The 288,358-nt window shown below is 45.2% G+C and overlaps 1 protein-coding gene across 1 annotated transcript; it reads right to left on the bottom strand.

The window, feature by feature from the left end:
• Nucleotides 1-15,915: 15,915 nt before the first annotated feature.
• On the bottom strand, nt 15,916-145,337 carry TNFSF12 (TNF superfamily member 12). Its single transcript, XM_069218707.1, has 6 exons — nt 144,760-145,337; nt 53,321-53,402; nt 48,548-48,601; nt 37,101-37,136; nt 27,365-27,489; nt 15,916-18,866 (listed from the first exon to the last, which is right to left on the bottom strand). Exons 1-6 carry the CDS (start codon nt 144,952-144,954, stop codon nt 18,615-18,617), a joined length of 744 nt encoding a protein of 247 aa, XP_069074808.1. The 5' UTR covers nt 144,955-145,337; the 3' UTR covers nt 15,916-18,614.
• Between the last annotated feature and the right edge of the window lie 143,021 nt (nt 145,338-288,358).

Genomic DNA, 288,358 nt, shown 5'->3' on the forward strand with positions numbered 1-288,358 from the left:
AATTCAAGAGATTAAGGAAGCTTCTGAATGGAGTAAGTGTTCCAGGAAACAATGTAGAGGTTGCCTGGAAGCATGAGAAGGTGCCTAGGAACACTCCAAGAGATTCTGCTATTGCTTGTACCGCAGAAGGTGTCTGGGAGTACGACAAAGGATATGGGAAGGTTTGGAAGCAAGATGGTACCTGAAGTGCTCCAATGTATTAGAGAAATCTCCCTAGATAGAAGTATCCTAGGAGTACCCCAAGTGATCTGGGAAGCCTCTCAAGGGGTAAGGTGCATGGGAGCACTCAAAGGAAGGCATTCGGGAAGGCTTTGAAAGAAGGTGCCTGGAAGAACATCAAGGGATTAAGGAAGGCTTTGAATGCAGACATTCCCTAGGAGCAACCTAAGGGTTCTGGGAAGGCTTGGAGGCAGTAGGGTACCTGGGAGCTCATGAAGGCAGTCTAGGAAATCCTGGAAGCGAGGTGGCCTGGGGGCCTTTCCAGGATTCAAGGATGACTAGTGACAGAAAAGAGGAGCTCTCACTTGCAAGGTGATGGGAATCCTTTTGAATGAAATTATGCTGATGCATAGGGGCTAAGGGAGGAAAGGCCTGGTGGGGCTTAGGTAATGGAGATGCAATAGGCCATATCAATGCACCCAATTCGGAGAGGCCTAAGAGCTTAGAACCAGGAGAGGACTTGTGGAAGGACAAGGGGTATATGCCAAGTGGAACCTTGGGAGAGGTGAAGCCTGAGACTTAGAATAGAGACATGGCTTGATTGTGATCATGCCAGTGTCCTTGTGCTCAGATGGCCTGCTTGGGTCCACTAGGGCAAAGAGATATCTGGGTGGCTACTGGAAAATAAATTATTCTGGTGATCAAGGCAGAAAGGGATGCATGGGGGCACAGAGTAGTCTTTTTTTATCTAATGATACAGAGAGACCAGGGAGGCTCAGAAAAAGAGGGACTTGAGAACACAGGGTATAGAGAGGCCTGCTGGTAGCTCAAGGTTGAAAACTACTACACGGGGTGGCAAGATTCAGAAAAGGCCATGATGGGCTCAGGACTTACAGCAGCTTTGCTGTGGGTCAGGCTACAGAGAAGCCATGTTAGGGGTCAGAGAGGGGTATTTGAGACCTGTGGATTACAGCTGCTTGTGTGGCTATCTGAATATACTCATTCTGGATTTTAGAGCTGCTAGGTACTCTAAGGTGCATGCACAGTTGATAGGAAGTAGCAAGCATGCAGCACATTTCATTCTACTGCAGCACCCTGGGACTGTAGTTTGACTATGCAAATCATGCTAGTGCATACATTCTCTCTCTTTAAATAACACTACAACTTCCCACGCAAAAGTTGTGGGCATAAAAGAAATAAGTTACTTACCTTTTAACTGTAGTTCTCCAGTATTGGAAGCTTTCATAGATTCACATGCTTGAATACTACCCCGTCGTCGAGATGGGAGTCCCCGGTGGAATATAAAAACTATGCCTGAAAATGTATGCACACAATACATAGACTAGGCCTCAATAGAATAACCCATAATAGTCTTTTTGTAAAACAGACCCAAACTCAAACCAATCAGATGGCATCACCCCTTAGAACCTCCTGTGAGGAGCTGCCTTCCCTCAGCTTTTCCAAGCATAAGTGCTGTAATAACACGGAACACTGACAAGAGAGAAGGTGAGCTCCCCTGGGGAGGTGGGTGGGCCGCATGTGAATCTATGAAAGCTTCCAATACTGGAGAACTAGAGTTACCAGTAAGTAACTTATTTCTGACTCCAGTATTGTAACTTTCATAGATTCACATGCTTGAATAAGAGTAGTAAGCAGTAACTAATGCATTTTCTGTATTAACAAATACTGTGTATCCCAACATCAGAGAACGTTATCATGAGACAGTTAAATGCAAAGCAATAAAAGTAAACCTTTTTAAACCTACATGAATATGCAAGAAAGGTATGTTAATACTGAACAGAAAATGTGATATTATATCAGAAACGGAGGTGAGAAAAAACAGCTCACCTTATCTGAACAAATGTCTAAGAACTGCTTGACCCACCGCAGCATCACGGAGTGTCTCAGCATCCAGGCAGTAATGCTTAGTGAAGGCGTGCGTTGTTCTCCACGTGGCTGCTCGACAGATGTCTGGCAGAGATACCCCTGAGAAGAGTGCACAAGAAGAGGACACTGCTTGGGTAGAATGTGCACGAACCTTAGTGGTCAGGGGTCGACCAGCCTTCTGATGACAAAAGGCTATGGCACTTGAAATCCATCTAGAAATGGTTTGCTTAGTAACAGGATGCCCTCTTCTGGGCACACTAAATGCTACAAACAGTTGATTGGACTTCCTGATCGGATGTTCGCTGCAAATAAAATTTAAGACTTTGTTTGACGTCCAAGGAATACAGCAACCTTTCTGCCCCAGTCTGAGGCCATGGAAAGAAAGTCTTTAGCACTACTGGCTCATTAATGTGGAAGTCAGATGGTACTTTGGGAATACATTTTGGGTTTGTTCGTAGGATGACCTTATCTGTAAACTTCTTGAAAGGTTCCTGGATGGTAAAGGCTTGGATCTTGCTTACTCTACGAGCAGATGTAAATGCTAAGAGTAGTGCTACCTTCCAGGTAAGATACATAGGGCCTGATTCTAACTTTGGAGGACGGTGTTAAACCGTCCCAAAAGTGGCGGATATACCACCTACCGTATTACGAGTTCCATAGGATATAATGGACTCGTAATACGGTAGGTGGTATATCCGCCACTTTTGGGACGGTTTAACACCGTCCTCCAAAGTTAGAATCAGGCCCTTAATGTCTGACTTATGAATAGGCTCAAATAGTTCCTTCATTAGCTGACTCAGGACTGTATTCAGCTGCCAAGTTGGAGGAGGTCATTTGGCTGAAGGAAAGGATCGGAACAAACCTTTCATAAACTGTTTGATAAGCCGATGAGACCAAAGGGATGGTCCTCTGGATAGTCGTCTATATCTGGAGATGGCAGCTAGGTGAAACTTAATGGATGCATGCGCGAGACCACACCGCGTCAGATGGAGAAGGTACAGTAAGACCTGCTCTGGAGCAGATGTAAGCAGATGAATGCCATTTGTAGCACACCATAAACAAAACAGTTTCCATTTTAAAGTATACGTTTTATTAGTGCTATCAGCATGTGCTTTGGCTAAAATGGTTTGACAGTCAACAGGAATATTCAGATGTCCGAACTCATTGAACTCAGGAACCATGCACATAAATCTGAGAGCCTTGAGATCCGGATGCCTCACTTGGCCTTGGCTGATGGTGAGCAGCTCCGGTATAGGTGCTAGCCTGATGGGAGGATACAAAGACAGCAACAGAAGTTCTGTGTACCACGGTTGACATGGCCAGGCTGGAGCAATCAGAATCATCTGTCAGGGCTCCGATTTGATCTTGCTGATTACCTGTGGAAGAAGAGGTATCAGAGGAAAGGTGTAAGCATAAATCCCTGACCATGCTATCGAAAGGGCATTTCCCCACAACCCTGATTGGTGATGCCAGCTTGCATAAAACCGTCATTTCGCGTTCTGAGACGTCGCAACGAGGTCAGGTTTGGTGTTCCCCACATGCGAAATATTGCGTCCAGCGTTGTCTGGTTCAGTTCCCACTTGTGAGAAGATGTGCTGAGCCTGCTGTGGTGTTGCTTTCTCCTGGAAGATGTTCTGCTCACATGTGCACAGAATTCTGAATGCACCAGGTCCAGAAGAGTTGAGCTTCTGTGGACAGCAACTGAGACAGAGTTCCGCCTTGTTTGTTTATGTAGTGCATGGTGGCTGTATTGTGCGTCCAGACAAGCACTGATGAACCTCTGATTCTCAGCAGAAAAGCCTGCAGTGCAAGGTACACAGCTCTGAGCTCGAGGAGGTTGATGTGCAAGGTAGCATGAGAGTGGGGCCATCTGCCGCTGAATTCAAGATCTTGAAGACATGCTCCCCAGCCCTCCATTGAAGCATCCGTTGTGATCGTAAACGGAGGGATCTGAGCCAAGAATTCTAGACCCTCAGAGATGTTTGCCGGTGTTGACCACCAATGGAGGGAGTTGACCATTTTTGACGTTATCTGAATGATGTCCCCGAAGGAACCTTGTGTCTGCTTCCACTGTTTGTCGAGCTCTTCCTGAAGAGGGCGCATCCGAAGGCAACAGTGTGGAACTAGATTGATACAAGAAGACATTATCCCCAGTAATGACTTGAACTTTACAACTGGGAGAAACTTTTTTCTTCAAACTGTATCCGCTAGGGTCAGAAGCTTGAGTTGACGTTCCTCGGCTGGGAATGCCTTCACTAGAGCTGTGTCCAATATAGCACAAATAATTACTATTCTTTTGGTAGGCTGAGTCTGAGACTTGTCTCTGTTGAGAGTGAGACCTAGTTGCTGGAAGAGACGTAATGTGGTCCTGAGAGAGTGGCATAGGGTAGAGATGTCTGGAGCCTTCAGCAAGCAGTCGTCCAGATATGGGAATATCTGGTGTTTGAAACGTCTCAGATATGCTGCAATAGGGGCTAAGCATTTTGTGAAAATCCAGGGAGCGCATATGAGTCCGAAGGGTAGCACTTTGAATTGAAAGTGCTGGTCGGCTACCATGAATCTTAACATTTTTCTGTGTTTCGGGTTAATGGGTATGTGGAAGTAAGCATCCTGCAGATCTAGGGAAGCCATGAAATCACCTTTGTTGAGAAGCTGCAGGATATACGGAAGGATTGCCTCTTGAGATATTTGTTGAGCTGCCTCAGATCCAGGATGGGTCTCCACAAACAAGACTTCTTTCTGATGAGGAAGAAGCAAGAATGGAGACCGCAACCTTTTTGCGAAGAAGGGTCTACCTCTATCGCACCTTTGGATAACATGACGTCTATCTCCAGGAGGAGAAGATGCAGATGTTGTTGATGATCCCAGGAAGGTGGAGTTTTAGGAGGCATGCAAGTGAACTCTAGCAGGTGACCATAAGTTATGATACCTAGAACCCTCTTGTTGCTTGTGATCTGCCGCCAACATTGAAGGTGAAGAGTCAAGGAAGGAGAGGAAGCAGGCCCCTGAAGGTTGTCATTGCCTATGCAAGGCATCCTTAGACTGTCTTCCCGACTTTCCTCTAGGAGGCCTGTTGTAGGCTGCAGTCTGAAGTTGCCTCTTGTGGTACTGGTGTCTCGATGATTGGTACTAGGAGGAGTAGGCCGGATATCTAAAAGATTGGTAGCCACCTCGAAATGAAGAGTGCCCTCTACCCCTGGCTCCTCAAAAGGGAGCGTGCTTATACTGTAGAGACCCCAAAGACCTGGCAGTATCGGTATCCGCTTTAACTGCCTGAAGATCATGGTCTACATGCTTGCCAAACAGGTCTTGGCCATCGTAAGGGAGGTCCAGGATCTTGGTTTGGACATCCGGTCTGAAATTTGTGGCCTTAAGCTTTCCTTGATGTCTTAAGACGGCTGAACCGGCCTGTAGCCAAAACCCCATTGCTGCAATGTCAAGGGTGCAGTCAATCACCTCTGCAGACGTCCTCTGACCTTCTATGAGGCTCTTTCTTGCTTCTGGCTTTCTGGAATCAGGAAGACCATCAACAGAGTGCTAGATGTCCGACCACAGCTGCCTGTCGTACCCCAGGAGCACCAGGGAATTTGTGACACGGACCACAACGGCAGACATAGAAGAAAACCTCTTTACGATGTTGTCAGGGCGCCTTCTGTCTTTGTCAGGAGGTGCTGGAGGGTTCCTGGAGCATTCTGGGCAGCCTGAGAAACCACTGAATCATGTTTTGGGTGACCCACCGGACAAGCAGGAGCATCCTTTGTTGCTTTATATTTTGTCCAGCTTTGTTAACACTGCTGGCACTGTCACTGGGTTTGTCATTATTTAAAGTCCCTGATTCCAGATAGGGTCAATAATCTGTATTGCCCTGACTGATTTCCTGTGCGGCTCTTTAAAGTCATACAAAAAGCAGTCCTGCTGTGTAGATGGCATTTGCAGCTCAAACCTCGCTGCAGCTTTTTCCAAGAGGTTATGAAAAGAGCCAATATCCTCAGGAGGAAACTCAACTGCCATTGGCTCCGGTGAAGGGGGTGCTGGGAGTACGTAATCATCCCATTCGTCCTGGTCTGAAATAACTTACCCTTCCTCCGCCGCCTCATTCTAAGAGGCCTGGACTTGGGGACTCTCTACTTGTGGCACTGCAGGAAAAACTGGCATAGGTGCTGGAGTAGCTGGGGCAGTCACTGTTGGCGTGGGGTCCTTCCCCGACTGAGGATAGAAGCGCTCTCTATAATCTGCCAGCATGGCCTGGAGATCAGAAACGAGACCGGAAGGTAAGGATACCGTTTCCTGTTATTGCTGTGGGACTGGGTCATAATACTGCTGGCCATAATATGAGTCATCATACGAGTACTCCTGACATTTAATGTGCAACTGCGATGGAGTCCTAGCCACCCCAAACAGTGCATCCTGATCTGAGTCTTCGTCATCATCGCCATCTAAAAACCTAGATGGCAAGAGCCTTGACACCTTGCTTGGTGATGTGACAGACGGTCTCAAATGAGTCTTTGAGAGCCGTATGCTGTGCAAATAGATACAAAGGCATTGTACATGGTCTTTGCCTCTTCGTTGGAAACTTTTTAATAGTTGAAGACAAGGAACCAGTTGTCGTCGACGGCGCATCAATGATATCGTCGTCACTGGAAACATTGTAGCCAACGATAGTTGAACCGCCGACTGAGGCGTCATCAGAATCATCGTCGACGGAGGTGTTGTCGACGAGGGCATCGTTGATGGGAGCATCGTAAGGTCAATCGATGATGACATGATTGTCGTCGGCGAGAAAAGCGTCAACGCGATGGGGCGCCCCGTCGACGAGGATGATAACGTCATCGACCAAGATCCTGCAGCCGCTGCCGTTGACATGGAAATAGTGACTACAACCGGCGTCACCGATGAAACAGTCGTTGATGAGGGTACTGTCGATGATGGCGCTGAACTAGGCTTCTTAAATTTGTGTAGAACTTTAGGAGGTGGAGTAGCTGGTTCAGAAGCAGTCTTTTTAGCTGATTTTTTTATGGTTTCTGCGCTTGCTTTTTTTTTTGTGTGGAGAGCAATGACACTTAGCAGAAGCCCCTGCTGTCTTTTGTGCCATTTTCCTAGGTGGCTCTTGAATCTCCAAGCTTTCCTGTTTTCTCTTCACAGGTGTTTTAGGGGCAGAAATGGAAGAAGAGGCACTGTCCTCATCAGAGTGTCCACAAAGTAATTGTCCACAGGAAGTTGTAAAATTCAAGACTCCAAACAGCATTTTGAAGCATCTTCTTCCAGGAACCTTAATCCAGATGAATATCACAGATAACAAGAACTCCATTCACACCAGCACCAAGGATGCTCTCGTCCAACTGCCAAAGTAGAACAACAAGAGCATTCCAGGCAGGTGGGAAGGAACATACCAAGTTGAAATACAAACATAGAAGAAACAATAACAAAACCAATAATATAAATATATATATATATATTTCAACAATACTACACTATCCCCCTTCCCTGAAAGAAAAGAAATAAATTAAATAAAAAAACATATATAAATAATTACAGTTTAACAACTCTATTAAGATTCCAAATACGGCCACCATCAAGCTTAACTGACCCCTTGAACACTTTAATAACTTGGTGCACCCTACTAAAGTGTGAAACTCCAGATTATTTTTTTCTCAGGCAGTTTAACCTTGACATTATCACCTACTTGCACATGTTTCTTTTACTGATTTGTGAATATCATAAATATCTTTTCTCCTACACTGAAAATACCTGTCTTTCTCAATTGCAACCCTCTTCTGGGTTTCCTGACCAAATTCCACTTTAACATGCTTTTTCACCTGTGGTGGGCTCACTTTAGTGTGAGGAATGTGCTTCCTGAATAAAACAAAAGGAGACTGACTTGTACTCGAATGTGGAGTAAATCTGTAATCTTCCACCTTGGATTTAACCAACACTAACCAACTATCACCTATCTGTTTAGCTAACTGAATAGTCTCCTTTAAAGTCCTGTTAAAGCGTTCCACCATTTCATTTGACTTTGGATGATATAATGCAAATTTCTTGTGAACTATTCCCCTTGCAGAAAGAAAATCACACATAAGCTTAAAGGTAAATTGAACTCCATTGTCTGATAAAATGAATCTAGGATTTCCTTCCCTGCTAAACACATCAGCAAGAAAATCCACAACGGTCCTAAATGTAACCTCAGATGTAATTAAAACTTCAGGCCAACGAGACAACGCCTCCATAAGAAAATTAGTTACTTACCTGTAACTGCAGTTCTCCAGTATTGGTATCTTTCATAGATTCACATGCTTGAATCATCCCCGTCGTCGAGGTGGGAGCCTCACGGTAAACTTAAATACATAAAGCAGTAAGTCAGTAAAAGTAAAACCAGTAGGCCCTAGTAGGCCTCATAGGGTATTTTACAGTCTATCCACTTTGTTTTGTGAAAAAGACCCAAACTTCAGTATCAACTAATCAGGATTCAGCCCCTCCCAAACACTCCTAACAGAGGCTGAATTCCCTCAGATTTTCTACTGCACATCGTGTGAAGGGAGTCTCCCTGAGCTCTGCTCGGTTTTTTCGATATTTCTGACTGAAGATTGTTTTCTCTCAGGAAACTAGCTCCACAGCTTTGCCATGTCTGAAAAGACAAAGAAGGGTCTGTTCAGAGACTGTGACAATTGTGGGAAGAAGAGACTGCATGTTGATGACCCCACAAGAAGTGTATCTACTGCCTCCATCCAGACCACAAGGTGAGAGACTACAAAATCTGTCGCACCTTTAGTCAAAAAATCCTCAAGGACCATGAGGGTAGACTTCTCTTATGGCTGTAAGCTGTGGCCGGTGGTACGGATGTCGTGATCCTGTGGAGGAAGACTGATATTGGGATCTGTATTGTTGGTATCCACCTCGAAAGGAGTAATTTCCTCTACCCCTTGCTCCACAAAAAGGTTATTTTTTATATTGCAGGGTACCTAGGGATTTTGCCGTATCTGTTTTGATAGCCTGCAACATGTCGTCGACATGTTTACCAAACAAACTTTCTCCATCGAAAGGCATGTCGAAAAAACGACTCTGGACTTCCGGTCTGAATGAAGTAGCCTTAAGCCATCCTTGCCTGCGCAGGACTGCTGCGCCAGCTAATTGTCTGAAGCCGGTGAGAGAAATGTCTATTGCGCTGTCTATAATCTCCGCGGAGACCCTTTCTCCCTCTTGCAAGACCTTTTTTGCTTCCACCTTGACGTCTTCTGGCAGCAGATCTAAAAAGGCAGACATGTCTGCCCACATCTGGCGATCGTACCTTCCCAGGATGGCGAGGGAGTTAGCTGCCGTAACTGTGACCGCTGCAACAGAGGAGAATTTCTTGCCGATATTGTCTAATCTCCTCCCTTCCTTGTCTGGGGGAGACGCTATAGGTGCGGAGGGGTTTTTGGAACGTTGCTGAGCCGCCTGTGATATAACAGAATCAGGTTTTGGCTGTGAGACTAGACAGGCCGGAGAATCATCTGGGGCCTTGTACTTTTTCTCCAGTCTTGGCATTTGTGAAGGCACTGTTGCCGGATTTTTCATTGCCTTCAAACCCTCCTGCCATAAGAAATCTACAATGGGTATAGCTCTTACCGATCTCTTTGATGGCTCTTTGAAGTCGTACAAAAAACATTCGGTTTCATGAGAAACAATTGCCAGGCCAAAACGTTTTGCCGCTCTCTCTATTAAATTATGGAAACCTTCTATGTCCTCTGGAGGAGAATCTACCGGGCCTGCTGGCGGTGGAGATGGTGTGGGGACGAGATAATCATCCCATTCACTAGCCGCCGAATCTCTTAGCTCACCCTCTTCCCTTTCGTCATCTGACGAGGGGTGGGCTTCCTAAGTTTGGCTAGTTACCGGTATGCTAGCCTGTGGTGTTTCTGAAAGATTAGTAGCCTGAGATTGCTGAGGTGTCTGGTAGCTCTCAGGTCTAGGTGGCGTGGACTGAGTTGATGGTGGAAACCTTCTATAGTAGTCATTCAACATATATTGTAGATCTGCTACTAGTGTGCTAGGCATAGCGAGGGGCGATGGTTGTTCTGACTGTGGATAGGATGTTGAGGCATAACTAGGCTGGTAATTCTGATCCTCCTCATCATTAAACTCTTGGCATTTGACATTGAGTTGGGACGGGCTACTAGCTGCCCCAAACATTCCGTCGTTTTGAGAGTATGCATCATCGTCATCATCATCTAAAAGATGCTGTGGTGGGTATGGCAACACTTTACTTGGTGAGGTATGCATTGGCAGAATTTTAGACGCCTTGTCCCCCATGTTAATAAGTGAAAGGGGTAAGAACCTGGTGGAGTCGTCCTGATGATATGAGGAATGGTGCGGCGAAGATCCAGGTAGGTGGATGGCTTATACACTGTTAGTGCTGTGGACTATATGATCGACGACGGGTGTCTCGTCGACTGTTCTCTCGTCGATGACACTCTCGTCGACGGTTCCGTCATTGACGCCGTCTTCGCTGATGGGTCCTTCGTCGACGGGCCCTTTATAGACGACGGTTGTTTCGTCGACGTATCTTCTGTAGGTGCCGTCGTTGGCAGTGCCTTTTTAAACCTCATTGAGAGGTGCTTCATAGATGGGAGTGCCCTGGTCGATTGGTGAACCCAGGAGGCCTCCGCCGTCGACAATGTGGTTGCCGACGAAGCTTTCTTAAATATGTTTGCCGTAATTATCGTCGTCGACGATAACGGCGACAACGTCATAATCATCGGCGAGACCGGTGTTCTGAACGTCGACGACACTGTAGTAGACGTTACCGTCGACACCGTCGTCGACGGGGTGGTCGTCGACGGTTGTTTTTTCGCTGAAGAGACTTTTTCTGGCTCTTTTTGAGGTGACAGAGACAGGGATGCCTTTTTTGAAGTGCTTTTTCGATGTAAAGGCGTAGTAGGTTCTGAATGAACCTTTTTTGGCAAATGTTTCAATGTCTCTGAGTGGGAAACATCCTTTTTTGCCTCAGTAGAGACTTGTTTTGTCTTTTTGGGCACCTTCCTTGGTGGTTCATCAGACCCTCTACTTCTCTCACCTGTTCTTTTCTGAGGGTGAGAAGCCTGTGATGATGTTTCACTGTCATCTGAGGAAGGATGTTCTATGGCTTTCTGTTTTTGCAGACAGAAGAGAAGTCTACCCTCACGGTCCTTGAGGGTTTTTTGACTAAAGGTGCGACAGATTTTGCAGTCTCTCACCCTGTGGTCTGGATGGAGGCAGTAGATACACTTCTTGTGGGGGTCATCAACATGCAGTCTCTTCTTCCCACAATTGTCACAGTCTCTGAACAGACCCTTCTTTGTCTTTTCAGACATGGCAAAGCTGTGGAGCTAGTTTCCTGAGAGAAAACAATCTTCAGTCAGAAATATGGAAAAAACTGACCAGAGCTCAGGGAGACTCCCTTCACACGACATGTGGTAGAAAATCTGAGGGAATTCAGCCTCTGTTGGGAGTGTTTGGGAGAGGCTGAATCCTGATTGGTTGATACTGAAGTTTGGGTCTTTTTCACAAAACAAAGTGGATAGACTGTAAAATACCCTATGAGGCCTACTAGGGCCTACTGGTTTTACTTTTACTGACTTACTGCTTTATGTATTTAAGTTTACCGTGAGGCTCCCACCTCGACGACGGGGATGATTCAAGCATGTGAATCTATGAAAGATCCAATGCTGGAGAAGCACAATAATAAATTTGGAAATAGCCCCACAAGATATGGCCCCCATGTTGTCAATGGAAACTTCCTCCCAAACATCCTAGGAATTTCCTTAAGCACTAAAGGTTGAGACCTAAGCTTCAAAGTTTTATCAGCCAATCTGCACTCAAAGCACTCCCTAACTCTTCTTTCCAAAACCATGTCCATACCTGTCCACCAATATGCACCTCTCATCCTTTCTTTAGTTTTACAAATCCCATGATGATCAGAATGAGCAAGATTAATGAGACGTTCACGTAAACAAGATGGAGGTATTAACCTACATCCACTCAATAACAATCCATTCTGCACTGAAAGCTCAGTCCATACTTTTTTGAATGGCAACACTTCCTTATCACAGCTGTGTCCCAACATCCCAGACAACAGCAGATTCGTAATCTTCATTAATTCCTCGTCCTTAGTCATTTCTTCTAGCCACTCACTTCCTGAAATGCAGCCATCTGTCACAACACAGACTTTAACCTCATCATCGATCCACCACGAAGCACCATTAGTATCATCATCCACACTCTTAGAACTCATTCTAGACAATCAGCTGTCCTGTTATCACATCCTTGCACATACTTGACAACAAACTGAAAATCCTGTAATGCTACGACCCATTTACAAATACAAGAAGAAACATTGTCTAGACCTTTCTTCTCAAATATTTCTCGCAAAGGCTTATGGTCCGAATGCACTTCAAAACGTACACCCCAAAGAAACTGCTTACATTTTCTAACTGCCCAATTAATAGCTAATGCTTAGTTTTCTATCGTAGAATACATGAACTCTGCTCCACGCAAAGTACGTGAGGCAAACAATATGGTATTAATCTGACCATCATTTAATCTGTTTCAAAACACAACACAACCCCTTTTCCGAAGCATCAGTCATAAGACAACAGGGCAATCCAGGTTGAAAACTACTAAAAGATTGGGCAGATGACAATGCATTATTCAAATCTTCCTCGCATTCACTTGTCCACAGAAATTCAGAATTTTTTTGGAGTAAATTTCTGATGGAACTGGACCTATTGGCAAAATTGGGGACACACCTGGCTTAAAATGCAGCCATCCCTAAGAAAACTTGAATATCACTTTTCTTTTCTGGGGTAGACAGTTTCACAATAGACTGTACCAATTCATCTTTAGGTTTAACTCCACTACTCGAAATAACATGACCTAAGTACACAATTTCTGACTTTAAAAATGTGCACTTTTCTTTTTTCAAGGTTATACCTTTTGATCTAAACACATGGAGTACATCCCTGATTTTCTTCTCATGTTGCTCATGTGTCTCTGTGAATACTGGATCATCCTGAAAAAAACAAACACCATCAATACCACCCAGTATTTCATTCATTAATCTTTGAAACACTGCAGCTGTAGAACAAAGACCAAATGGCATCCTGTTGAATTTGTAAACACTGAACGGTGTGATGAAGGAAGTCAGCAATTTAGATTCCTCAGTTAATTGTACCTGATGGTAGGCAGAAGTTAGATCAAGGGTTGAAAAAAACTTTGCATTACCCAAAAAACAAATCATTTCAGTAATGTTAGGTAACAGAAATTTATCCTCAGTAATTTCCTTATTGAGGTTGCGAAGATCAATACATTCATATCACCAGACCGTTTAGTGGCAACCACGATGGGAGCAATCCATTGAGCTGCCTCCACTTCCTCAATGATGCCTTCCGCATGTAATCTCTGAAGTTCAGACTTCACTTTGTCTCGTAGACTAATAGGAACATTTCTTAGTTTGCAGGCAACAGGTTGAGCATCGCTCTTCAACACAATATGATGCTTATAGCCTTTGATACACCCCACATTGGAGCTGAAGACATCAGGAAATTCGACCAATAAATCATGTTAAAAATCAGAAACTTTCTGTACTTGAACTTGGGGAACCGCATTAGGATTCAAAATAATCCCTAACTGTTTTTGATGAGGCCAACTCAAAATAGTATCCCCTCCAACTGGAACATACATTTTGCCAAAAATCTTATTGCCTTTGAATTGTATAAATGCTTCAAAATAACCTTTCAAGTCTATAGGTTTACCCCCATAGGAGTAGGGTGTTACATCAGGGTCATGAAGAGTGACTATCCCATCAAAATACCTCTTGTAATCATCCTCAGACACAAGAGATAATTTTGCACCTGAGTCCATCATCATTGAAACCAAAATTCCATTGACATCGACCAGATCTGTAGCACAGTCACAACGAACTACAGAAACACAATTAACATCATTGACAACCTGTAAAATAAAATCATGGTCAGTACTATCACAAACAACTTCATTCAATTTCACATGAGTCTTGCAGGAAGGCTTACAATACTTTGCAAGGTGCCCCTTTTTTACCACCCTTGTTTTAAATTGCAGCAAGAAAAGGACACTCCTTACAGTTAGCTAAATGAGAGGAACAACCACACCTGAAACATAACAACTTCGTTTTCATAATGACATTAGATTTGATTTTTGGTTTTGAATCCACTTTTTGAATAGATGAAGGTGAAATCTTAGATTTTTTAAAACTTTCAATGCAAGATTCAGAATGCTCAATTTTTTTAGCAATCCACAAAACCTCATCTAAAGTAGGATCACTTTTCGACCAGAGCACTTCCCTAATCTTATCACTCTTACACTCAAGCATAAACAGGTCACGAAAGCGCTCATCAACACTACCCCCAAAATTGCAAAGTGCAGCAAGTTTGCGAAGATAGGTTACAAAGTCCTCAATCGACTCCGCATCATTCTGCTTGCATTTCCCAAAATAGTATCTTTGAAGTAAAATAGAAATTCTGGGTAAGTAGTGTCTGTCTAGTTTGAGTAAAGTTAGTTCAAACTCATTCAAAGGAGTGTCCCCTTCAGCTCCGTCGTAAGTAAAAACAGCAGAAAGAGTCTCCAAAACCGCTTGACCTTCCGCTCCTAACCAATGTTGGAAAACCAGTGTTTTCCTTTCAGCTGAGAAGTTGCTACCACAAACTTTTAGGTAGGTTAAAAAAAAACTTTCTTCCATTTAGGCCAAGGAATAGGAGGTCCACAGGGAACAGACAAAAAGAAAGGTGGAGGTGAAATGTTCTGCATAACTAATCAGCAATTGGAAAAAGAAAAAAAATGAGAAAAAAAAATCACAGTTTTAAACGTTGAAATAAAAGTTGTAGGTTCCCAATAAAACATATGAAACCCCCAAAAATTTTAAAGTTCTTCCAGATGGTTGAAAGCAATTTTATTGTAGCATGTCAAATTAAGTTTCCAGAGTGCTATGTGCCACCAACTAAACTCCAAAGGAAACTGCGAAGCCATACTGTGAAACACTGTATAAATCATGCTGTATGCGGCAACTTAAAAGTATGGGTGAAAACACGTATTGTTTCCTGGAGAGATGCACGTGTTTGTTAGAACAATGACGCGCAATTGTATAAGAAAAAAAACGATCACGCGTCACAGAATGAATGCGATGACACGCAAGGGCTGTCCCAGAAACAAGGGAGCTCGGAGTCAGCAAGCGGGGAGCAATCGCGCGATTGCAGAATGGAAGAGCAATCGCGCGATTGCAGAATGGAAGAGCAATCGCGCGATTGCAGAATGGAAGAGCAATCGCGCGATTGCAGAATGGAAGAGCAATCGCGCGATTGCAGAATGGAAGAGCAATCGCGCGATTGCAGAATGGAAGAGCAATCGCGCGATTGCAGAATGGAAGAGCAATCGCGCGATTGCAGAATGGAAGAGCAATCGCGCGATTGCAGAATGGAAGAGCAATCGCGCGATTGCAGAATGGAAGAGCAATCGCGCGATTGCAGAATGGAAGAGCAATCGCGCGATTGCAGAATAAAACGAAGATACGCACGAGCGGAAGTGGAGCGCATGACAGAAGCTGCTAGGAGACTATGTCAACAATGCCGCATGATTGCAAAAAGGAAAACGAGGAAGCAATCGCACAAAGGAGGTTGCTAGGCAACTTCAGTAATACAAACGATTGACCGAAACATAAAGCGATTGGAGGGAAAAAAAACCAAAGATTAAAATGCAGTGGGAAAAAAAACACAGCATAAACACAGTACCTTGAAATGTAAGAATCCAAAAGGTTAAAATACGGGTGTTGAAGTTCTTGTTTTAAGCAAAGTGCAGATATGAAAGCCACTAGTCGCCAAATGAAGTAATTATCCACAGGAAGTTGTATAATTTAAGACTCCAAACAGCATTTTGAAGTATCTTCTTCCAGGAACTTTAATCCAGATGAATATCACAGATAACAAGAACTCCATCCATACCAGCACCAAGGATGCTCTCGTCCAACTGCCAAAGTAGAACACCAAGAGCATTCCAGGCAGCTGAACAGAGAACAAGCTCAGGGGGGTGGGAAGGAACATACCAAGTTGAAATACAAACATAGAAGAAATAATAACAAAACCAATAATACAAATACATATATAACAACAATACAGTACTATAGTCCAGTCTTACCTCTTTGAAGCCAAACAGCCGGCGACCCTCCCTGTCCTTCAAGGTCTTTGTAGAACATTTTCTACAGATTTTGCAGTCCTTTGTCTTGTGGCTGGGGTATAGGCAATAATTACATTCCTCATGTGGATACTCCACATATAATCTTTTCTTCCAACATGAGACACAGGATCTAAAAGGGCCTTTCCTGGGTGTCTCTGACATGGCAGCCAGTTTGAAGCCCCAGAGAAGAAAAGAAATGTCCAAAAGCTGTAGTAATAGATCTTCTGAGATAAAAATATTGAGCAGAGCTCAAAGGAGACTCCTCTGCACAATGTGCGGTGGAAAATCTGAGGGAAGGCAGCTCCTCACAGGAGGTTCTAAGGGGTAAGGCAATCTGATTGGTTCAAGTTTGAGTTTGGGTCTGTTTTACAAAACGACTATGATGGGCTATTCTATTGATACCTAGTCCATGTATTGTGTGTATCCATTTTCAGGCCTAGTATTTATATTCCACCGGGGACTCCCATCTCGACAACGGGGAAGTATTCAAGAATGTGAATCTATGAATAGTTCCAATACTGGAGTAAATGAAGGTTATTGCTAAAACTACAACATCAGTAAAATTAACCTTTGTGCTGATTTTTAATCACTGTCACAGGAAGTATTGCAGAACCAGAAAGAAATGACTGCAACGGTGAAAGACAAGCGCAGTGGGATCTGTCACAAAATGTCTACTTCACTTCTGGACTATATCCAATTTTTTTACTGAGTGTTTTAAAAGCTTGTCAATGCATTTTTTAATTTGTATTTAAATGAAAAAAACGAATGCATTTCCTCTCACTGAATTCTTGTTGGACGTCAGTTCCTTCCACCTACAGGAATCACTGCAAGGAATGATATGTTTGAAGTACACAGGTCCCAGGAACATTCCAGATCCGTATCCCTCGATAACAAAAGGCAACCATTTTCTTGAAACAATCTCAAAGCATTATACAAAGGATCCCTCAAAACAATTGAGAAACCGAAGCGTAACAATTTTTCCTTTTTTGTTTTTAATTTTCCTGTGGATTTAAAAATCAAATATAATGATTTAAGTTCAATAATAAAAATGTGTTTAAATCCAGTGTGGTCCACAAGCCTGCTCTAACATGGTGACCAGCTGCAATCTTGGAGTCACACAAGCCCGTCCCTGCTTACCACAAGTTGTGCACTGTCTTGATATGCAAACTGTCCATTCCTCTACCACACTCGCGTGACTCTTTATATCTGAAAATACAATGACGCACGTCATTGGAGAGTTTCCCCTCTTGTTCACAAATGAAGATTCACTTCTATGAATTTCCGGGATCGAACCTTCCACATAGATGACCCAGGTGCCTGGAACATTCCGCTCGGAGCATGAATATGAATTTTGCACTTGGTAGCCTTCTGTTAAAATAGTCTACCCACAGACCACCTCTAATAAAAGCAATGTACCGCTACCACTCCTTGCCTACAAAAATTCCATAGGTAGAGTGATTAACACCTCAAAGGATACCGTATCACATTTATCGGACCCACCAATTTATAGAAATCTGCCGTAAAATACATCAATATAAGAACGACTTGTACATGGACATTCATTTTACCAGAAACTGCTATAAGACCATCTACAATAAAACAAATATACTAATATTGCTCGTTATACTCTTTTTTTGATAGAAAATGCGTGTTAAAATAAAATTCTGATTTATCGCACCCATTTGTTGTGTCCTTCTAACTGTAAAGATTCCTTTTTATGTCCCCAAAGGACTTCCCCTTGGCAAGGGGTTGCCCACTTTTCTTCATTTGTCCAAGTTCCTACTTTGCATCATAGTAAATTTCCTTAGATGGAAATCCGACAAGCAAGAACTTTTGATATTTTTTTGTATGCTTCCATCCAAAGAAAGGATTATTTCTGAGTGAAATATTCCATCATTACAACATGTCAATACAGTCCTAGGTTTTCATGCGTGTTTCAGAGGTTCCCGCCAGAGGAATATTTGGCTTCTGAGAAGATATTTGCAGCTTGAATATGTCTGTTCCAGAAGACACCACTTCTGATATAAGAACCTTCTAACCAGCAGAATTCATCAAAACCCCATAAATGCCCATCATGTTTTGAGGTCATTTTAGCCATAAGAATATGGTAAATACCCTTATTGTGTTCTTGCTGGAGGAAGATAATGTGATAGGCAAGCCGGTGGAGGATATTACCCGGAATGTGCAGTCCGTCACTAGAGAGAAACTGGTCGTTGAGGTGTATGAAAGAGGTTCACAGGCTCCACTTGGCATGAAGATTAAGGAAGCCTTACCATAGCCCCCCTCTGGTCATGGTCAGAAAGGAGGAAGAATAGCAGCAGAGTGACCTCGACCTACTTGACTCGCCCGCATCAGTGCACCTGGAAGAGGCCGAAGTAGGTGAGATAGCGGTCCGTTTTGAGGCTGACATCTTTGACGGTCTTAATGAGAATGGCAGAGTTGGGCTGAAGTAGGACCAGGCCAGAAACTTGGCAGACCTTCACCTCAGCTTCCTGGATGCTGGCAGCAGTGGTGGAATACTCTTCCAAACAGCGGAACGCCACCTCCCCGTCCAGTGAGATGTCGAGCTTCACATAGATGCTCTTCCCTTCATTGAAATGTACCTAAGGGCATTGGGCAAGGTAGAAAGATGGAGTGAGAAGTTGATTTAGGTGTCACATTTTTGCATTTTCTTCAAGTCAGATTCGATCAATGCTACGTTAAGAATTTTTCAAACTTGAACGCTTAACTGATCTGAGTAGGGTAGGTGTTTTCTCGGACGTGAACAGAAAATCATGCAGACCAAACAATAGAGTTGGTCCATGTAATGGAGGAGCCCCCTTTTACATCAACAGCCCAACCCAACCCAAACTTTTTGAGTGAAAACTAGATAGTTGGTATTCCGATAGCGCTGCAAGATTCTGTTGAGAAAAACAACAACAAAAAAGTGGGTGAAACACATGAATTAATCTATGCCTGTTGTAATTACTCTGGACCACTGCAAAGAGAGGCCAGCCACATTAAATCTGCCTTGGTCCTGCTCCAACCCAAACCTCTGGGCCACATTCCTTCTGAAAAGGAACACAAGCAAACTCAGACCAGGATCAACCATGGTGAGTCATCACGGCAGTGCAGCCGGAGACCAGATTCAACATGCCTGTCAGGGTTGTATCTTAATTTAAAGTAAATTTTGTGTCACAATTCAAAAGAGCCTGCAAACTACTGGTTTCACCCATACTCATGGATGTGGCTGTATGGAGGCCAGGAAGTGAGATGTGTTTTACTATAACTGAGGAGCAGAGCAGTGGGTGACTGTACTGTATCTGTTCTCAGTCATGCTAACTTCCTGCATGGAAGGTTCATAAGAATTTATCTAACTTTATCTGAGGTGGAATACAACTAACCCTGTAATTGAGGGATGTTATTAATTCAAGGTTGGGAGATTAAAGTTAAAAAGGGAATATTCCCAACAACATTTTCTGTCAGGCCAGGGTAGGCCATGAACTGGTCACATTTCAAGCACATTAATGGGCAGGATCCTTCATGTTAAACTACAGACGCCCTTCCATCTGTCCCACATGGTTTGTTGGATTATTAGTGCCCTTAAAGAATAAGCTACTTACCTTTGGTAACGCTTTTTCTGGTGGATACAGTAACAACTGTGGATTCCTCACCTAAAGAATTCTCCCCTCGCGCCAGCCCTCGACAGAAATTTCTTCTAGCTCTGCACGTCGACGTCATAATCGCGCGACGCCACATGACGTCATCCAGGCAATAAGAAGCCTTCGTCGACGTGCAGGCGTCAGTTATCACCATTTTTTTACGTGCCATAGAGGCGAACAGTTTAAACCTAAAGAGTACACATTTATCCAGAATAAATGAAAATAAAACATTTATTATATAACTCAATATAAATAACAGTTATGAATGCTCCCTTCAAGAGAGAAATAAATATATGTATGTATAATCCAAGTCCAAAAAGTCCTTTTCACTATCTTAATTTGCAAAGGAAAAGTATATACAATCAACACAACTATATGCATGAAACAGCTATATACATATATATACAAGATCAAGGATGCGCACCCAAAGAGATCTTGGCTTGACCAGTCAAGCAACGGGGAGGCGGGTGGGACCGTGAGGAATCCAAATGTAGTTACTGTATCCACCAGAAAAAGCGTTACCGAAGGTAAGTAACTTATTCTTCTGATGGATACACCTACCTGTGGATTCCTCACCTAAAGAATAGAGTCCCCAAGCAGTATAACCTCCAGTGGTGGGTGCCAGAATGGTCAAACCAAGAAATCTTGCAGCACCGAGCGAGCAAAATGGCCATCCCTCCTAACCTCAGAGTCCAAACAGTAATGTTTGGCAAAAGTATGGAGGGACGCCCAAGTCGCTGCCCTGCAGATGTCAGCCACAGGAACACCTCTAGCCAAAGCTGATGAAGCTGCTTTGGCTCTGGTGGAATGGGCACGAAGCCCCACAGGTGGATCCCTCTTCGCCAAAGAATAGCAGATCTTAATACATAGAATGACCCACCTGGATAGCGTTCTCTTGTGGACCGCTCTACCTTTCCTCTTCCCCACGTATCCAACGAAGAGCTGTTCATCCTGTCTGAACTCTTTCGTCCTGGCGAAGTAGAAGCTCAGAGCTCTTTGTGGATCCAGCCGGTGGAGCCTCTCTTCCTCCTTGGATGGTGGAGGGTAAAAGGAAGAGAGAGTAATTGACTGCCCCAGGTGAAAGGGTGTAACAGCCTTCGGTAGGAATGCCGCCTTGGTCCTCAACACCACTTTGTCCTTAAAGAAAGAAAGGTATGGGGTTTCCACAGAGAGAGCCTGAAGCTCGCTAACCCTTCTGGCAGATGTTATGGCCACCAGGAAAACAGTTTTGAATACAAGGTACCGTAAAGAACAAGAGTGCATTGGTTCGAACGGAGCCCCCATAGGAAAAGTTAAGACTAAGTTAAGGTCCCACTGAGGCATAACGAATGGCGTGGGTGGATACCTATTAGTGAGTCCCTTTAGAAACTTTAAAACAATTGGTGATTTAAAGAAGAATGGTTGATCAGGAAGGCACAGAAAAGCAGATAGTGCAGACAGATAACCTTTAACAGTGGCAATTGCAAAACCTTTCTGTGCCAGGTGGAGTGCAAATGACAAAATGTCAGATAACCCAGCTTTTAAAGGATCTAAACCATTCTCTCCACACCAGCCTGTAAATTTAGCCTAACGAGTAGCATAGATTGGCTTGGTGGAGTGTCGCCTGGCCGATAAAATAACCTCCACCACATCTGGAGGGAGAGAAAAGGAACTCCGATTGCCCCGTTCAATCTCCAGGCATGAAGATGCAGGCTCTGGAGGTGGAGGTGTAGAATCTGCCCCTGCGATTGCGAGAGGAGATCCACCCTGCAAGGGAGACGGAGCGGAGGGCACAGAGAGTTGGAGTAGGTCCGAATACCACACCCTTCTCGGCCAATCCGGAGCTATTAGGATGACTTGAGCTCAGTCTTGGCGGATCTTCCTGAGAACTCGAGGACTCAAGGGTATGGGGGGAAACGTGTAAAGTAACTAACCCTTCCAGGACATCTGAAACGCGTCCCCCAAAGCTCCTTGCACCGGATACTGGAGGCTGCAAAATAGCAGGCACTGCGCATTCTCTTGAGTGGCAAACAGATCTATTTGCGGATATCCCCACATCCTGAAGATACACAGAACTAGATCTGGATGAAGACACCACTTGTGGTCGACCGAGCTGCGTCGACTGAGAATGTCTGCACGCACGTTCAGGACTCCGGCCAAGAGATGTGCAATCAAGCCGATCTTGTGGTCCTGAAGCCAGGACCAGAGAGGAAGAGCTTCTCTGCAGAGAAGATACGACCCCATTCCTCCCTGTTTGTTTATATACCACATCGCGGTCGTGTTGTCCGTTAGAACTTGGATTGACTGACCGCGAATGGACGGGAGGAGGGCCTTGAGTGCCAGACATACTGCCTGCAACCCTAACAGATTGATATGTAACTTCTGTTCCCCTGGAGATCAAAGGCCCTTGATCTCCAGGTCCCCCAGATGAGCTCCCCACCCTAGAGTGGAAGCATCCGTTACCACTGTGGCCACTGGAGGTGGCAGCGAGAATGGCCTTCCTTGAGACAGGTTGTCGACCGCTGCCCACCATTGAAGATCCACTGAAGTGTCTCTGGAGATCTTTATCAAATCTTCGAGATCCCCTTTGTGCTGAAACCACTGCCTGCGGACGCATCACTGAAGAGACCTCATGTGCCAGCGTGCATGAGTGACCAACAGTATGCAAGAAGTGAACAGACCGAGCAGTCGAAGGACCTTGAGGACTGGAACTACCACTCCATTTCGAAATATTGGAATCAACGCCTGAATATCCTGGACCCGCTGGGGTGGAGGAAAGGCCTGATTCAATGTTGTGTCCAATACTGCCCCTATGAACAGGAGGCGTTGAGAGGGCTCCAGGTGAGATTTGGGTACATTGACAATTGAGTCGTCGACTGGAGATGGCACCGCACGAGCTCCTGAGTTTTGGCCTTGATCAACCAATCGTCCAGATAGGGAAACACAGCTATCCCCCTTCTTCTGAGCTCTGCTGCTACCACCGCCATCACCTTTGTGAAGACTCGAGGTGCTGAAGTAAGACCAAAAGGGAGGACCGCAAACTGATAATGCTGCGATCCCACTACAAACCGGAGATACTTCCTGTGCGACTTGAGGATCGGAATATGAAAATACGCATCCTGCAAATTGACCGACACCATCCAGTCTCCTTCGTTCAACGCCAAAAGAACCTGTGAGGGTCAGCATTTTTAATTTTTCCTGTTTGAGGAACCAATTCAAAATCCTCAAGTCCAAAATCGGTCTCAGCCGACCATCCTTTTTGGGAATCAGGAAGTATCTTGAATAACAACCCTGACCCCTCTCTTGCTCGGGAACCAACTCTATCGCACCTTTTGCTAATAGGGATAATACTTCCTGCTGTAATAGGAGAAGATGGTCTTCCGAACAGAAGGATGGGCAGGGAGGGAAGGTAGGAAGGAATTCCCGAAAGGGAAGAGCGTACCCGTTCTTCACAATGTCGATGACCCAGGAGTCCGATGTTATAACCTCCCACATTGGAAGAAAATGGTCAAGTCTCCCCCTTACCGGAGACAAGTGGACAGGGAGTGGAGGAGGACTACGGCTGCTTTCCTTGCTGCACCCCTCCAGAGGAAGAGGAAGAGGCAGAGTGCTGCAAGGTGGCTCCTCTCGTACGGACTCTGCTCCTGAAGGATCTGTATGGCAGGGTAGAAGCAGATTGTTGTGGTCCTTGCAATCTTCCACGAAAGGAACCACGTCCAAATCCTTTAAACCTCCGAAAGCCTCTAAAGGAGGATGAGGCTGACGACTGGAGTCCCAAAGATCTAGCAGTCGCTCTGCTTTCTTTAAAACGCTCCAGGGCAGTGTCAGCCTTTGTGCTGAAGAGCTTCTCTCCATCAAAAGGAAGATCAAGAAGTGTGGCCTGCACGTCCGACGAGAAGCCAGATGACCGTAGCCAAGACTGCCGTCTAGAAACTATGGTCGTGCCCATAGCCCTAGCCACCGAGTCCGAAGTATCCAATCCCGACTGGATCACCTGAGTCGCAGCCGCCTGAGCATCCGCCAACAGCTGCAACATCTCCTGGGACAAATTAGGGTGGCCCTTCGCCTATTCCATAAGGGCATGGATGTAACGCCCCAGTATGCAAGTTGCATTGGAAGATTTTAGGGCCATACTGCAAGATGAAAAGGTATTTTTTGCAGTATTGTCCATCTTTTTTGACTCCCTGTCCGCAGGGGTCCCAGGAATCGAGCCAGGAGAGGATCTGGACGAACAAGAGGCTTGCACCACTAGACTCTCCGGAGTTGGCTGTCTGGAGATAAACACCGGATCCCCAGGCACCGTCCTGTATCGACGAGCCACCGCTCTGTTGACCGCAGCAGTGGACACAGGTTTCAGCCAGATATCCTTAATGGGGTCCAGCAGAGCCTCATTGAAGGGCAAAAGAGGCTCAGCAGAAGCCGGGTGTAGAACCTCTGTTAGTAAATTTCTCTTGACCTCCGCGGTAGGAAGGGGAAGATCCAAAAAGTCTGCAGCCTTCCGAATGACTGCGTGGAATGAAGCAGCTTCCTCCGTGACCTCTCCAGGGGAAGCTAGATCCCATTCCGGGGTAGTGTCCAGGCCACTAGCTGTATCCAGTCCCTGGAAGTCACCAGAGGGCTCTACAACTTCACCTTCCTCCAGGTGTTGTCTCCCGTACTCTTCTTCCTCCAAAAGTCGAAGAGCCAGACGTCTTGATTTAAGTCTTGACTGCAAGCCTGGAGTCGATAAGGCGTTGGCCGACGCCGAAGATCTTCGTCGGCGCCGAACCTCGGATCAGTCCGAAGCCGGAAGCTCCGGCTCCAAAGGATTCTTAGACATCGATCGGATCCGAGGCGAATCAGACGGCGCCGTAGCAGGTGTAGTTAGCCTGGGCGACGTCATAGGCATCGGCGCCGCTTCAGGTGCAGCAGATAAAAATGGGGTGAACTGCGTCGATCTGTAAGACGCCAGAACACCCAAATCATAGGTCAGAGGGCCAGACGGACCTGCATGACTTCCACCCGGCGTCATGGAAGCAAAAATGTTAAACATTGCGTTTAAAAACGCTGCAGGATCCGATCCCAGAGTCTGGAAAGCCGGGTATTGCTGCTGCTGCATCGGCGCCGGCATAGATGCCAAGGAGGGTCCAGGTAACTCCTGGCCAGGAGAACCTTCAGGCCTCTGGGGAGGCTCGACCTCAAAGACCGACCCGGGTGACGTCGGGGTCGTAGGAGGCGGAGGGGTGACGGTCGGGCTTATCTCCCACGACGGACGACGCCGGGCCGACGGAGAAGCCGATCTTGACCTGGACCGTCCCTTGCTCGATCGGCGCTGAGATCCCTGACGGTGCCGAGAGTCACTATGATGGTGACGAGACTTTGAGGATCTCGAAGAAGACTCCCTCCGATGACGCCTCTCCTTCTTCTTGGACCGAGCCAAGAACAATTTCCCCTCCCTCTCTTTAAGTGCCTTAGGGTTCATGCGCTGACATGAGCCGCATGACTCGACCTCATGATCGGAACTAAGGCACCAGAGGCAGTTTTCGTGGGGGTCGGTAACCGACATTCAACCCCGCACTGGCTACAAGGTTTAAAGCCGGATTTTCTAGACTGCGACGTCGTAACCGTCGTTGGAAACAGTAGCTCCCTGTGAGCCTCGAAGAATTAACCGTTACTCTGGCACGGAAAAAAGGGAACTGACGTCTGCACGTCGACGAAGGCTTCTTATTGCCTGGATGACGTCATGTGGTGTCGCGTGGAGTCGGGCAATTATGACGTCATCGTCGACGTGCAGAGCTAGAAGAAATTTCCGTTGAGGGCTGGCGCGAGGGGAGAATTCTTTAGGTGAGGAATCCACAGGTAGGTGTATCCATAAGAAACAAGCTTACTCTTACACTTCAAGATGGATGTGTAGCCACGTTTCTGCCTTCTCAATGGGTTACTACCCCATGTAACAAGAGCTTAACTGTCCTTCTAAGGCTGAATACTCTGGGTCTGCCTTAAGACTGCCTTCATAGGGTCATTTCATCTTTTGTCTGACTGCCTGCAGCTGCTCTTTCAAAATGAGAAGCTCTGATATAGTGAGTAGTGACTACGAATATACAAGGGGGAAATCCTGCCTCAGCGTCAAATCACAAGCCACACTCAATCCTTGGGCCATTTAGTGCCATGCCCTACCCAGGACTGGGTGTATATCTGCACAAATCTTAGACTTAGGCCCTCATTTAGATTTCAGGGGACGGGTTACTCTGTCACAAAGGTAACAGATAATGCGTCTGCCTAAATATAAATCCCATTATTTCCTGCGAAATTTATATTTTGGCAGACGGGAAATCCATCACCGTTGTGACTGAGAAACCCATCTGCTGAAATCTGAATCTGGCCCTAACACACTATCAGCCCAGTTGCCTCTTCTTCCAGCCAGATGAGAGCAGTGCCTGTGTCCAAGCCTGGGTCTATTCAAGTTTAATAGCAGACCAGTGTTGAGTCTCACTAACTTTAATAACAGACCAAGCTGAAAGTTATTCAGTTTTACTGAATTGAGTCTTATTCAACTGTACTAGCAGACCAATATTCATCTGACTTTACTAACAGACCAACAATAACTATCTTTAAAGCAGACTAGTGTTGAGTGGTACTCAACATTAGTGACAGACCAAGGCTGAATCTTATTGAATTTTAGAAGCAGAACAATACTGAGTTTTATTCAACTTAAAAAAACAGACCAAGACTGAGTCTGGCTCAACTTTAGTAACAGACCAAAACTGAGTGGAACTCATCTTTAATAGCATAGAAAACCTGAATAACTAAGCATGAACAGCAGACCAAAACTGAGTGTTAGTCAACGTGAATAACAGCCTAGGTTTGAGACCAAGACTAAGTTCTATTCAACTTTAATGGCACACAGTTTGTTAGGATGCAAGCTTCTGAAACTGTGCATTGGTGAGAGAGTGGGAGGAAGCTCTACTGAACTTGTAAGACTCTGATCTTCTGACACGTGGCATTGAATGCAGTTCAACACTACCATTTGTTTTCAGTGTTCCTGGATATAAGGACAGTGTTGTGAAAACCTCTAAACTTTAAATGTAATATCCGGACAAAAAAAGAGGCATAAGAGATACATAGACAAAGACATGAGACAGACTTGGTCAAAGTAAAATAATTACATATACGATGGTCTTGCGTGCAAAAGTTAGCTGTTCCCAGTGTGTAATGAGATATGTGTTATATGTGCACTTTGCTGGCTCATGTTATAATGTGAAAATTCAATAAAGATTTTTTTTTTTTATGTTTGCACTATACAAAATATAAACATACACACATACATACATGTATGTGAGGCCTGAACTATAATCAGAGCCAAAAAGGGCAGTGCAACCACTGTCAGTTTTTAAACCAAAAAAATAATTTAAATACTGCAATTTAATGAACGTGTTTGTGTGTGTCTGTGTGCGCGCACCCCCGGGCTGTCAGACTGTCCTGCACCAGAGCATGACACTCACCTGACAGTACAGGTAGTACAGCCCCCTCCGGGTCACCTTGAATTCCCCGTTCTCGTTGTTGTAACTCAAGGGGTTTGTGGAGTTCATCTTCACCTCTACCCAGTCCTTGATGATGCCGTGGCCATCTAGAAAAGAGGGAAATTATTATAATCTAGTGGTTCTCAAATTTTTTAATGCTGCACCCCTCCAATGGGGAAAAAAAAAGAATCGCCCCCCTCAGAATTTCACACAATTATTCAATTAAGATGGCAATGTTTAAATATGTCTACGCTTATTTAAACATTGGAGTTAAGTTCTGTTACCTATTTAAAATTGCAATAAGTGTTTTTCTACATAATGCCTCTTTTAATCAGAACCTGGGGACCCTCTTCGGTTAATCAGAGGCCCCGTTACTGGGGCTCACCCCCCTCTCAGTTTGAAGAGCCCTGTTCTAATCAATTATGGATGCTTGTAGGTTATAAAAGTAGGTTTATTAGCTTAGTTGTAAGTTACAGAGAAGGCCCCACCAGTAACCACATCCTGCCGCTCTGCCCTCCTCACATCGGCTGTCCACTCATCCAAGCACAAACACTGTTAACATTCGAACCAAACAAAGACCTCACTCAAAGGCTGAGGAGCAGGGAACATTAAGGTAGCGTGGAGAATGTATAAGATATAAAGAGACCACAACAGAAATCAACAAGAAATCAGCCCTGTACCCTGCAGCGCTGACCTCTTAGTAGAGGGCCTCAATGCACGGTGTGTGTGTGTGTGTGTGTGTGTGTGTGTGTGTGTGTCAGAGCCTTTCAGAGGAAGGGATGGGCGCAGATGTAACATGTAACTGTTTAATTGCAGTGACTGACCCAGAACCCTTTCTGCATCACCTGATCTAAGGGCCTTTCAAGGAGTAGCAACAGCAGTAAAACTGCCCTCACTTTCGACTATATCCCAAAGGGATATAGCACTAGTGAGCTCAAGCGACCAAAGCAAGCTATGGAAAGCAAGTTGCCCCAACCATCCATATGAGAATTTATTTTTTGTTGCCACTGACTTAATTATTTTTCTCACTTTCCTCTTTTTAACCTGTTTCCTTCTTCTTTAAAACTATAATTTATTTTTCCTCTGTCTTGCTATCTTTCGTTCTCCACTTGTTTCATTTTTTATTGGTGTCGCAATTTTATTCCTTAAATCTTTTTTTCGTTACATTTTTCCCTTCAGTTTCTCATTTTTCTTTTCACATTTCCTTATCTTCCTGTTTCATATTAGTCTTTCTTATTTCCATCTTTTCTTCTTTCCTTTCATTCTTTATTTTCTTTTTCCTTCCCTTTTGCTTTTCCCTCTCGCCATTTTTCATCTTTCTTACCTAACCGTCATCTTTCTCGTCTTTCCTCTGCTTCCTTCCTTTCCTTGTTTCTTATAGCCTTTCTGGGTGTGCTTTCGTTTTCCCTCTACTTCAATCTTCCTTTTCTTTTCGTTATACTTTGTTTTTATTTTCTCAGCTCACTTGTGTTTCTTCGTCTTATAAAATGCAGTTTCCTCGCTCCCTTTGTCCACCCCTCGCACCCGTCAGGCCTCCTCCTAAACTGACTTCTTAAAGAGCACTTAAATGTTTTACTGTGACAGAAAGGCAATGGCCCAGGGCGATATCAGAGTCACCCTACACTGCGAAAGTGGGGGTTCATGACCCCATAGGCCCCTTGAGGCTGGTGCAGCAGCACGTGACCTGTGTCCACCCGGGGGCGTGTTTGCTGCACCAAGTTTTAATGACTTTAACTTACACTCATACACCCAAATTAGCTGGTAAATGTGATGGCACTGCATTAGTAGCACTTCTGGACTAACACAAATACACAGCCAAAAACACAGACATGGAGCTTACAATAAATACACCAATCAGTGCTTAATTTGTAAAAGAATGTGAGCTCAAAATCTGCGACCGGCGCAATTAAATGTTGGTGTGAAGTTACTAAAGCTAGGCAGTCATTCCTCTTTCGCTTCCAGGCACTCCCTGCCTCTTTCTACCACTCCTGCAGGTTCCTGCGTTCTCCCTTGCGCTCGTTTTTCTGTCTTTCTCTTCCGCGCTGTGCAGTTTTCCTTCTCTTGCACTTGCTAACTGTGTAATGCAAAACAATAAGTGTCGGTGGCCCCCACCGCAAACTACCGGTTCAAATTAAGCACTGCCATCAGTCCTGTGACATTTTAGTAATGTCTTCAACCAGAACATTTCTGAATGTATTTTTTTTTCAGCTGACTTATTTGTTTTTGTAATTACACACTTTAGGAATTCCAAGTAGTCCCTCCAGCAGTGTTCACTGGGCTGTGCCCCGCAGGCACTCGGCGAAAGCCATGGCGGCTGTGCCGTGCCCAATATTAAGAGCCATGTGTTTAAAGGGCTGCGCTAGGTTCGGTCCACCTCTTCAGGTGTCCCTGGGCACAACTGGGCGCGGGAGCTGTGTCACGCAGGTGTGTGCTATCAGGGCACGGCTGTGCGCCGGCACTCCCCAGAGCGCGTGCGTGTCACTCCGAAGGCTAACCCAGTTGTTGCACGCGCTGCGGACAGCGCAGCTTGGGAACCGAAGGGCAATCACTGGCCGCCGCTTTCGGGCAGTGCTGTCCGGGGCGAGCGCACAACCTGGAAAAATAAATGCGTCCTCTTCACAGAACGGGCGCACATCTGCGCACCCCTCATAATACGGCTCGAGGCGAGCACTTATGTGCAGGCATTCCTCTCAGAGCCCTTGTTAGGCGCAGCCTTGGCCGTGCCTGCAGCTACTCGGGCACAGGATGAGTTGCTTGGCAAAGCACTGCTCCCACTAATGAGCCCCAATGCCAACTGGGACCGCCCTTTGGCCTCTGCTTTAATTGGAAATATAAAAATGTACAGGTAACCACTACCTCAGAATACCTATGCTACTGAGAAGTGCCGTTACACTGTACAAGTGATGAGAAGTGCAGGTACTCACCCTTTCAAATTAATGAAATGTCGGCACTGAGTACAGGATAGTACCTGCCCATTTAAAGCACGGCCTTTGGCTGCATCCAGCGGGCACTGGCTGCACAGAATGGAAGTTCACCCAGCAGGGACGGTGTGTCCAGTGACCGCAGCTCTCGTGCTCTCGCTTACCGGCAATCGCCTCTTGGAATTTGAGGTGAAAATCCATCTTTGGGACCTCACCTTAGCTTCACTGTGTCATGCCAAGCTGATAGCGGCTCCCCAAAATCGAACGCAGGAGGAAATATTTCACTTTTGGAATCTTTACTGAGGAGTCACACAAAAACCCACAGTTCTGTACACTTCAAAAATGCCTTATCGGACTGCATCGATTGCACACGGCACAGGAGTGCGTGGTACTCGGGGGCCATCCGCAGAGTGTGCACGCTACCAGTGTAGAGTTCGGGATGAGGGTTAAAGATGGCTCTGGGCATGGAGTACAGGGCAGCGAATCATTATACAGAATAAAACACACATTATTTGAGATGCGAGTGTGAGCCTATATGCCTCAATGCAGCCCGGCTCTCACTTGGGATGGTGTGCCAGCCCTGCCCACTCTCCCCAGAATGGCGCCCCTGAGCATCAAGCCACACTGAACGACAGGAGCAGCCCTGGACAGTCAGTTGTATTCCATGCCACTCAGAAGATTCCAGCTCAGATAAACCCATATTGTTTTTAAAGCTATGAAAATCTGCAGATGTTTTCCAGGTCTGGGAAAGGCACGCACACAATGCGGTCTGTGTTCTTATGCCAAACTCGATGCGATTCCTTCCAGCACTAATCTTGTACAGCCCATCCCAACTCCCCTGTGGGGATGAACATGAAGGTGCCCTGGCCTGGCGCCATTTCCACCTTAGAAGGTCGCTCTCTCCCTTCACCAGTCCGCCCGAAGGGTCCGAGGATTGTGTTAAAGAGTTGCTGCACTGGAGGAAAAGGGGGTGCAGATTCATAAAATGCCATCAAAGTCATCATTAAACTATTTCCGCATTGCGTATGGATGAACCACAAGCACAAAGGCGCCGCCGTTCATAAGGCACGAGTTTACGCGGCCTTTGAATGTTAATAGCAGCTTTCTTGAACTGCACATTTCACTTCTTACATGTTTCCCTCTTGTCCACTCTAGTGGTGGGTGGCGAGTGAAAATAATGCACAAATCTCAGAATCTTCACCATAAAACAGTTGTGCTATAGCTCACTTTATGTAGCCATTGCAGGGTCAGATACTAGACAGATTACATCAATCTTACTGGCTTGGGACTCCCTAGTGGTAAAGACTGTTCTTCAAATATTTGCCTTATATATGTGGAAATATGAAGCTTTTGGCCCAAAACATCAGCTTGTCAGTTTAGGCATAGATGTGTTTTGCCCTCAAACGCTGTGACTGGGTATTGACCTTCTCAGAGCGGCCTTCACCTCTAAGAAGGTCATCCAAAAAGAAAAAGGGAGCACACTGCCTTGCATTCAATTGGAAAATAGCCCCAAGGCATCATGGTAAATACAGTCATTTAAATATAAATAGTGAGAATTTTTCAAAAAAAGTATTCACCCTAAGTAGGTGCAGCAAGTGCCGTATCACTGTAGAAAGTCTTTCACCTAAGGTAGGTGCAGCGAGTGCCGTATTTCTGGACACGTGTTTCTGGCTTTCCGCCATCATCAGCAGAGAGCGTATGTAACTGAAGGGGTCGCTTAAAATGCCGGCAAACGTCTTCACAGGTTTTTGTACCTTCATTAGGCGCACAAGTGCATCGCCAGTGCTCGTCAGCAAGAGGCTCACGGGAGCCGTCATTCAGACATCCAAAAAGAAAAAGGGAGCACACTGCCTTGCATTCAAGTGGAAAATAGCCCCAAGGCATCATGGTAAATGCAGTCATTTAAATATAAATAGTGAGAATTTTTCAAAAAAAGTATTCACCCTAAGTAGGTGCAGCAAGTGCCGTATCGCTGTAGAAAGTCTTTCACCTAAGGTAGGTGCAGCGAGTGCCGTTTCTCTGGACGCGTGTTTCTGGCTTTCCGCCATCATCAGCAGAGAGCGTATGTAACTGAAGGGGTCGCTTGAAATGCCGCCAAACGTCTTCACAGGTTTTTGTACCTCTCATTAGGCGCACCTACTAAGGTGAAAGACTTTGATTACTTTTGTTAATGTGAAAGAATCTGACTGCATTTACCAAGATGCATTGGGGCCAACTTTTTGCTGGAGTGTGAGGCAGTGTGCTCCCTTTTTTTTGGACCTCTAAGAAGGTATGGACACATTCTGAGAGGCTGTTGCCTGTGAAGGGCTGGCAGGGTGGGGGAAGGGTCACTTGACAACTTCACAAGACATGCAGTTGTTTCCCACGGGCGTTTAAAGGCTTTGACCTTTCAGAATGTCCCCACAGGCCTACAGTCAGGAGTGGCGCAGGGCTTTCCAGTGCTTGAGGCTGAATAGCATTTTCCTATTGGAATGTCTCCTGTTTCACATCTGTTTCTGGCCGCCATTTGCCCTCTAGAAGGTCAGAGTCCTGCAGTCCTATGTCTGTGCTGATGATACACCAATTTATTTGCGCATCTGTGGTCCTGGGAATGATTTTCAATACCCAAAAACGGCAAAAGCAGGTTACTCACTGGATGAACTGCGGTGGGTTACCTAGTGCTGAACGAGCGCAAGGGTAGGAGCTGCTCAGGTCGCATACACTTTAGGCTTCCAACCACTTTTGCTAAAACATCAAAGTGGTATAAGCCTCCTCTCTCAGTTTCGAGGCTCCTATAGGTTCAGTTGTTTGCGGTGTCTTCACCTGCCACTGGGAGTTAAAACAAGCTCTGACCCAAATCTGGAAGACACCCGATAACACAGTGAGATCACTTCAAATCACTTCACACTCTAAGATAGTAGCGGCTTTGGCTGAGGGCCTGATAGGCTGACTGACACCTGTCCAAAGCATGGCAGCCAGGCGGGTACTGAGGCTGAGAACACGGAGGGAAGACCTTACCAGCCCTAACATGCTACAATAAAAAAGGACCATCTTTAAAGAGACACTAGGATACTCCTAAAGGATCCCAGGAGTTCACTGGAGATCGCAGGTTTTCCATGTTGGTCCACAGATCTGGAACTCAACCCTACACTCGTTGGGTTTACAGGCTCTGAAAACATCACAGCCCTCGAGGTTTCCACCTAAGGATGAAGCTCAGTAGTGGGCCCAGCATCTTTTTAAGAACTTTATCTATAATACATCACTGGCACCAAGAGACTGTCTGTTTTGGGTGTGTGCTTAACAAATAATTAAATACATTAAAAAACAAACAAAAATAAAATAGAGCATACAAAGACCATGGCCATTACCACTAACTAGTAGTAATGGGATCAGAGAGTCTTAGATTCTCTTCCTTTGTGGAAAATTTTAATATGGGACCCCAAATGCTGCTCGGTAATTACTCGATTATAGTTTTTACCCAGATGTAGCACAGCAGTGGAAATAAACATTAACAGCGGTGCTAGCTTAGCTGTGTGTTTTGCATAAACATACCAAAATGTAGTATCCTTAAATTGCCAGTAGGTGGCAGCAAGCAACTGTGAATTGGGACACTGCAACCTGGCTCGTTGTTCTGTCTTCTGGGACTGAAGCACTGGAGGTCTGTGAATTTTCAGTGTGGACTGAGCTACATCCTGCCGAGGACTTGAGATTGGGGGCTCTTTTTTACTGTGCCACCCCCCTTAAAAGGGTCTCACTTCGAGGGAAAGGAGCCATTCCTTTTGTCCAGTTGTTCTAGAATGGGAGGCAACCTCAGACGTGAAAGGGACACCAGTCGGACATTTTCACAACTTGTCTAGAGGCTCAGCAGCCCCTCGGGGGAACAAAGCTGCTCCCTGTCACACCGCTCCAGAAGCTGGCCAAGATTTAAAGACCGGGAGGAAGGGTTTTTCTCACTCCCTAAGGCTTTAAAAATATTATGGATGTCAAAAGGAAAACTAAAGAAAAGCAGTTGTAATGATAATAGTACAATGAGGGGCTGGAACAGATATTTTCCCGTGATTAAGATAACCTTAGAAGAAAAAACAATTTAGTTAAAACCTGCAGGATTCAAACCTACGTCTTATCTCTTACATGCATATGTTTACGGCAGGTGCACAACACACCGAGTTATTTTACCAAGAATGCAAGTTACACAAGCAACACGTGCATTTACCCACTGGGGCATCTTACCCGGATTAAAGCAGGTCACATAGAGTACTATGCAGCCGCCATGTTTATTACTCCCCACTACCCTCGGGGAGAGAATTTGAAAGGTACTTTGTGTTTTTTTATATATTCTGATAGGAGTGCCCACACATAAGCAGAGCTTGGAGACTTATAACTCAATATTCTGTAAAATTTACAATTTTAAGACCTTTAAAGCAGAGACAAGAGAATGTGTTTTTGTCTGCTTGTGTAGATAAAATTTCCAAGTCAAATCCGACAAACTCATCATCATACGCGACTTACAGCACCCGTCCCCAACTATTTAGTACAGAATACATTTATGAGCACCGTTCCCCGAAACCATGCCCCTGGCCCCACATAAAGTGAAAAGGTAATGCTTCTCTCCTGCACTTGAAATGTGTCAGAGAAAAGCGGGGAGTGAGAAGGCGATGCAGCAGACAAATGCTTGAACCCAATGGGGCATTTTACCAGGATTAATGCAGGTCACACAGGATACTCTGCAGCCGCCGGGTTTATAACTCCCTTATACTCTCAGGGAGAGAATTACATGGTACTTTGTTACTTTGTGTGCGTTTTGATATTCTGATAGGAGTGCCCCACACATGGATGGCTTGGTCAGTGAGGGGGGTGTAATTCTCAGATTTCCCAACAATCACGTTGATTAAAATACATTTATTGAAGAAGGGGGAAGTGGGAGAGTGGATTGTGAGGGTTACTTATAATTTAATATTTTGTAAAGTAACAGTGTTTCAAGACCTTTGACCCGGAAACTAGTATATGTGTATGTAAAAATCCCAAGTGAAATCTGACAAGCATCTCACCATACCCTTAAGCACTTATATCACCTGTACCCAACTATTTAGGACTGAATACATTTATTAGTGGTGTAACACCCCAAGCCACCCTCGACCTCGGAAACCACGCCCCTGGCCCCATATAAAGTAAAACAGTAATGCTTCTCTTCCGCACTTGAAATGTGTCCGAGAAACGCGAGGACTGAGAAGGAGATGGCGTCAGACAACTTCTAACTCTCAATTGGAAAAATGTGACAGAAGTTGCAATGAAAAAAGTAAATTAACTGGGATACTGTGTTGTGCGCTACTCAATTCTTAAACACGCTAGGTGGTATTTTCTGATTTAGTTGTAGTCGCAGCTCAGACAGGCTGCATGCTGGGCTCACTAGCCGGCACCTGTATGATGTGTTTTCACAGTGAAGCTGCCTCAGCCAGTCATTCAGTCACTGAGTGACTGCAATAAACTAGAGCTAAGTGCAACAAGCACAACAGCGTTGACTGGTGGACAAACAAGCATAAGCTAAACCAAGATAATGTCTGGGAGGCTGCAGATACTCTGGCGTCAGGGGTTTGAAACTCACTCACTCAGTGCTTAGTAACGTTCAGACTCACTCAGCTCTTGGGAGTTCACACTTACTCAGCTCTTGACAATGCCCAGACATGCTGGGGTGTGCTAATTTTTGGACAACGATGAGAATGTCCTACAACTCATTTTTAGGGCCAGCCTATTAGACAGTGCAGTGAACGACATTTTGTAGGCTTCCTAGGAAAATACAGGGGCTTGGAGCTCGCCCACTGCTTACCATTGGTTGGCTTTCATGTCACTTTCATTTCCCTGCTTGTTATTCGTGTCCCAGCTTGTCAATCTTGTATTTGTTCCATCCAAGGAGCACAGTCTCTGACATCTCTTTTGAATGATTGGCTTCTATACTTCCACCGCACTACATTTGACCTTTTGGTTAAGCATTCTATGAGAGTGTATACGTTTTGTCTCCATCATGTATTTTTTTTCCCCCTTCATTCCCTGTTGCCGCTGTGCGTCTCCACACCCCATTCCATGTTGCATTATCCCTTGTGTTATCACATGCGTTGCTTTCTACCTGTGTGCCCCTGCCCCACCCGCTCCACGTTGCTCTCCTGCCATTGCTTCTTGTCCCCAACCCACCCTCCATTTTGCTTCCCCCTCCCCTGTCCGCCTTTTCTGTCTTGTATTGCTTCTCCTTCCCACCCCCACACTGTTTTGCTTCTGCCATTCATTTTGCTTCCACCCTGCCTTCCGTGTCACCCCACCTGTCCCTCTCTATAGCTTCCCTCACCCGTGCCTCATATAACGCTTTTCAACATTTTTTCTCTTTATTTGCCAATCCCAATAGGATCAACAAATAAAAAGGTAAAAAATGGCTGTGCCATTTTAAGGTTGCGCACGGGTGATGCGAACACCTACAAAATGACAGGGTGAGCCTTTTTGTTTTTCTTTTTATTTAGACATGCTGCACAGCGTTGGGGATGACAATGCAGGCAGCCCTGAATGTCTTGTCTCTGGGTAGAGCAATCTCGAAGGTTGGGTTGGTCTTTAGGGCAATCATACTGTGGCAAAGAGGCTTGTCTGGGAAGTCAGTGTGTGGGCTGTTTTTTGGCTGTTTGTGGGCATGTTTTCTGGTCTGGAGGGTAGGTTTTTGCTGTTGATTTCTCTGATATTACCACAAACATTACCTGCAGTAAGCACAAATGTATGAAGTCTCCCACACCTTGCTAACCACGTGTGCACTATGGCTGTACAAGTTACTGTATAATTACCTGCCTGGGCTTGCGGAGGGCCGTTTCCAGATTTTACTGAAAAAAACATAACAAAATGCAGATTAGAGGTGCTCAATTCATAAAGCTAAACACTTTCGAGCCTGTATTGCCAATGTTCCCACAACATTCCAACATTGTAGTGACCAGCAGCAGTCTGGCTTCTGAGATCACAGAGGACTCACCTCCATCACTCACATTATACAGCGACAAGAAATGGAGCTGGGAAGAAAATGCTTTACTTACCTGTTACTGTAGTTCTTCAGTATTGGATCTTTCATACATTCACATGCTTGAATCATCCCCGGCGACGAGGTGGGAGTCCCACGGTAACCTTAAATATACATAGCAGTAAGTGTATTGCACTATGCCTGAATGGCCTATATGTTACTTTATATATATATATATATATATATATATATATATATATATATATATATTAAAAAAAAGAACCAAATCTGAACTACAATCAATCAGGCTACGGCACCCTCTAGGACTCACCCAACAGAGGCTGTTTCACTGAGATTTTCTACCGCACGTCATGTGAAGGGAATCTCCCTGAGCTCTGGTCCGCTTCTTTCTCTACAGCTATTCTGACAGGAAACTTTCTTTCAGATATCTTGGATTTCTAGTGGACAGGATGGCCCACCAAACTACAAAAGGACTTTTCAGAAATTGTGACAATTGTGGGAGAAAAAGACTTCATATTGATGACCCCCCACAAGAAGTACATCTACTGCCTAATACACACATGTGAATCTATGAAAGATCTAACACTGGAGAATATAAGTGTACAAATGTGTAGCTCCTTCCTGCAGCACCTAATCCTGCCAGTAAATCTACACAAAGCGCTCCTAGTCTTGAATTCATGTTATTTCAAAGACTATGAAATCTTCCAACACATAAACTTTCAAGTCAATTTCATCTACGCCCATTTCATCAAACAGAACATGAACATTACGAGGGGTTCCAGCGCCCCATTGCATCTACGTTTGAAAATGAAAGGTAAAAAGATAGTCTATTTAACATACAGGTGCACTCTAGCACCCTCTTGTGGGGGCACCAGCTCCCTACAGTTGTCTTACCGCAGCATCATCAGTTAGCATCTTGAAGCCTCCTGTAGGATGATGCAGCCAGGATTAGTGGGGGTCTGTCGGGTGGGCGAGGGGCTGAATGAGTAGAATTCAGTGCTTGGAATTAGCTGGAAGGGATTGCTCTACCTTTCATTTAGCATGTGGGAGTTACCTGCACTGTCTGAAAGAGAATGGGTCCTGTTACTTCCTCTTGAGTTGGTATATCAGTCTTGTCTTATTCCCAGAGACTGATTATTCTGTTCATATGTAGAATACAACATAAAAGGTCTTCCTGCTGCATGTAATACATATCTCCGCCCTTGAAAAGGCAGTGTGGGCAAAGAGTAACACTGGGCAAGGGTAAAATAAATCAAAATGTATTTAAATGACACTGCATGGTGTAAATGCCTTTGTAACTCATGATGTCAACAGTGCAAGGTTGGGGGTAGCAAAGGGGTGTTCTTCATTCCTTGTGAATCTCAAGTAAATGTATCAGGGGTCTGTCACCACTCATTCGGTCGCAGGGCACTGACAGGTCACGGACTGCCTTTGTCCGGTAGTCACTACTTGCACAGTGGCAGCTGCTGAGGAGCAGCTTCCACTGTGTCAAAAACAATCTTGGATATTTTGGGGAGCAGACAACAGTCCCAAGGACCAATGAGCCAACCCTTCAATGTGCATTTTTAGACTGAGACTACTTTAGCATTGCATTTCTGGCAATTTGAGCAGGGCCGGCCTGGGAACCCAAAGCAGCCCTTGTAAAATGCACTGATTTTGAAAGAATTTTCAACATGTTTTTCATTATTTGTTTAATTGTATTAGTTTTTAAAGCATAGTAAATGATGACCTTATAGTGCACCAGGATACAGCAATCTTTATCTCTCACCGTTGCCCTCTAACAGTGCCGTTCATCTTGCTGTAGCCGCTCTCTTACATGCATTTCATTTGTTTTATAGCACCTCTCTTACCAGTGTAGAGTGTCGGAGCACTTTACATCACACACACACACACAATAAATCATATGTGTGTAGATCAGTGTATAGAAAATGTTGACACAGAAGACTACAAGATGTAGGACTCACATGTCATTCGTACTGATGGGCATCTTCTAAGAGTGCTTGGCCTGGGGAAGCGTAAACTCAGGATTCAGAATGTAACACAGCGGTTAGGGTTGACTTTAGTAATACAAATTTATTTCTACCCATAATCAAAGACTGGGGAAATACACAGCTTTCTAAACTGTACCATGCAGTTTGCATTCAGCTCTTTTATGCAGTTCACAGCTCACTATGTCAGATTATGATTGTAACTCATGAACTGCACAGAAACAAAAGGAGCTCTGTGACAAAAGCAGTATCCACTGAGCATTGCACATAAAATACTGTTATGTGATGTACACATTCTTTGCAGCAAGCACATTAACCCTCTGTGCTACCTTAGATGAGTCAACACTGCCACTAGACAAAACTCCTTCTCTCTCCAGCAGGGACAATAACCACCAGAGTCATCTTGGAACTTGTATTGGTGCCTCAAAATCTTTGGTTATGCAAGGATCTCTGCAGGGCTTTTAAAACAACTGCACTGCTACAAAACCAGCCCCCTATTAACAAAAGCAGCACCTCACCCTTCAAGCCTCCTGGGGAAAAGCCTGCCTCCCGTTAAGCCCGTCCGGCATTGACTTTGGGACGGTGCATCCCGGCTGCAGCATTTTGCAGAATAATTCCTATCTAAAGCATACTGATGAGTCTGAATTTCTACTCAGGCTTCCACTGGACCTGTTTGCACGGCGCAGAGGGATTCCTTTGCCACAGCGCAAACAATTACTCCGATCCTTTCACCCATGCTGCCCACAGTTGGTCTGGTCCTTTCACCGATGCTGTCCAATCGTATCTCTGTGATGTAAACTGGCCATAACACATTTGGCCCCCTTGACTCTCAGCTACCAAGTGTTACACAGTCCAGCCCAGTGAGCGAGGCACGCGCCCTTAGAAGATCTGTAATTTGCACCTGCACACGTACCCACAAGAGTCTTCCTTTCGGTGGAGTGTGCTGAACAGGACGGTCATTGCAAGGTACGAGCCAGTGCGCTGCATTTTAACAAGGTTTGAAAATTGCAATAGTCATGAGCTCTCTTTGGCTCAGTTCAACAAGTTTTATTCTCATTCCACAGTTTTACATTCACTGGTCATTACGTTGAATTTGCAAACTAAAATAGATTTTACAGCTAGGAATCAAACCGTGCGGTCAGCCAGTCACCTAAACTAGCTGCAAGCCACGAAACACGAGGCACCTCACAGAAATAGGATTGAGAAAAGAAGACAGGCAAGTCGCTCTGGATTTACCAATCGTGACCTACAGGTGGCAGCAAACACTAAATTATACGGAGATATTCAGTTGGGACTGGTGTTTTAAGGCTGCATGATGCTCTCCAAAACCTAGCTGGATTAGTTTTTAGGCGGACTATGAAGTCTGTCAGAGGGTCTGTGAGGGTGCCACATTGACTTCTGAAGGGCTTCTGGGGGTGCTTGGTGCACACAAATGGCTCTAAGCACCGCGAGGGGGAATGTTTATGGACTAGCTGTGTTGGGGGGGACAATCGGAGGGTCTCGAAGAGCAAACTGACAAGGGCCATGTGGAGGTGTCTCAGGGGCAGCCTGCTGGGGATCTTGAAGATCAGCCAGTGTCCTGTGGCAATGGGCTAGGGTGTTAAAAGGGTAGATGAGAGTGGCTGGTGGGTAGCTGAGGAGAAGTCTCTTAGGGTCTGCTGGGCACTTCTGAAGGCAGGCAGACTGAGGATTTCTGAGGGGCATCTGGTGGGACCCCCATGACCAGCTGAAGGTGAGCTGGGGGCTGGCTGAGGGAGCTAATGACCAGGCACCTGGAAGCACTCCCAATTTAGGCAGAAGACTAGATTTTAAAGCTAAAAATGTGCTTATTTCAACGCAAGTTAACAGGGAAGTTATTTGTACTTTTTTTTCCTTCAAATTTCTCTCCTTTTAATTCTCAAATGTTGGTATGTGTGAGAGGAAACGGGGTATTTGAAGTCTTGCTGATCTGCAGATGATCTCTGAGGGCTGATTAGAGGAGTTTGAGAGTAGGCAGGGATGGCTTGTTGGTGGTGTCGGAAGTTAAGCTTACTGTTTCTGGAGGGACACTTGGAGGCAGTGCTTAATTTGCAAATAAAATCGCAGCGGTGCCCAAAGCACTTTTTTGAAACACACAGCTGCTGCATTTAAATGTGCGAGCCATCTTGGGTCCCTTTAATCCATTTACAGCCACTCTCTGCCACCACATTTCCCATATGTCTTTTGCTCACAGTAAGTGCCTGATACAGAAAACTAAGTGCTGGCCCTCAAAAGTAAGCGCTGGTGCCCCACACCGGAAACCACTGGCTCAAATTAAGCACTGCCTAGAGGTCTCTAATAGCTATATTAGGGCATGTTGCTGTGACCAGAGAGCTGGCTGGGGGCTCTAAAGACCGAGGCTCTCATTACGAGTTTGGTGGACGGAGGTGCAGGGATGTTTTGCTGTTTTATACAGCACAAACTCCACCAGGAGGTATTGGAGCCTTTCACAAGAGCACCAGTTACATTACAAAAGGACACTTTCATTTTTTAATTAGGCACAGGGAGATTACGTGATTTGCTAAAAATCACAGGATGTTGAGACAACGCTGAGACTCGTACCTGGTTCCCCATTTCCAAAGTCGGCATCTCTGAACATTAGTCCACATCCTCTTCCGGATACTGAAAGGTCAGAATTCCCGATTCTGGATGGTATTTCTGTATCAGAATTATACCCTGATTACAAGTTTTCCTCCCAGAAAGAGAAATACCTACATAGACCTCGAGTTCATTGTCCTGCGGTTTTCCTCAATTCCAGGAAGAAAACCGCAGACGTTTTCCAATTTCTCTGTGGACGCGGAAAGTGACTGGAAAAGTGTGGTGGGTGGTGGAGAGGTGGATTGGGGGAACGAGGGGTAAAGGCGGTCTTCATACTGTCTAGGGGGAGCCTTTTCTGGTCCCCTCTAGCTCCCGCAGGGATCAGCCAGGGCATCTGCATCAATGACATCTACAGTGTCCCGAGTCCAAAATGATCAAGTCTGGAGTTTGCGGACCCTATAATTTTAGGTCCAAAGACACTTGTAATTGTGGTGGTGTAGTTTAACAGGAAGTTATCGCTCCAGGTAAAATTGTGCCAGTCATAATGAGGGCCTCAATGGGGGGTGCTGAGTGTCTCTCAAGAGCAGACCAGTAGTGTCCGATGCTTTTATTAGAGTTGGTAGGAGTCCAAGGGTCTCCAGGGCATGGACGAGGAGTCTTTGTGGGTCTCCTGAGGTAAGCTACATGGCAGGTCAAAGGTGTCTGGGCCTAAAAACCATAGGATGCTGTAGCAACAGTGGAACATGCTTGCCAGACAGCTACTGAGGGAGAGCAGGGTGATGGTGTCTGAAGGCTACCTAGAAGGCCAACAGAGGGCCAGTGGAGGGTCTTTGAAACCCTCAGAGGGAAGAATGGAGGTGTATAAGAACTACCTGAGGGTGTCTGAAGAGGGCCAATTCAAAGGAAAAAGACGAGGCTTATTTATTCCAGACACTGCGCACAGATCTGGATTGATCTTACTGCTTAGAAGGATACAAGAGCTATAAAATAAATAAACTTCACTTTGTCCTGGATTGGGACTGTGTTGAAAAGGAATGCGCCTTAAAAGAATAAATGCTGAAAATGTATCTCTGAGTCGTGTCTGCTGAACCCTATGTTTTTTTCAGTTGCTTTCACGTTTCTCTCTCTCACCCTGGTTGTCCACTGTAGGTGGGACTCACCACTGGATCTGTGGCTCACTCTGCACCCCACTCCCAAGAAAACACTTCTAGAGATGCACTGTCATATTACTGTGTGGAGGCATGCTGCCTTCATCCGCCCCTCCACAGTAACTCCTCCTAGGTTGGTTTTTCAATTCTATCGTACTAGTTTGCTATATGAGTTTGATAAATTTACTTCATTTCATTTTTATTTTGCATACCTTATTTAATTGTTTAGTACAGAAATATCGTAGCGTGGTCACTGTGAGGACATTTGTAAATTAGTTATACATTTCAATTCTTATTTTGCTGCGCTCAATTTGAAACAACTCATACATTTTTTTACTTCGGATTTTAGTAATAGGTTTACGTCTTTTCTACTTGTATTGCCTTTTCTAGCGAGCAGATTGATGTGGCTTACACATGTCAACATTCCCAATTCAGATGGGAGATTCACGTTTTTAAGCTGGAAATAAAGTTATTTTAGTATTATCTTTTTTTTAAAAGTTTACCCATTTTAGTCTCTAAATCTCTCTCCTTGGCGTTCCCAAAGGACAGCATGTGTGTGAGAGCTTCACTGGTGTGGTAAAGATCTGGCCTGCTTTGATTGGGTTCCAGCATCTGTCTGTTTCAAAAGACACACATTCAAAATAGCTGTTTATGGCGCTCAATCCCACAAGTGGCCACATGCCATGACCAACACCTTAAGCCAGACTTGACTTGTTTTAGTCCATACTACTTTGCACGCTAGGGTTTTTGAGGCCATATTTACTTTTTGCAAAGGCTTCCAAGCTTTCGCTGCTCAATCTGGGGTGGGTGGTGTGGTGGGTCCTGGGGTGGGTTTTGGTACAGAAATGCCAATGCTTTCATTGTTTATTTCTAGGATACTCTTTATTATGCAAATTATCGTGGAAAGGTATATATTTGAATATTTTATATGCTTTCTATTTTAACTTTTTATTGTATGGCATTTACAAAAGCAGAAATGAGAAAAAAGCAGCCATGGACTGTGAAACAATCTACATGCGAACAGAGGCTAGTGGCGCCCACATGCGGCAGACACACTGGGTTAAATGTTAAAGAGAAATAAAAAGATATCCGTTCTTGATGTTAAGCGGCTTGACAACTACTTTTAATGAGAAAGCATTTCTTGTAATTAATCATTCCTCTGAAAGAATCCAAAAACCATCAATAACAACCTATTTCCGCGAACTCCTAATTTCCTATATAGAAGCATAAGTTTATGTAATGCGCTCCCATCTTTTAAAATGCTTTATGAGGACTTAATCTCCCAAGTTAAACGATATTTTATCCTTTTCCCCTATTATGGTTAAAACTGAACAACCAGCTGTAAATTAGCCATTAAGCTGTGCCACCGTTTGACCAATATGTACTGCTAACCCCAACGCACACACTACATCTGACTCGACTCCTGATTATGCTCACCAGGCACCTTGACCACACACGTGTCCAGAAGCACCACGAGACTGTCTATACTTTGTCCCATCCTAGTCTGGTATTGCTGGCTGCACTCCTCGTTGGTTTGCTGTGGGGTGTAGGCAGCACCATGAGCCAGTTGTTTGGACAGACAGGCCTTGCCTGCTGGCACCTTCTTCGAGTCAGTGAGCTCAGAGGTAAACAAGTGGCTTGACTTACTACTGTGACCATGTGATGTGGGAGGTGACTTATCTCTCTGGTGGTCAATAAGGCAAGTGCTTTACCTTCATGGAGCTTGTGGACTTACTTCCAAAGTGGTAGTGGGCGGGTAAGAGTGTTACCCTTGCCATAGTCAGAGCAAAAAGAAACAAAGGTGTGTAAGACGCTACACTGCCAACACAGGAGCCCTGTTCCTCTGTGCTTTGCTGCCCCTAATTTCATCAATTCTGATAGAACACGCATGTTTCCTTGTACAGGGGACTGGGAACAAGTGCTGATAATTCTCAGAGATTCCAAATGTGGAGGTTGCATAACTTGCACTGGAGAGAGCCATCGCCCTCCACCGCCCTTGTCCCCTGTGCTGCTGGCAGGTCGTCCTCATTGTCCGTACATCCCGTGAGGCTTGCAATCCCTTCCACTGGCAATGATCACATCTATGGATATGTCATGCTTGGGCTCACTGTTCCCCATCTACAAAGTCTGGGAACCCGCTTAACCAATTTGCATCCCAGCTGCATCTGTAACAAGTATGTGTAAACTAAAGTTTGCACACAAACCATTAATGCCTGTGTCCAACCAGAGGTGCGGTTGCTAGTCGATTTTCAGTATAACCCACTCCTCCCTAACCAAATATCGATTATTCAAAGGTTGGCTCTATCTTATTCTGCGCTGTAACAGAATCGCTGTCCCAGAATACCCACCTTTAAACAAATCTCATGTTTCGGTTAGTTTATCTCGATCACAAAAGTAAGAAACATGTCTGCCACATTTACACTGCTAATTTAAACTACCGCATTTTTTCAGTTTTTTCCAAACTTTGACTTAACAGTTTGCAACAATTTATAAAACTCCATGTATTTACTAAGGAGTTTATCAGAGTACTTATCACTCCAGACTGTAATTTTTCAATCTAACTTCATTTTATGAGTTTGAATTCAAAAACTGTTAATAAAAAATTGCCTTTTTAATGCAAGCCATGACAACTTACAACCATAAATACCTTCTTCAGGAAAACCAAAAATAGTTTTTGACAACAATAATCTATTCTACAAAGGAAACACGTTATAAATACAGATTATTCACACCCAGAGGTTCAACCCTGGAATCCTCTTTCTTTGGTTCAATACATCATAGATATGTTAAGTGTACTTGTAACGTTTACCATCACCCGTGAGGGTATCCTGGCACTAAGCTGGTGTCTGTGCCTAGCCCTGCCTATGGTAGATTGGTTAACTGAAAGGTCAGGTCTTCAGCTTCTTGTGGAATTTATAAAGAGAGGTGGAACCTCTGATGTGGAGTGGCTTCCAGGCTTTATAACTGATGCAAGAGAAAGGCCGTACTCCTGACCTGGTTCTGTGTATGTGTGTGGGACGTGTGCAAGTAGGAGCCCTGTGGAGCAGAGGTGTTTGGTTGGCTGGTGGAAAGAGATGCGACTGTTCACGTATCTGGGACCTAAGTTGAGTAGTGCCTTGAATGTGTGTGTGAGGAGTTTGAAATAAGTGCTTTTGTGTATTGGGAGGCAGTGGAGCTCCCCGAAGTGTGCGGTGAGGTCTGTGTGGGAGGTTGAGGACGAGCCTGGCTGCCAAGTTCTGGATGGTGTGTAGATTTCTAGTGAGCTGCTTGGTGATCCCTGCATGGAGGGTGTTCCCATAGTCCAGCTTCCTGGTGACTGCGGTATGAGTGATGGTTTTCATAGTTTCACTTGGGAGGCATTTGAAGATCTTCCTCAGCAGCTTCAGGGCGTGAAAGCAGGATGCAGTGACGGCATTGACTTAGGTGGTCACGTCCAGTCTGCTGTGGATGATTAGTCTGGGGCTCTTGGCATGACTGCCGGGTATGAGTGTGGATCAGAGTTCAGCCACCCACCAATTGCAGTCCCATGGTGAGGTGTTGTTGCCGAAGATAATTTCTTCTGTCTTATCAGTGCTGAGCTTGAGGCTTTGGTTTTCATCCAATTAGCAACTTTTCGGACATGCAGGCGGTGAACTTGTTTCTTGTGTTCAGGGTCTTATACAAGAGGGCGAGTATGAGTTGTGTGTCATTAAAATGGGAGAGGAAGTTGATGTCGTGTGTGGGGATGTCTTTGCCCAGAGGGATCATGTATGCCTTGAAAAGGGTCAGCCTGAGTGGTGAACCTTGAGGCACTCCACTGATGAGTTTGCAGGCTTCCTAGGAGTACGGTGATAGGTTGACAGCTTGTGTTTTATTCATTAGGAAGTAGCAGAGCCAGCGTAAAGTGGGTTCTTGGATTCCAATCACAAGCAGGTGCCTGATGAGGATGGGGTGAAACTGTGTGAAACGCTGGAGAAAGGTTACGTGGGGGTCATGTGCGGTAACAATGAGTGCTGTTTTTATACTGTGGTTGGGATTGAATCTAGCCTGTGTGGGGTCCAGGAACTGGGGGTTGCTGAGGTGGGTTTTTGAGGTGTTGTTGATGAGTTTCTTTAAGATCTTTAACAAGGATGGTAGGAAGGAGATGGGCCTGTAGTTGGAATATGTGGCTGGGCCCGAGGATGGTTTCTTGACTGTATTTATTATAATTGTTGCACCACCCTTACTGATATTGTTTTAATATATTTTCATATTAGTAAAGTTTTTTCACGAAAATAATAAATAATTCATAGAAAGCACTACAAAAGACATGGAAGCTATATTTATGAACTGATATAAATAGGAGGCATAACAATGTTCGGGCTAAATACGTTTCATCCATGAAATGCTGATGTCTTTGCTTTCACCTGAACAATTATCAGATTGATTGGGTGGCTTTCTGTGGTGCTGTGTTTTGGTTTATGAGAAATATTTTATTAAAAAACAAGTTAAAAAATCAGTACTACTAGGTAAAGGACTACAAACATGTTCACAGCTAGACTTCAAGCCACTGAGATCTTCAAATGGTCACTGTAACTCTGATAGACTAAAGAGATAGCGCTTTGAAGTTGGATGAATAAGTCATGGAGACATTCATGGTTTTGGGAAATCTTTTAAAAATGATCTCATGTGGTATCATCATCTGCAAACAATTTTCTAAGTACATGCTAATGTTTGTTTCTAGGTTTATAAGAAAAAAAGTTAACACAATTAGTTGAAAAATGAACAGAAATTAAATGCAGAGTTTACAATACCAACAAAGTTAGTAGGTGTTTTTCCTACAGTTGCGTGAGTCATGTATCTTGGTGAGCGAAGCAGGATATCTGCATTGCTCAGTGCTAAAAGGCAACACCTATCACAAGAATTCTCTATCACCCCAGAGTTCCCCAGATCCTGCAGGACTGATCTGATCCTGACAGCAGGGGCTACGCTCTTAGTCAATGGGGGTGGAGGGACTTATAATGTTAGTGGTAGGGCTGGGTCAGCATTATAGTGACTTGGGGCTGCAGAGAGAAGGGAAGAGTTGTCATTTAGACCTACTTCTATAGTCGTCTGGCTGCAGGATTGGGGGCAGTAATTACCTTCACTGTTGTTAGTGCAGGTGACTTGTGGTCTTCTCTATTTAGAGGTCAGGGCCTGAAGGTTGAAGTTCAAGGGGTCCGGTGGTCCGAGTGCCTGATTTAGATATTAGTGGATGGGTTATTCCATCACAACGGTGATGGATGTCCAATCCGCCGAAATCTAAATCCAATAGGACATAATGTGATTTAGAATTTGCCAGATGAGCTATCCATCAACATTGTGACAGAGTAATCCATCCGCCAATATATAAATCAGGCCCTTCGTCTTGCAGTGTCAGAGAGGGGGTTACTTTCATAATGGATTATGGTGGTCCGTCAGGAGGTGGGTAAACATATCTTCAGTGTGGTGAGGGGCTTCAGTGTAACTGCTGCAATGGTTCAGGTGTGCATCACCTTCTATGCGTCTATGGTGGTAGGGTAGAATCTACCTTACTCTTACATGGACCGCCAGGAGAGTTGCAGACTTACCTTTGTAGTGGGCAGCCGCATTCTTCCGGTTACGATTGTTGTTTCTGTTCTTGGCTGATGGAAACAGAAGGAAACAGAAAGATTTGTTGAGTTACCTGCACCTTTATGGATTCAGTTTCCTACAAGCTCACATGACTCATTTGAGTGTGCAGAGGCTACCTATCCACAAGCATCAGGTAACAGGATACTCTGAATTACCAGCATGCATGAGCCCATATTAATATTAATTAAGAAATAGCTTTGTGCAAAAATTGTGATAAATATGACAAAACCTGGGACGAGTGGGGGTAGGTTATACCCGCTTGTGGCTCTGGACTGATGGGAGTGGGGGGGGAGGAGAGGGGAGGCAAGTAAATAAGACTGGCTATCCATTAAGAAGGGCATTAACTAGTGTTAATGCTCTGACCAGTGGGCAATAAGGCTTAATTTATACAACAGAATTATTAAGAAAAATATAACACTGATGTGTTTATGTGCTTCTTGTGACGGATGTCCTGTATATTGACTCGAATGAATATTGTTTGTCACTGATTTAAATGTTACTTACTTACAAGGGTTGGTGACTGCTTGTGGGACCAGTCCCCTCTCCAGGGGTGTAGCTCCTGCACTGCCCCTTGCCCCCACACCCTCGTACCAGAGGCGTAGCTATTAATAGTGGACTGTCACTGGGCTGTTTCTACAACTCAGCATGGGAATGGGGGCCCCTTTTCTATGCTTGCTTTAGCAACCGTAACACCCTCGTTATGCCGCTGCCCAATGAATTTAAGTGTAAGAACCAAAGTACAAGACGAGTGTAGATGTGGGTAGACTGTCTATGCACCTTTTTTTTTTTTACAGGGTGGATGCCGTTTACCCTGCCAAGAAATTGGGCACCACAACAATATGCTAAACTTGTACCTGTGTAATTTGTAGACACTGGGACAAATTCAGCAGTGCCTGCATGTTGTCTGCTTTGGTTGTGAGCAGCAATGTTCAGGTGGGAGGAGGATTACCAGATTCCAGCTGGAACCCATAACAAAGGCCGAAGGTAAGGGGCCATCAGGCCTCTTTTTGTTGGAATATCCTCACTGGGAGCAATCGGGAGCCTCACACCTGAATGCAATGAAAGGTAACGCAAGGAATACTGCTTATCACTTCACAAGTAGTTAAGAGAGACACGCTTTTGACTTTTAGTTCCTCAATTTAAGACATATGCATGCACTGTAAGAATGCAGATGTGTTGGTCTATCACAGTGTTTACTGAAATAGCAATTTAAATGCCACAATTTTTTTTTATTAGGGTGCAGGGTATTATGAGCCCTTTATGTCACAGATGATTTACCGGGCGCACAAAGATCTCTGCAGCAGATCTCTTAACCTCATAAGATATTTCAAAATGCAGACTTTGGCAACCAATTAAGCAGAACAAATTTACTGCCACTTGTCTCTGTGTTGCCAATTTATTTGAGGCAGAGTTTTAAAAAATAAATGTATAACTTGGGGCCCAGATTTTGTGACAGGGTTGCTTCACTTTTTTTGCATATCCTGCCGCAAAATCTAATTTGTTAAATATTGTGATGTGCTCAAATCTACTCATGATAGACCTGCTAAACAGATGTGTGAGGTCTGAAGCTCTGATGTCAGTGATTGTGATCTCACTTCCTGTGAAGTCATGGGCTGTGTTGCCATTTTCTGTGATGCTATGTACGATGTCACGGGCCATGATGTCCCTCAAAACAGCACCATGGGCAGGACTTCAGAAGTTCACCCGACGAGTGAAGACCTCCTCTTCTGCTCTGATTTAACTAAACAGGCTCTGTGCAACCAGTAGCAATCTGATCAGCAATACTGGACAACAATGGCATCCCCAACTATTTGCGCAATCAAAAGCAATATCAGTGCCCTTAGGCACTGCAAGTGAGAGGCAATAATCATCCTTCAGGCCTGGATTAGCCAAGTCACTTCACAAAAACAGGGACAAGGAGGTTAACTGTTCCAGTGTACAGCCTCCTATATTATGTCTATCAAATCAAAAAAGGTACACTGATCCAAAAAGAGTGACACCACAATAAGTGTGGTTCCTTTTAGAAGCAAATGCCCTCAAGATTCATCATTGAGCTTGCTCCATGCCAGACTGGTGCTGCAATGTCTGACGGGACCCACATTGGGGTCACTGAACCAGACTACCGTGCAAACCAACAGTACGGAGAAGTGGAGAGAAAAGTGAGGTTAAAATTGACTCAGCTCCCCTGAGATAAACTCCTTTGATTGAAATCAAAGGGAGTTGGTCAAGATTAAAAGCAAGAATGCGAGTCTAGTGGAATAATGACCCTTTTCCCTCGCATACGAGTGGTTGAGAAACTCTATTCCCTGTGCCAGTGTAATAGTCAATATGTTTCGTGCCTACCTCGTCCATACAGAGCTCATGGTGCTTCTTCAGGACTGAAACAAATCTTCTCCAACAAAAACAGATACAGTGGTCTATAATAAAGGTAATGATGGTGTAGTCTCTACTCACTCAGTTGTCCAATGAGTGATCTTTCAGATGAGTCAACCAATCAATATTGTAGCTTGGTCTTTTTTTAAATCAGGCGAGTAGACAATTAGTCATAATTGCTTCTGAAGCCAGAGATTCTATTCTCTTGTGTCCCGTGCGCCGCCCAACTTTGCTTCTAAAGGGAACCACACTTAATGCTGGTGTCACTCTTTTTAGAACAGTGTACCTTTTTTGATTTGATAGACTGGATTAGCTTTTGTTTATAATAAAAGTATTTAAGTAGAATATGCTTACTTGAATGTGCTTTCAACCAGCCTTCTTCATTCACTGGTCTCCTGCAATGTCATTCCCATTTTGCTTTCTCTCACCACAGCAAGCACCGTGGGGAAATAAGTCAGCCACGTTAACCACTGGATACCTTCTGGGGTGAAGACATTCTGCTTGTACACAAAGCGCACTTAAGACAAAGTAGGCCCCTTCACTGGCAGACACGTGTGGCCCAATAAGTTTAAAAAAAAAAAAAACTTTTCAGAGGGGCCGGAAGCTCGACAGACTCTGTCACTGGGCCCATACAGCCGCTTGCAGTGCGCCACTTCCTGCAAGCAGCATCTATTTCACAATGAGTATCGAATCCATTCATTGATAGTTGCATGTGCCTGGTCATGAGTCCTTATACATGAATGATCATCTTTCAGTGGGCTTTAGCCCTTTCCAAGATGACCGCTTGAGAGTGATTGAGTTAGTGAGTGTATAAGTGAGTGCATGCATGTGTGGCCCTCTTTATATGTTTTTCTAATACAGTTTTAAAAAAACATTGAAAGATTCCTGCCTGTGTTCGTGCATGCATGCACTTTTACAGGCAGTCATCTTTCAATGTTTTTCTTAATGCTTGTTCTTATTTCTTTCCAGGGAGCGGGACCACGCAGGCAAACACTGCATGTGTTGGAAAACTTTGGGACTGATTTAGATCTCAGAGGACGGGGTACTCCATCACAATGATGATGGATATCCCAGACGCCCAAAAATACATCCCGTTGTGACGGAACAACGTGTCCCCAGAGATGTAAATCAGGCCTTGTGTCTGCCTCACACTGCTGGTGGAGGTTCTGCCGCCATACGCACAGCAGTCCTCCACCTCTAAATAAGTTGATGGAACTGAGAGCTGGGCAATCAGGCATCTGCCAATTCTTGTCTGATTCCTCAACTCTACATAAAGCCCTCTGTGGCTTCTGATCCAGATCATACGTTCAGAAATAAATGAGCTCTTTTTGAGCACTGTGGTTAACTTTAAGCTCACCAACACGTCTATTACCAAGAAAACAAACTGTACTGTAGTGAGATGGGAGGTACAGTAGCTGCTGCAAGACACCCATTTCACAACACTGCACAACTTTTGGAGAGTTGTTGGTAATTCTCTTTCTGCTCAGGGGATTATTGCTTCAATCTCTTTACAGGTCCCATCACCAGGTCCTCTGAGGTAGTAGGATGACCCACTCGAATCTGTATCTTATGACTGTAGCATTTGTACAGGGCTTCCAACCACTATTATGGCACCATGGCTCTTTCTTCAAAGGGATGTCTTTTACTGCAGAAATGGAGTAGCCATCTTCTGATGGTGGATGTTTGGTTATGTGGGGCTTCAAGGGTTTGTTCAGTTTGAAAGTTAGAAACAGTCTGTGTTAGTGTGAAAGTAAAATGAGTTAAAACTAGGAAAGAGTTAGGGCAAAGCAGGCTTTCTAAGCATGCATTACAACCCTATTCAGTGTTTTATGATGCGATGTTGGGCATGTGAGGATGGTGTATGTTTTTGCTAGTTTTGTCTGTGTGTTAGGATGCTGTGCTGCTGCGTGTGGTTTTGCAGACCTGTATGACCATTTGGTGTTGTGGTTGGATCAATGGTCTGTGGTGTTCCTTTTAGGCAAAGTGTGTTGTTGGATATCTGATATTAGCCAAAATATAGCATACCAGCAGTGTGTCGGATGCGCTTGGAAAGGACTGTCTGCAGCATTTTTATTGCAGTTGTGTGGTAATTTCTGGGTTGTCGGTGAGAAGAGCAGGCTGGTTATAGTCAGTAGTGCTGCTGAGAGAGCAGTACCCTACCTCATACAATAGTAGGGTTGACACATACGCTATTTTGCACCTCCTCTAAAAGTCTACAGACGCTGCCTCAAGGGCAAAAATATTAAAGGGAGTAAAAGTAGTAAACCTAATGCTTCCAAGCCAAGCCCTAACTCGTCACCAAGATGGTAAAAAAAGAACATGTGACGCAATCATGTGCCGCGTAGACGGATGCTTACCTGTACGCCGCTGCCTGGACTTGCCTTCCTGCGCGAAGCGGTAGAGGAACCCTTCCCTGTTCCAGCCTGGTCCATAGTGCACCTGGAAGGGGCAAAACAGAAACACAAGGCTTCAATAAATCCTGATGCATCCCCAAGAATGAGTGGCGTTCTGCCAGTTTCCATGAATGTCAAGCTGTCGCTGTCACTTAGTAGCAACTTGGCCAGTCCTGTTTTTACTTTGCATTCTTGTACTTGTAGTCTGACTTCTGGCCATACATACATTGGGTAGACATATTTACCCAACCTCTTCGGCTCCCCAGATTTATATCTGTCTACACGTTATTTTGACCTTATCTGAGCTCAATTTTTGCCAGACCCTCAAAGTGCCATTGTTAATCAGAATGTGTGTGATATATAATCTGACATTAATATGGCGTCTTGGTGCCAGTAAGGCATCAGTAGTCCGGGGTATGACTTTCCAAACGTTCCCATTGCAGACTAGAGTCAGATTCGGCTTGGTGGGTTTATGCAGCCAGTAGGGATGGTAGGTTTTGTTGAGTATTGTGTCCAAGATCAGAGGGCAGTACCAAACCACTTTCTTATTTTTTTGATTGCTATAGGTGCCCACTTCCTGACAAATGTATATGTGTGGTAAGTAGTAAGTGCTCTTGGAACTCTTTTTAGTCAGTAAATTACATATCAGGGATGTGTATTTCAGTATAAAAGGCAGTGCCAGTGTGAAAGCAGTGTAAAAACTGTAATTAGACCTGAAAAAATAAATCCTTTTGACAGATCAAAACTTTCCTCTTAAATGTTAAAAAGTCACCCCTATGTAAGCCTTGTTGCCCACAAGGCAGGGTGCGTTTTACTTGAAAGTAGGGCATGTAGAAATGTAATGACTATGATAGAGGGTTGGTTTATAGCGAATCCAGTGGCTGACTGAAATTGGATTTTATTGTCCTCAGGGTCCATGTTTAGTGTAGCTGAAGACGTTTGAAAGCTTCAAAATTCCCAAAGTGGGTAGGGTTGTCCACTGAAATGCTTACTCCATTGGTTAGGGTGTGCCAGGAAGTCATTTCCACCAACTAACTAGTGTCAGGTAAAAATTTGGCACCTCCAGGCACCCATTTCAGAACACTCATGGACCTGAGGAAGAACAGAAGAGACCTGCTATCTGTGAACTGGGAAGAGTCCTAAAGGAATGGGCCTGCTCCCTCACACGTGGGGTGGGGGTGGTGGTGGGGGGGGGGGGGGGTAGATTGAAGTGGATCCCAGGGGTAATGAGGCTGATCCTAGTGTTCAAGTTACAGGGATACAACAATCTACAAGAGACCTTTCCTGCAACTGCGCAGCCGACCAGTGGCAACTGGTGTTGGTTTCTGTCTGACGCCCTGTGAGTCTCTAAGTGCCTCCCATGAGGTCCTGTGGGGCTTTGGAAGCATTACTCTTGTATAGTGTGTTGCTACTTAAAGGACTAAAAGGCCTGATTTAGATCTTGGCGGACGAGTTACTCAGTCACAACAGTGACAGATATCCCGTCTGTCAAAATCTAAATCCTAATGTATCTAATGAGATTTAGATTTTGGCGGATGGGATGTCTCATCATTGGGACAGAGTAACTCATCCACCAAGATCTATATCAGGCCCTAAGTCAGAAGGTAACATCTTTGACAACCCCCCCCTTCATTGTTGTCAGCCTCAAATATCACCTAAATCCTGGTCTATTGGAGCATTGTGCTTTTTCTCCTTAAAACTTTTTTTAATAACACTTTATTGTTTTAAATAAAAGAGGCATAGAAAAAGCATACACTTTGTGGTCCCAAGCAGGGGTCTCCCATGAGCCATTCACAACAATCCTAGTATCCTGTTGCTCCTTCTCCCCAGCTACAGATGTGCCACCCTATTCGGTCCATAATATGCCCACCATTTCACTCAAATTAATTAATGTGAAGTTATAGTTAGGTGAACATTTCAGTTTAAAATTAACATTTTAAACTCTAAAAACCACTGAAATGTATTGGTTATAATTAACTGAAGTAACCATCTCATGTCCTCTCCATGCACTGCTTATGACATCACATAATACATAACTCATGACATGCTGTATGACATAATCGACAACATCAGTGATTACATCTGGATTAACATCACGGTTGAGGACACTGTACTTGAAAAAAATAGTTACTAACTATAATAATGTAAAGTAAGATATTATTTCTATATCCTCAAACTGTGCAAAATGTACGTTATATTATAAAACAGATACAAATGTAGATATTAGGGGCATTTGGATTTTAAAATATAGACTTTTTTTCCCTAGACGAGTCTGTCTTTGCCAATAATGGACATACAACTGATAGCAGGGACGGCTTTAGAGCTCCCTCCCTACCCCAACACGACCACTTCCTCGGATTCACTCACTACCCCCTGGCAAATTTGTCCCTCATCTCTCCATAGCCCTGTTTCACATACATTCATTTTTTTTAAAGCGCTTGTAAAGGCTGGCTTTTCTATTCCACTCAGTTATCTACATGAAATATAGTTCTGTTCTTTGCAGCAGGTACATTAACCATCTACACTATTTTATGTCAAAGCTGCCACAAGACAAAGCTGCCATCTCTTTCCCTAGCAAGAACATTAATCACAAGAGGTATCTTGACATTTTAATTGCTTCCTGAAGGCTCCTGACGCACAAGGAACTTTTGAGTAGGTGCTTTTAAATCACAAGTAAGTTAAGTTATTGCTAAACACTGCGCCCCCCCTGCGGTTAGCACCCCCCCCCCCAATCCAGCAAAGCACCCTTAAGCCGGCCCTGACTGATGACTATCGTTTGTGTTAACTACTTTACCACACTGTTCTAAGTACCGCTACCATTTTTATTTAAATTATTACAGTTCACAATATTGCTGCAGTATATAATAAAAAATTACACTAGAGGTCCACCACCCTCCATTTGTTAGGACTAAAGGGATAGGGGATCTGAGTGATGATTGAGACTACAGTAGCATTCACTGTCCCTTTCACTCGTTTCAGCCCCTTTAAGAAAGCCGAAGTTCACTCATCTACCTGACACTCACTAGGCTGAGCCGTGAGGGTTCCAATAAAAGGAGCTCCCTCTTTTTTGGCAGTCACTGGCCAACAGAACCTCTGGTGTATGGCGGTGCCTTACTGGCTGGCCCACATAACTTGCCATAGTTGCCAAGTGTGATGTGCTATTCCAGTTCATATTTATCTTCTCTGAATTGTAGTGCCTTAGGTCCCAGAATTCAAAGACAAAACCTGGACAGGAGCAGCACATCTTGCACGGACCTGGGGTACTTGGCAGGGCTGTCCGGGGCCAGATAATATTGGAACATCAGTGCATCTGAAGGTGGCTCCCGGTCATCAAGGATGCTCATTTCCTAACCCTTATTTCTTTCTAAACATCATTGTAATGGGGCAATTCAGTTGAGTTGATCAAGGACTACAATTCCCATAATGCACCGGGTCATTAAATAAAAGCACTGGACGAGAAAATGTGTGAAGATAAAATAGACATAGCTGACAATTTTCCCAGTGTGTCTGACTAGCTACTCCAGTCCTGTTTTATGGACCAGTGGAACTTGGCAGGGCTTCATAGGGCCATCTGGTTACATTCGGGAGTGGTAAACAGTGGCAGAAGTTTAGAAAATGCATAATAACAGAGGCGATGAAGAATTACCACGGGGTAATGATGGATACTGCGTGGGGTTCCTGTGCTAGCGGTCAAAATTCCGTATTTCTCTTGAGATGGAGGAAACATGAGATACATTCAGCAGGGAAGCAGTTTGTTAGAGACGAAAAAAACACAAACCTACTTGTCGGGCCAGGTGCGCGTTTCATAGGCTGCGAGCCTGATCGATTTATGATTGCAAGCGCCCTGGCAGGTGTCCTTGAAGCGTAAACAGGCCCCAAAGCCCTGGCCAACTCCTGATTTCATCATAAGTTACGTGATGCGAGCTGAGGGGGGACAGCTGCCGGCCTCCGCCTGCTCAGCACGTTATAGGCCGGTCCGCATGGGGAGTCGCGACTACTCGTTGTAGAGTCCTTCATTGTAGGGGAGATTTCAACAACCTGTAGGTTTGGGATGAGTAAAGAGGCGAGGCCTACCCCGAGGAGTTTGAAGAGGCTAGACTTACCCAGGGTGTGTAAAGAAACCATGATGTCTCGGAGAGTGTAAAGAGATGAGGGCTGCCCCGGGGTGCGTAAAGAGATGAGGGCTGCCCCGGGGTGCGTAAAGAGATGAGGGCTGCCCCGGGGTGCGTAAAGAGATGAGGGCTGCCCCGGGGTGCGTAAAGAGATGAGGGCTGCCCCGGGGTGCGTAAAGAGATGAGGGCTGCCCCGGGGTGTGTAAGGTGACTAGGCTTGCCCCAGGATGTGTAAAGAGACTAGCCCTGCCCCAGGGTTGTATATAGAGGAGGCCCGTCTTGCGGGGCAGCTCTGGTGATCCATTTGTGTATTACACAGATAGTGGATAATGGACCATAAGTCATTATTAGTACCAATATAAAAAATGGTCAGAAAAACAAGGGTGTATTATTGGCACTGGTTTTGCTACTTCTCAGGTCAGGGGTCATGAAGGGGCAAGCTAGGCGTGACTCCTAAATGAGGGGGGTGGGGGGGAGGGGGCGCAGCCACTATTCAAGCAAATGACCCACTCTGCTCATATCGAAGTGAGTTTTCGGATTTCTAAAAACCCAGGCCGCACATACTTGGAATTCCTGTCTCTGTTTGGGAAATAGGAGGGCACCAGATTATTCTAGAACCAAGTTTACTAGAAGACTCCATGTCACTGGGGACTGCATATTGTAGCCCTAGGCTTTGATGGGACTCGACGTTTTGGTTCATTTCAAGAGGACAAACTGGGCCTGCTCAACCGAGACTAATGATTTGTAAAATTAGGCAGCAGCAAGAAACGAGGGGTCCCTAGATTTTCCTGGTAACTTCACCTAGACACCAGTCCCCTGAACCCTCGGGGAAGCTGGTTGCCTGCTGCCGACTGTATGCATGGTTACTTTCTCATGTCGGACATACTATGCCAGTCCTAGCTTTTAAATCAACAGCATTATGCATGCGTGGATTTTTGGGCCCATAAGTGCAATGTTAAAAAGCAAAAATACAATTCTGTGTACCAAATGTTCTCCTCACCACTCACAAAGTACCTCAATGGAAACATTAAATAGCACAAGCATCACGGTTAACTAATGTCTGCATGTCCTCAAGGACAAATAATTCCAGTTCAGCCTTTCCTTTTACAAACTACTGTAATCTGGAAATTTAGTGCATTTTGCTCAATTGAGGTGAGCCAGGACCAAAAAAGCACATCATTTATTAGGTTGTTAAATGAAAGAGTACAAAACCGTTCTCCTGTAGACTTGAAGCATCTGTACACTTACCTCTAAATAACACAAGACAATTTCATAACATCCTATAATATATGATATTACTCTTAATGCCACCTGTGCAACTATTCTGATCTCCTAATTTTTATGTCTGGTGTTGGCCAAGACCTTTTTAATTTAACAAACTTGTATAAATATATTTACTAATAAGGGCTTCTCAGTCAGCCTTTTTCATCCATTGCTCTGCTGCTGTTCCATTTACATTTTACTTCCACCCCTTGCAGTGTACCACAGTGGCTCAGCCCACTTCAGCCATTGGCTAACAGCACTGTGAGTGATATTTCTCTTCCTCTCACTCACTTTGCCAATGTCTGCATTTTATGTTTGCAGGGGCTCAGTAGCTCCCCAATAATACATTTTACAAAAAAAAAAAAAAAACAATCATTGACATAGCAAAAAGACTGACAACACCAGATCTATTGGCTTTGTCAGTGTTTATTTCATTTGTCCCTGTGGTTCCCCTGCATGTTCCATTCTTCGCTTAGTTTAAGGGACCTTAATTTTAAGGGACCCCCACCCAACAGAGTGGAGATCCGGTGCTCCTGTCGCACACCCTTGTTAAATACTGCAATAGTGGAGACTCTTATTCACTCTCTCCACCCTTTCGAGGCTGGCAACTCCTTGATTTCTTTGCCTAGGACTTCAATGTGACATAATTTACTAGTTTTTGCAGTGCAGCAACCTCGGTGAGGGCTGATCCCTTCTGTACAATAACATAAGTGCTTATCTTCAGAGTCTGACAAATGAGGTATACAAGGTTTCCTGTAAGATCAAACCCTAGAGAATGTACTTACCATGCATCACATGGTCAGCAGATCCATCAGTGCATTCTGGGAGTAGTTTGGTCTAGTCTATGCATTTGTAGAACACATGGCTACTCAAATGGGCTTCTCACCTGTTCGACAAATATCCAGACCGCACTGCACCCAGATTTAGACAAAGAACAAGGTTTTCAATTGCTTTCTAAACCTCAATTCTTCATCGAACTTTCGCATCTTCATAAATGAGGAATTCCATCATCTGGGGACCAGATAGGCGAAGGACCTGCCTCCACTTCTAACTATAGCGCTCACCAATTGTGATGAGGTGGTTGGTCGTAAAGTCCTATTGGTGGTGTAAGGTCGTATCAGATGTTTTAGCAGCCGGGCCCTTATTACGTAAAGGTCGATGAGCCATACATAAGACCTTAAACTGGATCATTGTTAAACAGGTAGCCAGTGAAATGAGGCTAGTGAGTCTGACAAGCAAGTTACTTACCTTCGGTAACGTCTTTTCTGGTGGATACACTAGCTACCTGTGGATTCCTCACCTAATGAATTCTCCCAATGTGCCAGCATTCAACTGAAATTTTCTTCCCAGCTCTGTACGTCGACAAGGACATCACAATTGCCCGACTCCCACGCGACGCCTTCTGATGTCATTGAGGCAAAAAGGAGGTCATTGCCGGTGTGCTGACGTCAGTTTTCACAATTTTTTACGTGCCATCAAGGCGAACAGGTGACTACCGACAATACATACTCGACATGAAAACATCAGTCAAATATAAAACATAACCTTTAATCAAATATATACAGCAAAATATCAAATATATTTATATAAAAACCACATATATGTACATGTATCTACATACACCATCAAACATATATACACCTCCTTATATAAATATACACCCTAGGATATCTTTGTAAGACCAACCAGGCAACGGGGAGGCGGGTAGGGCCGTGAGGAATCCACAGGTAGCTAGTATATCCACCAGAAAAGACGTTGCCGAAGGTAAGTAACTTGTTCTTCTGATGGATACAACTACCTGTGGATTCCTCACCTAATGACTAGAGTCCAAAGCAGTACCGCACTTGGTGGCGGGTGCCTGAATGGTCACATCAAGAAATCCTGCAGCACGGACCGTGCAAAATGGCCATCCCTCCTAACCTCTGAATTCAAGCAATAATGCTTTGCAAAAGTATGAAGGGAAGCCCAAGTTGCGGCCTTACAAATATCAGCCACAGGAACACCTCTAGCCAAAGCCTAAGAGGCCGACTTAGTCCTGGTGGAATGGGCTCTAATTCTAACAGGAGGAACCTTCTTTGCCAAGGAATAACAAATTATTATGCAAAGAATGACCCACCTGGACAGTGTTCTTTTGTGGACCGCCTTGCCTTTCCTCTTCCCCACGTAGCCAATGAAGAGCTGATCTTCCACTCTGAACTCTCTCCTTCTCTCAACGTAGAAGCTTAAAGCTCTTTTATGGATCAAATCTGTTTATTGGTATATGGTGATATTGAACAAGATACATAGCCATGCGCCTACAACCGTAATGGCCGGCAACAAGAAAGCAATAAAGGTCCATCGTTCCAGTTCCATAGAAAGGATCTATAGAAAGCATTGTGCGAGTAGTAGCTGTAGTGCAATATCGATTGACTCATTTCAGACCGCCAATACAAGAACTATTTCCATGCTGGCGATAAACCAGGCATCAGATGGGGGAAGAAAACAAATTATGAGCATAACCAAAATCAAGACAACAATAACATAGACACAACATGTAAACAGTAGAGCTCCCCTGTTTGTCTTTCGCGCTGCCACTCACTTCCACCCTCCCAGTCCAATGCCCTATTCTCAACCAAGGCCCAGATCCTCATCCCACCCGCGGAACGCCGACCATCTGTCCAGACGTTAGGCGTCCTGCAGCAGCCGCAAACTCTTTAAATATGCAGGGCAAGTAAGTTTGTTGAATTCAGCGGATAGGATCTGTATAAACGGTCTACAGAGATCAGGCACCTCAACCGCCCTCTGTGTAGCCGCCAATGTTAGTTTCTCCATTGCTAGGATAAACCAGAGTTTGTGGAGCCATGCAGTGAGAGTTGGTGCTCTATCCGTGCCCCATAATGCTAGAATGGGCTGGTGTGCCACATCGAGTGCAAGGGCAATCTGTCGACCCCTCAAGGAGCGGAGGGGAAAGGTGAGAGGGTTTGGGAGGCCCAGTATAGTAGACTTCAGGGGTCTGGGGATCTCAGTGTGAAATACTCTATCTATGTCATCGAGTATGCTCTTCCAATATCTTTGCAGTTTAGGACAGTGCTACAGCAAGTGAAAGCGCATGCCCGTGTTTCTGCACCCCCTCCAACATAGCCCAGACTTAGTTGGATCCCATGCATGTATCCTCTCTGGGATGTAATACCAGTGTGTAGCTATCTTGTAAGCCGTTTCAGCCCCGATGAGTTATGGGCTGTATGTTGTGCTCTGAAATATATACTGTTCCACTCCTCCACTGTCAGTTCCCTCCCCTCCTTACCCTCCCATTTTTTCTGCCCTTTAGATTTGGGTGAACGTGGGGCTTCGCGGAGAAGCTTATAGATTTCTGATATCATCCGCTTATCGTCTTTCTTCGCTAAGAGCCATTTCTCAAAAGGCGTGCGTGTTCTAGCCACAAAGGGCTTAATCGCTGGTTAAGCACCCAGTGTCTGACCTGACAATATGTCAGTCTATTTGCCTCCGTTAGTCCGTATGCCTCTCTGATTTGTTCAAAGGGGACGATGCCATCCCTGTCTAAAAGACAGCCGGCCCTCCTAAACCCCTGTCATACCAGCATTGGAAGCTCTCAGCTTGTAGGCCAGGTGTAAAGTCTGGATTTGCACAGATCGACGTCATGGGGGAGGGAAAGGTCGTCAGGCCATACTTAATCGCCACAGCGTCCCAGACCTGGAGAGTCACGCCTGTGATGGGCGATGAGTAAAGGCCTATCGCCTTATGTCTGCGTCTTGGCCAGGGCTTTTTCCAGATATGGGACCCGGCAACTGCCAGGTCCATGAAACACCAGTGCTTCTCAGTGAGCGGTTGGCTCCACTCCAGTATAAATCGCTTGGTAGTACTTTAGCAGGCATGGTACCCTTAGCCCCCCCCCGGCCTGTAAAGTGTATGGCGCGACACGCTCGCGAGCTTCCGATTCCAGATACATTTTCAAGATCGCCGACTGAAGGGTATAGATGGTGGTGGGCGGCGGAGCCAAGGGAGTGTCTGGAACAGATAGAGTATGCGCGGCAGGATCGTCATTTTGATGGCAGCAACCCTACCGAACCAAGATAGAGTATGTTTCCCCCATGTCTCTAAGTCTTTCGAGAGAGAAATAGAGAGAGATAGTTTGCACAAACCGTGTCCGCGGTCGTTGTGACTAGAACTATGCCAAGATATGGGACATGTGTCTTAGACCACTGAAACGGATATCTGGAACGTAGTTCTTTCTCGTGATCTAGGGGGAAGGACAGGTTTAGGATTTTGGATTTCTGCGCATTCACCTTGAACCCTGAGGCTAAGCTAAATGTAAGCGCGGGGAGTGAGACCATTGGGTCCGCCAGTGTAAGAATTACATCATCTGCGTACAGGCTAATAAGGTGGTGGTCCCCTCCAAATTTAATGCCAGTAATCCGGGGATCATCCCGAAGCCTTTGTGCAAAGGGCTCCATATAAAGAGAAAAAAAAAGTGGGGAGAGCGGACACCCCTGCCTCGTTCCCCGTCTGATCAGGAACAGATTTGATAGCGTCCCATTGATTCGGACAGCTGCCTTGGGCTCTCTGTATATGCATTTTAGCCAGGTCAGGAGCGCCGAACTGACTCCAAAGTGCTCCAAGACCCAGAAGAGATAGGGCCAATGTACCCTATAAAATGCCTTCTCCGCATCGATGGTGAAGAGGAGTGCCTCCCTCTGGGATCTGTGCGTTTTATCTATTAAATGTAAGAGCCTTTTCGTATTGTCACCACACTGTCGGTGGGGTATGAAACCCGCCTGGTCAGGGTCAGTAAGTCCGGGCATATAGGGATTGAGGCCCTGCGCTAAGATGCCCGTAAATAGTTTGGCATCAATATTTAGGAGTGAAATGGACCGGTATGATCCACATTCCTCCGGGTTCTTCCCAGGTTTGTAAATGACCGTAACGGTGGCCTCAAGCATGCTGGGGCAAGAACCTTGGTCTTCAGGAAGGAATTGAAAAGCTGTGTAAGGATGGGGGCCAACTCTGGACAGAAAGTTTTATAAAAGAGTGAGGTATAGCCGTCTGGGCCAGGTGATTTCCCCACCACCACTCGGGAGATAGCCGAGATAACTTCCTCTATCTTTATGGGTTGATCTAGCTGGTCTGCATCCCGCTCATTGAGTGGGGCAATCACAGTGTCGGCCAGGTAAGCGGAGGGATCAAGGTCGGTCGCTGCGTCTGCTGCATATAGCTTTCCATAAAAGTCAGAAAAAGCTTCCGCTATTTGGGTGTCTGTACGGGCCTCTCCCTGGGGGGGGGGGGAAACGCACCATCATTATGGCGTTGGTGTGGCACTGGGCTCTTAGGTTATGGGCAAGAAGTTTCCTACATCTGTTGCCCCCTGTATAGAATTTATGTTTGAGCCGTGCTAGAGCATACTCTGCCCGGTCCCAGTCCAGTCTCCTCAGCTGTAAGCATACTTTCTCTAGTTCCCTCCATATTCTGGGAGCTCCTGTATGCTTATGAGAAGGCTCCAAAGCAGGCACCCTGTGTTCCAGCTCCTCTCTCTGATCTCTCCGGGCCTTGTTTTCTTTGGCCGACAAGGACATCACCTACCCTCGTACAATTACCTTTAGCGCTTCCCAAAGTGTTTCTAAGCTGGTAGCTCTGGTATCACTGTGATTGAGATAGTCTAGTATAGCTTGTCGGACAGCCTCTACCATGGCCTTGGACTGTAGGCTCATATCCTGAAATCTCCAACCAGGGCCACGGGCTCGAACACCCTCGATTTGTGCCGTCAGGGTTATAGGGGCATGATCTGTTAAGGCTCTGGGCTCTATCTCGGTAGCCCGCACTCTAGAGCAGAATTCTGAGGAGGCCAGGAAATAGTCTATCTGTGTGTACGTCTTCGAGGACACGGAGTAAAACGAATAGTCCTGGTTGGCTGGATGCGTCTTCCGGCAGACATCGTCAAGGTCGTAGTCTGTTAGCCATTGCCGCCCCGCGGGTGAGAGAGCCCCCGTCTGCCCATGTCTGTGCCCTGATCTATCTAGGTCATTATCAATGACAAGGTTAAAGTCTCCTCCTACGAGTAGAGCCCTGAGCGTCGTAGATATCGCCTGTCTCATGAATGTTTCTTGTCGAGTGTTAGGTGCATAGATAGTTGCGATTGTGAAGTGAAATGAGTCTATGCGCGCTCTAAGGGCCAGGTATCTGCCCTTAACCTCGTGAAGCTTAGCTGTGATATCCCCAGGGAAGGTTTTCGATATCAAAATTGCCACCCCCACGTTTCGTGGGAGCTGAGGACCAGAAATGGTGAGGGAACCATTTAGAGTGCATGTGATATGTATCTTTGGCCAGTGGATGTGTCTCTTGCAGTAAGCATATCTGGCCCTCAGAGCGTTCCAAAAAGGAGAGTATCGCCATTCTTTTCGAGGGGCTGTTAAGACCCCGGACATTGAGGCTTATGTATTTAAATGTCACATGTGGGTGCGTGATCGGGAGGCCTTAGTAGCTGACCTCTCTAGGGCAACAGAGGTTGGGGACGGTCCTGGGCAAGGCGAGGACAAGGGGGCATGTGGGTCTGTATAGGTGAGTACGGATCCTGAAGGGGGAGCATGTCTAAACAAAACAAAAGCACAACAGGTAAAAGTCCAGCCACAACCAAGTCCTCCATAGGTAGTCCTTCAAGAGGATAAGTACAAATCAGAGGTCGTCATTATCTCACAGGTCTCTTCCGTGGGCTCGAGAGGCCCCACTGCAATATCATAATTTTTCCATTGTGGAACTTCCCTGGACCCCCCAGATCTGCCGGTAGCCGTCAGTGTCTATGTACTGGTTCCTGCCGTGATGCTGCCCAGAACAGATTGTCTCTTGAGGGCTCTCTCAGCCGATGTGGCCTCAGCAGTTTCCTTTTCTTCTCTTTCCCTTGCCATCTCGAGCGGCGTTCAGGAGGCTCATCTTCCCGGGATCCTGTTTGTTTTTCAGTCTCCTCAATGTTAAGGATCCGGCGGGCTTCTTGGAGTGATTTAACTTGTCGAAGCTGGTCCCCCATCGGAACACAAGGCGAAAGGGGTGTCCCCAATCATAAGGTGTGGAGTGAGCCCGGAGGTGCTCTGTGATGGGCTTGAATTCTCTTCGCCTTTGTAGCATCAGCAGGGAGATGTCCTGGTAAAGCTGCACAGTATGCCCCCTGAACTGGATCTGGGGGAGATTCAGCGCCCTCTGGAGGATGTCTTCTTTTGGCAGGCTTGCTCCAGTTCCCCCTTGGCAGCCTGCTCTGTGTACACGATACAGTGTAAGCTCCTGCCTACTCTCTGGACCTAGAAGGGAACGGAACAGAGCTGTTACAAACTCCCTAATGTCATCTCCCTCCGGTCCCTGAGGAACCCCTCTAATGTGGATATTATGGCGTCTTGAGCGATTTTCCAAGTCCTTGAACGCGATCTGCAGATGCTCTTGGTGTTCGCGCAGTCTGAGGATTTCTTGCTGCAATTGTTCGACTTTGTGTCTTCTATAATTGAAACTCTGTCCCCCAGGAAGGTGATGTCTGCACGCAGTTCTCTCATGTCCTGGGATATGTCTTTCCTTAGTTCCTGCAGGTCCGTTCTCAGTGTCGAACAGGGCGGTAAGGAAGCTTTTCGAAACCGGGGCCTCTCCGTCATCTTCGGTGGTGCCATAATCCGTGGGTCCTCTTGGTGGGGCAGCTGCCTCGGGGGGCTTGTTCTGCATGGAGTGTGACCTCGTCAGCATCTCCCTCACCGACTGGTCCCTCTTGGGTTTGAAGGAAGCCATTGCCAGGCCGCTCTCTGGGCACCCCACCACTTCCCCTCAAACCAGTCAGCACCAGCCGGATCCCCAGATGCCTCTCCGCGGGCCGAACTGTCCCGTCGAGTCTCTTCGCCGGTCAGGTGCAGCTCTACCGCTTCCGGAGCCTCCTTCGCAGGTGAGGCAGGGGGCCCAGCCTCCGATGCCCCGTTTCTAGGCCCACCTAGCAGCTCCCACTGTTCTCAGGACCCCCAGGGAGCGTGGCGGGAGTTGCGCTGGTCCGTGGTCTGTCCCCGCTTACCCCGCCGCTCCGCGGAACGATCAGTCCCGCCGGGTGCCCGCACCTTAATGGCGCAGCTTCCTCACCTCCGCTACCCTAGTAGTGGGGCAGGGGGAAGTCCCAGTTTCACAAGGACCAGCTCCCAAGGCCCTAACATGTCTTCTCAGGGCAGGGGGGGGGGATGGAGAGTGCAGGCTACTCCACGATGCCGCTCTCTACATCTGTCCCCCCCCCCCCCCCCACCGCCTCGTACCTCTGCGGCCCGATGCGTGCAGCCGCTCTGGGTAGCGGCACTGGTGAGTCCAGGTCTGTCCGCCCGTATCTCCCAGTCTCACGGAGATCTCCGGCCTCGTCCGTCTCGGGCACCGCCGGCCCACGTTGCGGATCTCCACCTCCCTGCACCGCTAGGTCCAAGCTGGATCCCCCCCCCCCACAGTATTTGGGGGCAGATATGATGTGGGAGCCAATTGCCAGTGTGCCGTTTGTATGTCTGGGCGGTGCAGCTCTCACGTGTGGGTCTGCTCCTGACGCCATCTTGGCCACGCCCCCCTTAAAGCTCTTTTAGGGTCAAGCCGATGGAGTCTCTCCTCCTCTTTCGATGGATGGGGAGGAGGGTAAAAGGAAGAGAGCGTTATAGATGGCCCTAAATGGAAGGGTGTAACAACCTTCGGTAGGAAAGCCGCCCTGGTCCTCAACATCACCTTGTCCGCATGAAAAGATGTGAAAGGGGGTTTAACGCTAAGCGCTTGAAGTTCACTCACTCACTCGCGTAGCTGATGTGATGCAATAAGAAAAACGGTTTTTAACACCAAAAATCATAATGGACATGAATGTAAAGGTTCAAACGGTGCACCCATCAAGAATGTGAGTACTAAATTCAGATCCCATTGAGGCATAATAAAAGGAGAGGGAGGGAACTTATTAGTAAGACCTTTTAAGAACCTTATAACTATAGAGGATTTAAACACAGAGGGTTGATCAGGAAGGCACAGAAAGGCCGACAGTGCCAACAGCCCTTAACAGTCGCAATTGCACAACCCCTCTGCGCCAAGGACAACGCAAATAATAAAATGTCCGACAAACGGGCCAGTAAAGGATCAATTTGCTTCTCTCCACACCAGGCCACACATTTTGCCCATCTACCAGCATAGACTGATTTGCTGGAGTGTCGCCTGGCCGATTAAAATAACATCCACCACTTCTGCCGGGAAAGAAAAGGAACTCAGATTGCCCCGTTCAACCTCCATGCATGTAGGTGCAGACTCTGGAGGTGGGGGTCTAGACCCTGCCCCTGCGAGAGGAGGTCTGCCCTGTGAGGGAGAGGGAGCGGAGGGCACAGTGAGAGTTGGAGAAGGTGTGAGTACCACACCCTTCTTGGCCAATCCGGAGCTATTAAAATTACTTGGGTCCGGTCTTGACGAATTTTCCTCAGAACCTGAGGAATCAAGGGTATGGGGGGGAAACACATAAAGCAACTGGCGTGCCAGGACATCTGAAAGCGTCCCCCCCCCCCCAACGCCCTTTGCACCAGATACTGGAGGCTGAAGAACGGCAGGCAGTGTGCGTTCTCCCGAGTAGCAAAGAGGTCTACCTGAGGAAATCCCCACATCCGGAAGATGTAAAGAATCAGGTCTGGATGGAGACGCCACTCGTGATCGACTGAGAAGTGCCGATTGAGACTGTCCGCACGTACGTTTTGAACTCTGGCCAGATGGTTCGCTACTATGCATATCTGATGGTCCTGTGCCCAGTACCAGAGCCGCAGAGCCTCTCTGCAGAGAAGGTACAACCCTACTCCTCCCTGCTTGTTGATGTACCACATTGCAGTAGTGTTGTCTGTCAGAACCTGGACCGACTGACCGCGAAGGGAGGGGAGGAAGGCCTTGAGAGCTAAACATATCGCCCGCAATTCCAACAGACTGATATGAAACATCTGTTCCACTGGAGACCAACGGCCTTTGATCTCCAGGTCCCCCAGATGAACTCCCCACCCTAGAGTGGAAGCATCCGTTATCACAGTGGCCACTGAAGGCGGCAGTGAAAACGGCCTTCCTTTGGAAAGATAGCCGTCCACAGCCCACCATCATAGATCCGCAGCAGTGTCTCTGGAGATCTTTATCGACTCCTCGAGATCCCCTTTGTGTTGAAACCACTGCCTGCGGAGGCACCACTGAAGAGCCCTCATGTGCCAGCGTGTATGAGTGACCAACAGAATGCATGAGGCGAACAGACACAGCAGACGAAGGACCTTGAGGGCTGGACTGACCGCTCCACTTTGAAACATTGGAATCAGTGCCTGAATGCGCTGAGGCGGAGGAAAGGCCTGATTCAATGTTGTGTGCAGTACTGCCCCTATGAACAGGAGGCGTTGAGAGGGCTCCAGGTGAGCCGTGGGCATGTTTACCGAAAAGCCCAGGTCGAAAAACAACTGGGTTGTCATCTGCAGGTGAAGCAGCACGAGCTCTGGAGACTTGGCTTTGACCAACCAATCGTCCAGGTAAGGGAATACCGATATCCCCTTCCTCCTGAGATGTGCTGCAACCACTGCCATTACCTTAGTGAAGACTTGAGGTGCGGAAGTAAGACCAAAAGGAAGGACCACAAACTGATAGTGTTGCGACCCCACCACAAACCGGAGATACTTCCTGTGCGACTTGAGAATAGGGATATGGAAGTAAACATCCTGCAAGTTGACAGACACCAGCCAATCTTCTTCGTTCAAAGCCAAAAGCACCTGCACTAGGGTCAGCATTTTGAACTTCTGCTTGAGGAACCAGTTCAAAACCCTCAGGTCCAGGATAGGACACAACCGACCATCCTTCTTGGGGATCAGGAAATACCTCTGATAACAACCCTGACCCCTTTCCTGCTCTGGAACCAACTCCACTGCACCTTTTGACAATAGGGTCTGAACTTCCTGTTGCAACAACAGGAGATGGTCTTCTGTGCAAAAGGAGGGACGGGAGGGATGGAAGGGGGGAAACTCCCAAAAGGAAAGTGCATACCTTTTCGCCACAATATTGATGACCCAGGAATCTGATGTGATCAGCTTCCACATGCAGAGAAAATTAAACAACCTTCCCCCTACAGGAGAAGTATGGGATGGAATGGATGGAGGACTAAGGCTGTTTTCCCTGTTGCACCCTCCCCGGAGGAAGAGGCAGGGTGCTGCTGGGTGGCTCCTCTGGTTCGAACTCCACCCCTCCCTCTAAATGACCTATACGGAAGCGTAGGTGGTTGTTGGCCTGCTGGCTGGAGTCTCCCCCGAAAGGAAGAGCCTCGTCCAAACCCCCTGAACCTTCTGAATGACCTGGACGGGGTGGTGGTTGAAGCCAGCAAATCTAGGGACTTAGCAGTAGCCCTGCTCTCCTTGAAGCGCTCTAAGGCAGAGTCAGCTTTAGAACGAAATAGCTTGTCCCCAACAAACGGCAAGTCTAAAAGAATTGTTTGCACATCAGATGAAAAACCAGACGATCTTAACCAAGCATGTCTCCTGGTTGCAATGGATGTTCCCAATCGCTCTGGCCACCGAATCCATGGTATCTAACCCTGACTGAATGACCTGAGTCGCTGCAGCTTGTGCATCACTCAAAAGACCCTGCATGTCCTGGGGCAAATCCGGCATCTCAGCCTTAGCCGCATCCATCAAGGCATGGATGTACCTTCCTAAAACACAAGTGGCGTTAGCAGACTTCAGGGCCATGCTGCATGAAGAAAAGATCTTTTTGGCCGACTGCTCCATCCTTTTGATTCCCTGTCAGACGGAGCCCCAGGGAAGGATCCAGGAGCTGAGCGCGAGGAGCAGGAGCCTGAACCACCAGACTCTCTGGAGTCAGATGCCTAGTGAGGAAGCCTGGGTCCCCAGGAGCCACTCTGTATCTCCTCGCCAATGATCTGCAAACTGCAGTTGAAGACACTGGTTTTCTACAAACGTCAAGAATTGGTTCAGTGAGAGCCTCATTAAAAGGAAGGAGTGGCTCTGCAGCAGCCGAAGTCGGTGTAACACTTCTGTGAGGATATTGTTTTTCACCTCAGCTGCAAGTAGTGGCAGACCTAGTAAGTCTGCTGCCTTCCTCACCACTGAGTGGAATGAAGCAGCCTCAGTAAACTCGCCTGGAGAAGCTAAGTCCCATTCTGGGGAAGTATTGAGGCCGCTGGCAGAGTCCAAACCCTGAAAGTCCCCCAGGGGCTCTGCGATCTCTCCTTCCTCCAGGAGCTGCTTCCGATACTCCTGCTCCTCCAAAAGCCTCAGAGCCTGCCTCCTCAAACGCAACCTGGCCTCTATCCTCGGCGTCGATAAAGGAATTAGCCGACGTCGACTGCCTCGGCTGACGCTGATCCTCTGATTCTTCTGACACCAGATCCATCGGCGAGCCTTTTTCGCTGGCGGTGATTGGAGTTGTGGCGAAGTCAACGGCGCCACTGGATCAGCAGAAGCCACCGGCGAAGGTCTTCTCGGCGATGTCAAAGGCACCGGCGCTGGACCAGCACCCTCTACTGGAGAGAAGGGCATGAATGGCGTCTGCTTGTATGGAGCCGGAACGCCCAAACCAAAAGCCAATGAACCTGAGGGACCAGCCGGTGCACCGCAGGAGCCGTGGAGCTGAAGATGCTGTACATAGCATTTAAGAATGCCGCTGGATCCGCACCTGGTGCTGGGAAAGCAGAATACCTCTGCGGCGTCGGCAATGAATATTCTTGCAATGTCGGCGCTGGATCCGGCACCTCGGACTGTGCAGGCGAGAAGTCAGGACTCTGGCGAGGCTCGTCCACTTCAAAAACAGACTGCTCCAGAGAAGCTTGACGGCTTTGTGGTTGAAGCGTCACTGTTGGGCTGACCTCCCACGTCGTACGACGCCGAGCAGATGGAGATCCCCAACGGGATCAGACTTTCTCCGAACGACGTTGGGAATCATGCTGACACAGAGTCATAACGCCACTGTCTCTTATGAGACCTTGAAGTTTTCGAGGACGACCTCCGATGTCGGTGCTTTTCGTTTTTGATTTAGCCAAAAACAGCTTGGCTTCACGCTCTTTGAGTGCCTTTGGGTTCATCTGTTGGCACGAACCACACTCCGCCACGTCATGCTCGGAGCTCAAGCACCATAAACAGTCATTATGTGGGTCCATCACCGACATACGGCCCCCGTACTCCCTACAAGGCTTGAAGCTTGAGACATTTTTACTACAAAGTATCACCTCCGAGAAACAGTAGGTCCCCAAGAGCCAGGAAAAAAAAATGTTCGGTAAAAGGCACGGGAAAAAGGGAACTGATTTCAGCACACCGGCGAGGACCTCTTATTGCCTCGATGAGGTCAGACACTGTCGCGTGGGAGTTGGGCAATTGTTACGTCCTCGTCGACGTGCAGCGCTGGGAGGAAAATTTCCTTTGAATGCTGGCGCATTGGGAGAATTCATTAGGTGAGGAATCCACAGGTAGTTGTATCCATCAGAAGAAGACATGTGGCCGCAGTTTGAACCACCAGCAGTCTTCTCACTACATACTGGGGACGTCTACGACAGAGAAAACTACCATTTTCTAAACATGACAGAATTGGTGCCGGGTCTTCAAGTCTCCGCGATGAGAAAGGTAGGACCTCTAAGATGTTTCTAAGCATTCATGATTCCGAAACAACTGGCTGCTAGGGTCCACACCTGCACTTCCAAGTTGAGTTTGCTGTCCAGCCAAATACCCAGATGTTCACTGTGATTTTGGGAGTGGGGAAGTTGCCTAGGGTCTGGTCAGAACACCATCAACCAGCGGTTTAAGTCATTGCCAACCAGCCACTACATTAAAATGGCCAGTACTGAGAAATCCACTACACTAAAGGAATTAAGTAAAAAAGTAAGTGTTAGGTTCAGGGCTGCTGCAAGTCTTAACTTAGTGTTAGGGTCAGAATTAAGCTTACACTTATGCTTGTTTAAGGATGAACTTAGTCAGGGATTTAATTGGCATAAAAAAAAGTGTGGGGGTCTGTAAAAATGGCATGGCCTCAGTATTTAAGGGTGTGTCTTAAACATGAAAAATACTTTGCGCAAATCAACATCCTAGAAATAGCTAACACTGAGTACACAAGATTACATAAAATATAAAGAGGAACTCAACTGTTGATGGGGATTAACGCAACTTTTTTCACCTTCATTGTTCAGTATTATTATTTACATAATTTTGTGTTTTTATTTTTTAAAGACACTAGACTTTTTGAGCACCGAGCATCCTGATGAAGACTCCTTGTGTTTAGAATAACTGAAGATGAAATGTAAAAATGTTGATATGTTTGGAGCGTTCCATTGTATTTCTTATTGTACCCCAGAATACTCATCATTGTGTGTACCTTGGGCCCTATGATGAGTAACACACCATGGAGGCAACATTCAAATATTGTATTGATGCTTAGTTACTTAAAACATTGCATTTTTTAGATACAAACATTAAAAGCATGTATGGAGTGACAGTTTTTTTTTATTTGTATAAATTAAGATAGTTCCTCAAATATCTTTCCTTCCAATAGCTAGGGCTTACAAAGCCACTGATCATCTGTACCATTAATTTCTTTTAAGTCTGCATCAGAAATGTCAGCAGGTAGGTGTTTAAAATGGAATCATTCGGATTTAATGCACATATAATGGTTTGTCGGCATGCATACAACATACAGACTTTCCATAACAACTCTAGGGTTTTACATCTTCCTGTTTCTTTCCATGCATTGTTCACATGTATTGCATTATCGCATATGAAGAACCCGCACCATGCATTGTTCCATGCTTTGTTTAGCCCCAATGTCTGGTGAGTTCTGCAAGAACCACTGTAGCTCAGTTTTCATAACTGACCAGGTTCCTCTAGAATACAGGCCCGCCCTGCTTCTGTAACACTGTGCTAAATAGCAGCATTCAGCAGTCACGTGGGGGGGGTGGGAATTAACTGGAAGGACATGTCTAAACAAGTCCAGAGCTGAGGGCTTCTTAGAACTGATTAGAAAAGAAGCAACGGTGTGACTGAGAAAGGATCCTGTTGTGATCATCCAGCTTGTGTGTCACAGGGCAGGCCTTGTATCCCCAGGATAGTAACCAATAACAGCGCACTCAGTTCGGATGCCCTCAAAGCAACAATAATAGTTGACTCTTTCCTACACATATGCCCAAGAACTGCTTGTTTTTGTGACACAGCTTGAGCAGTCTTTGCCATACAAGCACTGCACCAAGCTACACCCCACACAGACTACACCGCACTCATGCATTTCCAGTCCTCTCCACCCATGTTTTCTTCCAATTCACACAAGGTTGCAGCAATAAGAGCACAACCTTGGTCCTTGCCTATGACATCAAGCCACAAAGGGCATATGATATATAGACAGAAGTACCTTACTTCTATAGTGCTCCATAAAAGTTACATGCCACTCACCCACAATGTGCTCATGTTCCTCACCAGGAGATGAAATACTACACACATTTAAACACAACACAATGAACTCTCCATAAAGACGGACAGTGTGGTGCACTCCCTCAAAGTGACAGTCACTGGGTGGGGTAATGGTTTATCCTGAAAATGTAATCTCAGTTGATGTTGGATGCATTCAAAATGGCAGCACCGCACTAAGTGAAGACTGAGAAATGACACTGAAGGACTGTGGTCAAGGGCAGAGGTTTGTCTTGGATGAATGAAGGCTCATATCATAGACCAGAAGAGGGTGTGGTAACCTGCCACTTTTGCAGTGAGATCATCTGTACTGAGCAGCATGTGCCACAGAGCAGCACTCTAGCATGCAGAGGAGGATGGCACCCGAGCATTCAATATTACCAATTGGGTGGCACGAGGCAATCAGAGTGGCAGATATCTAAACCTAGCCCCCGGTGTGAGTGCTCCTCCTGCGGCTTCTAAGATGTGTATACATGTGATTGGTTGTAACCTTCAGGTCACTAGTACAAAATACAGCAGGCTTGACAAATTGAGGCATGTTGAGTTGGAAAATAACACCACCTGTTATTCAAGCGCCAAGAGACCTCTCAGTTCTTAATGAGAGATACATGCATGGTCGGTACTAATGTTAAGCAGCCTGCATGCAATCTCATTGCGCAGGCCATCAACAGCTGGTCAGCGAGGCTGGCCAAGTTCTCCTCTGCCTCGCCCCTTTGAAGCCACACACAGAGCCGGTCTTTGACTTCTTCACTTGTAGACGCCTGGCTTCTAAGAGGAACTGAAATAGGAAAAAAACGCCAATCGTTCAGAACCAGATACGGTAATGAGGACTAGAAGCATCCCATGCGCCAGCAGGGAGAGGGAAGTTGAGGACCAGGGCGCATTTAGGGGTCGGAGTAGCCGTGTTCCGCCCCAGAATAGAAAGCAGAGTTGGCAAGAGGCCTGGGGAGTACTCTGGCCCAGGCCCAAGAAGAGTCTGAAAAATAACCAGCTTGTCCTCCCTGCTTCCAAACAGATGGATCTCCTGATTCACAAGGCACTCCTCCCACAAGCCATGCCCTAGCTCTGGTTTCTGGATTATGAGAAATCAGGATTTTTCCTAGATAATTAAATTGGTGTCCCTGAAAGCCCGGTAGCCTGATACATGACTACTATGCGGCAGATCTTCATGGGTGTCAAATGGGAATAGCCAGGATCAGCACCTCCAGTCCCTGGCTTGTCAGACGTTTTAAGGCATGGGCAAAGTGACCAATTGCCCAAGGCCCACACCTTCCAAAGGCCCCCCTGGAAATGTGATCTATCTGTAACTCGCCTGTGTTTTTTATAAAACAAATAGCCTAAACAGAAATGCATCAAAATTGGCAAAAAGCTAGATCTTTACTCAGGAAGAGTGTTATTTCCGATTTAGTGGAAATCCGTTTTTTAAACAAAGTAAGGTTTGAAATTTAGTGAAATATTGACAATTGGTTCTGCAGTACAGCAAATTAAAAAACAAACAAAAAAAAAAAACGTTCTGATTAGCTGAGAGGGCTTTTGTCCCCTCATTGGCTGCTTCGGGTCCGCACAACTAGTAAATTACAGCTGGACCAAGCAATCTGATTGCTTGCTGCAACATCTACAAGAAGGTTGTGTGCCATTTTTTTTAAGTACTCACTCCCCATGTCCTGTGTCCCAAAATAAAGCACAAGGGTGCAGTGAAGGGGTACCTGAGAAACTTGCCCTTGTACTGGGGGTCCCAGAGGGATCAACACATGGGCCAAAACATTTTATTTACTTGCTGTACTGATGCTGTGGTACTCCTGCAAGACCCACTAAGGCCTCCTGCGTGGCCGCACAGGACTTCTGCAGAATCCAGCACAGCCCTCATATGGGCCCAGGTGAGTACTGCAGGACCCAGAAAAAAGTTTAAAAATGGAAAACAAGAGGTTGAAGTCAGGCCAGTCCCTACGGCCAATCTTATACTGTGTGAGGCCAAAGACTGTGCAGAGCAGGGGGGTTGGCCAAAAGGCCTGGCCCTACGGCCAACACCATATCATGCACAGCCAAAAGCCATGCACAGTAGGTGGTCAGACGCAGGGCCAGGCAGCAGCCCAGGCCTTCGTGCAACCCTCAACAACACATGGTCATAATGTATGCTCAGAGAGGGAGATGGTTGAATATGATTAAAAAACTGAAATTCACTGAAAAAACAAATGCTAAATTGATTTTAGGGTTAGATATGGTAAGAGGATCTCACTTTACGATAAGAAACTTAGAAATTCACTGGAAAAAAAAAAAAAAAAGGTTAAAGTGACATTATAGTTAAGTATGGTAATCAGAAGTTACTTTACGTTAAAACCCTAGAATTCACTGAACAAAACAAAAATTAAAGCGATGTTATGGGTAGACCTTGTAATAAAATAAAAATGATCATGTTAAAACAAATAAATGTCAGTGTATTTATCAGTTATAGTTTACTAAGCTAACTATAACTTGTGTACCCGTCATGCACTGCTTATAACCTCAAGTATTACATTGCATATGACATGTTCGATGGCAATCGATTACATCAATGGTGACATCTCATATAACATCATTGGTGACATCACTGATGACATCATCCAAACCTACTGCTGTTCAAACTACTATGTAAACCTGTACAGCAATTCAGAAATGAAAGTAAGTACTAAATGGCAGAGAATCATGTAAAGCATAAACTGACATTCAGATACACAGGTCCCCTTAGGTGGACGAAGCCCCTTCTACGCAATGTAAGGAACACTTTGTAGATAGCCAATTTCATGTCTGAACGCCCCTGCTGCACAGGGTCTATTCGCTGTGAACAACTCTTCATCGTAACCCTGTTCCTTTAGACGCTCAAGCCCCATTAGGTGGTCAAGCACCCACTATGCACAACCTTTGCCCTATATCAAACCCTTTAGATATCTGACCTTTCGTGGGCAATGAACCAGACATAGGGAAGAAAATTACTTACTGCAATCAGTCTTCTCCCTGTGTAGAACCCCTCCACGGAATGCTCACTCCCTCTAAAGGCCCCACAGGAGGTGAAGGCCCTAGTAAGTACAGCCTTCGCCGGTACCACACTTTGCAGATAGCGGACCTTTTGTGGGCAGCCAAACACACGCAAGCAGTTAAGTACCTGGTGCATATAGTCTTCAATACTATGCACAACTCTTCATGCAGAGCCCACTCCCTCCAGACACCTAAGGCTACTTAGGAGAGTAAGCAACAACTATGTACAACCTTCCACTGTAGCAAAGATTTTACAAATAGCCAACCTCTTGAGGGCAATCAGTGAGACACGAGTTGGCAAGTCGATGATGTTCGCACTGTGCACAACCATTCACAAAGAGCTGTGCAAGTTATAGTTAGCATAGTAACTGGTGAATTTCATTGTATTTTTGTTTTAAAACTATAGTTTTTGTATTATTATAAGGTCTAACATTAACATCAGTTTATCCTTTTTCAGTGATTACATTTTTATATGTGTGTGTGGTGTATATGCAGACATCTATATTTACAAATCGAAACAATACTCTTTTAGGCTTATAATGCTTCATAGACACTGGGTAGTTCCCAAGTTTAGGTGGAGAGCAGTCCCTATAAAGGACCCTATTACACCAGTGATACTCTAAATCTGCTCCCCTCAAATGTCTGTTTTGCTAGCAATGTTTTTAGGTATAGGATTAGCACAGTGCCACCTACACTGAGCTAGAAAGGGATGAAGACTTTTGCGATTTATGAAGCAAAGTCTTTAAGTATGGGATTAGCTGGTGCCATCCATGCTGAGCTGGAAAATGGCAAAAGGATTTTACCACTTCAGACACAGTATCACAGCTTTCGTTAGGTAAAATACCATCCAAGCTAACCTGGCATAAATAAAAGTAAACCAACTGATTGGGTATTGTCATCACTGATATCATTTAAGATGTCATCCTTGAAGTCACTGGACATGTCACGAGTGAAGTAATTATGTGAGGTCATAAGCAACACATGGCAAATGTGCAAGATATAGTTAGCACAGTAACTGATGATTTCCTTTTTTTGCTTTACAGCTATAGTTTTATGTATTATAAGGCCTAACTTTAACATCACTATCTTTTTTTCAGTGAGTGTATATGTTATATATATATTATGTACACATGCACAAATATATATGCACTTGAAAGACAAAGGTAAAAGTAGAGTTATAAGTAGGAGTTATAATAATATAAAAACTAATATTTACAAAACAAAAAAGCATTGAAATATACCACTTATGCTTAATTGACTTAAGTAGAACAGCACCTCCACAGATTTGAGATTTCGTCACTGACATGAGTGATGCAATAAGAGAGATCGTCAGTAGTGCATTGTGAGAATACAAATTAGATCCTCTAATATTCTGAGTGACAAGCAGACTGTTTTAATGTGCTCCTTTGAAAATGGGGCTTGTGGGTACAGAAGCATGTCGCAGTGGAAAGACCCCGGGGTTATTTCACAGTTGTGGTTCTCTCCCTGATTTAATCTGTTTTTGTCCGTTCAGTAAAATGCTGGTCCTAGGTAGGGTTCTGTGGCCTACCTTAAAAATACAGTTGTTTAGAAAAACGGGTTAAAGAGGAGTAAGATTTCGAATCCCCACAAGAGGCAACCCCTTAAGGATATTTTGAATATTAGAGTTTTTGACCTCTGCCAAGAAGTAATTTATGAACGTGTAATCAGAGTAATTCCCTTAATAATAATTTGACTAGAAAGGACCACGCCTGAATACCTCACAGAAGCGGTACTGTATAAACTACTTAAGGAAATTGTTAATAACCGGATTTACGCCTTCTGTGGGGGACAGTAATTCCGCAGTGCAGTAGTACCACAGTTATGGGTATGACCAGTGGGTAATTATTACAGAAATGTGTGATTCTAGAAGTCCACGTTTTCGATATTCTGGAAATGTTTTGTGTAAATATTAGGACAGGTGTTTGTTGCCAAAATGGGCATGAGAAAACCCTAAGTGTTTGATCTTATTTTCCCTCACAAACAAGAACTCCAGTTACTGCCGAAATAGGGTTGAAGGGGACGCTATAATGAGGGCCCTTGTGTAAGGCGCACGGCTTGCTTTAAACAGGCAAGCACCTGCAGGTACCCAAGACCTACACTTCTTAATTTGGATTAACCTACTACTTCTGAACTTTATTGAAGGACTTGTGTTTTTAATGAAGTTCTCTGAGTGTTGCGGTATCTGTAACTAATCTTATGTGGTGTTGCTCCAGAACTCCACAATACTCTAGGATAGTGGAGCTCAGTTAATCGCATAGCACCATAGCTTGTTGTTATGGACTCAATAACATTTACATACTACTACAACGTTTGGGAAGTGCACCTCATTTACCACCACTACCTATTGTTTTCTAAGTATAGCACGATTACTTGAACTTCTCAGCACTCGTGTAATAGGAGGGTTCAAGCACTTGTTACTGGCAAAATGTACCCCCGTTGAGTGAGTACCTCAGTACTTAATTTAAGCCCGTGGTTTTCATCGGCACTTATTTTTTTGCACCACGCATTTACTGCGCGCAAAAGACACACATGGTAAAGACGCGGGAAAGAGAAAAGCGCCACCAAAGGAGAAAACTGCAAGAGTGAACTGAAGAGGCAGGGAGCGGCTGTAAACGAATGATTTCAGGATTACGCCGCCTCAGTGTCCTGTGCTAGCTCAGTTAAGTGCAGCAGACTCGTGTTTTAAAGAAGCGCTTTGGCACCGGCACGCCTTTATTTACAAATTAAGTACTAGAGCACCTGCCCTTTCAGACTTCCATGTAAAAGACTGGGAACGCTTCCGAAACAATTAAGGCCTCGAAAAACTATCCCAGGCTAAATGGAAGAAACACCGAGAATGAAGAGGGAAAATAAGAGAGATACTGTGGAAACGAGCAAGGAAAGTTTAAAGCCGGAGACCAAGCGGATAACGGGCAGGAGGCGGACTTCACATAGTACACCTCCGTCTTCCGGCGACGGGACGTTCTATAAATCAAAAATACATTTTTAAAAAGTGACAATCCGTGAAGAGAGTTGTTCGCGCGCTGTACGCGCCTTTAGACGTACCTGTCACTGACCGGCGCTCAACTGCCGGCGAGACAGTGCGAACGTTAGTGACGTCATAGCGTCGGCTAGCGTAGCGGGGAAGTGAAAACGTTAATGACATCACAGCGTCGTCTCGCTGCGGGCGTTACGCGGAAGTGACGTCACACACACACTCTGACCCCCCCCTCTGACGACATCACCAGGAGTATCCTACGCCCTACGTTTGTAGGAATCTAGTCAGGGAGACAGATGTAAATAAACGTCAAGTGAGTCTGCACAGGGTGTGTGAAGGCCTGTACATGTACCACAGAGGACCAAAGACGGTCTACAGAGATGAGGCACTGTAGGTGGACTTCCAAAGATCACCTGCTGTTAGGGTGACCAGATTTTGAAAACCCAAAACGGGGACATTTCGCGAAAACAGAAGGAGGATTACACCTTTGCATCAAATGGGGGCCCCAGAATGACACTGCTCATCAACACAGATAAGGAGGCACTCAGGTAATATATAAAATGCAGTTTTTACACCACTTTTCAGACCTGTTAATTGACGTAATGTTAAGTAGTCCTGCTTTGGAACTTATCAAAATTTGCCTTCAACTGTTTTAAGTCAGCTTTCTCTGATAAGCGGGACATAAAACAAATTTGTTGGAACAGCTGGTGAAAAAAACAGGACTGTCCTGTATAAGGCTGGATGCCTGGTCACCCTAGCCACTGCCCTTGTGAAGTACTGTTTCAAGGTGGCAGAGTCGAGCATCAGCAATGTGTCATAGCTGTCAAGTTCCCAGGGTCCATGGATACTGTGCTGCTCCAGTCCATGTTTTTCCTTTGCGTCCTAGGACTTGTAATCATGTTTATTATTAGAGCTCCTGGGTTTATGTTTTTTTTCACATTACCATCTGTATTTATACATATTTATTTTGTGCTTAGTGTAAAAAATGAAGCTGCAATGGCCGTATTTCCCCATCTCTTTAACAAGCAAATGTTTACTCACACTTTAATGTCCAATGGGTTTTAACCGTTTACGGTACAATAAAGACATTTGAAACCACTTGCATTGTAGAACAGCCTAAACAACCATACTGCTGCAGTTATTTAAGCTTCAATAAAATCATTTTAACTTCCTTAGCTGTCAATCTGCACAGCATATTGACTGATCACTCATGATTGACAATAGTGATGAACGTCCAACAGAAAACCTATTTTCCCTATTAATCCTTATTTAAAAATAAATACAGACACGAAAATGTTTTTCTGTCTGGATTTATCTGTAAAAAAAAAAAAAGTCAGTACAAAATGTAAAACTGTGAACCCCATTTATATTGGAATAATCAAGACTACAGGTCCCAGAATTCAAATTCAAAACCTGACATGGACCAACACATCACACATCAACCTGGGAAGCTTGGCAGGGCTGACAGTCTATCAGGTCATTACTTCTTAGAATTCGTGTACAACCAGATATAGCCATACATTCAGGTTTGCTCAAATACATTGATTTGTTTTGTATGGCTCTGGTAAAGAACCACCAGTGTAAATAACTGGAGTCAAATCCAGTAACTTATTGCTATGACGTAGCAGCAGTTGTTAGATAAAAGCTGTTAACCATTGTTTCTGTTTTATAAAGGAATTCCAGGCTTCTCTAGCTAGGCCTCTAACAGAATGCCTGAGCAGCTTCTGCAGGTGAGGGCACAGAAAGTGGTAGGGGTTGTTGGGAGTTGGCTAGTTATTTTTATTTTTACATCTTGGACACTGAAGAGATGCTCACCCATTACTACTCTACCCCTGCACAGTAGTTGAAACAGGGTCAGTTGATTTTTCAAACCAAACACAATAAAAAAGTTGATCTGAGCAAACCTGAGTGTTTGGCAACTGATGGCTATATCTGGTGCCATACATAATATAAACGTATAATTGGGTAAAAAGTGAATTTTGGGGATGTTTTTCACCTTCGGATCTGAATGACATTATAGATAACTCAATCTTCGCTTTTGCTGTATATTTGATAACGCTCATAACCACTCTGAAAAACATTTCCATATTTCACAGTTACCCATCCACTATTCCATATAAAATCTAGACAATATTGAACTATTTCCTTTAATCAACATTCCGTGCAAGCAATTACAATGATTACAAATGTTATTGCATCTTAAATATCTTAGCTATTGTTTGCCATATTGGTTGTCACACTTAGTTCAGTTGAATCTGGGCCTCTTACTTGTGAGGTGTTTTACATTTCCATAACAAATCATAGAGGGGTCTGAGAGTTATGTAGTTTTACAGTAAGCCTAATATAGTGACAAGGGTTAATGTGTTACACCAATTCAAACAGAAGTATTGCATTCTGTTTGTGAAATGTACTTTCACCAACTATCTTTGTGACACTTTTTATGTGTGCATAAAGAACTTTGAAAGAATGGTGGATTCTCTGAAATAGCAAGGACATACGCACAATCAGGGGTGTGGAATTTATTAAAATATCTACTTGTCCACGGGACAGGTTGCTTCTCAAATCTACTTGTCCTGTAAAAAGATCTACTTGTCCCTTTGGTGGCATGTAGTGTGGCGCCATATTATGGCAGCAATCTCATTATGTAAGAGCTCTTATAATAGCCTCTCTGATTATGCCAGGGCTACTACCATAGTAGGGCTTGAATACTTGCAGTTTCAATCCCTACTGTAGCAATTTCCTTATTTTTCCACGTTTCTGCAGATCTGCATACTGGGGCTGGAGGAAGCAGTAAGCAATAGTTCCAGGGCTGGAATGCCTTTGAGTCTGCAAACCTACTAACCTGCATGTTTTAAAGATTTTCACCAGCTTCTCTCTAATATTTTCCCATAATAAGAAAGGTTGGACATTTACTCCTGACAATGGCAGAATTAGAACTTCTTCCAGGGTTGGGAAGAAAGTGGCTGGAGGGAAAATGAATTTGCAAATGCTCAATAGATTTTCACATGAGCAAATCTACACATGCGTATTAACCCATGCTAAAATACAGTTCACAAATATTTTATAGGGGTACGACATATACCATGGGTGCACTTCTGTGACTTTAAGAATTTGGGGCCACATGTAGGTAGGTTCAGATTTGCGACCCGCAAATTGCAAGTCGCAAATCCGAATGTAGGATGGTGTCCCTGACACCATCTGTGATTCGCAAGGGCTTCGCAAATGCACACCTCATGAATAATCATGAGGTGGGTCGCAATTTGCGACCCCCTTGCAAATGGCGGCCTCACAGGGATGGTGGCCTGCTGGAGACAGCAGACCAACATGTCTGTGACTGCTTTTCAATAAAGCAGTTTTTTTGTTTTTGTAATGCAGCCCATTTTCCTTAAAGGAAAACGAGATGCATTACAAAAACGAAAAATGAAACGTTTTCGTTTCATTTTTTCAGAGCAGGCAGTGGTCCTGCGGACCACTGCCTGCTCTGAAAAAATGTTTACAGTGACATTCACAATGGGGAAGGGGTCCCAGTGGGACCCCTTCCCTTTTGTGAAAGTGTTAGCACCCATTTGAAATGGGTGCAAACTGCGATTGGTTTGCGCTCGCAAAACAATCCTACATTGCACTGCGAGTCGCAATTAGGAAGGGGACACCCCTTCCTAATTGCGAGTCGCAAACCCGTTTTGCGATTCGGTAACCAGGTTACCGAATCGCAAAACTGGGTTTGTGCATCGCAATGTGCTTTTTGCACGTCGCAAACAGCAAAAGTCGCTGTTTGCGACATGCAAAAAGCTACCTACATGTGGGTCTTGGTCCCTAATTAGGTCTGGTGTTAAAGACATTTTGTTTTTATTAAACTTCTATTTCTCTCTCTTTCGGCTGGCTTTACTGTGAGTGATCGCATTCTTCTCTTCCACAAGGAGCATATTGGCACACAAAGTAGTTTTGTTCAGTGTCAGGAACTACAGTGGCAATCAGTGACGTAACGAAACTGGAGGGTGCCCCTTTACAAAGAACATGGAGGAGCCCCCTCTCCAGACTCACTCAGGGCAGGTGCTGTGCTGAAGGGGCCCCCTGGAGGGCGGCTGCGGGGCCTTTGTTATGCCACTGGTGGCAACGTGTGCTTTTAGAGTTCAAAAACGTTTTGGGGGGGTTTTGCCAGTGTTTGTTACAATGTTGAGGGCCTGGTAGCTCCCACAACAATAAAGTGTTACAAAAGCCATGTCAAAACAAGACACGCATTGATGAAACTAAAAGACTTATAAAAATATGTCAGATCAGTTGGCTTTGTCAGTGTTTGTTTATTTTCATGCTTCCCATAATCGTGTTGAAAATGGTTACACTGATTTTCCATTAGAAATATTTTTGGGAAATACTAGCATGCATCAAAACATTTTACTAAATGACACTTCATTTGCATCTAATCAGAGAGCATTCTGGGAGCATTATACTTAGCCTCATAGCCTAAACTTTTCAAACATGTGTATACACGTTTTTTTTTTTTTTTTTCTGGAACCATTGTCAGTAGTGAAGTGTGACCTTAAAACATTTATTTATAGCACTCACCCTAATAATGAAAGTTTTCAAATAATGAACCATAAATACAAGTTCGAACAGCATTATCTTTTGGAAACACATTACCTCAACTGCAGAGAGTTCCACTCTCTGTAAACAGCCAGCCAAAGGGTTTGTGCTGCAGAGGGTTGGGCCTACTTGTCCCAAGGACAAAGTAAACATAAAAACTTGTTGCCCTTGACCTCAAACAAGATGTCTCGAATTTTTCTGGTAACCCACCTTGTATACTGAAGCATTAAGCTTATGATTGAATAGATGTATGGAGGGTTTGCAGCTGATCCACCATGGGTACCTGTCTCTGGTGTAAATAAGGACCTGTCCTTATTCTCCAGGGACGTCCTGAATTTGTGTGACGTGAAGCCATTAGTGGTATACCTTGTACCTAGTAACCATCTTGTATATTGAAGCATTAAGTTGATTGAATATATAGATGCACTGTGAGCTTTTGTCTTTGGTATGGAGGGTTGGTAGCGATCCACCATGGGTTCCTGTCTTTGGCCTTAATAAAGTGACCACCTGCCTTTATTCTCCATGGACTGTGCTGAATTTGTATGACACAAAGGCATTAGTGGTCTATTACTGATGCTTTTGTTACAGGTGCTTCCCCAGCACTTCACCAACCTCTAGCACAAGGACGGGCTCACTAGGTGGGGTTGTTTTCACATTGCTTATCCTTTCACAGTGTCTCTCAGGGCATGTTTGGTGGCTGCTGCTTGCATTGTTCTGGTAAAGAACGCTCTTTTCTCAAAGATTTTTCATGATTAGCCATTATCAGTAACATGATTGCATTTCTATTTGAAAACCTATCTCTGCTCTCTCGCCCACTGGGCTGTTAAAACCTTGACAAGAAAAACATGTACTGGCAAAGCCTATAGCTATTCTCTGTAAGACCTATTGGCTGCGCTAATGTTTTTTTAAACAAGAATGCCATGACACAACAGGCAAGTAATTTTCTATGCATGCAAATGCTTTCAACAAGCATTTGCATGCCTACAAAAAAGCAATGGCATTTTTTTCCCCATTCACTGATAAGTAAATTAAAAGCGGTGTGCAAGAGTTATTTTAAGATATAATATGAACTTGCTTTTTTCTACAAAAAGTAATGGACGAGTGGGTTTCAGAAGTGGTTTGGAGAGGGGATGAGGGCCTGGGATGAAGCAACCAGGGATGGGGTGAAGAAATACAGGGGGCTGGAGGAGAATTAACACGGCAGGCAGTGGAAGAAGCAATGAGAAGGAGAAAAGACAAGGGCAAGAGAGCAACAAGAGCACAAGTGTACATGGGGGGGGGGGAGAAGAATGTGGGTTAGAGTAAGCAAGGGTAGAGAAAAGCACTTGACAGAGACAGTTGGTAAACACATGCCCTGTCATGGAGTGCGTAAATAAAAAGAAAAAAAGTAGTTCTCTAAAAGCGAGCAGTTTGAGCTCAGAAGCCGGTTGGTTAAAGAGATGGTAAAGAGGCTATGCTCCACGGGAGGGAAAAACACAAGATGGACAAGTGTAAACAAGGAAAGCATCCAAAAGAAATCAATCAAATAAGGGTGACAGCTAAATTAACCAGTGATCAGCAATGGGTGGGCTGCAAGCCCTTGTGTGTTCTTGGTAAGCTCCCAAAATGTCTTTCATAACCAGACAGTTTGTGTTGTCTGGTAGTTTCTTTAAAAAAAAAAAAATATATATATATGAACAATTTATAGTGGTACCAACACTCACCCGTAACAATACAGACTCAAAGGGAGTTAACCACAGTGTTGTTGCAGTGATACACAGAGCATAAGGCATCCACCAAGCCATAGATAAACTTACAGTTATGTTCATGGCCTCCACAGTTTCGCATGGCATTAGGTAGTATCCAATATGAGTAGAGATGCAGCTTATCCCTGATCACCCCCGTGCTTAGTAGTTTAGCCAGTGACACCATACCTTGTAGAATTTATGGGGACAACCCCTGTTTTTGTAGGTGACCTTCTCTGTGGCCATGTAAATGTTCATCCCCTGCCTCCACTCTTGTGTGGTTGGTGACTCCTGTTCCCCCCATAGCTTGGCCACATCTCTCTTGGCCACTACTAATTCCAGCCCAATGAATATGAGATTGGGCCTTGGGGCATCAACATCGGTGGGATTCTCAGGAGGACATATGTGGGTCAAGTGGGACAGTTACCTCCAGAATGGCACTGAGTTCCTGTATTATCGGAGCCCAGTATGTTTGAATAAGCAGGCAGCTCCAGACAGTGTGTAGAAAGGACCCACTGTCTCCATTGCACCATACACACGTCGGGAGGCCGCCCTTGCCCTACCACGTAGTTATACGGTACAATCAGCCATTCCTGACTTTTCAGCAACAGCATGTTACATTGTGCGGCTTATCGATTTGCTTTGATCATTTTGATTATGGATTCAAAACCCCAAATAGCAAAGTGATGCTGGAAAAAATGTCAGAATTGTCCGAAGGTGTTACATATGCCATGGAGCCACTTGTTAGCTATTTAAAAAAAAAAATACAAAGTATTCTATTTTATTTACACTGCTTGTTTCACCTGTAAAACCAAAAATTTGGATTGATAGATGGATCTTGGTAGACACATGGGTTGATGGACAAATGGGTGATTGGCAGAATGAATGGCTCTCAGTTGGGTGCACAGACGAATCTATGGATGGATGGATGGATGAGTGTTAGGGTGGGTAGCTATAAACAATCTCTTGATGTATAATGTCCACATTCTGAACAATATATATATATATATGTATGGATGGATGGATGGGTGTTAGGATAGGTAGATATAAACAATCGCTTGATGTCCACATTCTGAACAATGTAGTGTTAACCTCTGTGCTGATTGTCTGTATTACATGACCTTACTGTGTGCTGTACTTGCCAGAGGTAAAGGGTTCTTGCTTGTGTGAACGCTGAATTTTTACAAATAAATATTCATGTATTCTGAATGATGAATCTGCATAGAATATTAAATAAAATAGAAAATATTGTATGACTTGGAAATGTGCCTACTTGAGTGGCCATCAGTAATAACGGTGTCCTTATTAATCGCTTATTAAAATAAAATGATGTGTTCATGTTTAGATTAATGTAGTAGTCTGTTATAATAATGATTACTTATTACATATGTGCTCTATTAATTGTAGGCCTTAAGTTAGCGAGGACTTTGGCCTCGTTGTACAGCCTCATGTTAAGTTGCATTGTTTAAGTAATTCACATAAAAATGGCTGTTTAGAAAAATGAATACTTGAAATGTTTCACTGAATTGACCAACCACTAGCAGATGTTTAAAGTTCTCACAAGAACTGCTTGCTAGACTATTCTGTATTAGTTATTGTTACAATGTAAAGTTTAGTGTGTGAGAAAGCGATGTTCCCAGGAGCTAACAATGGATGCACTGACTGAAGAATAGAGAGATACAAAATTGTTACCTGTCGAGTCTGACGATGGGAACAGGAGAAGAGAAGCCAATCATAGACATGTGGAAGACAGTTTAGTTATATCTTAGATTTGAAGTTGTACTTTCATTGAACTAAATGTAAATGTACGATTCTTTGACCAATAGCAACGTGAGAAGAGTTGTAGATGATTTTAACTTGGCCTGACTACACCAAGAGAAGAGAGGCTTGTTCCTGTTTTCCTTCTCCACTGATGAGGTGTACTTGCCTTGATTTCCTTTACTTTTGAGAATTCTATCATTAACTGTATTGGTTAAACTTCTGATACTGAATACTGATCCCTAGGCTATGCTTTGCAAATGGTTCAGATAGCTTAGAGTCCCAGATTCTGAACCATTCCCCTTTCGTGGTCCGATTCTGATACTGACGAACAGATGTCCACTTGACGAAGACAGTCACAGCTTGCTGATTCATACTGAGGAGAGCAATTATTCAAATGTTATAGTTTGATGTAATTTGTCTTTTGTTCTAGGTACTAACCACAAATTCTGATAGTGCCATAGATAGATGTCTTCCAAATTTGTGTTGACTAAATTGTTTTGCATGAAGCCCAAACATACTATTCTAATCAGAAGGTTAGCTAGGAGACTCACAGAAGATATTTGCTAATTATTAACAACAGTTGATGCCGTTTCTTTGTTGCATCTAAATATATGCTATTTCTGTTGCACAGTTATTCTTGCTAGTGATTTGCACTGTAATTCTAGAATGCGTAGTGATCCATGCTTTGGTTAAATTGAAATTCTTTAGAAGATTTGGTCAACCAGTGTTGTTTCTGTATGTATACCATTTGATTTTGAGACTATCATACATGATATTAGCATTGTTAATAAAGGGAATAAACATTCTAACTTTTACAAGAAAAATGTGGTTATTCATGGCCAAGGGGGTCATGGTGTGTGGAATTACTGACTCCAAAGATTATTGATACTATTGAATGATATTATTATTGATTGGTATTGAAATTGAGTCCTTTGGTGGGATTTACAGTCAAAAGGTCCATTGAACTTCTAACACGTCCTCATATAAATTAAAGATAAGGAATCAAATAAGGTCAGATGCGCTAACACTTGTACTTTGATTCAAAGAGGCTGCTGCTACGCGTATAGATTCCAGGAAGGTCTGTGAGAAACAGAGAGCTAGTCTGAAACTCTTGGAATCCATCAGATAGTCACTGTGCTCGCTAGGCTTCTCTTGGTACAATCCAATGAGGTTCTGACAAACCTTCCATCCGGTTAGTGGTAAGTTAATGTTACGCTACCACATTATTATAGAGGTTGTTTCCCTAGTGCTACACAGAGTGCTTAATTTGTGATAGAAAGAGTACCATAGAGTATTGATGCTGAAGCAGAAGCCGGCAGTAGGTGCAGTTAAACATGGGCGTGCCAGTTTCCATGGTTAGAAGTCTTTAATCCACTACCAAGACCCTCCCTGCCCAATTTTCTGAGCCTTGAGGTTTCTGCTTTTTCCTTTTGTGACATTTTGCCAACTTCTTCGGTGTCTGTCTTGCCGAACTGTGTGTGTTTTTTTTGCCTCTCTGGCACTCAGTAAATATCTGAAGCAGAAAAACAACTGCTGGGCCCTAAAATAAGTGCTGGTGTCCCTCACAGGCAACCACCGGCTCAAATTAAGCACTAGCTACACAAGCCATGTAGACCAACTTCCTTTCCCGGCAAAAGGCTCCTATAGTTAGCTCAGCAGCATTTTCAGCTGCAGCGGATAATAAGGTATAGAGTTTAGTTAAGACCATGTCAGCGTTATAGATCCATAAAACATGTTTTAAAAAAAAATCTCAAATCGTCAAAGAGGAAGTGAAAGATTACCACAGACTGCATTGTGCTTACATTATTACTCAGTGCACTGGTAGCCAGGATTGTATTCTGGAAGGCAATCTAGCTCCCTTAAATGTCTTCCTAAGGCAGGTGACCGACCTGTCCACACATTTCACCTGACGTCTGAAAATTGAGCATAAAGTCCACTGTTTCGTGGTAGTAGCACACTAGCTTGTGTGTGTTGTGCAATATCCCATTTGCAGTGTACATTACACAGTGGGTGATGATGCACTTTATCATAGGTCTTGGTGCACTGTTCTGAGAGTAATGGTGCAGTGTGCCCCAGCCTGTTGCTGAATGTGCTGTGGGTGGAGGGGCACTGTTCTGTAAGTGGTGAATTATGTCATTACTGGAAGTATACTATGCTTTGGCTAAAGGTACACTGTCCAGTGAGCATATGGTGGTGCATCTCTGGTATGACGACCGAGGACTGTATGTGTGAGATTTTTCAAACTGTTATCTCTGCTTCTTTTCTGTCACTCATTCGTGTTTTTAGGGTTGACAGTGTTCTTGCATCATTCTTGGCATATATATATATATTAATAATGTGCCATAACCACTTATTTTACATTTCTCCCTGTCTCTGGACTATTTCTACCTCTGAGCTGGGAATCATTGTTTATCAACAGATCACTACTGCTAGTCCTTTCATTCAGGTTAAGGGGGCAGAATCTTTGGTTACTGTCCCTTATGTTGTACGGCTGTATTATACAAGCCAAAAATTATAACTTTTCGTTGGCTTGTACTTGTGTCTGCTCTCTACTTATTTACTGCTACCATTGCTGGACTTACACAGATTTGTCCATACAATTTACCTTTTGTCATGAATTTGTTTACTGAATTTTGAGTCTTTGTCCGGAATTTTTACAGTCCCTACCCACAGTATTCCTCTATAGCAGGTGGTCACCCTATATGTGAAGGGGTTTGCCGAGAGACACCGTGGCCTTGCGTCTTTGGTATGGAGGGTTTGCAGAGATCCAGTGGGGATTCAAGTCCTTGTTATGGATTGCTCGCAGAGGTCCAGAGTGGACTCCCATGTTGTGGAAGTTTTAGAGCGATCCACTGTGCATTGTTGTCTTTCATGTGCATTGTTGAATATTGTTTCTCTCTATCTCTATGTACAATCAGTATTAGTACAGGGTCATTTTTCAAGTGCCACTGCCTGTGGGCCTGTAGCCTTAAATAAGGGGATCAGTGGTAATAAGGACTGTGCCACAGGCACAAATGGACAAACCCTGGGTAGGGGCTGCTAACCCTAATTGATGTCCACTGCTAACAGGAAACAAAGAGAGCACCACTATTTTCACTAGCTGCAACATTGTTATCCAGCACCACTAATTATAACCCAGTTCACTTTACATAAAATAAGACGTCTGTGTCTATCGGAGGGTGTGAGGGAAGTTAGATATCATTTTTAATACTGGACATCAACCTGTTTCTAGGCACATCCAGTTTTGGTAGGTCAGGGAATGAGTTACGTAAGAAAAGAAGTGATATGCTCAGGATCACATATTTGGGATTAATGGAGGTACCAGAATTAGAGCTCACGTTCTGGGTCCACAAGCAGTAATTCAGGCACTAGTTCACAGTTCCCTTTTCTGAGTCAGTACATGACAAACTGCTGACACTTGAGCCAAGGATAATTAGAAAAGGATGTATTCAGAACAATATTAGGTCATATGCATCCCTAACATATTCACTATATAATTCCTTCATGATACCCTTTGTTATTCACTTCCATTCCGCTCCACTCCAATACACCAATCCAAACTCCCCACTTCACACACCCACATAGCAAAACAAAGGAGACCCAAAAACAATCAGGACATGAGCCAGAAGGTAATAGTAAGTCACACCATCCATTCCAGACTTCAGATCACTAGCAAGAAATTTGCCATCGCTCCTATGCTACCTGGATTGTATGTTGTCTCTGGGATACCAGAATTTAAATTTGTGAAATTGGTCCTGAAGATGAAGCGAGGCCATCAAGACTACAAAGGTAGTCATTAACTGACACAGTGCTCTGGGGGTGCAAGCCGTAAACATTGCATCATCGGCATACAGGAGTGATGGTATTGGCTTGCCCTTTATTATTGGGACATCAGGCATCAAACATACTTAAGCTGGGCAGAGCTCATTAATATAGAGGGTAAATAGGAGGGAAGCCAACGTGCGTCCCTGTCTCACTACCTGCTTTATATCTCCTGACACCTCACCCTGTGTACTAATACAAACCCTAGCCCTCATATAATTCAGTACAAATGCAAGAAAGTGAACTAGTACTATGTCCAGACCACAGTCTATTAGAAGAGGCCATAATTTAGACCGATTCACGCAGTCAAAGGCTTGTTGATAGGTCCATAAATGCTAGGTAGAGAGGGGACTGTCTAGCAACTGTATATTTCCTCAACACCACTTTTAAGTTCAGGCACTGTTCTATAGTACCCATCTTATGCCTGAACCCATATTCGCAAGGGTGGAACACTGACTTGTCTTGCATCCATTCTCTGATTCTATTAGAAATCACTCTACCCAAGATTTTGGACGTATTGTCAATTAACGAGATTGGCCGATATCAGCCTGGAAATGACTGATCTCCTTTTTTAGAGACAGGCATAATGGTGGAAGGGCCCCACGTATCATGCAAGGGAAAACAAGCGAAGTTGCTAAAAACATTAGTCAAAAACAGAGCCAAAAGGTAACATAACTTTTTAGTAGATCTATAGGGACGCCGTTGGGGCCCGGCTCCTTACACCCCACACTTTGATTGATGGGGCATACTAAACTTCTCCCAGGTTCGTCCGAAAGCATGAAACAAGTCATGGGTCAGTAACAAATATCTGAAATTAAGGGTGCGGTATGAATTTTACTAAAATGTTCTTCCCAAGTCTTGCTGGTAATGTGACGTGATTAAACTAAGGGGCTTATTTTTATGTTTCAATTCAGATACAAGGAGCCAGAAGGATGTAGTGTTATTCCGCTATGACGCCTGGACTAACTAACTGCTCCCACTGACTCAGTAACCTCCTGACAGCTTTTAGCGGTGGCCATCTTATTATTCTTACGCAAAATGGCCACCACAACAGAGTGCCTAGGTTTACAGGCAAGGGCAAATCGCAACGCCCTGTTCGCTGCAGAGCATTCAACATTAAACCATCTAGGAGAGTTAGGAATGGGGTGTATAGGTTTTTAAAAAGCCTTCCTAATATTACAACATAAAACAGTGAAGGCTTCTACCACTTGGCAGAGGGCTACATCATTCAAGCACTTAAACATGGTCTCCAGGTTCGCCTTGATTATTGTGTTAAAAAATTGAATTGAATCATGCAGACTCCACACCAACCTCAAGTTGTCAGCAGAGTGCTGCAGATCACAAGCCCCAATGTCTTTCCTAAACTTGTCCTTTTAAAACACCACACTAATAAAATCTAAATGGGATTGTGGACACTATAACTGGATGGAATGATTATTCAAAACCGCCTCCATCCGATCTAGATGCTCCATCAGTGGTTTAAGTTTACCCTCCACAATGCTACCCAATTTCTCACAAAGAGGGTCCATTGGTGTAAGATCCCGAAATAGGGTATATGACTTGCAGAGGACTGAGTTGATGACTCAATTGAGGTCTGGATCCAAGAAAGCAGACGGCCTTTATTACTTTAGGAGGGAGGTTGTTTCCACTTGACAGCCACATTCGCCCCTGGTTGCCGCTTCCACCCAATCGCTAAGCTTGGGACAGTCTGTAAAGATTGCGGGTTCATCAACAATGGGATCAGCTATGTCTGCTATAGAAATGCAATTACTAAGCCAAGCATGCCAGGCAATAAACCAGTCCCCAAGACTATGCCATCCTCTAGGGGCTGTGGCTCTTCATCCACAACAGGAAACTGAATTACAGTCAGCACCGCAGGCTCCAGTAAAAGTCTGAGTTCTGTTTCGTTGGCAATAATCCCAACATCCCTTAAGCATACTATCAGTAGAAACAGAGGGGCGAGTGGTGGGAGCGCCTCGCTGCATTGTGCTTCCCCATAGTTGCCAAAGTAAAACTCTCCTCGCCGGGATGAATTGCTCGGTTATAGACAATATAGTTTGTTGCCTGTAGAGTCTCTGTTGAAATGGCCGAACAAGTGAATCCCACTCTAGGCGGCACATTACAAATGTCAACTGGGGCTCAGGCAGGTAAAACACAGTTTTAATCAGATCACACTCTACTGTCCCTGCTTCACCCAGCAAACAATACTAAACAAGAATTTACATTGCAATTGGTCTTGCATTTGTTAGAGCAATTGGCATTTTAAATACATAACTGGATTTTTTTGCCCCATAATTCCAGTGGCCTTGCACTGGAGGACCAAATTATGCTGTAGGGCTCACTAAATTATGCAGCAAGGTGGGCTTTCATCGCGCGGCAATACGTGCCGCAGCGTTTTAAATAACATTTGCCCCATATAAGGATTTGTTCAAATCTGCAGATTATGCAGAAGATGATGGATAATGTGGCAAATCCATATTTGTGCAGAAAGCCACACAGCCGCTAAATTGATAGGTTCTGTGGCCCTACATAAGAGTCGTCACAGCCAGCCCTTGCCTCCTATGATGACCTGGTTAGTTAAGACTGGAATCCCATGGGCCATCCTGTTCATGTATGAAGATGGACCTTGGGTGAGTTGGTAGGAACTAGTGGATGCAAAATTAATTAAAGGCTTCTGACTGTTCTCATTAAGAAGATATGTGCTTTTTGCAAGACCGAGAGCTCGAAACCCTTATGAACAGCAAATATTTTCTGCTACTGTAGTTTGCCTGGAGGTTTAAAAATACACGCTTCCAAACAGAGAGGAAAAAACAGTCCTGGGAGGGAAGGAGTCAAACAATCAAGCAAACTTGGCTCTGAAAACCTCTGTGAAACGACCCCCAGGGCATTCAGGATTAGCGCGCTGGTGGCCACGCCGAATGAGATGCTTATCATGTTCGAGGCCTCAGGAGTCGGTTTGTATTCTGTGCACAGCCTCTTGGAGGAGGTTTGAAAACTAATGTTTTAAAAACGGTGGCAGGCACTAAACAGAGTTGAAATAAGCTGCCCACAGGTTAAACCAAATTTATCTGTTTAATATTCGGTATCACCTGCTCTTCAGCAGTCTTCAGAGGTCTTGCCAATTGGACAGTTCGGATGGGCCCACGGCAGCCCCGCCCACTTCAGCAGAGGTAAGCCTCAGCTTTAGCAGGCAGAAGCAGCAGCGCTCCAAGCAGAACTGCCGCTAGGAATGCACCTATTGCTTTGCTTATGGGGGACAGACAGTAAGGATCTCAATAAAGTGCTAAACTGTTCTGATTGTTTAGCCTGCCGTGACCTTTGACTATATGCCCTGAAAGCCTCAAAATATGAATTACATATAAAACAGAGGAGAAAAATAAATGGAGATCAGGAATGCTAAACTAAATGATTAGTATAATGAAAATTAACAAAAGTAACACGATTAAAAGATAATAAAAAAATAGAGGAGCCGTCATAGTAATAAACAAGTAAAAAAAACATGCCATTTTTAAAACACCAAGAGCTCTTGGGGAAAACGTGTGGTGCAAGGAAAACAGCTGCCGACTTTGGAACTGAGTCACGGCATAGGCTCAACATCACTTAATCTTCCGTGCCTACAATTTTTTTTATATATCCTTGTGTAACGTTGCTGGTACTAATGTAAAGCCTCAGTAAGGGCTCCAAAGTTAAAATAACACAAGTAATTAAATAAACAAGCGGTCACCCCCCTCCCTCCCACATTGGAGACTTTACACAAGCAAACTCAGTGCAGAGAGACGCCGAAGAGCAAATGTGACCAAGATAACAGCCTGATTTACAGCCAAGCTAAGCGGGGCGCAAGAATGCTCTGCAAATGAAAACTAAAGCTTTGCCGAACACTAGCAGAAAATGAAAAAATAAAAGTCCCCTAAAGAAGAGATATCCAGGACAAAGCATAAATATACAGTAGTTGATCCCTGCTCCCAAAGAGAAAAAGGAGGGACAAAGAGGCATGACTGACCACTAGCAAGGAAGGATTTTTAAATTACACTGAAACGAGCAAATGAAATGGCTTTAAGCCCAAGGCAAGTATACCAGAAGTAAACAGGAGGCTGTATGCCTATGCTCGACCTAAAAATCAACCACTAGGGAGCTCTTAAAATGTTTAGCCACCTGTGCTCCAAAACCAAAACCAAAGAGGGGGGTGACCCAGCCTCCTCTGGGCTCTGATGGGCCCACCCCCTGGCCTTGACCGGGCATTGCCTGTGCCGCTGGGAGAGTGAAAGTGTTATAAGCACTGGAAGTGGCTCCGCCCCCCCTGTAGCAGCTGAAACCAGTGTGGGCAAGGTGCTCCCTGCAACTGGGTGTTCCACCAGGGCGAAGCAAGTTCAAACAACATCCGCGTCACAGGGAGTGTGAAAGCGATACAAGCGTGGGAACTAGCTCTGCCACTTTGCAGCAGCTGAAAGCAATGCAGACAAGGTGCTCTGTGGGGCCGCAATTCCCACCAGGGAGAAGCAAGTTTAAACAAGGTCCGGCAGCGCAGGAGAGTGAAAGTGCTTTAAAAGATGTAACTGGCTCTGCCACCCTGCAGCAGCTGAAACCAATGCGGGCAAGGTGCTCCCTAGGACTACGAGTCACACCAGGGAGAAGCAAGTTAAAACAACTTCCCATCCCCCAGGGAGAGTGAAAGCGCTGTAAGTGCTGGAAATGGCAAACGCCCCCACCTGCAGTAGCTGAAACTAATACAGGCAAGGTGCTCCCTGGGACCGCGAGTCCCAACAGGGAGAAGCAAGTTGAAACAACAGGTCATTAGCTGAGGGCATAACCTTAGTGCTGTTTATTACCATGCCTACTTTTATTGACAACACGTTTTCTATGACTCATGGGATTATTACTCACCCGCTCCCCTCCATCTAAACGTCTTGCAGCCTGGCACTAAGCACTTAGGGTGCACACCATCTTTCCCTTTGCTTACAAAAACTGGCAGGCTTGATAGAATATTGGCTTGCACATTCCATTTCCCTGGAATGTACATCACTTTAAAATAAGCATGCCTGCAACTTAACTGCAAATCACATAAAACTGGCAGCTAAGTTCATACACTGTCCTGCCAAAAATACAGCCACCAATGGTTTGTGGTTGGTTGTGATTTGAAATTGTGTTCCCCACAGGAATGGCCTGGAGTGAACTCCACCGCCTCCCCCTTCTACAAATGAGTAGTTCATGAAGCAGCTTTCAGTGTGCAGGAGGCACAGGCCATTCTGCATTGCAATTCCAAATGCACGTGGAAAATTAGCAATCTTCCTGTTCATTCTTTCAGTTATTCTGACACCTTTCCTTCCCCGCAAATGTAGCCCCATTTTTTACCAGCGTTCTCGTTGTTTCTTTCATTATTACTAAAACTTTTCATAAACTTGGAACAGAATTTCACAAGGCCCAAAAGGAAACCGACTGGCTTCTGCCCTAGATTGGGAAGTAGGTCCTATTTTGTTTACCCCTCCACTAAAAGACAATTTTGAAAAACAGTGGCGCTAAATGGTGTATTTCAAGGCACTATTTACCTAAAATTGAATAAAAGGCCAAATATTTCAAAAGAGTCTCTTGTGATAGCTCCCAAAGATAGCCCAGCATAGTTGGTGAATTGGGCACAAGGAATTTACCCAGTCCATCAAAACGGACAAAGTAAAAAATCACACACTGTCGTACTGCCTATATTTTTTACAATATGTGAACAAAAATGCGTAAATGTAATTGTTGCACAAGATCAGAGTTTATGAAAGTGTGTTGGAGGGTAAGCAGAAGATATTAATATAATTGCACGTCGTAGGTTTCAGTTGGAATATATGGAAATTGAAATCCTGGACGGATCCAGCCATCATATCGTTGGATAGAATGGTGATTTTGGAAGAGGATGAATACTGGAGAGGAGAGGCTGAACTGGCTTGATTTAGATATCACATTGTTGGGTACAATGGTAATTACCAGACTTGGTGAGTATGTACCCATGAAGAGTGGACGCTGACCTGGATTGATCTAGATATCGAATTGTTGTACAGAATGGTATATCCTTGAAGGGTAGAGGCTGCCCTGGATTGGTCAAATATTGAATCATTGGGTAGAATGGGAACTTTGGAACTGGATGAATCTATACCCTTAACGGGTAAAGACTGAGTGTTACTTTTGCTATTGTATACCGTATAGTGAGTTCTTTCCCCCATGAGTTTAGGTTAAAGTAGTTTCAATTTAACGACTGCTTTGATTTAGAATCTGCTGTTTTTAAGGCTAGCAGCAAATTAAGGAAATATTATGGTTCTTGGAACTCCTTAAAAGAATGGATTAAAGAGATGAGATCTAATTTTGATTGTCAAATTGTTTATGGCACTTTTCAGATTTTGTCATTTGTTCAGGGTTTGCTTATATGAAGAGTTTTCTTCAATTTATTTGTATGCCTTTTTCATAGATATTTAAATTATTTTTGGGATGTCTAGATGAAAATATATAAACGGATTTCCTTTTTTGTACATGATAAAATTAATAATAAAAAATAATGCTGTTACTCCATGGCCATTTAATAGACCTATCCCGCGACAGGAATATTTGAATGGTACGCCCTTCAACTTTTTGAAAAAAATGCAACATCTATTGTAAAGCATGGTTTCTTTAAGGCATAGGATACAAAGCTAAAGGGTAAAAGTCAGTTCAGGAGTTCAAGTAATACACCTAGACAATATTTCATTGCCTTCCGTCGTTATTCAAAATGCATAAAGCATCCTTTCCCACTTCTTTTTTCCACTTCTTTCATGTTCCCATCTGCACCTTCCAAGTATTAGTCGCATAACATTATTAAAGTATAACCACAAGGGCCTGGTGAGAACATGAAACATTTGATAGCGAAAGCAAGACCAATGTTGATGATTTAATGGCTGTACTGCAGAGGGACCCACAGGTGACCGGGATGGTTGGGTCTGAGTGATTTGGGACCCAGCATTGAGGCATATGGCTCCTACAGGCCTTTCAAGCACCAGAATTCTTGGATGCTCAGCGGATTTAGGCTGGGATTGGAGACTGGGATGGTGAGCGTTCTAGAGGTCAGTATTTCAGGGCACCCCTTCCCAACAGGTTGATCACACGTCATTGTATGAATGCTTTCACTGACATTCAAGGCCCCGCCTGCAATTTATTTGATTCTAAAGATTACGTCTATCTTTCATTGAGCTGCCCCAGAGGTTAGTAGAACAGAACACACCTGCGCTGCCGTCCAGCTCTGTAGTACAAAGATGCCTTAAATGGATGCCCTGAGGCCCCAACTGCACATCAAGAATAAGACAACCTGCAAAAAACACCCGACAGAACTCTGTACATGCAAACACTAGAGCATAGACCCGTTATCCATCCGGGTGTTAACATGGTGACAACAGCACTGTCCCACAGTCCTCCTTACAGCAGGACACACTAACACCAAAGTCTGAACACAATCCCAGCATAGCCCAGTTATGGAATTAACTGCCTATGAAAGCATACAGCAGCTCTTGCAAAGGTCCACCAGCACCTAAATTTGAATGGCAGTATAAACCAATGAAATACATACGCAATTTGGTGCAGCTCTCTGGTCTCGCCCATCAAAAAATGCACAACTTATTAAAACTCACATACTGAATGACCACACCAGGCAGAACTACAGCGCTCTTTTCGGGTCCACACCAGCTACTGTAAAGTGCAGTGATGCCATAGTAATAGCAGGTTGTGCTAATGAACTACAACAAACGTACACATCTCTCACAATCTGAGGTCTTAAAACGGCACAGCTTTCCCTCTGCATACACCCGTTGTATATCCAGAGCCTACACTGGCATGCTTTTCATCTGTACAAGTATTTATTTTCCTCCACCAGCACTAAATAACTATTTCTTGGGCTGTTTCGGAATTTTAGGGTTATCCCTTTTTTGAGTAACATATTTTGATAACACCATGCCTTTTTGCACAAGCGTATACACTGAATTTTTGTATGAAGGTGTCAGCCCTTTCACTCTTTTGTTGCACCATGTGTAAATATGGATGCATGCAGTCAATACACTTTTTGGTGATGGAGGACACCATATTAGATGACAGACTGTGAATATATATTTTGTAGATATTCATAGCCTTGAAAAATGATGTCAAAGGACGAAACGGGTCAGTGAGAATTCATGTGAACTGCTTTTTCATATTGGGGAAATTGAAGAATCGACCAGTAATAAATTAATCTTTTAATATTAACACAACAGCAGCATATACATTTGTGATAACTTTGAAGAAGGGATGTGCAACCTGCATATAAGTGTTTAGGTTCAAGTTTGAGCTTCCATATGCTCTTTTTGTCTTTCACTATATACCTGGGGAGGAAGGTGCACATTGGTTTTTCACTGCTGATTATTTACTGATTGTTCGGAAGTATAACATTACACTATATTTGCTGGGTCATATGCTGTGTGGAGTGCACCAGGCAACATCACTGTTTTCGAACACTGATAGAGGGAAGCTCTATTGTGTAGGTTTCTAAAGATTTCTGAATACCTTCTTAAAGGTAGTAAGTCTGGGAGAGCTCTAAGATCTGCCGTTAAAGCCTCTTAATTCAAATGTGGTTCAATAACTACCTTGGGAGGCCGATGCCTAGCTGTGAATGGTGCCAACTTCGGCAATACCGTGGAAGGCAAACAAAATACATGCTTCCTTTTCTTAAAAACGAAAAACAAACTGATGACCCGTCTCGTTCACCAATAATCTGCAATTCTTTACTGTACCTTAATGGTTCGGTATGGCAGGTATAGAGCCTGGATACCTTTTGGGTTTTACCGCTACATAGATAAAATTGTTGGTTACCATGAGTGGGAGGTGGTGATGGGAACGCTTTCTGTCATGTACGTGTGTTTGGCTCGAATAAAGTAGGTATAAAGAGACCTGTCAAAAAAGAAAGACAAACTCTCTCAAGCTACATGCCTGCCAGTAGCGGTTCGCTGTGCAGATGAAGGGGCAGGGTGGTGCGCGGGGTGGGAGTGGTGGGGAGAATAATCATGAAATAAAAATAAAAATTTACCTGCCTTGCTTCCTCGCTGCACCGCCACTGCTTCTTCCTGGTCACAGCCTACCCTGTGACCAATCCTAATGCTGCATGAAAGCAGCATTAGTATTGGCTGGAGCGCCCGGGCTGTGTGCTCCCAGGCAAACCGGGAGCCTGTGCCTAGTCTCTACAGCCCGGCAACACAGTGCCGGGTGGAGACAGCACAGTGTGCATGTGTATTTGCCGGCCTGAGATGGACGGCCAAACATACATGCGCATTGAGGGTGAGTGCTGTGCACTCTCACTCTCCCTCGTCCTCGTCACCCCCAATGCCCCGCCCCATTAACAAAGAAACAATAATGAACATAGTTTATTATCATTTTGTTTTTAAAGGTTTGCAGTGGCTGCTGCTGGCAGGGGGGTGATGCTTCTCTGCCATGGTGGGGGAGCCGCCGCAGACGCCTACTAAATGCAGTGTGAAACCCTACTCGCAAATGTGCTCAGTTTGTGGATACCAGTAAGTATGGAAACTCTTAAAGAGAAGATGAGCCAAATAAAATGAACACTGTGGAAAGAAACATCTTTGTTTGGATCATATTGATATGTCTTGCTTCGAACATCAATTAGGTCCTTTAAAAATCTTTCATGTAAGATTTTTTTTATTTTTTTTAAAGGTGCTTAATTTCTGAAATGCCATCTTATAAATAAGACAAAGGGCATTTTATGTTGCTCTTAAGGTGTGTGTCTGAGAAAATCAAAAAGTGACTAGTACCGCAACAGATGTGGGCCACCCATATGCAGAGTTTGATTTGTAAAAGAGAGAGTGCTGGTGCCAGAAGCTTCTGCTTAGAAGCCCGCGGCCTGCGCTATTACATGTCAGTATGCAGAATACCAGGCCTGGGCAGCCTTAAATGCAACTCATGCCACTTAAATCCATTACCAGAAACTGCTGTCTCTTAATCTCACTCATGCTTTGCTTTCCCACTTTGTGATAGTGTGAGAAAGTAGCCTCTTTCTAGCCTTGTTACCCCCACTTTTGGCCAGTTTGTGAGTGTATGTTAGGGTATTTTCACTGTCTCACTGGAATCCTGCTAGCCAGGGCCCAGTGCTCATAGTGAAGACCCTATGTTTTCAGTATGTTTGTTATGTGTCACTGGGACCCTGCTAGTCAGGGCCCCAGTGCTCATAAGTTTGTGGCCTATATGTATGTGTTCCCTGTGTGGTGCCTAACTGTCTCACTGAGGCTCTGCTAATCAGAACCTCAGTGGTTATGCTCTCTCATTTCTTTCCAAATTGTCACTAACAGGCTAGTGACCAATTTTACCAATTTACATTGGCTTACTGGAACACCCTTATAATTCCCTAGTATATGGTACTGAGGTACCCAGGGTATTGGGGTTCCAGGAGATCCCTATGGGCTGCAGCATTTCTTTTGCCACCCATAGGGAGCTCTGACAATTCTTACACAGGCCTGCCACTGCAGCCTGAGTGAAATAACGTCCACGTTATTTCACAGCCATTTTACACTGCACTTAAGTAACTTATAAGTCACCTATATGTCTAACCTTTACCTGGTAAAGGTTAGGTGCAAAGTTACTTAGTGTGAGGGCACCCTGGCACTAGCCAAGGTGCCCCCACATTGTTCAGGGCCAATTCCCCGGACTTTGTGAGTGCGGGGACACCATTACACGCGTGCACTACATATAGGTCACTACCTATATGTAGCTTCACAATGGTAACTCCGAATATGGCCATGTAACATGTCTATGATCATGGAATTGCCCCCTCTATGCCATCCTGGCATAGGTGGCACAATCTCATGATCCCAGTGGTCTGTAGCACAGACCCTGGTACTGCCAAACTGCCTTTCCTGGGGTTTCACTGCAGCTGCTGCTGCTGCCAACCCCTCAGACAGGTTTCTGCCCTCCTGGGGTCAAGCCAGGCTTGTCCCAGGATGGCAGAACAAAGGACTTCCTCTGAGAGAGGGTGTTACACCCTCTCCCTTTGGAAAATGGTGTGAAGGCAGGGGAGGAGTAGCCTCCCCCAGCCTCTGGAAATGCTTTCTTGGGCACAGATGTGCCCAATTCTGCATAAGCCAGTCTACACCGGTTCAGGGGACCCCTTAGCCCTGCTCTGGCGCGAATCTGGACAAAGGAAAGGGGAGTGACCACTCCCCTGACCTGCACCTCCCCTGGGAGGTGTCCAGAGCTCCTCCAGTGTGCTCCAGACCTCTGCCATCTTGGAAACAGAGGTGCTGCTGGCACACTGGACTGCTCTGAGTGGCCAGTGCCACCAGGTGACGTCAGAGACTCCTTGTGATAGGCTCCTTCAGGTGTTGCTAGCCTATCCTCTCTCCTAAGTAGCCAAACCCTCTTTTCTGGCTATTTAGGGTCTCTGTCTCTGGGGAAACTTTAGATAACGAATGCAAGAGCTCATCCGAGTTCCTCTGCATCTCTCTCTTCACCTTCTGCCAAGGAATCGACTGCTGACCGCGCTGGAAGCCTGCAAAACTGCAACAAAGTAGCTAAGCCGACTACTGCAACTCTGAAACGCTGATCCTGCCGCCTTCTCGACTGTTTTCCTGGTGGTGCATGCTGTGGGGGTAGTCTGCCTCCTCTCTGCACTAGAAGCTCCGAAGAAATCTCCCGTGGGTCGACAGAATCTTCCCCCTGCAACCGCAGGCACCAAAAAGCTGCATTACCGGTCCCTTGGGTCTCCTCTCAGCACGACGAGCGAGGTCCCTCGAATCCAGCAACTCTGTCCAAGTGACTCCCACAGTCCAGTGACTCTTCAGTCCAAGTTTGGTGGAGGTAAGTCCTTGCCTCACCTCGCTAGACTGCATTGCTGGGAACCGCGACTTTTGCAGCTACTTCGGCCCCTGTGCACTTCCGGCGGAAATCCTTCGTGCACAGCCAAGCCTGGGTCCACGGCACTCTAACCTGCATTGCACGACTTTCTAAGTTGGTCTCCGGCGACGTGGGACTCCTTTGTGTAACTTCGGGTGAGCACCGTTTCACGCATCCTCGTAGTGCCTGTTTCTGGCACTTCTCCAGGTGCTACCTGCTGCTGAGAGGGCTCCTTGTCTTGCTCGACGTCCCCTCTCTCTCCTGGTCCAATTTGCGACCTCCTGGTCCCTCCAGGGCCACAGCAGCGTCCAAAAACGCTAACCGCACGATTTGCAGCTAGCAAGGCTTGTTGGCGTTCTTTCGGCGGGAAAACACTTCTGCACGACTCTCCACGGCGAGAGGGATCCGTCCACCAAAGGGGAAGTCTCTAGCCCTTTTCGTTCCTGCAGAAACCTCAGCTTCTTCTGTCCAGTTGAAGCTTCTTTGCACCCACAGCTGGCATTTCCTGGGCATATGCCCATCTCCGATTTGCTTGTGACTTTTGGACTTGGTCCCCTTGTTCCACAGGTACCCTAGATTGGAAATCCATTGTTGTTGCATTGTTGGTTTGTGTCTTTCCTGCATTATTCCTCTAACACGACTTCTTTGTCCTTAGGGGAACTTTAGTGCACTTTGCACTCACTTTTCAGGGTCTTGGGGAGGGTTATTTTTCTAACTCTCACTATTTTCTAATAGTCCCAGCGACCCTCTACAAGGTCACATAGGTTTGGGGTCCATTCGTGGTTCGCATTCCACTTTTGGAGTATATGGTTTGTGTTGCCCCTATCCCTATGTGTCCCCATTGCATCCTATTGTAACTATACATTGTTTGCACTGTTTTCTAAGACTATACTGCATATTTTTGCTATTGTGTATATATATCTTGTGTATATTTCCTATCCTCTCACTGAGGGTACACTCTAAGATACTTTGGCATATTGTCATAAAAATAAAGTACCTTTATTTTTAGTATAACTGTGTATTGTGTTTTCTTATGATATTGTGCAAGTGACACTTGTGGTACTGTAGTAGCTTCACACGTCTCCTAGTTCAGCCTAAGCTGCTCTGCTAAGCTACCATTATCTATCAGCCTAAGCTGCTAGACACCCTATACACTAATAAGGGATAACTGGGCCTGGTGCAAGGTGCAAGTACCCCTTGGTACTCACTACAAGCCAGTCCAGCCTCCTACAGATAGTTTTCCATCTTTCTCTTTATCCGTCTGTCCTATTTGTGTCCTTTTCCCTCTCTTGCTGTCAGTAAGTATCTGATGCAGGAAAAATAAGTGCTGATCCCCAAAAATAAGTGCGGGAGTCCCCCAGTGGTTCAAGTTAAAAGCTGAGCATATGCAGATCATACTTTGTCTGGCTCCAGTACAGACAGTGCAGCCATAACGGGTATATTTTGTCCACAGTGATGAATGAATGAATGAGAGACTTGTAAAGCGCGCAACTACTTCGGAGAGTCTCCCTGAGCTAGCACCACAGGCCACCTCAAACCAGTTTTAGCCTTGCTGGACCGCTTCAGTAAGCTGCACCTCATGTTCTACAGCACAATGAATTAGATGTCTTATATCTTACCATACCTGCCCACCTAGGGTGCCTCAAAGTGTAAAAAACTGATGCATTAATCTTTTGCCATTTGTAATTACTGAGGGTGGGATTCCATGGTTTTGCACACTGTGCCACTACAGACCGGAAGCAATCATATACAAATCAACCTCAGTCCTGCCCCAGTTCAGCGTGCGCTGCAAGGCCTCGTGGCTGTCAAGGAAGGTTTTCAAACATTTTAATGCTGCCCCTCCACCCCCCAGTGGGGAAAAAATACTCATCGGAACCCCCTCAGAATTTTTCACAATTCTTCTCTTAAGCTGGCAATGTTTAAATATGTCTAGGCTTGCCTAAACATTGCAGTTAAGTTATGTTACCTTTTTAAAAATTCAGTAAATGTATTTTCCTGCTTAAAACAAAGCAAAGCACTGTTATCTGCATAAAGCTCAGCTAGGCCGGAGCCTTGCGCCCCCCGCCCCCCTCATCACTTGATGCCCCCCAGTTTGAAGATCCCTGCCCTAAGGTGCAGCGAGCGGTCCCTTCCCATAAACCCACTTGGCTCGCATACAGCACTGAGAGCGGGCTGGAGACAGCCTCGTCTCCAGCGCCTACGGCGTGCCAGTGGTGTCCAGTGGTCGCCACATTACGGGCCGAGGCAGGGCAGCGGGCTCGTGCTGCCTTCATCTGCACAGGAGTCGATGCCACGTGAGACGTTTTCATCTTCGTGCGGCGCGTCGATGTTGTCACCTTTCTGAAGTGGTTTTTAAAAGTTTGTTTTAGCCTAAATCCCATTTGTAACCTCCGGGGGTAAATGAAAAGACAGAGTGTGCCTGGCACAGCGCCGCGCCTTCTGCCAGCTCGCTTTCAGTTAATGGGAGAACAGAAGCCAGGACCAAGCTGAGTGCACCGGGCCGCACTAGTCAGCTATCATAAATTATTGTCCTTTATGATTACGTTCTCTTATTACAAGCAAGTTATGACCCCAGGCAAGAAAAGAAGAAAAGGGCCTTTTTTCAGAGATTACTCAGGAAATAAAAGAAAGAGCTTTTGTGGAAATTACACCCTCCCGTGTACTGTTAATATATATATATGTGTGTGTTATGAGGCAGTAATTCGCAAGTGGTTTATAAATGTCATCGGAATTCCAAGGCTGCTTTGTTGGACCGCATATATATGTGAAATAAATGTGGTACAATAACACACACTATTTGGAACACATATTCAGACATTAATTACTTCAATGTTAATGCTAAAATGGAACATGCCTGACTGATTCACGTCTCGCAGATTGCATTCTAGCATGACTTTACAGAAGAGAGCAAACGGGGCGCAGCTCACTAGGCCTAACTATAGTGATTTCATCTCCCTGCACGAGTTAGCCCCTTATGCTTTGGTTCTGGTTAAGCACAATTGTTTATGAACTACTGCACGAGAAATCAGCATTACATAAACCATTTGTGCAGATCGACTGAGGGCAATATGCTGTTTACCACCACTGTGAGGGAGGGAAGGGGCATGATCACCCACTCAAGGCTTTGCGTGCATTGTGGCCCCTCCCACTCTCACCAATGGTATAAATAACATTTTACACTCTGTGCATCTGCATCCATTCTATATATCACTTATGTATTTCTATATTACGATTTAATGTAGTGCACTTACAACTCGGATGCTCGGGAGTCGTACAGTCAACACAGTAGGTTAAATACTGGATTATGTATTGGGAAAAGCTTCGGTCCTTAAGAAGGTGGGGCTGTAGAGCAGACATGCTTTGCTATATTTTTACAAAACAGTGATTGCCTGTGAGAGAGGATTAAGCCTCTTTAGGCTAGAGAAATACGTAGCAAGAATTATTGGTACAATAAGCAGACAACATTTATTCACCAACCATAGCAACACATCCTTTAGTTATTAAGACTTGGTTCAAAATGTAGGTCTTCCAGCAGAAACAGTGCAGTGAGTGGTGACACAGGTGATTAAGGTGGGCAGGTGCCGTTTACAACATAGACACGCTAGGTGCTGATATTAGATCCGACTTTAACAGGAGTTAAAATTGCAGTACAATGTGTACATTATTTCCATCACTATCAGTCCACTAACGACATTGTTGATGTTTCGACCCCCAGTGCAGTTATCACAGGGTCTTCATTAAGACCAGCTTCATAGCAACTGAGAAAGCACAGTGGCAGTAGTATTAGATATTAAAGTGTATCAAATCACCAGCTCCTGTCAAACGACAGGTGAAGAACAGGCCCGTTATCACTGAGAACTGTGGCCTTGATTTGTATGTCTGATATTTGCCTAGGTTCCCAGGATCATAAAGTTGCCTCATATTGCTTCCACATTGCTGTGTTAATTAGCGCATTAGTCTGAAGACATGACCTGTTTCCCCCAGCATTTCGTAATGTTGAGGAAACAAGCAGCTCTGTCTACAGTGGGATGTTCAGGTTTGGTGTACTTTTCATGGAGGGAAAACTGATTTAAACAAATTGTTTTTGGATCCCGGTCATCTCTTACATCTCTCCTAAAGCGTGGAGCGGGCTGTCACTCCACATCAGCGCCTCCTCCTCTCTTCTTAATTCCACAAGAAGCTGAAGACCTGGCTTTTCAATTAACCAGCCTACAATAGGCAGGGCTAGGCACACACACCTGCTCAGCACCAGGATCCCCTCGCAGGTGATAATGTGCTTTACAAATGCATGTAACATAACATGCTTTAGTTATCTACAAACATTGTTATCACACCGTATGCTAGATCTGTCTGTCCGTCCTGTTTCACCAGATTGTTTATAACTCATCTTCAAATTGTTTGTCTTCTTGTTAAAGCTTTCTTGAGCTGTCTACCCTGATTCCTTTATGCAGATATATAGATGGCTTATACGCTTATGAGTGACAGTGCGCAAGGGAAAACTTCAAAATAAACAAAACCTGCACAGCACTTGCAATCCTCCATTTAATGATAGCAACTACTGATCCAAGAGCACACAACTTTTGTCAGAGATAGTACTGATTTTTGCAGGAAATGTGTCCTGTGTAAATAGTTTAAAGTTACAGAAATTACTTTTTTCTTTTGATCAGAGTATGTCAAATATAGCCATACTTGTCTATCCAGGTGCCAAACCTCAGTTACCACTAACTTGTGCATCTAATTACAGTGAAGTGACAAACATAACAAAATGCAGAGAAGCTGTTAGCACTTAGGGTTCTGTCAGTACCTTTTTGCCCCTCCCCCTCATCTAACCCCATCATGAGAGACCTCCACTGCCTACACCTAAATCCCAGAATTCAGTTTAATCTAGCCTGCATTGCAGCTAAAGCGATACATTATGACTACCCTCCTACTTAAAAGAAAACTTCGCACTAACTGGAGGGAACAGTAGTACTAGAAATAGAACCTGACTAATACTAGAAATCCTGAAAGTACAGCAGGCCAAGGCTCAGAACCAGGCTTTATCCTGTCTGGCACCAACAACTTGGAACAATCTGCCAAAGAACCTAAGATTCAACATAAAACTACAATCATTTAGAAGAAATCTGAGGACTCACCGATTCAAAGCACTCGATTAGACTATCCTCCTGCATGTTCCATAATTACAGACTTTATTAACCTCGCCACCTTTTTAGCTTTTACCATGTTTAAACTATTCTACGTTATTATTAACTTCTTCATTTTGTTTGCTCTGGTTACCTGTAAAGTGTTTTACTCCAAGTTACTAGGTCCGTTCTACATAAATACTACAAATAAAAGAAATACATAAATTATCACAACTTCTTTAAAGTGTTTGGGTTTTAGGTCATAAAAAACGTCTTCATTCCAATAATTTTGTATGACTACCCCCACAATTGTAATTGAACCTGAGGGCTTTTCAAGTGTTTATGCATGTGCATAGTTTATACTCATGCGCTTCATATGTGGAGTGTAATGTCCTATTTGTTACCGGTTTGAGTAAAGTGAGGATCATAACTCATGTGAAGAGAAACCATGAGTGGAACCAAGAAGCTCTAGTTCCCTAGAGCTAGGGAACCATTTTTAACGGGGTTGACAGCGGATGATTTCGAATCTGACAATTTTCCCCTTCACACTTACTTAGTGTAGGAAGTCCAGAGAGGGATCCCCTTCTGGCCCTGATGAATGTCCCGGATCGGTACTGGCTTGTATGTGGACGGACACATGTTGGTGTAACATGTATGGTTTGGTCATTGAACCCGTTCACCATACCGGTTGTAGGTTTTAACTGTACCTAAGGTACTCAACACTAAAGGTATGACCCTGGGTTTACCTCAAAGTATTTTCAGTCTGTCTGGATCCCGTCCTGTCCAGTTATTATTATAAAGAACTCCCTCTGCATGAGGTTGAGTTTGTCCTGGTGGTACCATCTAAACTGGGTGGGAGGAGGTTACCTATGATGAAGCATGCCACAAATAGTGGGTGAGACGACCTCATCTAATCTGATATGCATTTTAAGATTTGGATGTATTCTTGCAATTCCAAGTAAATTTCCTTTTTCAGGTAGGATCCCATTAAGCGGCCAGCTACTGTAGGCCATCGCACTGTTGATGTATTTAGATTGAAACCTTTAGCTGGTTATGATGCTCCTCCTCTCACTCTCTCAGAGGTAAGGGAATTCCTGGTAAAATAGAACAGGTCTGTTAAGGGAGTACTCACAAAGGTATTTGCTATCCAAAATTCAGATACAGGTAGACTTAAACTGTAACAAAAAGTCTAACTGCATGAAATGCAATGTAGTGGTAAATAGGTGAATTGTATTGTAATTGAAATGTATAAATCCCTACTTGATGTACACAATCTTCTATTGACTGTCAACACCCTCTAGCAATGTATAGTGCACTCCTGCTTCCCAACTATATCATATTTGCACGGTATAAAGACCAATGCGTACGTACAGTACATTTTCAGCCGGAGGGGCACAGTATACGTGGCAAGAATCACACACTCCAAATGGAGAGATGCCCGAACATAACCAGGATTTTATCTGGTTGGAAATTACTGCTACCTGGACAGCCACAAGTGATTACACTAAAAAAAACTTTAAACCAGTTTAAAAAAATATATTTAAATATTGGGGGCTGATGTGGTTGGAGGAACAATTATCGTTGCTGTTAAAGAGGTACTTGGATCATAATCCACAAGTCGATTCAAGGGCCCTTTGTTGTGCCTAAACTCCCCTTCCAAGAGGGACCAAGGACATAATTTCCCTGCTATAGACCTCCTTATCAGTATTTAATGCTTAAGTACATTAGGATGAGCTCTCAGTTTTCTTGGGGCTTGTAAGGCCTATTAAAAGGCTAAACACAACAAAAGTGTGGATGCAGGTGGCTGTTGATTCCATATCACATGCTTCAGAGCCACTGTGAAACCACATGGGCATGGTACTGCTGCTTCGTGGAAAGGCCAGCAGCCGATCTGAGCAAGATTTATGTGGTCTGCGGTGAGGAAGTCTTGCAATATGCTTAAGTAGAACCGTGGTGACTCAACTTCATGTGTGACCCTTGTGAAAAAGAGAAGTGTGTGCGTGCAGAAAAGCCCAGGCACTATGTAGAAATGTGAAATGGATGAAGCCACAAATCACCATGTGGACGATGAGGTGTCCACAGACATGTAAATTTTCATTTGTTCATCTTTTTACAGTGTTTGATCATGTTACTGCTCCCAGACATGGTAAGTAAGTAAGTGAGTGGAGACTTGGGCAGAGAAAGTGGCTTGCCCACAAAAACACAATATAAAATATTAATACTGTTTCACACTCTGGAAAAATGTGTAGTTATTGGCAACTCCATTCTGCAATGGTTCGACTTACATCTCACAAACCGCCATTGCCATCAGTTAGTACAGATAGGATTCATAAAATCCTAGAAACTTCCTGTCTTCTGCAGAGTACTCTAGGGTTTCCTCTTACCCATCATCTTCCACCTCCAGACAAAATCTCTTTGCTTTATTCATTGGGAACAACAATATACTTCATCAATACACTGACTTGAAATAAAAGGCTTCTTGATAGATTACATTCACTGCATCAGAGCCAGCCTCACACTAAACAAATTTTATGTCAAGTGCTTACCTGAAGCTCTAACCATCTAAGACAAAGTTCATTCTCTCTCTGTAATCAGCTCCAAACAACCACAGATCAAAGCCTTGCTATCCAACATGAATCTGGACAGTTTAACCCCTCAGTGCCAAGTCACTGCAGAATCACCGGGATCCACCCTTGACAAAGAACTCTCCTTAAATGAACACACCGCAAGGAAACTAAGCCAGCATTGTAGTAACTCTACCTCAGGGAATAGGTGAAAACTTTCTTCTGAGAAACAGACTTAAGAACAACAGTGCAATCCTTGCTGCTCTTGCAGCTAGATGGAGTCAATGTTTTGCTCAGTGGCCTAGAACGGTCCACCTTGGCACCTCTCAAAGACATCCTACACACCCCATCATCTCTTATCAAAGGCTTGAAGAAATTCAGCCACATCAACTCAGTATGGAAGATATTACATATCCACTTCCCCTCTTGAGGGCCAACATCATCTTCAAGACCAGTGCATCATCCACAACGCCATAAGAAACAATACCCTAAAATACTGTAAAAGTTAAAAACCATCTCAGATGGAAAACACCATAATTGGACCTGCAACATCACCAGGCTAGAAATAAAAATGTGCATGCAAATGGAATCCAGGCCTTCTCTCCTTTTGATCCATGGACTGGAAAAGCATTGCCAGTGCTCCCAAATTCCTGCAATGAACTAGGAAGCAGATGACTCACCTTTTAAATGAACAAGATCCTTGGCATAATAGGAACTTACCCGTCTCCTGCCTCCCTGTAAGTAACCCTGAATTGAACCCTGCGACTCACCCATTGTTTCAGTGCCTTGTTGCTTCCTACCTAGATTTGTGTTATGCAGATACCTTTACATTTATACATACATATGGTCAATCAAGGGTACCAAGAACTCTGTTAACTAAGCAGTGTTTTGTGAAAGGGAAGGTTGCTATTGATCAGGAATGGACTCTAGGTGTCCGAGCTCGACCTGAGGACAATGGTATCGCAACATTGATAATCAGAACTCTCACAATACACCTATAGCCTGTCTTTCAGTGAGCACTGGAATTCCAACACAGAGACATCTGCAGAGGTCTCACAAGGCATCTTTATACTGACATCAGCTATGTTCTGATGTCCATTTATTCAAGCACCTATAGAGCTGTCATTGTGCACATCTTTCCTGACTTGCTGTATGCTCTTGTAAATTATAGGTGAATATGTTACTGTGCCTGTTGCAGTGAATTGTTCCTAGCCTTCAGGTTCACATGTTCGACTTCTAGCTGAGCCCTCTCAGATTTAAACATCACTACGCCCCAGGGTCCAGAACAGCTATTCCTAGTGCACTCCTGATCACTACCATCCGGACAGAGCTTCCCTTTGCATAACACTGCTTTTTATCCGACTTCATGGCACTCCTGCTTGACCTCTGGCCAGCTACTTTACCTCCTTGACACGTGGTTCAATTATGTACTAAGTCTGCCAGAAGTTAGTAAAAGTGTGAAGTCCAGTACATTTTCTTATATTTTGGAGGGCAGGGCTTCTCCTTACATAGTATTGCTACCTTTTTTCGAAGATCTTGTGTTTTTCTTTGGCACTGTTTCAGCTGGGAGGTCAATAGTTTTCTCTTCACGAGCCAGCATAACTAACAATACAGCAACTTGAACTTTCTTTTGAAATGATATATGGTTTGTGTCTGTAATAAGGATTCTTTCCAGCTTATGACTACAAATATCCTTATTAGATATTTACCGGCTGGAAGCCAATCAAAATGCAGCGTCGTGACAGTGCACAGCTGTCTAATTTATCTCAATAAATAACTGGAAAAAAAACGTGAAGTAGCTGTGATATTAGATCTAAACATAAAGGACACAGAGTGCCTATGATATGCAGCATAAGCATACAAAACACATTTACATTTTAATATAGCGCAAACTCGACACAAAGTTATTGGAGTGCTTTACATGACAATCTGTTAAATTACACAAGAACACATTTGTTTTTGTTAAAGTTGAAATTAAGTGACTTGCCCAGAATCACATGATGTTGAGCCGACGGCGAGACTCAAACTTGATTCCCCTGTTCTAAAGTCGGCAGCTCTGACCATTAGGCACATCTTCTCACCTACCTATGTACGTATGCTATCAAAAGTAATTTTTTTGATAATAGTGCAAAAGGCTATGGAGCGCAGTACACAAAATCAAGTGTCCTAGCTACCTACGTTTACAAAGGGTACATATTTTAGTTTATACTGGACAAAAATTATGATTCGGTATAAAAGGACAACATCTAAGAGGTGTAAAATCCATAACAATGTAAGCTAGGAGTGTTGAACTCGAAGGGTAAACATTGAGAAGTCAATATACCACAGCACATTTAAATAATGGTGTGATTAGCTCTCTGCCTTTTAAATCTGACTGGATCTCATACTGTAGGCTTGGGCTAAAAGCCATTAATTTGATAAAAATGGGTTGATCTCTTTCAGGTGGGTCGTGAGATCGACTCCCGCTAATTCTGGGTCTAGGTAGACAAATTGATGGCTGCAACAAGAGAGTTTGTAGCAAAATGGTTCCCCCTGGGTGTATGAGGACCATGTATTAAACTTCTATATAGTAGTGATTATGTAAACTTGTACCTACATAGTGTCACTTGGTTATTGCCTAATGTCCCTGATACCAGTAACCACGGAGCAGTCAAAATAAAGAAGACCTGTAAGTTGAATGGAGTTTTGGCCCTGGACAGGCCTGCTGCCTCACTTTATAAAAATGTCCTGCTATATTGAACCTTATGGCTCAGTACTTTGTTTACGCACTGCCTGTAGACCTACTGGATATTGAACAGTGGAGGAGGCTTGATACTTTTTTCAGTTCACAAAAGAGATCTTTTTCGTGTCCCTACAGCTACAAGTAAATTACATTGGTAGACATTGAGAGTAAATGTTATATAAAGGTTTGGCTGGAAGAGATAGAGGGCTGAGTAAAAACACAAAATATTTCACCCAATTACCAGACCAACAAAATGGGGGACAGAATATAGCCCTGCAGCCATTTCAGGGCGTATCCACCACACTGTCCACATCAATAGATCTTTAAATACTTGTTTCGCAGATTTTAAAACATTTTTAGATGGTGTGGACATGGGGTTGTCCTAGAGCTAATTTAGGGCTTTTGCAAACTCTATGTGGTGCTCTTGAAGCAAGCTACTGGCATACTTTAGTGAAGATTAATTTGATAGGTGGTGAATTGTTCCCTTTCCTTCATTATGCCGATGATACCGTCCTTTTTGGACATGTCAGTGATCGGTCTACAATGTGCTGTGATGCCCTGAGGACTTATTGGACAGCCAGCAGACTTGCCATACATTTTGAAAAGATGAAGATTGTTTCTGCAACAAGACTGCAAAAATTGGCAAATGGTTTCTGCATAACGCAATTACTGGGAGCTTTTGGCTTGCAGGGGAAGTGGATAATTTCATAGCCAGCTGCTTTAAAATGAAAGGTGTCAGCCCGTCCCTAATTTTGCATTTCTTAACTTGATTGGTAACATCTGCCTGGGCCTTCCTAATCCCCTAGAAGTCCATGTGAGAAAAAATAAAGCTTATGCTAATTTTGGTTTAGTTACCTGTCTAGACATGATGGAACAATTGTTGGGCTTCATACAACGTCACACTTATAGGCTGCTGCTTGACCCAAATTAAATTGGAACTGAACTTAAAGCATTGTGTGCCCTCGAAACCAGTTTCTTAGACATCTGGTCTAAAGTAAGAGGAGTCCTGGAGGGCTTACTACAAACACTACTGTGCTGGAGCTTTGCAAATCTAATGACGCAAGCCCTGATCCTTGAAATGCGTACTTAAGAGATTGCTTTGAAGTGGGTCAGGAAGGTTTCTCATTTGAGTTATAAATAATAATTTGCTGAACTAAAATGTGTGAATGAATCAAGGCCAGCTACAGATTAAGGAGAGATGAGAGGTTCAGATATCCTGAAACCAAACAATGGATGATGCAGAAAGACACAAGGGAAACTGCAATTCGACCGCTGACTGATCTTGAGAGAGTCGTGAAACATACAGACTTGATCTCCCAAGTGTATATGTTGTTGTTAGTAAACAAGACAACTTTGAGAACCACAGCCGCAACCAACTGGGTAGAAGAACCAGAGAATGACCTGATTTAGGATTAATGTGAATCAGTCTATCACAGTGCATATAGAGGTGTTACACATGCTCAGGGTAGAGAAATCATTAACAAAATTCAGAACAGATGGCACCTTACACCACATCGCACACACTTCATGGTTAAGGACAATTAATTCTGTGCTAGAGAAACTGTGCCTAGGAAGACACTGTACCACATGTTAGTCCTACCGTTGCTAGAGCGTTATTCGGCAAAGGTCTTAAAAGCACAAGGAGAGATCTTAGACACACTAATTCATCAAACCCTCTTGATCATTCTGCTTGGGGGTACTTTTGGGGGCCAAAAAGGCATTTAGGGGAAGTTAGAACTGTTCACTGTGGCAGTGGTAGCAGCCAAGCAGGCAATACTCAGTAAATGGGGACCCGCACAGAATAACTGATGTGGGAAGCAATAGTTCATTTTAAAAATGGAAAAAGTCTCCCATCTGATTCAAGGAGAACGATGACTCAAGAAGGCCTATGGCCCAGTGTTAAATTACTTCACCAAGGACTAGAATGCTGTAACTTGCCCAAGGTTGTTTAGCGCACTTCCAGTTGTACCATGTTAAGTTCAGTTAGAAATGAGAGATGTTCGAAGGGATGGTCAATCCATATTCATTAAGGTATGTCTAGTCTTATATAAAGTTGCATTGAAGGAAGGGCATGGATTTTAGGTAAGTGTTTTGCTTGCTGTTCCAACCAATTGTGACCATCTGTGGTACAATGTATGAACCCAATCAAAATAAATGATCAACTTTTCACAACTCACAGATCAAAACATGAAGTCTTACATTTAAGGACGTGGCTGCTTTCCTTAACAAACTAACGACTGAATAACTACACACACAGCAAGAAATCTGGCTTTTTGCCATCGACGTAAGTGCACTTTGCTACAAAATAATGAATTGGAGCCATTAAAGTGTTTGTGTTATAATTGTTGCACTTTCCTTTACGCAAATGTACATGTATGCATTTTGTTTTAAGTTAGTCCTCTTCAGCCATTCACCTGCTTGCCATTCACATTTTACTTGCACGCATGGAGAAATTGCATGGGGCTATGGGTCAGACCAATTCAGCCATTCACTGTATTTCCCTGCGAGTGATGCCATTTTGCCTTATAACATTTTTCAAATCTGCCTGAAAATAAGTGTGCTTCAGTACCGGGGCTGGAAGGCCAGTCCTCTAGTTTTCATTTTCTCCTTTTATACAACCGCTTTCAGTTCTTTTCTTCATTTTTTTATTTTATTTTTTAGAGCGCTCTCATCTCAGAAGACTGCTACCGAACCTCTAGTCTGCGTTCGTTTCATTGGCAGTGCATCATAGCCACCTGGCACCTGCTTCTAAACAGGGCAGCCACCTTGGAGTAGTAGTGCCTGTAGTGGATCATTGTTGTACCATTCCAAACGTTGCAAGCATGTCTGAACTTTGAAATAATAATACAGCATGTACAATACCATAGCAAGATGGCTGTCCACTGCTGTTTGCTTATCATTTTTTTTTATGGAATGCATATGTTTTCCACTTTAAACTAGCCATTTTTTCTACGTGTATTCTTTAAATTTATCTTTCATATGCTTGAGGAATTGTGTGTATGTGTATAGATGACTGTTTCAGTGCACTGCATGAGTGCAAGTATGAGTGACAATGTGCATATATGATGAATTATTGAGTTCGTAACTCACCAGTCGACAAAGAGACACTTTCCTTTATAGGCCAGATATACTATCATTGCCAAGGCTTGTTTTTCTATAGAACCTCTGACTTGCAGCGTGTAGTGTCAGCCTAGTTCTGATAATCTGAAGAGTTCTCTATCCTGGCTTGCTGTTTGTACTAGTGTCTCAGTAATGAGACATCCAATGAATCTGTATCTCCATACTGACATGATCTGTGTCCTGTATCCCAGCACATAGAGCTCTCGCAGTGCATCTCTATCCTGACTCATGTGCGCTCTAATATGTCGCATCTCTCTAGTAAAATACCTTAGATTGTAATCGTGCATCTGTTTATGATTTCCAAGTTCACATGATCAAAATCCAGTTGGGCAGGCTCAGATTTAGCCACTCGCTGGTAATAAAACAAGTACCACTGAGTTGCCTATTGATAGCAATGCTAGTCACAGCTGTGAATTAATTCAGCTTAAGTTTGATATTACAGACTATATTTTACTTGCATAATACAAGCACTGAGAGCTCATAAATTGTGAAACATGGACAGCTGTGTGTGTGTGCTATATAAACAAGCATTAGCAATGCAATGGCTCTTGTATTTCCTCGAGTTAGAGCTATTAGCGTTGTAAACTCCTAACCCGACTTATCTTGTCATGTACGTTGAAAATGAAAAGTAATACAATTTCACATTAGCGAGCCGATTCAAAGCGCCATGCCATGAGTGTGAAGGAGACATACAAAAGGAAAAAGAAGTTCACACAGTCAAACACATCGGCAAAGTGCAATTAGCCTTGTAACAGGGTCGATGTCCAAGGTGTAACCAAAACCGCCCCAAGGAGGGACAGATGTAAAGCATTTACCAGTGATAACAACAGATTTTTGAAGTGCAAGCCCATGAACGAGCAATAGTGATGGGTGTGAGTTAGGCGTGGTTAAAAGCCCAAATAGATGATAACACGTTGGAAAAGCAGCGTTTGCGCGCTCCTATGCTCAACCTAAAAACTAGCTAACATAAGTGGGTCATTTCCAAGATGCAGCTTCCAATTCTCTTCTCACTGAAAAGGGGGTTAAAAAGCCTGTGAGGGTTTCAAACATCAAGGAGTAACAGTGGTAGAAACAAGGGAAAATAGCATGTCATATCCAAGGAGAACAGTGTGAGAAGCAACAAAGAGTGTTACATAAATGGACAACTGTGAGAAGTACACGGATCTGAGAGTAATACATCAAAACGTACCAGTGAGAGGAACAATTAGCTGGGAGAGTGTTACACCCAAGAGTAGCTGTGAGAGAAACAAAGGTTTCAGAGTGTGTTACACCCACGGGAAACAGTGAGAGGAACAAGGACCTGAGTGTATTCCATGCAAGAGTAACAGTGTGAGAAACAAGGGAAAGAGAGCATGTTATATCCAAGGGGAACAATGACAGGAACAAAGCCTGAGAAAGTGTTACATCAAAGCCTAACAGGGAGTTGAACAAGGGAATAGGAACATGTTATATCCAAGGGAAAAAGGGAGAGGATCAAGGGCTCGAGAATGTGTTAGATCAGAGTAACATTCAGAGGAACAAGGGCCCGAGTGCGTGTTATATCCTAAAGTAACAGTGAAAAAAGGGTACCAGTGAGAGGAATAAGGGCTTGAGAGTGTTACATCCGAGAGTAATACTGAGGGGTAACAGTGAGAGGCACAAAGGTCAGAGAAGATTGTTAAACATCAAAAGTTAACAGTGAGTTGCTGGAGGGACTGAGAGACTGAGACACCAAAAGAGCACCATCAGAGGAACAAGGATCTGAGAGCCTGTTGCATCAAAGGGTAACAGTGAGGAGAAGAAAGGAGTAAGAGTGTTACATAAAAGGGTAACGGTGAGAGGCACAAGGAGCCAAGAGCATATTAAATCAAATGGTAACAGGGAGAGGAACATGAGGCATGAGAAAGTGTTAGCAATGAAAGTATAACTCAGAGGATCAATGGCCTAGGAGAGTAACAAAGCGTAACAGAGGAAGAATGGTCTGAGAGTGTGTTAGATGGCAAAGGATAACAGTGAGAGGAAGAAGGGCCTCATGTTGGGCATGGAAGTGTGACACTGAGAGCAACAAGGGCCAGAGCCAATATCACATCAGAGGGTAACAGTGTGAGGAACGAAGGCTGGAGGCAATATCACATCAGAGGGTAACAGTGCGAGGAACACAGGCTGGAGCCAATATCACATTAGAGGGTAACAGTGTGAGGAACGAAGGCTGGAGGCAAAATCACATCAGAGGGTAAGAGTGCGAGAAACGAAGGCTAGAGCCAATATCACATCAGAAGGTAACAGTGCGAGGAATGAAGGCTGGAGCCAAAATCACATCAGAGGGTAACAGTGCGAGGAACGAAGCCTGGAGGCAAAATCACATCAGAGGGTAACAGTGTGAGGAACGAAGCCTGGAAGCAAAATCACATCAGAGGGTAACAGTGCGAGGAACGAAGCCTGGAGGCAAAATCACATCAGAGGGTAACAGAGCGAGGAATGAAGCCTGGAGGCACTGTTACATCAGAGAGTAACAGGGCGAGGAACGAAGCCTGGAGGCAATCTCACTGCGAGGAACAAAGGCTGGAGGCAATATCACATCAGACGATAACACTGGAAGGAATGAAGGCTGGAGGCAGTATCCCATCAGAGGGTAAAGGTGTGAGGAAAGAAGTCTGTAGGTGGTATCACATCAGAGGGTAACAGTGCCAAGAACGAAGGCTGGAGAGTGTGTTAAACCTCAAAGGATAACACTCAGAGGAACAAGGGCCCGGGGCAGTGCCACATCAAAGAGTAACAGTGAGAGAATCAAGGCCTGGAGGGGAATGTTGAAGCTCAAATGACAAAAGTGAGAAGTCAGGTCTGACTGTCATGCCACAAACTTTGTCTCCACCAGCACTCAGTGAGCGAGTGGTTTCAAAGGAATGACTGGCTTTCTGGGGGTGATGCAAGATGCTTTAGATTACTGCCAACAACATGGTAGCAGTGAAATAAGTAATTTATTACACTTTTATCGTACTGTTATTTTTCATGAAACATGTTCTACAATTTAACCAAGATATTTAGAATGCAAATTTGTATGGTGCAGCTCTGGACTGGAAACCGTGTTGAAACCAACCCCAGACTGCAGAAGGATGCGATTGAACTGGGGCCAGTGGGGTGTAGACGAGTCATGACAGCTCTTCCTACTCCCCTGCAGCCCACACTGTGAATGTCAGAATAACCAGTTGGTCCCTACATAGCCCATTATTATTAATATATATATATATATATATATATATATATATATATATATATATATATATATATATATATTATTTTATTTATATAATGATTATTAATACTATATATATTCACTGAATATATATATATAGCTCCAAAGGCATGCCTAAGGCAAGTGTCCAGACTGCGCCTAGCGCCAGGACCCCTAGTCCCCAAGGCCAGCAACGCCATTACACCGCCAGCACCCTCCGTGCACTCAGCACCGGACGAGCACACGCCTGCTTCCTGGCCTCCCCTAAGCACACCCAGGGACCCTTCACCTGCCGGAACTGCAGCCTCACCAGCCTCCAAATCGCCAAACCTCCTGCTGAGCCTGACCGCAACTACCTCCGATGCATCCTACTTAACACCCGCTCTGCGTGCAAACACGCCATTGAACTCTGGGACCTGCTCGACACCTTCACCCCGGACGTCGCCTTCCTAACGGAGACCTGGGTGAACGCCTCCTCGGCCCCAGACATCGCCATAGCCATTCCAGATAGCTACAAGGTCACCCGGAGGGATCGCATCAACTGAGTCAGAGGCGGAATCGCCATCGTCCACAAGAACACCATCAGGGTCACGACCTGTACCGAAGACACCCTCAGCACCGCCGAACACCTGCACTTCCAGATCCACACCAACCCCAACACCACCCTCGGAGGAACCCTCATCTACAGACCTCCGGACCACAGCCTCAGTTCTGCGACTCCATCGCCGACCTAGTCAGCAGGCACACCCTATCCTCCACCGACTACGTCCTCCTTGGCGACCTGAACATTCACCTGGAGAATAACAACGACCCCAACTCCACCACCCTAATCGACAACCTCGCCACCCTCGCACTCAGACAACTCGTCACTACCCCAACACACTCCGCTGGCCACACGCTGGACCCTGTCTTCTCCGCTAGCCCCCACGTAACCTTCAGCCACACCACCGAACTCCCATGGACCGACTACCGCTGCATCCACTTCACCTTCCAGAAACCCACCACGCACCACTGCACCCAACAGATCCCCTGCCGCAACTGGAGCAAAATCAGCCAAGACAAGCTGAACACCAGCCTCGCCCGAAACCACCCACCGAACCCACCAATCCCGACCTTGCAGCCTGCAACCTCTGGCGCTGGATCGACGACTGCACCAACACTCTCGCCCCGCTCAATAAACCTTCCAACAGAGGTGCCAACAAGAGAGCTAGCTGGTTCACCTCGGACCTTCGAACCTCCAAGCAAACCTGCCGGAAACTGGAGAGAAAGTGGCTCCTCGAACAGACACCGGACAACTATGCTGCCTTCAAGAACGCCATCCGCAGTCACCATCACCTCATCAGATCTGCCAAGAAAACCTCCTTCAAAGACCGCCTGGACAACAACGCACGCAACTGCAAGGAGCTCTTCAACATCATGAATGAACTCTCCAACCCAGCTCCAGCACAAACAACATCCCACCTTCACAAGACCTGTGCATCTCCCTCGCCACCTTCTTCCACCACAAGATCACAGACATCCATGACAGCTTCAACAGCCAGACCACCCCGCCAATCACTGACTCGTCAGACTCTCCACCCACCTTCAACTACGACCCCCTTCTTGTCTGGGCCAACGTGAACAAAGACGACACAATCAAAACCATGGGCACCATCCTCTCTGGATCTCCGTCAGACCCATGCCCGCACCACATCTTTAACAAAGCAAGCACCACCATTGCACCCCACCTCCGCAGAGTCATCAACATCTCCTTCGAGACCGCGACCTACCCCGAGACCTGGAAGCATGCTGAGATCAAACCCCTACTCAAGAAACCCATGGCCGACCGAGAGACCTCAAGAACTTCTGTCCCATCTCCCTGCTCCCATTCCCAGCCAAGGTCATCGAGAAGATCGTCAACAGACAACTGACCCACTACCTCGAAGAAAACAACATCCTGGACCCATCCCAGTCAGGGTTCCGCAGCAACCACAATACTGAAACCGCCCTCATCGCCGCCACCGACGACATCAGGTCCCTGCTTGACAATGGCGAAACCACGGCCCTCATCCTCCTGGACCGCTCGGCTGCCTTCAACACCGTCTGCCACCGCATCCTACGCACACGCCTCCACAACGCAGGGATCCAGGACAAAGCTCTGGAATGGGCCACTTCCTTCCTCTCCGGCAGAACCCAGCGCGTCTGCCTCCCCCTTTTTGCTCCGAAGCCTCCAAGATCATCTGTGCCGTTCTCCAAGATTCATCCCTCAGCCCTACACTCTTCAACATCTACATGGCCCCGCTCTCCCGCGTCGTCCTGCTACACAACCTCAACATCATCTCTTATGCCCACGACACACAACTGATCCTCTCCCACACCAAGGACGCCCTCACTGCCAGATCCAACCTCCACAAAGGAATGAAGGCCGTTGCCGAATGGATGAGGAACAGCAAACTGAAGTTGAACTCAGATAAGACGGAGGTCCTCATCCTCAGTGCCAACCCCTCAGCCTGGGACGACTCCTGGTGGCCGACCGCTCTGGCACAGCCCCAACACCCACCAACCACACACGCAACCTGGGCATCTTCCTCAACTCAACACTCTCCATGACCAAGCAAGTCAGTGCCGTCTCCTCATCCTGCTTTAACACCCTCTGCATGCTCTGCAAGATCTACAGATGGATCCCCACAGATACAAGAAGAACATTCACCCAAGCCCTTGTCAGCAGCAAACTTGACTACGGAAACACCCTCTACGCAGGAGACCCAGCAAAACTCCTCAAAGACTGCAACGCACACTAAACGCCTCCGCACGCCTGATTCTCGATGCCCACTGCCACAGCTGCATCACTCCCCTTCTGATAGACCTACAATGGCTCCCCATCAACAAAAGGATAACCTTCAAGCTCCTCACCCACGCACACAAGGCGCTCCACAACACCGGTCCAGCCTACCTCAACAGATGACTCACCTTCTACACCCTGTCCCGCCAACTCCGCTAAGCTGACCTCGCCCTCGCCACTGTCCCCCATATCCGAAGAGCAACTACCGGAGGCAGATCCTTCTCCCACCTCGCCGCCAAGACCTGGAACACCCTTCTCTTGCCCCTACGACAGACCGAAGACCTGCTGAATTTCAGGAAACGGCTCAAAACCTTGCTATTTGAGCAGTAGCAGCACTCCCCTGCTGCCCCCCCTCAGCGCCTTGAGACCCTCACGGGTGGTAGTGTGCTCTACAAATACACTGATTGATTGACTGAAAAAAACAAAAGTTACAGGGACGTTACAGTTAGGTTGACGTTTTACCCACACAAAACCATAGAAATTCAGCAGTTATAGTTATACCAATGTTAAGAAACTATAACTCGTTGCCCAAAGCTACTTTCCGAGTTATAGTTTCTTCAGATAAGTATAACTATAACTATAAAGGCTGCATATCTATGGTTTTGTATGGGTAAAACGTCAACCTAACTATAACGTAACGTCCCTGTAACCTCGGTTTTTTTCAGTGAATTTCTAGGTTTTTTGTAACGCATATTTTAATATTTGTGTCCGTGGCAGCAAGCCAATTGGGACCTTGTTTTTCCCCAGGATCCCATGAGGGGTCCCCAAGGGAAACTCTCCATGTGTCCTATGGGTCAGGATACCTGTATCCTGACCCTTGTACGTTTTTACACTGTTTTGTTCCCACCGCCCAGGCAATGCGAGAAACAAAATGGAGGCTGCAATTTTTCTGACAGGCTGCAGCCAGCCAATCAGGGCCTTGCTTTTCCTCCGAATCGGAGGAGGATCTGTGTGCAAATATGGTTTTCATTTAATAACTAGAAAACTACTGAACAGATTTACACCAAATAGCAATAGGGACTATTTCTGGGCTAAGAGGTACCTTTCTGCCAAATGTGGTGTAATTCTGTCCAGTGGTTTTGGCGCTATTGGTGTTCAAAATCCCCTATAGAAAAATGAATGGGGAAAACTCGTTTTGGGACCACCCCCTTTTCCTCGAGTCCTGCTTGACGAATCACTCCGAAACTTTCAAGTCAGCAGCTGAAGTGACCACTGTTGTATTTTTGGAAAATTTTGTGATGATTCATAGAACGGCGCCAAAGTTATTAGCAAAACAAAAAATGCTTTTTCTATAGAAACTAGGTCCTAAATATAACTACCTAGTGGCGACCACCACTAGGTAAGCACTTTTGGGTGATGTGACACCCTTCCTGAGTTCTGGAGCCACAGTGGTCTGCTGACATTGGGTTTTGATCTCTTCATAATGTTTAGAGGTAAATCGCAGTGGACAGTGTCCCTCAAGGCTTGAGTAGACTAGTGTGTTGTTCACTAATGGTGGCTTCACATTGCCTAGCGGTAAGTCGCAGTGGACAGTGTCCCTCTAGGCTGGAGTAGACTAGTGTGTTGTTCAGTAAAGATGGCTTCATGTTTGCAGGTGAGACAACTGATGCTTTGTTCTCTAATGGAGTATATTTGATAGCGACAGCTACATCCTGTTACGGATCATTGCGGAGCATTCTGCGCATACATGTATATGCTGGAGACATTGTTCTTTTAATTCTGCTGCATGTACAGTTGTCCATTGTTTGGCTTGCTGTAATGTTTTGTGGCATCTTCTCCTTTTTGTGGCCTTGAAGCAATACTACGGGAACCTGAGCACGTTAAGTTTAACTTAGCTACTTAAAGCTGGTTAGAGCGTTGATTATTGAGAGGCCTTTTGTGTGTTGCTCAAGTGAGAAACCAAAGACAGAAATTCAATATTTTGCTCATATTTTTTTAAAGAAAGAGGGGTAGCTGTGCGAGAACTGGCTGTCATTAAGACCTTTAGACCACACGAGATCGGGGCCACATCCTGAGAGTTTTCAGGTAACTGAGGGACTGGGCAGCGGAGGAGTTGTGAGGGCCTGAGGGGGTGTGGAGGCAGGAGGTTACTGCACTCTACAACATTCCCCCACAATGCCAGTATATTTAACTTCCGAGCCTGTAGCTGAGCATTTGGAGACCTTTCAGAATTTGAGGGAGAGCATCCGTGTTTATGCTTCAGTTTACATCCACCTCGCCTCAGCTAGAGCAACAATTTAATGCTCTCACCTAGGCTCCCTGATCAGGGGACACCCCAGAACACACAGCCACGGTTGTTAGTCATGTTCCAAAGAATTTGGGATGTACTGGAGGGCCGGGTGCAAAGATGACCGGTTTCCTGGGCAACAGATAGCAGCAACATCCAAACGGCCAACCCAGCTGTAGTCAGCTGGTCACACTAACAGGTGGTGATAGCAGTAGTCTGCCAATTCCAGATGTTTGGTCATGCACTTTTAGCAGTGGTGTGTTAAGCTTAATTATACAAAACAGCTGAAGCTGGTTCTGGCTGATATCTCCATTATTGATTTAAACCTGTGTCATGAGATTGTATTTACGGTTCCTGGTTTCCTGGTTTCATGGTACCTAATGTTTTCATATTCCCATCAGTGTTTAACAATCTGCATGATTTTTTTGGGTGTTTATTCACATTTATTTTTGTTCCCTGAAAATTAAGTTATTAGTAGTATTTCTCCCACATTTACATGGGAGCATATACACTGTAAGGTCATATTAAATAGCTTTATAGAAAGCATCCTGGTTTACCCATAGTGCTTACACCCAAAGGTATCCAAACCCTGTGAATATTAGTGCCCTACTGGTAGCTCGCCAGCTCTCTGCAAGTAGCTCAGGAAGGGTATTTCAGATTCTCGGAGTAGCATTTAGCCAAACCAATGACTGGTCTCTACCCTACCAAATAAACACACATTCTGACAACCTGAGACAATGACACAGCCTGCAACATGACAACCTATGTCCACTCGCAGACTAGCAAAGTTGCGTAGAGACTAACCATGTTGCAGGCCTTGTTCTGTCAGTCACACTCGGTAAATGAATACTCAGCAATGAAAAAATGCCTGAAGGGCCAAGGATAGTGACTTGTTTGTGTGTCCGGAAGGGGCTGCCATTATCGGTAATCCTATATGGGGCAGTCAGAATTGGAATCTTACTGGATGCGATCATATTGAAACAGTGATAATACTCAGGAGTAGCTCGGGTGATTTTAACTGATCAGAAGTAGCTCACATCATAGAAAAGAAGAGACTCCCGAGCTAGCACATGCTGCCGCCTGTCTGCACAGCACCCCCAGATGGGGTTCAGAATATATTCTAACTATTGATCCATCCTGACCTTGAGTGGCTTATGAGCAGGAGCAACAGTAAAAGAAAGATTATTGTGAAGCAAATGCCCCAGCTGGACACTGGTTTACAAACACCAAAGCAGAGCCGACTGTCTGCTCATTAGAGATGAAGGCTTTGGTCAGAAAACATTTGTGACTGGAGCCATTACATGTCCTTGGTGTTAGCTAAGGCAGTGATTGATACAAATACTTTTTGCCACTGTTATATTAAAGCAGATTAGAGGGTGTTAATGTGTGACAAGGATATCTGTGCATGTTTGTAGGGTTGCATGTTCTGTGATGGGAATGCTTTGTGTGTTGTGTTTTGTATTGCATTATTGCACTGTTGTGTTGTAATGCGGGTGTATTACATTCTGTTTTGACTGTTGTGCCCCTGTTTTTGCTGAGTCGCTGTGCTGGTACGTTGTTTACTTTAGCCATGTTAACAATTTCGCGACATATCCAGTTAAAAACAACACATTTCTTTAAAGTTCCAGTGACAAGTAACGATTTACCATTGTCTAAGGTGGTAAAATACCTCCGCTCGACCTTTTAACCTTTTAAGTCACCAGTCTGTCAAAACTTGGGCAGAGATCGTAGTTAAATTCGCACTTCCAGTGCTCACTTTATTTCCGAAGTTTGTGTGAATCATCGCTGAAGAGTAAATGGAAAGGGAATTGGAGCGATTGAAAGCCAGGCTGCATCTAAGAGCATTTCTGATTATTTTTTTCTCTCTCCATTTTCATGCTATATATCTGCACAGCCATTGCCTTGTAAGGCTTACCGTAACATGGGCAGCTAATAAAAAAGATCTATTTTCCTTTTTATTACCATTTTTGCGAATACATACTGACATGAAAGCTGGCAGTTTTATGTCAGGATTTACATGAACACTTTAGTAACAATGAAAAACGTGTTTTCATTCATTTGTCTTTGAGCTTTCACGATCAAACCACCTGTGGTTATTGAGTTTGAGCCGTCATTAATTAATCACCACTACTGGCGAATATTTTTTGTCCTATATACCACTCTGGAGTGACCCAAGTCATATGCAAATCAGTCTTGTCCTGCTCCAATAGGAACAGTCCAGCCCAAACTGCCAGGCCAGGCCAGGCCAGGTCCGCCTACAGGACAAAACACAGGCAACCCCAGACAGGTTTCAGCCTCTAAAGGCATCTTCTGTGAGGTAAACTGCAAGTTTTTTGGACCAACAAGTACAGGATCCACGTCTGGCACTTAAGGAGCCTCCTGCAAGAAACATCAAAGTAATGGAAAGAATGCTCAAATGAATGTTATCCATTGGCAACCACTCGAGGCTGCATTCCAGTCCACTATTTTCCACCTCTTTTGTTCCTCAGTGCAACTTGTGTGGCAAGGTGTAGATCCTGTCACATTTATCATAGCAATCAAGCCGTACCTCACTAATTTGGCATAAATAGGCCAAACCCTGTATGAGGTTGCTTGTTTTCCTATTTGGAAGAGAACTGACCTGGTAGTTTGGGCTGGACTGTTCCCACTGAGGCAGAAGCAACCCTTGCAGCCATCCCCAAGATCCGGAAAAGTAAAGCAGGAGGAAGATCCTTCTCCTACGTAGCAGCCTGGACATGGAATGCAATTCCTTTCAAACTCAGGCAAACCTCATCACTGAAGCAGTTCAGGAAGCACCTCAAGACCTAGCTCTTCTACTGAGTAGCACGCCCACATTCAGCGCCTTGAGACCATATGGGTGATTAACCGCGCTCTACAAATCCATGACTGATTGATTTCCATATGGTAGGTATGCATCTAGAGAAACATAGTGGGCAAGAAAAACCATGGACTGGGATGCAGCTCTGAGTAATTACTAGTGTCTGAGATTAATTCAGGCAATCCACCCATCACCTTTTTGTTTCCTCAATAGCACATCCTGTGGCTTCGTTTAATCTTTGCTTCTTTTTAAGTTTTGTTTGTGGTTGTAAGCTTGGAGGCTTTTTTTTTTTTTTTTTTTTTTTCCGACTTTGATAGACCACATATGACACTTTTTTTTGGATATGGCTCAGGATATCTGGTTCTGTTTGTAAGTGACAAACCAGTGGGTTACTTGTGTTGCAAAGAACAAACAAAGTGATTTAGTTTCATACAATGCTATATTATCATTGCTGGGGCGTATATAGCACACATCTGCAACAGCATGGACATGTCGTCCTACAGGATGCCTTCAAGTTGAGTTTCTGCATAGATGTGGGACTTCCTGCAGGCCAGTCTGTTTACAGCCAGGATGTTTCTTATTCCTAGTGTCTGTGTCTCCCCATCCCCGTATCTATCTGCCCCCATTTCTGTGTTGCCTTGTTTCCATGCACAAATAACGAGTTGGAGTATTCTTGGGCATGAAAAACCCCCATATGAAATTGTTGAATGTTTTCTCTGCCTTTATTTGGGTCATCACTGTCTTAGCTTTTGTCTCACGACATTCTTCTTTTCAGAAATAGCAGCTCCTTTTACTTTGTGAAGACTTATGTGGCCTAATCTACTTCTTATGGGCATTTATTACACCTTGGTATCTCACAAATGGGGTCATATTTCCCATCTGGCATCAGTTTAACCTTGGTTCAAAACTAATTTGAGATGACACAGGAGGGGAGAGAGGTTCGGCCACAAAAAGGAAAGGCAAACCAGTTCACATGCCTATAAAACATATAAGTAGTAAATGTGAACAAAACAGTCAAGTGCTAAATGTGTCAAAAAAAGCTGTCCACATTTGTGAAAATTAAACTACACACAGGAAGGTATATTTGACATGGTCTGGTATTAATATAGGTAAAGAAACAGGCCTTTTATGATGCAAAAAGTAGTAGGAAGGTATTTTCAGGGCTTAAGAAACACACTAAGGCCCTGATTATCTGTCAGGCAGAAGAGAATTACGCCGCCTGATCAAGACTGGCCCAGTGTTGTGTGGGAAAGCTGGATCGAATTTACTGGGCAGTAAATTCAGAGCAATAAAATAGTGTAAGGCTTTGCCTGCAGCAGCAGCCAAGCCTCATTCCCCAAGTACCTAACCTAACCCTAGCATTCAGGGCTCCCCCCAACAACACTATTCATCTCTCTCCCTTCTCCACCCCCCCCCATCTACTTCTGCACCTCATGATAGCCACTGCTTCTATTTACCACCTGCTCAGAACAAGGGTAAATGAGAGCACCCTTGGAATAGGAGAATTCTGCAAGGTAATTCTGTGTTTCCTTTCTTATTCAGGAAATGAGTCTAGCTTGTGGTAAGTGGAATTCAGTGTGGAGATACTGGTTGGTAAAGGTAATTCTGACTACTGGAAATTGCCATCTAACTTACAATTAGGGCTTAAATGCTTTACAAACAAGAAGTGAAGATTGCATGTTTTTTGGTGGGTGACCGAGGCCTATAAAATTGATTTCCTATGTTAATTCCCATAGGAAACTTTGCTCTACAGTACAGAAAAAACTGTTGAACAGAATTAGAAAATTTGGCAGAAAGTCAGAGCTTTATGCAGAAATTGTACTTTAATTGGTATTGGTCTATATGCACTCAGCTGTTTTCAGTGATGTCATCATTGATGCCATTTAACATGTCATGAGTGTTGTAATATGTGAGACCATAAGCAATGCATGGTGGGGCACAAGTTATAGTTTGCTCAGTAAACTCTAACTGGTGAAATTCAGTTGTGCGTGTGTATATTTTATAAATACACACACACAATTATGTATGACATGCTATACGTTATAAGGCTATGATAAGTCACCAAGGAGTTCCGTGACTACACAGAGGAATAAAGCTGAAGGCTAAGTTCCTTCTTATGGTTATGGAGCTCCAAGAAGCTATAGCTAAGAATGAGTAGTAAAATGCAAAGACTGCCTTCTTACCTGTAATAAACAGTGTGCAAAAACTAACCACATGTTGCGATAAACTTCTCCTTTCTGCTTATTACTGTTAATTGTACAAAAAAGATCATAAGAATGAAACGCAACTTCTCGTTTTGTTTGTTTACACTATAGCTGTAATGATGATCTGTCATGTTCCTTTCAACTTGGCTGCTGGCTCTAGCTCAGATAACGTGAAATCACAGCTCAACAGTAGTGACTTATTGCAGTTGAGTAGCTATGTCATTTGATTATTACAGGCAACTAGGAGGTCACAAATTGACTGTAAAAGAAATTACTGACAGCTTTTATATAGAAATCAAAGCATCCTAAGTATTTTATTGATATAATGCAATTATACCGTAAGAACAAAGAACTCAAGGAGTCAAGAAAAGAGTGTAGATAAATCGGAGGCTAGTGTGGTCTTATCTGTCTTGAGTATCTACTTAGCCATTCAAACTAGTGACAATGTTTAAGTATGATCTGAGGAAACGTTTCCATGTGCCTCGATTATTATAGTTAACAAACAGTAGGATTCTCAAATAAGAACACTGCCTGTGAAACCTTGACAGTAACACTTGAACACAGACAAGGGTTACAGACTGACACAGACTGGGCCTGGGAAATATGCACACACAAGCATACTGTGTCAAGCACGTGTGGGAACCTGGAAATGAACACATGGATAACAGGTTGGGAAGCCGACGCGTGATCGTAAGGACAGTGACACTGCTGTAATGAAAGAAACTGAGACGATCCATGTATGTTCAGCACAAGGAACTCACAATATCACAAGTCCTGCCGATTAATTGCCTTATATACACTTATTTCACACAGTTGGTCATCCACCTTGCTTTGCTAGCTAAGGGGCCGCAAGAAGCTGTGCTTGCTTGAGAAGACGGACGGTATCCTACCCGCCTTTCTTGGCCCTGCGTGAGGCCAAAGAATTATAGCACTCAAAGAGCCTTGCACATTCAGAACTACTGTAACACAGTTTACGTCGCGAGTGCTCTCAGGCATGCACCGCTAGACTTCTGGTTCTATCCTTCCATGATAAAATGGGTGAAATGTTGGCCCTGCCCAAGTGAGCTTGCTGTTGGTTTCACGCTGAGGCCTCTTCTTTAATTTTCCAAAGTGTGGACCTAAAAACGACCTCTCCCATGATGAGTTAAGCAGTGAACTCATGATATCAGCTCTGATCAACAGCATCAACTCCATGGGCTAAAACATAAATTCTGACCGCAGCTTCAGAACCCACAATCCAAACACAACAGCAAGGTTCTGGTTTTAGCCCCCCACCCTACTCTGCACAATGAAGCTCTTGCTCTCAGTAGTGGACTTTAGAACTACATTACAAGTTCTGATCCTGTCCTATCATAATGGAGGGAATACTTTACTGTCCCCGGTTGCCTGCCAGGTTATCAAACACAGAAATAGCATTTCATTGGATGTAGATTTAATTAACACCAATAAGGAGTTTTTTTTGTATATGATATTTATGCCACACAATATTCTGGTACCCCTCTGGCCAAATGTACTTCACCTCCATGTTGCATACCTCTGTGTGCTAAATTATGACTTGTCACATGTAGGCCCTATGTCCGCTTGTTTTTTTCTGTCCCTGGGGTTGCACAATGTCTCATCCTTGTGTGGATGCTCCTATCAAATTAATGTAAAGGAGACCCAATTCACGGGTAAGGGAAAATCCTGGACTCAAATAATCAGCCCAGACCATTAAGAAAAGGTGTGCACAACTATGCTTCTTTCAGTTCTCAGCTTGTAAATGTACTCAAATGTCATGTGAATTATTGATAAAAGTAAAAAGTTAGAATTAGAAGCCAGAGCAATAATAAATGAAATAATACAATGTGCCTTTAAGAAATAAAGTAGGCACAACAAATATGGCAATAGTTAAATTAATAACATGCCCTTATAAAAAAAAGAACTGTGTATGAGCAAAAGAGAAAATAAGCAAAATTTCTAATGCCAAAACTGAATCAAAATGAACAATGCCTCTCTAAATTAACAACGAGTGCTTTTGAATGAGGAATGCTGCTATACAAAAATATCTGAAGCAAAAATGTCTAGCTTCTAGCTCTTTCTAAATCACTGTTTTCTCTAAATTTTAAAGACATAATGTTCGAGGACCCTTTATAATGTTTTAGGGAACTATAGCACACCATTTCATTTTATGACATTAGTTAACAATCATTGGCAAAGCCAAAAGGTCTTGCCCAGGGGTGAGATACTGGCTTTGCCAATAAGATATGGGTAGGGGGAGGGAGAATGGGAGGGGACAACCACGAGTTGGGTTGGGTTGAACGGGAGGGCGGGTGTTAGTCAACAGGGTAGGTAAAGAGGATGAGAGAAGGGGAAAGTGAATTGGTCAATGGACAAATTAATCTTATTGAGCTCACAGATGAACCTTAGAATTGCTTGCAATCATTCATAGAGGTTCCAGTGCGATGGCTGGGAGCAATGCAACTTCTCACGTCCCTCTGAAACTTATGGCTGCATTAGGGAAAACGCTGCCATAAGAAGCAGAAACAAATGGAAAGCTTGCGACCATGGCACACACAGACAGGAGCAGCATGTGTCACACCCACTGGTCTGAGGTAGCAATAGTAACAGAAGCTCGCTTCAAGCGAAAAATAAATAACCAAACTTTGCCGCTCCCAACCAAGCACAGTGAAAGAGTATTCGAGATAACATCTATGCCTAGCAATGTCTGGATAGAAGATGAGCCGTAACATCCAGAGCTGCCCACTTTGGAACTGGGTTTGAGTCTCTGCATCGGCTTTTCCCATGCCGATCAAAAAAACCAATGCAGATACATCCTGATTGTAAACAAAATAATGGAGGTAGAGAGGATGTGGCATAACATGCAGAACTGCCTGCTTTAGATCTGGGGAACCGGGCTCAAACCTTGGTGTCACCTCTCTCCGTCCCAACAGAAAAAACAATGCGGATACATGCTGATTATACACAAAATAAAACAATGGTGAAACCCAAAAAAGATTCAATTGGAAACAAAATATGAAACAGCAACAAAATGACAAATGCTGATACTATGTTTATTTGCACTACGCAATCGTTGCTGAACTCCAGTTGGGTGTGAACAAGTACAGGAAGAAAAGCCGACATTTGAAAACACGGGCAGAAACAAAAGAAAAAAATTGTGGGCTTAAACAAACCTACATGCACAAAAGGGCACGACTATAAGTGATAGGGCCATGCTACATGGGAGGGGTCGACATACAAAAAGGAGGGACATATAACAAACACTGACCACAGAGAAGCAAACCTTTGTTAAGGACATGCAAAGCAACAAATTAGAAGCGATGGGCGGGCTGTAGGCCCCACAGAGTACATAGAGCATGTCTTGAAGAGACAGCGCATGCGCTGCCTAGGCGAGACCTAAAAAGGCAGCCCTAAAATGTTACTTGCACAACAAACCAATCAGACAGTTAGCTTCTTATCCACCCTAACTAACACCTACTTGTACATGATTTTAATTGGCCATTAACTTGCACAATTTATTTGCACAGAGGAAGTACACAAGGAATGAACCTTAATACAACTGACTGTTTTGAACGCCAAACATACCAATGAAGATTCAGCACATAAACTTGTACATTTTTAAAACACATCCCTTCAGCTGATTAACCTGGAAAAAGCTATAACTTTACAATACAGAAGCAGCTCGGTCCTGCAGCTAAAGATCAATCATTTTCTGTAAAGAACTGAAAAACAAAGCTTGTGCGCAACAATTAAACATGTCATTTCAATAACGTGGTCTAGTGCAGCCTAATTGGTGTATCAGGTAAACCAAACCTAAGTTAATCATTATTTTTTTTTAATAAAATTAATTTTCCACGCTTGAATACATACATACCTTGTAAGATTCCAGGTTAAGGCAACTGAAACAATGTTGCATATATTGGGGCAAAGGTGTACTTACTAGAAAGTGGCACAGGCCTTAGAAAAAGGCCACAGATACTAAGGCAAGGACACTAACAGAATGACATGGGGACACACACAATGAAAGGACACACAATACAGACACTGACCCTACGGCTTGAACCCTGGGAAACAGAAACCTGTAATGTAAGTATCTACTGTGACATCCACCAGTGCACAGCTACTGGGACAAGGCCACAGAGAATCAAAACTAGGCAGGACATTAATAGTGGGAAATCATCTCTGTGTTCAAGGACATTATAACTTAGGCACGGACAAGCGAACATGGACATAAACACCAGGACAAGGATATTTGGAAACAGACACGAACATTGGGAAGCTAACTCTGGGAAGCAAACACAGATACGGATACCGGACAATGATATGGCCCTAGGTGAATTATTTGGGAATAAGACACTGACTGAAACTGGACATGGACTATAATAAACTGAATATGACTCTGAGACAGGGACATGGAGCATGATTTAGATATTGGCGGACAGGGTACTCCGTTACAACGGTGGCAGATATCCCGTCTGCCAAAGTCTAAATTCTATTATGTCCTCCGGGATTTAAATATCGTCAGACAGGATATCCATCACCTTTGTGATGGAGTAACCTGTCCGTCGATATATAAATCAGGCTCATAGTCACTTATAGTAAGACAGGGGAGGGAAAGCTGCAAGGGGCAACAGGCACTGACACTGGCGGAAGCAATGGGGAGCGTGGACTGTAATGTGGTTGCAATTGGCATGCTATTGTGACTTTCTAATTACTTTTCCTAACTACATCTTAGGGTTCAAACTATTGGGGATTAATGAAAAAAATGTGGTTGTGTGCATATTGCTATATGATATGTTGCTTTTATATAGGGACCTGTTGTAGAAATGTGCATTCTGCTTATAAATACATGAGCTATTCACAAATGGCCACTACCTGGGGCTTCCATTCGAACTCTCTCAGCGTTTATGGTTGACATGCAATCCTAGCCAGTCATGGGTTACTAAGTGACCAACTCAGCTACAGGTTTCTAGGTGCTGTAACCCAGCAATGAGGTACCAAGCACCCTCTCCGTACAACAGATGGCAAAGCACCTTCATATAGCAACAGGTTGCCATACCATCCTTATAAGGCAACCTCTGTAACTACACACAAAACAATGAACCTCACCTTTCTTATTGGAAAGGTGGAAGGACTTCCTACATTCTACGGCAGTAACCCTATTCAAGGACATTTCTCCCAATAAGCTATAGGTCCAGTGACGTAGGCCAGAAAATAGTATGCAGGCAGCACTGCATATCTCAGTAGATCAGAGACAGAAAAAAATCGGATTTTTACTTATGGTATATGTTTGGTGTTTTCATTCTTTTCATCCTCATGGTATTTGGTAGTGTTTGTTTTATTATCATGGTTATTCTAATTCATGTTTGCTGTGGGCTATTAAATGGTAAATGCCCATTATCGTAGCTTTCTAATATGTGTGTACATATGGAAAATCAGAAAAATTCTCTGGCAGGGCTGCTATTCTTCAAACTCTTGTGTTTTTTCCACCGTGTAAAGTCGTAATGGAGGGTGTGAGATACCAGCCTATTTTCTTTTTGTCTGTAAAGTCAGAGCTATACCTAAGTCTCGGTCGGCTAGGGAAATATAAATGGGTGTACTCCGACAAAAAGAGGAAGTATGCAACAAGAAAATGTGGTGGCACAGACTGAAGAACATGGACACTGTGGCTCTAAAGAATCCAGGATGCAGGCCTTTAGAAATAAGCCCTACCAGTGGCAAAAAAAACCACTGGAAATGGCTCAAGTAAACAAAGGAATAATTACTGTAGGACAAGGACCATGAAACACGAAAAGTGGAAAACTGACAAAGACACGAACCCTGGGTACCAGTTACTGAGCATGGGAGACTAACACTGAACAATAATAGTGTACCTGGACATGGACCCAGGGCCCCAGCAAATGACTAACCTAGGCATTTGAAAACGAATAAATACCAAGACGTGGCCACTAGAACATGTGCATTGAAACAGTGATACCAGGACATGGGCCCTAGCTAATTGACACAAATACTAAGCTAAGATAAAGCCACATAAAGTCTGAGAAGCAGACACAAGCTCACATACATGGACACAGTAGCACAAACATAGTCACACAAAAACTGAGACACAGTCAGCGGTACTCAGCACTTGGGGGCATATTACACCAAGTGTTCTAATGGTGCAAACACACACAGACACTATGCTGGTATATTTATATCAAAGCACAGACAAATGATATTGAACACTAGCATAAACAGCAGCCCCTTGTACTAAAAGGCTATAGAAATTAGGAGGTTGTCCTTTACAAATACCACTTACACGTGTCCCAGTCTTTTCAGCTTTACATATGAATATAGAATTTCTCCTCTCGCTAACCTGCCCCACTATTTTTACCAATGCTTTTTGGTCTGGTTATGATCCTTCATTCTATTGACTTAGCTACTGCCTAGTAAATTTATAACTAACCCAGCCACTGTGACTCTGCTCGCTTAACTAGAAACCACCCGTAGTACAGCTTTGCAAAGTTGATTTCAAAAGGAAGGTGGAGAACATGTGCATGGCACACTCCTCTCCAGCCTCCAGTAATCTCTAACACCGCACATAATTTATGTGTGAGGAAGTATGGATGTATAAGAAAACTGTGATTTAGTGGTTTATCAAGATAGCCAGGAGCCCTGAGGCAACAAAGATAAGAAGCAAACCCCTAATTGGGGAGCAGTGAGCAACTCACACCCATAGCCTTTAGTGCTTCTGCTGGAATAATCATAGCAATGCCCCTGTACTGATAAATGCGCTGAAGCCATAAGATCCATGTGTAAAGATTGCTTCCACACTCATTTACTCTGATCTTCTTAAATATACTAAAGTAGATGCTATCCGACACACTTGAGAGAGGATTACAAGGAGCTTCGTCACAGCGCTTCTGCTCATTACAGTTCCCCATAGGATCTGCCATTAACTCACCTTCCCAACATTCCAGAATGCCCAGTGAACACATCCTAATACAGAGGTGGCAGACAACAGTGCGGTGTTATATAAGAGAGAGCCCCACATTACACAGTGGCTAAATACCTAAGAGAATATGTATGAGTAGGAATAAATATACTGCTGGTACTTATAAAAGGTTAAAACTAAATACCTAAATAAATAATTACTGTAGCTGTAAACTATAATATCACTGTGCACTATAAATACCTATGAAAACACTCTAAAAAGTCAATTAATTAAATTTTGTACATCTGGAATTATTCACATAAATAATCCTTAAACCTCCTAGGTGTAATCACAGCACAACCAGTCTACCTATGTTATTGCTAGCTATAGTACCCCTGTTAAAGAATGCCATCATTCCCTCCAGAGAGTTTTCTATTACTTCTTGCTGTTCCAGATTCCCACTGATTTGGATACCCGATTGATCATCATCACCTGGTGCCTCCTCCCCCTATAAGGAATTGTGTCTTGTTTTCTCCAATGAACTTCCCATATTTTATTCCTCGTACAACCATTCAAACCGTTGGTTTGTAACACCTGCTTTTCCCTGAGAACTGTCTTCATTATTTTGTGTTCTCTGGTTATCCCTTTCAAATTCTACACCACTTCTGGAAATGACGCCCCCCTCTCTTACACAAAGAAATGTAGGACAAATACTAACCCTACCATTTTCACCCTTCACCCATAAATTGTCTTCAATGCTTCAGTTGGCAACTCACATTACTACTTGGTCCCTAACTATTTTTTTATGTAGAATTAAAAAACAATGTGTTTAAAGCAATTTTTTTTTAAAGCAGAAACTTAATCCTTCATTGATTCTTCTTTACCTTGTTTCCTGTGAAAGAGTTGATAAGTATCCACTGCAACACATATAGTAGGTTTATAGTTGTATACTCCAATGCGTTGGAAGATTTAGACATCCCCTTGACTTTCAGGTGTAATGTTTTTGTTTGTATGATTGTATACTTTTAGACCACCAGCGCCCAAACAATATAATAACATTTTCTTTTTCTTTTCAGCTGTTAATTCTTCATCTTCACTATCAAACGTTGAAATATAAGTTGTGAAATACTCTCGCCAATCTTCCCATTTTAACATTGGTTCACCAGATGGTAGAAAGCTTGTGGTGGAGAAAGATTTTATACATTTCCAGATGCCAATATGTTATAGCCAGTGGAAGATGTAGTGGTAAGTTTTTTTTTTTTTTTTTTTTTTTTTTTTTGGTATGTATAACAGTACAGTTACCTTATCATAAGCACCAGTAGCATCGGAAAAACAAATCTAATATGAATAAATTAATGAGTGCCAAAACCCGCAAAGGGAAATTATTTAAAGAAGTTCAGAACATTACCCCAGTGTCAAGAACATAGCACTGTTACTATCTCCTATAATCTCTCTCAATATGAGCCACTAACTGAAATCAGAACTCACCTCTATTTAGGAGTCTTGAGATGATAGATAATCTGAAACTAGCAATAATGTAGATAACGAACCCTAGTGAAGTTCATTTCAATATCACCTAATGCAGGTAGAAGTGGAATGTGAGGAGCATGTAAATAATGGATCCTGACTTCGATAAGGCGGCACCTTCCTTTCAACTGCACTCAATACTACGCATGGAGTGCTTGTAAGATGATTTCCGATTTAAAATGGTGGCATGGATGTGTACAGGCACAGCATAAACTGTAAAAATGAAACCCTGCTACATTGCATACGCTTGGTTCTCTCAAGATGGCAGCATCCACGTTTGGAGAGCACGCATGTGCATTCTCAATTGCTTTCCAGTGACATCAGGCAAGTTGTGAAGAACAGCTGCGATGGTTTAAGCACTCCTAGGTATGTGGTTTCTTAACTAATATATGTTGTGCTGGCATTGAGTGAACACTCGCTAGGCACAATATTGAGTTTAATGGCAATCCTGGTTAATAATTAAAAAGTACTTGCTAGAACAGAATGTAGTGATATGAATTCCAATGCCGATCACCCATTCAAGATTTTACCCCAAAAGGGTTCGAGTGTGTTGGACCTTGTTGCCATTTTTGTAAAGATTGCTTCTACACTCATTTACTGTGATCTTCTTGAATTTATTAAAGTAGATTTTACCCGACATACTCAAGAGAGGATAAGAAGGCACGCTCCATCATAGTGTGTCTGCTTATTACAGTTCCCCTCAGCATCTACTGTTAACTTACCTTTCCAACATACCAGAATGCCCATTAAATACATCATTATAGAGGTGACAAACAATAATATGGTGTTCTGCAAGAGACATAGTCCTACAGGTACACCTGAACACCTACTATCACAACACCATGCTATTTACCATGCATGTCCACTCCTCTGTCCCTACATCCATACATCATGATCATCTTCCAATCTACAATGTGTACTGGGTGTGATGGCACCAGCCCCAAGTAAAGTCATTCTAAATCCTTTCTTCCATCACCCTTATAGCTACTGCTATTGCATTCAGCTTTTCTCCTGTGGGAAATTAAATCAGCTTTCACTATTGCCTTGTATAGAGAGAGGGTTTTAACTTACATATGCCATGTATTACCGTCTGGAATTACCCTTAATGAAGATAATGATATAAATACTCTCAGGCACTCAGACCATTGTGTCCAACAGAAAAACTCACATTTTTGGGCTGGCTTGACAATGCAGCTGTCTGCACAGCCAGTTTTTGCTAATTATTTAACATATACATAGAATGGGCTTTGGGTCCACCCCACGCCTCATGCTAGTAGCTGGTTGGTATATCATTCCACCACCTTCATCTTTCTAATGAATGGTTCACTATTTTACGTCTGCAATGTACACTGAATAATCACACATTAAATTCTTAATCTCATAGTTTTATTGACATTATAAAAGGAAATCAATCCTTTTCTGGCTTGTGGCCTCACTACAGCCAGTATTGTGTGTATACACAATATGCCACAGAGCCAATCTTTGCTCAGACTGGATGGCTGTTGTGTCAATTACAGTTGTCTTAGTCTTATTTGTTGCCTTTCTCCTTTTTTTTATTTAACCCTCCCACAGGAACATTTTGGTTTCACGTCTGTAGAGTTGTCATTCGTCCTCTTCCAGCCCGCACTGCATCAAAGAAAACAGATCTACATTTAAACAACAGCTGTTTGCTGAAGATCCCTGCCACCTGCTAGTCACTAGAAAAAATCCAGCAGAAATGTGGAAGGTAGGACATTTATCTTAGCAGGTACTGATGAATACTATCAACAAGCATTGGCAATGCTAGCTAGTCTTTCCTGTATGTAAAGGTAAGGGAGATCGATTGGCATTGCCAATGGTTGCCTTTTTCACGGATGTAGGCTTTTTTAAATATTTTTGTCGGGACTCAAAATGCAAGCTAGATCTATTGTCTTTGCCAGAGTTTGTTACTAATGATACTTTAACTAGACTGTAACCTACATCTATTGATGTTTGAGACGAAAATGTTTTCCCTATTCCATCCACCACGAGCTGCTCATCAAATCCATGTTTACGAAGCATCCTGAAACTCTTGAGTGTAAGTTTGTCCCACTATAAATGTAAGACTACAAATTCCACAGTTCAAAACAAAAAACTGAACTGGATGACCTACTGAAACTCTGAAAGGGTAACTTGAGAATTCTGATCTCGTATTTCAAAGACATTTTAGGTCAATTTCCTCTTAAGTAGGTCTCCTTTGTGATCTGTAAAATGGCTCATTGTTAATAACCAATTGCATTGTATATGTTTACTCTATGGCACTCATTATGAGTTAACTGTTTGCACAGGGATACGAATTAGGAGTTGTGTGATAATTATCACACCCTCGCAGTTTTCCCCTGATAACTTTCAGCAGTGGAAAAAGGCAAAGAAAAAAAGGCGAAACAAGAGGAGTTTGTTAAATCATTAATCCAGATTATGCCTCATTTTCCTATGTATAATGCGGATCATCACCCTGGGGAAATGGCATTTACCATGTTTGTTGAATACCCCACTCTTCTCCAACAAACTTGTAACGAGGAACTAAATATTTTAACTATACATGAGTAAAGAATGCTGATGCTTTTGGGAACCAGAGTCAAGCTTGATAAAACTGAATAAAAAATAAACAATGGGGGTGATTTTTACTTCTCGGAAGAATATAATATATCAACCCTTAGGTAGAATAAAAGGCTGGATGAGCCTTTATCGGGATTAGAACTGGGCCTGTGCAGTACAACAGGTGCATTCAGACACTTGAGCCACCTTGACAGCTAGGGTTTGCAAATCATGAGTGCTAAATAATCAAAGTATAACATGTGAGGAGTGTTCTTTGGATGCATAGATGTTGCATTATGCGGACTGCACAGGGCCCTCGCTCCACATGCAACAAGTTATAGGTGACGAAAGAAGTAGCATGAGCACTCCCTTAACAAGGTGTCAGCTCTTCTGATTTTACAAGGCACTTCTGTACCAGACTGAAGTGTATTAATCTTCTAGAAAGCCACAGCCAGAAAGCAGATTAACCACAACTAACAAGCCTGCTCCTGCAATGCAGTTTGGCCGTTCCATTGCATAGTTCTGACACAGCCCTCCAATGCTCTACTGCCTTGTTTTCTCTCCAGAATTTGCCTTGTTTGATGTGTCAGCTTAGGTTTTGAGTGGTATTGTGACACCAACAGGTGGAACCTTTGATTTAATCAAACAAAATTCCCACTGCTCCTGGTCTGGAAGTATAACCGCCGTCATTGGGGTGCAGTGACCCCCATGCACATTCCATGACCTTGGTGCTACTGATTGCTACCTCCATATAATGAAGTCCGGAAAAAAAATAACACTGCTATTGCTTACATAATACCAGACACACAATACTCCCAGAGAGCATTCCGGGGCTAGTTTTACAAACGTAATCAGCGATCCAGTATTATCAAAAGGGTCAGAGGCCAAATGTATAAAGCTATTTTTCTGTCGCAAATGCTAGGATTTGGAGTAGGAGACTGCAAAAATGATTTTTCTAATGTACCAATCCCATTTTAGGAGCCAATATACTTTTACTACCTCTTAAAATCGAAATGTGACCTCATACCAATTCACTATTTGGAAGGGGCTTGTTGAGGACGCCCATTCTAAATACCGAATCGGTATGCGATTCATCAATATTTTGGACTGTAATCTTGTCACAAAACATTGAATTGAGTTGAGTTGATGTGGTAACCCCATTTGCAAAATTTAAGAAGTCGTCTTCCCCATTCTGAATGTAAAATAAGCTTGTTGTCAGGGACCACTGCTAAATCTCAAACAATCAAAGTTTACTTTCTTTTTAGTCTAAACACAACACTATGTCCTTTAAGGAAAACAGACATTATAAAACAAGTTTCCTTTATTTAAAGGCTATCGCAGTCATGGTGGTCTGCTGAGCCTCATAGGCCACCACTACTGTGATGGCTTCCAATCGGAGTGAATTGCAATGTGCAGCATACCTCAAAAATGTTCAGAAGGTAGTCTGGATTACAACCCACCCGGAACATAACTTTTTTTTAACCAACCGGTTACCACATAGGTTGGTTTGTAAAAATGATATACTGGTCGCAAAGTTTTTTGTGACCAGTATTTACTACACCTGGCTCATAGTTCTCAAATTGGAGAAATTGATGAGCCCTTCTCTGCCATGGCCTTTAGCATGCACATTAACCTAATTTGATAACACTTAGGCCTGTGATCTGAAAAGTTAGGTCACCATGAGGCTGCCCTTGTCTTTTGTATACACCTCATCGCAATAGGAACCTTGAGTGTAACTGAAAGAATCAGAGACTGTGGCTCCCAGAATGCTTTCGGTTATTAAATGAAGGTGCAGGACAAGTACTGCAGGGTCTCCTCGTCACCCTTAGTTTACCAGTTACCCCTCAGTCGCTGCAATGCTAGTTTTCTTTTCCTCCTGATGCACGTTACTGAGATGCAAACAGGCAGGGTGGACACATTTTGATAAGCTAAACGCTGGGATGTACGGCAAGACATAAAAGTAAGGCTACACATTTGCAGCGTGCCAACAAAGAAAACTAACAAAACGTGCAAAAAGAAATGCATATTTGGCAGTGTTATTTTTGTCACTCATCTTGCTCCATTGTGAATTTTACTGGCTAACCCCATGAACGTCAATTCACCAAAATGCCAGGGATAGCGAAGGTGACATTACACGTCATTTAACCTTTACTTTAACTCACAAGCATGCTTACACATACACAAGCATTTACAAATACACACGCTTGCTCTCACATAAACACTATGTCACCTGCACGCACGCACACAACAAACATTTTAAATCATTTTTACTTGTCTCAGATGCCAGGGAGGGTCATATTCCAGAAAACTGTAACTCATTTTTTATTACACTAATTGCAAATAATAGATTATTCGTGATTAGTGTAACAAAGGATTGACAAAAAAACAAGGAAATGGAGCTGCCCTTCTGTGCTTGACGCTCATCTTGCAACCTCTGAGGCCGGGGGTCGCAAAGGCAGTGCCAGAGGTTCAGCTGCGACCCCTAAATGACGTCCATTGCTACCCCTGCAGAGGTACACATGAAAATCCGTCTTTCTCCATGGTTTTCGGGGCGTCTATTACTCCAAAACAGGGGACAGATATTTCTGCAGCAGGTGCACTAGCCAACCGAACTCTCAACCAGCCTGGGTCCATATGACAAGCAGTGCACGTGGGCCTGTGCCAGCATTGCGCGTGCAGACCCACTACCTGGTGAGCCCCGGGTTCCGCGCTGTTACCATGGGCGACGCGTGGTTACCTGTGACCGTACTACACGCCCACAAGCTTGGTTAGTCTTCGTTGCCTTGGGAACACTTGTTGTACCTGTGACAACTTTACTCTAGCTAGGCTTCGCTAGGCCCCGATGCCATGGCAACCGCGCCATTACCTGCGGCTGCGTCCCTCCAACGTAGGCACGCAAGATCCCGTTGACATGGCAACCCCTCCAGTACCTGTAACTGAGGAACGGGCGTCGGAGGGGCCCTCGTGCCTACCTGCGACAACGCCGCCGCGTGAGCGTCAGCACGCATGACCCCGTTGCCATAGGTGACGGCGCACTTACCTGAGGCTGCGGCCTGGCTAGGCCTTCCTCCAAGGCTCGGGACAGGCACAGGTTGCGCCCCCAGGTTGAGGCGGCCAGCAGCAGGCTGAGCGAGGCGAGGAAGAGCGCGGCCCCCGATACCACCATTAGCGCGACCGGCTGCAGGCCGGCCCGCGACGACGACGCCGGCCTCCTTCCCGGCAGCTGCAGCGGCATGGCTCCCCTGCACGTCCTAAGCCATAGCAAGCTTTCCGCTCCGGGCTGCACGCAACTTCGTCGAAAGAAGCCCGCCCGGCGAACTCCTGGTGCCTGGGCGACCGTTCCAGCTAGTCCTCCGGGCGTCCCCCGACCGCGGCTTACGCGCCGGCGGACCCCCGGAGCCGAGGAACGCACGCAGGGCCCGGGGGGCGCGCCGGCCAGCCCCCTGTGATCGAAGTACGTACGCTGGCCTCCCAGAGCAAGCCGCGGGCTACACGAGCAGGAAGGAAGACTGCAAAAGCACAAGACAACACAACTCTCCAACAATAGCCTTTAAATCTGATTTTTTTTCTGGGGCCTGTGCCAAAAAGTAAGAGAGAAATGAAAAACATAATGACAGGAAACAGGCAGTGTGAGAGCAGAGAGAGAGAGAGGGAAGAAAAGCCAAATGTTTGGAACCTAATGCTTGTATCAGATAACTGAAATCACGTTTCTGCTGTCTCATTAAAAAGCGGGCGGGGAAAGTGTTTATTTTGTTTTCTTTCTACACGCAGAGAAACATCTGTTGGCTTGCCACAGAATATCGGGAAATATTTGTTCCGTCGCCGAGAAGACTTATAATGTTTGTGACTCGTAGTGTTCTATATATTATTTACAATGATAATACCATTTCTGCTGACACGCTGTAAAAGTACAGCATCCAAAGTTATTTTTAGTGACGGTCTGGAAAGAGGGAAAAAAAAAAAAGAACCGGCTTGCGGTGGTTCAGCTATTCTAACCCTGGAGTGTAGCTCTGTGAGAGATATCTCAGCATGTTTTTTACTAGTCTGCTCCTCAGAGCTCAATGTGAAGTGCGAGCATGGGCGTAGGAAGTGTGGGGGACGCGGGGGATGTATCCCCCCCAGATTTTGGAGGGTGGGGGACACGGGGGACGAAGGTGGGGGGGACAAGGGGGACACAATAATTTCCCCTCTCACATCTATTATTCAGAGGGCCATTAGCGCACAAAAGCGCTAATTATAACAGCTCTGTACTGACCATCCTCCAATCTGATGGTAACAGAATGAAGGTGAGTCAGGAGGCCCCCTGCTCTTTTGTTTGTCCTGTTCACACCTGTGGGCATTAAGGGTGCTCATAAGAACAAAGGGCAGGAGGAGGAGAAAAGAGTTTGGGATGATTACTGTCTGCATCACCTGCCGCCTTGAAGAGGAGCACTGCAGGAGGCCTTCAAGAGGAGCTGCAAGACATTGAGCATGATCTAAAGATATAACAGAGTCCCACTCAGCCTGACACCTGCAGGCTAGAAAGGAGACTATGTGAAACACAATGTTTGTTTTTGCCTAAGATCACACCAGTTGGTGAAACAGTGAAGTCGAGATTGGGCCCAGATTTTACCTTTTCACACAACAATTTAGCTATTAGAAGGGTATATTTTTCTAACATTTATGTTTAATGTTTTGTTATCTGGGTAATGAAAGGCTTGATTACAGCGTGGCTAACGGGGAGAAGCCATATTTCATTTTGGGCCGTTATGCCTAGCGTTATTATTTATGTTGTTGTTATCGTTACATACTTCAGCATATTGAAGTATATTATCTTTTCTCTATCTTTTCTTCACTCTACTCTGAAACAATCTACCCTATGCCACTGCACCCTACACCACTTTTCTCCACTCTGTGCTACTCTACTCCACTGCAATCTATGCTGTGCCACTCCACTCTACACCACGCCACTGCAATCTATGCTGTACCACTTCTACTCTGCAGCACTCTACACTACGCCACTGCAATCTATGCTATTCTACTCTAACCATTGTACACTACACCCCTGCACTCTGCCAGTGCACTCTTCACCACTTTACTCAAATCCAATGCACTCCATGCCAATCTACTCTGCACCGCAGCACTCCATTCCACTGCTTTCAATGCCACTGTACTCTGCGCCACAGCACTCTAGGCGACTGCACTCTATGCTACTCTACAATACACCACTGTACTCTGCGACCCTCTAATCTGCAACATTGCACTCTGCCACTGAACTCCACGCCACTCTGCTCTGCACCACTGCATTCAATGCCACTGTACTCTGTCCCACTGCACTCTTTTCTGCACCACAGCACTCTAATCTACTCTACACCACTCCACTGTAGGCACTTCACTGTACTTTGAAATCATCTCCTCTATGCAACTGCAATCTACGCAACTCCACTCTATGCTATGCCAGTCTAATCTACCTTGCACCACTCCAATGTACCCTGCGCCACTCCAATCTGCTCTGCACCGCTCTATGCTACTGCACTCTACATCACTATGCTCCACTCTGCAACAATCTACTCTTCGCCACTATACTGTACTCTGCAGCAATCTACTCTATGCCACGGCACTCTATGCAACTCTATTCTACTCTAAGCCACTGTACTCTAAGCCACTCTTCTCTACTTTGTATCACTCTACATGACTGCACTCTACACCACTGCACTCTACACCAATGCACTCTATACCACTCTACTCTACACCAATGCATTCTATGACTGTAGGAAGTTGGCTCTGTATGTGCTATTTCAAAGTAAGGAATAGCAGGCACAGAGTCCAAGGGTTCCCCTTAGAGGTAAAATAGTGGTAAAAATAGATAATACTAATGCTCTATTTTGTGGTAGTGTGGTCGAGCAGTAGGCTTATCCAAGGAGTAGTGTTAAGCATTTGTTGTACATACACACAGACAATAAATGAGGTACACACACTCAGAGACAAATCCAGCCAATAGGTTTTTATATAGAAAAATATCTTTTCTTAGTTTATTTTAAGAACCACAGGTTCAAATTCTACATGTAATATCTCATTCGAAAGGTATTGCAGGTAAGTACTTTAGGAACTTCAAATCATCAAAATTGCATGTATACTTTTCAAGTTATTCACAAATAGCTGTTTTAAAAGTGGACACTTAGTGCAATTTTCACAGTCCCTAGGGGAGGTAAGTATTTGTTAGATTAACCAGGTAAGTAAGACACTTACAGGGCTTAGTTCTTGGTCCAAGGTAGCCCACCGTTGGGGGTTCAGAGCAACCCCAAAGTCCCCACACCAGCAGCTCAGGGCCGGTCAGGTGCAGAGTTCAAAGTGGTGCCCAAAACACATAGGCTAGAATGGAGAGAAGGGGGTGCCCCGGTTCCGGTCTGCTTGCAGGTAAGTACCCGCGTCTTCGGAGGGCAGACCAGGGGGGTTTTGTAGGGCACCGGGGGGGACACAAGCCCACACAGAAATTTCACCTTCAGCAGCGCGGGGGCGGCCGGGTGCAGTGTAGAAACCAGCGTCGGGTTTGTAATGGAAGTGAATGAGAGATCGAGGGATCTCTTCAGCGCTGCAGGCAGGCAAGGGGGGGGTTCCTCGGGGAAACCTCCACTTGGTCAAGGGAGAGGGACTCCTGGGGGTCACTCCTCCAGTGAAAGTCCGGTCCTTCAGGTCCTGGGGGCTGCGGGTGCAGGGTCTCTCCCAGGTGTCGGGACTTAGGATTCAAAGAGTCGCGGTCAGGGGAAGCCTCGGGATTCCCTCTGCAGGCGGCGCTGTGGGGGCTCAGGGGGGACAGGTTTTTGTACTCACAGTCTTAGAGTAGTCCTGGGGTCCCTCCTGAGGTGTTGGATCGCCACCAGCCGAGTCGGGGTCGCCGGGTGCAGTGTTGCAAGTCTCACGCTTCTTGCGGGGAGCTTGCAGGGTTCTTTAAAGCTGCTGGAAACAAAGTTGCAGCTTTTCTTGGAGCAGGTCCGCTGTCCTCGGGAGTTTCTTGTCTTTTCGAAGCAGGGGCAGTCCTCAGAGGATGTCGAGGTCGCTGGTCCCTTTGGAAGGCGTCGCTGGAGCAGGATCTTTGGAAGGCAGGAGACAGGCCGGTGAGTTTCTGGAGCCAAGGCAGTTGTCGTCTTCTGGTCTTCCGCTGCAGGGGTTTTCAGCTGGGCAGTCCTTCTTCTTGTAGTTGCAGGAATCTAATTTTCTAGGGTTCAGGGTAGCCCTTAAATACTAAATTTAAGGGCGTGTTTAGGTCTGGGGGGTTAGTAGCCAATGGCTACTAGCCCTGAGGGTGGGTACACCCTCTTTGTGCCTCCTCCCAAGGGGAGGGGGTCACAATCCTAACCCTATTGGGGGAATCCTCCATCTGCAAGATGGAGGATTTCTAAAAGTCAGAGTCACCTCAGCTCAGGACACCTTAGGGGCTGTCCTGACTGGCCAGTGACTCCTCCTTGTTTTTCTCATTATTTTCTCCGGCCTTGCCGCCAAAAGTGGGGCCTGGCCGGAGGGGGCGGGCAACTCCACTAGCTGGAGTGTCCTGCTGGGTTGGCACAAAGGAGGTGAGCCTTTGAGGCTCACCGCCAGGTGTGACAATTCCTGCCTGGGGGAGGTGTTAGCATCTCCACCCAGTGCAGGCTTTGTTACTGGCCTCAGAGTGACAAAGGCACTCTCCCCATGGGGCCAGCAACATGTCTCGGTTTGTGGCAGGCTGCTAAAACTAGTCAGCCTACACAGATAGTCGGTTAAGTTTCAGGGGGCACCTCTAAGGTGCCCTCTGGGGTGTATTTTACAATAAAATGTACACTGGCATCAGTGTGCATTTATTGTGCTGAGAAGTTTGATACCAAACTTCCCAGTTTTCAGTGTAGCCATTATGGTGCTGTGGAGTTCGTGTTTGACAGACTCCCAGACCATATACTCTTATGGCTACCCTGCACTTACAATGTCTAAGGTTTTGTTTAGACACTGTAGGGGTACCATGCTCATGCACTGGTACCCTCACCTATGGTATAGTGCACCCTGCCTTAGGGCTGTAAGGCCTGCTAGAGGGGTGTCTTACCTATACTGCATAGGCAGTGAGAGGCTGGCATGGCACCCTGAGGGGAGTGCCATGTCGACTTACTCGTTTTGTCCTCACTAGCACACACAAGCTGGCAAGCAGTGTGTCTGTGCTGAGTGAGAGGTCTCCAGGGTGGCATAAGACATGCTGCAGCCCTTAGAGACCTTCCTTGGCATCAGGGCCCTTGGTACTAGAAGTACCAGTTACAAGGGACTTATCTGGATGCCAGGGTCTGCCAATTGTGGATACAAAAGTACAGGTTAGGGAAAGAACACTGGTGCTGGGGCCTGGTTAGCAGGCCTCAGCACACTTTCAATTGTAAACATAGCATCAGCAAAGGCAAAAAGTCAGGGGGCAACCATGCCAAGGAGGCATTTCCTTACAATGACACTCTACTCTACACCACTGCCCTTTCTGACACTCTACTCTGCAACACTGCACTCTGCCACTGAACTATACTCCACTCTACTCTGCACCACTGCACTCTACTCTGCACCACTCAACTATATGCCACTCTACTGCACTCTACACAAATGTACTATATGCCACTACACTATGCCACTCTACTATGCCACTCTACTCTGCATCACTGCACCCCACCATTACACTCTACACCAGTCTACTCTACCATGCACCACTCCACTCTACCATGCACCGCATCACTCTATGACACAGCACTCTGAACAAGTGCAATCTATGCAGTGCCACTCCACTCTGCTCCCCTCTACTCTTCACCGCTCTACGCTACTGCACTGTACGCTAAACCAGTGCTGTCTTCGTCAATGCACGCTACACCCCTTTACTCAAAACCAACGCACTCTATACCACCACACTCTACGCCAATCTACTTTGCACCACTGTACTCTATGCCATTTCAGTCTAGACCACCCAACTCCACTCTGACACTTCACTCTGACATTACACTCCATCATACTAGACTCTGACACTCTATTCCATTAAACTCTAACACTTTCTCCACTCTGTAACTCCCTACACAACACCCTGTACGCCACTCCATTCCACTTTACTCCACTCTATGCCACTTCAATCTACGATACTCTACTCAACGGCACTGCACAGCCCTCTATGCCACTCCACTATTCAACAATGTACTATGCTCAACAACACTCTACCCAACTTTCTCTATGCTAGTTCATGTTACTTTACTTCACTCTACTCCAGTTCACTCTTATTTATGCCTTTCCACTCTACGACACTCTGCCACTCCACTCTATTACACTGTGACACTACTCCACTCTACTACTACTTTATGGCATTGGCGCTTGATTAGAGATTCAGATCTCCGTTGATTGCCTTGTCACTCATATGAGACGTGAGTCAGATTTATCTTCGCCGTTTTGGTTACAAGCACTCTGTAACCCTTTTAACTCAAGCTTAACGAAGGCTTAGGATGATCCTGATACTTGTCTAGGGGATCGAAATATTGTCGGCCAAAGTACCTTGACTTTAATTTGTGATATTGTACATAAGTTGGCATAAGCATAGGTACTATGAGCTAATGACTTCTAGATTCCCTATTTGAGTCATTCATGTAAAAGTCGGTGTAGGAAAGTAGCCTCTTTCTAGCTTGGTTACCCCCACATTTGGCCTGTTTGCCAGTTTGTTTGAGTGTGTCTACTGGGATCTTGCTAATCAGGACCCCAGTAGCTATGCTCTCTCCCTTAAATTATGGTTGTTGCATACTGGTAACCCAGTATTTCACCCAAGATTGGCATACTGGTGCCCCCTTATAAGTCCCTAGTATATGGTACTTAGGTACCCAGGGCATTGGGGTTCCAGGAGATCCCTAGGGGCTGCAGCATTTTTTTTGCCACCCATAGGGAGCCCATGCAATGGCTTCTACAGAACTGCCATTGCAGCCTGCGTGAAAAGGTGCATGCACCCTTTCACTGCCAGTTACACTGCACCAGGTCACTTATAAGTCACCTCTATAGCAGGCCCTCCAGCCCTGATGGCAGGGTGCAGAGTACCTGTGTGTGAGGGCACCCCTGCACTAGCAGAGGTGCCCCCACGACCTCCAGGACCATTTCCCCAGACTTCAGGAGTGTGGGGATGCCATTTTACACGTGTACTGGAAATAGGTCACTACCTATTCCCAGCTACATAATGGTAACTCCGAACATATGTATGTTTGGTATCAAACATGTTGGAATCATACCCCAAGGCTTTTGCAAGCATTGGTTGTATGATTCCATGCACTCTGGGGGCTCCTTAGAGGACCCCCGGTATTGCCATTCCAGCCTTCTGAGGTTTTCCAGGCAGCCCCAGCTGCTGCCACCTCTCAGACAGGTTTCTGCCCTCCTGTTGGTTGAGAAGCTCAAGCCCAGGAAGGCAGAATAAAGGATTTCCTTTGATAGAGGCGTGTTACACCCTCTCCCTTTGGAAATAGGTTTGGAAGGGGTAGCTTCCTTCCCCAGGCCACTGGAAATGCTTTGAAGGGCACATTTGGTGCCCTCCTTGCATAATCCAGTCTACACCGGTTCAGGTATCCCCAGTCCCTACTCTGGCATGAAACTGGACAAAGGAAAGGGGAGTGACGACTCCCCTGTCCATCACCACCCCAGGGGTAGTGCTCAGAGCTCCTCCAGAGGTCCCTGGGTTTTGCCATCTTGGATTCCAAGATGGCAGTGAACTCTGGGAGCATCTGAGTGGCCAGTGCCAGCAGGTGGTGTCAGAGCCGTCCCCTGATAGGTGCTTACCTGTTTAGCTGACCAATCCCCCTTTCAGGGCTATTTAGGGTCTCTCCTTTGGGAGGTTCTTCAGATTCAGATTGCAAGACTCCATCAGGAATCCTCTGCATCCTTTACTTCACCTTCTCACCAAAGAAACTGCATCTGGACCCTCCAGGAACTCCACAAACTGCAACAAAGAAGCAAAGACGACTTCTGCAACATTGTATCTTCATCTCTGGCCAGCAAATGCAACTGTTTCCCGGTCGTGCATCCTCAGAGGACAGCCTGTCTTCAGTCTGCACCAGAAGAATGAACAAATCTCCCTTGGAGTGAAGGAGTCACTCCCCTGCTTCAGCAGGCACCTCTCTGCAACGACGACCATCTGCGTGGGTCCCCTCTCCTGTCGAGTTGCATGGATCCTACATCACGGGTGGTGGACTGAAGTGGTCCTGATGGTCCTGACGTCCTACTGTCCAACTTTGGTGGAGGTAAGAGCTTGCCTTCTCACGCAAGACAGTACCCGTGCACCACATGTTTTTCAGTTGCCAAGGCGTGTTGGCATCCTTGTATGAAATTCTTTGTGTACCATGTAGCTTCGGCCTCCAGCACTCCTTCCTGAGATGCACAGCTTCCTGAGTGGTTCTCTGGTGGTGTGGGATCCTTTCTTTTTGTGCTGCGTGGGCCTCCTTTTGCAACTCCTTTGTCCCCATGCTGGGGACTCCTATGTGCGCTGCCTGGTATTCCGTGGGCTCTCTGAGTTGCTGAGAGCCCCCTCTGACTCCTCCTCCTGGGTGGCCATTTTCCGCTAACATGAGCTTTGCCTGTGCCAAGGCTTGTTGGTGGAATCCAGCGATGCAAACCAGACTGCAATCATCTATCCGGTGTGGGATATCATCTGCACCAACCACGAACCCGCATCCATCTTCTTGGGTGCAGTACTGACTGTTGTTCTTCACCAGTGGTTCTTCTTTTGCACCTTGATTCGGGTTAGCATGGGCCCCTGTCCTCCATGGACTCTTCTGTGCTTCTTGGACTTAGTCCCATTCTTTCACAGGTCTTTAGGTCCAGGAATCCACCCTGTGTGTCTTGAAGTATCTTCTAGTTCTTGCATTATCTTCTTTTTCGTGTTCTTGTGTGTTCTAGGAAAGTTACCGTCATTTACTTCTGCTTTCCTGGGCTCTGAGGTGGGTTCTATTACTTAACTTTGGTGTTTTCTAATACTCCCAGCGCCCCTGTACACACCACACTTGCCTAGGTGGGAAACCGACATTCGCATTCCACTTTCTTAGTATATGGTTTGTGTTTCCCCTAGGCCCATTTCTAACCATTGTGATTTTCACTAATTGCACTGTTTTCTAACTGTTTTTATTGCTATTGCTGCATACTAGTGTATATAATTGGTGTATTACTTACCTTCTAAGGGAGTATAGTCTCTATGGTATTTTTGCCATTTGTGTCACTAAAATAAAGTACCTTTATTTTTGTAACACTTAGTATTTTCTTTCATGTGTGTGAGTACTGTGTGACTACAGTGGTATTGCATGAGCTTTGCATATCTCCTAGATAAGCCTTGGCTACAGCTACCCCTAGAGAGCCTGGCGTCTAGACACTGCCTACATGTCACTAATAAGGGATAAATGGACATGGTATAAGGTGTAAATACCATAGGTACCCACTACAAACCAGGCCAGCCTCCTCCAAACCACTGCACTATATAGGTTACTTTTTACATTTTTCTTGTAATTGGTGACATTGGGTCATCCAGATAACTTGTGTAAGGCCCGAATACCAGTCTTTCTCGATTTCCCCTGTTGATGTTTTCCCACTACATTTGATCTTTTATATTTTGATTGAATAAATGCATAAAACATTCCATTTGCATACTACTTTAATATCATTGTTTATGGGAGTGGTGTTGCATTTTATTCAAGGGACCCCTGTTCCTTTAAAGTAGTTTACTGCTCCATCCTAGGACACTCTACTTACTCCATGATACTACGCCACACCAGTCGGTGACACATCGTTCTCCTTTATGCCATTAACTTTCAGCCATGCAGAATAGTAGTCTCACTAGTGTACAGCATGGCTAAAACACATTGGCAAAGGCAATATAACTTGCATAGGCGAGACCTATTGGCTATGCCAATGCTTGTTTATAAGGTATGAACTTTAAGGTGACTTGCAATATCCTTATGTACACAGGGGGTATTTTACCCCATATAATACATGGTCACACCACCAACTTTCCCAAAAACCACTTAAAACCCTAGTGCATAGCTTCTGTCATTCCAAGCTATTAAAGTACAGCAGAAGAAAGAAAAGCAACATTCAATTTTTTTGCTTTAAACAGCTGCATTAATTATGCTCTGTGACCTGATCTGCCTTTTACCTTGGCTGCTAGCTCTAGTAGAAGACAATGTAATGTCAGAATTCGACTGTAATAACCCTATCATAGTCATTTTCTGATGTCTTTTCTTTATAATCATTGAATGTCTTTTCTTTACACGCAGTGACTTGGTGCATCACAAACAGACATTTCTAAAGAAATTAGTGACTGTAGTTTATACAGAGATTAGAGAATCCATGTTTATATAGCCTGAAACTCCAAGAGCTTCTTTAGTTGAAATGCTTCTAGTTCTGACTGATGTGGAGCTGAGCTGCCCAAGATCACACACAGGAGTAGAAGTGTTATTAGAACTATGGTTTCCAAGCACAGTTTACAACTGTTGTAACTAATCACTTTTGATCTCTCCAGTGCGGTTCCAATTGGCATGAGGCGAAGGGCATGATGGTGGCGGGGCGCAAAGGGTATGTGCTTCCTTTTTACCCTCCTACCTTTATTTGCTTGGTGCATGAAGATGCAAGGTTAATCAACATGTTATTTTCACATTTGAGCTAATTACTTTGTGAATGTAAATAACAATAAAATATACTTTCAGACTGTGAAAACATGCCTTCCTTTCTCCCTATTTCACTTTATATATATATATATATATATATATATGTATATTTATCGGAGCCTGCAGTTCGTAAACAACGAGCGATTTGTATAGGGTTGATTGAAAGTCCCCCAAGGCTGTCCCCCCCAGAAATGTATGGTCTCCTACACCCCTGAGTGCGAGTCACTTGTACGCATCAAACGTTGCTGACAGCCTGTAATCCTTTTGTGCTAAATTAGATGAGTGTCAAACTGGTTGATTACAGCACATCAGATCTTTAGAAAATAGATACTTTTTTTTTAGTTTAGCTATTGGTGTTTGTATATGTGATTGACTATTATACCAAAAACTCTTAAACCCATACATGCCAAAATTTTGGAAGAGGAAAGTGGGAAATAAAAAAAAAATAACAGGAGAATGTATTTTCTCCCATTTACTTCCATCGAAGCAGAGGAAATATTGGGTGGAAGACATCCAAAATAAAGCCATTTTTGGCTTAAAAATTTGAGTCTATCGTCTGAATCCGGTCTATTGACATGTATGAAAACACCACTCGGTAAAAAAAAAAAAAAAGCCTTAGTCGCGCAGTGTCGTATGTTGGTGTTTTTTTTTTTGTGTGTGTGCTGCAGATGATGGTCTCCCTGGCTAAGTAGCCGGTGACACATCTTCATTTCCGAATACGGGCTGTAAATAATAACAAAGTTTACTACTGGCCTTGTATGCCCAAGTTACATAAACGCTGCCTTTTTGGTGTTAGCGCTTTCCTATCAATTGATACCGATTAAAATTTAAATATGTTTAATAATACATTCCTAGAGTTGCTCTGCTATGCTACCCACATGGTTCCTTGCACAACGACTTGTATAAGCATCGCAGATGCAATGATGTGGCTAGTGGCATAGAGACCCCAATATAGCAACGTGACCACTGTCCAAGGAAGAGTTGAGAGAAGAGCTGGACCTTGCAGCAGGAAGGATGCGAATGTATGATAGATCTCGAGGAATCCGAGAGCAAAGCAGGGTTTTAGCCACGAGGAGCAGTTTAAATATTGGCAGATGAAGATGGCAGCTGAATTCCTGCACAACTATGTAATGTTGCACAAACTCATAAGAGATTGCACAATCTCTCGAGGTGGGGAAACTCTCATGAGACCTCTGTGGGATGTAATTTGTGTCTGGGTATTTGCAAAAAATAGATCAGTTCCTGTTTTGATACGCTGGCTGCCAGGAAAGGGAGGGGTATACTGGGGCAGAGTGGGCATCTAAAAACGCTAGAAGGGTTCCACCTGAAGGGGTTTTGATGGGAGTGGCGGCTGGTGTACGTATTTCCAATGAAGTTAGTTTCTGGCTGGACACCTCCTGTGTCTATCCCTAAATACAGCACATAATACAGCATAGAGATCTTTAGAATAAAGACCAACATGCAGGGCATGGACCTGACAGACTAATGTCCATGAACATTCCTCTTTACCAAATACTTTCCAGCCGGTCAAATAGAACAAACTCCCATCGACCCCTTTGGAGTCTAGATCGCTCCATATTTAATATTCTTGATTGTCCATCTAATACAAGTGATGGTGGATGTTCCTCATGTCGCGGTTAGGGTAGTTGAAGGTTGTGTAGGAAAATGTGAAAACTGGTTTTCCAGTACTAATGCAGTTGGGTCCAAATTGTCTGAAATGGACAATGTGCTGGGACATTGAGTAGAGCTTTTTTGGGATGTTGTCCTGTGAGACAAGTGGAGAGCCGCTGGTAGCCAAATGCAGCATTTTGCTATATGTAAATTATGGTAACCCAAGTCAATTCAGGCCTCAAGGGACGACTATAAACAGCAGAGATACTGTTCCCTTTCCTTGTTTACATGCTCCAGCTATCCCTCATTTTGTGGATGGTAACATGAGGAAGGGCAGGCATCTGTGTTCAAGGTTGTGCAAGGTTTCTACCAAAAACGTGTCACTAGCAGTTCCTCCATAAATACTCGACTGCAGGTGGGAGGCCATAGAGTATTGCTGTATGTTGTGGAAAAGACCTGTGCTGTTTTTATTGCGGTAGAAACTTTATTCAGATACATGTGCCAGTATGAATAAGTGAACTGACACTACCATGATGGTAGTCTAGTCTTCTAATAGTGGAAGTTCAACCACAAACCCCACTAATACTTTGTGCTGTACCTGTGGAGGAACTGGAAGTGGTTGTAGTAATCTAATTGGACAGAATGTTGACTTCTGTGCACATGTGGTACAGGATTAGCCTCACATGCCTTTCCAAGCGGACAAGGATTCCTGCCATATCTGGTTCTAGGCTAATAATTATTTTTTTTTTTTTTTTGTGGGATGAGGTGCTAATGGATAAGTGTGGCATCAGTGATTAGCAGCAAAATCTTGGAGGAAAGGACATCTACAAGCCTACTGTGTTTTATAGCCAGACTTGTGAATCCAACTGTGTGGTTCCGAGCAGCCATTAGAATTGAAATCAGTTTTTGCTGTTTCAACAAAAGGAACTGCGATTAAGGCAGAGCCAGACTCCTCACCCTTCCCTTCTCCGACCAGATCTCACTGTAGTGACAGTTGCATCACTTCTAGGATGGGGTGGCCATCTGGGAGAGGTGGAGATCCGAGGTCCCGGGCGATCAGACTGACATTCAAAGTGTTTCTCCCTGTTGTAAAAGGGAAGATAGTGCAGGTGTTCACAGACAACACTACCACAATGTGGTACTGCCACAAGCAGGGAGGTGTGGGGTTGTGGACCCTTTGTCAAGAGGCTCTGTCTCTCTGGACATGGCTGGAACGGCAGGGCATAACCCTGGTGGTTCAACACCTGGCAGGTTCTCTGAACGCCTGGGCAGACAAACTTGGCCGTCAATGCCTAGCAGATCACAAGTGGGATCTCCACCCGGAGTTGGCGCAAGGATTCTTTCAGCAGTGGGGGAGCCTTGGTTACATCTGCTCACCTCTGCAGAGAACGTGCAATGTTAGCAGTATTCTGTGTTAAAGTTTCCAAGGCGGCAATCGCTTGGCAAAGCTTTTCATCATGAGTGGCATTCACGCCTGCTGTACGCCTTTCCGCCCATATCACTTCCTCCCAGAGTTCTGAAGAAGATCATGAACGACTGGGCCCAAGTAATCCCAGTGGCTCTGGGCACGGAGAGTCTGGTATCTCGAGCTTCTGAAAAGGAGCATTGATCCCCTGATCAGGCTGCCCCTTTGGGAGGATCTTGTGTCGCAACAATAGGGGAAGGTTCTCCACCCGAACCTGTCAACTCTCCGTGCAGATTGAGCGGCGGAGTTGACGGCCTGACATGCTTTCTATAAATATTTAAGTGGATACCTAAAACCCAGACTGCTTACGTTAATAAAGCTGTTCTTCAATTCCAAAACAGTTGGCTATCAGTGGCAGAAGCTGACATAAAACTGCACCACAAACTGAGTTGTTCACTAAGTAATTATGCCTCCCGTAGGCCAGTATTATTAGTAGAGGGTCCAAGATTTTTACAAACTTTCAGATCAGCAGGCTAATACTTCAAATGCAATTCTTTTTGCATCTTGTCTATTCTGGATTTATACCCTATAGACAAATGTTGGACAATATAAGGTGTGTACTACTTTTAAGTGAGAAGGTTAACCATAGGAAATTACCTTTACCGTGGGTAGAGTTGTGGTTAATGGAATGAAATCTGAAGTTTTGCGCCTGGGCATGGATTCCATCTGTCCCCGCTATTGCTCACTGTAGTGGTGCAGCAATCGGTGTCAAGGGTCAGCGACAATGCAGTTATTGAGGATATGCCACTTGGGGGTGATCAACATATGATTCATCTCTTTACTGCTGACATTTTACTGGCTCCTAGGCTAGTATCCTGTATACCTGAAACTGTGAAGATCTTAGGGCCAGATGCAGGAAACACTTTGCGAGTCGCAAACGGCAAAATCTGCCGTTTGCGACTCGCAAATGCGTGTTTCCTATGCAGAAATGCATTTTGCGAGTCGTTACCGACTCGCAAAATGCATTTCCGAATCGCAAATAGGAAGGGGTGATCCCTTCCTATTTGCGAGTCGCAGTGGTATGCAACTCCATTTACGACCGCGTACGCGGTCGCAAATGGAGTCGCAGTTACCATCCACTTCAAGTGGATGGTAACCCACTCGCAAATTGGAAGGGGTCCCCATGGGACCCCTTCCAGTTTGAGACTGGACCCCAAAATATTTTTTCAGGGCAGGGAGTGGTCCAAGGGACCACTCCCTGCCCTGAAAAAACCAAAACAAAAGGTTTCGGATTTTTTTGAAATGCAGCTCGTTTTCCCTTAGGGAAAACGGGCTACATTTAAAAAAAAAAAAAATGCTTTATTGAAAAGGCAGGTCGCTAACATGGAGGCCTGCTGACGTCAGCAGGCCTCCATGTTAGCGAGTGCCTATACTCACAATGGGGCCGCAATTTGCGACCCACCTCCTGAATATTCATGAGGTGGGTCATTGCGACCCCATAGCGAGTTGCAGACGGTGTCTGAGACACCGTACTGCATAGCAATTTGCGACTTGCAAATTGCGAGTCACAGGGACTCGCAATTTGCAAGTCGCAAATTGCTCTCTTCCTACATCTGGCCCTTAGAGTTAAGTGAAGTTTTGCGTGTCAAGGTAAACCCAGATACATTGGAGATTGTGGGTGTGAAGCAAAAAATGAGAACACGAATACAAGAAATCTCACACTTCTGCTTGGCCACAGATGAAATATTGGGGAATATATATTACTCTGACACTGAACACTCTGTAGTGCAAACTACTTCAGTCTTTTTTCAAAAACGTAAGGGATTTGCAATCCTGGTGACTTCTTTTTCGACCTCATGTATACTTTTAGTATACTTCTTATGACTTCAAGCGATTTTGCTCGCTAGTGGTCAGTTCTGCCTTTTTCTGTTTCAGAGCAATGACCAACTACTGTATTATTCCACTTTGGTTTCTTTATCTGTTGCTGTGACTGACTATTTTTTATTATTTCTTTGGTGCTCCCCTTTCACTGTGGGTGTAATAGGCTGGTAGTTGCAAGACCTATTACATCTTAGTTGGGAAAGGGTGCTTTACTAAAGATGATTGCATTACCTAACTTCTTGTATTTCATCCAAACACTTCCTTTGAAGGATGTTGAACCCTAGCATTCACAGGTTGAGACATTTATCTGGATGGGCAGGAAGCGTATATTTTCAAAACAAGTTATATCAGTGAACAGGAGATTCGGTAGAGTTGACCTTCGTGTACTATTCCACCAGAACCAAGTGACAACGCTCCAGGTAGCATTCAGATAGTAACTTCACAAAACAGAAATGTTGGGTCCACGTACAGGCTGCCCTAATGGGACGTTTTCCATGGGATATGATTTGGCTACACAAAGATTTAGTCCTAGAATGGGGCATGTGTCAGGGATGACGCTGCCAACCCTGGAGGTTTGGCGCAGAGTGACAAGGAAGCGGCGCCTCACTTCATCCCCTTTCAAATCCCCTTAAAATAGACAGCGCTATTTTATGTTACATCACTGGCCACTTGCATATGATAATGCAGGTTCTAGGAATTTTATGACTTTTGAAAACCTTCTTACCACTTTTACTGATATGAAGGGGTTTATTTAAAATGTATACTGTGCGTTATCACAGGCAAGAGAGTGCAGGAAATGGTCATACAAGAAGAAATGGAATTAAATGTTGGAAAAATATATCTACGCCCTCATTTTTGGTGTTTGAAATGGAGAAGCAGTGACCAGACTGATGTTCCCCTGGTAGATAACCCTAGACAAAATAAAGCACATGCGATAATGTGAAAGGTGAATGTTGAGGGTGCCGCGACAAGGAGATATACTTCAGGTTTCAGTGTCATGTCATATAGTGCAACATTTCTGGAAAGAAATAGAAAGCTACATAACCCTAAGACTTCTGGTTCCTGCAGATCTAGGATTAGCACTATTAGGGTTGAACAAACATAGTGAATATGTCCATAGCACCTTCAGATGAAAAATCACTATACCTCGAAAAAATAAGATCAGGCTGGTAGATTATGGACAGAGTTGGTGATGGAATATTTGACACGGGACCTGCTAGGATAGGTAATAAATTCTGAAAAAAAATGGAAAATGCTCTTGAATTACTTAAAATCAGGTTTACAAAACATACCTTGTCTGGGGCCATTATGGTCCCTACAGAAGGGTAGTGAGACCGTGTTCTGTGAACCGTTTATGTGCCTAGAAGTTACCTAGTTTAAAAATATACTTTGTCTTCAAATATTAAGCGTTGATGCGAAGATCCACTAATAGAGGAGGGAGGTTAGGCACACACTGCTATGAATTGCACAATGTCAAGTGTATGCTTTGTTACATACGCTGGTGGTGTATGCTTAGTTATATTAAAAATAAGTTAAACATCTTTGAAAAAATTGAGAAAGAAAAGTTTCACTGAGGTTGGAATACCAGCTCGGACTAGGCGATGTGTATGAATGCAGTAATATGAATTCAGGATCTGGCTGGGGCTACGTACCTTATCACACTTCTCTGTAGCCACAGCCAACTATACAGAATAGTGATTTGTATGTTACCAGTATTTCAAGGGACAGGTACTGGGATAAAGAGAAAAGCAGAGACATTTGCTATCACTACTGACTGCTCAGTCTGCTGGATGCTGATGTTTACTCTGTGGTTGCTGATGTCTGCTTGTTAGCCGTGGATACCTGTAGACAAGATTGACACATTTAAGACGTAAATCATAAACCTCCATGATATCTCTGTAACACAAACTCCTTTGTTATTGATGGAAACTCAAGTGTTCCTGGAACTGAAACAATAGAATCTTAGTAAATTACTTGAGGTTTGTTGTCATCTAGTTCCCTTTCTGTTGTGTGAATACTTGGTCTATCATTCTTCTATATGCTCAAGGGTGTTCCCCAAAGAGACAATATAAATAAACAATGATCAGGATAATGTAATTTACCTTGATATCAAGGAGATTTTATCAGGATAAACTGCTCCCTCTAGTTGATGTCCCAATATGGAAAAATACTTTTGTCCTAGTTTTTTCAAGAATAGCATAATTTCTTTCAGCACTAGTTGTCTTGAGTGATAAACCATTGCTTGCAGCCTTTGTCTTTATTTATTTTGTCTTACAGAATAGCTCATTTTGGAAGCGTCCATCCCAGCTAAAAATGTAATATCTTCCATGACCTTTGATAAAAGCCTTTGCATTATAGTCGAAATCTTTTCTAGGTCCATTGCCACCCATTGAATAACAAAATATATACCAGAAAAGTAAATGAGTAATATGGAATACAGGCTTTTTCTTTAAGAATACTATTGATTGACACACAATAATTTCTGCTGTTCTGACAGACCTTCAGTGTCATCCAAATTGTAAAGGGCTACTGTGTTCAGTTAATAGGAATGCAGCGGGTATACTCTATGAACTGAAAGGTCTTTAGTTGCTCATTAAGCCTAAATGTTGTGGGAATTGCAGCCTTAAAATTATCTCGAGTCACAACGAGTTATACGAATCTTCATTTAGCACAGTTCAACTCACTTCTGAGCCTGTAACATCTCTTCCAATAGTATTTATGAAATGCAGCAATCCTTTATGGAGATGGCATTTCAGTGGCAGCAGTCCTTGCAAGGCCTTAGCTAAACACTTTTGTTGTCCATTAAAATAACTGCTACTTCTGGACACTCAGGACGGTAAATGACTGAATCCTTTCTTTAAAGTCTCATCGAGATCCACAGATTGCGCTTCTCGCTCGGTGAGTGCATGTATTCTGTCGTAACTGACGTTTTCTTCTGAACAAATCAGTGGCACAGTGAGCTATAAAAAAGAACATATATTATCTGCACTGTTAAGTCATCATTTGGACAGAGTTTTGTGTATTGCTACGTGGTAGTGGAATATATAACAATATACATTTTTACTGAAAAGCAGCAGCTGGCGAGGACCAGTCTAAAGAATAGTCTAGCTTCAGTGAAACGGTTCTGCATCTCTATTGCCTACTAGGTTATATTGCTTTGCTCGAGTGTTCTCGAAATAACTTAAAGCCTTAAGCAGCCGCAGGATTAAAATCAGTTAGTCCTTTGTGTTTGTTTTGTAGCTCAACCACTGAGCATGCCTTCTGTCTGGTGATGAATAGGTGCTCAAGTCTGAATAGTCATCCTTGAAAAGGTGAGCCTATCTCACCTGTGAGTAACTCAAATGTGTTCACAATGACACGCATCCCCCAGAGAGTTGTAAGCCACTAAGCATCAGAAATCTCCCTGAGAAAAGCATCGAGTGCACCTTCACTAGTTTGGTGGATTTTGACGACTAATATAGTCGTGCAGGGGCATGTGTGTAAAACTGTGTGGTCTTGGATTCCAGGCTGTGTGTTCAGTCAGCTTTTATTCTTAGTGGGCTGGTAAACTGGGCACCACTGAGTTGTCTAACAATAAGCATCTGTTATAAGCATCAAGAAACCGATTCACTGATGAATTCGAACTTGCAAATGGACATGCTGTGGTAATACAGATGTGAGGAACAGTAGGACTACTGTTCACAGCACTGCCGGCCAGCTGAAGGCCTGCATTTGAAGTGACCGCTCACAATCCCTGCATTTTAGGGGGTGATGCCCTTTTCTCTGCAGTAACATTCTTCTTGTAGTACAGCGTTACTCAAGCTATCCACCGCCACAACAGTTGATAAGCAAAATCACATTTGTGGTTTCTAAAGTGCAGGACGGACTTTTTAAGAGTGAGACAGTGCTGTGCGAATAAAAACGATTATAGCAAGCAAAACAAGTGGCAAGCCTCCCCTAGAATCTGCTTTGCAGGCAGCCACAGACGTGGACGGAATGCATTTGACATTTAGGATGAGGACTACTTATGTGCACGAGGATTACATTTTGTTTACAGAAAGGTGAAAGAGGGTGCAAAAGGAAGTACAAGTTACTAACACAGCGTTCAGAAATACAAGAAAATGATTATGTATTGAGTCTGAAGAATGCGTAAATCAACCCTCTCGATGAAGGAGGAAGAGGTCTGAGGGATAAACACTGTGAGAGAGACAGCTAAGTCAGCTACGTTATAACCAGCACTGCGAAACCAGTCATGCACTGAAGTCCAGGTGGAACAGTACCCTCTTTAACTTTGTTTTGAAGACTGTGCGAGGGATTCTGATAGCAGTTAGGCTGGACGTCAATACTTGGAGAGGCCACCTCCTACTTTAATCAATTGCACAAATTCTGCCTTGTAGTCTATATTTCCTACTAGGCCCGTTTTGTGACCCTGCTTTTCAATTTTCCTTGCATTCTTTACCACATCTAATCGCAAGTGCATGATTCATTCAGTCATTGTGGCAAATGTATACAACCAGTGATGGTACATATTTCAAGATATATATATATTGGTGGCAGTAGCAACTGGATAATTTTAGTTAGGTCAGCATTTCCATACGCAATTGCTCTTTTGTTTTGCTAGAAATTTGGTGCAGTTTAGAAATCTCCATTAAACTTTCCAAGACGTTCCTCTTTTTTGCTTCGTTTTTGCATGGAAAGTTCTGCAGTGAACCGTTAAGCGGGGATAGAGAAAATAGGGAGGGTCCCAAAATGCAAAATCCCAATGCATTTCCATATACTTTTTTTAGGCTGCGCTTCCGCAACACTGCTGAACGGAATTAAACCAAATTTGACGGAAAGCTGGATCTTAGTCCAGAAAGCATACTTTTTTGTGAATTAGTGTAAATCTGTTCAGTAGGTTTTGAGAAATTAGCAATCACAGATATTTATATATCTGGACGGTTTGGTTTGATGGACTCTCACAAGACCTTCTCAAACCAAATGGTTTTACCCTTGGACCATTTTGCTTCTGAGGACACAAGGCCCTGGTTGGCTGCCTGCAACATGAGGAGAAATGTTGCAGGTAGTGCTACAGGACTTGCAGACTTAGTTTCCTGTCCTGTGTATGATTAAATATGTAGATACATTTGCTGAAAATAAACAAAGGTTACAGGAATGTTAAAGTTAGGGTTGGAAATGGCCCTTTTTGCAGGGTTATCCCCAAACTTTTTGCTTTCTTCCTCCTAATTTTTCAGATCTGTTTTTGATAGTTTATTGTCTCTGCACACTTTACCACTGCTGATCAGTGCTAAAGTGCAAGGGCTCCCTATGTAAATTGTATTGGTGATTGGTTTATCTATGATTGGCCTATATGATTTACTGATAAGTCCCTGGTATAGTGCACGAGGGGTGCACAGGGCCTGTAAATCAGATACTACTAGCGGGCCTGCAGCATTGATTCACATGAGTAACCCTGTGAACATGTCTCAGACCTGCCAATGCAGTGGCTGTGTGTGCAGTTTTAAAATGCCAATTTGATCTGGCAAGTGAACCCACTTGCCAGGCCAAAACCTTCCTTTTTACTACACGTAAGGCCCCCCAAGGTAGGCCCTGGGTAGCCCCAGAGTTGGGTGCAGTGTATGTTACAGGTGAGGTATGTACTGGTGTGTTTTGCATGTCTTATCAGTGAAATACTGCCAAATTCGGTTTTCACTGTTGCAAGGCCTATCTATCTCATAGGTTAACATAGGGTCTGCCTTTAATTATTCTTAAAGTGCAGTTTCCCTATGAGAGCACATAGGGATCTGGAGTTTGGGATCTCTGAACTCAAAACTTTAAAGTACATCTTTTAGTGAAGTTGGTTTTTAGATTGTCAGTTTGAAAATGCCACTTTTAGAAAGTGTGCATTTTCTTGTTTAAACCATTCTTGGCCTCTGCCTGCTTGTGTATTCCACGTCTAGGTCAGACTGGCAGTTGGGCTGCTGTGAATTCCCTCTAGACAGTGACACAAAGGGAGCTGGGGTGTAGCCTGCATATCCTGATGGGCCACATAGGCTAGAGTGGGGGGAGTAGTGGTCACTTACACTTGAAAGGGCTGTGCCTGCCCTCACACAATGCAGTCTCCATCCCCCTGGAGTGTGTCTGGGGCCAGGCCTGGCCCAAGAGGAACCTCTGCCAAGGAGAAGAGCTGAAGAGCTGGAGGAGGAGTACCGCCCCTTTGCTGTGTGTGCTTTGCTGGGTTGTCCTGCAGTTGCTGCTTCTGCCTTAAAAGAGAGCAAAGGGTGAACCTTGCTGTGTATCGTGCTTGAGAGAGTTCTCCAAGGGCTTGGAGTAGAGCTTGCCTCCTGTTGGAAATCCCAGGGATACTAAAGACTTCAATTTCATCTACCTGCAGCACTTAGAACTGTGTGTTCTGTGCTGTTCAAGAAGAAAAACCACGCAACGCCGCTAGCCTGCACCGTGACCTGCTGACGTCTCATGGTGCTGCACTGCCCCTCTACACACCCCAACTCTGATCTCAAAGACGCCGCCACCGAGCTGTTGCTTGCACCGTGACCTGTGGGCCCCACACTGGCAACGCCTTGCTCACACCGCAGCCTGAGCATCCCCAACGCCGCCGCTCCTGCTGACACAGGTACCGCTGCCTGCATTGGGGCCTGTGGACACCGCTTGTGAGGTACACAAAGCACCATCCCGCACTGCATCCCCGGTCCTCTGACGCCAACACCATCGACTCCAGTGTCGTCACCAGGCGTCCCTGTCTGAAAAGCGACCCTTGGGTGCCGCATGGAGCCATCCCGTGCCGCACCGCCGACTTGGGCCTACCGACGACAGCGCTTCAGCAACAACAACACTGCCTGCACTGTGACCTGGTGACACCGCACGTCACACCGCCCCACTTTACACTGCAGCCCTTGTCTCACCGACTGCACTGGATGCCCCCACTGAGCAGCTGCCTGCACCATGACTTGAGGGCACTGCACGCTGCATCGTTCCCCTACCCCCTCCGACAACATCCTCGCCAGTGCTCCTGACTTCATCAGCCCGGAGTTCGATCTGAAACACATGTGTCTTCAAGGGCCTGACGACCCCGCATCGACCTCGGAAACCGACACAGCGACGCCAGTGACACCCCTGCCTGCAAGAGCATGGGTTAGAGAAACTGACGTGTGCTCTCATCTGGCGGGAGCTTTGAAAAACATTCTCCTGCCAGGTGGGAGCACACTTCTGTTTCTGTGCCTGTGCTGTCACACTGGGGCACCCACTTAGCATTGAAACGACCTTGGGCTGTGTGGTCTCTGCGGCCTGGGGGCACTTGACTCTCCTCTGTAATTAATTTATTGTCCTGGTTCCTGGGAACCATTTGGGCTCGGGTGGGGGCTGCGTGTCCCCCTCCCCTAATATAAATGTTTCTGGCCCCAGTGGATGGCGTCCTCATGGCCTCTACAGGCTCGGGAACGGGACTGCATGCCCACCTTCTCTAATATATTTTTCAGAGGGATGACATCCCTGTGGCCAATACCTGCTTAGGGAGGGAGGCATGCACCCCTATCTTTTTTTTAAACGAAAAGGACTTGGGGTGGGGTCCCCGGGGCCACTATTAGATTAGGGATGAGTGCTACACGCTCCTGCCGCTTAATTAAATAATGTGGTCCTAGGGATTGAGTTCCTTGGGCCCTAAAGGCTTTGGGGGCAGAGGGGTGCTGTGTTCGCTCCTCAAAATTTTTAACAAAAAAAAAAAGAAAAATGATTTTTGCATCCCATCATGCCCTCTGGCTGACCAGCAAGGGTGGCTGCCCACGAGGGGGAGGGTTGGTCACCAAAGGCATGCATGGTGGGGTTGCCTACCCAAGAATGGTTTGGATGCAGGTCCTGGCGACGGGGGTGGCTACAATGGTAGACAAGAGAGACATTACACAAAAGAAGACACCCCTGCCCACCCTGGAGGAATGGTGACAGGGAGCGGACTGGTGTGCTAAAATGGAATGGCTGATCTATCAGGCATGGTGTTGCTGGCAGAAACACTCAAAAATATGGGGAAGTGGTGGATATGTCAGGGGTTGCATAGGGACTGACACTGTATGGAAAGTTCTAACAATATTGTATAAACAACCTATATGGAAGGTAGAGAGCTGGCCAGCTGGGGTCCTTCACTTGTATAAGCACCCTATGTGGAGTATAGGAAGTTGGTCAGCCAAACAGAATGTTTCTTTAGCTGGGCATAATACGAGTTGTTGACCCTCTTGAAGAAATTTCTGTAGATGCTACGTTCCTGTCCTTCTGGTGTGCTGTGCCCAGTCTTATTTTTTATTTTAATATTGTAGTTGCATCACCTCCCCACTATACCCACCGTTTAAAATCAGACACACCCCTCTCCTGCGACCAACAGTGCAGCATTGCAGCTCCGTCTCTTTTTTTAAATTTTTATCAGATGACCCTTTTTTTTATGTTCACTGTAGCCTCTGTTATTGTAGCCTCTGTTATTGTGCTTCACTCATGTCTTACCTGATCTCGGTGTTCACAGGTGATGCTTCATGATATAACTATGCCACTCTTACAGTTCTCCACTAATTACCACCTACTAGATGCCCAGTTTGTTAACCTGTTGTTATGTCCAGGAGACTTAGTGGGTCATTGAACTCCTCATGCCATGCCAACAACCTCCTTGTGAGTGATTGGGCCTAGTGACCATTTCCTGGCTCAATAGCAGTCTACACTTAGCTAGCAATTTCTTTTCACTTTGTTATTGCACAATTGAGTATGTTTTTTACTATATGCTTTCTATGCTGAGGCTATTGCATTACCTTGTATAGCGCTCCAACACATGGAAGGTGGGGGTCTCCTCTGAAATAAATTAATTAATACGAAAAGGAACAGAGGCGAGAGATTTCTGCTAAGGAGATAACCTGGGGATGATGGGCAAAGAAGGGAGTAAGGAATGGGGCAGCAGGGAGTAGGCAATGGTAGGTTGCTAAGAGTAGGGAATGGGAGGCAGCTGGGATTAGGGAATAGGAGGCAGCAGGAAGTAAGGAATGTGAGGCAGTAGGAAGTAGGCAATGTGAGGTGGGAGTAGGGAATGGGAGGCAGTAGGGAAAGGGGAGTGTGAGGCGGGAGGGAGTAGGAAATGGGAGGCACCCAGGAGTAGGGAATTTAAGGTAGGGGAGTAGGTAATGGGAGGCAGCAGGGAGTAGGGGATGTGAGGCAAGAGTGAGTATGGAATGTCAGTCAGCATGTTGCTGTCTGCCAGTAATGCTGGTATTACTGGATCTGTCTGCAGTGTTCATTTTGGTCTCACATTCTATCTACAGACTGCATGACACAGGTAGAAATGGTAGAGCACTGTTCTGGATAAGAGATTTTTTCTGCAACCGTACCCATACCATCTCCATAGACTCCTTCAGTTCCCGCACTATGCGGGTTAGTAAAGGTGTCCCTCAGTGTTCCTCACTGAGCCCGACATTACTCATTGTCTACATGGCCTCACTCAGGCAGATTGTTAGATCTTGTGGGATTGAGACCTTGTCCTCTGCTGAAGACACCCAATTAGTCATCTCTTTTGGGCAGGTGCCCGATATGACTGAAACATGGCATGTGGACTGCATGATTAAATCGGTGATTGGATGACTAAAAACTGTCTCCAATTAAGGTGCGAAAAAAGCAGAGAGAGTGCTGTTTGGCAAGGCTCAGGAATCTTGGTGAGTGGGCTTGTGGCCTGTGGAATGAGGCCCCACCCCAAGCCAAAATAGGTGGTAAACAGTCCCCGTGTAAGGTTAGAGCAGGCACTTTCATTGAAGGACCAAGTCAGCACCATATGTGGCACCTGTTTTTCCACTCTGTGTTTACTTAAGAAAGAAAATGTTTCTATGGCTTCCTGCATCATCAAGTAAAACCCTATTGTGATGGATACAACTACCTGTGGATTCCTCACCTTATGAATTCGATCCTTGCGTCAGCATCCGACGGAAAGTCTTCTTCCTAGCTGTCCACGTCGACGAGGACGTCATAATGGCACGGCTCCACGTGACTCCGTCTGACGTCAACGTGCCAATAAGAGGTCCTCGTCGGCGTACTAACGTCAGTTTTCCTTTTTTCCGTGCCTTCGACGCCAACGGTTTTTCTTCCTGGCTTGTTGATAACTGTAACGCTTTTTGGTGGTTACAATGTCGCCTCCAAAAAAGTCCGGTTTCAAGCGTGTAGAGAATGCGGGGTCGGATGTCAGTGACCGACCCCCATTCGAACTGTATTTGGTGCCTTAGTTCGGAGCATGATGTGGAAGGATGCTCTTCGTGCCAGAGCATGAATCCAAAAGCTCTGAAGGAGCGTGAGGCGAAGCTCTTCTTGGCTAAAGCAAAGAAGAAGGGCCATAAAAAGGATTCCTCCCATGCTTCTCCCAAAAGGCATAAGAAGCGGTGTCATCATGACTCTCGGCGCCGTTCGGAGCGGAGCCGGTCGAGGTCTCGATCATCACGACGCCAGAAGTCATGGGAGATGAGTCCTACTGTCACGCCTCAGCCTGAGAGTCCGGAGTTGTCGCCAGCGCCGTCTGTTTTTGAGGTTGCTCATTGTAGCCCTCAGTCTTTGCCGGCGACGAGGGAGCCTGATGTTCAGCAGACATCCGCACAACAGTACCCGGCTTTCCCGGCTCCAGGGACGGATCCGGCCGCTTTTTTGAATGCGATGTATGCCGTCTTCCAATCCATGGCCCCTGCTGGTGCACCGGTGGGTCCCACGGGGCCATTGGTGTTTAATATGGGCTCGCCGGCGCCGTACAGGACGGCTCCATTCATGCCCTTCTGCCCTACAGAGACTGGCGGTTCGGTGCCGAGGGTCTCCCCTGGCAGGAGTCCTCCACTTGCGACAGTGGATCCTCCTCCATGTCAACCGACTCCTTCTCCGCGCCATCCGACATCGTTGATGTCCCCATCCAGACCGGCTCCATCACCTTCCTGCCAACCGACTCCGAGAAGGTCATCATTCGACTCCGTGTCGGCGCCGGCGCCGGATGAGTCTAGAAGTCTTCCTGGTCCAGTTCGGGATTCGAGGTCGTCGGCGTCGATGGACTCTTTGTCAACGCCGGCCCTAGAGACACATCTTCGATCTCGGAGAAAGGCATTGAGACTTTTGGAAGAGGAGGAATATAGACAGCTAGAGGAAGGCAAAATCGAGCCTTCAGATGAGTTCCAGGGTCTTGCCACTGCAAGTGGTCTGGATACTTCCCCGGAGTGGGACATTGCGTCTCCGGGGGAGTTTACTGAAGAGGCCGCTTCCTTGCATACAGTGGTGAGGAAGGCAGCTGAATACCTGGATTTGCCTTTGTCTGTGGCGGAGGTAAAAACTAACCTGCTCACAGAGGTACTACATCCCTCTTCGGCCAATGCTGACCCTTTGCTGCCTTTCAATGAGGCTTTGACTGAGCCTATTTTGGACTTGTGGAAGAAGCCAGTGACAACTCCCGCTGTGAATAGGGCAGTGGTAAGGAGACATAGAGGTGCACCAGGGGATCCGTTTTTTCTGTCACGGCATCCAACTCCGGAAAGCTTGGTAGTTCAGGCGTCATGTTCTGCAAAGTCTGCTCCTGGGACATTCCCTGGAGTCCCAACTGATAGGGAGTCCAAGAGGATGGAGCAGTCTTCAAAGAAGATCTTTTCATCTTGAAGCATGGCGCTTAAAGCTACTAATTCTACCTGCGTGCTGGGCAGATACGTCCACGCCCTTATGGACTCTGCTAAAGAATGGCGCAGGAACTACCACAGGAGATGCAGAAATCGTTTGGATCCCTTTTTATGGATGCACAGGCTGCTGCACAGCAGATTATACAATCTGGCCTGGATACCTCGGATTCCATAGCGAGGGCCATGGGAACATCTGTGGCTACTAGGAGGCATGCCTGGATAAGGTCCTCTGGATTTTCTTCAGATGTTCAATCACCTTGATGGATCTTCCATTTGATGGGGAAAAGTTGTTTGGGGACAAGGCGGACTCTGCCCTTGAACGGTTTAAGGACTGTCGGGCGACAGCTAAGTCCCTGGGCTTGCAGACCTCTGCTACAACGCCTTATAGACCTTTTCGCAGGTTTCGGGGGTTCATTCGAGGCTCTGCCTTTCGGAAGTCGCAGTCTTACGCCCAGCAACCTCCCAATCTGCCCTATCGTGCCTTTAGAGGGCGGGGTAGGGGTAGGGCTAGAGGTCCAGCCCAGCAGCTCTCTTCTTCTTCATCCTCCTCTGATGGACAACAGCAGAAGCAGCCCTATTTTTCCCCACTTTATCATCCATACTTCTCCTGTGGGGGGAAGATTGAGTCTTTTTCTGCAGAAATGGAGGTCAATTACAACAGACTCGTGGGTGCTAGGAATTGTAGAAAAGGGCTATGCTCTCCCCTTTCAGGAGTTCCCTCCTCCCTTCCCCCCCGTCCCTCCTTTTGTTCAGAAGACCATCTTCTGTTGTTGCAACAGGAGGTTATAACCATGTTGGCAAAGGGTGCAATAGAGTTGGTGCTGTTGCAAGAAAGGGGTCAGGGGTGTTATTCAAGATATTTCCTGATTCCCAAAGTTGATGGTCGATTACGGCCGATCCTAGACTTAAGGATTTTGAATTTGTTCCTCAAGCAGGAAAAATTAAAAATGCTGACCCTAGCGCAGGTGCTATTGGCGTTGAACGAAGGAGACTGGATGGTGTCTGTCGACTTGCAGGATGCGTACTTTCATGTTCCGATAATCAAGTCGCACAGGAAGTATCTCCGGTTTGTGGTCGGAACGCAACACTACCAGTTTGCTGTCCTTCCGTTTGGACTTACTTCAGCACCTCGGGTTTTCACGAAGGTGATGTCAGTTGTTGCAGCACATCTCAGAAGGAGGGAAGTAGCGTTTTTTCCCTACCTGGACAATTGGTTGATCAAAGCCAAGTCTCCAGAGCTTGTGTTGTCTCATCTGCGAATGACAACCCAGTTGTTGTTCGATCTGGGTTTTTCTGTAAATGTGATCAAATCTCACCTGGAGCCCTCTCAACGCCTCCTGTTCATAGGGGCAGTACTGGACACAACAATGTTTTGGGCCTACCCCCCGCCTCAGCGGGTTCGGGACATTCAGGCGCTGATTCAGTTGTTTCAAGTTGGAGCGGCAGTTCCAGTCCTCAAGGTCTTACGCCTGCTAGGTCTGTTTGCTTCTTGCATTCTGTTGGTCACTCACGCTCGCTGGCATATGAGGGCTCTTCAGTGGTGCCTCCGCAGGCAGTGGTTCCAACACAAAGGAGATCTTAGGGATTCAATAAAGATCTCCAAGGACGCTGTAGCGGATCTTCTTTGGTGGGCAGAGGACGGCAACCTTTCCCAAGGAAAACCATTTTCACTGCCTCCTCCAGTGGCCACAGTGATTTCGGATGCTTCCACTCTAGGGTGGGGAGCTCATCTGGGGGACCTGGAGATCAAGGGTCATTGGTCTCCAGCGGAACAGATGTTGCATATCAATCTGTTGGAATTGCGGGCAGTACGTTTGGCGCTCAAGGCCTTCCTCCCTTCCCTTCGCGGTCAGTCAGTTCAGGTACTGACGGACAACACTACCGCGAAGTGGTATATAAACAAGCAGGGAGGAGTAGGGTCGTACCTTCTCTGCATAGAAGATCTGCGGCTCTGGTCCTGGGCTCAGGACCATCAGATTTGCTTAATAGCAAATCATTTGGCCGGAGTTCTGAATGTACGTGCGGACGGTCTCAGTCATCACTTCTCAATAGATCACGAGTGGCATCTCCATCAAGATCTAGTCCTCCACATCTTCGGGATGTGGGGCACACCTCAGGTGGATTTATTCGCCACTCGAGAGAACGCGCATTGCCCGTTGTTCTGCAGCCTCCCGTTTCCGTTGCAGGGAGCATTGGGGGGATGCGTTTCAGATGTCCTGGGGCGGACAGTTGCCTTACGCGTTTCCCCCCATACCCTTGATTCCTCGAGTTCTGAGGAAGATTCGTCAAGACCGGGCCCAAGTCATCTTAGTGGCTCCGGACTGGCCGAGAAGGGTATGGTATACAGACCTGCTTCAGCTCTCTCAGTGCCCTCCGCTCCGTCTCCCGCTCAGGGCAGACCTCCTCTCACAGTCGTAGCGGCAGGTTCTACACCCCCACCTTCAGAGCCTGCACCTTCATGCCTGGAGATTGAACGGGGCAACCTGAGTTCGTTTTCTCTCCCACCGGATGTAGTGGATGTTATTCTCTCGTGCAGGCGACACTCCACTAAATCTATTTATGCCGGTAGGTGGGCAAAATTTGTGCTTTGGTGTGGAGAGAACCAAAAAGATCCCTTGAAGGCCCACCTTTCAGAAGTTCTTTTATTTGCTCTTAGTTTGGCAAGGAAAGACTGTGCGATAGCTACAGTTAAGGGATATTTGGCAGCTCTGTCGGCGTTTCTTTGCCTTCCGGACCAGCCATCTTTATTTAAGTCTCCAATTGTAAATAGGTTTCTTAAAGCTTTGGTGAATAAGTTTCCTCCTACACCCTTTCACATGCCTCAGTGGGACTTGAATCTGGTATTGACGTTCTTGATGGGTTCGCCTTTCGAGCCATGCATTCATGTCCGTTGAGATATTTGGTCTTGAAGACTGTTTTCTTAATTGCAATCACATCTGCTAGGAGAGTTGGAGAGCTTCAAGCACTTTCCCTTAAGCCCCCATTTACCATGTTTTTCCCTGATAAAGTGGTACTAAAAACCAGGGCTGCTTTTCTGCCGAAAGTTGTCACTCCTTTTCATATAGGGCAGTCTATTACCCTACCTGCGCTCTACCCTCCTCCTCACCCTTCTAAAGATGAAGAGAGGCTCCATAGGTTGGACCCTAAGAGGGCCCTGAGTTTCTACCTGGAGAGGACTAAAGACTTTCGCCTAGATGATCAACTGTTCATTGGGTATGTTGGACAGCGAAAGAGCAGAGCGGTCCAGAAATGAACACTCTCCAGGTGGGTCATCTTGTGTATTAAGATTTGTTACTCTCTGGCGAAAAAAGTCCCTCCTGAAGGTATCAGGGCCCATTCTACTAGGGCTAAGTCTGCATCCTCGGCCCTAGCGAAAGGAGTTCCGTTAATAGATATATGTAAAGCGGCAACTTGGGCGTCCCTCCATACCTTCGTAAAACATTATTGTTTAGACTCTGAAGTGAGGAGGGACAGTCATTTTGCTCGTTCGGTATTGCAAGATTTCTTGGTGTAATCAGGCGGGCACCCACCACCGAGTGCGGTACTGCTTGGGACTCTATTCATAAGGTGAGGAATCCACAGGTAGTTGTATCCATCAGAAGAACAAGTTACTTACCTTCGGTAACGCTTTTTCTGGTGGATACATTAGCTACCTGTGGATTCCTCACGGTCCCTCCCCGCCTCCCCGTTGCCTGCCTGATTTCACGCTTATCTTGCAGTATTTAGAGTAATGTTTATATATATATTTGTATATACATGTATTTAAGGTAATTATGTAATTATATGGGTTCAATGGACAAGATTTTTGTGTTTGCATATATATATATATATCCATTTTCATGGTTTTTGATGGGTTGGTTCTCACCTGTTCGCCTCAAAGGCACGAAAAAAATGAGGTGAAACTGACGTCAGTACGCCAACGAGGACCTCTTAATGGCACGGCTCCACGTGACTCCGTCTGACGTCAACGTGCCAATATGACGTCCTCGTCGACGTGGACAGCTAGGAAGAAGACTTTCCGTCGGATGCTGACGCAAGGATCGAATTCATAAGGTGAGGAATCCACAGGTAGCTAATGTATCCACCAGAAAAAGTGTTACCGAAGGAAAAGTAACTTGTTCTTCTAGACACTGATTATGAGCCGCCTGGACTATTAGAATACACTTCTAGTATCAGTAAACGAGTCATTGTTGGCCGAGATGTGTGGATTTCTGCAGCCTGACTAATTAGCAGTCTCCCCTTTCGCTCATTCTCTGCTCTCATTTTGAAAGCCCTCACTGGCTCCACATCAGGAAACTGGCCATCTTTAAACTTAGCTGCCTGACTCACAAGGTATTAACCACATGGCTTCCCTCATAATTGTATAACAGATTGCTGGATCTTTGAATCAAGCTCTATTCAAAATCCATCTTATCCACACCTCTAGATTTGGTAGCAGATCATTCTCTTATCTTGCCCCATTTTGCCCCCAGATGTGCCAGGATTTTCCAACATTTAAAAACTTCTAATATGTGAATGTTTTAACTGATATACTTGCACTTGCCATCTGTTGGTTGCTTGTGCCGGGAAGGGCCTTTGGGTGTGAGTTGTTGAGCTATATCAAATGCCTTTAACATAACATAACATAACAGGGAGAAGGTAATGTGAGACAGCAGGAAGAAGGGAATGGGAGGCAGCAGAGAGAAGGGAATGGGAGGCAGCAGGGAGAAGGGAATGGGAGGCAGCAGGGAGAAGGGAATGGGAGACAGCAGGGTGAAGGGCATGGGAGGCAACAGGGAGAAGGGCATGGGAGGCAACAGGGAGAAGGGCATGGGAGGCAGCAGGAAAGGGAATAGGAGGCAGCAGGGAGAAGGGCATGGGAGGCAGCAGGGAGAAGGGCATGGGAGGCAGCAGGGAGAAGGGCATGGGATATAGCAGGGAGAAGGGAATAGGAGACAGCAGGGAGAAGGGAATAGGAGACAGCAGGGAGAAGGGCATGGGAGACAGCAGGGAGAAGGGCATGGGAGGCAGCAGGGAGAAGGGCATGGGAGGCAGCAGGGAGAAGGGCATGGGAGGCAGCAGGGAGAAGGTCATGGGAGGCAGCAGGGAGAAGGGCATGGGAGGCAGCAGGGAGAAGGGCATGGGAGATAGCAGGGAGAAGGGAATAGGAGATAGCAGGGAGGTGGGAATAGGAGACAGCAGGGAGAAGGGCATGGGAGGCAGCAGGCTTAGGCTGTTGAGCTAGTTGGTATGGAGCGAGTGAGGAGAGTAGGCCTGAGGCAGCCGAGCGAGGCTGAGGCTATAGGCAAAGCAAGCCTGGTGCGCACTTCTCCCCCAGATCTTGCTCAGCAGGCTGTAGCCTCAGTGACACATTACATCTGCCACTGGGTGCCAGAATAGACCAATAGCCGAAAGCGTTTTGTGGGGAGGGTGGAACACAGCGGACAGGGAGTTGGGCTCTCAGCTGTATACTATTTTACAAACAAAACATTTGCTTACACGAGTTATTTTTCTGCGGTCCTTCAACAGTTCCTTTCACCTGAATGGGAAAACAGTTGTTTTTCTTTTCAGTGAAGTACGAGTCTAGAAAACAGGTTGTAGAGTAGATTGAAGATTGCATATCCTCCAAGCAAAGTGTGAGAATGAGCTGCAGTTGAAAAATTATGTGCACTTTTAATTTTCTGTTTCACTTAATGCACTGTGCACACTCGACAAGGAAACACTTCAACTCAAAGACAAACTGAAAACAAAACTTTGATTTAAAAAAAAATGGAAGATTATGTGTTAGGACTAATATTTGTTGCTGGAATATGGGAAATAATTTGGAGAAATGTGTTCCACAGAACCTTAACATAACAAGGAATCAAACAAAGCAAGCTTCACTCTAAGGAGCCGCTCCTCTTTGTACTTCTAAAATGTCCCCACCTTCAACACATACCAAACCTTTGCAGGTAGGTGCACTGACAGCTCCTTGTCCGGGTTGCTTGGGAGGACATAACATCTAGGTGCTGCATTATACACCTTAGAAAAATGAGACATGAGCTTAAATCCTAGCTTTACCATTTGATCCAATTGTGTGACTGTGGGCAGTTTAATGTATTCCTATGTCTCTGTCCCATTGCTTACCTACAGCAGTTCAACAAGCAATTCATTTTTCAGTGTGTCATGTACAATATAAGGCATGTATTTGCACTGAGGATTTATAAAGTTTTCTCAGAGAGCTCCAGTTATTCAATTTCTGGCTTGGCTCATTCATCGAGCCCAGTTGTACCTTACTGTGCATTCTGGTTCTTGCTTGTTTTTCTCCAATCTTAAAGACAGGACTAAAAGCACAACATGCACAGACAAATCCACAACATTAGGAGGTACTGGGTACTTCATGGAAATCTGTCTCCCTCGCAGTGGATCATATTGCTCTCAAATTGTGTAATCTATGAACAAAGTTTACGATGTCAAAAGGATGCTGCAATCATCGTCTTTCATTGAAAAATATACCAAGGTTACCAAATAACTTCATATAGCCTGGGACAATTTGTTCCAGTCTTAATCATGCATTTAACACACTAACACTTGGAGTAATTATTATTCACCTTAACTAAACAAGATTGACTAACCGTTCTCCCTTTGTTTCCTCGAGTCCTGTTGTGCTCTAGGGAAATTGTCCTTTCCTTCTGTGGCACACTCCATCCACTAAGAGAGGTTTCTTCATGTTTCCAGGCCTCTAAATTTTGCAATTCTTAGGAAGCCGGATTTGTTTTACTCCTCAAACAGGACCTGTCTCCTGCCTAGTTGCAGTCCACAGAAGATCCAGGGGGACCCCACCATAAAGTCCACCTCTCTACTGAGCACCAGAGGATATGGGGAGTTGGGTTAAGGGAGTGCAGCGCCTCTGGCCTAGGAGAAACAAATTCTTGTCCCTGGCTGCTGACTGAAATCAGCAGTACTTGAGTCAATCTTTGCAGTAGAGGCCAGGTGTCTTCTCACTTCCAGCTGGGCATTCCTCTGGATTTGCTGCCCCCAAGTCCAAAATGTTCTCAAAAGCCTCACCTTGTGCAGAGTTTTCAAAACGTAGACCCCTCTGCTCAATGCTAGAGTAACACATCATCATTCCACCTTTTCCCCAACCCTCCGGCAATACATTTTAAGAATTTCTGAAATTATGCCTTCCTTTTGTCTGTTGAAAGATCTTCTCTGGGAGCCTGAGGGGCCGCCCCTATCTGACACAGATCCCAAACATCGAGGAGGGCAGCTCCTGTGACTCCCTTCAGTGGTCTGGCTCCCCCCCCCATTGATTCTGTGGGGTTGAGTCTTCCTAGATCAGGTGCAGTATGAAAAGCAATTCAATTAGCACATGAAGATTGTCTCCCTACCCTTTCCTCTGCCAGGAGAAGGCCATATTGGGGCAAATGGCCCTGTTATTTGGGGAGGCCTTTGATCCTGTAGTTGGCCAGCAGAGTATCAAACTTGGCTCAGCAGGGTCATTCAGTGACCACAATCTAATTAGGGGCTTAGTCGGGAAAAAATGATGAATCTTGAAGTGCCAGAAGGATTGCAGATATGTGGAAATTAATGACAGACCTGCTTTCAGAATCCCGTTTTAACATAATATTGGTGAATCAGCCACACCTGTAGGCCTGTGGTGAAACTGTAGATTGCTGTAGATTTTGCCCATAGTGTACAATACAGTTAAGCACACACACTTAACAGTAATAACTACAAAAGGCATTATGAATGCCTGCTTATGATATAAGGCCTACACAGGTCAGCAGCAATCCACAGAAAACGCTAACTCAGCCCAGTATCTGAGTGCAGGTAGACAACAGTCTCACACACTCAGCCCATATACGTGTGCACGTGTGCATATGTGTTTTTTTGCAACCAGCCTAGGGCCTTTTATCCTTGTTGTGCAGCAGCAGCCCTTATCCTAAAACACATACACTAGTGTTCAACACTCTCCTTTTACTATCACAGAGCTGTCACATAGTGAGACTCAACTAGTGAGACTCATAGCAGAGATAAGTCAAACACCCAGGCAGCCCAAAACAAACCAAAAAAGAAAGGAGGGTGTTTAAATGGAGCAGAGCCCATTCGTCAGAGGCATACTTGCCAGAAAGAAAGGAATGCATCCAGCAAGAAGCCAAAGTAGTTGCTTTTGAAAAACATAATGTTTGTATTCTTTTTAAGAACGCATGCAAGGAAATTCTAGTAGTATGGGGTCACGGTTTAAACATGTTACACAGAAAGGAATAATTGCACATTCCAGATATGACCACAGCTGAGCAGTGAAAGAAAAGGCTCCTGGGGTAGGGCAGGTGCAAGGAGGTTGTCCACGCTGTACAACAACCATGACTTCCCTGTCCCAGCATGGCCTACTTTACCTCTGAAATTCAGCAGGCAGAGAAACGTGAGAAAGGCTCCCCCAGTCAACCCACTAAAAACCCACCAGAGACGCAGCGTGCCGCAATCGACACGCATACCCGGAGTTTGGCTGTTGCTGCACATGGACTGACAAGTGACTGCTCCTGGTCCGGTTCGTTGGCTGTGCTCTTGTGGCCAGGGGCCCAGGGGACCCGGGTGGAAAGTCTGAGTGCTGCCACGCTCCCATATGGGTATCCTCCTGGGGAGGAAGAAGAAAAGTACAGACGGGACACAAGAGAAAAGCAGTTTGTTGCGGCATAAAGCCACATATTCAGAAACTTTGCCCTGAAGCAAATGTGCATCCTAGAAGCCACGGGGGGCTGCCTCATCTGCATACTTGGTGCCCATGCCAGGTAGTGCAGAGGCACGTCAGTGCGAGGTGATGCGGGTTGGCGGCCCCCCATGAACAGTTGTGCTCCCCCAAGGAGCTCTGGAGGTGCTTTTGGAAGACCGTAAACAAGGCCCTATGTCTTCCGGAGAGCGACATTAATGACCCTTGGAGAGCTGCTTCAGAATTCCAGGCACATAAGGAGTTGGCTTTTATGCTGATGGATGTAGACTGCAGGGATTCCTGTTGGTGGGTTGCAAGACCATTTTGCAGCATGTCTAAAAGAATAAAAAAGGCTCGTGCACCCAGTTTATTGAAACTTAACATGCTTTATTGACAATGACAAAGTGAAGAGTGAACCATTACATGTATTACTGAATATCACTGTAAAAGATTACCATCCTTAGTGGTTTTAATGGTACTCCATTGTTATATTATGACAGTTCTTCTTTTACCCCCTCCCCCCGGGTTAGTCATGGCTCCGCCCCTCACTCAGCAATGGTTATAAATAGCTGAGTTCAGCTGCACATCTGTATATGGTCTATACGTGTTGGCTCCCACCGTCCCTGTCTCTCTCCTTAGCAGAACATAGGAACGCCTCAGCAGAAGACAGATTTTTTTTTTAATATTGCGGTCTTCAACAATATAAAAAAATATATGGTCTCGTTGGACGTGTGTTAAAATTATTAACCGTGTGGCTGTTGAGTGGTTACATTGCGTTATTCCGAGTCCAGACCAGTGGCCCAGGTTGTGTTTCCACTTTTTACCCACATCCTCAGCCATTCAGTTACTAGTAACGTTTACAGGACCGCGTTCGTGACAGAAAATAAAATTGCGACCCAGTTTGCGAAATCTCAAATTAAACGAGCGGATGCATCTTTCATAATTATGCCACAGGAAACCGGGACAGCTAAAGCCATCCCTCCTCATCACTGCGGGCCTCTGGGGCTGCGCTGGGAAAACCGCCGGTGAAAACCACTGGAACATGTCAAAACACTACTATCAATATTTTAGGATAATCTTCGCAAAAAAAAAAAACCTGTTATTTTTGGCTGCCGCGCGCTCGCCGGTCCGAGAATAGACAAGTCTTGGCGCTGGCAATGCACGTCCAGAAAGACTGCTTTATAAACTCGGAGGGAGGAGGCGGCGCCCTGCGCTCGAGGGCTTGCGGGAAGCGCTCTCTCACGCGGAGCAGAGTGCCAAGAGAAGGGAAAATTATAAATCTGCGAAAATGACGGAGCCTTCGGAGTGTGCTCTGCCTCCGGGCTGGACACCTGTCGGCCCCTGTCTGGTCGCGCATCTCGCTCGGGTGCACGACTTTCCGCGGATTTAAAAATATGTCGGCCAAGGTTTTAGTGGGTGACGGGGCTTGCGACAGCAGGACACCGTGGCAGCGTGGTTGCAGCGGTCCAGTAAGGAGCCGCGTGGTGTAATTACCTTTAAACCAGGGCGTGAAACTGCCCCCACGAGCCCACGGTTTTGGGGTTGCACGTCCCTTCGGCGTGGTTGCATTCTGTCTCCGCCTTCGTTTTGTGGTCATAATTCACTCTCCGCCAGAGCTATTATTGTAACTTTTCCAAAACAGGACTTCAGGAGTTTTTTGTTTTTTTAGGATCGAGCCTGCGACAGCATACGCCAGCGAGAAGCAGTTGTAATGAAAAAAGGGTTTGTTTTAATTACATGATGTTGGCTTTTAGGAGCATCGTTCCGCCTCGAGTGATTCCATTGCAACGCACGAGGAGTAGTCAGGGACCTTTGTTACATTTCAAAACTACTTTGTATTGTCACATTTCTCTACCACCCCTGCAAGTTACTAGCACCACCGTGGTATTAGCATCCTAGCACCACACTACTGCCAAGTGGACCATACTATCCCCCCACGAGTTCATCGTCGTCATTCTGCTCCTCATCACTAGGGCACTGCTATCTCTGGCCTGTTTCCCCCTGCCCAGAGCACCACACAACCACTCCCACACCCTACCATCTTCCGTCACTACAAAAGCACCTCAACAGCACGCTACCACCCAGCAACACCACCACCATTCTACACTCCTGCAGTGCTTGTGCAGCCATCCGAAAATACCTCAGTGCCACCCAGCACCATCGCCCTACCACACCACACCATAGCAGATACACTACCATCTCACAGCACCACACATCCACACCAAAACCACTCTACCACAAAGCACTGCACTGTCACATCATGGCACTAAACTAGCACTGCTTTCAACTACACTATCAAACACTTGATGGCAGGGCCACACATCCCAATACGCAACATTAGGCAATAAACTCTCTCAGGCACCTTACCTTTTCCATTGCACCACACAACAATTCCATAGCAGCACACAGCCAAGCCCACCCACTATTAACAGTCCCCCAGTAAAACAACATTAGGCCACCCGTCACCTCAATTCTACCACACTCAATGACTGTAATGTACCCCCACCAGTGCAGTACCACCTATCAGAACCACAACACCACCCACCATCATCGCATTTCCATACCCCATCGCTATGCTACCACTTCTCACAACTACACTAGAACGCCCACCAAACCACTAGGCCTTTACTGCACCACATACTCAATCCAAACAAACTGCATGCGCCATCACTACCATAGCACGTCATGGCAAGCCGTACCACTACTCCACTATTACTAAAACCACTCTATAATGCCTGCCCTACTCTACCATCCCACAGTACTGACTGACTTCAGTTGAGGTAAAGCAACAACAGAACACAACAACAATACGTATTACAATTCCACAACACTACAATATCGCAACACAAAATAACTCCGAAAATGCCCCACCACAGCAATACAGCCACAAAAACTCTACCTCGCAACCACACAGCACACCAGCAGCACAATAAAAGAACAACACAAAGCCCAACAAAAAAGTGCAGTGCAACACCATACACAACAAAATAATACAACACAACAAAAACACTAGAAGCGCTCTTTGTAACTATTCCCTAACGTCTGGTGCTTACCCTACATGCATCAAATCACCTGGGTCTTCCAAGTTTTGACAGCTACACTTTATCAGTTGAAGGATCAGTGGTGGGCCCTCTTCTTTTTCCCTGGTCTCTGCCTCTCTTGGCAACATGTGGCCTCTTTTTGTTTCTCCTTTCCTCTATTCACTGGTGATACCCAAGTGTTCTTCTCATTTCCTACTCACCTTCAAGAACGTATGTCTGATTAACTTACTGCTTTTCCAGCTGGATAGTATTAGGTGGTTCTCAGTACATCAGTTGTTGGTCTGGGATGCAGACTGGAAGGAGAAGGAGGTTTGTCGCAAGGTCCTTGTCAACCCTTTGAATATATGACCATAACAGCAACAATTTCTTTCATGAGGGAAATTCATGATTAACTGTTTGAAAACTGACGTATACCAATGCCCTTTTTTTAATCTCACTGATATTCATGGCCTGTCACTGACATGTTTTTTAGTGGAGCACTCTGGCACTGTACACTGTTTAGTTTTGTACTGCGGGAACCTCAGCGCATAAAGGGGCAAATAACATTTTTGTAGGTAGATGTGTCTCAAAAAGCCTTAAGCATTTGGCCTGGCTGTGCACAGGCCCTTGACTGCTGATGTACTGTGTGGAGCAGTCAATAATGTGTGTGCCCCCCCCCCCCCCCCCCCCCCCCCCCCCCTCCACCAGTAAAATCCATCACACAAAAGAAACGAGGGCAACTCAGCTCAATATTACCGGTAGTTAATGAAACAAATCTACCGAGGAGGATCTGGGTGCTGAAGCAAAGGTCTCTGCTGTGGGTGGCAGTAGATGGAAAAATATATTCTCAGTCTCTTTGTTATGGGATGGCACCAGAATGATGGGTTTGTAGCTGTCTAGCACAGCCAGGTCAAATGTGTTGTGTTTTTGCAGAACAGGGGTGATAACCTCTGATTTCCACATGACAAAACACTACTGGAAGAAAGGATTCGGTTCATAAGACCAGGGATTGAGTGTGCAATGGTTGTCAATGGTTCATTAGGGATAAAAACTGGTCAAGGATCATTCATAAAGTCAGAGTTAAGAGAGGCCAGGAGACACACCATTTCCTCTCTGGGTGGCAGTGAACTGGCACCATAATGGCGTGGAGATATATATCGGGAAGCACACTAGAGATGTGGGTTGACCTCTGAATACAAGTTTTTGGCCGTTTCATCGATGCTTCTTATTCTAGATTGGAGAAATGTTGCCATAGAGTCACAGAACTCATGTGAATCAATAGTGGAGTAGGTGACATTAACTGGGTTATAAAGGCTTTGACCATCACAAACTACTTATGTGTAATGTTGTTGGCCATCAGAAACATTGACTGAAGTATGCCGGTTTTGGCTTTAAAGAGCATCTTTTTGTAGAGCTTGTGCTGCTTCTCGACTCTCTTCGCTGTGAAAGGCCAGAAGGAGATGCATCATTTATGCTCCGATTTGCTGGTCTTCTGCTGTTTACTCTTCAACTCGAGAAAGCACCAAGGGTTAGGGATTTTGTGTTTACTCTTTTTTCCAGGCTATTGGTTCTTATTAGGTGACGGAGTTAATGCCTTAGTAAACTTCACACTTTTTATTTTTGGTTAAATGTGTTTATTGGGTTTTACAATATGCAACTTATGGACAATACAGATAGCCTATGAATAAAAGGCAAAACATTGTTACAACAAATCAATAGTTGTTCCAAAAGAGACGGTGCATCCAATATCTAAGGGGAAAGAAGATAATTTTAATAAACAGGTATATTTTTCCATTTTTGTTTTCCAAAGTGAACTAAATTGAAAGAAAACAACTATCATAATAATAATACATCCCTACAACCTCCTCTTATTCTGCTGGTTTAATCTCTCTTGCCAAAAAATATGTTTTTACTTTTATTTGGTCGTTTACAAAAATTGAATGCTCTTTAACGCACTGGTTATTTTTTTGTCTATGCACACTCAGTAGTTGAAGTGGAAATATAAAAGTACAGGTATTCACTGTTGCAGGGTAACTTTACAGATAAAGCATTTCACCCCGCTAAGAAGTGCAGGTATTCTCCCGTCAAAGCTATTACTCTTGTCCCGAGAAGTGCTGGTACTCTCCCCTTCAACTTCTTGGCCCTGGTCCCTTCAGTGTGCTCATTGGAAAAACTATGTACATTGTGCTGCTGGCTACCTTTCGGAGTGGGTTGATTTCAAAATGTTAAGTAATGGGGCCTGACTACTAATTGTGTTCTGGAAATTCTGAAGCAAGTTTTTTTCCAGATATGTTTTACCATCCCTGACCCAAACCACTGGTAACAGAGCAAAATGTACTTAATCGTAACTGGAAATGAAATATTTAAGTTAGATACTATGGATAAATGAGTGGCATAGTGTATAGAAAACTATATTTCTTTGCACCTCAAATTAATAGTCTGGTGGAGGGATTTCTGGGTTATAAATAAAAGGGAGAAACTCTGAATACACCATTGTATGTCACATAGTACTACTGGCTTTTCTGTCTCTAAAGGGTTAAACATGCATTGGCAAAGCCAATAGGTTTGGTGTTAACTGGCACCTTTTTCGATTTGTCAGTGCTTGTTTTCCCAAGCTTTTGTAAAATATTCATGTTGGGTGATCTACCAAGCTCTTGCCAATATAAAAAATAACATTGGCTAAAAGCAAAATAATGGTTTGGACTCAGGATGTACACATTGCCACAATAGTCCCTGGCACAGAAGGATACTATTTTGCGTGTAGGTGCTCTCCTTTTGAAAGAACAGAATGCCACCATTCAGACTGAGATTAGCCAGTAGCCGAAGTTAGCTGACCCACTGCCTCATGCTGTAAACTGTATAGTTAAAATGTGAAAGACGCTGGGATAGGCCAGTGGACAAAGAAGAATGGTTGAAAGCCCCTGTGAGTCTATTATATGTATCATTTTGATAAAATCAAAAAGTATTGGCTAACACCAGCCTCAATAAGGGCACCTCTTGATCTCTGCCCAGGTGGTTGAAGAAATTTGTTGCTGAGAAGACAAACAATTCCATTAGACCTGTTAACAAAAAACAGCACCAAAGTAAAATGTATTTTGAGGAAGACATACAATGAAAGATTCTGATAGTCTTGTGGGAGATTTTTGCGCAAATTAAGAAATATGGTTGGATGAAACACAACAGATTTGCTTTTGTGTCTAAACCTGAGGCTGCACAAGCTTCTTGTAAAGTGGAGAAAGGAGGGGAAAGTAGATTCCTATTGTGCTGGTGTTGATGCTTGCTCCTTGGTGGTAGATTGGAAGCTAGTGTTCCTCCTGCTGGGGTGGTAGTTGTTCTGCCCTGGAATGTCTGAGGCAACTGATTCAAATATGGCAGGCCGCACAGTAGTTGTGACAACAGGTACCATTTTCAAGGATAAGCCAGATTGAAGAACAAAAAATTGCGCTGGCACCAATATACCACTAAAGCCCACTGCTGAGGGCCGTACTTGTTAAAGGCCCTAAACCCTAGTTACAGGCCTGAGCTCCAGGTGAGGACGGGGCCTTTAAGAAATGTTATAGCCTGTGGCAGAAGGTCTTTAAAGCTATTAGAACATTTCACTTGCTCAGGGTACAATATTGTAAAGTAAACAGGTAGTAACAAGAGAAAGGGAATTATTGGAACGCTAGATTAAAAGATCTATTCCTGTGATGGTCAAAGTGCGGCCCTCCTGACCTTTACATGTGCCTCTCTGGTCAACAGCAGCATTTCAACTCAGCACTAACATTAAAAAAAGTTAACTAAACAGGCACTTGTTTATTGACAGGTCAATTGAAGGTAAAAGAAAGATGCAATTAATTTGTCCTGCACCACTTAACATTGGGACCACTACATTTTGAAAGACATATTGCAGGAAAATTGTAAAGATTTGATACCATCTCTTCAGAATTCAAAAAGTGTATCTCATTAACACGCAGAACCGTTTCACCTTAGTAAATCAGATTATATCAGTGAGAATTCTTTTTAAAGTGATGAACCAACAGTGAAATAAGAAGGGACTCAGTAATTATGTGACCCTTTGGGTGGCTTAGGTTCCTATTATACATGAACAACATTATAGTTTATTAAATCAAACATAGAAAGAAAGAAAGAAGTTTTGTACAGTGCACATCCTGAAGTCCTGTATTTCGAGCCCCCTTATATGTGATAATATAGGGAAAGTGGGAAAAAAAAACAATTTCCTAGGATTACACAATTTGGTAAAGTGGGGAAGCCGGGATTTATCTCAGTTTTTCTGGTTTCACATTGTACAAATCAGCCACTGGATGTATATACTTCGCCTCTCCTAAACCCACCTTACTCGCAAAAAACTCCTGAACCACTCCTCTCCCCTAACCATGATCACCACCCTGTTGGCATCAATGAGGCCCTCGGTGACATCACAGACCAAAATGTTGGCTCCCGGGAAGATCTTTGCGAGTACCCATGGTCTGTGCCATCCATGTTTGGCCCTCAGTGAGTCCATTGTCTTCAGTGGAGCTCTCAACATTCCAAAGTTCTAACTAGCGTTAACTTAATTTTATACTATGAATCAAACAACGAGCCTATGATTTTCTAATTTACATTGTTCTTCAGGTCACATTTTTCATAGGACACACACCCAGGTATTTTTCACACATATAAGGAGACACAACCCCTGCTTGATAATAGGCAGTTGCAGCTTATTTTTTTATATCATCCTTAAACCTTTGAAGTATCTGGTGAAACACTTGACAATTCTAACTTTGACCCTCTTTGAAACGTGAGGAGTAAGATATGGTAGACTTTAGGACCATTTAAAAGTGATAAAACATCTTGCAGACTTTGACATCATGACAACTTTGCAAACCTTAACATCTTTGTGGTAACTTCCTTTTTCTATTGCTATTGTCAAAATATAATTGTGTGGTTCATATTATATCTTTACAATGTGGCATGGGAGAAATGTTCCAGGCTGATGCCAAATACCCACAGAGAGCCACCAGTGATAAAGCCATATCACAGGCCTCCCAGCACATAAAGACACCCTTATGTGAGCATCCCTGGGAAGAGCTAGAAGGCATAGGTTACTAGGAACCCACCGTCTTCACCTCAAGGCAGCCCGTAACCCACATCAGAGTAAATTTAGACCAATTTTATTTCGACAGCAGGTGCCTTAAACATTTCCATAATCTTGGTTTTTAACACATTTTTGGCAAAATAAAAATATTCTATGAGGATCCAACGGGATGGGGGTGTCGGAAATTGCTGCTTCCTGTAGACGCAGACAAGAGCAGAGAAAATGAGGGCTCAGTGCGGGTTGTTTGGGCTTCTAAACCTCTTCTCCCTTCCTGCTGAAGACCACCAGGTCTTCCAGACCACTCCTCCCGCATTCTGGAGAGTTGCTTTAAATCAGGCAATCAACAGTCAAGTTGAGGAAGAAAGCAGCCCTGGGTGAGGGGCAACAGGACACTGCAGGGGAGAACTTCTGAACTATTCTCCACCTGGTTGCAATGAAAGATATGGGCCAGTCTGTTCTAACTATCAGTGCGACTAAGGCCCTCACTTCGCAAATTCCGGGTACATGCTACAACCTAAATTGTTATGAAGATTTTTTTAACCCGTATTTTCATTATTTTTCTTTTTTGTATGTGGGGAAAAGGTGCAGTAGGCAATGCTTGTACTGCTAAGCTTGCATTATTGTGTTTTCTTCACCATGCACATTTCCTAATTCTAAAACATTCCAAGCTATTACCCCAACTGGAGGCTGCATTCTGTACCCTCCATATTTTGTTACACATTCTAAACGGTTCCTCAAACCTTTGCTGTGTATTAAGGGACTCGCAGTGTTCCGCGGGGCTCTTATAAAGAAATCTTGCTCCAAGTCTTTAATATCCTTCATCGTTACTGCTCTCTGGTCCATCCAGCACTATTTAAAAGGCTCCACACAGGTCTCCTGAAAACCCCAAGTTTTGTGGGAGGCTCTTTGTGGAATGTTCCATGAGCCTGGGTGTCCCAGGCCCTATATCTGGCTTTGAAGCCCTAACAACGCATGTCTTCCAGAACCATCGCGAGAACCTTGCCATCTGCACCAGGCCCTCCTCAAAGGTCTCCTGAAAACCCCAAGTTTTGTGAGGCGCTTTCTGGAATGTTCCATGGGCCTGGGTGTCCTCACGCCCTAGATGCATCCTGGGGGGTCCTTAAGGCGCTTGTCTTCCAGAACCTTTGCGAGGCCTCAGATCTGGCCATCTGCACTAGGCCCTCCCCAAAGACTTCTTTACAATAGAGGAGCCTGAGGCTGCGGTTAGGACTGTCAAGAGCACATGTCATAACTGCATCTGTGATTTAGCACACGAGCGCTGGGGGGTGTCAGCTGGGGAGAAGGGTCTTATCATGGGAAGCAATCCATCATGCAAAGCCCACATCTGCCCATCAGCACACGGATGAGGGCTTCACAACAGAATGAATGGAGCTTGACCTGCACCCCATAGACACAGAAGACAGACTAACGTGCTGCCTCTCTCCCCTACAGAGCACATGGAGCTGTTTCACTGTCCGCGCTGCCTTCTCTCACGTGCTCACAGCTTTCCGCTGTCGCCACTAGGCTGCCACCTTTCCTAGAGATAAATACTGGCCATCTGTTCACGTTTTAAAATTCAGCAAAAGCCTGGACATTATTCTAAAGCAGACGATTATATGAAATCGGCAGTATTAATTTCTAACATGGCCTCTTTGTCTTTGTTTAATTTAATTATCAGATTGTTTTCATTAATGCAGCTGTAGACCCATTTTAAGCTGTTTCCTGCTAACAATTACTGTTCAAAGTATGTACTAACAAGCTGAAAAAAATACCAGATTTAACTGATTTTTCTAAAAAAAAATACGGCAAATACCTGTCATGGCGGAATGAAAACGTCCGGGTGGCAGCCCTACTCACCGCTGGATCCACCGATAAAGAAATACTGGAGGGGCGGCTGAGTAATTTTCCGGTCACCGCTCAGGTCATACAAGCATTTCGCCTATTTGTAAGACCTTCAGTTTGCAGGTTTTTTGAAACGTAAGAGCTGAAAATCTCAAAATTCAAATTGTTCCTGGTTAAAAAGGCAGAAGTGCCGGAAGGGGTCACGCATGGCACGTGGGCGCTATGTTTTTACATTTTGCAGTTTTCAGGAACAGCAGCAGTTCGGCCTTTTCTTGTGCAACAGAAGTGGACTGGAAAAATTGGGAGTCTAACACTGTGTGGAGTGAAAGTGTGTGGTGTGTGAGAAAGGGTGTATATGAGAGAGCGTTGCGAGTGTGTCAGAGTAAGTGGAGCATATGCGTATGCGAGTATGTGAGCGAGTGTGTGTGAAAGTGTGTTCGTGTCAAACGTTGTGACAGTAAGCATATGTGAATGTGTGAGTTAGTGATTGTGAGAGTGAGTGTATGCAAATGTGTGAGAGTGTGTGTACTTGTGAGCAGGTTGCTGGCCCTAGCACACTTGGGAGACGTTTTGGCTTATTGGGAGGGCACCCTTGACATATGGATGTGAGCTGTTTACCTTTGGCAAACTGCAGCCCCTACCACACTGCAGGGAGGTAATTCTTCGTATCGAGCATGTTGGTGGTAATGCTTGGTATAAGAGTGAGCACCCATGGTAGCGGGCATTTATGGAAAAATTGTGGAATTTCTTACTGGTGGGCTCTTGATATATAGGGGCACCCATGGCAAAACTGTGCCACTGGCAGATCGTAAGTAATTTTCAACATCTTGGCCACCACTGACATATGGATGAGGAGCACCAATGACTAGGTTTTGGGCCTGGGACACTGGAAATCGTTCTTGGTACATGTGTGTGGGAGGAGGTATAGCAAATTCGTAATAAAATGGGGTCAGAACAACTGTAGAGCCACATTTTTCACAGAAGGAAATAATCCATTACACTCTACATATTATAAAGAAGTAACCAGATTAATTGTATGTGTTATGATAATTGATGGAGGGTTCATTTATCTCTATTTAACTTTCTTAACAAGACCAAAGTGGTTGAAGACCCCCACCCGCCCGAGTTCCCATGAAGCAGTGCAACAGATGCTATAAGGTACTTAAATGATAAGCGCAGTGCGTACTCTTTGAGGAAACACTTGAGTTGAGTCAAATTTTGGATATGTCCTTTATTAGTTTTTGTCAGTAGCTACTTGTTTTTCGTTCGAGCTGTTTAAAAACACAGCGTTCATTAATATATCATCTTACATAATGATTAATGCATCATCTTACATATTCATTGCTGTACAGGAACAGGGTGGTTCAAGTACGAATGATAGTTGGAGATAATGGCTATATATGGACCTAATTACACAACCTGGTCCGAACCTAGAATTGGGATGACAGGTGAGAGAAATTTGAAATGTCCGCATCAAGAAGAAAGGTGTGCACCCTGCTATATTTTTCTCTATGTTTTCTGTTTTTACATTTTTTGAGAATCAAACCTTATTGGAGCTATTGGACTCCTTTGTGTCTCGTTAAAATACAAAGACCATAAAGTGCCATAATAATTGTGGATCACGACAGAGATCACTGCAGAAGGGTTCTGGTAACAACTTAATGGGTCCTGATGAAGGCTGATGACCCTTGTGGGCAGAAAGGGAAGAAACATGTTGACCACTGATGATCTATTGTGATTTTGGGCAGAAAGGGAAGAAACGTGTTGACCACTGATGATCTATTGTGATACACCGGACAGGTAACATGTCAGATTTAGATCACATTGCTGTTCTTTTAACCTTATTCCTATACCCTTTTAACCTTATGTTAAACTATTTACTTGTATTATACACCTTCCTTTTCATTCCTCATTTTTTCATACACAGAGCCCAACACTATCCTCCCAGATGGAGTTGGCATTTCACCTGGAGAAATAAGTATCCAGGAGCGAAACCCTATGATGATGCCATCCAATAATTAAACCATAGTAAGGATCACTTACACTACAAGTGGCAATTACTGGTTGAGGGTTCCGGGATAACCCCTCAGGGAGCCTGGTTATAGCTACCTCTTGGCGTTCACTCCCAATTGTTTGGATATAAAATAGGGGTCAGCTCCTGGATAGGATCAAGCTCTAAAGGCACACTATGAAATTATGTTTTTTTTTTATCAATGTCTTTTCAAATCTTATCACTTTTTAGTACATTTATGTGCAAATTATGCTTTAAAATGCACGGAATGACCCCATTACTTCTCATTTTTATTGGGGGAAAACCCCACAAACCCTCCCAGAAATCACCTGGCTCCCTTGCTTTGCCTGCTCACTGTATTTAGGGGCAAGTATTACATCCCACAACTTCCTAAGATTACCAGCCACCAATAGTCAGCAGATGTTGCGGCGATTAGAAGGCAGTGTATATCCAGAAGGGGCAGTGCAAATGCAGAGGAAGCAGATATTTGGCAGTTAAATTAACTGCATTGCTCAGTCTCACCTCATTCCTGTTCTACCTGTAGTTCTTCGCAATATTCAAAATTGGGTCATGTGACCTGGGCTTAACAATATTTTTGTGAACTTTGCTCCCAGGTACAGGAATACTGAGATAAAGGGAACAGTAAGCAAACTCTAGTGAATGGCCACCTTACACTGTGTCATCATGTATGTTGTGTCTGGTCCTGTGCGTTAAGCTACAAATGATTGCTATCTGGTGTGTAAATAGAATTAGTTCATTGAATACCAACCAAGACTACAATGCCCAGAATGCATTATGTTGTCAATGAAAGTCGAAGAATGGAAACAGTGTCTGTTATCGCATGAGAAGTGGTTATCCTAATCTGGAAAGCCCGGATAAACAGCTAGATCCAACAATATTCTCTGAAAAATGCAGACTCTTCTAGTGTTACTGTCCATGGTCCAGTGACCCTCTGTGCAGCAGGTGTTAGTATGGTTGCTTCAAAATTATTGGGGTGGGGCGTGGTAGTGTACTTTAGGCTCATTTTTCAAGAGAGGTAGATATAAAGAAAATAAGATACAATGTGTAAGATGGGGCTTAGACCCTCATTATGAGATGGCCATTAACTTGAGAGCGATATACCGGGGCACTAGTTACCTATACCAGCCGGTAACACAGGGCCAGTCGAAGCTGGGGGGACCGCACCCTTCAGAGATCTTCCCATTCAACCTAAAGCCTGAAAATATCATAGTTAGTGAATCTTCAGGGCTCCTCAGAAGGTCCTGTAGGAGTGCCCCTTCATCTTGCGTTATGCTATGGGCTGGTATCTCCACACTAGTTACCACGCATCAGAAATTACCTGTTCCAAAACTGGGGAAACATGCAGGTCATGAATTAACAGTGCAGTTCCAGCATGTGGCTTTCTGCTTACTGACCTGTCATTGCAGCTGATTCCTCAGAGATCTTGAAGCAGAAGGGACAGGAACTTGCACCCTGCACTCTCCTCTTGTCTCAAACCTGAGTTTTATCCTCGGTGCGCATATAGCACAGTGTCCAGCCCAGAGCAGCCCATTAGGCAGCTGGAGGGCTCAAAGTGCATGCCTGTGTCTGCTCTGAAAAGCACTAAACAAAAAATGAAAATACTGTCACGTGCCAACATTTGGGACATCGTAAAACAGGTTAAAAACCAGTACCACCCTCTACTGAGCACCTAGATTTTCAGGTTAGCCTCTAGGACAGCTGTATCTGTCTCACGGGGCCATTGTTTTTCCGAAAATCAAACAATATATACATACAGAGAGGGGCTTTTGGTCAGTGAGCTTCATCCATTGTTTTGTTAAATTGTCATTCACATTTTGCATCTGCCCCACTGTAACATAAATCATGGACAAGGGCCAGCCCACTTTACCTGTTGGCTCTCTTTACTTTCAGTGACTGCACGCAACCTGTGCAGGGTCTGTGCATCTGTCTAAACATAGTTCCTTTCTCTTTAGTGACCAGTTTGTTCAAAGTGTGCTTTTATTTATTTAATTGTACAGTATATAAACCTTAAATACTGGCTATTTGTTTTGACTGCACTTTGGCTGCATACATATATGCTGATTTAGTTTCCATCTCATTTTAACAAATTGTTTAAGTGACACTATGACAGTGAAGGTGCCTGCAGTTTGAGAACTTGGTTTGCTCGTGATTTATTCATGTCTCCTTCACAAATAATAAAATGAATGGTACAACTGAAAGTCTTGTTATTTAAATAAAAAGCATCTCTGTTAAAGCAGCCACTTCAGTGGATGTATTCGAATTTTAAAATTCTAATGCAGGCAGATAGACGCCAGTCACATTTAGGTGGCTGCATGTTTTTTTACATTTATTTTGTGGCAAATGCTTGCGTTAAAAAAAAACTATCAGACCATTTAAGGACAGACCTATTGGCTTTGCCAGTGCTTGTTCCTTTCAGGGGCATTGTTGCATTAAGGGTCCGTGAAATAAAAGGAAGGGGATGGGCTGCAGTGCGAGGGGACGAAAGGCGCTTGAAGAATGACGCATGGAACTGGACACCCAAGGAAGGCCTGTCCTCGCCTTGACCCTGCTCCGAGCTGCTCTCCCAGGTTTGATGGATAGGGACGTGTGGATTAACTGCCTCTGCCTCTTTCTCACTCTCACTTTTTGGCAAGATGATGGCGCAGGTGCAACTGTGGTTGGCCTATGGGAGTCCCTTCTCCTCCCCACAGGAGAAATAAGCTGAAGAAAATCCTTAGAGACAGGCTGAACTTCAGGCGAGATATAATGTGGTAATGGGGTGAGGATCACAAGAAATAGAAGGCGCCTCAGCTCCTGCCCATACTTCACGTCAGGCTGCATTTTTTTAAATTGATATTGATAATTATTTTTAGAGCGCACAAATACCCCAGGGTGTCTTGGCGCTTAAGGACTTGCAGCAAACTAAAAGAAAACTGGAGGACTAAAGTGGATACGAAAACAACCTTGATTTCAACAGTTTACGAGAGCAGGACAGGTCAGGTTGACTTTTGATCTGTAAAGATAGTGAAAACATCTAGTTTTTTTTATATAGTGCTTTTGACTGGTATTTGGCCGATTTCTCCACACTCCTATAGTTAGAAGACAAGGGGACTGAGTTTAACACTGGAGGGCCTACCTGTTCCTTGGTTGTCCAATAATTAAGATGTGGTTTACATGTTTCTGTCTTGTCGTCCTCACAGGTCATAGGCATTCTTAAGGGTCACTTTTAATGATGTACAGTAACCTAAATACATGGCCCTCTTGGGTATTTAGAAACGTGTTTTTGGTAGGACACAATGTTTATGAACAGACACACGTATGAACATTAGACACACGGATGAACATTGCTCATCTAAGCCGGTAAAAGTATGGTTTCACTGAACCTGATACTTAGGAGTCACTGCTAACCTGTAAAATAAAATAGCAGCAATTCTATTTGAAACATCCTATATGTGAACTTCAGACGGGTCATTTAACTATTTGTGAGAAATACTTACCACTACCTGTGAACAAAGCAAACGCATGCTTCAGTACACTCAAGGGTCTAATTTAGTGCCTTGTGAAGAAAGAAACACTTGTCAATAGCAAGTTTCAGGCATGTGTTCTCAAATACATTGTTTTGTTGTCCTGTTTGCCTTTCCTGAGAAGGACTAACATATGCAAATTAGCCTTGTTCCTACTAGTTACAATCCAGCCTGACCTGCCAAGACAGTGGCTTCAGGCCTGTCTTTTCTCATGATATGAGTGAGGTGGAGCTCGACTCCTATGGCATATGAAGCCAGATCTATGAGCCAAAGGTAGAGTGCCAGATGAGGAAGCACAACCTTCTGCAGCTGCCGTGCAAAAGCGGACACCCCTGGCGGAGCAAAATGAAGTTCAGCAGGTTAGAGTACCAAGGCACAGGTGGGCACTATCAAGATCACCTGAGCTATGTGGAGTCAGATATTCTGAATCTTTGGGTCTGAGACACAGGATGGAAAGCATTGTGGAAATAGGACGTAAGTGGCGCACAGAGAGCATCTATCAAACAATTCAGGGCGGGGATGTTGTCTGGACCATTTCAGTGGACTGTTCTGTTATATTCCACTGTGAACAGATTGATTTCTGGACAGTCCACATTTGAAATATCCAACTCAGGAGGTCCAGCTCCTCCTTTGAGAACTCCCTCCTGTGGGTCTTCTGCCGAGATAATCTACAGTTGAGTTCTCTATCCTTGCTGGAAGAGCTGCGGACAGACCGAATTCTCTGTATGGCCCAGGGTATGGGAACCTACCTCTCTGAGGTTGGTAAGGTAAATTGCACTGTAGATCACTACTATTATTTGCTTACCATGAGGATGAGAGAGAAAAACTCTCAGAGCCATCCTAACAGCCGTAGTTACTAGGGATTGAAATGGCACAAATTCTCCTGCAGAGACCTGATGAGCACCCCACCTTGGAGAGACACAAACATCTCCAGCATCTTTTGAAGCCTAGGCAACGGATAAGACTGCTTTCTGAATTGGTTGAGGGGAGGGGTCCACACAGTATACGATTTTTAAGAGCCGAGGATCCCTAGATTTCTCTAAAAAAAAATTATAATACAGACAGAAACATCTGGGTAGTTTTTTTCTGGTACTGTCACCAAGCGTTGCTATTGGAGAAGACAAAAAACAGACTGTATATTTGTCATAAATTGTTACCAAGATAAATTATTTGACTGTAGAAAAAGACTAGCTCATTATAAAAAGACTGTTGAATCTTTATGGTATTTCTTAGAGGAGAGAGAATGCCTGTTATTTACACACCATGCCCCCTAACATGACTTGCCCAAAATAAAAAGCAGCAATACCAGGGTTCCAAAATGTCTTTTTATCCCTCCAACCGTCCACATTTCAGATCAAACACAGTAATGTAGACTTTCTATCAAGATTTCCATCACAGTTTCTTCCCAAGTGGAAGAATTAAAAGGGGAAAGGAGGAAAAAGGGGTGAGGGGGAGGGTGTGGTGGAGGAGACTGGCCTTGTATATTAGCACAAAGCAACTCATCCCGGGCAAGCAGGGGAAAGGCACAGTAGTTAGAAGTCAGGGAAGACTTTGACTGACCAACAAGAAAACAGACCAAGGTCTTTTGAAAACAACTGTGGGTAAAAACAAAAGACACATCACACTGGGAGAAAAGCAGACTGTATAAAAAAAGACACTGAGAAGGGACTTATGTTTCTTCAGGGAGCATCGCTGATAAAGGGAGATGCCTCCATGAACTTTAAGTGGAGAGAAACCTAGGGGAGAGTAAACAAAGGAAAACTCTCTACCACGTCACATTTAGGAAACCAGACGCTTCGGGCAGAGGAAAGAAACAGACCAAAGTCAGGAATGCTAACGTTCAAGGTACAGGGGGGTAGCTTGCTCACTAAGATTGGGGGTAGCTTCTGATTTCCAAACAGTGGCACTGGCATAAAATGTTACAATACATTATATGGCAAGCAGGGCACACGAGATGGGCTAACGGGGGAGTGGGAGACAAATGTGGCTTGGTAGGGGTAAGAGAAAGAAAACACATTATTTTGTACAATAACCAACCTTGTTGAAGACTTTAAAAACAGGGAAAGTTTGTGTGCGTTTTTGTCTGTGTGTATGTAAAAATTGCTGTTCAAATCTGATAGACACCTCACCATACCGGATTGAAAGCACCTGTACCCAGCTATTTAGCAGAAAATATATTTATTAGGTGGGGTGTAACGCCCCAAACACCCCCTTGATGCTACGCCCCTGAAAAGGCAAAGAGGAGGAAACCCCAGTGACACCTAGATGAAGGAAGGTGGTCCATTGACCTCCCAGCAGTTAAAGCAATCCACCCCTTCACTGTGAGCTGTGGTGCTGGCGAGTGGATGGGCTAAAGAGGAGGGCATTTTGTTATATTACATCAACACTTATAGAGCGCACAGTTGCCTTCATGGCATCCTGGTACTGAGGAAAATGCTGATACACAATTGGGAAAGTCACCAAGTACTTGTGTATACTGATCAGTCTTTAAGACTTTTCTAAAAGGAAGCAGATAACGTATTTTGTGCAGGGAGGAAGGTAAAGAGTTCCAAAGGAGGGCCACATTGACAGAGAATGACGTGCCACTTGGTCTAGCCAGCTTATATGTATGTATGTATGTATGTATGTATATGCAGGCCATTTTGTACTTTGTCTCACAAGGGTGGCACAAACAGTGCTGCAGTCCTGAGTGGACACTCTGCCTTATATGCTCTGGGGACCATATACTACATACCTGTAAGTAAGCCAGGTCTTGCCAGCTGGGTGTGTCCATTTTGACATGCAGTTTGTATAGGGTCAGAACACTGCCACTGAGGTCTGGTTAGCTATCCTTTGGGCACTCTCAGTGGAAAGAACCAGCATCATCAGTCCAAAAATGTAGGGGTGAACCTGCAAAAAGAGGCATTTCCTTACATCATCTACATAATTCATAAACTTCATCCCAAAGGATTGTGTAAACTGAGCCAGAGGACGGATGTTCAGGTTAAAAAGGGTGGGGCTAATGAAAGAAAACCCTACCGTAAGACCTTCAATTCTGAGCGGGATGGGAGAAGATGGACAGCCTGATGTCTGTTATCCTTATAAGACCTGATCCAATGGAGTGGCTGTCTAAAGACTCTAAACATTAACAGAAACTTTTTTTTTGCGTTTACTAGTTGGAGACTTAAAGGCTGAAAACTGCTTTAGGAAGGTAGCACTGTAAAAGGGTAGGACTAGAAAGAGTATAGCATTAGAAGAGACATATCCCAAAGGACTGCCCTGAGGAAAAAAACACAGAGAAAAGACAACGGAATAAACAAAGTAAAGGAAAGAGAAAGAAAAGTAAATGTTCCCAAATAGAACGAAAAAGCTACAATTTCCAAGAGGGAAAAAGAGGAAGGAAATGAACTAAATGAATATAACAATGAAATAGGGGATAGTCTGACTCAAAAGACAAGACAGAACTAAGGTTTAGTTGTTTAATTATTTATTTTGTATCAAGTTTGTATTTGAATAGAGGGAGACATTGGAAAATTCTGAGAAATAAACAGCCCCAAAGAAGTTCTCATACCTTAGAGTAATACTGTATGATTTACAGACTGCGACAAAATAAACTCTTACTTTTAGACTCTCATCTATAAATCTGCCTAGTGTTTTATTATGTAAAACCCTCCAGCACAGTGGCTTTCAGAAGCTAGTCCAAGGACGGAGGTGGGCTACTACTACTGCCTTCAGTTTCATGAAAACCCCTGGGGCCGAGGCAAGGCCGAATGAAAGAAGTGCGTGCTGAACCAGAAAATCCCACACTGTAAATCTCAAGAACTTCTTGTGCTGAGGGGAACCCGGCACATGGAAGTAAGAATCCTGCAGATTCAGCGAGACTAGCCTACCCGGCTGCTGAAGAGATGATAGATTGTATTTAGGAGCAGCAGTCGTGAACTTTTAGTTTTCCAACGATTTGATGGTAAATCTGAGGTCGAGCATGGGTCACAGACCGCTTCCCTACTTCGGATCTGTAAAGAACTATGAATAGTACATTTGACCTCCATGAGGGAGGGAAGATTGCTATGTTGCCCCTTTGTATAGAAAGGAACATATTTCTTCCATCAGGATTTTTGAGTAGGAGATGTGGGGAAAGGTTGGAAGTATGGGGGTCGGTCTCTTTAGAAATAACAGAATAACCTGAAGCTAAAGGACCCACTGGTTCCAAGTTATACTCTGCCATTAATGAAGAAATCGTACCTCTCACCCTCCTTCTTGATGGTGTGTGATCCCGTACATGAGAAAAATGAAAGAGGCTTTATTGTAGACATTGATGAAGCTGAAAACGGAGTAAGGTTATTGTCTCATCGTAGCATCTACCATTTAAGAGCCAGAAATCCTTACCTTTTGAAAAAGGAGTCCACTTTGTCACCAAAGAGGCAATGGCCGTCAAAGGGCATGTCTATTAATTGGACCGAGATATCCCTCCAAAACCTTGTTGTTTGCATGATTGAATGCACCTCAACTGCAGACCATATGTAGCATGGAACTCAGTCTGCAGTGACTATCTAACCCCTTATGCATGGATTGCTAGGTGCATCTATGCAGTAAGCACAAAGGTCGGAGAAGGATTCCCTCATGTTTTCAGGAAGGCTTGACAATGCAAGGATGGCCTTTTCCCAAGGGCTATGAAACTAGCACGCCAAAAGGCATGGTGCATTAAATGACATTTATGCCAAGATGCCAGACGAGAACATTTTCTTCCAATGGGAGCCCAATCTCTTTGCCTCCCCCCAGTTGGAGCAGAAGAAATGCTATCTGTTTAGGATTCTCCGACAAAGCTTACGGTTAGACTCACCAGTAATTCCTCTCACACAAGGTACATAAAAACATGTCAAACTCCTAACAGTGTACCCCACCATCTCCTCCACCCCACAGGCTCTTCCCTGCTAAATGGGATGGGCAGGGAGGAACCTATTTTATGGGATACTGGGCACTCAAGGGGAGGCAAGAAATGAGAAGACTTCTCCTGGGCACCCTACTTTAATCCCCTGCTTACATCTCTTTTGCCCCAGTCAATCAGCTTCTCTTCAGGCTGCAGCACCCGCCTGAGGAGCCCCGGGCACAACTGGAAGTCTTTCCCATCTCTCTCAGGCACTGCAGGAAATCTGGGGATCCTACTGCATCTGGCAGCTACTATTGAGCTAGATCCAGGCTTGTCCCAGTTAAATATGCAGAATTTTTTGTGGTGTAATTTGCTGACATCGGAACACATTCAGCAACACATGCAGGTTGTCTGCTTTTCATTGGGTGCGGCAACCTACATGCGCCTAGGGGAGTTTCTTATTTTCACTTTCATCTAGGCTCAAAACAAAGGCCTGATTTAAGGAGCCGTCGGCCCTAATTTCTTTCAGCTGGGTGCTATCTGGACCCTAACTCCTGGATAAAAATGCAATGTAGGTAAAGAAAGGCACACAGTTTACCACTCAACATGCACTTATGAGAAACTACGATTTACAGGCAGGTTTAAGGCTTTGTTTCACCTCTTTATGTAGGAGATATGCATGCACACTAAAATGTCAGATGGATCTGTCTCTATGAGTATTTAAACAAATAAATTTAAATAGCACAAATTTTATTTTAATTTAATTATTTTCTAGCGCTGCTTATCCGAGTGTAGGGAGTCAGAATGCTTTACATCACGCACATTATACAGAGACAATAAATCATACAAGTATGTAAATCAGTGTACATAAAATGTTAGTTACGACTTTGAGGGTTACAAGGAATACAAGTGACATGCTATTCATAATGAGAGGCAATATAAGTTATGATGGCGTGGGCACGAGAAACATGAAGTCAGGATTTAAAACGCAACAGTGGTTGAGGCTGTCTATACTAATAAGCCTTCATTGCTGCCCAAAGGAATACTTTAGCAACCTTAGAGTACCAACAGATTGAGGGGAAAAACAATAAGGTTCTAAACCGTGCCTTGCAGTTTTCATGTAGCTCTTTGATGCAGTTCCATAGATCACTGTCCTTTATTAGAAGGATTGTAATTTATGAACTGCATGTACCAAAGGGTCTCACTGTCAAAAGAAGTAATCCACTCACCTATATATATCAAACAAATTGGTGATCTGCGTGCTTCACACTGTAATGTGCAGTAGGCACATTAAACCTCTATGCTGCTATGTGTCAGAACAGTAACTAGACAAAACAGACAAAACACAGATTTCTTAAGCAAGTGCATTAACTACCAGAGTTATTTTACCGTTATTATCCCCGGAAAATTGCTGGGGACACAAAAACTCTGCAGCAGGTGCCTCAACCCATAAAGCAGTTTTCAAATATAGTCTCTTTGTAATTCACTAGGGTCTGATTTACTGTTTAATTTGTCCTTATTGCCAATTTCTTTACTGTAAAGTTTTTAACAAAAAAATGAATACATAGACAATCAGAGTCTGCCTTCATGACCTCGAGCCCCTCGTGACTCCACCCCCTTTCCACTGCCACACCTTGATCCCCAATTTATGAGTTCCCGAAGTATATGTTTTCTATTTCCAGCACTGCCCCAACAACACCCGTTTCCACATTATGAGAAATTTCTCACAAGACCCAAGACACATTTCGCTCTACTCTAATCAAACCTAGTCACCGTGGAAAATCTATGTACAATATTTATCAAACCTAGTCACCATGGAAAATCTATGCCCAATATTTATCAAACCTAGTCACCATGGAAAATCTATGCACAATATTTATCAAACCTAGTCAACCTGAACACTCTATGCAGAATATTTATCAAATCTAGTCACTCTGGAAAAGCTATGCAGAATATTTTTCAAGCCTAGTCAATCTGGAAACTCTAGGCAGAATATTTATCAAACCTAGTCACCCTGGAAATCCCATACGGAATATTTATCAAACATAGTCACCCTGGAAAATCTGTGCAGAATATTTATCAAACCTAGTCACCCTGGAACATCCATGCGGAATATTTATCAAACCTAGTCACCCTGGAAAATCTGTGCAGAATATTTATCAAACCTAGTCACCCTGGAAATCCCATACAGAATATTTATTAAACCTAGTCACCCTGGAAATCCCATACGGAATATTTATCAAACCTAGTCAACCTGGAAAATCCATGCGGAATATTTATCCAACCTAGTCAACCTGGAAAATCCATGCGGAATATTTATCCAACCTAGTCACCCTGGAAATCCCATACAGAATATTTATCAAACCTAGTCACCCTGGAAAATCTATCTGTGCAGAATATTTATCATACCTAGTCACCATGTCTGTGCAGAATATTTATCATACCTAGTCACCCTGGAAAATCTATCTGTGCAGAGTATTTCTTTGCAAGTTTAACTTTTGGACAGGCTTTTTTTAAAAAACATAATGGCATTACACAAGAAAATAGTGGTAAGTGTTGTTTAGGAGCATGCCTTATCCCGTACTACTTTTTTGGTGTTAAATAGGAATTCATGCAGTAATTAAATGATTGCAAAAGTTACAGCTTCCACGAGTAAGTGGAACAGGAAAAACTTTGCAAGCATTGTCTGGATTTCCAAAGAATTTAGGCCTGTTGCAAAAAAAATAGAAAGAAAGAAAATGCAATTTTACACACCCATAATATGTTTATCCATTGCGGACCCTTTATTTCGTATCCTTTCTGTGGCGTTTGCGACTTTTAGCGACAGTTTGCAAAAGCAACTGCAGTTGGATGGGGTAATACCGTCACATGCATAAGATCACACTGAGCGCAGTGCATGCATGCATTTGGATTCTAGAGCAGGCTTCCTCCAAACTGACTGGACTGGCAGTTTATGGGGAAATTAGGTTGTTCGGGAATCGGAGCCTGGAAGCCTGACCTGTAGCTGGAACTGCAACCCCCCCCCCACCGGCGCCACGCACCCCGAAAACATACATCCTCTTTAGGGCTGCTTACCAGAGTCTTCCTGTGCTCCCTGTGCTGAGGGATTATGAGTGAATCAAAGGTCATTCTGCCTGATGGTGATGTGAACTCGAGGCGCAGAGGAGTAGGCCTGCACTCCGCTCCGTTTCCTGCAATAAAGCACTTTATACGTTTCCTGTGCAGATGACAGGTCTGGGTTTGATCTGCCTGGAGCTGGCTGTAGCCGGAGGGGGTCGCACAGAGCCCACTCGTGCTCGCCTTGGTTGTCCCAGCCATGGATCCCACTGCAACACTCGGGGTACCTCCATATAGCACCATGCACATAGCGCCTTCATAATCATTAGAACTTTTAATATTATTACCAGTATTTCTTGTGGTAATGGTAACTCTCACTCACAGTAACCCCGAATAGTGGGACCAGAGAAGGTCTCAGCTGTTGCAGACTGTGAGGTGCGGGGTTCACACAGAAAATTTCTGATTGCTGATCTGAACACGCACCACCATAGAGACACCTCCTACAGCCCTGGTATTGTCACACCAACCGGTAAAATACTGAATAGATCCCACCCCTCACCACAGAACCGGGCTAAGGCCTTTAGGATAAAGCTTCTAGAACACGGGAGGTAGTTCTTCAAAGAAGGAACAGTTTCCACCACCCACGAGCAAGGAATCATCATGTTGTTCCTCAAGAAAAGCATGAGCGACCTGAGCAACCCCACAACAAACACACACCTCCCTATGTCCCCCAGCGTCCTCCTCAACAACCATAGACCCATGGCTGCTCACCCAAGTCCACTCATGATCTTTTGAGCAGAACTTCCCTTCCCTAATAATCACAAACCCATTGCGGGCCTCCAATTGCCTTTAATCTTCTTTCTGTGTTTCCTCCATTTCTCTTTCTCTCTTGCTCAGGGTCAAAGTCTGATGATTAAAAATAAGTTCTGGTTCTCAAACACAAATGCTGGAGCTCACCACCTGCAACCACTGGCACAAATTAAGCACTACTGACCTCTGTACTGCATATGTTATACAACATGAATACATTTTTTCCTACCTTAGGCTTTCCTCGACAGTCAGTTTTCTCAGCCCACTGCAGAGCACGGCACAGAAATAGATTCCACAGATTCTGGGACAACTGAGAGTCACAGGCAAGACCTGTTTGCTGGAGCCTTAGACGTTGGCATGAACTTTGACCTACTTGACCATGAGATCCTGTTTGTTGCTTCACCGAGGAAGCAGGAGTTGTGGTCTTCTTCCCTTCCTGCTGTGCGTCCTTCTTTTCTGGCTGATCCCTGCAACTCAGACTCAATGGTCAGTTTTCCATCTCCCTTCTGTGCTCCTGCATAGTTCCACAAGAAACACTCATCTCTAATTCTTTCTAACATCTACCTCTAACTTTTCCTGAAGATTATAGGTGGCCATGACTTACTCTACCACTCAAGTCTATGACGTTCAACTTTACCTGCTCACCACCAACAAGCAAAACAAAGACCTCGGCTGAGAATGTGGTGTGCCATTGAATCACTAACGAGAAGGAGGATCCTGGGACACAAGTAAAGGACCAAAACAAATTGCTGTCCTACAAAGCTAAACGCAGAGACGACCTCTGGACCATCCCAACCCCGCCTATCATCCTGGATAAGCCAATCATCTCCAGCACCAAGGTTATCAGTAGCCTTCGACTCAAGATGACCCTCGATGGTCAGAGAAGGTCTGTGGGCAGCTCGTTACAAAACACAACCTCCCACTACCTAACCCATCCGAATACCGGCATGTAGTGGAGAGAAACCATATGAACACCGAACTCAACTACAACCATTCTCATTCTGCCTCCGCCAGCCAAGTATGTACTACCTCGAGTCTGATTCACAAAGCAAATGACTTGATTTAGGAGTGGAAGAAATTCTCCAACAGTGAACCTGCACTTGAAAGGCAGTTTGCCCAAGGGTAACATTACCCATTGATGGTGTAATAGCATGCATGTGTAAATCCTACTTCAGTGGTGGGGAGTAAATGGACTGAAAAGTTTACAAACGCTCACAGTGCATTCACAAGCTTGTTTCAAACCCATTCTCCACCCTGGAAAATGTTGAAGATTACTTTCTGTCTTAGGCAATTGTAAATGCCTTTCAAGGGGGAAAGCGGACATTAAGCATCCCCAAAATCTTTGGGAGTGTAGGGGAATGGTTTCCTCCATTGGGGAAATATATTATCCACTTGCAGAAAAACAAAAAGGAAAAAAGTGTATTGGGATTTTCGCATGTGTCATTGCACTCTATGCACAATCGGTCTATTCTTTCTAGGAATTCCTCTAAAAATTTGGAATAGTTGAATGTTTCCCCGAGCTCTGACTGACACTTTTGTGAATTCCTAAAAGTTATCCCATGTGTGGCGGTAAACATGCAGATGCAAATATACAAATGTATTTGGGAATTTGTTCTCTCGTCTTCAAGAGGCTTAGGTCACTACAGCAGCATTTGTGTCCTTGGATTCCTCGTCATTGTCCAGACCGTCCACATACTAGGCCCACGGCAACTCCCACCAAACCTTGAAGACCCTCTGACTTGCTCACAAATGTATCCTTGCGTATCTAAAACAACTCACGCACAAAACGCAATACTCATGGTTGCACCTTGAGTAGCAGCCAGGAACACTCTCCTTTGTTAACCCATAGTTGGGCAGCAGGCCAGACATTTTCTCCATCCCCCGTACAGTCTCCAGGGCCAGGGAAAGGCAAGCGCCGCAGGTGGCCAAGGCAAGGCGCAGTCACATCTGGGGTGTCTTAACAGAACATTGCAGCAATAAGTGCTTGAGTGCACCCGCCTCAGAGCTTATTGACAACATGGAACGTAAGTAGGCGTTGTACGGGGTAGCGCCTGGATACCAAAAATGCAGTACTAATAATAGCTTGTTTTAAAATTGCGCCTGCTGCCAAAGTCTTACTGCATTGCAGTGCTGTAAATGAATGATGCTACAATTTCTCCACTCATTAGTACTAATATCGACCTCCAAAGAATGATGGGATGTTGTTTACTGTGAATGCTCTCAGGCTGCAGAAAATGTGCTGCAGTGAGGAGACTCTCCCGATGGCCTGTCCTGTTAGGACTGGAGCATGGACAGTAAGCCTACCTGCTTGAGCAGCCGGCTCTCTTGTACTGTGAGTGCTGTCTTTGTTTACCCGGATTACATGTGCCCTTCCACCTGTAAAGAAGTGCACTTCACTGCCGGGCTGGTGGATTTAATCATTTACTTTGCCAATATGTATTTAACCTACCATTATTTGTGTCATCCTTGTGCAGTTTTGTTTTTTTAAAATACCATTTTTTTAGTTGAAACCATATGGCCACTATGTTTAGGTAGCATGTTCTCTTTTTTTTTCCTTGCTTTTAATTTTGTAGCAAATTCGTCCAATATAAAATGGAAACTAGCAATGGCAAAGCCAAAAGACCTGCCTTTGACAGCCAGCCTTTTGGATTTAAAACGCTAACAAAAACCAGGGCACCCCGTATTCCCAAGAACAAGGATGCAACTACTAGGAATCAGTCAGTCAATGTTTTTTGGCAGTGAGTCGGTACAAACAACATTGAAAAGCAGATACCAACATGAATATGAGAAGAAATGCATATTCGAATACACATAGATAAGGTAATAAACTGATCATCCAACGTAGTCAGAAGTAGGTGCTCTAAGTGATGACACTTTATCAGAGCTGTCCCTTGTACTGACGGGATCTACCTTGCGTTTAAATGTGCTTTGTGAAAAGAGCAGAATGTCGTAATTCTCAGTGACGTTGGCCAGTGGCTGGAGTGGCCAGACCCAACCCCATGCAGTATGCCGTAGTGAGCAGGAGGAAAATGTGAAAGACTCAATCATAAACCAGTGGACGAAGAGGGGTTGGTTGATAGCGCCTACAAGTAAATATATTATATCTACACAGTTGTAATAAGGTGAAAAGGCTTTAGCTACCGTCAAACCTACAAATGTAGCCATTGCATCAATTTACCAGACCTATTAGCTTTGCCAAAGCTTGTTTCTAGTTCTGACGTCCGTCTGTTTTTTTCTTGATTTTTTTTTGTCAGATTGCCTACGATTGTTGTACCATTTTATTAATTGGTTTTAAAGTGGCGTATAAATCCCCCGCAGTAAACCACCTATTCGTCGCAGGAACTCCAGACTACGTGGTAATTCGGCGTCAACCTTCCCTTCCGGTGCTCCCATTAAAGCACATGTTCTCCCCAGCGCCTAGAGGCCATTGGTTCAGTTCTCAGCCCGCTCTATAGATAATGAAAACCTCCCACCCTCTCCAAGAGGGAAGGCGTCTGCCAGCTGTTCCAAATCTCCCGGCCCCCGGCGCAGGGCCGAGTTATTATTACGCAGTTTTGTTTCACAAGATGCAGATGTGGACAGGCCTCCTTGACAGATGAGATGTTATCGTATTATCATCAGCAGGGAAGGCCTTGTGAGAATGCACAGGCCAGGTGGAGTGCAATGCAATACCTCGAAGCATCCAGCGCTTGGGGGTTACTGGGCCTTCTGCCGGTGTCTCCCTACAACCTGGAGGTTATGGTTTCCAAGCCCCGTTCACTCAGCTTTACAACCATTACTTTCCAGGGTGAAAAAATGAACGCCACATACTCAGGCAGTATTACTTATTTGTATTGTATTGTATTGTAATCGTATTTATATAGCGCTTACTACCCCTGACGAGGCGTTGAAGCGCTTTTCGATGAGTAGCACGCTACTCTGGAACCCAACAAGAATTAGTGATGGATTAGTATCGGGAAATAATGAGTACAGTTTTAGTATTATTATGAATTAATTTGAGCCGCAGATATGAGAGTTTGTTAGTTAGATTGACTGGAGTAATGGAGGGGTGGAGGAGGAAAGAAATCCAGAAGTGTTAATTGGGAGTATATCCTTCATTTACTCAACCCAAATTCTTGGGATGAGTAAAGGGGGTGGAGGAGGGAAGAGTATGTGGAAGGGTTAGGGAGAGCATAGTAGCAGGGTGAGATAAATGCGGGAGAATGTAGTAGGGTTGTGTGTGAGGTCACAGTAGTAGAGTGAGGTTTGGTGAGTTAGATGTGGAAGGGGAAGGAAGAGCTTAGGCAGAGTTATTTAGGAGATGAAAGTAGTAGAAGGGATTTGAGATGAGTCAGAGTGAGAATGGAGGATAGTTTGATAGAGACATGACATTTGATGATGGGTAGATAAGTGTGATAAGATGAGAGCAGGAATTCATAGATATCTAGTATATAACAACCCACCCAGGAGCCATGCAATGATCCATGAACATGCCAAGCACAGAAACAACATATACACATACATACATACTTAGTCAACCAGGTTTTCATCCTGTTTGTGCCCTGCCTTATAATAAGGGTTAAAACTGTAAACATTATTACTACGGCTGGTGCCCGGCACCAAAGTTCAGTGGGCTACTACACTTCCTGCGGACTTAGTGCAGTTTGCTGTGTCCCTACGAGCCCAGCAGGTTGTCCTTTTGAGAGTGGTAAGGTGCAGACCCATTGCATTTGGTAATAGTGCGATCGTGAGGCCAATGGAATCCTTCCAGACAAGTGCGCTGAAAGCGTTTTAATAACGTGCCCCCGTCTCCATTGAAAAAACAAGAAAAATATCAAGCCCCCTACGATTTGTTTTTTTAACATTTATTCTATTAAATTGCCAATGTTTATTTAAATATGTGTAGAGTTACTTAAATATTGCAGTGAAGTCCTGTTACTGTTTTAAAAATGTAATCAAATACATTATGCCAAACCTACTATTCTGGTCAGGCAGGTCTTACCAAGGTGTAAAAGTATCCACACTGTGATTATCGGGGGTGGTAGTTTTGAATGGTATTCGGAGTCCCTTCCATCTTGGCACACACTCCCAGCTTGGATATAGATGACAAAACATGTTAGTGATGGGTTATTACAGAGCACTTTACTGCTGCTCAGATTTTCCGCTTAAAGCAAAGCCTTGTTATCAGCATAATGCTTCATTTGGCCAGAACCTGGCACCCCAACCCCACGATCACTTGAGGCCCCCCAGCTTGCGCAGCCCTGTTCCAGACGGTTTAGTAAGTGGCTACTTAGCTTGTTACTCATGGGCGGTAAAGTGCTAGGGTGTCTATTAAATTCATTTTCGCTCACGCTCTAAACAACATGTAATAATAGTTAAGTTACTTAAAGTTGTTGCCCGGTGACAGCTCAGCGGGTTAGCGCACCTGCAGTACAGAGGCCAATGAACAACCTGCATTTCAAAGATTCACATTTCTGTAGGATCAGCGTATTATACGGTCGAGGCATTATGTAATTATGCAATAATGGCTGTTAAATTTAGTTTGTGCTGTTCCGTAAAAAAAAGCTTTATTGCTGTTGCTGCTTCCGTTACCACTTTGCCGTGGGTCGATGGCCGGATGTTTCAATGATGCTGTGTAAACATTTCTCGGCTACACAACCAGACTTAGGGCCATATGTACCAACACATTTTCCCATAGACTCAGAATGGGCAAAGCTGCTTGCTACATCTGGCCCCAAATTCCCTCTGCGTGGTGCAGTCCAGTGTGTGTTAAATCAGGACCACTTCAGTGACCTACTGCAGCTCACTGATGATTCATTCCTGCGACTGTTATTGGTGACTGTCATTGCTACTCGAATAAGTCGATGCAAATATATTAAAAGTACAAAACGTTGTTATTTTTGTTTAATCCCGGCAATTCTCCTGACGCATGCTGCCTCTCACAGCTGCCTCTCAGGCTAGCACCCCCCGGAATTTCTTGAGTTGGTAGCGCTCTTGCACACTGTCCACACTGTGAGCTCGCCCACTTAGACTCTCGGGGAGGGGGTCGATGACGCCGGACAATGCACGGGAGACAGATAATTAAAGCGCCAAGATGGCTGCTGGCCTGCGCGCACGTGGCCATAAGAGCCCTCCGGCCCGGTCTGTTCCCAGAATGATGTCATTCTCGGAATAAGACGCGGCCTGTTCCCTGCACACGAGGAGAAGCACTGGTAATGTCATTTATTTCAGCTCTTGCCTCGAATGGCTCTCCAAGGCCCTGTCAGGCCGCGGCTAATCCAGTTATAAACCTGACAGCCCTGGAGCCCCGCCAGCAGGATCAGGACATTTCCCGCCTAGTGTGACCCCCCCTCGTCCTTTCCCGGCCGAGTCAGGCATTCCCTCCCTCTGACATAAGACATGTTCATTATTTCTTATTTATTCCGCAATCCTGAACCCTGAAGGAGCAACGGGGCCTAAATATTTGGTTGCAGGCTGGAGCAGCCCTTTGCAGGTGCTGAGGGTAACTGGGCTGTTATGATATTTCTTTGACGTGCCTGCTACTCTGAAACTCTCTTACAAGTTGGGAAAACGTTAACTACATATTAGGCCCCTGGATAACAAGTATCTGGACCCTAAAACAGCTTGTAAGGCTGAGGTAGAGCAAACATTTTTGGGTTTGTAAACACAAATGTGTGACAATGACGTTTAAGCCACATTCTGCGACAGGACTGGAAATAGCTGGGAGTCCAGTAGGGGTCCCAGGTCATCAGTGATTGGAATGAATGAGCCAGCCAACCAGCGCCCAGCTCTCTCTGTGAAACACTTTCACCTGCATTAAATTTGGCTAACCAGGAAGGAAATAGGCCATGTTGCTCCAACGAGATATCTGTGATGCTGGTCATGTGGTCTCCTGTCCACGCCAACCAGCTCACAGGGCCAGCCTTTCTGCCTTCCTCCTTACTTGTTCGTCTTTAAGGTCTACTGGTGTACTTTGCTTGGGCATTCACGACTAGGGTCGGTTGAAGATGATCTCAGGCTATTGCTTGGTTACAACCCTGTACCCCAGACTACACATAGATCAGCACTCCCCAAAACACAATGTGCACCCTTCCCACCCCTCCACAGCCCCTCTCCTACATCTTACCAGTGCTTAATTTGTGCCAGTATTTGCCATTGCGTAGCTTAACGCTTATTCATAAACCCCAGCCCTTACTCATGACAGTCTACCACATGGTGACGCTCTCTGTATATCTTTGAGCACACATCATCAACAACACATTCAATATACTTTAAAAAAATATATAAAAGACGTGAGACCAAGCCATAATTACAGTGTTAGGTGGTCTGTAATAGCATTTGGCAGTGCTGACAAGGACAGTGGGTGGCACTAACTGCAGTGGCTTCCCAAAAAATACCTCAGGCCCTGGCACTTAAGTATTTTCAAAATTTTAAATTAAGCATTGCATCTCACATCCATGCAAAGACTGTCTTCCTACTCTGTCCGCGCATGTCCAATCACATAACCTCACTGGGCGAAATTGGGTTGCTGGTTGACTGGGGTGCAAGCCCTGGTCAAGCAACAGCCATAGTTCCTTGCAGGGTGAACCACAAAAGGTCACTAAATTAACCTGTGCTTAACCCTGGGTAGCTAGACACAAAAAGCAGTCAGGCTTAACTTGGAGGCATTGGATAAAGTATTTATGCAGCACACACAGAGTAATAAATTGAAAACGCAACATCAGAAAAAGCCCAAACAAATTTAGAAGGGTAGAGTACATTTTAATAAATAATTTCAAACCAAAATGACAAAAATCCAATCAGTAAAACTGGAGTTATGAATTTTTAAAGTTTGAGGTTCAAAATAGCGCCTGAAAGATAAAAGCGGCAACTACGGACATTTGGTCACCTATAGCACCACAATGTTCGTGGGGTGTATGGAGACCTCTTTGGTGTTCAGGACTCACTCAGGCTGGGTCCAGGTGTGGGTTCAAGGTGGTGAGAGCTTGTGACTCTGAGTAGGAGGCCAGCAAACTAGCCCTTGGAGTCACTTCTGGTAGTCCTAGTGCAGATGTAGGACCAGGGCTCGACAGTAGGGCTGGCCTTTAAGGGTTCAAGGCAGACTCCAGGCACCAAAGCAGTCCTTCCAGGTACAACAGAAGCCTGGCAACGTGTGCAGCAGGTCATAGCAGTAGGCAGTCCTCTGAAGGCCTTCTGAAGGACCAGTAGTGAAATGAAAAGTGGATCTAAGAGCTCTATCTTTATACCCTGGTGCCCTTCTCCTAGAAGGTGGGAGAAGTTGCTGGAAAGGTTCTTAGAAGTTCTTGGAGTTTCCTGCTTCCCCTGTCCTTCCTCCAAGCTGGAGGCACTGACAATACGGGCCTATTGTGAGGAGACGGGGCACAGCCTATCCAAGTGCAAGTGTGACTGTGCTCAGATTCCCCTCCCCACCCCAATCAAGTTGGTGATAATCCCACTAGTGTGTGACTGTCTGAGAGGAATTCACAAAGTCCTAACTGCCAGCTACACCCAGTCATGGAGCTCAAGAGGCACAGAGGCCTAATAGCAGGAAAATGCCAACTTTATAAAAGAGGCATTTTCAAAATTGTAATGAAAAATCACAACTTTGCCATTAAAGAGGGTTTATCATTACAAGTTCATAGGTACCTAACATGAAATACCTCTCATTTAGGAATTACAGCTTATTAAAGGTAATAAGAAATCCCCAATGGTATCTTATAGGAGCGGTAGGCCTCATAGTAGTGAAAAACGAATTTAGGAGTTTTTCACTACCAGGACATGTAAACTTAAAATTACATGACCTACATTTTAATTACACAGCACCTCACCCTGTGGGTTACCTAGGGCCTACCTTAGGGGTGACTTATATGTAATAAAAGGAGAGTTTAGTGCTGGGCAAGGGGTTTAAAATGCCAAGTCGACATGGTATTGGGAGACTTCATCAGGCTGCAATGGTGGAGGAAAGCAAAACGTTTTGAGGTGGCACTATATGGGGGGCAATTTCCAACACTCATCACCAATTCATTCCCCACAGCACGTAGAATGCACAGCTCAAGTTCATGCTGATCAATGCTCACCCCACAGTTATCCACATAGCAATCATAGCAGGCCTCACCACAACCCAATGCCATTTTATTTCAGAGACCTGGTTCACTGTAGCTGCAACCCACATCTTTGATGTCCTGGTCCTGCATGACTGCAGCAACCATCTATTCAACGTATCAAACAAAAAAGGAGGTGGCAGCAGTCCACCAGTTAGCATGGTCCTGCCCACTCCAGCAGCACCTGTAATTTAGTGCCTCTGAGCTTCTATCCTGCCACTTCCCCCATCAGAAACAAAGCTGAGCCTTAATGTCTGAGATATTGATCTCACTTCACTCTCCAACAGAAATCTTCATATTTTCCTTAGCACCTTCAACCTCCAAGGTGATACATCTGTTAAAGACATGAAGATGCTTTCCTCAACCATGTTGGGTACCAACAATCCCAGTTTATGCATCTTAAGTCCCTGCTACAGACCAAAGGAAACATTCTGGGCTTCATGTGCTCCACCACGACTACCTTCCCTTGCTAACTCCTGCAATAGGTTGACTGAGCCACCACGCAGCTGTTGCCTTCAACCTGATTCACCCCACTTTGCCCACTGAGGCAATAGTATTAAAGCAGTTCCTCCTTAATATGCCCTACAACAGACCGAAATCTCGGTCAGCCTGTTTACCCCAAGGTTTTTACCCACCTTCACAGGACAGCAGATGCACATGATCGTCATCTTGTGCAGAGATAACCTAATCCATTTGTCTCTGTTGAAGGATATGAGCAGGAATGCTCTGACAGTATTGCCCAACATCAGCAATGTCTCACTCACACGTTATGCTTTCCAGAGACCCTCGAAATCATACAGACAGCAACCTTCCTGAATAAGGCCAAAATGGACGCTGATTACCTTGAAAACTACCTTCCAAACATCCATCTGCCATTCCTTGGGAAGATGATTGATAAAACTGTCATCAAGAGCATGCATGTTGGCCTCTTCCAGGACTAATACACTAAATTCAGACTACTATGAAGAATTGGTGCAGTACCAGTTCACATGATCAGCAGTGTGCAGATCACTTACAGACGCAGTACACATTCTTCATCATGCTTGACTGTTTAGTAACCTTCATTGCTGTTGATCACCAAACGTTTGCCTAACACCCTGACAGCCAGAACGGGCTTGTATGGTGTTGTCCTTCAGTTGTTCATGTTGTAGCTGAAAAATAGATCCCAACACCTCAAGATGGGTCCCCCAGGTCCGAGCCCATAACCAAATATTGTGGCTTTACCCAAGTCTCCATCTGTTTGCCTGTGAACTTCAATCTCTACATCAAACCCACTTGAGTCCTGACTTACAAATCCATCAGGTACACAACTCGACTGAAGGTCTCCTCTAGACAACACATTAACCACTTGAATGGCTGACAAGAAGGATGTCAAAATGCTACTCCTAGCTTATTCTCATTTAGTTAGAATGTGTGTTCCTCAACAATGACCACAAGCAACAACATATGCAAAGCTGACTATTAGTATTGAAACTTGACCTACTGAATAGTACACTAAGGGCCTGATGTAGCAAGGAGTTTTGCCCATTCTGTGTCAATGGGAAAATGTGTTCGTACATATGGCCCTAAATGCTGTGGCTTGGCTCATAAAATATCTAAGGAAGTTTGACAATCACCTGTACTGTCAGAGTTCCCCACTGGCTCCCTCTGCCCAGGCGCACCATATACCCTCTTTCTCTTCCTACTCTTTAACCACTTTATGTCTTGTCTTTCCACTTACGAAGTGCGCTTTATCTAGGTGTTTTAATAGTGCTCTGCGTGTAACCTCTAGGTTACTTTGGTGCACAATTTGGGATATAAACCCTATCCAATGGCATGGAAGAAATATTATGGAGGGGAACAATGAGTCCAATCAGATAGGGAGAAGCATGTAGCAGGAGTTCTGCAATAACCGCTAACTGCGAACAGGAGTCGGAACAGTCGTTTAAAAAGTGAGTCTGAAGCCCAGTTTTTAAGACTTTTCTGACTCAAATGTAGTTGGGTTCTGATCTCAGGGATGGGCCAAGGAAGTTCTGCAGTCTTGGACTGTGACGTCCCAGGGATCTGCCTTAGTGCTTCATCCTCACAATTGTTTCGGGATGGTTTGCAGCTGATGATTGGAGTTTTCTGGGTCGGTGTAGTATGAAGCGAGGTTTTGCAAGTATTTGGACCTTCTTCCCAGACTTGTGAATGGTACAGGGGAAATAGAAATTGGTTCATACTTTAACTGGAGGTGATGGAGATATTTCAGGCATGCTTGATGTGGTCCCATTATAAAGGTTAAGGGACATCACACTTGCCTGAAGTTGTCTTCTTTGCAGTCTGAAAATGAACTTTCTGGTAGCCAAGTGTAAGTGATGCTACAGTAGTCCAGGTGAGTCATGATAGGGTCTCTGGTTGATTCTACACAGTGGTCATTTTGTAATAGGGGGAGTATTTTGTGGATTTAGGTTTCAGGGGATGGATTTCTATAACCATTGCAATGAAGTATGCAATGAACAATATCTAAGAATCAAGTGGTACAGGTTGGGGGCACCTGAGATCGGTCGCTGGGTCAAAGGGTAGTGAGACAGATCCACTTTCTAACATTACGAATATCGTAATCTTTATTCAGCTTGTGCAGCGGTAAATGTTGTCTATCTGGTGGAGTACATGGTCCATACACGAGGTGATATTAGTGATTTTGTTTTGACTGTTGTCTAGCTGGAAATAAACGTATGCATTGTCGGAGTACATTTGGAAATTTATTTGATCCTGCTTGAGAAGTTCTGACAGGCGGCCATAACTGAATGTGGAACTCTAGGCAGAAGAAGCGAAGGAGCTCGTGGGTGCAGCACAGTACCAGGTGAGTAGAAGGTTTTCTGTTTCGCTCTAGAATTCTTTACTGCAGATTGGAGAGAAAAAAATTGATCCCCCACAGAGCAGAACCTGCCAAATTTACCCACTTTCCTGTCCTACCTAGCAAAGTCACGTGATCAGTAGTATTGTGTGCCAGTATGATAGACCTGTATGAGTTCCATTTCTTAGAGGTCTGAGTGCACCCCAGTCCTGACCTGTCACAGCCATTGCTATTACATCCCACAAAACACACACTCCCTGAGCAGAGTACCTCAGTCTGGCCCTGCAGCGCCCCTTTTGGTTCAGCACTAGGGAGTCATACGTAGCTCGGTCAGTGCATCTCAGTCCTGGCCTGCAGTTCATCTTCCTCAGGCGGCTGCAATACGTGCCTTGCTGTTTTGGCAGAGGCCGGCGCCTCAAGCTAAGGAAGAGACCTTACAAAGGGGTTAAACATTACACACACAGCAATCTGGTTGAGAAATAACACATGGAAGCTAAAATAGAAAAAAACACACATCTGGATCATTGTGGAAGTTACAAATCCTGTATGTTAAACACAGCAGGGACAAGAGGCATAGAAGATCTCCTCTCAACAGCCTTTAAAAACAAGCATTAGCAAAACCAATAGTTCTCGCCCTTGGGACCTACTGTCTTTGCCACTGGTTTTTAAACTTGCTGCACAGCAATCCGTATGCTGTGCAGAATGACATTTTAATTAAAAAAACTCTCCAGCTATTTGGTTTGAGATTACGATGTCATTTAGGGAAATAATTTGAAAAGCAAAATGTGTCATTTTACTAACCTTAGACAACTCTGGTAAAAACAAACTCTGCAAAATACACTGGCTGTAAATTTAGGAAAACAGGTGAACGTCATCTACGTTTGTAACTACAAAGCAGTTACATCTGCCTGCCAGTTATAAAGTGCCCCTTGGTGAAATTGAAAAAACCTTGGAGTATGCAGACAGTTGTTGTAACTTAATTAAACTACACAGCATGTCATTAGTGACTTTTGGACCAAGTATTTTCTTGTTGGTGGGAAACTAGGAATGATATTTAAATGACCATATTGTATTGCCTTCTATAGGAAGAGTAAATTGATTTATAAGGTGTAATGCTACTGCCAAGTCCTCCCTGGATCGGAAACAAGCATCTGGGTACTGGTTTCGGGGAATCAGCCAGGCTAGCTTGAATCCAGTAGCACAGTGAGCAAGGGACCCACGTCCTGGTATACCCTGGCCACTTCCGACATTGCCAACACAAAAAGATGATGGGCAGAGTGCTGAAACGTTTCACTCACTCACCCCGCCAGTCACAGATCTGGGTTTAATCCATTGTTTTCGGTCCAGGGAAGACCTGGCCTGGCAGTTCAGGCTGGACTTTTCCCATTGGGAACAAGGTGAAGACTGATTTGAATATGGCTGGGTCCAAACTGGGGTGGTATGGTGAGCAAAAGAACGATGGATTTAACCCAGATCTGTGACTGGGGGTGAGTGTCTGAAAAGATTCAGCACTCCGTCCATCATCCTGTTGTGTTACTATATTCCTGTTTCACACACCTGCATGTGTATCTCTCACTTCACCTGCCTGATTGTGGTGTCTCCTGTGTCTCACCTTCTTCTGATCCATCACTTTTACCCTTCACCTGTTGTAGGTCTTTGTATGTTTTTGTCTTCTCACATCTTACATGCCCACTAGCAGTGAGAGAAAGGCACGTTTTCCCTGTGGCCCTCTCCACCAGCAGTAATTTACAAGTTTGTAACTTACTGACCTGGGAAAACAGAGTACTTCAGGATGTAACCAGGTAGTGGCTGTTGTACCTCTTTTTCCTTTGAACTGGAAAATGGGCTGTAGAAGTGGTTAAGGGGTGCCCTCAAATATGGGAAGAGCTATGTGCTTCCACTACAACCTTGGGCATTATTGTATTTTTTTGTGATAGAGGACGATCCGTCATAGGCAGAAGTTGAAATGGGCAGGGACTGCTAGGATCCGTGTTCTCATACTTTTTCATTGATACAGTTCATCTACTTTGTTAAAAAAAGTTCCCAATTACAGCAGACTTTGGCAGGTGCAGCTGGTGTATGCCCTTCAAAGTTTATGCTCGTCCAGGACAAAAGGGTGCCAGCACACGGTCAAGCCTTTTCAGGCAAATACAGCTTTTGCTGCAGACATTATTACAAGAGGTTGGGTGGGGGCAGTCGGTTCTTATCCTAGGGTCAAAGCTCCTGGGTGCTCTCATGGTACAGGTGCAACAAGGCTTCTTTGCAGACCCTTTGTTCCAGAGGAATGTAAGTGTGTGACCATTCACATTTTGCACACACCTGCACTTTAAAGGACATCTTTCCCACTGCTCTCAGCCACCATATATTTCATCCAAGAATGTCGTCTCTTCATTTAAAAAACTGTGACGTATGGATTCCCATGCAAAATCAACTTAAGCTGCCAGAAGGACCCATGTGATGTGTGATAATTTGTTAGACGCCTGGATCAGAGCTCCGTAGTTGTAATTTCCTCTAGGGGTGTGGGATTCAGCCTGGGATGGATATTCCTGAGAGAGGACACCAGACATTTGGACCTTACGGACGTTTCCTTCCATCCTCCCAACCCATGCTCCTGTTGACGACTCAAAGGTTAGCACCAACACTTACTTACATGAAATGTGCACTTTAGAAGTAATGGGTCCTGTGGTGACCCTGCTGCTCTTATGCTTAAGTGACAGCAAACACTCACCTTGAGGACTGCACTTGTCTGAGAGTTAAATAACCAGGGACTGGCGAACTCGTGTCATTCCCCATACTGCATGTGCTAGTGTGTGTGTCACACAACAAAACTTGAGTAGGCCCCCTGCAAAGTAGATGTACTGGGCCCACCACTTACCACTTTTGATGAGGGGCCCCCCTAAAGCACGGGCCTCTGGCCCCCGGACTGGCTGCGGGTGCTTATGTTAGTGCCACTGGAGCTTGCCCAGAGACCACATAACAAAGTCAAGCAATACTGAACTCAGTAGGTGTAGATACTGCAGAATGAGAAGAAGTTATAAGAGGTCAGTACAACACACTGGCTTGTGTGTTGGCGACAGAGCGAGTAAGGTTACTGGATAGTGACACAAATGGTGGTGTGAAGTAATACCCAGGAAGGTGAACATGTCCCTTGAGTGATGTGGGTACCTGTGAACTGGTGAGGGGCAGGGAGAAAGACATGTGAGTTATTGTCAACAAACCTACATTGGTTTGGAAGCCTGAGGCTGAAAGCATATGAAGAATCTGCTCTCTTTGACCCTTGATGGTGGGCCCTGGTTATCATGCCTGGCTAGAAGGAGGTGGAGGGTGTAAGTAAGTACGAAAAAGAGACCGCCAGTGGCAGGCAGAACTACACAAAATAACAGTGATGAACAATCAGCAACAGAACACATGAAAAAGGCACAGAAAGACAAGATGAAAAAGGTCAGTGTACAGGCTGCAGAATAGGAAAGGAGAAAACATGCCTGAGGAAGTTAAGCACCTATATTAGAATAACTTGTGAGTCTGAGGGCACATTAAAGGGGGTCGTTCCTGCTTCACTTTGCTGCTGAGGACATAAATAAACTTTCTTGAAGTCCCCCACATGCTGGGTAGGAGTATGATTATAATGGGACAATAACAGTGTTTAAAGGACACTTTGATCCACAATCAGATCCAGAATATGAAAGATTCAAAGTAAGTAAAGTAAAACTGAGGAACTTAGCCTGTACATGCATCAGTGATGACCCCATTAAAGATGTTTGTGCTCACATAATCAGGGCTGTTTGTTGGTGCTGAGACGACTAATTCTAAGGGGTCTGGGATGACAGTAGACGCTGTGCGGATACTACCCAGGTTCTGTGAGCTGTCGAATCACAGGGTGGAACAGATGGAGTCAGCTTTGGCTCATGTACACATCAAGCCAGACCCTGAAATCTCTCTCCAGATCAAACAGGAGTCCGTAATCGTCCTAATACAGAGGAAGTCTGCAGGGGGATCCTCTGATGACAAAAGACACCAGGTGATCAACTGTGGCAGTCGTGGTCTGAAAACTCACTTGAGGATCTGCAAGGGAAATAATGTTCCAAGTGTGGCAAATCCAGTCACTCTGGTTGTGTCTCCGAAAGTAGTGGAAGAGGTAAGAAAATGTTTCGGAGACCAAAAACTACCCCTGCATTTAGAAATGTCCAGTCAAAGAATGAAGAAAGGACAGAGTCCAGCTTTATGGTACCAGCTGAGACTGACCCAAATGAAGAAGACAACATCTTCATCATCACACATATGAATGCAGCAGGGAAGCCGAAGAAAACCCCAACCAGCATATGAACTGACGATAGAAGGTTATAGGTTACCGCTATGATTGACTCAGGGGCATCAGTGAATTTTATGGATCAGCAGCAGTACAGGGAACTCTTGACACCGCCAGAGCTGAGGCCCACCAAAGTGAGGAAATATATGCCTAAGGGACCGACTCAGCAGTCTCACTAGCCAACGTTTTCCAGGCAAAGTTGAGCACCAGACTCAAAATACTGATGCTAAGTTCAGTACAATTGAAGACCTGGTATTGATCTGTTTTGGCTGACAGATACTTGACTGCCATGTAGACCATGCACTGAAAGACTTTGAACGTTTATTTAAGCGTTTGTGATGCCTGAAGTATACCATGATAACACTATATATTGATAAAACAATGAAGCCAATGGCCTTGCCACACTGTAGAGTACAATTCATCTATGGCCACAGGTAGAGAAGTTGGTTGAGAAACTGGTAAAACTGGTAGTAAAGTATCCTAATCGACCTCCTGGGTACCCCTCCTGGTGGTAAAGCCCAAACCCAAACAGCTGGGAGCAGTCCAAATTTACACTGTTGTGAAACTTCCAAATTGCGTTATGAAGCGCAAAAGACACATTGTGCCCATCTTTGATATTATTGCTGACCTTAATTGAGCCCAGTGGATTTGAAATCTAGGTACCACCAACTCTTATTGGCCCCAGCTATTATGTATATACCCACTTTATCCACGCATGTGGTGTGAAGGAGGTAAAAGATTTAGGGCTCGAATTAGAACTTGGTGGACGGGGAGCTCAGTCACAACGGTGACAGATATCCTTGTGTGCTGAAATTTAAATCCTATTGGATAGAATGAGATTTAGATTCGGAGGACGGGATATCTGTCACCATTGTGACGAAGTAACTCGTTGGTGAGTTCTAAATCAGGCCCTTGGGGCCTGATTACGATCTTAGCTATGGGGTAACTGTCACAAATATGATGGATATCCTGTCCGCCAAATTACAATTCCGTTATATCCTATAGAACTCCTAGTACAGTGGACGGAATATCCTTCGTTTGTGACGGGGTATTCCATCCACCAAGATTGTAACTAGGCCCTTAGTTTTGGCTGTGGCCAAAGAGTTAAAAGAGGTGCTCTCAAGGCTCAAAGGGGTCATAAACATGAGCAATGGTATATTAGTCTTCCCAAAAACAATGAAGGAGGCCTATCGAAGAGTGTGGACCACACTGACTAGGCTATCAGAATAGGGTCTCACGCCTCACAAACAGAAATGTGAGTTTTTCAAAGACAGCATCCATTTCTTTGAGTACACCTTCTCCAGAGGTGGCATCAGTGAAGAGGTCAGATGACATTCCTGGTCAGAGGACAGCCCTGCTCCACAATCCATCAGTGAGGTTAGAAGTTTTCTGGGTATGAAAAACTATGGTGGAAGCATTACTCTCAGCCTGGCAACTGTAACCAAACCACATGAGAGCATTGGCAGCAAGCCAGGCCAGATAGCAATAGACTGGAAACATTAGGAGGCATTCCAGCTCGTGCTGCATGATGTCACCATGATGTATTGTGATACTAAAATGCATACAGAACTAAATGTAGATGCCAGCCCAGTGGGGCCTAGGGACAGTGCTGATACAATTGCAGTTAAGAGGAGTGTGGGCACCAGATGCTTTTGCCAGTAAGGTCTTTACTAAAACAGAATCAAGATAGTTGCAGTTGAATGAGAGGCCCTGGTCATCAGGTGACCTCATTTTTTCCTCTATTTGTACCAGAAGAACTTTTGAGTGATCACAGATCACATGCCCCTAGTAAACCTGTTTGAGGGGACCTCCCGGCATCCACCTCCCAGGCTTGAAAAAGAGTGATGCAGCTCCAAAAGTATGATTTATCAATATGTTTTCAACCAGGTGCAGAAAGCCCATCAGGGTGTTTGTCAAGACACCCTAGAGGAGCTGAAATGCAAGAGACAGGGCAAGAGGGTCATGGAAGAATAAGTGAAAATGATAACCTAGGCAGCATGTTCTAAGACTCGAGTGACTGTCAAAGGAGAGTATCTTCAGAGGACTCAAGCAGACATCCAGCAGTGAGCGCAGAAAGTACCTGCAGATGCTGTTATTGCAATGGAGAGTTAAAGAAGAATTGAGCCCAACATCTGAGAAGTGCACTGTGGTGCCTGAGTCGCTGCATGAGAAAGTAGTGCTGTTGGCACATCAAGAACACTGCTGTGTGGCCAAGAGGAAGAGTCAGTTGAGAGAGAAGCTATGGTTCTCGACATTGATCAAGTGGTGGACATGGCTGTGTGGAACTCTCAACCATGTGAATTAACCAGTGGAACAGAGAGATCATCACTGAAGGTTCATGGAACATACCACAGGCAAAAGTAAGAGCGGACATTTATGAACATCAATTGTCGACAGACCCTAGTTGTGATGAACACCCACCGTAAGTTTTCAGTTGTGGAATTGGAGACGTCCTTCAAACATGTTAAGCTGAAATTTGAAAAGGTATTGACCATCCTTGTATTACATCAAGAAATCAGGACGGACAGTAGTCCAACATTTCAGGAGAATGACTTTCAGATGTATCTGAGAGACCTATGGATACATAGTAGGGAAATTACTCCCTGGTGGCGGCAGGCAGGTGGATCAGTGGAGGGCTTTATGAGAACTCTCAACAAAGGTCTAACCCTGGAGTTGGTGAGAAAGGAGAATGTGAAATTGACCTTACAAAACATCTTTTGGATATATCATAGCACACCACATTGAACTAGCTCTTGCACACCAGCAACTGTTCCGTTTGGTAAGCCTGTGAAAGACATCATCTCTCCTGCATCATAATCTCATACATCTCCTCTAAATGAGTCAGCATACTATCAAAAATGGAAAACCAATAATGATCATACAAAAAACAAGCAAAGACCTGCGACTGTGCGGGTGGGAGATGTAGGACTGGTGCAAGGCAGGCATCCTGGGTGAAAGTTTTGCAGACTATATGAAGCTGAATCAAGGAAGTCATAGAGGTGAGGGGACAGTGATCACTGCACAAAAGGGGCTAGAGAAATGTGTTCATGTTGAAAAAGGTACCTGCAGTAAATGTGAGAATTCCACGAGTCAAAATTCTAGCAAGCCTGTGTGATGACGTTTTTGCAGATCTTGAGTGGGAATAGGCTGATGTGGCCCGTGTAGTAACTAGTTAGGAATCATTGAGGGCTAGCAGCAGGCAAGACAACCGGAAGGAGTGACTGACCAGCATTACCCACACCTCAACTGGAGGGTTGTGGAATCAAGGAGCCCAGGATCACCCACCCCACACTGGGAAAATGCAACAGCTTCCAGGAGTGAAAGAGGTATAGACTGTAACAAAGCAAAGGCCCACTCAAAGACTTATTGTTTCCATTGACCTGTATTTTCATAATTTTGTTAAAGACAGTTGATTGCTGAGATCCTACTGACTGTTTAGAGTTGGAAGTCTACAAGTCTACATAAACATGTGTCACACCACCTCAAGGGCTGTGCTCAGTCAAGTTGTCAAACAGATCAGGGTCTCTCTCTCATACTAGCAGTTAAAGTTGGGTCATAGTTTCCATAAGCATTTTTTGTTTTGCTAATAACTTGGCGCAGTTTGACAAAATTTCACATACATTTCAAAAGTAGTACACCAATCACTTCAGCTGTGGTCTGGAAAGTTTTGGGGTGATTTGTCAAGTGGGGGCTGAGAAAAAAGGGGGTGGGGGGCAAACGCTTTTTCACCATGCAATTTCCAATAGGGTATTTAACTCGACTACAGCCCGACCCGCTGAACGGAATTCCACCAAATTTGGCAGAAATCTAGATCTTGGTTCAGAAAGATCTCTTTTTGTGATTTGCTGTAAATCATTTCATTGGTTTTGGAGTTATTAAAGAAATTTGTATATCTAAGGAGGTGGAGGGTCCGCAGATCCCAGAGATTTTGAAATTAGACCTTTTTGGCTGGCACCACTTTGGCTAGGAAGTGGTGGCTGCCGTTTTGGGACTTTGACTCCACAAAGTCCCACGAAAAAATTAAAAAATCAACAGAAGGGGGCAGGGGAGGAATGCCCTGACCCCCTGGTCCTGGTGGTGTGGGGGTCTCACGCTGGGGCCAAACACCTTTTTTTTGTAAAAAAATAAATAAATAAATTGCTGTAAATTTGCAGAGGATCCCTTAATACATGGCAAAAATTAAAGAAAAAACAAGCGCCGTCTCTCACGGTTGGTTTTTAATTGGCCTGGCGGGTTGGCTAGGTCCAGTGGTGACATTATTCTGTAATGTAGGGGAGGGGCGCATGTGCCCTGCCTCCCCAGGTCGATTACTGCCCCAGGCACCACAATCTCCATTGGGGCCATGCCCAATAGTAAACATGGGTAGGGGGTCTGCAGGTCTCCCACCTATGCTGATTTTGGCCCTATGGGCCCATCCCCTGGGGCACAACCAAATCTGAGAATGGGTACGGGTGGGCTGCGTTGCCCCTCTCCTGGCGGTTTCAGCCCCGGCAACTCCGTTCCCCGAGGCCTAGCCAAAATATAATATTGGGAGGAGAGCCATGTAGCTCCCGATTCAGTCCCAGGAACCCCATTTCCCGGGACCTGGACGATATGCACAATAGAGAAAAGGGCCATTTGCCCCCCCCCCCCCCCTCCAACATTCTGTTCCCCCACTTCTTCTGGGTCCGGCCAGGCACAATTATCCCATCAATATTTTTACTGCAAATATTACATTGAAATTCTCAATGATGTTATAAAAGATGTCATGAGTGCTGTAATATCTCGGGTAATTAGCAGTGTATAGTGGGGGGACGAGTTATAGTTACCTTAGGACAAGAGTTAAATTTACTTGAAAGAACTCTAACTTGTACGTTTAAAATATGAGCCTAAATGTAATGTCTCAGTAACCTTGTTTTTTTTCAGTGAAGGTCTTTGTTTTTTTTAACAAAAAGAAATGTTAATTACTAAATGTTAATCCAACCACTGCTGCGCACTGGTGATGGCCAGCGGCCAGGCCCTGCGGCCAACTCCCTATAACCACATAACCCCACACCATGCTCAAGCACAGCGAGGGTTGGCCGCAGAGTGTGGCCTGTGGCAAGGCCCTGTGGGCAACCCTCTATAGCCACTCAACCCCACACCACGCACGGCCTTTGGCTGTGCACACCTGAGTTTGCATGCAGGGCCTGCAACCAACCCCTTTAACCACTAAAACCCTGCACCATGCACAACCTTTGGCTGTGCTCAACGGGGGTTCGCAGCAGGGCCTGTCCTGTGGCCAGGCCCTGCGGCCAACCCCATATAACCACTCTACCTTCGCAATGCACGGCCTTTGGCTGTGCGCAGCAATTTATGGCTGCAGGGCCTGGCCAGCGGCCAGTTCCTGCCCCTAACCTCCTATTATAATGCAACCCCATGCCATGCATGGCCTTCTCTGGTGCAACAAAATAAAAATTGTTAGGGGAGGATGCGCAGACCCCCCTAGGCCTTGGGGACCACAACCTCCCTGGGGCTACATAAGATACTTTTCTTGGGGGGGGTGCTGCGTGGATCCCCCTGGGCCGCAGAGACCACTACCTCCCCGGGGCAACATTAAATAAATATATGGGGGGGGTCTGCACAGCCCCTCCCCCCCGTGACCACCACCTCCCTTGGACTACATTATTAAAATTGCTAGGCACGACCACAAGGACCTCACCCGCCCCGTGGATCACCACCTCTCCAGGGCTACTTTAAATAAATTGTTAGGCCACACAGATCATCCTGGGCCCTGGGGGCCACCACAACTCCGGGGCAATACCTTCTATATGCTTGGGTGGGGGGTACATGGATTTTCAAAATCGGGGTGGGGCCCGCCTCCCCAGGCTGATTTTGGCCCTAGAGACCACAAACCCCGGGGCCCGGCCATGTGGGTGCCCTGGCCACACCCAGGACACCCACTATTTCTTGATGGACACGCAGACAGCTGCTGAAAATGCAGCTCCTTGCATGCAGGATCAATCTTTTCATCTCTTTCTCTGTCCGCATTACAGCAAGAGGGAGCAGTTTGAACGCTCCTGCTTGCTGGGAGCGGAGTTATGTTTTTCTTTTGCTTGCCAAAAGCAAACAGCTACCTCCTGACGGTGGGCACCTTCAGAAGTAGCTGTAGCCGGCCCTTGGGGGTGACGGAACCAGGGCCATGAATGGCTCTAGGAAGGGGGCCATACATCCCTCTCTCCTTTGATAGGACCGGGCCGGCCCTGGAGAGGTCGTGGTCCCTGGGTCCATATATGATCCCCTCCATGTTTTTTTAAAATGTCTATGGCCCAGGGAGGTGGTGATCCCTGGGGCTTGGGGCCGCGCAGCCCCCTGTTTCCTTTTTGATTATAGCCCTGGGTAGGTGGTGGTCTCAGCTTCTTCTTAAAGCCCTAGAAGGGGGGCCCTGTGAGCACTCCTCCTTCATATTTTCATTTGCACATCCCCCCAGGACCCGACCCACCCAGAGCCAAAATGATTTAAAAGTGCGGGAGACTGCATTTAAAAAAATAAAAAAAAAGCCAAGTTAAACTACCCTGGCCTCTTTTCATTTTGTTGGGTGGGGGGGTCTCAACTGAAGCAGAGCCCCAAATGGCTGGCAACACTTCTTAGTTGAAGTGTTGGAAGCCAATCAGATCTCAGCATGAGATCTCCGTGATCCACAGATCCTCTGTGTCCCTAGGTATATATTTTAACCTTTAATATCTCTAAAACTTCTGAATGGATTTACATCTAATTACAAAAGGCGCAATCTACGCACCAAGATCTAGCTTTCTACCAAATTTGGTGTAATTCCGTTCAGTGGTTCGGGCTGTAGCCATGTGTAAAGAGATCCTATGGGATTTAACTCGGGAAATGCACTTTTTTTGTACCCTTCCCCCCCTTTTTTGTCAGTCCCTGTTTGACAGATCATCCCGAAACGTCCTTTGCGTAACAAGAACAGGGTAGTTACAGTTAGGACCAAGTTTCCATAGGAAATTATTTTTTTTGTGTGCTTATAACTTTGATGCAGTTTGATGAATCTTCATAACTCGTTCTAAAAAAAACCCACAAAAAATCTCGCTCACCTGAGCTGCTACCTGAAACGTTTTGGAGTGATTAGAGTAATCAGCCAAGAGGGGGGCAGAAAAAAATTAATGTCCCAAAATGTGCTTCCCGCAAAGCAGAAATCTGGGTCTTGATCCAGAAAGTGTGCTTTTTGTTTGTCTAAATTTCTTTATGTACTTTCTGAGAAATTAAGAATCAAAATGAATGTCTATATTGTGTTGCGGACCCAACAGATCTAAAGAGAATATGATGATGGGCTACCATCACATCAACAAACATATGGTGGCAGCCATTTTTAGGACTTGGTGACTCAGTCCACTGTGCTACAAAAAGAAGAAAACATTGAGGGGTGCAGGGTAGGTATATTGTTTTTTTTTGTTTTTTACTGGTACCTCAGTGAATCTGCGCTCCAGTTTAAAAAATAAAAATAGAAGGAGAAAGGGGGTGGGCTGTATTGAAAAATAAACCCTTCTCCAGTGTGGGCCAAAGCCAATGGGGTCAGCACAAGTAATTAATTTTTGGAGTGGGCAGATTACTTTTTAGGTTAGGGAGAGTGTATCCTCCCCCAGATTCTTATGCAGGACCTGATAACGACATCCTCCAGTGCTGTTAGCTTTATTTATGGAGAGGTGGCATGTGCCCCCCCCTCCCCCCCCTCCCTGAGGCTTTAGAGGTTCCCGGGGATCCCATCCCCTGGGGCCGATATCTTTAATTATTTGCAGGGGGCATGTGTTCCCCCCTCCTGTTTGAGTCATAGGCTGTCCCAGGTAACTCATCTCCTGGGGCCTGAAAAGAGCAGTGTCCTGGGGACTCCATCCCCCTGGATACTGACTTATTCCCTGCCCATGAGAGTGTGGGCAGAAATTATAAAATTAACTCCCTGTCTGCACTCTTTCTGGGGCAGGGAACACAGGTTTGCTCCCTCCTTATGGGGCAGAAAAAAAGCTGCTCTAGCAAAGCAACACAGCCAGCCGCGGGGGCCTTTGGGATCCCCCCGCACCTCTTAACATTTCAAAAAGATGTGGGTGCTTCAGATGGGCACTGGAGTAGGCATGGTAAAAGAAAAATGTGTGGCTTCCATCGGAATCCACGATGGGTGCTGGCGAGGGATCAGCGTGGTCGTGGTCTCTTCTTGCTTCTGTGCTTAAACTGTGTGTGTCTTGGAATTCCCCCCAAAAAACTAAAAATAAATTAAAAGGAATAATAATTGAACTTCAGGATCCACTCATTTATTATTCACTATTCCAGGCAAGGAGTGCCCCATAATGCCTTGCAACATTGCATCCAGGTTTCCAGCCTGCCTGTGTGTGACATTTCGATGGCTTCAATGTTTCTGAGTGACATTCCACAGCTAAATGTGATACCATGAATGACTTTATTGCTGTTAAAAAAAGCAAGCACTGACATCCATTTAGGGATAATTACCCATTTTTGTGTGATGAGAAACTAAAAAAAACTTGAAAACGTCTATAAAGCTCTTAAAATAGAAGCGCACACACCACAGTGTGTAAACAGAACCACCAGAACCCTCTCCGTATGAAGACAGCCACTGCACTCTGACTTATTTAGGTAATTGAGTTTCTTCTTTGTATGGCCAACGGATCTTCAGTGTTCCCAGAAACACCACCTTTCCTCCCTCTGCCCCAGTGGGGTGACAGATGCTTTGCACTAAAAACTTGCATGAAGGCAAGTGTCCTTCTCATGCTGCAGCCACGCCGCTCCTAGTGGTGAGAGGGAGGCTGTGTATGTGGCTGTTTCTGCTGTCTCTGTTAGGTTGGACTGTTTCTGACCACTAAGGCTTCAGATGCCTCGAGGTGGACATGTGAGCCAGTGTTAAAACAAGCTGCATGCTGTATGCTCATCAGTAGAAGTGGAAGGATGTGTTGTTGGTTCTATGGCTGTTTTTTGTGGCCTGAAAAATGGTCACAAAGGACTCGCAAAATGTTTATGGTTGTTTGAAAAAAAAAATGCTTTATTTAATTTATTTTGAGACAATACATATTATTAAATATTGAATGTGTGTATTTATAAAATATAATCTTTATTATAATTATAGGTGGCTTTTTTTTTTTACAAAGTCAATTGGTTTCTTTATATATGTTGATATGCTTACCTCTTAGTAAAGATTTGTATGTATTATATATTTAATAAAATGTGGTTGGGTGCAGGACCTAGGCGCGTAAATATAATAACTTGTGCCCTCACCATGCACTGCAATTTATTTCACATATTACATCACTCGTTACGTGCTCTATGACATCATTGATAACGTCACTGGATCATCTGAAGTGTCATCATTGATGACAACACTGCACATGGCGTAGGCATGAGTTATAGTAACTTTAGGGTACGAGTTATAGTTACTTGAGCTAAATATAGCTGGTGAATTTCTGTGGTTTTGTTTAACCGATAGTTGAACTGTTTTGTTTCACCTAACTATAACGTACCTTAATCTTTTATTTTATTGGGCGAATTTAACTTTAAAACATCATTGTTCTCTTCTGCCTTTCTCTGTAGCAGTATGTAAAAACCAAATCCAGGTTTACTCCTAAACCCTTCAGATCGTGCAGCGCTATTAGAGCTCCCCCTGGTGGCACAGCGCCGGTGACGCCACTGACTTGAATAAAGTTTCTGTTCCTCATTTTCTTTGGGCACAGTGGTCTGATATTAAGGACATTAACAGGTTTATGCTATGTGGGATGTCAGCGAGACACAGTTCTGAAGCGGATGAGTGTTTATTCTGGAGACAAGACAAACTTCAGCTACCAGGTCTTATTCCCCAACTCCAACTGTTGCTTCTACAACTCCTAGCATGATCATCTCTGACAGTCTGGAGTGTTGAGCCTAAATTCTATAAATATTAGAAATAAAAGGTGCATGTATTTATCTCCCTTACAACATGCATGATTTAAAGAAAATGAATATAGACGTCTTTGTAATACTGCAAAGACCATTTTGTACATTTGTTAATCATAATAAAAAAATGCATATTGCAACACAATTTGACTTCTATAAAGTTTCAAGATTCTGGTAAGAATTATCTATTTTTACATTTTCCATTATGCGGGTCTTTGATTTACCCTATTTGTAATTTTTCATATTCATCACACTCCATTTGCTCACATTTTCCAATGCTACCACATTATTCACAACAAGAATGATTTAGGTGCCATGATGTAATTACTTTCATGTTTCCTTGCCAATCCCCTTTTCCTCACTCCAACCCAGTCCTCAATGTCAGGGTGTAGACCCTTTACGTCCTTTATAACTCTTCTTTTTGTACAGTCTTTGAAACAATGGTAAGAGTTACACAGTGTCTGTCAAAACTCCGAAAACTTAGGGAGACAGTTTGCCGATACAGGGTATCTGCCATAAATGGAGGGATATCGCATCAGTTCTCTTTGTACATAGTTATATATCCTAAATTGGCCTAATGGGACATGCCCCAGTTTTTAGCCCTGCATGTGTTAAACTCTAAATAACCCTAGTCATTTTCCAGACATTGCCACTTGGAAGCCTCTCTGTGGCTGTCTTTCTTCGTTTGAGCAACACAAAGGCACGATCCTTTTACTGTTCTGGGAGTTACTCTATATGCCCACGCAGTGCTTTAAATGGGAAAAAATAAGTGCAGGTACTCATTAACATATACTAGTAGTGTGGTGGGTGGGGCTAGGGGCGGGGCTAAGAGCAAGACATGGGATACTTTGACTTATGTACCAGTTTTAGCACATGCCAAGGCCCATGAGAAATGTGTTTGAACAAACAAAACAAGTTAACTTGTTAAACGAAATGTAAGCAAAACACAACGCTATTTATCTAACTGGCAAACATATTTGCTGTCGTTTTGCACAATACTATATATTCTTGAACGTGCACACACAGAAAGAAACAAGCAGAGGCGCACACCCAAAGCATTCCACACAGTCCTCCTTAAAGTGCCCCGATTCTCTCTCTTTCATTCGCTTTTCTCTCACACAAAGACACACACATACCAGCAGGCAAACACACATACATAAGCAGACCCTCGTTCAAGAGACTCAGGTGGGATCAAAGCCATTTTAAACTTTCCTCCCATGGCTTTCTTAGTTGTCACAACGGGGCTGCCTCAATTCCTGTGTTTACACAAAAGCACATGAGTGTGTAAATGTGATTGACAGCACAATGGACCCTGTTCTGTCAAACACAGAGTGATCTAAACACCCAGACATTAGGCACATAATCCCCGCTGAATAGCTCAGCGGGGCTCAGTTTAGGACGACAGAAGCACCTTTTCTGTCAGAGGTGGGTTCAACTCTGAGAGCCCAGTGCTTACCAGCACTAGCATCTAATGAGCCTACCCTTCATGAGTACTGGTACTCTCCTTGGCAGCAGAGAAGTGCCGGTACTCAGAGTGAAAAAAATAAGAAGTGCCGGTACTCAGTACCGGTGAGTACCGGCCCATTTAAAGCACTGTGCCCACGTAATTGTTTCCACTTCTCTTTTTCAAGAAAGACTACTTGCCTTAGCTAATTGAATGTTCTCCATCACCAAGTGATTCATTCTTTCGGCCTAAACATTTTATGGAGGCCTAAGGAATTCAGGGCCATATGTACAAACACATTTTCCCATAGAGACAGAATGGGTAAAACCCTTTGATAAATCTGGCCCTCAGTACTTTAATGTCTTCCAGCAGTTTTCATCAAAAGTCTGATATGACTGTCTCTGTACTCACATGTTCTGCTGCTTTGACAATAACCCACTCGATGATAATCCCTTAATACGATAATAAATGTGTTCCTGGTGTCCATGATTTCCACAGGTCCCAAAAAGTCCATTGCAACTTTTCCAAGGTTTATCAAGTATGGCACTTAGAAGTTTGCATCACTATTTTTATCTTGTCACTATTTATACATGAATAATTATTCTTCACAATACTTTGCATCCATATTAACCCATAAAGAAGGATTTCCTCAACATTATTTTTTGGCATGTTCTTTCCTGGCTGACCCTTTAGCACACTATTAGTAGTGCATGCCTGGACCCAAACGAGGTACAATCTGGTGACATTTCAGCAGTTTCCTAATAGGGGCCATATTACAAAGAGGGTCCACTGTCCATGTTCACGCCACAACACACCTTCAGGTTGGTGTGCTGGGTGCAAACAGGGACAGTGCACCCATTAATGATAATGCTGTGCCCCAGGCTCAGATGTGAAATCGAGTCTGCCCAGGGACACTTGAAAGACAGAAGCAGCCTTTCACTGTGCAGGCATTCCGCGATCCCATCAAAGTGAGGACTGAGATTCCCTGCAGTCAGGTGCAGTGAGTGACTGCTCCCTACTGCTGGGGAATGTCTGGGGAAGTCCATGGGACTTCGTTCCCCCTTGAGATGGCTGCCCCCAAGTGTGCAGTGTCTGTCGGCAACCTTTCTATGGTGCACAGTCATTGCCCCTCCTGATGGACTCTTTGCCTTAGCACCTGTGCCCATGATACTGAGCGCGCCCAGGGGCATAGTGTTACCCTCATATGTATGGGGCCACACTCCCCTGTAAATAAGGGAGCCCCCTGTTGAGAGCTGCTGGTACTGTACGTGTGCTGACACTATTGATATTACAGAAGGGGCTGTAACGGCGTCTGTGGCCCCTTCTCTAATACTACAGTGCCCACAAGTGCCAAAAATGAACCCACAAACCATAGCACCCTGATTGCACTGTACTAACATGACCCCAGATATAACTGAACCCATCTTTCAACTGCTAGAATTTCTTTCCCTCTTGTACCAAGACATTTAAATCAGTCCACCCCTTCATGACTAGAACTTGGTCCTCACTTACTGCCCTATTCAGTTCTCCATCCTCCAAAGCTTATTCCTTACCTATCGACACTAGTAGTGCCTCTTCTCCGCCTTGCAAATTTGTACATGCCGCTCACAGAAATCCATGATAGACAATCTGCAGCACGACTCTTGAGACAGTTAGCATATTCTATTTTCAGAATTGTAATCTGCCGTCAGCATCCATCTACGGGTACCTGGGGTGGTTAGCCCTATTCCTGTTTTAAAACATGCACACCAAGGCTTTATGATCAGTGCTGATGACAAATGGTAATCCCCATACAAAAGGTTTAAAAAAATGTATTCATCAGTGATATGCTATAGCAGTGGTTCCCAACCTGTGTTCTGGGGACCCCTGGGGGTCCGCAAAGCCTCCTCAGGGGGTCCGCAACTGCTTAGAAAACAATTAGGTCCCCGGCTTTCAGTAATGACTCAGTGGGGGTTTCCCTGGTTTCCAGTATTGATTCAGCGGGGGATCCCGGGGCTCCAGTAATGACAAAGAGGGGGTCCACAGAGGTCAAAGGGTTTGGATCCACTGTGCTACAGCCTCCCTCTCGCTGACTCTATGTGATCATTCTACTTTCCTAAATCACCTAGATGCAAAGCCTACAACTTTGTCTTGCACAGTCGTCCCTTCATGTTAATACCGCTCCTAATGCTGCCTCGCTGGTGGCAGGTTTCTGTGTGTCTTATTTTACATTAAAAAGCCTCAAGGCCTGTGCCATAGATGTACGTTTTACCACTTTTGCAAAAGCTTCTTCACATTGGGTCCTCCATCCAACATTCATTAAATGCTTTATATGTGGTTGAACGTACCCAAAGAAGCAATACTCGGCTCATCCTACACTGAATTTCAGCTGTTCCTTGTTCTGTGGCTGAGGTGCTTATCAAAGTAAATTTACTATACTTGTTTTCAGTCTTATTCCTTTTTCCAGTATTCAAGTTCAAATTAAGTAACCTTCCCCCCCCCCTTAAATGTCTTGTTTTTACTTTCTTAGTCTCATCATAACGTCTTAAATTATTTTTGTCTTGTTCCTCCAAATTAATTGTGGCATGCCTTCATAATATTCCTGCAAAATTCTCGAAAAGCAGCACAGATGCCAGACCTAAAAGAATTATTCAGTATCCACGTGCTCCTAAAGGTGTCACAAATGAAATCAATTGCCTTGATTCCTTATGCAGTTTAGCTTGATGGTGTGCTGCATTCACACCCAAGACACTAAATACCACGCCTCCTGCTACCACAATTAATATTTCTGATATACTTGGAAGAGTCTGCACACTCAAATGTTCTTCTTTAGCCCACGGAGATCAACACATAAACAAATCTTACGTTGTGGTTTTTGCGCTAAAACAACAGGCCCGCCCCAACCATTGCCATGACTCAAAAGGCTCTATGAATTTCTCCAATTCAACTTTTGTTGTTCCTTTTTTGGTGTGTTTTCCCATTAGGTGTGGGGTAAATCTAAATTTCTAGACTTCTGGTGACAACAGGTTTTAAGGAAAAAAACATCCTGTATGAAAATGTCAGTAATCCAAGCAAAATACTCTAATATCTTTTAAAATCCCCCATTTTACTTTTACTTTTTAAATTATTCTAGTTGGATTCTATTAACATGAATGGTTCCTTAACATATGCATTCTGTGCAATCCCAAGATCAGTTTGGTGACGTTATCCTAATAAAATGGATTCTTACTTTGTCAGATAGACACACAAAATCCTTTAGTCCTTATCTCTGTCCACTGTATTCCAGTCGTTTCCATTTTCTTGCCGCTGTAGCCTCCTGTTTTCATAGCAACCCCTACTAGAGCATCTATTTTACCCTAAAGCTCATTGGTGTATGAATACTTTGATATAATTGTATTCAGTCTTCAAGAATCAGCCAACACATTTATTAACTCACCCCTTATTTCTACATCAACATAAAAGAGCCTCTACAGTGTATTGGAACTCTTCATCTCTTTGTTTTTCCACCCACATTTCATTCTGCCTTTAACTTTCATAAAATTCTCCTCTCTACATTCCTCAGCCTTTCCTGATTAATCTGTCATTAATACTAAATCTCAAACATTTTCATATCCATCATCAACTTAATTTACACTATGGAGTTGGGTTCTTTTACACACGTTTGGAAAGTAGCCTCTTGCCACTATTTTTACAAATCACTTTACGTGCCTCCACACGCGCTACTTGATCCTGTGGGCCCTGGACAACCACATCTGTAACATTTTATCATTGTTTTTCACTGCTACGTGTTTTTACAGTTTTTCTTTTTCTGCTAGATTCTACTGCTGTGGCTGTTCCTTCACATTTGACCTATTCTGTTTCTCTTATGCTCCCTGTGGAAGTATTAACTTCTTTTAGCCATATGGCTGTAGTCTAAATTCTTCTAGAAATCTGGATTGCTTCATCGACTGTTGGCACTTTTGCCAATAGTTTCTGATTTTTCTTACTACTATTTGTACACCTGATTATTTCATCTCCTATAAGTGTGTCATTAAACACTCCAAATCAGGGGTCTCCAGCCTCCTCTGTAACAACAGCTGCTTATATTCAGTGAACATCATCCTGCATTACCAAGAATATAAGTGTTGTCATCGTGACCACATTAAACAAGATCATAATGCTGGCCACTATGCAAGATTGCCAGCTTCGTCCGCCCGACTGCATCCTGGGTAATACATAACAGCCATTGGTGCGATGCTCTTGGCAGCAAGCTAATGATATAAGTAATACGTTCCCCCAACACTGCTTGATTTATCACTCAAATATCAACTTTAAATATATTTTGGGAATTGAACTATTTTTCTCCAAACTTAAGCTTGAGTCTCATAAATAAACACAGTTTTATCTCACATACTACCTTTTTAGTTTTGGCATACATTTGTTAATTCGACCAAGCAAAAACATCTAAACCTGTGGGCTGGGCTGCACACATGAGAGCTACTTGCAGCTACCTGGCGGGCTACTAGCAGCTCGCAAGCTACTCATTGGAGAAGCCTGCTCCAAATTCACGATACTGGCAGTCACCCTTAGGGCTGCTGCATAACTTGTGATGTCTTCATGCATTATCTGAATGAACTTTTGACAGTGAAACACAACATTCACTTTGGAAGTAAAGTGAGTTGTATTCTGCTTTTTGACTTTTTATAAATATTGGTTGCTGTCCATCATCACCCAAAAGACTGTAAGGTACATCTTCACACAGTCTTTTACCCTCAACTGCCAAAGTGAGAATTAGTACGACTTGCCTTCTCTCAGCCCCATATTAACAATAGCCATCTTATAATTCAGCAATATTTTATCCATTGCTTCCAGGTTAGCGGCAGATCACATTGCATAGCCAGTAGAAGGGATTTGGAGACATTTTCTTTTCTGCTGTATATAGAGAAATATACTGAAATAATAAAATAACACACACTAGTACCTAATACAACATAATAATTTAGGAAAAGTGTTTTTTTCTGTATGTTGTCCTCGTAGTATCAATGTTCCAAGGACTCTCATGGAATTAAACTATTTCAGAATGCACATGTTTCCAGTAAAGGTGTGTTCTCCTTTTCCTGTCTTCCGTATGCTAGTTCTCTTTCTGCATCCTGAGTCACACACCTTCCAGCTTTTGTTTCCAGAGTTCTCTTTTCCTCATCTTTGTCTATTATTTCTATTTGTATTTTATTGTAATTGTATTTATGTAGCTCTTTGTACCCCTGACGAGGCCCTGAAATACTTTATAGCGAGTAGCCCGTTGCTCTGGAACCCAAGGTTTGTGGTTCGCCTATTGTGTTTTGTGCAGGGAATGTGGAATTTGGCGGGAGGAATCTTGTTGGATTTCATGCAATCTTGAGCAGGTTATAGTAGAAAAAACAAGTGTATTTGCATGATTGATATTACTTTTATATTTCTTTTCCATTTAATCATACACGAATCGGTTGAAGATGTTCACGTTTGGAATGGTCAACTTTTAGCCAGTCTTCTGAATTCCAGGTCGTGGCTAGTGGCTTCTGTTTTTGCTGCATTGAAATTCTAGAATTTGACAGCATTACAGAGAAAGTAGAGGGAATGACTGATCAAGGTGCTAGCCTGGAAGGTAAATTCCTAGGTTTGGAGTATTTGTATTTTATTTAATCCGGAGGAATTCAGGACCCTCATTGTGTATTGTCTTGTGAGTGCTACATTAGAGTTTGAATTAAGCTCTTTTTGAGGCCAGAAACAAATGGATAAGCCTCAAGGCAGGGGAGGTGTGCGTGCTTGTCTTTAAATGCTAAAGTAGTCTTGCGGCTAAGTTCTGAATTGTTTGGAGTTCTCTCATGGTTGACAGAGGAATCCCATGATGTGGTCCACATGCTTCATCAACTCTGAGAGGATAATCCTTTTTGTAGGGATCTAAGATGGAGAGAATGCAATGAAGTGTCTTCACTGTGTAGAGTACTGACTTGGTTAGTTTGTCCACTTGGGCATTCATTATGAGAGCACAGTCTATAACGATTCCGGGGTTGTATCCTTCTTCTAGTGTTTTTGGCAGTAGCCCTAGATCATTCGGCCTGAGTTAATAGATCATTACTTCCAATTTCCACAAGTGAGTATTTCGGTTTTTGATACATCTAGTTTAAGATTGTTTCATGTTATATATGCTTCTTTGGGACAGTTTTTGAGTTTTGAGTTTCTTATGTCTATGGGAATTGGGATTTCCAGTTTGGGTATTATTTTTGCGTCATCTGATGATTGCATCAAAGGGTGTCTTTGCAATAGCATTAACCTATGTCCAACCTGATACCATAAACTTGGGGACAATAAGAGCTATAGGGAAAGTGAAAACAGCCAGGATTTTAAGTGGTTATAACAATGGACTAATAGTTGGCTTTTATACCCAAACATGCATATTGTATAAAATACATAGACTCCACATAATCACACGCAAACATATCTCTCATACCCACATGCAGTATATCGGGATACTCTTCCAGGGACAAGACACTGCTACTGTTTTCTTTTCAAGGCCAACAACCGTAGGTTTAAAAAAAACATGCTGCCGCCATCTTCCTGGAAGCAAGGAAGATGTCCTTGCCTCGTGTGTGTACAGTAGCAGACCCTCACTAACCAGCAGCACAAAGAAGCCTATATCAACGTCCACTCAAGGGAACGAGACCGTTAGGCATCAGCTAGCCACGACTTACACAAGGCTGTGGAGTGATGTGTCCAGAAGATTGAGGGCATCAGGCAAGAATGTGCAGGACTGCAGGTCTGTGGAGGGTGCCATCCATTACTTAGTCAGAGTCCTGTATCATACCATTCAAGTCTAGGTGGCACGTGTGCTTTCCATTATCATCTTGTTCTTTTGCTAATCATATACTAGCAGTGGTCAGTCTAATGTTTTCATTCCCTTCGAATGATCTCTCTATCCCTTCTGGTTCCAGTGATATCATCATTTGACGGTACAGATGAAGCCTACCCCAGTGTCTAGTTTTCCCAGTCTCTGCTGATAAATCTGTGGTTTCAGTGACTGTCCCTATTGCGGGGGGTTACCCCGGCAGGCATGTTTCGAGCTACAGGCATTAGAGACTTGGAAATTCTGGAGGATGTACGTAGGGTGGACATAGTAGGGGTGCTTGCTCAGTCTGAGCATCTAGAGTCCACCTGTGTTGAACTTTGACAGAGAGGCCAGTGTGGACAGCAGCTGGTCTTCCTCCAGGCTGTGACCCCCATAATTTAGACTGTAATTTAGGTGTGTTCTTGAACCCTTTTACTGAATTCTCACCCATTTGCCTAGCTGGCTCCTACCCATTTGCCTAGCCTTGCTCCCACCCATTTCCCTTGCCTTGCTCCCACCCATTTCCCTTGCCTTGCTCCCACCCCTTTCTCTAGCCTCGCTCCCACCCCTTTCCCTAGCCTTGCTCCCACCCCTTTCCCTAGCCTTGCTCCCACCCCTTTCCCTAGCCTTGCTCCCACCCATTTCCATAGGCTTGTTCCCACCCATTTCCATAGGCTTGTTCCCACCCATTTCCATAGCCTTGCTCCCACCCCTTTCCATAGGCTTGTTCCCACCCATTTCCATAGCCTTGCTCCCATCCCTTTCCCTTGTCTTGCTCCCACACATTTGCCTACCCTTGTGGAACTAGCAAAGAGGGCAGATGTAGAATAGTCCGCTTGATATGTCAGTTCTGTCCCTTAGGCTAATAGGAGTCATAAGGACTCAGCTCATTGGTACTGTAGTCTTACTGCATCATCATCATGTGTTTATTTTAGGAATTTTAAATTAAAGTCTTTATCTCCGAGTGGATGTTGAGTATTTTGAGTGTAACTGCTTGTGCCACACAGTACCTCAGTTCTGCACCTCATAGTGTAAGTTTACTGTCTGCCAAATGTACAAAGGACTATCCATTTGGAGTGCAGGGGTACCCGAGGTCTGGGCTGATCTACTTTGGCAAAAAAAGTGATTATCAGCTTACTATGTCGCTGTAAAATATTGGCAGCTAGCTGGGACAGAGTGAGTGGTTGGCAGCTTAGTGTAGCAGAGTAATTGAGTGGTAGCGTTCTGCTGCAGCACCGCAGGGTAACACTTAGAAGTAATCCCAGGAGACTGACAGCAGAGCGCGGGAAGCGCCTAAGTGCAAGGCGCAGAGACGGGGGACAGTCTGAGTGTAACTTCCTGAAGTCTGCGGCTCCTACAGGGCCAGCTCCGCCTCCCTCGACAGCCCAAGAACCAGGCTGAAGTGCACTTTGTTTCATACGATGCTAACTTGGCCCTGCCGGCCTGTGCTCGTGGGGCGGGGCCAGGGGCCAGGGGCCAGGGGCCAGGGGCCAGGGGCCAGGCCCAAACACGAGGAGTGTGAGACTAAAAGTAACACATTCATGCTGACACCACAAACCAGGGCCCAGCCTCTTGAAGCCTTCGGCTCCCAACTGGACAGGGGCCAGTGCGCCTCGGTGGCAAGTGAGGGCCTCGCGAGCAGTAAAGAATCCACAGCTACAGCCCTGCTACTAACAAAGGCCTCGGCAGAACTCGAGAGAAACAGCTGGAATTCTAATATATAAATCTGCCGCTCCACAAAACCTAACTTTCAAATAATGTTCCACTTTGAATGTAACTGCCTTGATGGGCGTCCACCCAGGGCGGATGGAATCCACCATTGCGAATGAGTGAGACCCTTCCATCTTCCAGGGTCGCTCCTGGTTATGATGGAGCTCCCCGCCACGGGCGACAGCGCCTCAGACCACAGCCTGCTTCTCGGACTGCGCCGAGGATGCTAGGGGTCAGAAGAAATGCCCCCCCCCCCCCCCCCCCCCTCCCCCCCGGCCCGGCTCACTCTCACCGAGTGGGACTCGCATGGTCAAATTCAGTGCGTTCCTCTCGCACGTTCTCTGGGAGTAGCCATAACTTTATTAACCCCCCCCCCACCCCCCCACCTTGAACCGAAGCGAGTCATTGCGACCCTCCCCTGAAGAGCTTGCTTGTCTTTTCCATCCAAGCATCTATCCATTCATCCACCCACCGATATCCACCATTTCACCTTCACATTGTCATCCGTTCAGTCTTTCATCCATCATTCAGTCTGTCACCATTCCGTTTGCCCATTCATCTCTCCACCCCTCCATACCCAGACTATCCATCCATCTTCAACCTATCCATCAGAACCTAACCATCCATCCATCCTTTCGCTCAGACACCATCTCTAAACTTATCCCTCCCCTTTAATCCATCCATCCATCCTTTCAATCATCCATCTAGCCATCCTTTCGCTCATTCATTCATTCTCTCACTCCATTCATCCACTCTTTCACTCAATCCATCCATATATCATCGCTTTCACTCATCCATCGTCCACCCTTTCACTGTCATCCATCCTTTGCCTCATCCATCCATTTACTCTTTCACTCATCCTTCCACCCTTTCATTCACCGTGCTTTGTATGAACTGTTACCTTCCCCTCTTTCTCTTGGGTAATCCTCCGAGTATTGCATTGGATTACTCCAGTTTTCTGATTGTGAGTGAGGCCGCGATTGATTTGCGGTGTTCGTTGTTCAGATGGGTAAGCGTTCGTTTTACCAGTCACAGACAAAACAAGCATTGGCAATGCCAGTGAGTCTGGATTTTAAGGAATGTTGTGTGGTAATGTGAAGCGTTACAGATAGATAGCATAGAAATAGAGATGTATTTGCGTGGAAGCAAAGACTGGAATAATATTGCTGTCGGTTCAAAGGTCAGGTGACAGTTGCACTGTCAAGTTAGATCTAAGCTTAAGACCTTCTTTCCAAAAGGTGTACTTTGGGCAGTTTTGGATAAGGGAAGGGAGGTTAAGATTGAGAAAAGTTTCCTGGCTCCCTGTCTCGACACTTTTCGCCAACCTCGGTTCCTACCATTTCTTATTCCTGTATGTCATATTCTTCAATCTACCCAACCCCTCCTGGTCTACCCGGCCAGTAGTGAAATCAAACATCATGCCAGGCTAGTTAGCACCAAAACCCTGCCACTCACTAACACCTGCCATTTTTTCTGGCACATCCATTAAAATTGCTAATGCCAATCATCTAACTTTCCCACAACTACAAAACCAGTGTTTTCTTTACCTCTTAAGAGGTGGAGCCCATTCCCATAAATGACATATGCACCCCATTCTTGCAAACAATCGCCTTCTTTAGAGAGTAGCTCACCATGCTCAATCCTTCAAACCCCTCTGCTCGAAGAAATTCTTCCTCTCGCTGTTTACTTTGTCTCCAGGGTTGTCACTGTTAGCAGGTTTCATTGCTTGTGCAACACCCTCAGTGGGATCATCCGAGTCCAAACAACTGTTGTAGCTGCCTACAATCGCTTTGACTCTCTAATGCCTTCTTCATGTCTTCCAGCAAACCAATACTACGTGCAGCTGTGCCCCTGCCAGAGCCTGTTTGTTTTTTTTCTTAGGTGAAGCACAGACCAAAACGGCGTCAGGCTACATGTTGAGGGACAAATGTTTGATTCTGTGCCCCAGCAAAGAGCCAGAGGTTGTTTAGTTTTCCTTACACTAAGAAAAAACTGTGTCTGGATCCTTCCTGGGGCAGAACAGCACCTGCCTCTATAGTGCAGCACAGATGCTGTTTGGATTTTGTCTTAATGTAAGAAAAACATCCCAACGGTGTCTGTCTCCTTGCCTGGGGTACAGACACACAGCCCCTTCTTCTCTTTGGCATAGGCAGGAGCTGTGTGAAAGGGAATCAAGGTTGGGATTGGAACTGGAGGGACTGGGGGCAATCATAATCTGTCCTCTTCCAATCCCCACCTCCTGGCTCATGCGGGATGGAAAGGGAGAGGGTGGAAGGTGGTGAGAAGCTCCTGCTCCCCACTCCCCCATTTCCCATCATCCCACTAACTGGAAAAGGGATAGAACTGGTGGGCATAGCTAGGAAGAAGCTAGCCAGTAATAGAAGTCTTAGGCCCTCTCGTAGCCCCCTCCAGTGAATTTGTCATTGAATGGACCTAGAAGGAGCTAGACAACCCCTCCCAGAGCAACATTTGTTATGCATGTGATTGACAGCACATGCACATCACTGAACTGGCGATTGTGAAGCATGTTTAACCCCTTCACTGCCATGGCATATATGTACTTTATAAGGGTATCGAGGTGACAGCTTTTCAAGACGTACATAGACTTCAGTGGGGCATCCAGAGGGTTAATGAACTCTTGACCAGGAACACGACCTAAAATTAATGATCAACGAATAAGTTAGTGAAAATATTAATGAATATCCAGCTCCCACTCCGGCCTAATGTAGCTCTTAAAACACCTGTCCTCCATCTCTCTAATCCTCTGAGCTGCTCCTCCATCACCCTACACCAATCTGGCTCCACTTGTTCTCCACTGCTGAAGAAGTGAATATCCAGATCCTTCTCAGGCAAACTCATCTACAGCCCCACACAAAATCCTAAAAAAACGAAAACTGATTTCTGGTATACAGTCTGCCTCTATAAAAACCGTGTATCACAGCCTACACCTATCCCTCGGAAACAGTGCAACCACACAACTGGACGAACCAACCCTGAAACCTGCAACTGAACAACCATTCCTTTTCCCTCTAGTCTGTTTTAGATTTCTTCTGCCCTTTATCAGTCACATCCACCTCCCATTTACACCACAATAACTCTGAAATACTAAAAGCCCCAAAATACAATTAAGACCTGAAAAAGCCAAAAAGGTGTATGTGCTGCACAACACATCCTCTTCGATGACCCAGTGATCAATCTCAGCAAACTAAATGTCACTAGATGTCTTATTCATACCTTCCACCAAACTACCCGGCCAGCTTTCCAAAATCGTCCACCACCATCCCACCCACTGAAGGCTCATAGCCCCAAAACAACTATAACACGGTTGCAGCCAAAGTATTTGCTATTGCCAGCAGTTGTCAACAGCCTGAGACAATACCTCTTCCTCCCTCGCGTCTCCTACCCACTCCGCCAGACACACGCTTGACCCCATCTTCTCCACCAGCAGCCACATCGCCTTCAGCCACACCATCAAACTCCACTGGACCAACCACCACTGCATCCACTTCACCTTTGATAAACCCACAACTCACCACCACCCGCAACCAATCCCCCGCCGCAGCTGGAACAAGGTCACCAACAATCAGCTGATCTCCGCCCTCGCTCGAGCCCCACAAGCTGACACCACCGACGCCGACACAGCCGCCCACAACATCAGGCAATGGATTGACGACTGCACCAACGCTCTCGCCCCTATAAAGAAACCCTCCTACAACTGCGACTTCAGAAAGGCCACTTTGTTCACCACTGACCTCCGGACCTTCAAACAGGCCTGCTGAAAACTCAAGAGGAAGTGGCGACAGGAACAGACAACAGCCACCAACACGGCCCTCAAGAACGCCATCCGCAAGCACCACCAGCTCATCCGGACCACCAAGAGATCCTCCTTCAAGGAACGCATCGACAACAACGCGCACAATAGCAAAGAGCTCTTCAACATCGTGAAGGAACTCTCTAACCCCAGCTCCAGCACCAATGACATCCCACCTTGGCAAGACCTCTGCTACTCCCTCGCCACCTTCTTTCACCGCAAGATTGCAGACATCCATGAGCTTCAACACCAAGACCCCACCAGCAGTCACCAACACCTCTCATTCACCGCCCCCCAACCACACCAACGTCCTGCTCTCCTGGACACACGTCAATGATGCTGACATCACCAAAGTAATGAACACCATTCATTCCGGCTCTCAATCTGACCCCTGCCCACACTACATCTACAACAGAGCGAGCTCCATCATCGCCCCCAACTCCGTATGATCATCAATAGCTCCTTCAAGACCACCACCTTCCCGGAAAGCTGGAAGCACACCGAGATCAACGCCTTACTCAAGAAACCCAAGACGGACCCTAAGGACCTCAAAAACTACTGGCCCATATCCCTGCTTCCGTTCCCAGTGAAGGTTATCGATAAGATCGTCAAAAGGCAACTGACCCACCACCTGGAGGAAAACAACACTCTGGACCCGTCCCAATCCAGCTTTCGCAGCAATCACAGCACCAAGACCGGCCTCATCGCTGCCACCAACGACATCAGCCCCTTCCTGGACAAAGGCGAAACCGCAGCCCTCATCCTCCTTGACCGCTTGGCCGCCTTTGACACTGTCTGCCACCACACCCTGCTCACACACCTCCACGACGTCGGGATCTGCGACAAAGCCCTGAACTGGATCACTTCCTTCCTTTCCGACAGGACACAGAGAGTCCGCCTCCCTCCATTCCGATCGGACGCCACCAAGACCATCTGCGGCGTACCACAGGGATCCTCCCTCAGCCCCACACTCTTCAACATCTACATGGCACTACTCGCCAAAATCATCCGATCTCACAACCTCAAAATCCTCTTATATGCAGACAACACCCAGCTGATACTCTCCCTCACCAAGGACCCCACCACCGCCAAAACCAACCTCCACGAAGGTATGAAGGCCGTCGCCAACTGGATGAAGAACAGTTGCCTAAAGCTGACCTCAGATAAGACAGAGGTCCTCATCCTCGGACCCACCCCCTCCGCCTGGGACGCCTCCTGGTGGCAGCCCAAGCTGGGAGCCGCACCAGCGCCCACCAACCACACCCACAACCTGGGTTTCATCCTTGACTCATCGCTCTCCATGACCCAACAAGTCAACACCGTCTCATCCTCCTGCTTCAACACCCTCCGCATGCTCTGCAAAATTTACAGGTGGATCCCTACTGAAACTAGAAGGACGGTCACCAAGCCCTCGTCAGCAGCAGACTAGACTATGACAATGCTCTCTACGCGGGAACCATGGCCGCTCTCCAGAAAAGACTGCAACGGATACAGAACACCTCCGCACGCCTCTTCCTCGACATCCCCCGCCCCAGCCACATCACAGCCCACCTGAGAGACCTACAGTGGCTCCCTGTCAGCAAAAGGATCACATTCAAACTGATAACCCACGCCCACAAAGCACTCCACAACACCGGACCAGCATACCTCAATGATCGTCTCACCTTCTACACCCCGAACCATCAGCTCCGTTCCGCCTACCTCACCCTCGCCACGGTCCCACACATCCACAGGTCAACAACTGGCAGCAGATCATTCTCCTACCTCGCTGCCTAGACCTGGAACACCCTCCCCATCCACCTTCATCAGGCCAAGGACCTACTGACCTTCAGGAGACTCCTTAAGACCTGGCTGTTTGAGCAGCAGCAAGCTCCCCCACCCCCTCAAGCGCCTTGAGACCCACACAGGTGAGTAGCACGCTCTACAAATTCAGTGACTGACTGACTGATTGATTCCTGTCTCAATTCAAACTGCCAGGGCTCGTCTTCCTCCTTTCCCCACTAGCCATGAATTCCAGCCATGTTTGCCTATAATAGTGTCTGGTTAAAGATTGCACTGCCTCATCTACCTGTTCTGCAGCTCCGCAGGCATATAAATCTGCTCCTGGTGCCAGCTCAAGGAACTTAGTCCACCAAGACAAAGACACAATACCATTGTTAATTCCCAGTGGATGCCGCACCTGGGAAATTATTTTGTATTGCATAATAACAAAGAACCTCAGCAACCACAAAACCCTGATATCGCTCACAGACTCTCTATTTACAATATTGACATCTGAAGCATTGTCAACTTTAAAGGTCTCCTCCATACACCTGGACACTTTTCCTCAAAGAAGTAAGAGATTCAACAATAGTAAAAACAGTAGAAGCACAATACTTCTTCCTACCTTCAGCCACTCCTCTGGCCACCACTCCATCTACCACGCCCCTTGCCAAACAAAAATCACATGTATCTACCACATCTTAAAAGATGTCTAATATACACTCTGCCTCAACAGTCTTACCATATGGTGCGGTAGGTATATCGCAGCCAGTGCCAAACCCAACCTTCTACAAAAGTTCTGCCCAGCTCTCACCACTCTTCGTGGGAAGTTAAGATGATCCAGCGAAACCTGCTCATACCACCCTTTCACCTTTCTGCATGCCAACAGTTCATCAATCATCTGCAGTACTGTCTCTTTTGTATTTTCACCTACACCCAGTCCCTAAATAATCTGTTAACTCCAGAACTGGACTCAGAATCTTCTCCAGAGGCCACGTGGACCCCTACGTTTCCTATCAAGACCTGAAAACTCTGCAGTGCATAACTGAAGCCAAGCCCCATCCTTTGGACAACCAAAGTAAAAAAAAAAACTCAAAAAATGGATCACAGACTAAGAGACAGTTACATTAGGCGCAAGCCTATTGTAAAAAGGTGCTACAATGAGCAGGATATGGACAAATAAATGGGCAGAGCCTCACCTACTTAAAAATGCACCTGAAGCTGCAAATCTAGCAACTTTTAGTCCTCGGGTGTGCGGGTGCAGCTAACAAATGAAAGGCTGATTTAATACCACATTTTGCCCTCAAAATCCCTTCTCATACAGCCTTATTAACTCCACAGCATCACCCTCAGGAGCACACTTTACGAGCTCAAATCCTCTGAAAGAAAGTCATTAACTGCTCACCACCTATGAAAGATGTTCATAATGGAAAACACATCCCAATCAGGGAAATGATCAAAACTTTTCTCCACTTTCTTGTGGAAGTTTTCTGTAACCCTCTTTAGATGTTCTTTTGCTGAATGCAAATTCTCTGCCCATCTCCCAACCATTAGGCCCTCATAAACCAACAAGAATCCATGGCAAAAAAATGTAGACAACCACTACTGCAGCACATCCATGGTAATTGTTGATCATGTCTTTTACCACTGCCCCTTGAAAGTTTGAAACTGCATTTCCCCTGTCTTACAATGGCTACTAACTTGATAAGCATGCCCCCCCGCCGACCTGAGAAGAACAATCTGCGACTGAGTCTTTTATACCGGACTTGGCACACTTACATTTGAATTTACAGTACTCCCTGTTACAGCATCCCTTGTTATACTCCAAACACGCTTGTCACTGTGGCATCTGGCCTCTAAACTTGCTGCTCGCTATGCCTAAGGCGGCCTGTCCCAACCATGGGCAGTACCAAACCAGTAGACCACTAGCCATATAAGTAGTTGGTGCTGGTCGCATTGGAGCCATCCACTGAACCCATGAGTCAGTGTTAAGCTCGCCCTATTTCCCCTCCGCGCCCTCTGCTAGCATGGACTCATCAAACTGTATCCAGACAATATCCTCAAATGCAGTTTGAGCGTTCCTTCTTACATCGGTGTATAACCATTGCCAAAGTTCTCTCTAAAAAACTCTCACAATAAACTCTAGTGTATATTAAAGACACTGCTGGCCAGTTCCAATTGACAACTGGAGCTCTACACCACCTCAATAACTTAAGTTCTTCTTTAGACCATTCCTTTGCACTCGCTTTCCAATGAAACAACTTTAAACCCTCAATAAACTCTTTCCAAATCCCCTCTTTCTAAACCAACATCAAGTGTGACCTCAAAGGCTCTGTGGTCCGCTTATATGGGAGATTAATTACTTACTTACCATCCATGTGACCTTTCCCAGCCCCGTCACCATCTCACACCCAGACTTTTACCTTCTCCAACACCTATGTTTTTCTTCTTGCCCTCCTCCGAGGACAGATGCTCGTTCCATCCCCCTTATCCAAAGCATACGTACCACCTTCTAGACACTCCATCTGTTTATTGCCAAGTCTCCCCAGTGCTAACAGACTTCAAAATCTTCCCCCACAACATATCCCTTTTATCTTTAAGTTTCCCAGCCTCTTGTTCCATAGCTGCTTCTACATAGATGCCCTCTCAGCGGCCCCTCTTCCAGCAGCTATTGTCCCCCTGCCTTCATTCTACATGTGTCCTCTCCACGGTGGGCTCCTTCCACACCCCTCCAAAAACACCAGCCTCCTCCTTCTTCTTGTTTTCACCGTGTGTGCTTTTAACTCCACCAGGTTCTCTTCCCACCTGTGCTCTTCATCTTGTGTTCCTCCTGTGCTCACACCAGCTGATGACTCTACAATCTCATATTCTTCCACCTCATCTCATCCATGCTCTCATAATTCAGTTGTGTGTACCATCCACCCCTTTGTTGTAAATTAATCTTCCCAATCTGTACATGCTCTGCCTCTCACCGTCAATCAAACCGCCATAAGCAAAAGAAGACCAATGCCGATGTCCCAGTGCTTACTGGGGGGTGGGGAAGGTCTCGGTGTGGACCAATCGGCATCCACCATACCATGGTCCTCCTGCCCATGGGTGGACCATTCTCTCTCATGCCAATATTTATGTCTCTCTACACCCCTGTGAATGTTAGGAGTATGCAGGGAGTGGGGATGGGGTCACAAAGTATTTGAAAGAGGGGCTGTGATCCTGCTATTGACGATTTTTTGATTTCCAGTGTATATTTCTCATCTACCCATCCCAGTCCATATTTTCGCATCTCTCGAGGTCTCTCTTTAGTACATTTTTGAATATGTGCCGATTATGAGAAACATGGTGAAGTCGTTGTTAAATATTTGTGAATTTCAATAGCAGCTCATAATCAGTGTTTGCATAGTGTGAGGTATTATCTATAATTTATATAAATTGCAGTTCTTGTGGGATAAGCTTTGAATGTCCCTTTGGGTGAGCCGCCTTTCGTTGATTCCATTTCATCAACATGTACACGCGTTTTCTAAAAATGTCACTGCTGCTTATTAGCCACCAGAGGGAACACCTCGCATATATATTTAATTTCCGAATTTTATCTGTGTGTTTCCTACAGCTTCCTTAAAAATTGAGTGTTTTTTTTGTTTTACATATTTTCAATACATCAGTTCTGTCCTTTACAAACGCTTTTATCGGTGCTGTATTCAAAACTTCTGCCTTAAAACACTTTTGTTGGAATCTTTTTTGCCCTTTCTGTCAATTGTTTGTCACAATTTCTCAGATCTGTAACAGTCTGTAACAACCGACAGTTCTGGATTGAGTTATTCTCTCAATGCACACATATAACAGCACCTTTTCTTCAATATAAAGACCACCCGGAAGCAGTGCGGCAGAACTGCAAGGGTTAATACCAACAGCGCAGCAACATCACCTTAAAAACATTAAAGCACGATTCCATGTAAAAATCCCAGAGTGCAGTCCTTATATATCCATGTTCAATTATTTAACGTCACCTTCCTCCTAGAGGCCTGATTACAATCTGAGGGGAGCGCATTCTGTGTTCCTTCCCCTGAATTTCCGGGGTGCTGGAACACCAGAAATAGTTTTATTAGTGGTAGCTGTTTTTGGGAGAAGAAATGCCTTGTATCCAGGCTTGTTTCCTTGCCCCTTTCGACCTTCAGTCTAGGAGGGGCATATAAGTTTCCCCCTGCCGGGCAGCATCTTGATAAATGTCTGTATTACTGGTAATTGGGCCTAAAAAGTTAGGGTGCTAATTTCACAATTGGTGTCCGTGCACATGCTAAAATCACATGTGATAAAACAAAATTTACAACAAAATTACGTGAGATTATGCGAGAAGCGTAGGCCTTTACTTAACAATATTTTCTTAGCATAAAATGCACCCGTGCATTCAAAATGTAAAATTACCAACATTACTCTGATTACGCTGGTGTAATTAACATTTCAAACACTCCAAGATGAAACCACAAGCTTGGTGTGTGCAAACACCTGTCGATCATGTTTCACGACTCACAGAATCTGTCGCGGTGCCATCACGTGGTAGTCAGAAAAAAGTCCTGCATCCGTACTCCACGCCCCCTCCCCTTGAAAACATGTACAGACAGAGAGACAGTTATTTTGGGAGCAGACCACTGCAAAAAACATATGCATCCAGTGCCACCCTCGGGCTCCCACAAAGGTGGGTGTGAAATTCGTGTAAGGTGCTTTTGCGCAATTAGACACAACTTTAGTGAAATTAAGACAAAGTGTGTGTTATTTCTCAAAATGTCAAACTGCCATTTTATTTTGTGCGTTAGCATGAAATGTGTCCTCCTGTTCACTTTTGATGTAAGGATGCATTTCATGTCGAAAAATCATAAAAAAACTAAAGTATTATGAACAACAGAAACTTTTGCTCTCTCTTTCACGTTTTTCCAGCGTGTTTACAGGAAACTTATACCCCACATTTGTAAAAAATTAAAAATCAACAACTAAGTTGTATTTTTTCACAACTTGGCCACCAGAGGGAGCCACAGACTGGAGTAATTCAGCCGTAGCTTGTGCTTTATAACTCGAGGGACGCTGTTATAGTAACACCTTTCCTGGAAGAGTGCTCTCACTTAACAATACATGTGATCATTCTGTTCAGAATTTCACATCAGTCCCCAAAAAGAAGATCCGACCCACGTGCAAAACGCCAGTCTGTTTCAAGTCCCGGCCCTGCTTCATACACTGAAGGGTTTCCAGCTCATGGGGAATGACCCTGTGGAATAAAAGCCCTGCCTGGCCCCTGAGGTCACTTTTCTGTTCGCAGCAGTGCAGCAAGGGCTAAGATTTTGCATGAATGAGAGGCTGAAGCTGTGCTTAATTTGTGCTTGTTGTTTCTGGTGCTGAGCACCGGCATTTATTTTTTAGGGCCGGCGCTTAGTTTTCTGTCTCATGCATTTACTGCGAGCAAAAGACACGTGGGAAAGACGGAGGAAGAGAAAAACGAAAAGGCGTCAGGAAGGGGAAAAGCGGGAAGCTGACAGAGTGAGCTGAAGGGGGGCAGGGAGAGGCTGTAAGTGGATTTTAGAGGCCCAAGATGGCTTCAGGATTACGCTGCCTCAGTATTATGTGCTCGCACTTTTAATTGCAGCAGCCGAGCTTTGAGCACTGGCACCTTTTTATTTACAAATTAAGCACTGGGCTGAAGTTGGCGTGACTGCAGGGCTCCTTGGGATCTCCCTAGGAGAGGGAACACAGCCTTCCCCTAACAAGCACTGGCAAAGCCAAATTGTCTCGCCATTTGTTAGGCAGGGTTTTTGGTGATAGTTGGGAGGTTGTATGTGCGTGGTGGCCACAGATGCGCTAGAAAGTAAGTCCCACTATGGAACAGCCTCTTGGGCTACAGAATAAAGAGGCTGGGCTTAGGGCCGCCTTCCTGCTGAACACGCTGCAATGGCCAGGGCATGTTGTAGCCTTAAAGAAGAGTGTGTTGAAAGAGTCAAAAGATGGCGCTTGCTGTTGAAATGGTGAACATAAAAGGCATATGCAGCAAAATACGCCATAATAGATACTTGTTTGAACCTCCATGGAATGCAAACCCTACCTGAGATAATGTGCATCAGCATTAGACGGAACTTTGTATTGTTCCAGAAAGAGCATTTCTAACCGCTAGGCCACATCTCCTGCCATAAGGAATTTTGTTTTGTTGATGAAACACCCTATATGGAAAATGTGGTACCCAGCACCAGCAAAACAGTGTAGTGATTACATGCTATTAGCATGATGCTTCAGTTTGTAGCAGGACCGGGTCCCCACCGTTTCTCAGCATCTGGCACTAATACTAGCCCAGGTATGCCGACTTACTGCATGAGGCTGTGTGTCCCAATTTTGTTTTGTATTTTTACCAGTGTGAAAAGGAAGTGAACTTGTAGGACACAGCACAGCAACTAAACAGTTAATTTGTGTCTTTCATAAAGATGTCAAGTGGAAAAACATAAATAAATGGGGTGGAAGGAAGCGGATAAAAAGGGTGTTGATGAGGTGAGGGCCTTCTGCCTCTCATGCTCCTCCATAGGAAAAGGATGGCAGGGACATTTAGAAAGACTGCAGAGTGGTTGAGAATGCTGGTGTAGGACAGGATATCACCAACACATCTGTTATTAGGACTTTTTTCAAGGATACATGTATGTGCTAAACAATGTTATGCTGCACATGAAAATGAACAGAGGTGCCGGTATTTAGTAGGCAACATCTGTATCCGCACTGGCAGTTATTTTTCTTGCAGTTGTTAACCAGCTATAGATATAGTTGTTGTAAAGGAAGCAATTCTTGTTTTTTATTTTTATTTGAGATTGTCATATAATTTGGTATCTACATTTATGTACATTGCTTCTAGGGTAGAAACAATTTAAAAAAGAAAGGAGAGGTTTCTGAAATCTAATAAACATTTTATTAAAGAAAAGGTGGTTTGATATAACAGTATTATATAACAAGGACACATGTTGGCACATTTTAAGCAGCTTATGTGAGGCATGTCAGACCCTGTCCTTGGGGCTACAGGGCGCCAACCGCGGAGGCTGTTTGCCTCTCATGTCCCAGAGTGCACCCTAGAATGGGTGTAAAAACTGGGTCAAGAACAGCCCTTTCCACACTTGCCGCTGAGGGCGGTCAGAGTGAGCGTTCAGATTCTTCCAGGGCGGGAGTGTGGGGGGTAAGAACTCAACAACTGACCAGCAGACACAATAACCTAATGCCCAGGACTGTACCTCTGCATATCCACGTGAAGAATGATGCCCTACATGAATATCGAGGACAGAACGAAAGGTTTGTGCATATCCTAAATCCACATCTACGTACCTTGAAGAAATATGTGTTGCGTAGGTACATACATGTGGAGTTAGGGATAGAACATCTAGACGTACTTACCTGTTGATATTTTTTCCAATAGTTTGGCCTCAGTATTTAGTATCATCGAAATTCTGACTTTGATGTTTGGGATGCACACCATGTCCAGCCTAGTGTTTATCTCTATATAAAGGAAGTACTTTTAATCACACGGCAGAACTGAATATTACTCACTGCTACCTGTAGAGCGGACACACAGGGGTTCTCTTGGCTCATACGTCACAGGGAGGTTAAGTACTCTCTCCTTCCCAGTTCCCAGGCATGAATCAGGCCCAGATGTACATTATATATGTTGAGAGAGTAGGTTGAAATGTGCAGTCAGTGGGCTTGTTGTTACCCCTGCTATTGATGTGGACAGAAAAGACTGAAGCACTCCCATGTCAGTCTCTGGAGCTTGTGACATTGTCTTTGTTCTGGCCGCAGGTAGAGGCTCTGGTTACCTGCTTGTTGATTCTGCAGTGGTTCCGCAGGGATGACGTCTGCAGCCCGTGCCTTTGGCATGCGCGGCAACCTCGTTTCAGAACAGGATTTGCCAGACAAACGCTGCATAGCGGGCCCTGTTGCAGTGGTCACAGTGTCTTTGGCACGCAGGCCAAATGCAGAGGGGGGAGTAGACCATGGTCCCACTAACACAGAGAAAAAGATCTGGACAATCACACAACATGGTACTCTGCCACCACCGCCTTACCTGATACAAACAGGACAGGGACATTAGTATACTGTCTCCTTGTCGGCTTGCTTCGGACTGTGCCTTCAAGTCCTAGGGCAGGCCCTGGGCCTCACATTTTCATAGGCAGGCTTGTCCGCTCTGCACATGACAAACTTGTGTGACATCAGGGCCAAAATAAAAGTTAGAATACCAGTTTCACATGCAGTCAGGTGCTCAAGGTAGGGGACTATGCCTGTTTACCATACAATGAACATTCCTATTCCAACAGGTCATGTATTTAATTTATAACACAAAAATTATTAACTGCATTGCCAAGAAAGTAAAATAAATGAATGCACAAAGGTATTTAGAGAAGACTGTCTTTAGGACAGGTTAAGGGAAACAAACAGCACAAAGTTTCTTAACAAAACAAAACAGCTGTAAATCAGCGATTAAAGTCAGCCAGTATCAACAAAGAGTATACATGAAAGATAACCCATTACCAAAACCTCGTAGGAACATAATTGGAGCAATGTAGCCATTCACAAAATGCCACAGCCTTGATAACAGCCCCCACCCCCCAAGGAACAGAAAGTCCTGAAAAACACATGGAAGACAAAGGGTGGAATCAAAGCCCATTCTTTCTCTGTTTTTCTTCTAGTTTTGGTTTGAAGGAATGATGACATCAAGACATCTAGATGCTAAAGCTGAGCTGTCTGCAGCAGTCCTATAGATGAGGCAGAGGATAATGTGTAAATGGTAAATGAAGGCTGAGTTCATGGGGGAATTTGAGACACAAAAACAAGTTTCATACTTATATCAGTCATCACCACTGTAACCACCTGTCAGAAAAACTCTTCGGACTTCCCAGCAGGCCATCCGTTGCTGCAATGGCGGAGTGACCTTTGAGGTGTCACACAGACCTTACAAATGGCATGTAACTTACATTCTTTGTAAGTGGACAGTGAGTCATGTGTGCCAACTCCCCATTTATTGTCAGGGACACCTGTGAAGGAATGGGTGTGGGGCTGTGTAAGGGGCACCGTTTTGAAGGAGGGCTGGGCCAAGACATGTTCTAATGGGGCTAAATTCCTCAAGGAAAACAATGAGAGGTCAGAGAGTCCAACAAGGAAAATTAAAACAAATCGGACCCCACTGTGAGTCTCTGAATCTCAGAGACAGTCTGGACTGCAGTGGTTGGCAACCGGATATACAGTTCTGACTGCACCAGGACTTTGTTGACCATGTTTGTAGTTTGTACCCTCATTCATCATGGCTTAAACACTGATGCAGACTGGTTAATGAAGTTTTACTTCGTACATGAGAAACGATACTTGAGTGGTTTACGTTATTCCAACGTGATGATGCTTTTGAAGGTTTGTGCTCACTGTGAAAAAATTCAAATGGCACAAATAGAATGAAGTCCTCTAGATTCCAGTGCGAAGCTTGTTTTCAAGTGGTAGTGTTACTTAGAAACTGCCTTGGAGAGCCCATGGCCAAATGAAAATCCAGTGCCCCTCAGTAGAGTAGTTCCAGTCTATCTCTTGAGTCGGGAGGTCTGGTGCGTGTATCCTCAGGACTGTATGTACACCGTGTATACAGCACATTTGTGCTGCTGCAAGACCACAAATAAACCACCGCCACGTCCTTCGACATTTGTATAGTACTATAGTTTGGCCTTGATTAATCAACCTAGTTTTGACTTTGCGTCTAGTGTTGTAAGTCCCTTGTGATCATTGTTTCTTTGTGGCATTGGTTTTCATTTAAGGTCCTGTTGTGCCTCACTTTTGTGTAGCCTCTCAACAGCACAAATAGGGACAAAGTAGAATTGAAGAGGTAATGTGTTGATTACTTATTGGTAATCTTCATCGCTCTGATTATCTTTCCCTGTCCCAGAATTAACATCTCACCTCGCTCCCCCTTGATCAAGGCCATGATGCCTCTTTGGTTTAGGAGAACAGGGCATAATGAAGATTACTTCAAGTAATTGGAACTTTACAGCCACCATCTATGTAAAGCTGCTTATCAGTAAGTAATTGACACATTACAGCCGTCATCTCTGTAAAGCTGCCTCACGGTATTTAATTGGTACATTACAGCTGCCACCCCTGTAAATCTGCCTACCAGTATGTAATTTGCACATTGCAGCCGTCATCTGTGTAAAGCTGCCTATCAGTAAGTAATTGACACATTACAGCCGCCATCTTTGCCAAGCAGCCTGCCTTCCGTACCTAGAACTCCATCGGAATAAATAGACGCATAAATAAGGAGAGACGGGCGAGGAATTCAGGGAGGAGCCGCGGGCCCGGTGCCTGTTTGTTTGTGGATGAGATCAGGCCCTGGGGGCTGGCGGTACCAGGCACAGCGTCCATGGTAACCGAGGGCCAGGGCCCAACCCGGGTCCTAGGGGGCATCAGGTGCCGCGGGGCCAGCTGGTAGAGCGGGAAAACAAACACGGAAGAGCTGCGCTGCCAAGAGCACACATGGCGGGCACAGTCTGTGCTCTGTAGGCATCCCCGCCAGCCACAGGCCTGCTGGAGGGAAGACAGCTGGAGCTAGTATAGAGCCCTGGGCACACCGCGTGCACCTGTAGAACCAACATGCTGCCAGTCACACAGCAAGATGTGACTGGACAAATTGTACACATGAAAACAGCGGGGATCCTTATGTGTGCGCGGAAAAATACACTCGCCCCACGTACGTAGAGGCAGGTCCATGTGTAGTTACACAGCAGAATGTGTACGAGGCAACTTGGATGCTGAATATGTACACAAACAAAATATAGTTGGTAGTTGTATATTGATATGAAAGCATGTTGGCCCATGGCATATGTACACAAAAAACCCACGGAGCCATTGCATATGAACACGAGAAAATGGGGGAGAAGGGCTTTGAAAGGGCACATGCAACCATAGAGGGGTTGTTGTGTTTACACACTACACATGTACTGTATGTGCACACAAAAGGATAGGTGGCCATTGTTGGGAAAACTATTTATCAACCCTCCTCAAAGTGACGCAAAGAAAACACAAACACCAGGCATGGCTCAGGAACAGATGAAATGTTCCCAGTATTAGAAGCTGGCATCTTCTGCCCTGAAGCATATAAGTCAGGCACTTATATATGTTAATAATAAGTGCTGTCACAGCACAACCCCAAAAGGGGACATAGTCCAAACATGGGCACGCACATACAAAAGAAATGCTGCATATACAAACTTAATGTCCATGGAGTGAAAATATACATAATGCAGTGTGAGCATGAACAAGAAAACAGACAACAGGTGGTCCCTAAAGAAAAAGCTGGCTGGGTAGCTGACTGGCTGGACCTAAAGTGTGAGACCGAGCTAAACTTAACAACAAGGTTTGGAGAGGTTTGTTTGCACAGCTGGCATAGGTGTCAGAGATGTCAGCAGGGAAGTCTTACTGGGATTCAGATAATGGAGGAGAGAATTGAAACTAAAGTATCATATCTATAGGTTCAGACATGTGAATATATATTTTTCTCAACAACCATTGTGTCTATAGATAAAGGTATGGCAGATCATTCTACAACCATCCAAGAGACATGCATGTTCAAACCACCTCTATATGTGCAAAACATCTGAATCCGTTGTATGGGAACACAGAAACATAGGGCCCATTCTATATTCACATGAGGACATGAAGATCTGCTGTGTGTATACTCATGGCATAGCAGGTCGTTGAGTATGCACATGGAACCACGCGGGTATTGTACATGCTCTCAGAATACCATGGGACTGTCGGCTGCGTAACGGAATACTCACGGCCCGTTGTGAATGCACACACAAGCATGACCAGGGACACTTCTGTGTTCCTAAGAGTATGTAGGGCTGGTGCTTGTGTACAAAACCACTTAGGACCATGTTGTAACATACAGGCTCGCGGCACATGCCTGCCAGTGACTGCTTTAATTGTACACTACAGCAGATGACCGCATTGCTAAAATGAAAACTCTGCAACTTGCTGTTAATACACACAGGAAAGTGTGGGTTGCTGTTTGACTACACAGACAGAGCCACCTGAGGACCACGACTACACACACAATCTCAGATGGGACAGTCCAGTGCAGTAACCAGCTAAGCAGACCAAGCCATAAGAAAAACCATACAGGGACCTGCAAGCTGTCCCAAGCTGCCGGCTGACTGAAAACCATCAAACTGCATGTCGTTCTCACACCTTATCATCCATCACACTGCTACGCGCTGCATCCCATAACACGCTAACCGCACCTCCGTGGTCATACGCACGACATGGAAGCACTTCTCAAACAGCTTCAAAACAAGGAAAGCGCTCTTCCACCCGCACGCCCTATGCAATGTGGTGTGATGCTCATGTAGGCGAGTGCTTCAGCGCCCCACATAAGGGTAGTAAGCGCTATACAAATACTGTAATACGATACAATGTAGGTTGTTGTATGTACATGTGAAAACATAGGACAGGTGTGGCATAAGCGCACTCTAGGGGCTATTGCATGTGCAATGAAAACGTAGAAGCCCATTGTATTTACTCATGAAAAAACAAAGGCCTGGTACATATGCACATGGCAGCGCAAACACACTTTCAAATGCACCTGGAAACGTAGAGGGCGATTTTATGGGGCCGTACTACACGCAAACATGGATAAACAAGAGTATGTTTTTTGTGGACGAGGAAATACGGAGGTCCATTTATGTGCAAAACACAGGTGGGGGACCGCATCGATACCCACAAACGAAAACAGTTCACACTGGTTTTCCCTCTATGATCCACTACTTGGAGCAACATACTTTATGTTCACAGTAAACAAAGCAGACTGAAACCTTCCTGCGATAGAGAATATAACAATTCTCAGGCCGTATTTATTCACAATCATATAAACACGACATCAAATTATCATCATATGTACAGTATTTCTTTTCATCTTTAAATTTCCATAATTATTTACAATATACATCTCAAATCTTAAAAAGGAGTCATGGTTGTCCACCCACCAGGCACCTGTGGCATCGTCTGTAAACTGGGGGCCGTGTTTCCCCCAAAACCAATTACGCTTCACAAGGCGAGACTCACCTGCCCCCTCAAGATAGAGGGGGCGCGGGCCAGCATGAAAACTGTCCCCCAATCCAACCATGCCAGAGCCAACCCTAAGCAAGGGATCTCCCCTGGCACCCAATGGGAATGATACTGGGCAACCGGGCCATACCTTGGTCCCCTGGCGCAGTCTCATCCCCCCAAATTAAAAAATTCCAGGGCCATGTAATGGAGTACCGTGGGGGGAGCTATGGACATTCGCGGTAGCGGTCGTCCCAAGCCCCTTTCCTAAACCCACAGCACCGCCACCCTGGTTTGAGCCAACAAGCTCATGATACCGTCTTGAGTTCGCCTGCACTAGTATTCTTGATGCCAAGGTTATCCACCTGTTTTGTGCCAAAACATGACTCCTTCCCTCCTAAGGTCTTCCTAATCCTGCTATTCTTTGGGGATGGGTGGGCGGGAAAGAATTCCTCCAGTCCTCTGGAGGAGAGCGTCGATCGTCAGGGGCAGCCCCAGGGTCAAGAAAACAACCTGACCCTAGAGGGACTTGAGTCCCCCTTTTAACTAACTCGGGCTGCCCCTGCTGGTCACCTGGGAGCCCCCACCACACCCCCTTCAGCCAATCGGCTCACCCCTCGGGGTGAGCGCGATTTTCAAAAATTTTCGCGGCAGCCACAGTTGGGCTGCCGGCCGAAACCGGTCCGATCCAGCCCGCACCTGTATTGGGGGCGCGCTATGCCGTGGTGCGCGCCCCCTGCCCAAAACTATAGGAGGGCCACGATGTAGGCATGAGTAAATCATAGGAGGCAACTGTAAATTTAACTTTTTTCACTTTTATCTTTCGGCTCTATAATGTTCGTCCCCATCCCCCCAACCCAATCTGGAGCCAATGGGTCAGCGATTCTACCCTTGACCATCCCTTATGCCTCCTTTCCTTTTTTTCTGGACCCAGGACTGAACCCTTGTACTGTAATTGTGGCTACAACTCATTTTTCCTCTGTTGCAACAAAGCAGTCAGTATTTTAGGGGCCGTGAACCTGAAATGGATGACGACTGGAAAAAGCTCCTGTATCAGAATAGCTTAGATCTACCTAGATTTATGACCCTTTGAAGTCCACCTCAAAAAGTTTTGGGCACCACATAGTTTCCATTTCTCTGGACAAAAGTTACCAGACCTAGTTAAAAAGGGTGACTCTAGCTAGCCTGGGTTTTGTATAGTAATGTCAATTCATATCGAACCCTTCTGGTCCACACTAATACCATGACACTTGGCGGTAGGCGGCCAATCGTAGCTGATGACGGATCTCTCTTAATCCTCTTACACTCACGTAAGACAGATCTGCTGCTCTCTTACACTCACGTAAGACAGATCTGCTGTGGGTATTGCCCATCAGCCAGTGTTCGAGCCCGTAAACGAGACCATCACTAAGTGAACAGGGACGGAACAACTAAAGAGATGTACACTTAATGCTGGCCAATCGCAGGACTCTAATCTAGTCCACCTCTTCAGGGCCCATCTAGACGCACACTATGCCCGCTCGTTTACTCGCAGCGATATGCAGGCGTAGGATGATAGTGGCTAAGCCCATGGCAGCCCGGCTCCTCACCATTGCTTTCTCATAGCTCAGGACCAAAGCTGCACACAAAATATCAAGTTGGACAACTCAGTGTAGTAACCAGCTAAACAGACTGTGAGCGCAAAAAATAGCATAAAGGCACCTGCAGAGCTGCTCAGAGCTACTAGCGTACTGAAAACCATAAACTGCGCGCCTATCTCTCGCACCTCTTCGTCACACCCCCAAGTGCTGTGTCCTGCAACACAACAACACACAACACGGAAACACTCCTCTCATAGGATAAAAAAAGATAATACCCTTCCAACAACATACCCTAAACGGGATAGTGTTAACCATGTGGACAAGTGCTTCAACGCCGGCATAGTGGTAGCAAAGGGGGAAATTTATGCTGCAATGCAACAACATTCAATACGAGCACCAATGTATAACGTACACGTTAGCAAGGCACCTATACAGGCCCAGTGTATGTGCACAATGAAACTCAAGGCCTAATTTTGTGTGAAAAAAAAGATAGCTGCCCGTTGCGCTATGTGTGAAAACACATGAAACATAAAGCGCCATTGCATACCGCAGTGCTTAATTTGAGCCGGTGGTTTCCGGTGCTCAGCACAGCACTTCATTGTCAACAGCAGCACTCATGCCAGTCTGCCACGTTTAGAAACGAGCAGAACAGTTGTTTATTAATTGAATATACATTTAGAAAGATTGCAGCCCAAGCCATTCTTATGGTGTTGGCCCCTGAAGCAGGCTGAATTGGCACACTGGCAGGGTGTGATGGTTAGTGGGTGTTGGCAGCCCTGCCAAGGCCAGCGTGCTGTGTAAGATGTGCATCCAGAGGAGGGCTCTGGCACTTATCTTTTACAGATTCAGCACTGGCATAGGTACGTTGCATACAGGCGAGACACACGGGAACCCATGTGCGCACACAGGAACATGCCAGCCACTGTGTATCAACCAAGGGCGCTTCTTATCTTCGCCGGGACCTATTGCATAACCTCATGCCAACATAGCCACGGGGTTGGCGCGCTCCGCCCCCCGGGCAGGTGCGCCTCAGGCCCTGTTGCGGACTCACTTCGGCGCGCCTCGGTTCACAAGTAGTGCCTTGAAGGCGCAGTGCTTAGTTCACGCGTGTGCTGTATTCCCTGCGGAGCCTGCGGCCTCCCGGCCTGTTTGTTGTTGTAGTAGTTATAATTATCATGCTATAACGGTAAACATGGCAATCACGGTAATTGTTATCGGGCGCGGAAGAAGGCTCTTGAGCAAGCCATATTTTAGGTCTGGCTACAGAGAGCTAAGGAGCGCTTATTCCTTTGGCGAAAGCTAATGCTGTGTTTTTCCAAGTGAGTGACAGGCTGATGACTAGGTTTTTATAAATGAAGTGATCATTATTTAAGTGCCACACAAGTTACTTATATTGTGGGCCATATTATTAGTGTAATTGCACAAATAAATAGAGATAGCATTACTACAAAGTATATGAAGGTATCTTAGATGAACCCAGAGACTGAGAAACCAAAACATTTTAAATCACTGTTTATTTCTTGGCAGCTTGTATGTGTTCGTTTCCTGTGATGGACTGCTGGGGTGTGGCGCCTGTGTCTCACGTGACCTCTAACCTGGCGACCACTAGGACACAAAAGGAGTGAGATTGTCGGTGAAACCGAGGCATCGTTCAGTCATTGGCGCTAGAAACGGAAGACGCAGAATCCCAAGCCTGTGTAGTCATGATTCCACTGCTGCAGTTCCGGAATCACCCCTGCGCTCTCTTTGTCACTGTTTTTCTGTCTTTCTCTTTGTCCTTCTTCGTCTGTTTTGTATTTTTCTCTCTTGCTCTGGGTCAAAGCCTGTTAAGGAAAAATAAGTGCCGGTCCCCCAAAAATGGATGCTGACTGGCCCCACCTGAAAACACCGGCTCAAGTTAAGCAGTGGTGTGAGAGCTGCCGACTGTGCCCACAGGTTTGGTAACTACACCTGGATACAGTCAGGAAAAGTCTCTGAGGACGGACCATAACCTGGTTCCAGCTGAAAAATAGCTGCTGGAACCGGACTCTGGCTGCCCCCCTCTGTTCCAGCATGTGCTGTGTTGTCTCATGTTGTGGGCAACACGTTGCTCAAGGGCTTGTACATAGCATCTTGAGCAGCCCTGGCACTGGACGAGCCCCCCCTAGATCTCCATCTTCCCTGGAGCAGTGGAACCATGTCTGCCCTGAAGTGTCCAGTGAGGCTGAGATCACTGTAGTGGGACACAGGACAGACAGCCACAATCAGGGCAGAAGAGAGGCCTGCAGTGGAGTCCACAGAGAGGCGAGGCTCTCCCCACACCGCCAGTGGCTCCTCCGATGTCCTCCATTACTCTGCACGGAGGTCGGGTTGAGGCAGGATCGTAGCTATCGATTGTGCATCTGGTGCAGTGACACCGGGACCAAGAGGCCTTAGGGCCCACTGAGCCCTGCTAATTGTTTCACCAGCAGTCCAGCAGCAAGGGGGGCATTTGCCTTGCTTGCATCCCGGCCCATGGCAACCTTGCTAGGATACTGGGCTGTGGCAACGCGAAGCACCCGGAATTTTGCACTTTTTTAAAATAAACTTTGCACTGGCGGTATGCTGAATGTCTCCAGCTCTTCCTGATCACAGCCAGGCTGCCTGTGAGGTCAAGATAGGCCTGTGCCACTCACAGCGTTTGTGGCCCCCAGCTACTGTTCTAGGTGTATCAGATTGCAGCAAGTTAGCACTTGACTAAACCTGAGGATCGCTGTGACCTTGAGCTCAAGGACACAGTTATCGCTAGTGACGCAGGAGTAATGATGCTGTGGCCAGGAGCAGCGAGGGGACCACTGCACACCGTCTGTGGCTTCATTCACTATCCTCCCGGTGGCCAAGCGCCATCCTTGTCCCAGGGCCCGTGTATCTCTTGATAAACCACTGCTCGAGGTCCAGGCTGCATGGGCTCCTGGCTCTCCCATGACAGCCCGGATACTTGCCATAGGCACAGTGTGACCTCACTGTGGGGGAGGCACGGGGCCTGGCGACACTGGTGACATTGTATAAAGATGATTTCACTAGAATAGCTGTAGTGAATATGAAATGTAGGGGGCCCTCAGGTTCTGTATCCCGCTGTGTCATTGGAGGATCAACAAGTATTAAACGCACTGATTGGTTGTGGGAAGGGCTGACTACTACGCGTTTCTTCTCACATGCATGGGTAAAGATTGGTAACGTCCCTGTACGTTTTTTCATTTTTAGGTGATAAAGGCGGAATAAAATGGTGACTAAATATCTTCCTGCAGAGAAGTGCTGCACTGTCCCATTTAAAGTATGGACAGCCGAGCTGAACTGTACAGTGGTGGGTCTGCTGGAAGTATGGCACCTAGGCGAGAGCTGAGAAGTGCAGGCCCTGTCCACTGGAAGCCTGGCACCTAGGCGAGAGCTGAGAAGTGCAGGCCCTGTCCACTGGAAGCCTGGCACCTAGGCGAGAGCTGAGAAGTGCAGGTCCTGTCCACTGGAAGTATGGCACCTAGGCGAGAGCTGAGAAGTGCTGGCCCTGTCCCCTGGAAGTACGGCACCTAGGCGAGAGCTGAGAAGTGCAGGCCCTGTCCACTGGAAGTACGGCACCTAGGCGAGAGCTGAGAAGTGCAAGCCCTGTCCACTGGAAGTACGGCACCTAGGCGAGAGCTGAGAAGTGCAAGCCCTGTCCACTGGAAGTACGGCACCTAGGCGAGAGCTGAGAAGTGCAGGCCCTGTCCACTGGAAGCCTGGCACCTAGGCGAGAGCTGAGAAGTGCAGGCCCTGTCCCCTGGAAGTACGGCACCTAGGCGAGAGCTGAGAAGTGCAGGCCCTGTCCACTGGAAGTACGGCACCTAGGCGAGAGCTGAGAAGTGCAGGCCCTGTCCCCTGGAAGCCTGGCATCTAGGCGGGAGCTGAGAAGTGCAGGCCCTGTCCACTGGAAGCCTGGCACCTAGGCGAGAGCTGAGAAGTGCAGGCCCTGTCCACTGGAAGTATGGCACCTAGGCGAGAGCTGAGAAGTGCAGGCCCTGTCCACTGGAAGTACGGCACCTAGGCGAGAGCTGAGAAGTGCTGGCCCTGTCCCCTGGAAGTACGGCACCTAGGCGAGAGCTGAGAAGTGCAAGCCCTGTCCACTGGAAGTACGGCACCTAGGCGAGAGCTGAGAAGTGCAGGCCCTGTCCCCTGGAAGCCTGGCATCTAGACGGGAGCTGAGAAGTGCAGGCCCTGTCCACTGGAAGCCTGGCACCTAGGCGAGAGCTGAGAAGTGCAGGCCCTGTCCCCTGGAAGCCTGGCACCTAGGCGAGAGCTGAGAAGTGCAGGCCCTGTCCACTGGAAGCCTGGCACCTAGGCGAGAGCTGAGAAGTGCAGGTCCTGTCCACTGGAAGTATGGCACCTAGGCGAGAGCTGAGAAGTGCTGGCCCTGTCCCCTGGAAGTACGGCACCTAGGCGAGAGCTGAGAAGTGCAAGCCCTGTCCACTGGAAGTACGGCACCTAGGCGAGAGCTGAGAAGTGCAGGCCCTGTCCACTGGAAGCCTGGCACCTAGGCGAGAGCTGAGAAGTGCAGGCCCTGTCCCCTGGAAGTACGGCACCTAGGCGAGAGCTGAGAAGTGCAAGCCCTGTCCCCTGGAAGTACGGCACCTAGGCGAGAGCTGAGAAGTGCAGGCCCTGTCCCCTGGAAGCCTGGCACCTAGGCGAGAGCTGAGAAGTGCAAGCCCTGTCCACTGGAAGCCTGGCACCTAGGCGAGAGCTGAGAAGTGCAAGCCCTGTCCACTGGAAGTATGGCACCTAGGCGAGAGCTGAGAAGTGCTGGCCCTGTCCCCTGGAAGTACGGCACCTAGGCGAGAGCTGAGAAGTGCAGGCCCTGTCCCCTGGAAGCCTGGCACCTAGGCGAGAGCTGAGAAGTGCAGGCCCTGTCCACTGGAAGCCTGGCACCTAGGCGAGAGCTGAGAAGTGCAGGCCCTGTCCACTGGAAGTATGGCACCTAGGCGAGAGCTGAGAAGTGCAGGCCCTGTCCACTGGAAGTATGGCACCTAGGCGAGAGCTGAGAAGTGCAAGCCCTGTCCACTGGAAGTACGGCACATAGGCGAGAGCTGAGAAGTGCAGGCCCTGTCCACTGGAAGTACGGCACCTAGGCGAGAGCTGAGAAGTGCTGGCCCTGTCCCCTGGAAGCCTGGCATCTAGGCGAGAGCTGAGAAGTGCTGGCCCTGTCCCCTGGAAGTACGGCACCTAGGCGAGAGCTGAGAAGTGCAAGCCCTGTCCACTGGAAGTACGGCACCTAGGCGAGAGCTGAGAAGTGCAGGCCCTGTCCCCTGGAAGCCTGGCACCTAGGCGAGAGCTGAGAAGTGCAGGCCCTGTCCACTGGAAGCCTGGCACCTAGGCGAGAGCTGAGAAGTGCAAGCCCTGTCCACTGGAAGTATGGCACCTAGGCGAGAGCTGAGAAGTGCTGGCCCTGTCCCCTGGAAGCCTGGCATCTAGACGGGAGCTGAGAAGTGCAGGCCCTGTCCACTGGAAGCCTGGCACCTAGGCGAGAGCTGAGAAGTGCAGGCCCTGTCCCCTGGAAGCCTGGCACCTAGGCGAGAGCTGAGAAGTGCAGGCCCTGTCCCCTGGAAGCCTGGCACCTAGGCGAGAGCTGAGAAGTGCAGGCCCTGTCCACTGGAAGCATGGCACCTAGGCGAGAGCTGAGAAGTGCTGGCCCTGTCCCCTGGAAGTACGGCACCTAGGCGAGAGCTGAGAAGTGCTGGCCCTGTCCCCTGGAAGTACGGCACCTAGGCGAGAGCTGAGAAGTGCAAGCCCTGTCCACTGGAAGTACGGCACCTAGGCGAGAGCTGAGAAGTGCAGGCCCTGTCCCCTGGAAGCCTGGCATCTAGACGGGAGCTGAGAAGTGCAGGCCCTGTCCACTGGAAGCCTGGCACCTAGGCGAGAGCTGAGAAGTGCAGGCCCTGTCCACTGGAAGCCTGGCACCTAGGCGAGAGCTGAGAAGTGCAGGCCCTGTCCACTGGAAGCCTGGCACCTAGGCGAGAGCTGAGAAGTGCAGGCCCTGTCCACTGGAAGCCTGGCACCTAGGCGAGAGCTGAGAAGTGCTGGCCCTGTCCCCTGGAAGTACGGCACCTAGGCGAGAGCTGAGAAGTGCAGGCCCTGTCCACTGGAAGTATGGCACCTAGGCGAGAGCTGAGAAGTGCTGGCCCTGTCCCCTGGAAGTACGGCACCTAGGCGAGAGCTGAGAAGTGCAAGCCCTGTCCACTGGAAGTACGGCACCTAGGCGAGAGCTGAGAAGTGCAGGCCCTGTCCCCTGGAAGCCTGGCACCTAGGCGAGAGCTGAGAAGTGCAGGCCCTGTCCACTGGAAGTATGGCACCTAGGCGAGAGCTGAGAAGTGCTGGCCCTGTCCCCTCGAAGTACGGCACCTAGGCGAGAGCTGAGAAGTGCTGGCCCTGTCCCCTGGAAGTACGGCACCTAGGCGAGAGCTGAGAAGTGCAAGCCCTGTCCACTGGAAGTACGGCACCTAGGCGAGAGCTGAGAAGTGCAGGCCCTGTCCCCTGGAAGCCTGGCATCTAGACGGGAGCTGAGAAGTGCAGGCCCTGTCCACTGGAAGCCTGGCACCTAGGCGAGAGCTGAGAAGTGCAGGCCCTGTCCCCTGGAAGCCTGGCACCTAGGCGAGAGCTGAGAAGTGCAGGCCCTGTCCCCTGGAAGCCTGGCATCTAGACGGGAGCTGAGAAGTGCAGGCCCTGTCCACTGGAAGCCTGGCACCTAGGCGAGAGCTGAGAAGTGCAGGCCCTGTCCCCTGGAAGCCTGGCACCTAGGCGAGAGCTGAGAAGTGCAGGCCCTGTCCCCTGGAAGCCTGGCATCTAGGCGGGAGCTGAGAAGTGCAGGCCCTGTCCACTGGAAGCCTGGCACCTAGGCGAGAGCTGAGAAGTGCAGGCCCTGTCCCCTGGAAGCCTGGCACCTAGGCGGGAGCTGGGAAGTGCAGTCCCTGTCCCTGGAAGCCTGGCACCTAGGCGAGAGCTGAGAAGTGCAGGCCCTGTCCACTGGAAGCCTGGCACCTAGGCGAGAGTTGAGAAGTGCAGGCCCTGTCCACTGGAAGCCTGGCACCTAGGCGAGAGTTGAGGAGTGCAGGCCCTGTCCACTGGAAGCCTGGCACCTAGGCGAGAGCTGAGAAGTGCAGGCCCTGCAAACACGCCACGGAAATCTGGGACACCATACCCACCCTCCGCCCAGACCTCATGTTCATTACTGAGACCTGGCTCACACCTGCCTCAGCCCCTGATATCGCCTGCGGCACCCCGCAAGGATACAAACTTATCCACAAAGAACACCACAACAGCCACAGAGGAGGCTTCACCATCATGCATAAGGACAACGAGCACCACCTTCAAAGAAGAGACGTCCCACCACATGGAACACCTAAACTTCCTAATCCAAGCCGATGCCACAATGACCATCAGAGGAACTCTCGCATACAGACCCCTGGGACCCCGCCACACATTCTGCAAGGCCATTGCTCACCTCATTGCCCCCTTAGCCCCTTAGCCATCAAATCGACAGACGACATATTGCTAGTTGATCTGAATTTCCATCCAGACGATCCCAGCGACCACACCACCAATCTCCTAGACAACCTAAGCAACGTCGTACTCAACTAGTCACCAGTCCCACACACACTGTGGGCCACACCCTGGATCCCATCTTCACAGCTAGCGAAAAAATCAAGTTCACCCACACAACAGAGCTTAGATGGAACGACCACCACGTGGTACACTTAGCCATAACCAGCAGACCCGAACTGTCCACCAAACCTCCTTCGCCCCCTCTCTGCAGATGGGGGAAAAGTCAGAGAGACTCAGAGGACCACTGCCCTCTAGTCCAGCAAACCCATCCTCTCCAGCAACCTCGAACAAGAGGGCGGCAGCTTTTCCAAATGGATCCTCAACGATGCCAACAAAGTCTCTCCTATTAGGAGCTCCGTCTCCATAAAATCCAGCCAGCACGCTAGATGGTTCCCCCCTCCTGAACTATGCAAATGTGGGAGAGAATGCAAACGGCTAGAAGACGGTGGCGTCACATCAGGGACCTCGCATGCTGCTCTACCTTTAAAGATGCGCTGAACAAATGTCATCTCTGCCTAAGAGGAAAAAAAAAAGATCACCCTACTCAGCCGTATCGAGGCAAGCACCAACTGCCCAAAAGAACTCTTCAAGATCGTCAGACAGTTCTCCTGCTCAGCAGCCACAGAAGACACAATCCAATGCCCCCAGACTCTCTGCGTCTCACTAGCCAACTACTTCCTTGACAAAATCACAGACATCCATGTACAGAAACGTTCACCCCCAATCCACCAGCATCGAATACCTACTTGACCCCACCTAAGGACTCTGCCAGCCACCTTATCACTGACAGGAAGCTACTATCCACCCAGGAAACAGCTGCCCTCATGACCCCAACCCACTGCAGCTCACCTAGCGACCCTTGCCCACATTACATCTTCAACCTGGGTCCGAAGGAAATCAGTTGCATCATCTCTCCCAAATTCAACATCTCCATCAAGACTGCCACCAGCCCTGAAGCATGGAACTAAGCAGAGGTCAGACTGCTCCCGAAGAAACCTTCCGCTGACCCCAGCAATCTAACAAATTACTGCCTCATCTTTCTGTTCCCCTTCCCAGCCAAGGTACTGGAAAAAGCCATCAACAAGCAGCTCTCCGAACACCTGGAAAGACACAACGTACTCGACTTCTCCCAATGTGTTTTCTGCTTCAACTACAGCAACGAGACCACCTTATCTCTGCAACTGACGACATCACGTCCCTCCTAGACCATGGAGAGAATGCAGCCCTGATTCTCCTAGACCTCTCCGCCGCATTTGACATCATCTTCTGCTTCACCCTCATCTCCAGACTCCACCACATTGGGATCCGAAGCAACGCCCTCAAATGGATTCACGCCTTCATCATAGGATGTACTCAGAAGGTCTGCCTCTCACCCTTCACCGCAGAACCTAAGAGCAACATATGCGGCATCCCCCAGGGATCCTCTTTCAGCCCCACCCTCTTCAACATCTGTGTGACGTTGTTTGTTCCCATGATCTCAACATACGCCGATGACACTCAACTAATACTCTCCCTTTTCGCAGACCATGCCACCCCCAGAGACAGTTTCAGCAACACCATGACACACGTCTGAATGGATGAAATCCATCTGCCTGAAACTGAACACAGAAAAAACAGAGCTGATCATCTTCAGAAGCAGACCCTCCCCTCGGGACGACTCCTGGTGGCCCTCCATGCCTGGACAACCCCACCTGATGGACCATGCTCACAATCTCAGCATCTTCATCAACAGTATGCTCTTCTTCAAGCATCAGATATATACAGTGGCCTCCTCCAGCTTCCACAGCCTCTGCATGCTATGAAAGATTTTTAAATGGATCCCCATCAGAACCAGAAAGATGGTCATCAAAGCCATCATCACTAGCAGACTGGACTACAGAAAGGCCTGTACGTTGGGCTCCCCGCTCAGCTCTTCTACCGCCTCTAGACCATCCAGAACATAGCAGCAAGACTCGTCCTAGACCTCTCCTAAAGGACCCACATCACCCCCCACCTCAGAGGTCTACACTGGCTGCCAGTGCACTAGAGATGCAAATTCAAGGCTCTCACCATTGCTTACAAAATCCTCCACAACATCAGACCCAAGCTAATCAACCGCAGACTTTCCTTCCACCAGCCAAACAGGGAGCTTTGTTCAACTACTCTTTAGTATGTCTGAAGAGTTCGATGCAGCGGAGCACGGTCCTTCTCCTACCTCGCCGGCAAGACCTGGAACGACCTAAAACTCCCCCCGACCACCACCCTCCTTCACACCTCACACACCCTCCTCGACTGCAGGAAAAACTCAAGACACAGCTCTTTGAGGAGTAGCTACTGATGCACAGCGACATCCCAAGCGCCTGGATAACCATCAGGTTCATAAGCCACCCTTCGCAAATCCAATGATTGATTGATTGAGTAGTACAGAAAAGCGCTGGTACTGTCCTTTGTCATATAGAAGTACAGAGAAGTGCTGGTACTGTCCTTTGGCATATAGAAGTACAGAGAAGTGCTGGTACTGTCCTTTGTCACATAGAAGTACGGAGAAGTGCTGGTATTGGCCTTGGTACTATAGCAGTACAGATAAGCTTTGGTACTGTCCTATGCAAGTATGCTCACTCTGCTGCGAAGGGCTAGTACTCTTATCCCACTAAGATCCAGTATGACCTAAAAGTACTGGCTGAATCCTCCTAAAAGTACATCAGCCTTGCAGAGAAGTGTTGGTACTGTCGGTAGGAGAGGGCCACTGGTGAGGTGTATTAGTACTATCCATTGGTTTGACTGGGCCCCTATAGAGAAGTTCTGGTACTCTCCATTGATGGGACATAATCCCTGTTGAGTGGCGCAGGTACTCCACATTGGTAGCATAGCATTCCTGCTGAGAAGTGCTAATACTACCCATAAATTGAACGCAATCCCTGATGAGAAGCGTTAGTATTTTCCATTGTTAGTGAAAAGTGTTAGTACTTACCATTGTTAGGACATAGTCCCTAGTAAGAAGTATTAGTACTTTCCATAGTTTGGACACAATTCCTAGTGAGAAGTATTTGTACTTACCATTGTTAGGACCCGATTTCTAGTGAGAAGTATTAGTACTTTCCTTTTGTAGGACACAGTCCCTGGTGAGAGGTGCTGGGACTTTCAATGGTAGTATAGCATTCCTGGTGAGAAGTGCTACTACTACCCAATTATAGGGTGGGATCCTTGGTAAAACGTATTAGTACTTTCCATTGGTAAGACCCAATCCCTGGTGAGAAATCTTAGTACTTTCCATTGATATGAAAGGTGCTGGGACTTTCCTTGGTAGTATAGCATTCCTGGTGACAAATATTAGTGCATTCCATTGGTAGGACCCACTTCTTGGCATTGTTCACCCTGTCTTAGCAGGACACAGCACTAACCCGGTACTTGGGTTCAGGAAGAAAAGGCCTCCATTTTGTGTATCATTCACTGTGTCCTAGCAGGACACAGCACCCACCCGATACTTGGGCTCAGGGGGACAAGGCCTCCATCTTGTGCATCAATCACCACCGTGTCCTAGCAGGACACAGCACCCACCCAGTACTTGGGTTCAGGGATACAAGGCCTCCATCTTGTGCTTCGATCACCACCGTGTCCTACCAGGACACAGCACCCACCCGGTACTGGGGCTCAGGGAGACAAGGCCTCCATCTTGTGCTTCGATCACCACCGTGTCCTACCAGGACACAGCACCCACCCGGTACTGGGGCTCAGGGAGACAAGGCCTCCATCTTGTGCATCGATCACCACCGTGTCCCAGCAAGACACAGCACCCACCCGGTACTTCGGTTCAGGGAGACAACGCCTCCATCTTGTGCTTCGATCACCACTGTGTCCTACCAGGACACAGCACCCACCCGGTACTGGGGCTCAGGGAGACAAGGCCTCCATCTTGTGCATCGATCACCACCGTGTCCCAGCAAGACACAGCACCCACCCGGTACTTCGGTTCAGGGAGACAAGGCCTCCATCTTGTGCATCGATCACCACCGTGTCCTAGCAGGACACAGCACCCACCCGGTACTTGGGTTTAGGGAGAGAAGGCCTACATTTCATGCATCGTGCACGTGGCAAACACAGGTGCCTCCCAGGAGGACACCACACATGAAACATGGCTGTACGAAGACAAGAGACAGATAGAGACCACCAGGAACATTCCGGCCAGCCACAGTCACTCTCCTATCCTCCCTCTGGTTCTTCTTGGAACAAATGATTTTTCTGTGCAGTAAAATAGGCAAGCTCGTGTCTCACGCTTCATGACTGTTTTTGTTTCATGTCTTTTCTGTTTTTTGAGAACCATCTTTATTAGGTTTAATAGCATTCTTAGTACAGTTTACAAAGTAGACATGCTGACCCTTTGCATTTATGAAGACATTATGATCCCACCATAATCACTGTGTATATGTTACACTTCACCAGGACTATCAGGAGTTACTGGTTCATTAAGGGATCAACTAGAACATAGTAAACAATAAGCCTTAACAACAGCAACCTTATCCAATAGGTACTAGAGGGGAGGAAGTGTTTCCTCCTGTCCCATAGCACACCAGCTCCGCATGCCCACCCCTATTTTCAGACATCGCACCTCCCTGTGGAGGTGTGACCTTGCACCACATCACCCTTGTACACTTCACCTCCCACCACTAGAACGAGCTAGCATGAGTAAGGATGGGGGAGCGCTATTCTGCAGTGTGGCGCACTATACAAGCAGGGTAAGCGCCTCACTCCTGCGCAGGGAGTTCCTCCTGGGGGCACCGGCAAGTCCCCTACCATGCTTTCCCAGTCCGCTGCTGTGGGTGCCTCACTCAGTCCTTGTGCCTCTTCCCGCTGCAGAGCCAGACCGCTTGGGTCCTACCCCCACTTAAGTGCAGCCGCGCGCCAATGTCCCATTCAGGGTAATATTTGTTTTACGTCTTTTCTTAGTGATTTCATTAGCCATCACAATTAAGTTGCAAATGTACTGCACAACGTGGCCACATACACTAGTCTTAAGTTATGGCCCCTGTTTTGGGCTGCATTCTGTTGAGGTCAAATCCTGGGAGTTTAATATCCAGGAGTTGTTCTGAGCTTCAAGTGGTTAGGATCTGATCCTAGGTTGGGATTCTTGGTCCTTGCACACCCAGAGACCTCTCTCCATGCATCATCCCCTTGAAAGGTCATTGGTTCAGCCAATGGACACCCCTTCATCTGAGGTCTCTGGCTGGTATGTAGCCAGGTGTCAATTTCTTGACTAATACAGGGCCATAGCAAGCCTTGCGAACAATGCTCAGGATAATGCATGTAATTTTGGATTCTTCGGGGAGCCAGTGGAATCTTTAGGGGTGCTCAAGTAGGTGATTGCAGATTAGATTGCAAAAGCTGATGGTAGCAAAGGGGTGGTCTACCACACCTGTGGTTGCACTGCCCTGCTACAAATTTGTAGGTTGTGTGTGTGAAAATGAGTCTTATCTTCTGCCACCTGCAGGGTGTTACCGTTCACCCCTGTTGGAAGCCAGGGAACTGCGTGTTATGGAAGAGGCAAGAGGCTGACTGGGCGCCTGGCCTTCGACCCTCGGGTTAAACTTTCACATGATCACTGCTTTATTGGCCTTGGTTTGTGGGTGCAGCGCGAGTTCAAGGAACTCATCTGGAAAGGCAGGGTGGCAACTCTGGGGTGGTATTATTCCTGAGTGTTGTCACTTAATTGGGGTTTGCACTTAAGAAATGAGGAGTTATTAAAATAAGTGAGTTTTAAAAATGTATTTTGGGTTCGTTTAACTTTCATTTAAAGTAATTTGCATGAAAACCTCCCTCCTCCCCAAATCACTTGTGAAAACGATGGATACCGGTGCACTCTGCCTCTAATGCACTTAGAAGAATATGCAGGGTTAGAAAATAGGATAGCTTTAAAAATATACTTTTCTTTTCTGTTTTTCACTTCATGAAATATATGTTTTTTCAGTAAAACCATTTCCTTCATATACATCTCTCATAAAAAGGGTGAAATATCGGTCTCACTTTTCACACCTGCTGTACTAAAATTCCCTTGAACTGGTGCTTAATTAACTTCACGAACCTCGATTTCCTTGATCGACCAGTTAGGTGAGAGGTCACGATTCAGCCCAGGTCTGCTCTCAAGGGACTCTAGAGCTTGGGCCCAGGCGCTGACACATCTGCAGGGCCTTACCAGGCTTATATGTGAACCCAGCTCCTAGAAGCCTGAAGCGGAGGTAATACTCCTCTTCGTTTTTGCCCTCACCTCCCTCTCCATAGCTGCCTCACTGCTCACTTTAGTTATGGTGTGTTAAGTTACAAGCATTTGTGCTCGAAAAGGCCTTGTAGCGCTTTCAGCAGTCCATGAGGTTTCTTTCTGGGGTTGCCACCTCAGACTGGATACATTTATCCTTTTGATATCTATGTTTAATATTCTATTATTCACTATTATTGTACATAATTTTTTTAGCTCACTTAGCTCGAACTGCCACCTTGGTGGTAGCTGGGGTAAAGGAAAAGGCCTTTAAATATAAGTTGTATGCATGTAGGGCATGGGGATCCATTTTGAAAGAAATGTGGTCAACTTCCAGTGTTCACCAGGTTTCATTGACTTGGCACACCAAGAAAGGATTTGAACATTTAATTAGTGTCCTTTTGGTGCCTGTGGAATTTTAGCAAAAGTGTGTGATAATTGTGATTTAAAATGCACTATTCTTTTTTAAATTTTCTCACGGGGAGAAACTCCTAGAAGAAGTCTGGCTTACTCTCTTCGCTGACTCAATACAATTCAGGCAGTGCTTATTTTGTTTAAAAAAAAAAAAAAAGAACAAGGGCTCTTGCCAGGAGGTCACTGCAGCTTGCACCACCCATTGCCCGTGCCAGAGCTGCCAGTGACAACACCAACACAACTACTAACCATCACACTCCCACAAGTGTGACAATTGAGACTTTTAATATACATTAAACATTACTAATACCTGTTGCCCTACAGCTTTTGGTGGCAAGTACTAGTATTTTTTAATGTATAATGAATTATTTAAAAACTGCTGTACTCCTCACAAAAGTAGACAAACAGCGCCACTATGTGGCGGGACTTTATAATTGCCGGTGTTGACAAATAAGGTCCTGTGCCGAGGACCAAAAACCACGGGCTCAAATTAAGCATTAAACTCAGGGCAAGTATTACGCCCCAGAACTTTCAAAGATTAAGGGCCTGATTTATTTCCAGGTGGATGGACTATTTTCTCTTAGCCTGGCGGAGGAGTTTTACATCTGCCAGTCCAAGACTACTCCGCAAGCTTGATTTACAAATGACTGCCTAGTTTGCAGTCACTTATAAAGGCATTTGCAGCAAATACCGTCTTGGTGGTTCCTGTCAAGGCATTTTACTGTTTGCTGCAGGGCTGCATCGAAAGGACACAGCCCTGCAGCAAACTGTATTCTTTTTTTCATTTCAAAAAGAAATTCCGCAAACTGGATTATAATTGTTTTACTGTTCCTTACCCCCGGTTTAGCCTGGCAACAAGGAACAGTGTAAAAACAATGCATGAATACATTTCTGCCCATCTAAATTGGGTGGGCGGACATGTAGCCATTTGTCCAATAGCCCTGACTCCCCAGGACTGTCAGAAGGGATTAATCGAGTTGGAGACAGAGTACTCTTCGCCATGATTAACCTTAAGTTCTGCCCATTTGTAAACGTGGCGGACAGACAGCATTTTTTGGCATTAATGATACTCTGTCGCCGTTGCAACAGAGTATGTTTACTGCCAAGAAATAAATTGGGCCATAAGACAGCCCTGTAATATAAGAGGTATCAAAAAGAGACAGTTTTGTGTTATTATGTTATTCTAATCATGCAGGTATTATGGAACTTCAGTGATGTCAGTTGTTGTGATGTTAGATTCATATGACATACCTTCCTTGAAAAAATCAAGGTCATTAGGATCAAATGGTATGTGATGTCACTTTTGGTACCCCTGGCAGTTTTGGTAAATCAACGCCCAAGATGATTTTGGGGACTGGTGTAGCTTTGGAGGACACTGTGTGCTGCACACCTTCTTTCAAGGGCTTCGCAGACTCTGTCTCACCCTTCCCAGCAACTACAGGTTGTCAGGTCCTTCGCCTCGCAGTTGGTCTCACGCCTATGTGGTCCACTCTGGTCTTGCTGGTAGATGGGTACCACGGGGAAGAGCGTCCATCTTGGGCTCATGCGGGTCCACTCCAGCAAATGACATGTTAAGCATATTTGCTGCAGTAGGCTTACCACACTTATGAAATTTTAAGATCAGAAGTTATGACCATTGCCCAAGCGACTGCAGTGATATCACACAGGGAGCCTCTTGCTGGTAGCATCACACTGGATGTGCTGTGATTGCAGTGATAGCACGTTAGAAGATGCTTTGGCTGCAGTTAGATCACAGTAGCTATCCTTAGTGCACTGACATTGAACTAGAAGCTGCTCTCACTGTACTTCCTTCACACGTCTAACTCTCATTAATGCACAGACATCTCATTGAGAGCTGCCCTCACATCAGTGGCATCGCGCTGGGCACTACTCACACTCCGGTGACATCACGCTGGGCGGTACTCACACTCCAGTGACATCACACTTGGTGCTACTCACCCTGCAGTGACATCACAGTGGGCACTACTCACACTCCGGTGACATCACGCTGGGCGCTACTCACACTCCGGTGACATCACACTGGGCCCTACTCACACTCCGGTGACATCACGCTGGGCCCTACTCACACTCCGGTGACATCACGCTGGGCCCTACTCACCCTGCAGTGACATCACGGTGGGCACTACTCACACTCCGGTGACATCACGCTGGGCGGTACTCACACTCCAGTGACATCACACTTGGTGCTACTCACCCTGCAGTGACATCACACTTGGTGCTACTCACCCTGCAGTGACATCACAGTGGGCACTACTCACACTCCGGTGACATCACGCTGGGTGCTACTCACACTCCGGTGACATCACACTGGGCCCTACCCACACTCCGGTGACATCACGCTGGGCCCTACTCACACTCCGGTGACATCACGCTGGGCGCTACTCACACTCCAGTGACATCACACTTGGCGCTACTCACCCTGCAGTGACATCACAGTGGGCACTACTCACTCTCCGGTGACATCACGCTGGGCCCTACTCACACTCCGGTGACATCACACTGGGCCCTACTCTTACTCACACTCCAGTGACATCACACTGGGTGCTACTCATCCTGCAGTGACATCACACCGAGAGCTGTCCTCGCTGTACTGCGATGACTTTGTAGGTCCTTTCACCACATTGACACCACTTCAGTTGCTGCCATAGCTGCTGCCACCACAACAGGAACATCACTGGATCCATCACTGATGCACTTTTAGAAAATGACACTATCCCAGCTGATACCTGTGGGGCTGGGGCCAGGACACGCCTGCAGACAGCAGAGCAAGCAAACCACCTGCACGAGGCGCACGTGCCAGAAATAGGGAGTTAAACGAGTTTGGCGAGTGCTCATGAGTCTGTTTATGCTGGCCCGAAGCTGGAATGCCTTGTTTATACTGGTGCAGGCCATGTGCTTGTCTCATCAGATCACGATTCCTTTGCATGGGTGTCTGTCTCTTCCTCTGCAGGGCCAACTCTCAGGGAGCTGTAGCGAGGACAGGTGTGTGTGTGTGTGTGTGTGCCATATGTTATGGTAGCAGTTGTATGAGCACTTTATACCCTTGTCAAGACAAACTTTGAAACTTCCCTTTCACTATCAAACACATCATCCAGTCATGTTGCAGTAAACTTGCATTTAGCTGTAGTCAGGGTCTTGTTTGCAGATTTGTACCCTCTTCTTTTTGTCTGCATAGGCCTCAGATTGTCCTGAGCGTGGGAACAGCCAGGTCTTTACTAGCAGCACCAAGCCAGTGTAGGGCTTGCAGAGTTGCCATGATGAGGTCACAAAAGCATTGGTGTAGAAGACTGGCGGCCATTTCCTGGATTCGTTGGAGTCAGTGGAGTAGCTAGAGTGGCGACCCGAAGTATAGCCCTGTGGTGTAATCTAGGCAGTCAGTGCCAGGAGGATTGTGACTTGTACTCTGTGCAGGGATCTCAGATGTGGGGAGATGCAGAGTAGACTTTGCATGCTGCAGAAGGCTCATTTGGTCACTTGATTAACCTGCAGGACAAGGGAGAGTTTGAAGTCTGATTACTTTCTGGTTCCTCACTTCCAAGGAGAATGATGATGGGGTACAGGGTTTCTGAGGGCAAGGGTTATACTTTGTCTATTTATTGTTTATTGATGATTTTAGCTTGAGATGATTTTACAGCATCCAATAGTCAACAGTTCTCAGGCGTTGGCCGTAAGCACAGCAATCCATATTGAAGGAAATGTACAGCTTTAAGATGATGTGGAAGTCATTAGCATAGCTAAGTCAGATAAGGTTGAAGGATTTCATTAGACCCAGGAAAGGGCTGAGGGATACGTTGAAGAGAAGAGACAGTGAACATTGTAAAATGCTAGTGACAGCGATCAACTATTCCCAGTGAAGAGGAGGAACGGAAACAGTGCTGCATCTTTCGGTGACGTAATGAGTGATCTAGTTCAGTATTGTACCTTGAATTCTGCTTCGTCTCTGTAGTAGGGTGTGGTAGCCTATCACGTCAAAGGAAGAAAAGAGGTCCAATAGCAAGTGGATCCGCAAAGGATCCGCATTCACAGATATCGATGTTTCTTTTTCCTTTAATAGCTCCAAAACTTCTGAACGGATTTACACCAAATCACAAAAAGAGATCTTCTGGACCAAGGTCTAGCTATCTGCCAAATTTGGTGTACTTCTGTTCTGTGGTTCGGGGCTGTAGTTGTGTTCAAAATCCCTGTGGGAAATTGCATGGAGAAAATACGTTTTGGGGGGGGGCTTTTTCTCAGCTGCTGCTTGATGAATCACCCCGAAACTTTCAACACAGCTGCTGAAGTAATTAGTGTATGAGTTTTAAAAATGGTGCCAAAGTTATTGGCAAAACAAAAAAGCTTAAACTACGGGAATTAAGTCCTAACTATAACTAGCTACTGGCTATTGCCATTAGGTGAAAAATATCTATCTATCGCTCTCTCTCTCTCTCTTTATACATATAGATATATATATATATATATATATATATATATATATATATATATTACTCCATATCTCTCTCTCTCTCTCTCTCTCTATGTATATATATATATATATATATATATATAATAATGTGTACACACAGACATATATACTTAATTGTGGAGCCATCACTTACAGCAGAAGTCTGCATCATGATGTCTCCTTCCCCTCCCTCAACCATTGTAATAAATAGCATAATATACTGTGCGTATTTGCATATATGGTTTATGCCCACACTTCTTTTATGCCTATTTGTTTTTTGAAAGGTATTTAACCAAACCATAATGCAAGGGGCTACACTGCCCTCACAGTGGGAAAGTTGTTTACTTGTGTAATGTAATTGTAACGTGAAATCTGTGATCCAGTAAACAGTTTGTTCTAACGGCAATGTTGCAGCACTAAGGTAATAAATTGAAAGGTGAACTTCGCACGATTGTAATGTATAAATACTTATTAGTGCAGTGTTGTAAATAGTGTGTGTTATTGGGCCACACACATTTTCAAATATTTAGCTTAAATAGCACACATGCATATCTGCAGAGTGTAAAATGCTATTTATTACCATCGTTCCGTATGGGGTGGGGCCGTGAGTTACAAGGAGTAAAGCCTCAAGTGAACAATGATGCCTGCTCTCAGCAGTAGCAGTTATTAGCATTTTGTACTCTGTACATCTGTATACATGGTTTGTGCCGTGGTGTTTTTCATGTGTACTTGTTTTAACAAAAGATAACCAAAACCAGGATGCATGGGGTTAAATGTATGCAGTATGGTAAAATCACATTGAAGAGACCCATGTGACTATTAGGAGAGTTGATTCCTTGTGCAAAGTAACGAATTGTTAAATGCAATCTGTATATATTAACTCAACCTCTTTGTCGGAAAATCATGATCGTGAACAAGGCCATTTTTGGCCGAAACGTGTCATGAATCATTTGTAAATAAAAATACTTGCCACTGGATGTCCTGAAAATGCGCATTCCTTCTTCTGCCAAAGGGATCGGATATCACTGTTTAACTGGCAAGCTCCGCTGGCGTAGACTAGATTCTATCAGGGCCACCCATGAGTGGTGGAGGAGCTTCGCCTCCAAGGCTTCCCACAACCACCAACTGTTACAGGAGTCTGTGGGGTCCACCCATAGGTGGCAGGGATGCAGATCACTAGAAGATGCATCTTCCAACCACTAGGCATCAGGAGCACTCACCAGAGATAGAAGCTGTAGGCCATTCTGGGACCCTGTTGATGCACATTTCGTGAATTCTCATACTGGAATACCTGAGAAGAAGGGTTTAACACAGCAAGGGTGCATTGGGACCTGGTGCAAGCAAGGAAAATGGCCCCCTTGACTGATGTTGGGGTAGTAAAATACAGCGTTGCCATGGTTCATTGGGCCCTGGTGCCACTGCGTCTGCTTCACCCATTATACGTATACCCCTGCGAGGGGACAGGGTGACCAGGTGGGAAAAAGGTGGTGCTGTTGTGTGGCCGGCCGAGTCATTGCTCAGTGGAGGAAGAGGAGGAAAAAGTAATATTGGGGGAAGTGAAGGGGAGAGAAGGTGATCAAAGTCCACCTGGGAGAGAGGCTGCACACTGCAGAAGGAGGAATGACAGAACAGTTGTAATGCAGGAGAAAGAGAGGAGGTCCAGTTCAAAAATAGACAGCATGACAGAGAGAGCGAGTGAGTGGCCCTGTTTTTCTATTTCTCTCAGTTTTGTTTCATCTTTCATTGTTAATCCCAGAGATTTGGACCTCTGGTTGCTGTAGAGCTTGTAGAATCTGCCCCAGAAACAGACACAACCTCCAATGCCCCCATTTCAATGTTTTTGCAAAATGTGGGCAGGGTCAGCCTGAGCCAGAAGAAAGGTCAGGGCAACAATTAAAAGTGGCCTCCATTTGTCGGTCAGGCAGCTAAAAAGCGTCCCACATTTGCCATTTGGGGCAGTTATTAACTTGTAAAGATACGGTGAACAGGTGTTTTGCAAGGTTTGGAAGAATACATGCAGTTGTGCTTGCTGCATGGCGGTGCATAAGAAGGTATAGGAACTTTGATACTGATGGCAATGCAGATGGGGGACTGTCAGTGAGTCAGTCAGTCAGTGGAGGAATGGGGCCAGAGATGCGGCTAAAAAAAACTAATATTCAGCAACTATTTTGTTTGCCTTTCACATGCAGGTAAACATACAAAAATAAAAGGGCACATGTCCCACCGATTACTTTAACTTGCATTTAATTTGATTTTACGGTGCATATTTTACCCAATGAAAGCTCGATTGATTAATGCAATCACTGCAGATGTCTGTGTGTGTTTAACCAGACAGTCGTAGAAGTGAATTCTGGCTCTATTAATTAGGGCAACATACTGGCCCCCTAGCAGACGTTTACATTTCCTTCAGAAAGCTGGCATTATGCAGAGAAGCCTCGTTTCTTCCTTAGCTGTATGCCTCTCCCTTGGCTTTGCAGTACATGAGACCCACTCCCTTCCCTTTCAGCTGAAGGTCACCAGTAACCATCCGGTGACATTGCTTTTTAACAACAAGCATTTACAATGCAACGGGTCTCGCGTTTGCTCATGTTAGAGCTGATCGCGTTGTAAACTCCTAACCCGACTTTTCACCTATCGGGCAAAAGTGCATTTGTGTACACAACCCGAAAAAGTTAAATTAAGTATGTAAAGCGCTCGACTTCTGCCAAGTGAGATCGCGCTTGTAAATTAGAGAAAAAGAAGTCCACGAGCCCGATGGAAAACAGCGAGCCTCGCATGTTTTCTGTACTTGGTCGCTGCGCTCGAGGAGGGCTAGCCACCGGAAAAGGCATGACGTATGCATGCCTCCGACTAATGAAAGCAAGCAGATTTTATTAGGCAAGCCCACGAACCAATAAAAAACACTGACGTGAAGTTGACAGGGCTCCGAGCCGTTTTCTAAATACAAAAGCGTCTCGCTGCGATGCGTATGCGCGAGCGCATGCAACGCAGACTCGACCCTAAAAAAGGAGATGAACAGTTTTTTTAATATTAAAAAAAAATTGGGAATATCGTTCCTAATAAATCAGACCCCCTTCAACCACTGTGGCTGCAGGCAGTGTTTGTGGTAATATCAGGGAACTCAGCAGTAAAAACCGGCCCAGCAGACCATAAAACAGGCCCACAAACAGCCAGAAACACCCCCATACAATGACCTGTCAGACCAGCCCCCCAGCACTGCCAGACTGTCCTCTGGCCAGACTGAGCCTGAATATAGGAAAGATCGGTCAAAGGAAGTGCGAAAACAATAAAAGTTTATTTCCCATTCCACACTTCATAATTCTTGAGCTGTTCATATTCAACAAATTTGAAAGCATTCAAAGTTAAATTGAAAATAAACTCTTTTCCACAAAAAACAGCATTTTGGTTCAGTACTTTAATTTAAAAAAATAACAAAGGAGACCCCACCTGTGAATATCCTGTGGGTGGTGAAATCTTGGAGCCTGGGTGTGCATGTGCGATCTATTAAGACCCCTCTTGCCCCCAAGGGAGTCAGAACCCATTCGCATTTCAAATGCTTCCCCTAAGTCCACCAAGTAGTGTAGATGACAGTTACAGACATGTAAAGAGATGAAGTCGGCACTGCGCATGTGCGGTAAACGAACAATCTGTAACTTGTACCTGTGTCTAGTGCGACGCAGATTCACTGTTTCTCACCGTTTTAAAATGAGGCGCTATTGCACATCATTCGCTCAAGGCAGTACACTGTGGTATAGACTGGGTGCACATAATTTTTTGATTACAGTATAGCAAACATTGAAATATTTTATTACAGTGTACCAAACAATAAATATAAATCTTGCAAATCCAATGCTCATTTTTTTTTTAATTTTTTACATCTGAGCCAGCACACACCAAATTCAACATCCACAAACAGGCAGCAGATGCAACAATACCACAAGACTGGGAAAGGTATTGGCGACAAAAATATGGAGTTATTCTGTATATAGTAACTGCGGTTGGAATGATGAGGTATAAATATATAGCTGTTAGGATATTTTGAGCTATTTCTGTTTTAGCTGTATGTACATGTATGTACCAAACAAATATGGTTAAAGGAAGTTTTAGTTTTGAATTAAGATCCGTGATTAATTAACGTAAATGAAACGTCTTCAAAGTTACCTCATCATGCTTCGTTTAAAGGGGCATTTTGGTGGCAATCATAAAAACACGCAACTTCTTTTCTGACCCACAATGATTACATGATTGCACTGTTGTACACCCAGATATTCTGAGTACAGAATGTTTGTGTGGCAGCAGAAACAGAATATCTGGGTGTACAACAGAACAATCATGTAATCCTTGTGGGCGTGACAGCCGTAGTACAGCATGCTTGTGTGGCAGTACAAACAGAAGGCTTACGGATGCCGCAGTACAAACTTAGAACAAGTCCAAGCATAGAATGCTTGTGTGGAAGTACAAACAGGATGCTTATGGGTGCCACAATACAATCATGGAACACGTGTGTACTGTACCAACAGAGAGCCTGTTGTGTGTAATTACAGTTCATATTTAATGAGCAGCAGCATTCTCATTAATTTAGTAAGATACATAGAAATCAATTGCCACGAAGGCCTTTAGTTACAGGAATCATGCAATAGAAGCAAACTAAAAAAAATGGTCTAAATCTCATTTATGCAGCAAATCCATAGAAAATCGAACAGCATCCCTGGAAGGCCCCAAAAATCTCCACCGGTCTCTAACTCACCGCCAAATTCAAGGGCTTTTTATAATACATTTCAGCATAGAAAATGATGGAAACTGCAAAGTCAGCACAGTGTGGGCACAAGTACCATAATTTCAATAAATCACACTGCAATACACTAAAACTTCATATGACCCTTACAGCTTAGCATTAACCCACTACACGAATGCTGATTCACCCCTTCTGGCCTGAAGTCATCTGGAGTTGTCAGACCAAACAACAGGAAAAAACTGCGAATAAATCCAATGCATTTTGCTAGCATGAAGAGTCTTGAAAGTAGCGAAAGGCTCCTCCCATCCAATTCTTAAAGAACAATGTCATGGAAACAAACAGTGCTTATGTTGCTGCATGTGGTGTCAACGAAGAAAAGTATAAACACACAGAGAAGGTCACAATAGAGCAGACATTTTATAAAGATGGAGTTGAGGCCTAGTTTTAGATTAAGACGTAAACACTTTAAAACACATCATAATGATTTTGTTTGAATTACAAAAGCTTCAAGATAATACACACACGTACATAAACTGTGGAATGACTAAATAATGCACATATGTGACGCAAATGTAGAGTAACTTCCACATTTCCATGCTGTGTCCTCGAGTTGTACTGTTTTTCCCTAGATTGTACTGTACTGTATTGTAATTGCATTTACATGACACTTACTAGCCCTGACAACACATTGAAAAACCTTACTCACTTCAGAACCAGGTGATCAGTTAGTCCAGTAGCTGGTTACCAGTCAGTCCAGTGTTATGGGGTATTGTTGGTTACTGGGATTAGTATTGTGCACTCAAGCAAAAAAACGTTCCTTGCAATCACTCCAATTTCTTTGTGGTAGATTAAATTATTAGGAGTAGGTACAATCATTAGTCGGTGGTTTTTGAGTTCATGCCGATGGCTGGTGGGCTCCAGCAGCTGACTGAGAGGAGATTAAATACGGCTAGGTTACAGAGGTGTGATTTTCAAAGATTGAGAGGTGAGCTTTGAAAAGATTAGAGGGCAGTTTGCAGGAAATCATAAATAGAGATTAAAGCAAAAATGCGTGCAGTTTACAGAAGGTTGTGGTCCGAGAGAGGAGACGTGCAAAGGATGGAAGGGTGAACCATTTGAGACAAAACTGGAGAGGCAACAGTCATTAATCTAAATTACACGTGTGTTTACATGCTGTATTTTAGAAATATAGACCATGCTTTTTTGTGACAGCGTCCAATAATGAGGATGCTAGCTTGTAGAAAGAAGCCTTACTCGTGTGTGAAGATATTGCTACCTTGGACGCTAGAATCAGATGGAAAGTATGTCCACTGCTAGTCTGGGCTACATCTCGATCACTGCTCCAGCATGGGCAGCAGATCAGTCCCGGTGTTAGAGGCACAGAGTCATGGCAGGACGGGGAATACTGAGAGCATTAACCTGCACTTAGAGGATACAATAACCTCACGATCAAAACAGTGCAAGAGGATATATGGGTCAGTAACACATTCAAAAGGAAAAGGAAATTCTGCAAAGGCAGGATAGAACTTATTTCAAATTTCATCCTCAAGTTTGACTCCCTGTATCAATTACAAAGCAAACTGGAACAGTTTGCCCGTGCATGAGATGGAGGGCGAGATCGGCTTCTGCAGAGGGTGGGAGTGACTGCCTACATGTGTGTGGCTGGAGGGGGGAGATTCAGACACTGAGTGGGGGAGGATAGTGGCAGGAACCCGCTTCAGAAAATCAATGGAGGCTTTGTTAGCAAGGGGCTGCAGACAAGACGTCCTGAAGCACTGATAAATGACAGGGCTGAGGGATGGGGCTGCAGGATCGGTTGTGCAGAACCCTGGGACCTTTTATTGAGGTTTACTTCCTCGACTACAGTTTCAGTTGGGTTGACAACAATAAAGCGCCAGAGACTCACACCTCTTTGTGGCCTAGCTTTGTGTGATTGGCCAGACACACCCTAATAAGAGGGGATCACCACACAATGGCTGTGCTTAGAGACATGTTCATACCACAAACTCACAGCAAGACCTTTTTATTTGAAATGTACATGCAAAGCTCCTCTGCATCAGGACCTCAATCCTCCAAGCCATCTTGCATGTTTTCAGTACTGATCCCAAAGACAGAGGTTGGGATGTAGACCACAACATTCTGGGCAGCAGACTGACACAACCAGTCAGACATAGTGTGACTGTACTTAGGTCAGAGCCAGACTGGGTGTATCATAGGTGGCCAGCATGTAATTGCCATATCCGCATGCCTCTCCGGTCACACTCGTATGTCACCCTCCTTGCAACCAAATGGTTCCCATGGATGAAAGCTGGAGATGGACGTTCAGTTCTTGCAGGTACGAGCAAGTATGACAAGTTCACCGTGTGCACCGACAGGACTGCTTCTTCTCAGGAGGAGGGAACAGTATCCATCCGAGCTCGTGTTTCTTCACCAGTTCTTCTTTTATATGCCGCACTTCAGCTTCATGATGCTATGTGTAGCGTCTTCTGTGGTGTCGTGTGTGAGGTTATGAGCAGTGCAGTGGGAAGGGGAAAGCTTGTGTTTGTATGTTGAAGGGGGCGGGGGTCACAGTTCTGTGATCGAGATATGGACCTATAATAACATTGCATTCAGAATACTGACTACCACTATATATCAAGGCGAGTAAATGTGGAGCGAAGAATAGTAAATCTATATTTCCTTATATATATTCTTTCCTGACGATATAGTGGTAATCAACAAAGTGGATGCAATAGTGTTGTGCGTTGATATTGCTGACATCAAAGTCGTGAGATTCAACTGGGTGTTGAAGAAAAGATTTCAGATTGTCAGACCCACAAGGATTACATGATTGTACTGTTGTACAACCAGATATTCTGGTTGTACTGTCACACCAGCTGGCAATGTCTATTTGTGTTTTAGATTACAGAAAGTACATTTATTTAATAAAGTTTCCTTGAGTTTTCAAACAAAACAACATTCAGTAAACGAGCTGCTACAACCACAAGGGCTCTGTGTTTATATTTTTGCAGCCACGAGCGTCCTCTTTGTACAACCACACAAGCATTATGTTTGTCCTGTCAGTACACACATAGAACTCTTATGGGCTGTCACCCCTACAACCACTCTGTCTGTTCTGCCCCCTCCCACTGCACCAAATAGCCTTCTGTACTGGAGCTGTCACATCAAGGGGTCTGTTTGTACTGTTGCACTCACAGCCAGTCTGTTTGTACAGTAACCCCACAAGCATTGTATGTTTTTACTGTCACCCCTAAAAGCACTCTATCTCCCCACTCCCCCCATGGCATGCTGTACTGGAACTGACACAGCCACAAGGGCTCTGTTTGTACCTGTGCACCCACCAGCATTCTGTGTGTACTGTCACCCCACAAGCATTGTTTGCTTTACCCTCACCCCTACAGCCACTTTGATGCCCCCCCCTCCCCCCCACCCCCAAACACACACCGCATTCTCTATTAGGGGCTGTCAGCCACAAGGGTTCTAGCCCTCAAGAAGAGCACAGCAGCTCCATTTCCTGTAACCCTGGGCAGAGTAAATCAAACTGAATAATGATTCAATAAAAGTGACCTGAAAAGACCCCATGTATTGTCACAGTGCCTACATCCTCCGTGGACGCCTCTGCGCGCTTGCGTACAGAGTTAAGCGGCCAACGGCAGCAGGCCTTCCGGGCCAGCCTGGGCGCGAGCCTGCGACCCTGCGACCCCGAAGAGCACGCGCTTCTCCAGAAATATAAATACACTACACTTACTGCGCAAGAGCAGCCGGGCGTCCAAGAAGCGTCGCCCCGGCCTTCCGCGCTGCTGGGAAACGCAGCCCCCCCCGGCGAATTCATCGCAAAGTTTACTTAACATTTCTAGTCGCTCAGGGATTTCAACATTGC

Source organism: Pleurodeles waltl, chromosome 12 (genome assembly GCF_031143425.1).
Source record: "Pleurodeles waltl isolate 20211129_DDA chromosome 12, aPleWal1.hap1.20221129, whole genome shotgun sequence".
Lineage (NCBI taxonomy): Eukaryota > Metazoa > Chordata > Amphibia > Caudata > Salamandridae > Pleurodeles > Pleurodeles waltl.

Coding starts and splice junctions, on each gene's coding strand:
- TNFSF12 (XM_069218707.1), bottom strand. CDS start 144,954: ATGCCGCTGCAGCTGCCGGGAAGGAGGCCGGCGTCGTCGTCGCGGGCC. Junction 48,602..53,320: donor GTCCAGGCAGCGGCGTACAG/GTAAGCATCCGT, acceptor TGTTTCCATCAG/CCAAGAACAGAAACAACAAT. Junction 37,137..48,547: donor TGCGGCTGCCCACTACAAAG/GTAAGTCTGCAA, acceptor TGTTTTTTTCAG/TAAAATCTGGAAACGGCCCT.